The following is a 288,358-nucleotide window of genomic DNA, read 5'->3' on the forward strand; positions in this document are numbered from 1 at the left end:
TGTTAACTACTGTTTTCCTTCGGGCTCTTTCACTTAAATGGTGATCCTGCCTGCTATAATTTCATTGCATTATTTGCCAGCTTCAGAAGAAAATCATTCCAGCCAACATTCTTGTCCTGTTGCTTGGTGGTGGATTTTCCAAACAGAAGATTTTCTTTTCCCAGAATGCCCACTGTATGCCACAGGAAAACACCCAACTCTGAGCTTTTGTTTTCAGTTGGTTATACAGATTCAGCCTGCTGATTCACTCTTCCTGTAGCTATGTTTCTGTCTTGGCTCCTGTCCAAAAGATCCATAGAATGCCCTGAGAGAAAGAGCGGAAATACAGTCATCTGTGACAGCTGAAATACTTTCTAAGAAGGGAGAAGATGAAGGAAGAGCACTCCTAAACTGGTGGCATCCACCTATGGATGTGCGAGAGAGGAGGTTGTGCATTGGGAAAGAGGTTGCGGATTCTATATCCAACACTGGGTGAAGATGCCCCCTTAGTGTCAAGATCTCCGTTAGAATTTGCAAGATGAGACTCTCTTAGCAACGGGAAGCACAGCATAGATGTTTCAAAGAGCCATTCTCCCTTTACAGGAATAAGGGCTGCTACAAAGGGAGAGGAGGGAAAGGACTGGGGAAAGCATCAGAGCCCCTGTTGGTTGTGAAATAGCTTTTAGGAGCATCTCAATTCCTTGCTGCAATTAGTTTGGGTAAAAATATACCCTAAATTTTTGGCATTTTTCAGAAGCCATTATTGAGACCAGAATTCCGGTAACTATGGTTTCAGCTACTGTATCTTTTTTTCTCTCCACAAGACTATTTCTCCCCACCCACCCCCAGATCTCAGGAGAGAATGGTTTTACACAGTGAAGCAAGGGTGTAAGGAAACAGCATTAATTATGTGGTTATGAACATTACTGCTGAGCTTATAAAGTGGGGGGGGGAGAGTTCATGAAAACATATAAAAATCAACAGAGAGAGCTAACCACACCAGGGACAGTGTGGGGATTCAAAATGTAAAAGACTCCTCTGAGATGCAGGATTCTTTTCAAGGGCCTCCCTGATTCTATATACGGAGCAGGCAGACACAATGAAAAGACAGAATGACATGCTCTCATGTGTGCACAACCACAGCTGCTGGCTCTAATATTAGTCTGTCTAACTTGACAGTCTTCATTTAATAGGCATCCTTCAAATTATTTTATATAATAACTTGCAGGATGCATATCAAAGATATGCTTATCACCTAAATGCTGTGCACAATAGTCACTGAGCCAAATTCCTCCCTGGTATAACTCCTTTGACGTCCTTGGAGTTACTCCAGGAATGAATTTGTCCCATTATATTTTCATAGCTTAAAGGAATCATAGATGTTAGAGAGAGAAAGAGCCTGTTAGAATATAGGCTGCTCCTCCTAATGTCATTGTGACATGACAACTAGGTCCACCTATGAATCCTGAACAATATTCAGAGGCTGCTTGAAGTTTCCCTGGTGACCTTGGGTGGCATTTCCAGGCTTTTGAAAGTTGATTCCCCCTTTCAGGAAAACAAAACCCATCACACCGCCTTCAACCTTATGTTGTTAAACCCCTATCCAAAATGAGCTGTCAGAGTAGAATGCGCAGATCTACACAATATACTTGCTCTCCTTTCTTACATAATTTGACAGAGACATACTTTAACTGTCAACATTAACTATCATTGTTAGCATTCACTGAAATGCATCAGGACTTCTCACCTTTGAACTACTGTGTCAGGATCTCTGCAAACTCAGACATTCATGGCTGCATAGGTTACACTTGGGTAAGATTTTCTTTGTAATCATAATAACAAGAGACTTACTTTTTTCCTTTGTGAAAGTGGAGATTCTGGAGAACAATTAAGAGGCCTGTCTGCATCCCTTTGGCTCTTGGGAGGGAGAGTTGGTATGCCCTACCCTTTGGAAAACACTGATTTAGGGCTTGCTCCTGCTCCCTTAAGTTAATGGAATTCCTGCTCTTGGTTTTCACTGCTGTATGACCAGACTCTGATATTCACAGTATTGCCTATGTCATCACCTCAACTGGATCAGTTTAATTCTCTAGCAAATAGATATTCTCTGTGGGGCCATAAAATACTGAGAAGTGCATATCTAACCATAGGATGGCATGTTCTAAAAAAAAAAAAAAAAAACAACCTAGCATGATCTATTCTTGATAAAGCATTCATTTTTATATTAACAATATCACATGGTGTCGTGGGAACAATAATGTAAATACCACTTTTTAAGTTCACACTACACATTCAGAAGAAAAGAATGGTCAATGATTCTTCTCTTCTTTAGTGAGTGGTTGAAATTTGTTTGAAATATGATTACAAATTGAAAAGTTTACTCTAATTATGGATATAGGGGTGTTTGAATCCAGGAGTTTGGTTTATGCACTTCTTGTTTCAATTGCCCCTTAGATTCCCATCACTGGCCACTTTTAAATCAAGATTGGATGTTTATTTTTTAAAAGTGATGCTCTAGTTCACAAAGAACTATTTTGGGAAAGTTCTGTGGCTTGTGTCATACAGAAGGTCAGACTACTGTCAGACTACATGACCACAGTGGTCCCTTCTGCCCTTGGAATCTAAGAATCTATATTAGTCTTGTGCAGTGTGGAGTTGTGTGTTCAAATGATAAGATAAAATGTAATTCACAAAAGGTTAATTGAGCATTAGTGGTATGAATTTAAACTTACAAAAGGTACAGTTCTCATAGCAATGTAGCACTAACCCACACTACAAATGTTGTAAATAATAAGTATAGATTTAATTGCCTAATTAATAGAATTAGTAAGTAACTCTCCCACTGTCGTATATTATAACTGTTGATCTGTAATAAAGTTATATTGACCTTTATAGCACAGATCCTTAGCTGGTGTAAACTGCCACACTTCAACCTAGCTATTTCCCGCAGCTAAGGATTTAGCTCTACTTCTTTGCACTTTAGTGAAACTTCTTTGCACTCTAGTGAAACTATAGTTTCAATTGTCCTATATATGCTGTGGGCCCAGACAGGATAAACAGTGTAGTAAGGGGATTCTGTATGTAATGGGGAATTCCTCTTTCCTACAAACAGTCAAGAAAATATTGACTCCAATCCACTGGACTGCACAGTGGTGTGGCACTGGTTGGGTGTGAGTCGGTGACTAGTTGCTCTCTAGCGACTGTCAGACAGAGAATAAAAGGTCTACTAATAGCAGCAACCATGGAAATTTTCCTTTGGGTCAAGGGGTGGAGGCTTTCTGAGGCAGCACGACAATGGTTCAAATCTCATGTATAGAGTAAACTGCTTGCAGCACATGAATTCATTATGCTGGAATTGATCATATTCAAACCCCTGTTTATTGTGTGAAATATGGAACAATGTCCATATTTGTAGACCAAAGTGATTTTGTTATAGTGGGAACTGTCTGATGTATCGACTTAGATCAAGCAGAAAATCAAAATAAGTAAGACAGTGGAAGAAAGAGACCTAGGGCTGGTAATAAACTGTGATAGTAGATACAGTGTATTGCTATTAGCAGGGAGTCAATAGGGTGTTAAATTTCATAAATAAGGGAATAATGTTTCAATCAAAGATATAATGGTCTCTCTCCACAGGCCTGAGTAAGGAAACACTGATTAAAAAAGGATATCCTGGTCCTGGAGAGAGTACGAAGTTTGATTCATGATATGAAGGATCTGGTTTATCAAGAAACAAAGCCTCCAGTGGCAAAATAACACTGCAATAAAAAACTTTCAGCACCAAGACTCAAAGCTTGGGTGGGTCATCTGATTTGGGCTCACAGGGCTTGGGCTGCAGGGCTAAAAAACTGCATTGTAGACGATCCAACTCGAGCTGGAGCCTCAGCTCACTCTTCCCCATCCTGGGATCTCGGAGCCCAAGCTGCAGCCTGAGCCTGAATGTCTACACTGCGATATTATAGCCCCACAGTCTGAGTCCCATGAGCCTGAGCCAGCTGACCTGGGCCAGCTTCAGCCGTGTCGTGGGTTTTTATCACTGTATAAACATACCCCAAGAGTTAACTTGATAAACTTGGGGAACAAACTGAAGACCCCCCATTTCTGTACCTAAAGGGACATAACAAGATCTGGATATGACTTCTTATAGGATGGGAAGTATAATGTGTGGCCATATTTGGGGAATGTGGAAGGAAAGGGTTAAACTAGATACTAGGAAAAGTGTTCTTCTCCTGGAGTTACTGACATGTGACACAGTTTGCTGTTTTGGGGTTCCCAGGGGCTGGAGTTTCCTTTTGGACTTTGATCTTTATGAATAAGGCTGTAAAGGGAAACTGACTTCTGATTAGTTTTCAGAGAAACTGACTTCTGATTAGTCTCTTTTCTTCTTGCATCCTGCTCCTTTTGTAAAGAGCTTGTTGCAGAAGGAATATGTTTATCCTAATCAATCTCCTTTGCAGCCTGATGCATCAAGCTCAAAATCCAGCAAGAAACTTCAGCCTCTGGGAGTTGTGTAAATCATACACTTCCACTTGCTAGTAACTGTGGGAGAAAAGACCCACATCAATGCTCGTTCCCATCATAGGCGCTGACTCCATGGAGAAAAATTTATGGGTGCTCTGCACCCACCAGCAGCCAAGCTCCCCACCGCGCCCCCCCTTCCCCAGCCTTCTCCCGTGAGCGCACCGTGTCCCCACTTCTCCAACCAGCACTTGCCACCACGAAACAGCTGTTTTAAGCGGTATAACAAGCTCTAGGAGGGAGGGGGGAGAAGTGGGAATGCAGTGCGCTTAGGGGAGGAGGCGGGGAAGAGATGGGGCCAGGGCGGGGACTTTGGGGAAGGGATTGGAATGGGGGCAGGGCAGGGGCGGGAGGGGACTGGGCAGGGGGCGGGGGAGGAAGGGGTCGAGCACCCACCGGCGCCAGCAGAAGTCGGTGCCTATGGCCATCATGGTGGATTTGATTTCAATCATAATTTAAATCACTAGTCAGGAAGACTTGATTTAATTATGGTTTTCTACATAAAAGTACATTCTTGTTGGTTGTTATAACCTTAATACAGATTCTTCACAACTCAGAGATAGATGTAGGTTTCATTTTTAGAAGATACACACTATACATTTTTAAAGTGATTTATTTTGAAAACTTTTCAGATTAGTTTTATAGCTATATCAGAAAATGAATGATTGTTTGGTTATTTCATTTACCAAAGGTAATTGAAGCAGATATTTATGAAGTCATTGGGAGGTGAACGATCTCCAATTCAACAGGTTAATCATTAATATTTGGAGGATTTTCTTGCCATGCTGTATTAGGAGGAGAACGTCACCAGACAGGCATTTAAATTGTTGTATTTAACTAAAACAATGATGTTATGTTTTCAACAGCAAACATATAATATTTTAACAAAACAAGCATCTGTGCCTTGCTTCTCACATTTATCTCCAGACTTCTCCTTATCAGATCTATTCCGCCCCCAACGTTCTTCTGTTCATTGAACTTTTTGAAACTTTGCACTTTTAGAGAGAGGTAAGGGATTGACTCTCTGTACACAAATTTGCAGAGGGACAATAGGGTCTGTTATTTCTCCCCTCTATTTATTTATTTATTTAAAACCATTTTTTTCAGTTAACAGGCATGCTACCTCTGGAGACACAAATCCACAGTCTGAGAACTGCAAAACTAAGCATCTCTGATGGTATCTTCTAGACTGAGCACTGAGTCCCATTGGGTACATAGAAAGATTAACCTAAATAATCTGTACAGAATTAGAATTTATAATCCCTATTCCATGATGAGATATCTTTGAGCTATAATGTATCTTAGTTAAAACTATCTTTAGATAGGTTTTTTTCCTCAAAAAGCATTTTATAAAAAATAATCCGATTTAAATAAAAAAAATCAGATTTATCCACCCTAGTTCCCATCTACCTTTTATGACTGGTACTCTATCATAGGGTGAGTCCTAATGATCAGCTGGGTTGGAGTCTGGTTAACCACTTTTCAGAGTAACAGCCGTGTTAGTCTGTATTCGCAAAAAGAAAAGGAGTACTTGGGGCACCTTAGAGACTAACCAATTTATTTGAGCATAAGCTTTCGTGAGCTACAGCTCACTTCATCGGATGCATACTGTGGAAACTGCAGAAGACATTATATACACAGAGACCATGAAACAATACCTCCTCCCACCCCACTCTCCTGCTGGTAATAGCTTATCTAAAGTGACCACTCTCTTTACAATGTGTATGATAATCAAGGTGGGCCATTTCCAGAGAAAACCTGGATTTGTGCTGGAAATGGCCCACCTTGATTATCATACACATTGTAAAGAGAGTGGTCACTTTGGATGGGCTATTACCAGCAGGAGAGTGAGTTTGTGTGTGTGTGTGGGGGGGGTTGGAGGGTGAGAGAACCTGGATTTGTGCTGGAAATGGCCCAACTTGATGACAACTTTAGATAAGCTATTACCAGCAGGAGAGTGGGGTGGGAGGAGGTATTGTTTCATGGTCTCTGTGTATATAATGTCTTCTGCAGTTTCCACAGTATGCATCCGATGAAGTGAGCTGTAGCTTACGAAAGCTCATGCTCAAATAAATTGGTTAGTCTCTAAGGTGCCACAAGTACTCCTTTTCTTTTTGGTTAACCACTGTTCCTCATCTCTCTCATTCAGTTGTCTGTGTTTTAACCTGCAACAGATTTTTTGCATCCCCAAACCTCAGTCTTGGCAAAGTGCCTTTTAAGACCACATTGAAACATAGGGGTTACTCGGGGGCTAGGATTTGTCTACATCAGTGGTTCTCAACCAGGGGTCTGTGAGCAGGTTTCAGGTGGTCCGCCAAGCAGGGTGATTTATTCACCCCCCTGAGTGACATAAATTATGCCAATATAAGCTGTAGTGTAGACCTAGCCTCAGTGTTTTGTGTACACAAGCCCTAAAAGGCTACTCCAGGGGTTCTCAAACTTCATTGAGCCACAATCCCCTTCTGACAACAAAAATGACTTCATGACCTCAGGAGGGGGGACCAAAGCCTGAGCCCACCCAAGCCCAGGGGAGATGCATAGGGGGAGGCGGGCAGGGTCATTCCCCCCAATTTTTTGCTTGTACTGAGGCAGGCAGGGCCTCTGCCCAAGACCCACTGCCCCGGGGGGAGAAGGGGGAGCCCAAGCCTCACCACTCCAGGCATGGGGGCCAAAGCTGAATTTCAAGGGCTTCAGCCTGTAGTCAGGGGGCCTGCAACCTGAGCCCTGCCGTGCCACCCTGGGCTGAAACCCTCAGGCTTTGGCTTCAGCCTTGGGCACTGGGGCTTGGGCTTCAGCCCCATGCCCCAGCAAGTCTAAGCCAGCCCTGGCAACCCCATTCAAAGGGGGGTTGCGACTCACTTTCGGGTCCCGTCCCACCGTTTGAGAACTGCTGGTCTAGTCCAAACCACTCTTGTATTAAATGACATATTTCTCTAGGGTAACATGCCTTTAGACTTTAACAACATGTTACATGGACATAGGTGGTACTAAAGTTTAGCAGAACTAGCATGCAGGTGAAAAAGATAATTTATCAGTATAAGGGTTTAGCCCACATGTAAGACTAGGACTATATAAATCAATAGGTTCCTGTATTTATAACACTATTAACTCAGCTGGACTCTAGTCATATAGCATTTATAACTTCTTCTCTTCATAAGGTGGATATCTTGTTTCTAAAAGTATATGTTCATATATGCAAGATGCACCTTCAGTTACGATTATTACTACAAAACGGATATCAATTCCACTAATTTTTGGATAAATGCCTGTGTTCTAGGGTCCTTTATTTCAATATATTCCTGCAAAAATCTTATTCTCTTCAATCTTTTGTGGTTTCATTCTTATCAGGATCTAGAGTTATACATTTTTTTGTGGTGATACATTGCAGAGCCATGCATAGGTTGTACTTATCATGAACTTTGACTGTGTCATGAGGTATCTTGCCTAGTAATCCATTTTCCCTAGGGCTGTTACTCTGAAACCTTTTCCCTAGGGTGTAATCTAACATTCCAAACCTCTGAGCAGCTGTCAGATAGCTGCTATTTACAAAAAAACAAACAACCCCCCACCCCCAACATTTATTGGGGAAGGGTGGGGTTTTTTCCCCTCATTAACTGTAGGAGTTTTCTCCTCCAAACCACACTGGTTTAAAAGTAGGATGGGAAATATTCAGTCCTGAACTGGTGATGGATTTATGGTTCCTTATCTCTCAAACCACCACCATAAGGCATATAGATTTTTCTCATGGGAATCCCATTTCCCTACTGGGATACAACACTTGTTTCTAGCCCAAGCAGCTTGGTAGACCTTATCTTACAATGTCAAAATTGTGACTTTAGATGAATTTAGAGCCCTCTTCTTCTGATTCCCATGCAGTTGGACTTACGATAATTAAGGTTCCTGGTTTGGAGGTTGAGGGATAAATACATGAATTGCCACTAAAAATGTTTAAAACTCAAAAGATTTTAAACATATAGATTTTTCCATACAATGAACGTAGATTTGAAACTCGGTAGGACCATCCTTTCGGGGTTGTGCATGGACACTGCGTCGGGGAAGGGAACCCCGGTCCCTGATTGGGGCCTCTGCATGCTACTTCCTGCCTCCTCTGAAACCTCTACCCTGTGGGGAGAAGGGGAGAGCAGCACAAGGGGTGTCTGTGCAATATAGGCGCTTATGGACCCTAGGGAACTATTAAAACTGGATGAGCTGAACAGCTTTTAAGTCTGGCTGAGGCTAGACGGTGTAAACTGGGCTCCTTTGGCGGAAGTCACCTCGGCTCCCGTCCACACTAGGGCTCCCGTCGGCAGAACAAGGAGTTGTAACGCTTGCCCCGCCTCAGGGGGCCGTACGGGAACCCTGTGGACCGGCCCGAGTCAGTCCCCTCTGCTGCACCTTTCACCCCCACGCGGGCTGGCTCCGGCCCAGGGCCTTTCCCTGGAGGCTGCGGGGATTAGCCCGGCGTGCTGGGCTCTGGCACGGGCAGCAGAGGCGCCCCCCGGCCCCGGCCCCGGCCCCGGCCGGCACAGCGCAGGCGCCAGCCCGCAGCGGCCCCGGCCCCCCCCCGCGCTCTGCGGGCGGGCGTGTGCGGGAGGGGCAGCAGGAGCAGGAGCAGGGACGGGAGGGGCTGAGGGGGGCGGGGCGAGGACGGGAGGGGGAGGAGCAGCGGCGTCCCGGATCACGCGACACGGCGGGCCCCAGCCCCTTCTTGCCCTCGGATTGGCCGCCCGGCATCATGTGACGGGCGGGGCGTTTCTCCGGGGCTCCTGGGAAGGCGGCGGCGGCGGCGGCGGCTCCGGCGCTCGCGCTCCATGAGCCGTAGCTGAGGCAGCGGCCGGGTGCGTGGCGGGATGCGGCGCGGCGCCCGCCTGGGAGCCGCGTAGCGGGGCCGGGGGGCTCCGGCCGGGCCCCATGGGGAATACCGTCACCTGCTGCGTGTCGCCGGACGCCAGCCCCAAGCTCAGCCGGGCCCGCGGCGGCGGGGCCGCGCCGGGCCCCGAGCGCCGGGCGGACGCTTATCAGGTAGCGGCGGCCGCGGCGGAGGCCGAGGCGGGGGACTCGGATCCTGGGGGCGGCCCCCACCTGCAGCACATCAGCGACCGGGAGTTCCCGGATGGTGAGCGGCGGCGCGGGCGGCGCGGGCGGCCCGGGGGGGGGGCGGAGCACAGCGCCGGGGGGGGCCGGGCCGGGGGATGTGGAGCGGCACCGGGCAGGGCGAGGGGGTGTCTCTGCTCGCGGGGGGCTGCATGTGGCTGCGCCCTTCTGATGGCGGGGGGGTCTCTTGCGGTGTGATGGACCTTGCTTCATCCTAGTCCGGGAGGGAGCCCCCATCGCTGGGGTGGGAGGGGGAGATGTTGCTACCTAATGTATCTCTCCCCTATTGGAGCCCCCCCCCCGCTTTCTTTGGGATGGGTGCCCGTGGAGACCCACCTCTGTGCAGTATCGATGGGCAGGCTGCAAGGGGTCTGCCAGGGCGACTAGATGCAGCATACCATCTTCTGCCCCTTGGGTAGATAAAGACCGAATCGGTTTCTCGTTTGGGCGTGTTACTGCTTTTGAGGCACTCTGGAGATCTGTGCTGTAATCCGTGTCTTAATTTTCTTTAGTGTTGCACCGCTCCCCTAGATGGTCTTCTGTAGATCATGAGGAAGCTGAAACAAAGATTCTTTGGGTTTTTCTAAATTTTATAATTCTCACAGATTACTGGGTTTTCTTCGTTTGCTAGAACAATTTATTTTTGGCTTGAAACTAAACATGCAAAATTTCAGGTCAAAGAACTTTTCTTAAGGAAGTTGGGGGGGATCAGAAATAAGGCTTAGAATGGAAAACTGCTGACAAGCTTAGAGGGATGTTTGTTTGCAGTCTGGTCAGTGTCTTAAAAAAAGTTAAAAGTTCTACAGTTTAACCTGGAATTCACTATCAAATGTGTGGTTTCACAAGATTTTCCTCCTAGACTGTGTGTGGAAGCCCCACCAAAGCTGGAGAGGCTAACTCAACAGAGAAAACAGTGAAGCTGGCTGTAGACAAGCAATCTCTGAAGAGTTTTTCTTTAAATTTTAGCTGCTAGTGGTAATATCAGTAAGTAAAACACTTTCAGGTGTAAGTGTTTTTTACATTGATGATAGCCCTTTAACTTTGGAGTCATAACTGACTTCATAAACTTTTGTGGAGCTGACAGTAGTTGCTGCATTCCCAATATCTGTTTAGCTGAGAGGAGGAGGAAGAAGAGAGTTGGAGGGTAAGGGGATTATAAATTACAAAGGTTGTGTGTAATGTGACACCACCCTGGGAGACAAGGACAATTTATAAACTAGCCCCACAGGGAGCTAAATTACAGCAGTAGACACGTTGCACTGAAAGTCCATTTTCACATAGCTCTTGTGGTTCTACACTTACTTCCCCATTGGCTCAAGGATACCAGATGTTTAACTGTAATCTGAACAGCAAACTTGGGTGTGCTTGTGAACATAATTCTGTAGTGAGACAAGCATCGCAGGAAGTGCGGCTACTCCAACGAGACCCTGCCCCATGTCCTGTGCAGCTGCAAGCCTCACTCCAGAGCCTGGCAGCTGCTCCACAATGCCATCCAGAACCGCCTGGTGAAAGCCATCGCACTGTGCCTGGGGGAGGTCGCTGTGAACTGCACCATCCCCGGTACTGACAGCCAGTTGCCACCTGACGTGGTAGTCACCGACGAGACCCAGAAAAAGATCATCCTCGTCGACGTCACGGTCTCCTTTGAGAACAGGACCCCGGGCTTCCGCGAAGCCCGAGCTCGTAAGCTGAAAAAATACACCTTCCTGGCCGACACCCTGAGAGCGAAGGGCTACAAGGTGCAGATGGATTCCCTGATCATTCGAGCCCTGGGTGCCTGGGACCCCTGCAATGAGCGTGTGCTGCGGACCTGTGGGATCGGTCGACGCTACGCACGGCTCATGGGGCGCTTCATGGTCTCAGACACCATCCAATGGTCCAGGGACATCTCCATCGAATACATCACTGGCCACTGACAGTACCAGGAGGTGTGAGCCGGAATGACATCGTGCATCAATTATGAGAAAGGGACTGAGAGACTTTTTCCATTGGATCATATGAACTGGAACCATAAACTCACTGAACAGTAAATCTCACCAAATGAGGGTAAATCCATCCTCCTCATCGTATCCACTCATTATACTTCACACCTGAACATAGCAATTATATGAACAACATACCCTCATATCTCAATGTCTGTACTTTGATCCGTTAACCTTTTACCCCCAATTGGGGATATTGCAGATTATGTATTCCTTATGCCATCCGATCCTAAACTGAGTTTTGTACCCCTTGATAATCTGTGCCTTATTCCCTGATAACCGGAAACTTCTATGCCTAAACTCTGTACCATTTTTTTATTTTAACATCATCTAAATAAAATTATTAAATCTGTTCTTATCAGTTTAATTTCTAATCTCTCAACTGCACTTACCACTGAGGAAGAACTGACAGGGTCATGCTGTGGTGGGAATTGTTTAGACATCACCTGATGTCTTACTGGTGCTGCTGTGTGTGTGTGTGTGTGAACTTCAATTCAAATGCTATTACACTCAGTCTTTCACATTTCATGACTTTCTGCTTGGCATCTTTAACTTCTGACTTGTATAAGAAAGCTTTGCCATCCCATTTCATGATTATAACAACCACCACTATGCAAAATACACACAGTTTGAAAGTGACAGCATGTTTTGCCACCTGGTGTGTAGGATTCCTGCAATAACATTTAACATTGGTCTTCCATTCTTGTTCCTGAATTTTAGGGACACATTTTTGGCAGTCATTTAGAAACTGGTTGCAGAGGAGTGTGAGAAAACTGTCAGAAATAGGACGTTTTAACATCCATGGTTCTGCACACAGGACCATATGGCATAGCTGTTTTTATAGAAATGAAACTAAATAGAACAGCCAACTTTCCAGATTTCCTCTGAGACAGCTGTGTAATGTGGCAATGGGAAAAGTCACATTTACAGTTTAGGAAAAGGAAAATTCTAATCTTGAAAGAAACTGTTATGGAATCTATGAACTATTTCTCTCCTAATTCTTTTTGGGTGGGAGTGGGTGGCCTAAATTCTCTAATAAAGATTCTAGTAATCTGAGCAAAAATGCCTAAACTAAATAAAGCTGCTCAGAAATAAGGGCTGTGTTTGTCTGAATCTCTCAACTACGTAATCACTTCAGTTTTGATCCAGTGCTGAATAGCTATGGTAAGCTTAAGTGTGAGTTCATCCCAATGTCAGAATTGGCCTTGGAGAAGGGAAGCATATAATTTTCTGGGTTTGCAGACTATTATGACAGTCCTGTATAATCAAAGGATAACATATTAGCTATTTAACACAGATTGGCTTTGGGGTTGTGGAAATTTTGATCTTGAGGTTGGACATAATTCTAGAATTTGTGATGAGCACAAATTAGACATGTTATAAGAGACTTTCAGAGGCATAGTTATTCACACAACATTGCTCTTAATTCATTTTTTATGTTGCCTTTGGTAAGTTAGTCTTCATTACAATAAATCACTGACTGTTTCCTATATCTATTAATATTATTGTGTGTCTTGAATATATTTGGTTCCTGTTCATGAGGCTGCAAAACAAAACTGAATTGTCCCAGGTAAATTTGGAATGACAGTCATGCAAATAGATGTACTGTGGGCCACCACTACAACTGTATTTTTTAAAGCATTCTGAAATGAGTGAGTAACTTTAAAATGTGACTTCAGTAGTTACAGTAATATCTTGAAGTGGTTCACGTCACACCATGAAGGACTGTCAATATGCAAGATTTTCAAAATGAGCGTTATGAAGGAGGGTTTCTCATAAAGGTTCAGATTGTGCAGGTATCGGTATAATTTAAGTCTATAAAATGACAAGCTTTAACTGTAGCTGTTGTGTACTAGATACCTGTATTTATCAAGACGTTGAAAGATGCTAGCTTTGTCTCTTGGCACTCAAGACATACAAGCATCCACTATAACTACACAAGTTCCATACTTTTGACTATTACAGCATTCCTAATATTGGTTGGTTTGCCCCAGCAATTTAAGGCCTTACATGAAAAGGGTTTTATGAAAGGAGTGATGTGGTGATTGAGGATGCTTCCAGTTGTACTAGTAACTGCTGGGTTGGAACTTATTAGCCAGTTTGCCTTTCTCTAATGATTAAAACAATTCAAGGGACAGAAGTAATGGTCATCCCAACAATTTTTTTCTGTCAATTATTCTCAAGGTTTTTGGAGCGCATTCACTTACTGATTACGCAGCAGGCAGCTAGTGTTACTAGATTTGCCCGTTACTTTGGTGTACACTCATTTATTAGGGTTACTCTTCGGGGCTGGAGGGGGGTGTTCTGTAATTCTATCAATATACGGCTTGTGTCAGTTGTGTTATCACACAGAGTACTACTTCTCCTTTGTACAAGTTCCCTCCCAAGGGAGCAATCCTGCAGCACCGAGGTTCCCCAGGGCTGGGTTCTTCCAGCCCCAGAATCTCTCAGACATACGCACTCTCACACACGCACACACCGCGTTTGAGAGGACCGGGGTAATCAGCACTCCCAAGCTGACCCTTATATGTCCCTGGATGGTAGGCTGGGTCAAAGAGCACCTCCAAGCTGTCACCCTCATGCCATGGCACTGCACTGGAATAGAGCTCACCTGAGCAGGCCGGGTCGAGCAGCACTTCTAAGCTGCCACCTTCATGTGTCCCAGGTTCAGCACGTCCCTATCCCCACTTTCATGTCACAATTGTTCTGGTAGTAACCCACTTGATGAGCAAACGCCACAGGATTTTTGGGTGTTGCAGGGATCTTTAGCTTAGGTACGAGGAGTGTTGCTGCAGAGTGAATGAGGAAGCCAAAAACCAGCCACATGGAGTACGGGGGAGAGAGCAGCAACCAGCTTAACCCTGAAAGTTATTTGTTGCCAGGTAATAACCATACGAGGGGAGCCAAACAAACAGTTATAATATTTAAATCTAACTTAAATTTGATTCTAAAAGTCAAGTTTAGAAAACTATAACTGATCACACAAGTCAGGGTCAGAAGGCTATACCTATAGAGAGCAAGAGAGCTGAGTTCTCACCACTCTGTGAAGCTTGAATTGATCGGGGTTCCCAGGTGGTGGTGGTCCGGAGTGCTGGATGCACGCAGAGCCCCCAGCATGATCAGTCAGGAGAAGGTGAAGTTCCAGTGGAACTGATGCAGATGTTGGATATAGGCATTAGAACACTTACTTGAGCATGGGCAGGGGTTTTTGTAGGGAAAGAACAATGGTTCAGGGAGAATACTAGATTTGTTTATGGGTCAAGTGATGGCTCAAGGGAGTATACCAAAGTTATTTTGTTCAGGCTAGACAATAGGAGCTGATCACGCCTGGCTGTGGGTGGTGGTCCTTCCAGGGAGCTCACAATGCAATTAGGCAGCTTCAGTATTTTGGATACCAAAAAAGGATTTATTACTAGAATTGGTCTGATAACTACTGAGCTGGGTGTGTGCAGGTATGGGTTCATTAACATCTGGAACAGAGGTCCCCCATCATGCAGTGCTTTCCTGGTCCCATAGTTCAGTGCGGTTCTTGCCTTGGAATCTCTGTTCTCCATTCTGTATGCTAATAGGGATGCCTCCCTGTCCCATCTTCAGTGCAAATGAGGCTAGGGGAGTTTCCTTGTCACCCTTGTCCGGAGGGGTTTAGGTGTGGCTCCCACTGCCTTTTCATTGCTTTTTGTAAGTCTTTCTTCTGATCAGCTTTGGTTCAAGCAGAGGCCCGGGGTGGGGTGGGGTGGGGGAAGCTTCATGAATCAGACAGGCTGGATACTGTGACCTTGTTCCCCAAGAACACAGAGCTGACAGGTAACACTAGTGTCTGAAAGTGACAATAGAGACATCTTGCTCGATTTCTGGCTTGAACAGAATTCTCTCTGAAGTGCTGTTTGGCGGGACGATGACAGTAAAGCAGGGATTACACTTTAAATCCACACTTTAACACTCTTGCCTTTATTTTGCTGAAATTGAATGTTTCAGTGGCAACAGGAACTTGACAGCTAACAGCTGAGACTTAGCACTGTTAACCTGTTAGCAATGGAGCGTGGTCGGTGGTGTGGATCATTGGACTTCAATATGAATACTCATTAAATTTAGTCATTTAAAAAGAAGTTTCTGTATTTATTGCAGGCTGATGGCTTACAGTCCTGATCTGAGATCAATCGATTTGTGTACTCCTAGGGAGGACAGTATGGCGCACTGTCCCAGCGAGGATCGTTAATAGCACTACTTGCATTACATGAATCAAATCCATGTGAGAAATGCTACATGTATCAAATCTGAATTCCAAACAAGTCAGTGCTAACTTCTTAAAAGCACTTTTGGAGGATATATATGGGGAAGAGAGGAAGCTGAACAGAAAAGGAAGAGAAATGAGAAGTAGATCTGAGATAACCAGCACTGGGTTGAACTAACAACTGGGATAACCAGGAATGGGGAAGAGAACCAGGCAAGATCAGAGAGGCACCAGGTGGGATGAAATAACCACTTCAGGTTAAGATGAAGATCAGGGCTAACAAAGAATGGAAAAAACATAGTGCAGGGGAGAGAGAAGTGAAGTCTATCTGTTTAGGATGAGAACCTTACTACTGGAATACAGCACAGTACTTGGTTCTTGCTTTGACAAACCTGTCCTCCTATTTTCTTCCCCTTTGTCAGCATTAGCATAATTTATCTAACTAGTCAAAGGCCCATTCAAAAGATGAAGGCTCTCCAGAGGAGTGCAGAAACAGTTCCCTAGCTAGAGGAAGGCATAATCTGGGAAGACTCTTCCTGTTTTTTCTTCGTTGTCTATTCAGTGATGAATATACAGTGCAATAATACATTAACTATGGTCTATTCGCAAATCTTCATTTCAAATTTCTAAGCACTATTCCATTTTCTAGCATAACATGTCAGCCTAAAGCGTGTGGGTGTTTTGCTGTTTTTGATCTTAGTAAAATTGTTTGCAAGCTCAATAAAAAATATCCTTTGATGCAAGGAGTCAATTTTTCCCCATGCTGGCAACTGCTGGCATCAAAGGCTTAACCAGCTTATATTGTGTCTTATTTTGTGGCTCATTGTGTGTGAAGATCAGTAGTGAAAGAACTGGTGCATTCAGTTGTCTGCTGAGGTAAAAGATGAAGTTGCTAATGGAAGACAAGCTTTGCTTGACACAATCGCAATCTCTTTTGTTTTTGTTTTTTGTCTTGTCCATTTTGTGCTATTCAGGTTTGCTGTCCTGTTTGCATTCTGGGTTTTATCCTTATGATCTTCTTGCTCTTCTCTTTAATCTCTCCCTCTTGTGATCTTCTATTTTTCCCAGAATTACAGATGGTGTAACATGTTCACACACACCTGCAGCATGTTGGCTCAATTCTTGATGCCCTATACTACCTAAAATGCATCTTCCTGGTGGTAGGTACAGTAGAACCTCAATGTTACGGACACCAGAGTTACGAACTGACCAATCAACCACACACCTCATTTGGACCTGGAAGTACACAATTAGGCAGCAGCAGATACAGTATAGTACTGTGTTAAACGTGAACTACTGGGGATAAAAAGGGAAAGCAACATTTTTCTTCTGAACAGTAAAGTTTCAAAGCTCTATTAAGTCAAATGTTCAGTTGTAATCTTTTGAAAAAACACCATAATGTTTTGTTCAGAGTTAAACGTGTCAGTTACGAATAACCTCCATTTCCAAGGTATTCCTAACTCTGAGGGTCTATTGTAGTCGACACCTGATCAGAGGTCAACTTGATGAGTTCCCATTGGGTAGGTGGAAGTGAGGGGGTGGATTGAAATGTCTTCCCCATGAATGTACTGTATCCACGTGGTAGTTGACCACAAAGAAGAAAAAGGCCAGTGTTGTGTACCCATTTTATTTCTTCCATGCTTAGATGATACTAGTAACCAAAGCAGCTTTTGTTCTCCTCTCCATTTTTCCTCCATTAAATTCTGCAAATAATTCCGTAAACAGGGAATCTTATGTGATATGTTAATCTGTCTGTGGCTTGTATCTACAGTTCCAGTTCATAAAAAGCCAAGTGTAGTTCATATGGAAAGGCAACTTATTTTATTAATTTATTATACTAGCTCTACTGCCCTGTGGATCATGCTATGTGGAACTCTTTTCTGGCTATAAAAATTCCAAGGAAGAATGCTTTTCATGTAACTTTGGAAATGCTAGATAAAATATGCAACAATAAGAGCATACAACAGTAGCTTGGTTTGATAAAACTTACAAAGTAAGGGAAATTCAGGATTAAATTTCAACTCTGCTTTGTCCAGATATTGTGTGAGCTCTGTTTATTATCTCACTCAGAATTGTAATTCCTCTCATCTTAAATAGGACTTACTCCTTTTGATTTTTTTTAAGACAGACTGATAGACCCGTCATAGGCTTACTTAAAATTTTTTGTTACTGTAAAGTATTGACCCTGCTGCAGAAAGGGGGTGGGGGGAGGACGCGGATAGCAGCAGAAAAGTGCATAAGAATGGGAAGAGAAAAATCAGTGGAATAAACTTCAAAATTTAAAGTAGGAGGAGCTTTTAAAATAACATTTCAGGTCTGCCTCCCACCGTGACTCCCTCACACTGAGAGCCCCTTTCCTTTTTTGCCTTGTTTAGGTGGCTTTTGTCTTGCTTCTCCCTGCCCAGGTCTCACATCCAGAAGCAGCAGGGGGAAGGTGGCTAAGAGTGTGTAAGCGTCCATGGATATCACAGAGCCTGCTTAGAGCCTGCAGTGGTTTCATGCTGAAAAAGCTGGCTGATGGGAAGTGGGTGGGGACCGTGAGGCTTTTTGCTACTGGGTGTGGGAGCTAACTTCAGGCCTTTGACAGCACTTCATTTAGGAGCTGGGAAGAACAGGGAAGTGGGGCTGGGAGTGTGGGGCAGAACATTAGTGTGAAATTGGCTCTGAGATCTCGGATACACATCACTCGCCTTAGAACTCTAACTACAGCTATATTTCTCTTTATGGTTCTGGGGTAACTTTTTTTTTCATTATTTTATTCCTTATCCATACAGATGGAACTGAGAATTTTAAAAAATATTGTATAGAAATAGATCTACAAAGGGAAATAAAACCCCATTTCCAGTGTCCGTAAGGAAGATAAACTGAAAACCCACATCAGAAAGAAGGTGATGGCTGTGCTCAGAGAACTCTACTAGCATAAATTCAAGCATATAGTAAAGCAAGAATACTAAAATTAATAAGATCATGAGTGTGGATTGATACAAATTAGGATTTTTAGATAAAAAAATCCCAGTTTGAGCCTAATGAAATTCTGTTGAGTTGTTAATGAAACATACTGATGTACAGAGCTGCCTTCCACTGCTGGAATTCTTATAAGACTCTTTTACTGTTTTTGTGCAACATTATAGATAATCTGGCTCAGTATCAGTTGTGACAAGAGCATGTCAGGAGTAAACCCTTTACACTGTTGAAATTGAGCAGCCCGTACTAAATTAAAAAAAAATTTTAAACTAAAAATGACATTTTTATCTAACCTCTTAGAAAACAAAATGTTAAAGGCTGAGCAGTTAGGCTACCAACAATCAAAACAACTATGAAGGGAGAATTTGGATTGGTGCCTGAAGTGACCTTTAAAAAGAAATTTGAAAAGTCCTCTAGTAACTTTCATAAAAGCCTAAGCCTCATATTTTAAGCATATAAAATTTTTACTGAGGGAAGTTATTGTTGCATTTTCACTTCACTGTTTAAACTGAAGTTAAGAAACCCCACAACCTCCCCATAATCAGATGGCCTACTATGAAAATTCGTACGTAATACACTGCATTATTTTAATTTTATCGATAGAGACTAGATTAGAGGTGGGCAAACTACGGGTGTGAGCCAGTAAAGGATGGTTGCTTTTAGAAGTCATGTGATCTGCCCTGGGGTGGGGCAGGAAGAGATGCATGGAACAGCAGCACTGGTGTTTGCAGAGATTACGGTTTGCTTGGCTTTCAGACTACAGCCATTGTGAGGAAGATGCTCATAAATGAAAGTGTTGTAGAATAATGAAGCGTGATCAGAAACCTACTTTAGTTCCATGCCACTTTAGCTGAGCAGGGTGATCCAGTAATTTGAGAAGCTGAGGCACTTGGTGAATGAATTTTATTTTCCAAGAAGTAAAGGAATGGGAAGAAAGCTTTTTTTGCTAAATTGTGTATTTGCTTCTGATTTCAGGATTAAATCTCTTAGTAATTTTGTAGTTACTATGGTTGTGATGTACACTACAGTGACTTGATTTCACAATTGTCTGGGAGCTTTCCTTTTTCCTCTCCACTTCAGATTGTGGGCTTGACTGAAAAAAATTATTATGGGAAGACTTTGAGTGTTTTGACTTCTGGTCGCCAATAAAACTAAGAAGTTCAGGTTTTTTTTTCCTCCCTGAAATTCTGTGCTCTTTCAGAAGATTGTCCCTTTACTTCCTCCATCTGCAAGGCCACTTGTCAAGCTTGATGATCTTTTAGTTATCGTGGAGTAGTAGCCAGACAATGACTTAAAAGCACATCTTCTCCAAAGCTGAGTGTGCTGGCTTCTGGCTCACAGATGCTCCATGCATAAAGGACTCGGTTTGGTCACGAATCCACTGTGTTACTAGCAGATCAGCCCTTTCCATGGGTTTTTCTCTCAGTGCACTCCACTTGCTTTCTTGTCTTCTTCCTCACTGCTCTTGATGTCCTTCCTATGTTCTGCTTTGTTCAGCACCTGTGCTGTTGCTCCTGCTTATAGCACTTGCCCAGTGACACAGATGGAAGTACCAGAAAAGTGAAACTGCCACAGCTGACCAGTTTTGTCCTGCTTGCGCTGTGCAGGAGGAACCATGTCGCTGTATAGATACCAATGCTCCATGGCTGCTCAGATGGTAGGGGCTTTGGAGTGGTGAGCTACCAAAGGCATCTCTTCCTCCCTTGCATTCTCAGCAGCTTTGGAGGAATGCAGCTCTTCTGTTCCTGCTAGTCCTTTCACACTACTCAGGGGATGAGAAGCTCTGGTACCCATGCAATCCTGATCAGGTGTTGCTGGAGTTTTGTCCCAGGGGCAGCACAATGTGTTGTCTCAAAGTAATTTACTGGTATGTGCAGTGGTTTCATGCTGTATGTTAACTAGAAGCAAGAAGGCTGTATCTGTATTTCTGGTAGTACTTTTAGCATTCTGTGTTACCTTCTAGTATCTAATACTATGAAAGGCTATCGAGACTGGCAGAAGAGAAGAATGAGAGGAGGCCAAAATAATGGAGGTGGTGTGGGGGTCAATTTAACCCAACAGAGTGTCTTGTCAGTTAGACAAACACCACTTTCACGAAATCTTAGAGAAATGAAAGAAGCAATAGTGGGTATATCTCATTTGGCTGACTTAAAAAAAAAAAAAAAAAAAAAAAAAGAAACATTACTCTTTGGTCTTAAAACTTTTCATCCCATTTTTCATGGAGATATTGCTCCATTATGATGCATTAAAGGAGCTGTCCATCCAGTTGTCGTCTTTATGCTTTAAAACCATGATACTTGTCCCACAGCCTTTGTATTGCATTGACTTATAAACATCAGTTTGAATTGTGATATGCTATACCGTCTGCTTGGCTAATGATGAAGTGTAGCTTGCATGATAGATGAGAGGATTGGCATCTCTTAATGAGATACAGAGCACTTCCACTTCTGGGTTGCTGCTTTTTTCCATCCAGGTTGGTAGTGACTGGCAGTCAAAGTAGCAACCATCTTAGCCATCCAGACAGTCACACATAAAATGTGTTGATCCTCTTCCATTTCATAGTGGGCAGGTGTCCGTCACACAAATCCTCAAAATATTAATGTGAAGTATTAAAATTTATACTCTTGTTGACAATCCTGAGCATAGAAACAAAGGAATTAATGGGTGTAGAGGGTAAACCACCCTGTCTTCTAGAGGCGGTCCTGACAAATTGTTATAGCCTATTGTTCAGGACTATGAGGAAGCTTTTAATGGGCACCATGAGCACTAAACTGTGTGTGTGTGTGTGTGTGTGTGTGTGTGTGTGTAAAATTGTACCAAGAAATTTTGGTTTAAGTTTTTTTAAAAAAAAAAGGGGGGGGTCAATTTTTTAAATTATGACCTGTTTGAAGTGGGAGGACTGGAAGGATTAATAAAAGCAAAAAAAAACCCCAAACTTTCATATTGCTAGAAGAGCTCTTTATGCACCATATTTGTATAGTAAGGTTCAGAATTACACTGTTGTGAAACTTGCTGTGTTCAATCCTGGACTAATGTCAAAACAATACTGTTGGACTGTGATCTGTGATGTTTTAAGCCAGATATTTGGCGAATGTCCAGAGATAGAAACCAATGTAGTGTGCCATTGGGGAATCTCAGTCCTTTCATTCAAGAGGAGTCGATTCGCCTAACCAGTAACTTGGCTTAAACTATATCTAAGCTTAGACCACTATAGCAGCACACTGCTGTAGCACGTACATGTAGACACTCACTACAGCAACAAGGGGGGTTCTCCCAGCACTGTAGTTAATCCACCTCCCTGAGAAGTGGTAGCTAGGTCAATGGAAGAAGGTCGGCTTAGCTGCATCACTCAAGGATGTGGATTTTTCACACCCCAAACGACATAGCTGGATTGACCGAACTTTTCAGTGTAGACCAGCTCTTACCATGACACATGAGGAACAGATATATTATGGGTAGATGCTACGTAGTACAGAAGGCTTGTATGTATGGACCTGGGGAGAATCCAAGGGAGATGCATGACGAACTGTCACATTATAGTAAGATGTATTATTTTGGCTACTAGTTATTTAATCAGCATTTTAGTATGGGGGTGGTGCTGGGATTAAGGATGTAAACAGTTTAATCTCCGGTTTCAGAGTAGCAGCCATATTAGTCTATATTTGCAAAAAGAAAAAGAGGACTTGTGGCACCTTAGAGACTAACACATTTATTTGAGCATAAGCTTTCGTGAACTACAGCTGAATGCATCCGATGAAGTGAGCTATAGCTCATGGAAGCTTATGCTCAAATAAATTTGTTAGTCTCTAAGATGCCACAAGTACTCCTTTTCTTTTTAGTTTAATCTCCCTTCACTTTTTCTGGGGAAAGCATATGGGGCATTTTAAGTTAGTTCATACCCTTGAAGGAGTCACCAGCACGTTGTTTTGAGGTATTAAACTTCTTGTTCCTGGTTTGTATAGTTTATGTACTAAATGCAGCATATGTTGGAAGAGGGTTTGTCAGAGTGACCAGTGTAAGTAGTCAGGAATTTTGTTTCTTAGGGTGTAAGAGTGTAGTGGTTTTTTTTATTTAAAAAAAAAAAATAGTCCCACCAGAACATACATGAATTGGATCATGAGGCATAGGTTGGTATTTCTACAACATGAATCCCTCAGAACAACTGTTTCCCCTTTCATAAACATAGTGCCAGTTTGATATTAGCATGATGTTTACACCCCTTCAGTACTACAACTTTTCCAGGCACTGTGCCTGTCTGTCTGCGTGAGTTGTAGATTCTTTTCTGATGTCTTTGATTCATCATGGCAAGAAACTTAGCAATTTTAATTCTGACGTTTCCTTACTTGACTACTTAATCTACATCAGTGTTTCATAGATTAGTGGTGGAGCAGGCTCTTGTGTTCATTTCTGACTGGGTAAGATTTTTAAAAGTGTTCTCCCCTTCCGTCTCAAATATTCGTAAACATTTCCTGATTACCTAAAATTAATCTAAGTTTTATGAGATTAGTTTTCCACTAGTGCAGGCAGAGATGTAGTTTAAAAGCCAAACTGCTTTTTAAGTATTTATCTCAGTTTGTGAAACGGCTTTTAAAGCCAGGTTAGCTTGTCCACATGGTATTCTGGGAATTGTGCGTCTGGCATAGCTTCTATAAAGGCAGGACTAGTGATGAGATGAAAATCAAACAGCTTGAGACTAAAGTGAGACTTGAGCATGCTATCGCTAAGTAAAACCTTATTTGAAACCGATGCAAACCACCCTCATAGGAGGCAGTATAGTGTGGTGAAACAAGCACCAAATCGAAACCTGGCTGGCTGGGAATGGGAGTGTGTGAGCAAGAGGGATCTGACACAGCAAGTACCTTTTCAGCTTACTCTGCTTTCCACAAAATAGGATCTCCTGTACTGGGATGGGGGAATTCCTGAAGTAGGGGATAACAGGAGATCGCTTCTTAGCCCTTGTGATAGCTCCAGCAAGAGGTGGCAGATCTTGCCACTTCTCAGGACTGATGCTATTTGCTCATATCAGGCAGCTTTCCTTTGTGGGAAAGGAAACTTTACTAAAGTGAAAAATCTGTTTTCTTAGTTTCTTCATTTTTTGTCCTCTACCCTAAATAACCTGGCTTGTAAATTGTACCTCCATTTGCTTATAGTTTTAAAACTGGTAGTGTAGACTTGATTTTTCTTTGGGACATTAAGGTAAAAAGCCAGGATTTTAACACTGGCTCCTTGATTTGAAAGCTGATACCGCTCTCCAAGAGTCGGACAACCTTCAGAATGTTCACCTCAGCCTCATCAATAGTCATCCTCACTATCCCTCCATGGTGATTTCTTCTCTGTCCACCCCAAACTGAAATTCCATCTTTGTCCCTTGTCTTTCAGATTTAGCCTTGGAATCAAATCCATCTGACCACCCCAGAGCAAGCACAATTTTCCTGAGCAAGTCCCAAACAGATGGTAAGCGAACGCTTGTTTCCCTTTTTGAAAGGGGGTGGGAGAACAATGAAAAATAACTGGATATTTGAACTGCGGGTCAAGCTGAGTCTTAGAAACATAAATTGCCTTTGTATTTAACCTTAGTCACAGTAAGGAGTTACTAGCTTAAAAATTTGCAACTCTTCATAGTAGTGTCTTCATAGGCTGTTTTATTATGACAGTGCCATTTGTGCTTTATTGGTATCAAACATCAGGAGATTCAAGCTTCTTGATTCTAGTAGTCTGAGAGAACAGGTTTGCCTTATCTCATTTTGGTATTTAGTTGCAGAAAACAGTTGTCTTATAACCAGGGCTTGAAAAAATCCACTTGCAAGTGGGAAGCTTGACCCGGGGAATGATGGGCCGAAGCCATGAATTCTGTAAGGAAGACTGTCTGTTTGAAATCTGTTCAGTTTTGTAAGTGTTAAGTAGTTTCAGAAAGCACACCTATTCTTGAGCCCCCCTTAAACACATGAATAGATTTACTAACTTAAAAAAATCTCCTTTTCTGTGAAAGACCCACACATTGGAAATGGACTATTCAGGGTAAACAGTGAAGCTGTCTGATCACAAAAGGCTGTTGAATGCACAAGCTAAACAAACTGAAAAAATGGAGAAATATATTCTCATCTGTTAGTTACAAAAATCTGTTATTTGTAACAATAGTAGTGTTAAAAAAAAACAAACAGTGATTTAAACTGATTGGTCCCTTTAAGGTTCAGTTCTTTTAAAGTTTCTAACCCGTATTTGGAATGTTATCTTTGCAACCATAAGAGTTAAGGACCTACTTGCCTTGACAGAAAGCTTCAGTGTGTCTGCTGCTTGCTTATAGTTTTGCCAAAGAACAGTAGAGTTAAATTGACAAATCTGTTGGTTTCAGAGCTGCTATTCAAAGTCACCCTTCTAGGGAGATTCAGTCATGTCAGCATCATGATTATATTGCTTGGGAAATCTCTAAGCGATAGAGGTGGGCACTGCAGTTAGTCATGGGGAAGGAAGACTCCACCTAGTTCCCACCCTACCAAAAAGCCCCCCCCTCACCAAAAGAGAGAGGTTGGGGCAGGTATAGAGATGAAGTTGCAAATATTAGAACTTAGTAACTAAATACCACTTTAAACTGTATCAGGGAACTTGACAAATTTGGGAATGTGGTTTCCTTCTGCAGTATGCAGTCTTTAAGCCATGCCAGAAATCTGTTAAACTATACGAAAGTCCTGCTGGCAGAGGCTCAGTCTTAAACGTGGGTCTGACATGTTCAGTATTCCTTGGAACTGATGTGTAAACATTTGTTTTGGAAAAGTAGTATGGATCTGCTAAGTGGATTAGTAACTGTTTGTGCTATGGTGGACAGGACTTTTCCATGAGTAGAAGATGCAGAATCTTTTATTTAGACTGTACTGGATCTGCTTTATTTCTGAACTTTTTGCCAGGTCAGTAAAATCAATGATTTCCACTTTGAGACATTAACACTTATCGGGGCCAGTTTGTTTGCTAAAAGTGGTAGTTAGAGACTGACTGCTACTTTCTGTACAGACAGGTAGGAAGACAGTCTCTGCTTTCAGGAGCTAGCAATCCGTAAAGTCAAAGGCTGAAGGTTTGGAAAGGGGGTATGTTGTACAAGCAGCTAGCCAGACTGCTGATTATCATTCAGCTTGTCCTGGTTTTTAGAACTGTACATATAAATATCCCCAAACTGCTCCCTCTGCTTAGCCTTTTAGTTCTGTTTACTGCTGCTACTTTATAGTTGGCTTTTAATCCTTATTGTATTTTTAAAAAGACCAACACAGTATCAAGAGAAAATTGAAGTAGTTCCAACCCTCATGTTGACTTTCTATAACAAATAAAAGCATGGCCAGATGGCCATGAGCATCAGCTTGTCATCTGTGAAATGAAGTCCCTTTTCACCCTCTAAAGTCTGTGGCATAAAAAGATTGTATAACAAGTACCTCACCAAAGGCTCTTAAGTGAAGTAAGTTGTCATGGGATAAGAGAGAGGGTCATCTCATGGATTGTAACTGGTTAAAAGATAGGAAACAAAGGGTAGGAATAAATAGTCAGTTTTCAGAATGGAAAGAGGTAAATAGTGGTGTCTTCCAGGGGTCTGTATTGGGACCAGTCCTATTCAACATAATCATAAATGATCAGGAAAAAGAGGTCAACAGTAAGGTTGCAAAATTTGCAGGTGATACAAAACTTCTCAAGATAGTTAAATCCCAGGCAGACTGTGAAATGCTACAAAAGGATCTCTCAAAACTGGGTGACTGGGCAACAAAATGGCAGATGAAATTCAATGTTGATAAATGTAAAGTAATACACATTAGCAAACATAATCCCAACTATACATATACAATGATGGGGTCTGAACTAGCTGTTACTACTCAAGAAAGAGATCTTGGAGTCATTGTGGATAGTTCTCTGAACACATTCACTCAATGTGCAGCGGCAGTCAAAAAACACAATGTTTGGAATCATTAAGAAAGGGCTAGATAAGACAAAAATATCATACTGCCCCGATATAAATCCATGGTATGTCCACATCTTGAATACTGCATGCAGATGTGGTTGCCCAATCTCAAAAAATATATATTGGACTTGGAAAGTGTTCAGAAAAGGGCAACAAAAATTATTAGGGATATGGAACAGCTGCCATATGAGGAGAGATTAATAAGACTGGGACTCTTCAGCTTGGAAAAGAGACGACTAAGGGGCAGATGTGATTGAGGTCTATAAAATCATGACTAGTGTGGAGAAAGTGAATAAGGAAATGTTATTTACTCCTCATAATACAAGAACTAGGGATCACCCAATGAAATTAACAGATTTAAATCAAAAGGAAGTAATTTCTTCACACAGTGCACAGTCAGTCTGTGGAACTCTTTGCCAGAGGATGTTGTGGAGGCCAAGACTTGAACAGGGTTAAAAAGGAACTAGATAAGTTCATGGAGGGATAGGTCCATCAATGGCTATTAGCCAGGATGGGCACAGATGTTGTCCCTAGCCTGTTTGCCAAAAGCTGGGAATGGGCAACGGGATGGATCACTGGATGGTTACCTGTTCTGTTCATTCCCTCTGAGGCACCTGACATTGGCCACTGTCGGAAGACAGGATACAGAGCTAGATGGACCATTGGTCTGACCATTGTGGGGAGGGATAGCTCAGTGGTTTGAGCATTGGCCTGCTAAACCCAGCATTGTGAGCTCAATCCTTGAGTGGGCCATTTAGGGATCTGTGGCAAAAAGAAGAAAAAATTTGGATGATTTAGTTGGGGATTGGTCCTGCTTTGAGCAGGGGGTTGAACTAGATGACCTCCTGAGGTCCCTTCCAACCCTGATATTCTATGACCCAGTATGGCCACTCTTATGACTTTGTGTGACATAATGCCATATTTAATTCAATTTAAATGTACAATCGGTTAAAGTATTTTCCTGCTTTGTGAAACATTTTATTTTCTCGGTGTGTGTTTATATCACTTCCATTTACTGAAACAGAAGTTACAGCAAGTTCATTCAGAAGAAATACGCCTGACTAAGACTTAAGTTGGTGAGCGTCATGCAAGTGTGTCTAGGGTTTGTTAAGTAGGTAGGGTATCTTGGAAGAGACTTGGTTCTGCAACGTGGTGGCAATGAATGGACTTGTGGATCAAGCATCACCCTTCACTCCCTTATGGTTAATATGGAAAATAGTATTAGTCTCTGATCTGAGGGAATATAGCAGAGGTGGCAGTAAATAATATGATATTAAATTAAAGATCTTGTTAATGCCCAATTTGAGTGGAATTAACCCCATGCTTCTCTCTACCTTGAGAGGAGAGGAACATAAGAACGGCCATACTGGATCAGACCAAAGGTCCATCTAGCCCAGTATCCTGTCTTCCAACAGTGGCCAATGCCAGGTGCCCCAGGGGGAATGAACAGAACAAGTGATCCATCCTCTTGCCCATTCCTGGCCCCTGGCAAACAGAGGGTAGGGACACCATCTCTGTCCATCCAGGCTAATAGCCAGGACCAAAGCTAATATGGTTGATAGGTATGAGTTCTCCTGCTACCTAAATACTGATATGCACATCACTTTATCCTTATCATTACTTAGTGTGAAAACATTATGAAAGCTGGCTACTCATTTGCTAAGTGACTGCTTTTACATCTAGTCTAATCGTCTTTGGAAATGGCTGAGTTTTTTCTGAACCTCTGAAGTCTTCCCAAAATTGAGGTAGTTATCCTTGAACTGTGTAGTAGGGCCAGAATGCTGAGAATATTTCCATCTTGCATATGCAAATTAACAGCTATTTGTAAAATGTGCCCAACTTTGACAGATAAAATAATGTCTTGAATGTAAAACTTTTATCAAGTGTTTCTGGCTGCCAAATAGTTCAGTTAGCCTCCACACATAGTTTCAAGACTACTGTACTTTTTAGAAGACTATGCAACTGAAATACTGCAATTCTTAATTGTGGCTGTAAACTGAGTTTAGACTGTCATTAATGATTTTATTTGAACAGTATAATTTCCATTATCTGAATTGCCTTTATCCAGAAACCCTAGTTATACGAAGCCACGGTGCATCTCTACCTCCCCCACAAAAATCTGTTATCACCTACTGTTTGGTTAACATTAAGGTTGCAGGAACTGGGATTTGGGAGGATTTCTAGAGATGGGAGTGAGAAAAGTGAGGTGGGGGGAGAATGAGAGAACATAGGGGAGGAGAGAGCAAGAAGGAAATGAGGGGTTCAGTGGGAAAGGACAGAGGGAGACTTGACAGATTAAGGAAAGCGAATGGGGCAGGAGGAAGGGAAAGGAAGGGAGGCAGAGGAGAGGGTGAAGGGGAGAGAATGGAAAGGAAAGAAGGAGGCAGAGCAGAGAGTAGTTGCAATGGGGAATAGCTTCCTTGGTGCTGCTTGGGCGCTTCCTGGCACTGAAAGCCCCAGTGGCCGGGGCCAGTCCTACCCCTCCCTATTTGTAGTGGTGCTTGCAGAGGTTGAGGCTGTTAAGGATGCTCCTGTGGCTACTCACCATTTCCTTTTCCTTCTCTTTACCTCCCTTTGGGCTCTGTCCATGCAGCATTACCTGGCATCGCTGCAGCATGCAGGGTCAAAGCACAGGAAGGCCCAACCACTGCCTCTTGCTTCCTCTGGCTTCTAGCACTAAATGCTCTGGCACTTCCATTTATCCAAATGCCCAGTTATCTGAAAGTTTTGGCTGTCCCCAGGTCATTTGGATAAGTGGGAGCGAACTTATTAGTAATGGCTTTGTGAAACATTTAAAAAACAAGTGTATTGATTTATTTGTCCTCAAAACTGAATTCCTGATATGGAAAGTACAAGAGCTAAAATAGCATCGTGTGTGTTGCTTGTTTATATTTTGGGAAAACAATATAGCTTGCTTGATACCACTGTGTGCCTTGCTATGGAACTTCTTAATTTATAACTGAGTTCATTTTCTTCCCCCATTCCTAGTGCGAGAGAAGAGGAAGAGTAACCACATCAATCATGTAAGTAAACAGCATCTTACGTCTGATGGTTTGTTTTAAGGGATACTGTCAACTTGGAACCTAGTCCTTTCAAAAACACAATCAGAGTAGCTGCAGGTCCTTTATGTACTCCAAAGTCCCTGCTAACTTTATTGATTATACAATTACCTTTTCCAAGTTTAAAAAACCCCACAATTATTTTTTTCCTACATTGCTGTGTGAAAGATTATGCAAATGGAGGAAACTGACAGAGGAGAGTACAGCGATGAGTGAGCTGTCAAAGCACAAAATAGCATTTTTTTTCAGTTCTACTGACCTTTTATATTAATTATAAACAGTCGTAGGGGAAAAATTCAGACAAGTGTGTGTGTTTAGTTGATGTCTCTTTAAAGCAGAAGTAAAACCAGGTACATTTTAAAAGCTGAGATGACAAGCTATTTAAATCTTAATTTGAGAAAGATTTGCTATTATGAGTGATGCTATCTAAAGGCAATATTAGGCAATGCAGCTAGTCTTCATTGAAGTAATGACTTTTCTTCAATGCAAACTCTCTTGTTAAAAGGAATTAAAAATTGAGTGATGGTGTCTAATAAACAGAAGGAAGTGCTCCGACTCTTCAGAAGTGCTGAGCATAGTAGCATTGAATTCAGTGAGAGCTGCAAGGATTCAGCATCTCTGGAAATTGGGCCCATGATAACCTAGCAGTAACTTTTTAGTAGGCAAAACTGTTCTGATCTTCTCATTTGCTGATACTTCACACATCTAGCTCATGTCCCTTTTTTTCCTTTTTGACATCGCACCAGAGAGAGAAATGCATGAGACTTTCTTATGCCACTGAACAGTAGGTCAAGGAAATGTCTTCTAATACTTATGTCTTCTCATACTTAAATTAGTAAAACTACCTTGGTGCTGAAGCTTTTTGGATGTGCCATTGAAAGTAAAATGTATATGCCCACATTGGTAGCACAACGACTTGTGTATTTTGTCATTCTTATTTTCATATATTTTTTTGTTTATATTAAGTTCCAGTTCTGTTTGCCAAAACTCAGGTTGAAGACTTTCTTGGTTTTGCTGAAGGACTTAAGAACTGATCCAAGTTACCCGGGAAAGAATTTTCTGTAGTATCTGGCTGATGAATCTTGCCCATATGCTCAGGGTTTAGCTGATCGCCATATTTGGGGTCGGGAAGGAATTTTCCTCCAGGGCAGATTGGAAGGCCCTGGAGGTTTTTCGCCTTCCTCTGTAGCATGGGGCACGGGTCACTTGCTGGAGGATTCTCTGCTCCTTGAGGTCTTCAAACTACAATTTGAGGACTTCAATAGCACAGAGATAGGTGTGAGGTCTTTTTTAGGAGTGGTGGGTGAAATTCTGTGGCCTGCATTGTGCAGGAGGTCAGACTAGATGATCATAATGGTCCCTTCTGACCTAAATATCTATGAATCTATGAACTGCCATGGGATTTTTCCCCAGGCCTCAGTGGAGGGAGTGAAGGGTGTGGGAGCTTACACAGCTTTCTCAGTGACTGAGGTTTGGTATTAAGTAGAGGTTGGCAAACCTTAAACTGTTCAGTTAAATCTCTTCAACCTGATTGTGAGGTCATGTCGCTTTAGTTGTTCAGGGAGTCCTCCAAGAAAGAGGGAAATCAAATCCTGATATTTTTAATACTAAAAGGCAGAAAAATCCTTTAAATATTTTTTTAAACAATCAGACTTTTCATACATCAGACCTTTTTCATACATCCAACACTATATAGTTGGAGGACAGGAAGTGGGTTATGCCTTACTAAGGAAGAGTCACTTATTGGTAATGAAATTATCAATGTTGCATCCTTCAGCATGCTTCGGTTTCTTCCGAGGTTTCCTATCTGAAGTACAGACCCTTCTTTGCTTGAGATTACAGCTGTAGACTAAAACAAAGATCTCCAGATAGCTCACATTCTGGTTCAAAATGATAAACCGGATACAAGGAAGAGATTAATGTTATGAAGGGTTTATGGAAGTGTTGGGATTTAAAGGGAGGATGGAGTGCCCAGAAAATGGGAGCATGTTTAAAGTGCGGGGTGTGATATAAAAGAAGGGATAAACAAGGAGTGGGAGAAGGAGATATGGGAGCAGTTGGCATAGAGGAAGTAGATAAATGTATTAAAGAAGGGAAAAGGCTGATACAAAACTAAAATTAGAACTCTAATGTTTGTCTTATGTTTATGTACATGAACATTTCTGTATGTGTTGCAGAATTAACAGCATCTTGAATAACTGTACTGATATAGGGCAGCTTAGACGCAAAGAGCATTCATCTGCAAGTGCCTTCTGGTTGCTACTTAGTATCCATCTACATTATTTTGGATGTGTTGATGAAGTTGTACACCCAGAACCCAAACTTCTGTAAACAAACTTGTAGAAGCACTTTTCTTACATTCGTTTGGTGGTGGCTTTTTTTTTTAGGTTTCTCCAGGGCAACTTACGAAAAAGTATAGCTCATGCTCAACCATATTTATAGATGACAGCACAGTCAGCCAGCCTAATCTTAGAAGCACAATAAAATGGTAAGTACCATTCTGATCATGCAAGAGGCAGAGTGACGTTGCGGGCTTTGAGCCTGGGATTGGATAATCATGCTGGTCTCTGTCAGTCAAGACATTCAGCTGGCTCTGATTTGACAGTTCATCCCTGACAGTTTGGACACGGAAAGGGACTTGGGGCTAACAGGGTTTTGGGAGGCGTGGGGACTGAGCTTTTCCCTTGCCATCCGGTAATGCCGCTTAGGGTGTTTTCACATGTCAGGGCTTGTCTGCATAGGACATTAGTTCATAGCAGGCTAGTGTACTGTAGATTCACACTCTGCTGCACACTAATGTCCTGTATAGACGAGACTTAGTTTAAACCGCGCTCAGTTCACTTGATGATTTTGTGCAGAACTGGAGCATCGATGTTGAATAAAAATGAAAGCAAAGCAAAAACTCTGGATTGAAAAATGGGAAGTGGTTTTGTGTGGCGTTCCGTGTAATAGTCCTCTGGAACTTCTTCCCTAGCTGCCTATAGCACTAGTCTGCCCTCTAGTGGTAACAGACTATACCTAGTGCATAGTTTTAGTCGTCGTCATGTATTTGAGCATAGTTCTAAAACATCTTTCATCTAAAAAGAATGGACTCTACAGCTTCTGTTGTTCCCCATCTGAGGCTTCTTTTCGATCCACGTGCTGCTGATGCCATGGTGAGAACTAGTTCCCTACACAGCTGGTAGGGAGCCAAAGCTGAGAAGTGATTTTCCTTTCCTTGATGCAACATAGAGGAAGACTTGGTAGCTCCCCCAGGGCATTGCACCTGCAGACAGATGCTAAAGTTTGAACAAATTTTGGAAGTGTATTAAGCTGCTGACTTGGCTATTGAAATCCAGACCTGAAAGTGAGACAGCTGCATGATGCACTGCTGCTGCTTGGCCAGAAGGGAGGTGCTGAAGGGGAGGAGTTCAAACCATCCCATCCCCTCTTGTCCTCTCTCACCTTGCCATATGCCTGGCTGTCCTTTTAGCAATGGGTTAGGTGGCCTGTTGGGCATGTCTGACTCTGGGACTTGATAAGTTTCTACTTTTGGTAGGACTCTAAGGTTAGACTAGTAGAGGGCTGTGCAGCCCAGAATTGTAATGGGATTAGGAAGCTGCACTTCCAGCTTGCCTTTCACGTCGGATCCAGACAAATAGAACTGTCAGACTTGTTTCAGAAGGAAGTCTTCCAGCCAAAGTGGAAAACGGAATCACCAGTTCCCCTTTTATTGGCCAGTACTAGCAATGAGTCACTGCCGTCTGAAGGCTTTTTCATTGCCCATGTGAAATGACTTGTTCAAGTTGGCAGTCACAACTGTTGTGGCCAGGACTGAACGGGCAAGAGTGAACTCTATTCCCGTCCGCCTCTGGGGTTCTGACTGACACTCCATGATGGGGAAACGGACACTGGAGTTGCCCCTTACGCCCTTTTTCTCTGATTATACAGATACTTTAGTCTCTACTGCTGTCAATGTAGTGTTTCATGATATTAAATTCATTACTCTGAATGTCCTGGCTTTTTAAATTTTGTACTTTTACTCAAACAAAGGGTTGTATCAAATCTCAGCAAGTGTAAGGAGAACAATTTTGTTGTGTGCGTTGTAGGGCTTTAACTGTATTGGTACACCCAAACCCCCCAGTATAAATGTGCTCATACCTGTTTTGGACAGGGGGAGCAAACTATACCAGCATAAGGCACATTTTGCTGTAACTGTGTCCATGCTGCGTATCATACTGCTATGACGCCATCAGTAAAAATAAATCATAGCCCATAACTGACCATCGCTATAGCAAAACCTGTGTAGATCAGCTTTTCTTTGCACTCTACACTCTGAGGAGCTGCGGTACCCCTTCAGTCAGTTCTGAACAATCCACTGACTAAATGCAGTGTCATTTGATTTTAGTTTTATAAAGGATATGGAAAGGGGACATCAGCTAAAAATCACTTGTCTAAAAATTTTGACTCAAGGTTATTGTGTCTGAAATTACAACCGTTTTTTCCAGACTTCTGACGTGGTACACGAGACAATATAGTCAGTTTTACTACTTAACCTTGTTTTTGTGGGTCTTATACACAGTAGGAAACAAGTGAAAAATATTTGGCAGGGGAGCTTGGGCAGGTGAAGTACTGAAACATTTAAAATCGGATCTTGGGGATATACTATGAATGTAAAATGCTCCTTTGTAGTGAGGGAACTTCCAAATTGAAGCTCTGCTTACATGTAATTAATTGTCTTTTTATCTCCGCATGAGTCACAGTTTTTAAGGCTGCTCACTTCTTAGAAACCCCCATACAGAAGAACGTAGGCCCAATTGGATGTTTTAAAGATAAAGTGAGACTCTTACTCAGAATTTTCTTTGGCCAGTTTTTGGAAACCAAGACGACAACAGATCTAATTTAGAGGGTTAATGGTGAGCTAGGTATAAAATAAAAACATGACAAATTTAAAATGACAGTTTATAACTGAATAGTTTATTTTGCTAGTCTAGTGGTGTCCTGTTAATAAATGTGGAAATGTTTATTTTCAAAGCATGATACTGTCAGTATAACTCAGAATCAATAACTTGATTTGTTTCTGGTATATGTCAGTACCATACAGTAGTGGGTGCTAGCCTCTTTCCACCATTGCATCTGTTCCACTTATATGGCGCATGTCGCTGTAGTGTTTGAATACCATTATGGACTGGCCTGCTTTCTGGTTGTGGAAGGAATAGGTGTTTCAGCCAATAAGCCCATCTTACCATTAAAGTACACTGTTTTTAAAAAAAAAAAAAAAAAATACTTCAAAGGGAGCTTATGATGAGCTGGCTTCTGGCATGCTGAAGCTTTTACGGTTGTTGCCAGTCGTTAATCAGACATGCATTCAGCTAGGTGCCACAGACTTTTTTTTATGATACAAAGATGTATATATGTCATTTTGAAATGAGTTCAGCTATTATATCTGTCTTGGTCAACTTCCGTTCACAGGAGAGAACCAGAACCAGGCAATGAGAACTTAAGAAAAAAATGTATTTGGGAGATGGGGAATCACTAATTTCATTTCAACATCAGAAATAGAATCAAGTCATACTCTAAATGGGTTCTAGAAATCTGTTTTTGTCCTGAGCAACATCTGTGTCAAGGCAGAATATACTTCGTAAAATAACCATTTTTCCCCCTTTCCTCACAGTGTGACGTTAGCAATATACTACCACATAAAGAACAGGTGAGCACTCTCTAAACTTCTCTCTCTAGTTAAGCAAAATCATAACTGTGGCTTAACAACAAGCAGCAGTTGTATGTCCCAGTCATTTGAGCCGTTGTTAGCATAATTAGTAATAATTTTTTAGGTTCAAAACATCATACAGTTTTATGGAGCCTCTGCTTTTCCCTCATAGTTATGCCATAGGCTGATCGACCTTGTAAAACAATGTTTATGTTCAATATTACGTCAAGGGTGAAGCACAAAAATTAAAGTGGCAGTGTTGGAAAAACCTATTGAACTTGTTCTAGAACCTGCTCCTGCTTTTAAGTGCACCAGCACTTGGTCTGGGCTGTGGCTTGCCTCCTTCTAAGTAAAATGGGGTTTAGATTATTACACTTTAGATGTTCATAAGAAAATTTTGCTCTGTGTACTACATTAATATGCAAATACCACATATTAGAATCCTAGAATATCAGGGTTGGAAGGGACCCCAGGAGGTCATCTAGTCCAACCCCCTGCTCAAAGCAGGACCCATCCCCAACTAAATCATCCCAGCCAGGGCTTTGTCAAGCCTGACCTTAAAAACCTCAAAGGAAGGGGATTCTACCACCTCCTTTGGTAACGCATTCCAGTGCTTCACCACCCTCCTAGTGAAAAAGTTTTTCCTAATATCCAACCTAAACCTCCCCCACTGCAACTTGAGACCATTACTCCTTTTTCTGTCATCTGCTACCACTGAGAACAGTCTAGATCCATCCTCTTTGGAACCCCCTTTCAGATAGTTGAAAGCGGCTGTTAAATCCCCTCTCATTCTTCTCTTCCACAGACTAAACAATCCCAGTTCCCTCAACCTCTCCTCATAAGTCATGTGTTCCCATCCCCTAATCATTTTTGTTGCCCTCTGCTGAATGTGTTCCAATTTTTCCACATCCTTCTTGTAGTGTGGGGCCCAAAACTGGACATGGTACTCCAGATGAGGCCTCACCAATGTCAAATAGAGGGGAATGATCACATCCCTCGGTCTGCTGGCAATGCCCCTACTTATACATCCCAAAATGCCGTTAGTCTTCTTGGCAACAAGGGCACACGGTTGACTCGTATCCAGCTTCTCATCCGCTGTAACCCCTAGGTCCTTTTCTGCAGAACTGCTGCCTAGCCATTCGGTCCCTAGTCTGTAGGAGTACATGGGATTCTTCCGTCCTAAGTACAGGATTCTGCACTTGTCCTTGTTGAACCTCATCAGATTTCTTTTGGCCCAATCCTCTAATTTGTCTAGGTCCCTCTGTAGCGTATCCTTACCCTCCAGCGTATCTACCACTCCTCCCAGTTTAGTGTCATCTGCAAACTTGCTGAAGGTGCAGTCCACTCCATCCTCCAGATCATTAATGAAGATATTGAACAAAACTGGCCCCAGGACCGACCCTTGGGGCACTCCGCTTGATACCGGCTGCCAGCTAGACATGGAGCCATTGATCACTACCCGTTGAGCCCGATGATCTAGCCAGCTTTCTATCCACCTTATAGTCCATTCATCCAGCCCATACTTCTTTAATTTGCTGGCAAGAATACTGTGGGAGACCGTATCAAAAGCTTTGCTAAAGTCAAGGAATAACACGTCCACTGCTTTCCCCTCGTCAACAGAGCCAGTTATCTCGTCGTAGAAGGCAGTTAGATTAGTCGGGCATGACTTCCCTTGGTGAATCCGTGTTGACTGTTCCTGATTACCTTCCTCTCCTCCAAGTGCTTCAAAATGGTTTCCTTGAGGACCTCCTCCATGATTTTTCCAGGGATTGGGGTGAGGCTGACTGTCCTGTAGTTCCCCAGATCCTTCTCCTTCCTTTTTTAAAAGATGGGCACTACATTAGCCTTTTTCCAGTCGTCCGGGACCTCCCCCGATTGCCATCAGTTTTCAAAGATAATGGCCAATGGCTCTGCAATCACATCCGCCAACTCCTTTAACACTCTCGGATGCAGCACATCTGGCCCCATGGACTTGTGCTCGTCCAGCTTTTCTAAATAGTCCCGAACCATTTCTTTCTCCACAGAGGGCTGGTCACCTCCTCCCCATACTGTGCTGCCCAGTGCAGTAGTCTGGGATCTGACTTGTTCATGAAGACAGAGGCAAAATAAGCATTGAGTACATTAGCTTTTTCCACATCCTCTGTCACGAGATTGCCTCCCTCATTCAGTAAGGGGCCCACACTTTCCTTGACTTTCTTCTTGTTGCTAACATGCCTGAAGAAACCCTTCTTGTTACTCTTAACATCTCTTGCTAGCTGCAACTCCAAGTGTGATTTGGCCTTCCTGATTTCCCTCCTGCATGCCTGAGCAATATTTTTATACTTCTCCCTGGTCATTTGTCCAATCTTCCACTTCTTATAAGCTTCTTTTTTGTGTTTAAGGTCAACGAGGATTTCACTGTTAAGCCAAGCTGGCCGCCTGACATATTTACTATTCTTTCTACACATTGGGATGGTTTGTTCCTGTAACCTCAATCAGAATTCTTTATGACCTAATCCCTTTCCATGGTATGATGTTTAATATTTGAATTGGGAACTGAAGCTTGAGCCTCGTAGAACATTTTGCCATTCAAATGAAGCTGCTAGCGCTGCCCTTTCAGAGAATGAAAATAGAGAATAACACGAACTGTCTGATCCTGTATTAAACAATCAGCAGCTTCTTAAAAACAAGCCAGATCATGTCTATAAGATCTGGCAGCAGAGGGCTGCCAGCCATCTCTCTGTCACTGTCCCTCTTTGTGAAGAGGTCACTTTTGTAGAGTTGGGATCTGCTGCAGTCTTTCTTTCACTAGAGGGCTTACCTAAAATTAACTACCTTGAGAGAACTCCCAGTGTGATGGCAGAGACTAGTCCCTAGAGTAAACCACAAATGTCTGGGGACTGTCTAGGCTAGCCTCTACAATCCTATAAACTGTCTTGATCAATTATGAATAGATTAATTTGAGGTTAAAAAAAAACTCAGGGCGGAGAGTGGGCAGCCCCAAGAGTGGCGTGGGGTGGAGGCGGGATGCATGTAATCTTAACTTCACCCCTACAGGTTTTACAGAGCTCTTCTTAGGGAAGGGAGAATACCCTTGAAAGGTATCCACCCTTCTTGATGGGCAAAAATGGGGCATGTTTTAACACTGTTAGCTCAATTGAGTTAGTGTAACATGTTTGAAAAGCACTTTTCATGTTTGAGGTCTTGTATAGACTAGAATTTAAGATGTGATGTTCGCTAACCTGCTGATACGTACCAAGTCTTTTGTAGACAAGACATACTGCCTTTAATGTATGTTAAACTAATCTAGTAAACGTCTAAGGGAAGCCTAGGCTTCAATGTGGCCAGCGAACATGGCTTCAAATGTGCTAGCTTGCAGAACAGTAAGAGGGCTTTTCAGTCATGTTCAGCTAACTTAATTCAGCTAACACAATTGGAAAAAAAAATACATCAGGGCCTTGTCTTTACTAGAAAAAAAGGTGTATTTTCTAAAGCACATTAGCTAGCATGCTAAAACCCTACTATACACAAGGCTGTTGTAGTTTTACGAACATTAGCTGGCTGAGGTAGACTCTGGGGAGCAAAGGTTTTATTTTGATTAGCTAACACAAGTTAAAAATATAGTGGCTTTCCCTGTACTAGGATTTTAACATGTATTAATGATCACACCATTTTTCCTAGTGAGGACAGGGCCAACGGGAGTTCCCAGGGGTAGCTGCAGCTGAGGGAGTCACTCATGTAATGCTTGCTATATCTTCCCTGGAAAAAAGGTGCTTTTGACATTGAGATAGTTTAACTCAAGTTAGCTGCGTTCTAAAATCCTAATAGAGACAAGGTGAAGGTAGTTTTTTGCCTTGATGCCACTAGTTGAGGTCAACGCTATAGCCCTCACATGGGGTTTGTCTCAACTAGCTACACTGAGCGCAAACCACCTGTGCTTTGTCTCTGCTAGGATTTTACATCAAGACAGCTCACTCACGTTAGCGGTTTCAATGTAAAAACATGTTTTTGGTTTCTTGCGGCAAAGACCTAGCAGTAGATCCATTGGCACCATGCTGCCAGGGCTTGTCGCATTATATTTAGCTGCAGCATACGTTGTATGACTGTATGAGAAGTGTTACTTTATAATGAGATGAAAGTTTGTTTTCAGAAGAGCCTATACAGTAAATACATTTAATATAATGTCAACTCTAGGGCCTTTATGCAGATACTTAATTTAACTTCTGGTAGTGAGAACATAGCTAGCTGTTCACATGCTTGATTTTGCTTATTAAATTCTTTCAGTTATGGAAAATCTCTTCATAACCACGCTGATAGGATTGCAGCAAAACCTAGTGCCAAATTCCAGGAAAAACGTGCAAAACTAAAAAATGTGATTTAATGTGGTGAACAGTTTTTACAGTATCAAATGCTTTGCTCTGCCAATAGTTAAACTCCATTGGTAAAATGTGTACTCTTGTTTGATAGAGATTCAGTCAGATCATTGGATATTTTTGATGAAAAATCGCATCCTCTCACGGTAAGTGTAATTTTTTGAGCTTATTTTTGTTGTTACTCATGTATGTATTTTTATCCTTGTCGGTCTTGTATATCCAATATAAATAGCATTCCTTCAAAAGAGTAAAATTACTTTTTGTTAATATAGATCTAAGTGCAGGCAAAGTTATGTGGTCTTCTCCTCTTGGAGCTTCTAAAACCAAATTGGTTTATGAATAGACGACCAACTATTATGTCAATAGGCAATTGCAATGTACCCTTCACTTTTCCTCATGGTATTTGAAGAATAAGATGTGTTAAAGTGAAGTGGTGACATTTAACATGCATCATATTAGTTCCATGTTTATTCTGATTCTTACTATTCCCTGTGTCTGTTTTTTGTTTTGTTTTTTTTAACACTATTTCGTGCCAAGCGCTTGGTCAAGGCTGTATAATCATTTTGGAGGAAGCATGCTTTACCTTTACAGCCTTTGTGCGTAACCTTTAAGTGATAGCAAATAGGAGTACATAGTTCATAAAGCATCACACAAAGCAGGAGACGGTGAGTCTGGCCTTTAATGAACCTGAAAGGCAAAATTTTAAAGTAAATACGCTTAATGTCTCTTACCCTGGCAGTTTGAGGCATTCAACATATTGTTCTAAAGTTATTAGTTTTCATGCTCCTGTTTACAGACAATCTTCTAAGGTACAAACCTGATAGTAGATTTGAGCTGAAGACTCTGCGCTTCAGCGTGTAGTTGTTGAGTGGTGTCAAGTTGACTGCCTTGCAGAGTCCTGGTCATTTACTTTGTTTTCCTTTTCATCAGGATTGAACTTAGAAGTGTCTGTGCTGGTTTAAAAGACTTTTGTGGTTTAAAAAAAAAAAGTTTGTCTTTCAGATATTTAAACAGATTCAGCTTTGATTAATCTTCCTGCCAGATCCTAAAAATATGCTTTAGTATTAACATAACTATTAGTGTTAAATATAAATGATATTTCTGGTGTGGGGTGTGTGTATTGACTTATAATAGTTGAGTTTCATACTTTTTAAAGTAACTTTACAAGTCATTCTTTACAGTGTCTGTGTAGTGGCGGTGTTTGACCTCTAGTATCTAAAACTTCTTTAAAAGCAGTTTAATTTGGCAAAAGAATTATTCTGTAAAGATAGCTTCCATAGAGGAGTATCAACTCTGTGTGAGGTAGGCAGAAATCTGCAAGCTCTACATCTTTTCTGTCCCTAAAGACAGTGATAATGAGTAGGAGTGCAGGCCACCTCTGCCTGTTGATCACTTGTCACCACAGAGATTAAGCTTTTGAAATTTTACATTCCTGCTTGTATCTCTTTGGCAGATGTTTCAGTACCGCGTCATCCTGTCCAGCTTTGACTGTTCCCGATATCCTTTTCCATGACCCTCCCTGCCTTCCAGTCAGATCATAACTCTTTCCTTCACTTTTCCCCCTTCTATTTCCCTCCTGAATCTGCTGGCCTATGATCATCAGTAGGATTCCAGTGTCCAGCAGCCTCTGAGGAATCCTGATTCTGTGTCCTGTGTTTTATTTCCGGTGTCAGGCACTTCAGGTAGCTTTGCCTTAGAGTTCACTCACTCCACTGCTACTTGCTTGTAGAATTCCTTTGTCTGTTTTGGATATCATCCTCTGTTTCAGCCACTTGGGACGGGAGAAAAGCATCCCCTTCTTCCCTCCTTTAAATCCCCCAGAAACTTATGAATCTGGCTCAGTGATTTGAAGGAGAAATCCTTGGCTTGTATGGCAGAGTCAGGTTTGACAGCTGGACACTTGGGTTGTGCCCTCCCTGACTCCGCTTCCCTTTCAGCCCAGAGATCAGAGTCCAACATCATCCCTTACAAAGATAGGAACTTCACCGTTTGCAGAGTTCCTAGTATCCTCTGGTCTGTTTTGAAGCCAGTAGTGCTGAGGTCTGTCTGTCTTGAACAAGACTTTACGTTCCCAAATGAAGCATTGGCAGGAGGTGCCAAGTGACTAGTTGCCCCTGACTCACAGCTGCTAAAGCCTTTAACTTAGGGTAGCTCCGCTTCAAAGCATATGTCTACACTGCAGTTAGACACCTGAGGCCAGCCTGTGCCAGCTGACTTAGGCTTGGGCTAAGGGGCTGCTCAGTTTCAGTGTAGATGTACAGGCTTAGGCTGGAGCCCAGGCTCTAGGACCCTATGAGATGGGAGGGTCCCAGAGCTCGGGCTGCAGCCCAAGCCCGAACCTCTACACTGCAGTTGAGCAGCCCCTTAGCCCAAGCTCTACAAGTCTGAGTCAGCTGGCATGGGCCAGCCACAGGTGTCTAATTGCCGTGTAGACATACCCAAAGATTCTAGCCTCTCCTCTCTATACAAGTTCAGAACCAGAGACCTAGCCATCTGAGTGCGGTACCACCTTAGATGCTCTCCTTAAAACTATATTGTGTTTCATCAGAGCTCTCTGGGTTAGAAGTCCTTTCCAATAAAGTTGTACCCTATTTCAGACCAATGAGTGAAGCTGTGGTAGATAATTCTCACCACTGGCCCTGTCTCAAATGCGGCTGAGAAAATATTGTGCTGAGCACATCTCTTGGTTAAGTCTTGCACCTTGTACCTGAAATCTTGCTGGTTGTGGATGGTCTGGCCAGATGGAAGAACAGAAGCCAGGAAACCTTATGTTTGATACTGGAATCTATCCTGACAGGTTAACCAAAATGCAGCAGTAAAACATTAATTCATAGGCAACTGGGCCTTCATGTCCAAAAGGCTGGTGGACCTCAGGGCAGAGACCTTTTATCAGGTTGTCATTTCCCTAGACAAATGATAGGAGCTCAAAGTCAGGGCATGAGGGCCCGAGCTTGGCTCAGCATCAGGTGTGTGTGGCATGGCCTCTGATGCAGATGAACCTCCTGCCGGCATTATTCCCACATTTGCATGCCCGTCCTGGAGAGGCCTTTTTTCACATATGGTTTGCCCAAAAGATCTTGGGTTTCTATTTGGCAGGAACTGTTCTCATCGGTTTTATTTCTTTTGACATCTCTTACGTAAGAGCACCATGTCTGACTTCCTGGGTTTTTTTGCTTTTTTAAGCCTAGTTTGAAGCCAGCCAGGTCAATGTCAGCTCATTTGATCAGACACAGACCAGCCTCTGCCTGCCTATGTTAAGAATGTTGTTGTTAGACGTATGCAAAGCAGGCATTCAATTCTCACCCCATTCATTTGCTGCCCTTTGGCTTTGGACTCGAGGAAGAGCTCTTTTCCATCTCAGTCCTGCAAAACCTGTTTCTAAAATAGGAGAGCCCAAACTCTCTCATGTCACCATAAAGTTTTGGATACCAGGATGTCCTATATGTGAGTTGGCCAGATTTTTGAAGACTTTGATTGTTTTTGTCTTAATCCTTATGCCTGTCTTCTCCCATATTCAAAAACATTTTATATTTGGCTTTGGCCTTGCTGTAGCTGTTGGTTTGTCTTACTGAAACTGTTTTGGGATTTCCTTTAAACTTCCTTTTTGCCAGGAGTAAGAATCCTTCAGGGATGGTATCTTTTAAAGAAGGGATAGTTACCTTCTAATTTTGTTTTTCTGGGATCATTCTGCAGGATTTTTTCTCATTCACCACCCTCCCCCTCAGCCTGGAGGGAAACCTTATGAGGTATCTGTATGGAGCTTCACTTTGTCTTTTGAAAAATCAGTGCCTCCAATATTTGTGATTGTGGCTTATTTTGGGATGGAATTTTTGCTTCCTGCTAAATAGGAAGGTTCCGTAGATGCGTTAGTCCCCCACGGGGTTCGTTCATGCTCTTGCCTGCTGCCCATAGGGAAGAATTACCTTTCAGAACTTGGAATTTCCCTTGCATCATGCTAGGTAGCTCATGCAGAGCAGTGAAAATCTTGCATGATACTTTCAGAGAAGCAGAATGCCTAGGGATTCCTGATGTATATGTAATTGCCGTGTGGATATAGAAGAACGCAGCGTGGACACTGGCATGCCAAGAATGTTACCTACCATCTCGCCTGTCAAGATTACGTACTTCTAATCATCACTTCAAGGATATAACCAAGAAATGTAACTTCAGGATGACAGAGGCAGTCATCTGCCTTTCATTCAAACCTATATCCTTATAGGAGAAAAATGTGAATTAAAACTGGACTACAAAAGACCAGGTAAAACTATTGCTTTTGTTAGAGACCTCTCCTAATATTTACTCTTATGGCCAGTGCTGCTTTCTATCTTGTATAGAATTTTGTTCCTTCTCTTTCCAAAGCAAAAGTTTGTGTAGATTTGTCTTTCAGACTGGTGAAAGGAAACAATAGTGTATTGCTGTAAAAAGCAGTCCCAAGTAACATTTAGAAGTGCAGTGACTAACTCTAGGCACTTTCTATTTCAGCGGGAAGAAGTTCCAGATGACTACAGCAAGCATGACCCTGATCACAAGCACATTTACCGTTTTGTACGGACGCTTTTTAGTGCAGCGCAGCTGACGGCTGAATGTGCAATAGTGACACTGGTAAGACATACTCGGTCATTCGGTTCAAGCTGTCAACATTTCTTTTCTATTGAACAAGTTGATTAAACTCTGCTGAATATAAGGTAGACGTAAATTGAAAAAGGAGTCTGTCTGGATGTAATGCAGATATAACTGCAAAGCAGCGTTTATCAATCAGCTGTAACATTTTATTTATAATTTTTCTGATATTTCAGGAATGACACTTACAGTTCCTTTCCTGTGTCTGCATATGCAGGGTCCGGTCAGTTTGTAAAATGAACCATTTGTTCCAATTTGATACTATTAATGAAAGGTGAATAGTTACTAGTGAGATGCAGTTATAGGGGAATGGTGACAGGGTTATGGCACTTTAACGACTGGGCCACTGGTTGAATCTGGCCCCCGTCAGTAGTGATATTAAAAACAACCACTATTGAATGGCTGTTCGTTGGCCACTAAGAACGGAGTTGTGGCTTCAATATAATTCTTAAGGGAAATATCCACATTAGAAAGTTTATTGCCCTTTCTCATCGCACAGATGCCTAGGATTGAATTGACTGAACTGCTGTCTAAATCCTAGAAGCACTATGAAGCGTGCGATGTCTGCCCATGTGGTATCTGCAGTACTTGGTTTCCAGGACTGTCAGTCAGGCACGTTAACTTCAAATTCACGTATAGACTTCCCTACTTTTTCTTAACTGCAGATGTAGCAGTGACCTTCCTTTACAAGGTGGCTGAAGGCCAGTGGCCTTTGACATCACGTCTCATTTCACCTGAGGTATGCAGGCAGGGCTTGAAAAATCCATTCACCAGTGGTATGTAGGATAATTTTCCTGGAGAGCAGTGAAACTTTTCTAAAGGGATTTTAAGTAATCAGTTTCACAGCATTTTAAGCTTTCATTTAAAAATAGGCTGCTTGCCCTTACGGTGACTAAGATACACTCTTGGGTAAATCGAATCAGTGGAGCCCTTGCTGCTCATGCCTTTTCCAAGCCACAGTGTACTGAACGTAACTGGTTTATTCAGAAACCTGTGAGCAACAGTAAAACTAATCATGTCCTATTTACTCTGCATGATACCAGAGGGACGGAGGAGTGATGTGCTGGTGGCGGAGAAACAAAATGTGGTTGTGTATAATAATATAGTAGAGATCTTTTGCAGAAATTGGGAGTTTAGAGGAAGATCCAATAATGGACCACCACCCTAAACACCTCTAGAGTTGGGGGGGAATTAACTCCATTTCCCTTCCATCAGTTGAGGAGGTGGGCCTCTTCTAGTTTATCAGATGTATATTAGCCAGAGACTGATGTGGACGATAGAGCCCCTAAGTGGGTCCAGGAACAGCACTCTGGTAAGAATCTCAGCAGCTGAGCCACCTTGCCATTGCAATGCTGGAGCCCCTCCTCCCATTTTATCAATATCCAGCTGTTGAGTTTAGTCCTCTGACTGCTTCCAGGTATATTTGATAGTACCTTAAAAAAAACCCATCCAAAACATACGACCATCTCATTATGTTCTTGCCATGTGACTTTGAAAAGTGTGGCAGATAAAGAAACTGAAGATTGACACTGATTGTCCAAAAAACACTTCCTAATTTATAAAATTATTCTGGGGATGAGGACTACTGAAATTTGGGCTTCAGTTGCCTACTAAAACTATATGGTAATTTCAGTTTAGTTTCACATCTGGGATAGGAAACAATAATGCAGAGATGAGCAGAGGAGGAAAGAACTGCAGCCAAAAAGAGGTAACAGAACTGAGTGTGGCAAAGAAGCGGACTCCTGATGTTAAGAAATGATTTAATAAAAATTGTGACCAAGAAGGCTAAATAACTACATTGAGCTACTGAAACTCTGTAAGCATTTTGTGTTGCTTTCCTAAAGCATGCAGGCATTTTTTACAGGGCAGGTCGTATCTGACCGCAGGCATTCTGGCCAATACACGTATTTGGAAATTAGCACTTCCCCTGAGCCGAAGAAGTTTGTTTTTAAAAAGTGGACTTCCGCCAGTAGGTGGCTCTATTAGCTATTGGAAAAACTCTGGGATTCCAGTATAAGCCTACAAGCAGAAGGTTAATTCACTATTTATTAGTCCACTTTTTCCATTCAAAAAAGTCTTATGAATAGATGAAAAAGTATTGAAAACATTGAGGTCGCTAAGCTAGAGTTCTCTCCAGCCCCTCACACCCACTTGTGAATGGAGTTTAAAATCTTGATTCACAAGTAGATTTTTTTTCAAAAGTAATTTTTTTGTATAAAAGTGCCAGCTGCTTGGCACAGGTAGCCCTGGAGTAAACCAGCATGTACTTGTAGGAAGCGCAGTGTCCGTAAGGAAGCAGTTGAGATTAAAGCTGCTTGGGGGCTGTTAGAAATTGTATCTGAGGAGGTAGGAAATTCATTTGGAACTTTGAAAGTTTTCTACTTGAGGCTTTGTCACCACCTACCTCTCAGTGCAGCAAGCTGAGACGTGAGGGTAGCTTTTACTGAGGTGTGTGTGTGGTGGCTAACAATCTGTTTCATTCAGATTGAAGTGGAGATGTGATGTGAAGGAACCTGGATGCCATAATGATGGGCATGGGGCAAATAGATGCAATACAGCTTAAGGCTGTGAAAATTTTTTGTTTAAATGCAGATCGCAATATGTGCTGTCTTGCTTTAAACACACCAGCCCAGCCATGAAGAGAGAAGGCTAATGCATTAGAGTGGAGTGGTTAATAATCCCAGGTTGGCATTAATGAAAATGTCAGTGTTGTGAATGACTTTTTCATCACGAGTCTTACTGGTGCAGCAGAGCTTGTTGTTAGAAACTGGTTTTACTTCATGAGTTGTATTCTGCACTTCAGGATCATTCAGTTCTTTAATGTCTTGTATTTAAAATGGAATGTGTAATCTTTTTGAAAGTCTGAATGCTAACATTCAGTAATAGCCCCTAATTCTGGTAGCTTAATGGATATGGGATAAATAAATGAACATAATTGGTAAAATCTAATTAAATCCAACTGAACGCTTGTTTGGAACTCAAACTTCAGATTGAGATGTCTAAGATGAGTTCTCTTTCTGTAGGTTTACTTGGAAAGACTCTTAACCTATGCGGAGATTGACATCTGTCCTAGTAACTGGAAGAGAATAGTTCTAGGAGCTATTCTGCTGGCTTCTAAGGTTTGGGATGATCAGGCTGTGTGGAATGTGGATTACTGCCAAATATTGAAGGACATTACGGTTGAGGACATGTAAGTTGCAAGTTTGGTCAATTTGCTGCTTTCTTAAAAACAGTGTTTTTTGGAGAGCTGCCATTATTGTAAAGTTGTCCATTCTAAGGCTGGTGTGCAGTATGGAGAATTGAAATAGTTCATGTTGTCAGGCTTCATTTCCTTGAAAGTAGAATTATCTGTCTGTTAACAGGGAAACTCCAGATAAAAGCGTTCTCTTAGAACAAGTCCATATTGGTGTTACTAATAACTTTTAATTTTTTGCTGTCTGTCATTTTCACTTCCCTTAGCCTGATGATAAAAAAAAAAAACCAAGCTAGTTACTAATCGATATCACTTTCAATACGGATACTCACTATCCGTTTGCTAGTGCAATAAAGAAATATTTGGTTTATAGACACAGTGGAAATTAAAAAAAAAAAATCCATTGACATTTAAAGTAAGAATTGGTTAAAATACTTTTTGTTGCTTTTGGATTTTTTTGTAAGAGCTTTCAGGATTAGTTGTGATTTCTCACTCCTGGATTCATATTCCAGCTTTCAGCCAAATCAGGAACACCCCCTTCCGTTTAGTCCGGAAGCAGGTATCTTGTGCCAGAACCTACTGTGGCACATAGGCACCCCTAGTGCTGCGACTGCCTTTCTCTTCTGAATGAGTTGTTGAAAGCACTTTCCCATGGTCTCTGCAATCAGTTCTTCAACTGTACTGCTCATCGTACAAATAAACTTGTTCCTCTTGCCTATTCTTTTTGCCTCAGGTTCTCCAATAGCAAATCTTAGGAAACCGTGAACCACCTCTGTGATTACACGTAGGCCTTGAGCCTCACAGCTCCTGCTGTGTTCTTGTGGTGGTCTGTGCTTGTGTTGATGGGTAAAAGTGTGTGGAGAAGAGTTGGGTTGGGGGATAATACATTTTTTGGTTCACAAAACAATGTGAATGTTTTGAACAGTCACACTGTGTCCCTCGTGTAGAAGCTTGACTTGTATTTTTTGCCTCAGAGCAGTTCCTGACTGGTTTTGCAATGACACTTCCTCACATGGCGCTCAGGCCAAGACCTGACTCTCTGAATCTTTTTGGGCCTACTCAGATGCATAGTTTGCTCAGAAGGCCTTAAAGGCTCTTGACCATGTGTGAACCAGCTGGTCATTAGTTCTTTTGGCACCTTGTGTGTTTTCCCATCAATAGGGCATCCCAACCTTTCAGCTCCTCAGTGGCCGGAAAGGCCCAATATATTGCTTTCCTTAGGACGTCCTGAAGTTTCATACTACCTTCAGCGGTGATTGATTCAGACTCTTTGTTTAGCAAAACATGTCTTCTTCTGAACTGCAAGATGGGTATGCATTAAGACTGGCCTATGCTGACTTCAACTTCAGCAAGCAACTGGTCAAAACTTTCAGGTGCCTCAGCTTCTGTCAGCAGGATTTCCAGTGCAAGACAGCAGGAAGCATCGATCAGCCTGATGCCTTTTTTTTTGTTCTGAACTCAATGTTGCATCAGATTTCTACGCTTAACCACTTTATGACATGGTATCTTAAGACCTAGTTGTCTCCTGTGCTTTGGAAGCAGTGCGTATATTGAAATAGAGGTTTGGACTCCCTCAAGGTGTACTGGTCTCTGGGCTGATGTCTATGGCTGAGGCTCCTGTGATGGTCCTAGTGTTAACACGCTTACTCTCATAGTTTAGCTGCTCCTGCTTTTGCAGAAACCTGCAATGCTTGTTTGGGATTAAGGCAGTTTTTAAAAATGATTTGAGAGATTTAGATGGTAAGGAGGAAGAGAACTCTTCTGATGCAAAGCATCTCTTTGCTGGGGAAGAAGACAGTAAGCAAACTCTTTCCAGGATGATATTTAATGTTTACATAGTATTTTAAGACTCTGAACATGAAAATTACTAACTTTCTGGATTTGGCTTTCTACAAACTTGAAGATAAGGTCCTTTAAATTCGGAGACCATCTAGGATACAAAGCATACATATTAATGTATCTGGGAATAGGGTAATAGTACCCATCCACTTCCTTCTGAGCTAGTTGATGTTTGTGTCCTGCAACCACAGCTGGGTCAAAGATGGTAGGTAAGTAGTACCTTCAATGTAGGAACACCAAGATGGTTGCATCACACTCCCTGTTAGATCCTGGTTCTAATGATGACTTCTGTCAGATTAGACATGTGGTACAGCACTTCAGGACCATCATCAGAAACACTGGGACACCTTTGGATAAAGATTTGCCAGTTCACCTCGATGGCAGGTGTCGTCATTGGAAACTACCTGTACTTCATGGACAGATGCTAACTAGAGCTGTGTTAGACAGCCCAGGCACTTGTTAGTTTCTCTTCCCAAACAGAATAAAGGTTCTCAAAAAGCTGATTTGGCAGGGTGGAGACAGCAGTGGTATCTGTCTCCTTGGACATCAGTGAGATGACAGTATGATAAACTATTTACAGTATTGATGTTTCCATGAGAACAAGACTGCCTTTTTTAAGACTTCACACACACGTTCAGCAGAAATTCAAGGATCTGCCAAAAGATGGATGGGGAACATCTTTTAGGCAAAAGTTAAAGACTAGTTGCAGATGCTAAGCTCGCTCAGTCCAGTCCTCCTCCAATCAAGTATGGAATAAAGAGACTGCATCAGGCAGAAGCCGGCCCACGAGTCTGGTTGCAGGGTTGCTTACTACATCCAAAACTGGTGTTCTGCCTTCCTGCGAAAAGCCAGTGTGTTCCAAGGACCTAAGACAAGAAGTAGTGTCAAGGTTTCTGAGGTAGGGAAACCAGCCAGACTACCAGGATCTCTCTTTCAGAGGATCTTTGTTGTAGGGACACCAAAAGCCTTTTTATCTCCACTTCCCCAGTAAGCTTGCATTGCTGTGGATTTGTGCCTCTTAGGCATTAGCTAGCAGGGCTAATTAGCTTCAGAGAATTCTCCAAACTGCCCCCTTGCGAATGCAGTTTGGGACGACAGACTACTTCTGAAAGGCCATCAGAAAAGGGGAAGATTTTATTCTAGCTACTTTCCTGTTTCCCCAAATGATGACAGGCTGAGACCCATCCTGCATCTGAAGTCTTAAACACTCCAGGTTTCAGGACAGATAGTCTACACCGGGTGAGAGTCCTCAGTCTGGAAGATTCTTCATCTTGCTGCTTTTCCCCACCAGCCTTTTAAGGGCAGCAGTATGAAGGCCAGTGCAGGATATCAACTGAACTACCTGTTCTGGGTAGATTGAGAAGAAGCCAGGGAGGTAAAATAGCAGGTAGGGTAGCTAAAGAGCAGAGGAAACATTTCTTTTGGATGTGTGGGGTAACTTGACTGAGGTAAATTGATGTGGCTGTTAGTCTGTATAACTAGGAGGCCTTTGCTGGAATACTTTCCAAAGAATTCACTTGGCCAGCTATTTGGCTTTACACACACACTAAAACTAGGTCACTCCTTCCGTAACCCCTCTTATTGGATTTGTATGGTGATTGGTGCACTCAAACTGCATGACATTTTATATTAATATGAACATAGTGATATTATTTACATCTACTCAGTACCCATGACCTTGTGTTCTACATATGTTTTTGTTCTCGTAGAAGTGACTTCATGTCAAACTGAACATCAAGCTCCAGGGACTAATCCATTTTATTTAATTCAAATAAAGTAGCGCTTAGGACAAATACTAAATTACCTACTAAAGTGGTTTTAACTGATACCTTTAATCAACCTGCTAATGTTCTAGAGAAGGCCCTTCTCCCCAGAACCAATGTCACTAGGCTTTTATATGGCGAGGACTTAAGCTCTCAAAACCCATCAGCTCTTGGTTTCAATTTACAACTCAGTAGGCTCGGTATCCAAGAGAACATTGTCAAAGCAGCAGTTTAATTATGTTTCTTAGTTTCTTGGTTTTATCTCTGTTCTCAATTATTTATCATCGTGGTATCTAAGCACCTCAGAGGATCCACAAAGCATTGTACATAAGGAACTTCACACTGGATTCGGTGCTTCACTTCTCCCAGGTTCTAGCTAGCTCTTCTGTGTGTTAACAAAAACAATTAACAGCCTGACCGTTATAATTCCAAGTACATGTTCAGCCTTATTCAGCATAAGGCAGTTGTGTGTGCTATAACAGTAGGCATCTGGTTTCTTTCTCAGTGGTAGCTTTACAATGCAGAAATGTGACGTACTCTGCATATGTTCCCTAAGCACTGTACTTTGGATTCAGCCTCAAACTAGGGCTCAACATTTGACCTGTTGGTTTTAAAGGATTTTTTTTCCCCAGGATATTTTTTTTTTGAGAACCAGGGTCACACATTTCTCTTCCCACATAGTAATTGCACTTTCCGAAGAATAAAACCTCAGAAAAGTGTTTTGAGATAATGATCCTTTTAAAACCAATTTTGTGTTTATCATCCTTCACACCAAAAACATTCCTCTGTTACTGTTCAAGGTGTTTCCCTTGGCTTTTACTCTGTCACTGCTTGTTTTATACACACCCCTTTCCTGCAGACAGGTCTTCAAGAATGGGGCTCTATTGACTGTTTTGGAGGAGAAAAGTGGAACTGGTGTTCTTTTAGCAGATACCAGTTGTGATAAATCACCATTCACCTTAGCTCAAAGCATTCTTGAAAAATTTCACATCGGTATCACTGGTACAACTGAACTGGTGCTGGCAATACTGGGGAATCCTGCTGATTATTAAAAGTCAGCATCTCATCCTTTAACCCTGCTAGGAGCAAATTGAATGGACATAGGGCTGAAAAGAAGTTTAATTTTTTAAGATGTTTTTCACTAGTGTGGACAGTTGCTGAGTTGAAGGTTCTGTGATCTTTTTGATCAAGTCTCTCATGCACATGGAAAACTTTCCACCATTGGATTGAAAGGAGCTGGCATTCTAGGAGAAGGTTCATGTTTCACTGCAGGGGTTGGCCCCTGTTTGAAACTAGAAGTTTAGAACTCCGAGCTTGGAGTTTGTGCAGAACAGACCCAATTGTGGTGGCCTAATGTGATCTAGATATTTAGGAAACTGCCACTGGTAAGTGATTTCCTCTTAACCAAACCTAACTTAGGCCCAATTCAATCTCACAGTGTCCCTTTAATTAGTACTTGGCAGTGTATTTATTTGCCAGTATTAGCTGTTCTGCTATTTTAAACTACTTTTCCAATGGTGGGAATTAAGTCCTTTTGTATGTTAATCCTACTGAGCGAAACACTTGGGAAAGAATTTCAGAAATGGTCATGTTCTGATGTTAGAGACAGCTTTGTAGCAAGTGCTAAGTTTGCCGCAAATGTTAAGCGGAGCCTTATTGTTTGAGTGACACCAGAGCAGCAGTCCCAGTGCAACTTTTATTTTCCAAACAATTGGGCCATGTCTAAACACAAGCTGCTCTGATTTTAACTAAGGACTTGTCTAAATGGGGAAACTTACCAGGGACCCATACTAAATAATTATACTGCTATAGTTATTCTGCTGGTAAATTTCCCTGTATAGACAAGCCCTCAATCAATTGAGAAACAGATCTAACTAAACCGGTGTAACTCCTTGTGTGAACACTCTTAAATCAGTTTGTATCACAAGGGTTTATACCAGTTCTACTTAAATCAGTTTGGTGCAACTTTTTAGTGCAAATAAAGCCTTTCACTCTCTACAGCTGTTGGATGTAGCTGACTCCTAGTAACCTGTATGCTTCATTTTCTCTGAGCTGAAATTTGGAAGATCGAGGACTATGATTGCTCTTTCATTCACACCCCTACCTACCTGAGAGTAAAAAGAAAAGGAGGACTGGTGGCACCTTAGAGACTAACAAATTTATTTGAGCATAAGCTTTCACGAGCTACAGCTCACTCTGAGAGTGGTAATTGCAGAACTGATGAAAAAGATGCTTTACAGTTCTACAGCCACTTATAAACCAAGTAAGCAGTGCCCCAGAAGGCATATTGCAGAAATAAACTCACTTTCCACTATTTATAACTCCACTGAAGTGCTTAATTTTGCAGTGTGGTACGGTACTTGAGGTCCCAAATGCATTGGTTAGCTGTTAGAAAATTGGCTTTTTGGGGCTGTGGAAAGTGAACGCTATCTGAAGTTTTCTTAAGGGTATATGACTTTAATTTTGATATGAAGGGCAAATGGAGAGGCAACATGACCAAAAGTAAAGCATCAACATTCTGTGTATCGTCATCCTGTGCCTCGCCTCAACCTCCCCAGCAGAAAGTTTGGACCAAAAGACAGTTTCTTAATTTCTTAATTGAAAGATTAAAAGAAAATTAATTTGATATTTGGAAATTCTTCTTTGCTATAAACTTTTCTGCCTTGATGGAGTTTGTGTCTAATCAGTGACCAAATTAACCATGCAGCTGCTAATCCTGTCAATTACATTGTGCAAAAGAGGGAACACGCTGTTCATTCTTTAGGCTACCTACATTTGTACAGAAAACACATGGGTATTATGTTTTTGCTAGATTTTTTTTTAAAACCGCTATTAATAGACTTGTTAATCCTATGAAGTATTATATTTTTACACAATTAAAATGTATTAGTCTAGCAAGAACAAAAGGGGTGATGAAGAGCATTTATTCATGGGATAAATCAAGCCCTGATCATCAAAACATTATCTGATTTACATTTCTATAGGCTTATGACCATATGAACAGGAAATTAATTTTGGCAGTAGGTTCAATGGGACTCAAGTCCACCCTGCTAGAAACAAACACAAAGCTACTATTCACATTATGAGACCAGCCATCCAACCCAAGACACAATCTGGATGATTCCTCGATTCGTTTTCCCTCCGGTGGGTAAAACATCCATCTTAAAAGCTTCCCAAGAGCAAGAACAACTTACTGAATTTTTTTGTGGCTTACCTTTCAAATTGCATATAGTTTGTTTATTCATCTGCTCACTTGTGTATTCTTGGGTACTATGGTGCTGTTCTCAGTTAGCGTTGAACTTCATTGCCTATTTCAGGTACCAGTTTATTTCTAGGTTTTTAAAACTCTCTTTATTTCTTTGTAAAATATCTCTGTGGTCTGTTTGATATCTGCAGTAGCCAAAGAATGCTTTTCTTCCCCTCCCTCCCCCCCAGTGTAACGGGCCTCTTCTCCTCTACCCCCTTCCCCCAATATTTTGGACACTACAGATAGCATAGTGAGTCAAAGCTAGTGCCTGTGCTCTGACAAGTACTTTGTTATCCTGCCTAATGCCATTGAGAAGAAAATTCCTTTTCTCACCTAATGCTGCTTGCTTATTTATTTACTTATTGGAGATGAATCCATGTTGCCTCAAGAGGCTTTTTTCTCTGAGATAATAGCAGCAGCTCTTCATAGATCCATTTGTTGCCCTGGTGATATGACTACTCCTTTTGTTGGTCCGCCTCTACTTCAATAAACCCCCTTCCTGTTTTCAGCCCGGTGGAAATGTCTGCAAGTTCTCCAGAGCTAATAAACAGCATACATCATTCCTTTCATCTGACTTCTATAGTGGGGCCTTATGAGAGAGTGAGAATGGAGGACTTGTACAGCTGCACTAATGGAAGTCTGAAGAACGAACCTTCTAAGTCAGGAGAGTGAGTGTGCAACAGTGCACTAACCTTTCTCCCTAAGCTGAAGGTACAGGGGCTCAGAAGATGTACCTTGTTTTGAGCACTAGCGAAGTAATCCATTGGGTTTTGAAAACAGTAGTACATAATTTGAAGGACTGTTGTAAAAACGGTAATTGTGAAAGTGACTCGTGGTCTGTTCAGCTTGACTTGATTGCAAATGTTGAATCCCATTTCTTTGTTTCCCTACTACCCTTTTTAGGAATGAGATGGAAAGACACTTCTTGGAGCTGCTGCAGTTTAATATCAATGTTCCTGCCAGTGTTTATGCCAAATACTACTTTGACCTTCGCTCCTTAGCAGATGACAACAACTTGAATTTTCTGCTGGAGCCTCTTAGTAAAGAGAGAGCACAGAAACTGGAGGTAATGGCCTGAGACTTGGTGAGCAGGGCACTCCTGCGTCTGCATAATAACAGCATCTCTGGCTAATTGTATTATGTGGTGATTAGCAAAACTAAAAAGCTTTTAGAGTAGTGTATTAGAGAGGTTTAACCCCTTAATAATGACAGTGATCACTTGTAAAACACATCGGTGCTTTATAACCTAAGCAAATATCCTGAGGAGACGGAGTAAGAGGGGCTACAGTCTGTTTAGGTCCTTGAATAAAACACGAGGCATTAGTTTCTGGAACTGTAGTTCAGCTAGGTCACTTAGTTGTAAAAGCTGTATTTGTAATGGACTGTTTTTCTCTTTCCCTCCTCGCTTCTCCTTTCCAAGCACCCTAAAACATCCTATTCAAACCTGTTGAAATTATACTGGCTGCAGGTTTCCATAGCACCCAGTGCACAGCTCCTTTTAGCTTTAAAGGAGTTCTTAATGCTCCTAATTATGATTATTAAATTGGATGTTTGGTAGCAACTGTGAAGGTGGTAGTTTCATTTCACAACTTGAAAAAAAAAATCACGGTGAACTAATATCCCTTTACCAATGGGAAGCACTATTTTATGAATAATCTTAAATCTCCACTTTCAGTGTTATGTACTATTACTGACCTAGCAGAACTTGGCTAGTAAAAATACCTCCTGCCAGAGAGTCCTTATAACTGCTCAAGATCTCCATTACTGTTCTCTAGTATTCAAGTTCACATAATTAAAATAGACCTTGCTTTTCACAGCACAAACCTTTCTTCATGGTTGCTTTAACATGATACTGGGGTGCTATGCAAGGAGAACCGTTTGAACGACACATAAATTACCTGGGACTCCCAGGCAAAACTTCTGTCAGGGTCAACTCAATCCCTTCTCTTTCTGAGGTAGATACATTGACTACCATGCAGTTTGGTCTTTAATTTGAGACCTTAAAAACAAAGACTGTGTGTAGACACTAAAAGGTCCGATAGCCCCTTTCATAATAGTTTTGCTACATTAGTCTTGGCCCAAACCACTTTTCATCCACACCCCAGAAATCATGCAGCGTGCTGGGTTCTTACCTCCATTTCAGGAATGGTGGTATTCCAGGAGCGTTACAGGTGGAGTCACGTACTGACCCTTTGAAACGGTAGACAAGACATGCCTAACAATGGTGCTGTTTCATTTGATTACTTTTCTGCAGTTTTTTGTTTTGCTTTTTGGGTGTTTTTTGTTTGTTTTAACCTTTAGGTAACGTTAAAGCTCATACTGTCACTAACTGCTTCTGTGATTAGAGTGCAGCTCTGGGCAGGAAATGTCTGTTTGTTTGTACAGCACCTAGCACAGCAGGGTCCAGGTCCAGGATGGGGGCTCCCAGCTACCAGTGTACGACAAACTGAGGTTTTTTTATATTCGAGCACTCCAATACTACACTACGAATATATTCCTCAGAAAATTGTTCTCTGATCTGTCCAGTACCTAGGCAGAAGTGGATGACTTCTGGACAGGTGTGAGCCCCAGTTTTGCTGCAAATATTCGGGTACCTGTTCAGTATTACTTCACTGAGCGGTCTCAGTACAGCGTATGATTTGCCACACCATACTCACGTCTGTGTGTGTGTAAATTGTAAACGTTCTAAACGACAGGATATGCAGTAAATATTTTTCAAAGTATTTGCTAAACGTTTCTGAATTTTAAAACAAACCTGCCTTTGGCTTAAAAACACAAAAAGGTCAGTTTGGGAGCTTGTCTTAAGCAGTGAATTAGTATTCCAGCAGATTGAAAACTGATCTGCCCCATAGGGGGGAGTGGGGCTTAATGTGACACACAGGTTCCTTTATGATGGATATGCTAGCATTAATGCCAGAGAGGTTTTGTCTGGTCTTGCAGTGGGGGCTTGTGCAGCCAGTGTCTCAAAACATGCTACTCGTGAGTCAAATGAATGCCTCCAGAGGGAGGTTGACAGAAAGAAATGTAAATAATTATTTTAGAATACACTTAGCAATTTATTCATGCTGAGAAGCGCTGCTCACCTTTTGAACTTTGAGAATATTGGGCTGTGCAGAATGGGTGCTACCCTAGAGGGAAGGTGTAGTCTTTTTACTGAATGAGTGAAAGCTCATCTGGTGATGGTGGTAAATTTTTAATGGAAGTTAATGCTCACAACTGACATTCTGAGCCTAATAATAATGGGTCAGCATACAGATAAAAAGTGACGCCCTTCTGTATTTATTTATTTGCATTATATTGGCCCCTAAAGGCCCCAGTCAGGGCTTGGAACTCTGTCCTGAAGCATTTCTAATCGAATTAGTTGACACACCGATTTAATGGGAATCTCACTACTGGAATAACTGCACCCGTGTACATGCTGCTTTAATCGTTCAATAAACGGAGCTACTCTGCAGTTTAGTTAAAGCAGTTCAAATACTAAATACAATTCTCAGACCTGTGTTAATAGGACATTACTTGCGCTAAAGCAGGGTGGATGGTACTGTACAGTTCAGCACCGGGATCTCCTTACTGGATTCACAAACCTTTGTGCTGGTTTAAATATCAGCCAAAAAAAAAAGGTGGCTGGCTCAGGAAGGGCACAAACACCAGCCCTAATAAATTTTCCCTTTCTGATTCTCCACTATACACCCTAAGACTTCTAGATGGTTGTGTTGAGCTGGGGGCGGGGGGGACCAGCAGCCAGCTGTAACCTCTTCCTTCAGGGCTTAGGAATCTCTAGAATCTCTCCTGAGCCTCGTATCCATAGCCTGGGCTCCAAACCCCATCTATTTACATGGAGTTTTGAGTGTAATTTGCACATGAACACACATACTTCAAGTTGGATCCAAGATTTCCATTAAGCTGTAGAGGCCGGTATAAGATTTAAGTTGCTTAGAGATGTGGAGATTTAACTGCATTTAAAAATCATCATCTCCTGTGACTAATAATGATACGGGTGAACATGGGGAGAGATCCTTAAAGATGCAGTTTCTACAGCCCCTTAATGTTTTCCCTCAACAAAAGGCCTTTTTTGTAATGGCATACCCAGGGCAGCAGCCAGTAGCGTCACTGAAAGACAAGGCAGTGTAAGTGCGCAATCCATTAGCGTTGCCATTGTAAGAGCTTTCTTAAAATGTTTGAACACTTCTAATTCACGCTTTCATTCTTTTGTATCTGAATGTATTTTACAGGCTATCTCCAGGCTCTGTGAGGACAAATACAAAGACTTGTCCAAAGCTGCTATGAGACGATCTTTCAGTGCTGATAATTTAGTTGGTATCCGTCGTTCTAATGCCATCCTCTCCTGAGGGGAGAGAAGGGTGCAGCACCGTGAAGCCAGCGTACGTATGAACCGGAGGAAGACCACCACTCCATGCACATAAGCCAGCAGTGATGGTGTCTTCCAGTAAGGGGAGGAAGGATAAAACCAGCCAAGGGACCCCAGGGTCTGAGGAGCATATTCCATTCAAAAGATGGGACCTTGTCAAATCTGTGCTCCTCCTTTTAATGTACCCAGAGGTGCAAAAACAAGCTCTCCCCTCCCCCCCCACAGATGTTTGCTTACTGTGTAGGCCTATAGCTGTGAATGATGAGGTTTTTAATAATGAGTAGTTTTAAATTTTAGAATTTAAACACTAACCACATGACGATAGTTACAATGTTCTTCCCTCTTCTCCGCATCATCCAGAAGCTTGCTGCGTTTGCCTTTGAGTGAATGCAGTGTTAAGAAAAAGAAAAAAGGACTCTAACCAAGTATAAAGCCACTCTGGAGCTTGAAGTAGTAGCATAGACAAGTGTTGAAGGGTTTTGCTATTCAAAAGCTGCTATTATTGGTGATGAGTTCAAAAGCAGGAAGCTGTTTGAGCAGGATATAATAACTGTGTACCAGCAGTGTCATTCCGGTAGAGACTGTCAAAGGATTTTGAATGTTTTGGTTGGAAGCAGAGAAATGGTGTTACATATTGATTGTTCAAATGTATAGGGTCCATGCTGCATTTCTTGTGAACTATGGTGCTTCTCACTTTCTAATACTTTTACTACTGCTTTGGAAAATATGCATCCTGTATATCTTTCTGAGGCATGGAATGAGAGAGCTGTATTGGAAACAATGTCACTATCCCAAACAATGTGGCAATCCAGTGATGAATAGCCTACTGCATTGCTTCTCTGAATTCTTCCACTACAGATCCGTTGTGCTTTATGCAGTGGAGTTCTGACAAAGTTGATGCTAAGATTATCATGTCTGTTTTGGTTCCCCTAGACTTCCTGCTTTCAGACAGGGGGTTTACTTTTGTGGTGGGACAGTAGTGAGTTTGAGGATCCTGGACTCACCGATGGGGTAGATACTTATTCCCTATTAGCACATAAGGTTTTGTTCAAAGGAGTTCTTAAAAAAACAAAACCCAAATGTATAAGTTGTCAGACATATTTTTTGGAGAAGTGAACATTATAGTTTGTGCAACTCTGCTTTTCCTGAAGATAGAGTTTACTCCTCCAGAATGAGAATTTGGGATGGAGTTTCCTTTCAGACTTTGAAACTCTAAACAGGATAAGTATTAATAGACTTTTCCTGTTACAAGCCCTTATATACGTCCTTGTCCCAGTTCTAGATAGATTCTAGGCACTTTGTGCCATACTGAATGACATTCGTTCCTAGGACAAATTTTGTTCAACCCTGCTTCCATCCAAGGTCCAGTAAATTATCAGGTCCCCATGCCTTTGAGATTAGGGATTTCTGAGTATAACAATTTGGCAGCCTTCAAACTATTTAAATATGTATAGTATTTTAAAGTTTGCAAATCGACCAGCTCCAGGCCCATAATCCATGGAACTTGGAACTTCAGGTATTGATCACGATTCAATTTTGAAAATAATGCTACATCTTCAGGTGGTTTTCCTTTCTCATGTTTGTATTAAAAAATAAAAAGCTAATAAACACCTCTATTTTAATTAAAGCTACATGTGGTTAGAGCGTTTTGTACCATTTTCTCTGAGTTTGTTTGCAAATAACTTGTTGAACAGATTAAAATGACGACTTGGCCCTGTGTGGCTACTTTAGAATCTCACCAAATCTTAATCCTATGGTGTGTGAAATCCACCCCGATATGAGCTGATTAAATTTTTTATCTTGCTACCTCTTAGGAGCCAAAAATGAATATTATTAGAAGTTTCAAACAGCTTTGTGTCTGCTAGGGTCATAGAGTTTGCAGGCAACGGTGGTTTGTGTGTTTTAAGCTGAAGGAGGGGTATGACTGAATGACAGCTTCTGTGATTCCAGGTCCTATTTATTGTTAAAATCTGTGAACAATAATGTTTAAGTAACTGATGGTGACGGGTAGATTTTGGTTTAAAGGGAAGGAAACTTTCTGGAGGTAACTTGTCACACACTGCTGCATTAGTCCTCCTTCTGAATCTACGTTGGAACAAGGTTAGCTGCTTGTAATTTCCAATCTCTGGCTTTCAGGTTGACCTGTAACCTAATTCTTACAAGTCTGTGTATTAGTTAATACTCGGCAACCTGATTTGAACTTTTTGGCTTATATGAGGTGACTATAAACACACTTATTTTGCTGATTGGATATACAGCTTTCACACATGTAGCAGGTGTGTGAACTTCGATGGAAAGAATCACCTGTGCCTGGTATTCACCTTTTCTTTGATGGATGAAATAGTGAAGGATGTAATAGCACAGTAAGAAAAGAGATTTATGATCCTGGTTTGTAGGCGCATGACCGATCCTAGGATGTGTCAATAGACATCTCCCTAACAGCGTGGGAGAATTGGAAAAGAACTCCCCACAAAGTGATCTGAATCTACCGGATGTGTTGCTAATCTTTTGTGTAGCTAGTACAGGCTCTCCCAGAAGGCTAGGATTGTATCTGACTCCTCGTAACCAGACTGAAATCCGGAGCTGCCTTTGCTCAGTGGCATTTTAAGTTACCAAGTATTATGTAGGATATGTGGTGCTGCAACATCATGAGGCATCTGATGACCCATGCAAAAGAGACGAAATCTGAATTTGAAAGTCAGTTTACCTGAAGGTAATCAACTTTCATTGATCCATTAATCTGACAGACTGGCTAACAAATTGCTACTTACCAGTCAGAATGCTCATTCTCTCCTTTCCACCTCCCCCCTATGGAAATCCACTTTGGTTCAGCCAGCCTTTGGTGACTGCCCCTACAGATGTTACATGCAGTGTAGTTCTAGCTGTGTCAGTCTCAGGATATTAGAGACGAGGTGGGTGAAGTAATATCTTGTGTTGGACCTTTCCCAGACCTGAAGAAGAGCTCTGTGTGGCTCAACCCCCACCCCCCCACCCCCCACACACAGAAGATATTACTTCACCCACCTTGTCTCTCCAACCTGTGAAAAAACCCTTGTATGAAATTTCTACATAGTAAGATACTTCCTAGGTTCTCTGCATTTCTATTGATATTTCAGTGTTCTTCATTTTAGGTGTAGGTGATCATAGTTGTATATTACAGATGCTTTGAGTCTCCTTACCCATAGCTTTTAATGCAAAGATGTAAAGCCATTGAAAATGACTTAGGGAGGAATAAAGGATATGCTGGTTTTTTTTTGCTGCTTCATGATGTATAAAGGCCAGAATATTTTAAACACTTTCTTTGAAAAAGCAAGTTTTTACTACCCTGTTTTTGCAGGCGGTGTTGGTGGTTGACTGGAGAACTAGTGAGATTTTGCTATAACCAAACTGAAATCTGAGCTACTGAGGAGGGGGAAGTGATTTTTAATTTGTTTTAAAGAGTTTATCAGGAGTTAACAAAAGAACTGACAACCGCTTGTGAGAAATTAAAACTGGCAACATCCATTCTCCTTTAACTGAGGACTGAACTCCCACTCCAGTGCTCTAGTTTTCCAGCAAAACCATAAAAGACAAACCTTTAAAATCTGTTCTTCAACCTCAGAAAAATCTGGGATATTAAATCTTTTGGACCTTTATACACAAAAGAAGCAAAGAAGTTGGGTTTTGCTTTTTGGTGCTGTAAAACGCCTTGAGGAGAGACAGCATCTGTGTGTTTCAAAGGGAATCTCATCCAGTTTTTCCTCTGGAAACCTGGTGTTTTTAGAAAAGGCTCCCTAGAAGGTGTCAGCAACGTCTTGTTTCTGAAACAGCAGGGTCAGGAGGGAATTTATTCATAATCACTATTGAAAATGTCCCTTTAAAAACAATAATTGGATTTTATTATAGAGGACAAATTAATCCTTTTTCTCTCTGCCTATGAGCCAGTCTGGCAGGATAGATAAGTGTATGCATTGGGCTGTGTGTACTGGGTATAGAGAACCCAATTAAAAATGCACAACAATCCGATACTTAAATCTTTATTGAGCTGCAGCACTGTCATCTTCCAGTCGTAGCTATGACACTCAATCGCTGACAGCAAATTGCCCAGCTGCTTTCTTGCTTTAGTGCAGGCTAGTTAGAATCCACTCAGCTCCCATCCACAAGTAGTGTTAGGTGGAGATCAACACGCTACCCACCATTCATTGATATGTGGTTAGTCTGATAGAATGCAAACTTGCTTCAGCGCAACCTTTCCCTTTAGATACAGAAACTGTGTGTCTTGTTGCTAAGGCAATTGGGTATGAGACCCACCAAACCCCCTTGAAGGGGTTAAGAGGACAAGTACTCCTGGGATAGAATAAATGTCAACACCACCCATATTTTTACCAAGAACAGGCATAATGTGGGCAAGTGGAGGAGGAGAAGGGAGTGATTTCAGGCAAGCACTGAAGGAGAGGTGGAGTAAGTGCTACAGAGTATGTTCCAAGCACTTAAGTAGGGATGGCTGCTGATCAATGCTGAAGGGTAGATCTGAGTAGTGTGTATATAAAGTCTGCTGCAGTTTCCACGGTAAACATCTGATGAAGTGAGCTGTAGCTCACGAAAGCTCATGCTCAAATAAATTGGTTAGTCTCTAAGGTGCCACAAGTACTCCTTTTCTCCACCAGAAAGGAAGTGATGGTAGTATCTGTTCAGACCTAATTTCCATGTAAGAACGGCCTTACTGGGTCAGACTAAAGGTCCATCTAGCCCAGTATCCTGTCTTCTGACAGTGGCCAGTGTGCCCCAGAGGGAATGAACAATACAGGTAATCAAGTGATCGATCCCCCGTCACTCTGGTAGTTCTTGAGTGACCTGTACCCAGTTTTTGTAAGAAATATATCCATCCTTATGTGGTATATGTTCTCCTGCCAAGTGGCATGCCAGAGCTAAATGCAGAAAGGGTTTATAGAGTGCACCAAATTACACCCCTCTTTTCTGAAGTGTTGTCACTCTTGTCCTTAGCGCTCACAATGTTTACCTTCCTTTCTCATGGTGCATGGTATCTTAAAAGTTCTAGGCGCTGTGGGTCATTGGACCTGATCTTCCTGTCACACACACCTTTGTGGCTCCATTGAATTACTGCTGATTTGCTGTACTGGGTAGCTGATTAGGCTAATGTGTCAGTCTGTTACGGCTATGCCTTGTTCTAGGGCAGCTGGGCTGAGGGGGGAAGGGCAGCAGGAGGAGGAGACTAATCGAAGATACATGAGTTTATCCCCTGTAGTACAGTTCCTAAATTTACGGCAGCTTTTTCACCTCACAAGACTAAGATCTTGCCAGCACTTGTTCCCTGCCAGCTCTTACGTGCTGTGACTGGTGCTGTACAAGACAATGGAAAAGGCAGCAGCTTCCCTGAGATTAGTCTGAATAGACAGAGAAGGATGGAACGGACCCTGGGAGATCTAGATTAGTGATGAGATGCCTAATCCTGGGATAAACTATTCCAATACCTTACTTGTTAGTAAGGAACTCACTACCTCAGGTGACTAGCAACCTGCCATGTACAATAACCAGCTTCCTTCCCCACCTGTAGGGATGAACTCTGGACCAGTGCTATGCGAAACCTTGTGTGCTACTTCTGCACACCTCCTATTCCCTTATGCCTTCTGATTGCCCCTGCAGCTCCAGGCCTCCAAATCCCAGAGCATGCCAGAGTCTAGGAGAGGGGAAGGCTGGAACAAGACAAGACTCAGTGTGTGTTTTAAAGCGTGTATTTAAAAGAAAGTGAGTGTGCCCTAGTTTATCAGAAAAGGCCCCATTCTGAGAGGTGCTGCCCAAAGGAAGTTGTGGATCTTGACGCACAGCAGGATCAGACCCTGTGACCATCTTCTTTGCACTGATGGAGAATGGCCAGACAGGTATTGGTGCCTTGGAATCGTAATCTTGGGGGTCAGTATCTGCATTTTGTCCACTATCTTTTGTTTAAGATCACTTCTGATAGCACTGGGGTGACAGAAATCCAGTGGATGCTAGGTGTGTACACTTCAAAGCTAACTGGATAGCTGAGTGCTGATTAGTCACAAGTGAGCAAGTATTAACCCCTTGCCTCCCTATTTTAAATGCTCTTCCTACAGCATCAGTATCTTTAGACTGAATCCTTGCAAAATGAGATGTTACCTCCTGCTGAGGAAGATTTCCAGGGTCTGCCTTGTAGATTATGTGGGTCTGCACCAAATCTGGATATAGGACTGAGATTGGCATACACTCCTAGTTGGTAGACTGTGTTAACTGGTATGTACTGAGGGACAGGTGTAGGGTGTTTGAGTTTATTGCTAGATAGCACTATTCCAAGTCAAAAGACCAGTACATTTTATAGTAAGGCCTATGCTCTAACTATGGGGTGTAATCCTGAACAGTCAGGGCAGTGCACTTTACAAGAGCTGTTATGGACACAAGCCACCAGCAACACTTGCCTTGAAAGCAACTCTTGATCTGCTAGTATATTTACCCTCTCTCTTTTTTTTTTTTTTAAGTCACAGAACAGACCCAAGCTCTCTTCTCTCTCCCTACCTCCCCCCACTCCCCCCATTTCTGTAGCATTTCCTTAGAAGGCTTTGTTTATAACCTGTGTGAGGACTTCTGGTGGGATTCCACTAGCTGCATTCCTGTTTCCTGCAGGGAAATGTGACCTGTTTATTATTTGTATAATAATGCCTAGAGTCCCTAATGTGGGAATATCTTCATAGAGCTAACTACTCCTGTAAGCCCCATTTCATTGCCTCAGGGCTATTCTCAACCCATTGCTTTCAGTGCCTCCTGCTGGTAAGAAACTGGGGAAAAAACATTCTCCAGCAGGTTCTCATTTTCCCCTCTTTGTTTTATTTTGCTCTACCATCATCAGGAACAAAGAAACAAAAATAGACACTTTTGTTTTCTCATAAATAGCTAATCTCCATATTTTTTTCTTTGAATAAAATCTCAGATTTTCTTAACTTTTCACAAAATAGAATACATACAAAGTTTACTTCTTAAAAACAAAAGTTACAGGGGCAGCAAGTGAAGGAGGTGAAGTCTAATGCGTAGGTATTGGCCCTACCCCCTGCGGCACAAAACAACGTCTGCTTTTAGTTGCTGCCACTCGCAGTGCAGTGGTGAAAACTTGGGAGAATCCTGAAAGCCAGGGCCACGTAAAGCTTCAGCCGTTATGATTGTCTGTAGCAAAGATTTCACTAGGCCACACCTACCCTGCCCCTTGCTTCAACTATGCTCAGGTTTTTCAGCAGGCCACAGTTTGCAGCTCATTTCAAAAACAAACCTACACTGAGGCAGTTACACTTGAAGAAAAGTCCTTCGATGTGGTTTAGTGCGAGGTATTGCATGAAGCATGTCCAGCTGTGTCTACAAAAGGCCACTGCAGCAAGACCCAGTTAAGATGGCATGAATATGAGTCAGGGCCCTGGACTACCCTTTACTACTAGCCCCAGTGTAGCTAGGCTGAAGCTGCCTTGTTTAGTGAGAACAAACCCGTATCAAAGTTCACTAAAACTCTCTAGTATACACAGACCAGATTCCCTAGTACAATTATTTACAGGGTGTAGTACTGTACACTCACTGCATTGCAGTGCCCCTGGCTCCCAGCTGCTGCTCACTTGTGCTGGGGGAAGTTATGGTCAAGCTGGTGGTGGCTTGTTCATACTGCCTCCCCCCCCGGATAGGCAAGACCTGGCCAGCCTTGGTTTTCTGGCTGGCAGCAGGCTCGCTTCCCACCCCTTTGTGTCTGCAGGGGGCGGAGAGCTTGTCTACAGAGCTACCTTGGGAGGAAGGGGGCGTGTAGAGCTTCCAAACCCGGCCCATGCCAGGGGAGTTCCGCTACCCGAGCAGTTGCTCTCTGGCGCCGCCTGGCTGGAGCGGCCATCTGAGGTGGTGCAGAACACGTGCCTTTAGCTGCTTGTGGGAAATCAGGGTTTATTCGCGCTTCCCCTCCCTCTGCTGCCCACCGAGCGAAAGGGGCCGCTGGAGTTGGGGGGGGGGGAGGAAAAGCAGGTCATTGAAATACCCTGCGGCTGCGGGGAGGGGCTGTGTCCATTTTTGAGGCTGGGCGTGCAGGTCAGTGGTGGTGCTGCCTAGAGAAGGTCGATGCATCAGCCCTGCCCCCTTGCCAAGGGGGCCCCCCTGACTGAGGGCTCACGGTCAGTGCCCGCTTTAAAGCTGCACCACCTTATAGTCCAAAAGCTGGTGCTGGGCTGCTGACACATTGCATCAGAGCTGGAGGCTGGTGCAGGGATGGGGGCTTCTTAGCAGCCGGGGGCTTGACATCCAGCTCCCGCTTCTGGGTAAAGCGGACTGCCCCGTTTGACAAGAGCTCCTTCCTCCAGCCTCTCTCAGTCCTGTGACTCCGGCCTGCTGGGCCCTGGCTGCCTTCACAGGGCCTAAGCTACTACATCTGCATCAGGGGTCAGGCAGTTGCACAGGGAGGGGAAGCTCCCTCTCACCGGCACTCCTGTGCAAGGTTCAGGAGCAGGGAGCAGTGGGACGCTCCTGCCAGCTTTCCAGGGGAAGGGGCAGAAGCTCGTCTCTCCCCACAGGCCGAAAACCACCGGCAAACTGGCCTCTTGCTCCCTGACCGCTCAGCAGAGTCCTAGCAGCCCGTGAAATTGACACGAGCTAAGGCCTCTCCTTTTTGAAATGGGATCTAAAGGGAAAGGGCCCCAGAGTAGTTGGTCCAAGTCGGGGCAGCCAGGCCGAGAGCGCCCCTGTTCTGCCCACAGCTGCTGGCAGAGCCCGGCCGGGGGGAGCAGCGCAAGCGGCCGCTGCTTTGGCTTTAGAGCCTTTTACCCCGGCCCCACTGCCCGTCCTGGGGGGCGGCTGTTTCCAGCAGCTGCCCAGCCCAGCCCGACTGCTGAATGCGGACGGCAGCCTGCCGGGAACAGAGCGGAGGAGGAAATGCCAAAGCCGGTTTCAATCGTTCCCCGGTGGGCGTGAAAAGCAGGACCAGGGCTACTGCAGGCGGCAGCGGCCAAAGGGTGCTTTGAGCAGCCGCTAGGCATCTCCCCCTGCGGCCAGGGCCAGCCCAGCCCGTCCGGGCTTGGCAGCGTGAGCCCGGAGATGGAGCCTTTCCGTGTCAGGGGATTGGGCCCTAACCCACTGCAAGAAACAGGAGGGAAAGCGGGAGCAAAGGCGGCAGTAAACTCCACCCTGGCAGGCTGGGGCAGGCACCGACCTTTGCCCTGCTCAAGACGGCGGCAAAACTTCCAGGTTGCAAATGCGCAGCGCCAATAAACGACCTTTAGCACCCAGGGGCGCCATCCCCTTCCCCTTAAGGGGGGATGAGAAGCGCCCCCCCCCTCCGCTCCTTGAAAGCCCCCCGTGTAAGGACACTTGGTTTCTGTAACTGCACCCTGCGCCTGCTTCCCTCGCCTCCCACCTGCTTTACTAACCCGGGCGACTGACTCCGTTTTAAACAGGCTGACTTAAAGGGCCCCCTGTGAACTACGAATCACCGCTTCCGCTGAGCTCCGTGAGCTTTAAACACGCCCCACGGGGCCGAAGGAAGAGGGGGTGCGCAGGGCGATGCCCCCCGCCTTGCCTGGAGACGGGCGCTGGTATGGTCCCTGGCCAGGGAGCCGGGCGGGCTCCGCGGGGGCTCCGCACGCCCTGGACTCAAGCATCGCTGTGCGGCGGGTGCGTCCCTGCCTCGCTCAGCGACCCGCGGGGCCTGGCCTTCGGGCAGGAAGCCCTTGACCAAAGGACTTAGTTTAAAAATCTCGGGCTCCCTAACGAAGGGTTGGTCCGTATGGAAACCCCCCTCCCCCGTCCCGGCTTGCCGGGCGCTGACCGTCCGCCTGGCTTCACCCTGCGAGTCCAGCTCATCCCCGGGCCCGGGCCCGGGCTGTCTCCGCTCTGGGCGCTGCAAGGGACTCGCCCACGAACGGTCCTGCTGCGGGGCCTGCCCGTCCCACGCACCCGCGGGAAAGGCAGCAAGTTTCTGCGAAAGGGCCAGGAAAGCCACGCGTGTATTTCTCCCCCCCCCCGGCTTTGTTTACAAGTGACACTGGAAGCTGATCTTCTGAAAGTCTCCGTTCAACGGGCTCCCTTTTCCGCTACCTCCGCCCGTGGCCAGCTCGGCCTGAGGTCTCCCAGCCAGCCCCAGAGAAAGGGCCCTGCTGGTACCCGCCCGAGGGGCGCAACAGATCGGCTGGAGTTACCCGCCAGCCCAGGTACTGTACAGCGGCCCTTGGCGGGGCTGCGCCTCCAGCGTGGCCGGCCTCAGCAGGCAGCTCTTCCCCGCTCCGGCCGGTGGGCCTCGGGCGCGGCCCAGCAGCACCCCCCGGCCGTCCCAAAGCGCGGGGTGAAGCCGCCGCCCTCCGCGCCCCCGGGGCGCAGCTCCCCCTGGCGCGTCGCACAGCCTGGAGCGGGGCGCTCTGGCCCGGTCCCGCGAGCCAGCCGGGTGCTCGTCACACCTGAGAGAGCGGGACGGGTTTGCGGTAGGAAGCGGAGGGCGCCCCCCCAGCCCGCCCGGTCAGAGCGGAGCCGGCTTCGGTGCCCATGGCGGGCTTCCTCCCCCGGCACCACTTCCCCGTGAACCGCCGCCAGGAGTCCAGCGTCTTCCCGGACCAGATCCACACGCCCGAGGTGATGCCCACCACCAGGCACATGAAGTACTTGAGCATGAAGACGGCGTAGTCCGGCTTGGGCTTGCGCGGGTCGCCGGGGCAGGAGCAGGTCTGCGCCTCCTCCCAGCGCTCCCGGTAGTGCTGCTCGTACACGTAGCACGCCACCACCAGGGTGGCCGGCACCGTGTAGAGGACGGTGAAGATGCCGATGCGGATCATCAGCCGCTCCAGCTTGTCGGTCTGGGTGCCCCCTTGCTTGATGACGCTGCGGATGCGGAAGAGGGAGACGAAGCCCGCCAGCAGGAAGAGGGTCCCGGTGAAGAGATAGACCACCAGGGGGGCCAGCACGAAGCCCCGCAGGTTGTCCAGGTTCTGGTTGCCCACGTAGCAGACCCCCGCCACCGGGTCCCCGTCCACCGAGCTCAGCGCCAGCACGGCGATGGCCTTGACGCTGGGGATGAGCCAGGCGGCCAGGTGGAAGTACTGGGAGTAGCCGGCGATGGCCTCGTTGCCCCACTTCAGGCCGGCGGCCAGGAACCAGGTGAGGGACAGGATCACCCACCAGATGGAGCTGGCCATGCCGAAGAAGTAGAGCAGGAGGAAGACCGTGGTGCAGAGCGCGGGGCCCGTGGTCTCGTAGTGCACGTGGCGGTACTCCTGGTTGCAAGCCACGCTGGCGTGGCCGGCCACCAGCCGCACGATGTAGCCCAGCGAGACGAAGAGGTAGCAGGCGGAGAGGAAGATGATGGGCCGCTCCGGGTAGCGGAACCGCTCCATGTCGATCAGGAAGGTGGCCACGGTGGTGGAGGTGGAGAGGAAGCAGAGGATGGACCAGAGCCCGATCCAGAAGCTGGCGAAGGTCTTCTCGTCCTGGGTGAAGTAGGGCTGGAAGCAGGGCACGGCGCAGTTGGGCACCTGGCCGGTGCGGATCTTGCTGTAGAGCGGGTGGGACTCGCGGGCGATGGGCACGAAGGGCTCGGTGCAGCGGCACGCCCGGCCGCAGTCCGCGCCGCCGCCCGGGGCCAGGCTCCTCTGGGGCCCCCTGGAGGCGCGCGTGGGCTTGGCCAGGGCGGGCGGCGGGGCGGTGGGCTCGCTGCGGTTGTAATCCATGCAGAGCGTGTCCGGGTCCCCCAGCGCCGGCAGCCGCTCGCAGCTCATCCGCTCGGGCCAGGCGAAGCCGTACTGGCGCATGAGGGGCGAGCAGCCGGCCTTGGCCCGCTCGCACACGGCGCGGCAGGGCGGCAGGGGCTTGGCGTAGTCCAGCAGGCAGATGGGGGTGTAGACGCTGCAGAGGAAGAAGCGCAGGTCCGGCGAGCACTGGATCTCCACCAGCGGCCAGAACTGGTGCACCTCCAGCCCCGCCTCGTCCTGCGTGTCGTGGTTGAACTGGTTGGGCATGTAGGTCAGGTTGTAGCCGATGCCCTTGCACATGGGCACCGTGATCTCCTGGCACACGGGCGCCTTGGCGGCGGCGGCCGCGACCGGCGGGAGCCGCAGCAGCAGCAGCAGGCTCAGGAGCCCCCGGCCGGCGCCGACCATGGTGAGCGCAGCGCGCCGCGGCTGGCCCGGGGCAGCAGCAGACGAGCTCGGGCCGGAGCTGCGGAGTCTCTCCCCGGCCCCCGCCGCCGCCGCAGCCGGCGGGGACCCCGAGTCCGGCGGGCCGGGGCGCTGCCTAGGCACGGGCGGCGCTCGGCTCGCGGAGAAGTTTGGCAGCGGTCCCTGCGCCGAGCCCGGCCCCTGGGGCATGGCCCGCCCGCGCCGGGCGGCTCGGCGCTCAGCCCCGGCCGGCCCGCTGCCCCCGCACGCCGGGCTCCATGGCCGCGGGCAGCCACCTGCAGCGAAGGGGAAAGGGGAGCGCTGCCCCGGCCGCTGCGATCCGGCCGGGAGGGCAGGGCATCAGGCTGCCCCGGGCGCCCGGCACCGCGTGGCCCGCCCTCTGCCGCCGCTGCGCTCTGCCGCCCGCGGGCTCCGGCCCCGGCCCTCGCTGCAGCCACCGCCACCCCGACAGCCGGCGCGGGCGGAGTGGAGCCCCGGCCACGGCCACCTGAGTTGAAATGCACGGGCTGCAGCCCCGCCCCTTCGCCTGCTGGCCACGCCCCCTGCCGAGGGCCACGCCCCTCCGCGTTTAGCCCCACCCACTCCCCATAGTGATTCCCCGAGGGAGCTTCTCATTCCCCCCCTCCCATTGGGGCACACAGCGGCGCTGGACGGGGCGCCCCACCTTGAATCTGCTTGAACTGGGGCCCTTCCCCGAGCAACCGGGGAGTCTCAGCTTCCAAAGGGAAGCCACTGCCACAGTCCTTCTCAGGCACAGCTCCCCATCCAGGCCACCCTGGAGCACCTGAGCCCTCAGCTCAACACAGGCACGGGTGGGGGAAGTGACTTGCCCTGTCAAATGCAAAGGTGGGTGTTGCGATGTGGCCCTTCCCTTGCCCTGGTTGCACAACATCACAACACTGTGCCAGTGCATGAGACCCACAGCCCGAAACTGACTCCCAAAGAGTCTCTTTGCAGCTCCCGCAAACCTAAACAGTAAACAAACCCTATAAAGGAGGCTAGATCTGTCACAGTCACAACTATTGATTAATAACACAGATGAGGACTTTTTAAAATCTCAGCCTAGGATTTGTAAGATGACAGTGCCTCTTGAAACATTCTAGGTGTCCCAATATTTTAATTCGCTAATATTTCAACATCTCGAAAAGAATCCTATGTTTAATATGCTTGAGATGTTGTTCACCCCTTGCAGGTAGGCAACGATAGTTTATGTAACCTTATATATAAGCTTGGCAATAGGTGGACTGAGATAATGGCACTCATTGAAACAAACTTAGTTCCCTCCACAGAGATAAGTTAAAGTGAAGAGAACAGGAAGGAACAGGATAGAAATAAGCTGTGGCTTTGTGCTTTCAACACCTAAGAAGTGCATCAATAACCTACTAATGCATATGCTGGAGAGCCCGATCTCTCATTAATTATACATTTCATTTAAAAACTCACAAACAACAGTTTTTGGATGTTTCTCCAACATATCCTTCCGCTATGAAAAGCAAACTTAGCAGGGAAACATTTATAAACCCCTTGTCTGAGCTATTTTGAATCTATTTGTTAGTTTTTTCTAATTGGGTTCCTCTTGTTTGAGTTGCTGGTCTCTTGGACTCTCATCTAGCTCTTTCTGGCCCTGCAGAATCCCAGCTGCTCTTTCAGCAGCAGTGCGTGGCCCTACCACCCCGGGTCAGCTCACTTTCTTTGATAAAAAGCTGATTGAACAGCTCCCAGTTTCGCTTAGATACCAGACCATGAGCGCTGAGTATCTGATGCAGGGACACAGATTAAATTCAGTGGGGAATTTGACACTCCCAGGAAAGAAGCAGATCTTGAAACTTACTTTTTCCTTTTCATCTCCTCACTGCTCCCTTCACTTCCCATCCCTCAAAGGTGCAGTATCTTTGTCCTGCTCCCTCCATTAACTTTTCCCACTTCACTCACTGAACACAAAGCAGAGTAGGATTTTGGCATGTAAGATGAAGCAGTGGGAATTGGTGCACATCTCCAGGCCTTCAACCACCTATTTCCCTAGGCAGTCTGCTAAACTAGCCCCCTCTACACTGAACCAGAAAGAACCAGAGCAGGAGACAAATACAGAAACAGCATGTAGATTGCAAAGTCTGCTCTGTGTAATTGTGTCTAAAAGAGATTATTATTCATGTAAACAGCCCTTCCTTAGTCAAGGTTTGGGTGATGGTACCTATTTTGCTGATGCACAATGACGGTTTGGCTGGAGCCTGGGCCACTGCAGCTAGGGATGTCTCAGGAGTGAATCGCTGCCGGGCTAGCTCAGGAAGACGAGAACTCCTTTTGGAATGTATCCCAGAGAACATCCCATTACGCTCTCACTTCTGTATAAACAGACACAAGCTCTGATCCGCGCCTGTTGGAGACAATGGCAAAACTCCCATTGACTTCAATGGGAGCTGGATCGTCCCATATTGTTTCCCCTCCTAGGAGAGATTAGGTATGACAGAATCCTGCCCAATTAGTTTCTCCAAAGAAAATAAGGGCGAGGCTACACTACCAAGTTAGGCCGACCCAGCTACGTTGCTTGGGAGGTGCAAAAAATTCACCCCCCCTGAGAGATGTAGGTAAGCCAACCAGTGTAGCCAGCGCTAAGAATTCTTCCCTCCACCTAGCTGCCACCTCACGGAGAGGCTGAACCCCGTCCATTGCTATACATGTCAATGCTACAGCAGTGCTGCTGTAGCATGTCAAGAGTAGACATCGAGCCTCCTGACTACAAAACCCTGGGCCTAGTGCCCACGGCTTGCCCTGGAGACCAGCTCATCAGCCCGGAGAAAGCAAATGATGAACCAGGGTGCACCTTGTGAGTCTGACATCCCATCCCTTCTCCTTTTAGGTGGGTGTCCCCTTGAATATTTTGCTTTAGTCTGAGTAGCAATAGAGCACCCTGGCTTGCAGAAACTGTCAGCAGTTTCTCTTGGTTCGTTCCAGCCCCCTGGTACCACCAGGGGACAGCAGCCGTGGCATTGGCCCACCTTGGGTGCTGTATCCACAGGGAAAATATCAGTGGTCACCTCCCTGGCTACCACAGGCTGGACGCTAGCCCCAGGCAAGCGTCACTCAGCTGTATCATTCAGCTCACCGAGTGGCATGAAGAAGCAAGAAGTTGCTGATATTTTTCAAAACAGTAGCCAGCTCCTGGTTCATCTTAGCTCATTCATATTATAATCAATATACTATAACGAACACAGTTCTTGTATTTATAAGGTGCCTGTCACCTTAGGTGCTAATGCCCAACTAGTCAATGGAGTTAGGTGCCTAAATACCTTTGTGAATCCCAACTACAAGGCTCTGATTCTGCAAACACTTAGACCTTGTCTACACACAAAATGTGCACCAGTTTTGCTAAAATTGGATTTTTACATCGATTTCTTGAAAACAGTGCAAGGCCCTACATTAATTTAACCCTGTTTCGGTTTACTGATTTACACTGAATCAAAAGAAACCAGATTTAAACTGACATAAGATGCTGACAAACAGGATTGCTCCAGTTTAGCAAAATCAATTTAAACACCTTACCGTTCGTTAAATCAGTGCAGGTCTTTATGTAGCCATGTACTTCAGTAGATGCTTAACTTTATACATGGGACTAGTTCCATTGACTTCAAAGGGAGCCCTGGTATGTATTAAGCACGTGCATAAATATTTGCACGACTGGGGGGGGGGCCTAACTACCATTAGTAACCTGCTGTCCTGTAATAATAGTGACTTGTTCTTTTTTTTGCCCCTTTGTTGTCTACATATAAAACTGCCACTTTAACCAAAAAATAATTAGTTGATACTTATACAAGCGCTTAACATATTAGGAAGTGGATTGGACAAGCTAGAAGGCCTGGTAAATCTCTTTCTTTAAGCTCAATCTCACTGCTCCTGCATGGAAACGTCCCATAGAATTTAACAGGGATGAAACCAATCTGGTTCTATAGACACTAACAAGCCTAATGTCTGAGCAAATGAACTCCTTTTCCTAGAATTTTGGAAGATGCGTACAGAATTTAGAGGCCTGGAGCGTTAGCAGCTAGCGAAAGGAGCTTCTCTGTTCATATCAATAGGGCAGTTCTATAAGCGGATGCTATGATTCCTTCATGTTGCAGCCATTTCAGCATTCCAAAACTGAATGCAGTTTGTCATCAATATTGTAATACCGATAACACAACCTTTGGTGTAAATGGCAAAAATTGCAAAAACTTGGTTCCTTTTTGGGTGAAAATTTTTGATTTTTTTTTTAAACCAGTGCTAGCAGGGATTTAAAGCAACTAGGTCCCATCTTCAGAGTGCTTACAACCTTGTCACTGGCTCATTCTTTCCTTGTGGTCTCCTCTGTCTGCTGCATCTCATTGAATGCTGTCTGTAAACTCTTTGGTACAGGGACCAGCTCTTTGTTATGGGTTTTTACTGTGTCTAACACAATGGGTCATGATTGTAATCTAAATAATCATCTGGCAGCCTGATATCTGCAAAACCTTAAGGACTGCATGTGTGAGTGAGAGTTTGCAGCATTGGATCAGCTAAATAACAAAACTACTCAGGCATAGAGTATCAGAGTTGGAAGGGACCTCAGGAGATCATCTAGTCCAACCCCCTGCTCAAAGCAGGACCAAGCCGCAATTTTTCCCCCCCCCAGATCCCTAAATGGTCCCATCAAGGATTGAACTCACAACCCTGGGTTTAGCAGGCCAATGCTCAAGTCAGGCATTGAGTGATAGGGGAGAGGATGGGAGTGAAACAAGAGAAAATGACAGCATGTTGCTGCTTCCAGGAAAGCTGATACATTCATAGAGTTTAGGGGTAGAAAGGACCATGCAGTATGATCTCCTTCATATCACAGGCTATTGCATTTCATCCAGTTACCCTTGGACTGAGTCCAATAACTTGTGTCTGACTTGAAGCATGTTCCCCAGACAGGCATCCTGTTTTGATCAGAAGACATCAGGAGATGGAGAATCTACCACTTCCATTGGTGGTTGGTCTAAGGTTTCCTATTTTGTATATTTCTTCGTTATTGTTAACAATGAAAAAAATGAATTAAATTCCATGCCAGCTGAGGGATTTTAATCCATTAATTGTGAGCCCCTGTCCCCCCGGAATGCGCTCAGTTGTCACTTTCAGTCACTTAGGACCGAATGATCAGATGCAGGCGTAAGAGGTGTTCCTGCTGATCTGAGTGTTTGCACATGCAAACTGGTATTTGCCTGTGTAATCAAAGCATTGTGGGAGCAAAGGTGCAGGTAGGTGTCCCAGTTACATGTAAATACTGCCCACATGTGCAAATGCAAGCACATGTACCAGCTGGGCCCCAGATTGAAAATACTGTCTTGTTTGGCTTGCAGTTTTAGAGAAACAATTGCACTGGAATTGTGTATTTATTTGCAGCCATCATTGCTATCCAAGTGGCAGGAATATGTCTATGAATTCAGCACTGGAGTCTGCCTCAGCATTTTTCAGTAATAAAATAGCCCTCTTTGGGAGATCAGACCCCATTTCCTCTGACCCTGGTAGGAAAAATTGCCTGACTGACTAAATTTGTAGATCTAGGTGGCAGGCTGGTAAAAATACCAGCAGCCACAGCTCCCACCGTTACCAGTCCCAGTGGAGCTGCCCTGGTATTAGAATAACAGTAGGAGCTGGTCCTACAGCTTTCAAGGTACACAAAGCCTGTCAGAGCAGGGAAAGCAGCAGGAGGAGGTGCTAATCATTGTCAATGCACAGCACTTAGCACCTCCTGGGCAGGTGCTAAGTGCTGTTAATGACAATGGGATTTGCCTAGGCAGGGAACAGGATGAGCTGTGAAAGTCCAATGAAAGGCACTGAAGCAAGTGGGGATTTTCATTTCACTTCATTATCAGCAGCTTTGGGTCAGTTTGTTGTTACTCTTGTACATTGCTTACACTAGTTCTCCAGAAGGTGAGCGGGTTCTCCAGAAATGCCAGTGCAGCCACAGGGCTGCTCAACGCTGAAAACTGGGGGGGATAAGTTAGAACACAGCACAGTGAAATCTCTCAAGGGTGCGAAAAATCCACATGCCACAATGACATAATTAAGCCGACCTAATCCCTGGTGTAGCTAGCGCTAGGTCAAGGGATGCATTCTTCCATTCACGTAGCTACCACCTCTGGGGAAGGTGACTTAACTACCCCGATGGAAGAACCCCTCCTGTCGCTGTCTGGGGGGGGGAAGAGGAGGGGCAGGGGGCCGGGGGCAAAACGTGGACTGGTCAGGCCTGTCCATGTCCAAAAGTGGGAGGGCCTTGTCCCCACTCTGTTCCAGGGCCCCTGACCAACAAGGCCCACTTCTGCTGAGCCCAATGGACAGCCTGTCCGGCTAGCCTGCAAAAAGGAAGGGCAGGGAGGGTGGTGGGGGAACTGTTTTGCTGAATCTGTCAATAACTTGTTATTCGCTCCCCAAACAACCCAACCCCACACCCTGCCCATGATGCAAAAACCGCGTTAAAAAGGTCACCCCACTGCCGAATACCGTATTACACGCTGCTTATTTAAACCCTCTCTGCCCATTCAGCTTGCGAGGCACATAGCTTGGGAAGCTCCTAAACACACCATGTAGCAATGCTGAGGAGACTGGGTTAAAGCAGCCTGGCTGAGAGCGAAGGAACACAAGAAGTCAGTGAAGTGAAAAGGTTAAGGTGCTGTCTAACCTATTAACCTTTCAACATGTGCCTTTGTCCTCCTTGTCTGTTCTAGGCATTTTAACTCAACCCCCCCGACCCCCCGCCACCAACAGACCTCTCGCTCTTGAAAATCCCCTTCACAGCTCCACTGCCTCCGGGGGCGTCGCGTGTCCCCATTTTAAACAGTTCATTGTTTCCCTTGCAGGTGGGTCTGTTTGGATTTTCTGTGGGCAGCGACGGCTCTCGCAGGTGGTCAAAGAATAGCCCAGAACCGGAGCAGGGCAATAGAAAAGAGAACAAAGCTGTCCTGTGGCAATGGATGGAACTGGGAGATGGGAGCTTAAAGATTATTTTCTAGTCTAGTTCTCTCCTCGCCCCTTCTGACTTGGCCGGAGGATTTGGCCTATGTCTGGGCGTTGGCGAACAAGGGTGGTGTTTCAGGTTCGTAATATGGACTTCTCCATAAAGGCCCCAGAATGGACTTTTTCCTAGTTGTTGTTTTTCACGCCCATTCACAGCCATTAGATTAAGTCCTGCTGCCCCACCCCCCGCCCAGGACCCCAGGACTTTTGACATGTTTCATGGTCCCCTCCCACCCCCCAACCTAGCCCATCTCCTGGCGAAGTCATCAGGAAGTAGTGCTGGGGGAAAGGTGTTGGAGCCAGGGTGAGTCAGCAGTGACCACTGTTTGCTTTGTAACTGCAATCACACCACAGCCTTGGTACGAAGGTCATGGTAATACCTCAGCTCCCCTCCCGCTGCCTGGGTGTACTCCCTATACTGCAGGAAAGACTGGTACAGCTGCCCTGGGAACCTTTGCAAAGCTGAGCCCCTCTTCAGGCAAACGAAACAAGCATCTTCCCTGGCCTAGTTTGGGGAGAGCTTATCGGAGCTTTTCAGGGGCAGGTTTTTAAAATACTGTATTCTGTGATTCATCTGCCTGGTTGCCTGCCGCGGGGAGGGGGAAGGCTGTTGATCTGATCTGGGTTATCTGAGCTTTTGTATGAATTGTATGTTGTAAATTACGTGTATGCTATCCAGCCTAAGGTTTGGGCCTCTGTTGCCAATCAAAATACATTAATAAATAATACACACTCACACCCCGAAAGCAGTGCAGTGACCTGGCTGGTGGAGGGTTCTTTCCTAACTGGCCCTGTTGCACAGTTACCTAGTGTTTATTGTATTTAGTGGGGCTGAGCATGGGATCAGGTTTCTCCCTTTGCTGTCCATCATTTTAATACAAAATATCCCCTGCAGTTTTTGTCGCCTCGGAGTGGTGGCAGTAGTTTAATTTGCTGCTCCTGTTGAAAGCTGTGCGTACAGCCATTGATGACATGGGTCAATTGCACCATCATCAGCTGACATAATGCTGTTAAAGTGTCATGTCCCCATTGTGTGCAGATATGGCCAAATCCTCCACTGCCAGCTAACAGGAAACACCAGATTGCAGGGCTGGGAAATCACTAGGAAGTCACCGCTGCTGACTGCATGCATCAGTGCTAAGGCAGGGGCCTTGAGCAGCAGGACCCCTGATAGCAATTTGGGGCGGGGGGGGGGGGGACTCACAGCACTGACCCCATAATGATCCACCACCTTCCAGGTAGGCTTGGGTAAGCCATGCTCCTCCCCACAGCTTCCCCTACTTTGCTTGTGTGGGGGGGGCAGCTCCCCCTCTGCCTTCAAGCCACTGCTGACCTCCCACGCACACTCCCATGAGAATCTAAACAGCGGCCGGACACAAAATAAGCTCCAGCTTTTGCCTTCTTCTGGAGGTAAAATCGGCAGCCCATTGGCTACCAGACAGACAATATTTTTCACAGTGCCCCAGCCAAGCAGTGCGTGGTATGTGCCACGGGACACGGATGGCGTGTGTCACACTGGCCCATTTCACTCAGATGAAAGCATTGTCCTCAGTGCTCAGCCTACCAGGTAGCAGGTTAGGAGACTAAATCTGGACATTCCTTCGTTCATCAAGTTTTTCTTACCTTGACACGGACACTTCTCCGGTGGGGAAAATGTTCATCAGCTAGCTAATCTCTATAGCTATTGTCGGTATTTCTACAGCGCCCATTAGTGTAGTGCCTTCGTGCTGATTCTGTGGTCATTGCTGTCAAAATGGTCACAGATTCATAGCGTTTAAGGGACCATTACGATCAGCTAAAGTAACTCTTGTATAACACCAACCAGAGATTTCCTCCCGTAATTCCTGCTTGTAACCGAACTAGAGCAGCCAGCCAGTGTTGATTTAAACATTTTGGTGCCTGGCAGGCCAAGGTTTGTAATGATGATAGCTAGGCTGTGCTGTCTAAACCCTACCTGTAACTCGTCATAGTTTTGGCCCCGTGTATTGTTTTCTGGGTTCTCGACACTGATACAATCACAAATCACATCCACGGAGCTCTGTTAAGCTAAGGTTTGCCTGTGCTGAAGCTACACAGAAGCTGGCTGTGGCTATTTACAAGCCACCCTTCTCTCTGAAGTACAATAGCCCACTCCCTGGCACGACTCGCAGCTTTTTAATTCTCCCCTGATCAAGAGTTTCTGTAAATTAGGAGACTGGCAGTAAACAATCATTGGAAATTTCACTATGGCCTTTGGTTCCTTATCCAAACTATGGTATGTGGCAGAGGACAGTCTTCTGTGATGTTTACTGTGTAATTAGGAATGGCTGAATGCAAACCCACGGCATCCTCTTCTTTTTCTGTTAGTGTTTTTTATTTTTATGAGTGGTTTCACGTCAGTTTGTTATAATATGTCCTGGGAAGTGTGTACATGCGGGTTAGGGGAAACAGCGAAGCTCTGGCTTCCAGTTGTTCTATCAGCTGTTAGTTTGTTGCAGGTTTTTGCCACTGGTCCAGATGCATCTAAGGGCTTGTCTACACTACCAGCCGGATTGAGGGGCAGCGATCAATCCAGCAGGGGTTGATTTATCGTGTCTAGTATAGACACAATAAATCGACTGCCGATCCCTCTAGTGTCAACTCCGGTACTCCACCTCAACGAGAAGCGCAAGGGGCCTCAACGGCAGAGCGGCTCCTGTTGACACACCGCAGTGAAGACCCCGTGGTAAGTAGATCGAAGTATGTTGACTTCAGCTACATTATTCACATAGCTAAAGTTGCATGACTTAGATTGATCCCCTCACATAGTGTAGACCTCTTAGAGCCTGGCTATAAATAATGCTCTATTTTCTACGCTGAGGGTACATGAAATGTAGCAGGCATCTGTTGGCTTGTCTATGCTTCTGGGTTTTTTTTTTAATGACTACATAGCAGAACATCCATCATAGGATTACGCATTGTAACAGTGCAAGCACATTTGATAGGATTACTACTTACCTCTACGGTATCGTAGGTGAGCATAATACATTACAAACAAATAGGTCTTATAATGTATTATTTGTATTGTGGTCCCTGTCACAGACCAGGACCGCAGTTTGCCAGGCGCTGTATAAGCACAGAAAAGACTGGCCTTGCCCCAAAGAGCTTAACAATCTAAGGGAGTACATGATTGATAAATATTGTCAATTTATAATGTAGCTCTTTACCTTTAGTCATAGAATATCAGGGTTGGAAGGGACCTCAGGAGGTCATCTAGTCTACCCCCCTGCTTGAAGCAGGACCAATCCCCAATATCCCTAAATGGTCTCCTCAAGGATTGAACTCACAACCCTGGGTTTAGCAGACCAATGCTCAAACCACTGAGCTATCCCTCCCCCCCATATAATAAATAAGATATAATAAAGTCCATATAATAAAGATGTTGGTGTATCCCGCACTCTACCAGCAGTTTCTGTTTGCAAGTCATGTGGCTCTTTCCTTCTAGGAGACTGCTGGCCTAGGCTGACATGAGATAGACCTTGTCATTGTAGATCAGTGATACTCAGACAAGCTCAGGAACCACAAGTGGCTCTTTAATATGGCCCCTGCAGCTCTTTGCAGCACAAGATATGAAAACTGTGTGATTTAATTATTAACCAATCTAAGTTATTAACCAACCAGGATGCTTTTACTATGTTATTAGCCAATTGTAGACCACTCAGCCAGTCATTTTGCTGTGAGAATTAGATAGATAGATGGATCGATAGTAAATGAAACAATGAATTCACACTACTGTGGCTCTTTTGGGTAATGTTGATCACTAATTTGGCTCCTGAACCACTGAGGTCTGAGTATCGCTGTTGTAGATCATTTCTGCTCACTGAGAGTGGAGCTATTCCTGGTAAGAATGAGACACATCAACTGGCAAGCATTTCTGTATTTGATTCTTTTATTGATCTTTTGTTAGCCTACAAGCATTAACTTGAATAATTATCTTGATGAGGGTATCCTGGGATTTTTGTACATATCAGCTGGGATTGCCAAAAAGACCTAAGGCAGTTGGATGTCTAACTCCCTTCGCTTTCTTTGAAGATACCAGCCATCCCCCTTGTCTACACTAGGTGAGTTTTACAGATACTTTCCATATTTGTTAATACTGTGTCAACTCCGCTGGCATTAACACTGGAAGCCCCAGTGTAGATATTTTGCTGGTTGCCACCATCTGTTTAAATACCATGACAATTAGACCTGCTCCAAACAGGGTTAGTTGAAATGGTGCTAAAATTGTGAGTGGCCCATCTATGGTAGGCCAATCCCAACATTGCTAAACTCAGTACAGCAGAACTGGTGCGAGCAGTGGCAGGGAAATGTTTCCAGTTACACAAGGCTGCTGAGGTTGATTCTCCACGGCCTAGCCCATGGGTAGTCATTCACCTCTACCATGCAGATTTGGTAGCGCATTGCACCCTCTTTCTCCCGGTGAAAATGGCAACACCAGGTGCAAGGCAGAGGAGAATAAGTGCCTCCCCTCCCTCCTGCCATGTTGTCTTGGGGCGAAAATGCAGAGAGGAGTTAGTCAGTGACTCCAGCAGGTCAGAGCAGAAGCCACCAAAGCCGGGGAAGGGCCTGTGGACATTCAGAGAACTGCCTACAGTTTTGATTGGTCTGTCTCAGCCTTGTGCTGACTGGCCCCCATTGCAATCTCTTCACCTCACATTTATGCCACATCTGCCCTTCTTAGCCTCTTCTCCCCAGCTTTGCCCCCCTCCCTTTTCTAAATTCTCATCCCAGCCTCATTAACCACACGCCTCCCCCCCTCCCCGCCACACAAAGTGGAACTTATATGCCATTGGCTGCCAGCAGATTGGTCATGCCGCTTGAGTGTTCTGTCCCCTCCCCTGTCCTGGGTCTGGCTTGCCTAGTTACGTCGTAAACTCAAGAGGGCAGGGACTGTCCCCTACTGTGTATGTACAGTGCCTAGCACACTTGCTGGGCACTGCCCTATTAGGCATGATTTGTTTTATTTTTACATAATGCATATGTATCAATCAGATGCATGTCTTGGAAGACACACATTTTCTGTATCTAAACACTCAACACATGGGTATCTGGAATACATGTACGGACTGTACCTAAATAATTGCACTTGTGTGGCTTCCCTGCTCACGTGTTGTTTCACTGCATAGCCTTGCTTCTGACTACCTGAACCAAGGGAAAATGGTTTATAAATATGAAGCCAAGGCCCTACATTACCTCTGAACAATGTAGCCAGAGTCCCACGTTCAGGAACAGGGCAGCTTGCTTTGTGCGTCACAAGTGGGTGACGGACATACTACCAAGATAACAACGTGGGCGCTAAGGACAGCCTGTGAGCTTTACCTTTGATCTTCCTGGCGACCCTACTGCGGTGCATCACAGCCCGACATTTTCCATATATGTACTTTTTGGAGCATCAAGTTGTGGTTTAAATTTTTTTTTTTTTACACTGGCCCTTGGAAAAGAGAAAAGGCTCTATGCTGAAGTTGACATGATGAATTACTATGGCTCTTGCAAAGCCCGCAGTGTTCATTGTGTAAATACTTATTTATGGACTTTAAAATTGTGGGTTATGTAACTAGATGGTGAGCGACTTTAAGCCCTTTCCCCAGTCTATTGACTTGATAGAATCTAATGGCTCCTTCAAAGCAATTAAGGTCTATTGGGTTAGGGCCTATTGTGTATTTAGAAAATTTTAAAAACATGTGTTATTTACCCAAAAGACTTTAATGAGTGTTTAAATACATAGTTGGATGGGTTCTGAAATGGCTATTGCTACATATAGTGAAATGTTTCCTGAAAAGAGGTTGCTCTGGGTACTTTGCAATGTGAAATAGCTTGCTCATTTGGGATTTTTAAACAGCAAGGGGGATGGTGTTGGGTAGAAATTTGTATGTTTAAAAATCTAGTTGTAGTGAATTTTGGGTTTCATGAATGTTGCCAAATTGAAGCACGAACTCCAACAGCTTCTTCCAGAGTCCTGGCCCCGTACTGTCCATCAATGTGTCTGAACTCCTGCTTCCTGGGGGGAACAAATTGCTCAGTGCCCATGGTTCACTCAAAATTTTATCGTGCAAAGGTGACAGTGAATGACAATGAGGTGGAGGTTTTCTTTGGAACTGGACTGAGACCCACTGGCTTATTTCTCAGACCCTGTTGAGCAGCCATCAGATGGGAACAACAAGTTCTGGTCAGTACAGACTTATGCTGGATTTGAATTGCTGACCTATGGTCAGCTGGTTTTAAACAGCATAGCTCCACTGACTTCCTAAGAGCTCCCCTGATTTATACCAGCTGAGGATCCAGAGGCAAAAAGCTCCATCTCCCCTCTTGGAGCTATCCAGTCCCTCTATGAGATGAAAATAATATAAGCTAATTATTACGTGCTATATTTTTAGACCAAAGCTGTTTTTGACCAACAAACATCCTAATTGGTTAGTCTCTAAGGTGCCACAAGTACTCCTTTTCTTTTTGCGAATACAGACTAACACGGCTGTTACTCTGAAACCTAAAACAGCTATTTTCTCTTCATTCCTCTACCTTGAGCACCGATTTATTTGAGTCAAATATGCACAGCCATTCCATTGTGGCACAAGGCTTTGCGTACCATGTTTCAGACCAGAATATTTGGCAATGTGCTTATGTTCCTATGTGTTATACTCAGCCTTAAATAAACTCAGTTTCAGTTACAGTGTATAAACACCTTCACAGGGAGAAAGTACTGGGTGCTAAAGGGCTCTTCTCCAGCACAGAAAGGCAAAACAAGAACCAATGGCTGGAAGTTAAAGCCAGACAAATTCAAATTAGAAATAAGGCACACATTTTAACCCAGAGGAACAAACAATCAAGGGACATGATAGATTCTTCATGTCCTGAAGCCTTCAAATGCCTTTCTGAAGGATATGCGTTAGCCAAACACAGGTTATTGGGCTCAGTTCAGGAGTAACTGGATGAAATTCTATGGTCTGTGCTATACAGGAGGTCAAACTAATTGATTCAGTGGTCCCTCCTAGCCATACAAATCTAAGGCTGTCATAGCTGAGCGTAGATGCAAACCATGTTCAGAAACCCAAATTTCAACCCATCCTTTCATTAAAATGTCACTATCTGGGACACGCACAGTAGGAATAAGCAAAGCCCTACACTGGCCCCATCTATACCCTAGCTCTTTCAAGAGGCTACAACCAAGCTTTTCAAAAGGGCCTAGTGATTTTGGGCACCCATCTTGAGACACCTTAAAGATGCCCAAGTCTCAGAAAGTAGAGGGCACCCACCTCCTGAAAACCAGGCCCCTGGAAGTGTCTCACGTCGGCCATCCAAAAACAGGGGCAGCCAAAATCACCAGTCGCTGTTGAAAATCTAGACCTGTGTGTTTTCCTCCATCTAGACGGGGGACCCCCCCCATACACACACACGAGCAGTATTTTCAACTGAGGCTTTAGATGAGCCAGTTAGTGAACTTCAGACATTGGGTGCTCCCAAACCAGCCTCCTATGACCTTTTAGACATTCTTGCTAAGACCAGACACTTCAGATTCTCAATATGTGCTTTTAAAATTCTTGAAACGCTCAAGTGGGTCAGAGGAATGTTTGGAGCCAGACCTAGTGTGTCACATTGTTTATCTCGAAGGACACAGCTCATGCTGAAATACAAATGAACCCCGTGCATGAACTCAAGATCAAATTTACTGGACACAAAAATGAAAGAAAGCTGGATGAAAAGAGAATGGCACTTTTTGGAACTGTCGCTGGTCTTGCAGCCATTTCCTACAGACACTTCGGTTCTGCCCATCAGCAAATCACTGCTGGGCTCATGGCAGAAGTAGATTAAATATGGGCTGGAAACCGGACATCCGCAGTAACCCAAACATTTTGACATGAGGAGATTTTGGGGAGTTAGGAAATAGCCGTGGCCCACAAAACAAGGGCTGTTTAAGAGCAACAGCTGTTGCAAAGAGACTAATGCTATGGAAATGGGAAATAAATTTGATGGGTAAAGGGGACACATCCAAACTCGTAATCCTGGCCCTCCCTGCAGCATGTAATATGGTGGCTCACACCATGACGACATCCTGCCAGCGAGAGAGGCCAGGGACCAAAGACATGGTCCACAACAGCTGTTGTTCTTCCACCTGGGCGTCAAGCATGTGTTGTTCTTCCACATGGGCGTGATGGAATACTGCCTCTCTACCACCAGCGGGACCCAGGCAGCCCCTCGCTCCCTGCTTTCATTCAATATTTACATGCCACTGCCAGGAGAAACGATGGGACTTTGTGGGCTCAAATGTCAATGATATGCAGAAGTTCCACAACTTGGCCAGGCTGCCACAGCTGGCAGTAACCCCCCTGACAGCCAGCTAGCCCAGTGCCTGGCTGAGCTCGGCAGTTGCAGAAGACCATAGCAAGACAGAGGGTATGCTGGTAAGCAGAGGAAAACACCGGTGACCTTGCTACCATGAGGCAGCCCCGATTGGTCCAGGACACATGCCCTCAACTCATCAAGACTCTTTGCAACCTAGGAGTCCATTGGGACCCCTCACAGACACTGGCCTTTTTCAGAGCAGATTGCCTGAGAAACACCTTCTATCATCTCCCAGTGGCTAGGAGCCTGCATTCCACCCTTGCTCATGGATGACCTGACAACGTTAATACCTGCCTCTGTTTGACTGATGGCAATGTGGCTTCTTTGAGCTTGACAGCCTCAGCCACGAGGAAACTGCCACTGGTGAAGAATACTGCAGCAGGGGTCACTGAGAGCACATCACCGCTGGGCGCCACTTTCCTCAACACCACATTACATGGAAGATCTTTGCCCTTCTCAAAGTGTCAAATGGTCTGAGCTCAGAGTCTCTCAAAGATTGCTCCCTTTCCGGGCCTGGACTGACCTCACCAGCGCTGATCCTTGGGCGCAGCGGAATCAGGTGAGCTCTCTTCGCACAGGAGATGGGGTTTTCTCGGGGGCTATCACGAAGGTCACAGTGTCTTCCAGCCCATCTGCACAGCCTGCTTCTTCAATCTGCCTTCCCTACCTCCCCAGCCACGCACATCTAGGGTCCGTCTACACAGCAGCTGGAGGTGTAATTCCCAGTCCATCTGGCACTTACAAATAGCAACGTGGCGTGGCTGGTGACTTGGGCTGGCTGCCTCAGTCCAATCCCACTCAACCCCCTCAGCACATATACGAGTGGCCCTCCTGAGATGCTGCAGCCACACACTGAGATTTTTAGGCACTAGCTGGAGCAGAGCTAACCCCCACCCAGGCACTGTGCAGACATACCCTTTCATACCCACTATGCCCACAAGCTTACCTCTACGCGGAGGAGGAATGGAGAGGAAACCATTATTGAATGATACTGGGCTCCATTCCTGGCTGGAAGCATCTCAGCTACCATGGTGGTATCAAAACCTGAGAAGAACAGAGTCGCCCTCCAGTCAGGGAAGGACAGTTTGGGCAACAGCCATGCAAGATTCCCCACAGTGCCCTGCCAAAGCGTCTGTAGGAACTGACCACCTTAGGGGAGGGGGCATGAGAAGAAAGTTTAATCCTTGGCCTCTCAGTGCAGAGGCTGCCAGTGAGATGGCTAATCAGGGCCCAGCGATGGTTTGTGAGATATGGATGTGTACTGTGTTACTAGAGAGCACCCTAACCCAAGCCCCTGAAGGATGGAAACTGGGAGCTCTAGTGATCATGTGTGCACTGCATGAATATGTACCCGGCTCTAACGGAATTCCTAAAGTCCTCTACGTGGGCTCAGAGTCATTCCGGCAGGAAGGGGCAGTCTCTTTGCTGCTGCTCCCACATCTGGTTCGGAGTCTGGTTACAGACTTGTTTTCACTGGGAACTGGATTAATACAACCACACCTATTTCACGGAGGCCATGAACCAGCCACCTGATAGTAAAGACGTGGTTTCTATGACACTGAGAAATGTCCATCAGAGACTCCGAAACTCAGAGGGCTGGACTCGGATCTCATTACACTGGGGTGAATCCAGAGTAACTCTATTAACTTCTGTGGAGTCACACTGCTATACCAGAGATCAGACACTGCTCATCATCCCTTGTATCCTAGGAGAATTTGAATCCCGGTCCCATGAGATGATAAAGGCTAGTGAACTAACCACTAACCCATACAGCTCTCCATTGTAGATTTCATTTATGAGCCATCACTGTGTAAAGGAGAAAAGAATAACATATAATCCTGTGTCTGTATTTACTTCTGATTTGGGTTGAGATGCCCTGTATTGTTCACTGCCTAAGAACGATTGTATGAAGTTAAAACCTTCTAAAATTATTTTGATTTGACTTGCAGATAGGAAGACATGGCAGCTGCTCAATGCCGGTAAATAAACAAGGAGGTGTCTGATAAAACCTAAACGTGAGCATTGTTTGAGTTGAGCGGAATCCTAACAAGACGAACTGTGCAAGAATGTACATTGTAACAGCTTGATAAACCTTTTTATGCACTGCCATTGATCCAACAAAGGGCCAAATTCAGTAAAGGAAATAAAACAGAGTCTAACCCAGGATACCACTCGCCGAGAAGAGAGTTCAGGTTAAGCTCAAACACTAAATTCAGGGACAGGGAGCGAATTCTGCAGAGACAGCAGGTCAGCTGCTGTGCTCACCTCAGAGCAACTCCATTCAAGTCAGGGGATCTCCACTGGTGTAAAGGAGATCAGCATCTAACCCAGGGGGAGAGGGAGGAGGGCATTAAGTTGTTCCCTAGTGCCTCCTGCTGGTTAACTGAATGGGCTCCAGAGGAGAGATGGTGCCCCTGCAGCTCCATCTATACTGCAATGAAAGCCCTGTAGCATGGCGCGGCTGGACCAGGCCAGCTGACTCGGGCTCACGAGGCTCAGGCTGCAGGGTTACAAATTGCAGTGTAGGCGTTTGGGCTCAGGCTGATGCCTGGGCTCTGAGACCCGCCCCCTTATGGCGTCAGGACCGGGAGACGCTCCCTAAAAGTGTGTGGGGCCACCGGCACCCAAACCCTGGCCCCGCCCCCTTACTCCCATGCCGCCCCTTCCCTCTGAGGCCCTGCCCCCCCCACCCACCCCCGGCTCGCTCCTCTCTGCCTCCTCCTCCCCGTCGCTCACCCTTATGGCCGGTAAAAAGTGTCTGGGCCATGCCCCCGGCCCCCTCCGTTCCGCCCTTGCATGGGGTCTCAAAGGCCAGGCTCTGGCTCAAACGCAAACATCCACATTGCTATTTTTAGGCTTGCAGCCTGAGTCCTGTGAGCCTGAGCCAATTAACCCGGGCCCTGAGACCCCATGGCGTGGGTTTTGCATTGCAGTGGAGTTGTACATTGCAGCCCTGTCTACATTTGGCCGGGAACTGGCTTAGCCACACACTGAGTTTGGAAACCCTGGAACAGAATGTAAACATGGTTTGGCCGCCCTCCTACCCTAGCTAATGGAAACAAGTTCAGACAAACTGCGTTTTAGAGCATTTCAGTGACCACAGACTGGGTATGGCCTCACTGCACTTCAACAGCCACGGCTGGCCTGTTTCATCTGACTTGGGCGCGGGGGCTAGGGGGCTGTTTAATTTCTGTGTAGCCATTCAGGCTCAGGCTGGAGCCAGGACTCTGGGACCCTCCCATAGACGGAGCCTCGCAAGCCTAAGTCAGCTGACACGGGTGAGCGGCAGGTGGTTAATTGCAGTGTAGATGTTCCCATTGAGTCCTACTGTGAGTGAGAGTGGGCTGGAGAAGGGACATAGAACAGGGGAGATGGGTCATCTCAGGATCATCACATCTCATCTGCATCCGATGAAGTGAGCTGTAGCTCACGAAAGCTCATGCTCAAATAAATTGGTTAGTCTCTAAGGTGCCACAAGTACTCCTTTTCTTTTTGCATCTCAGGAGAGACTCTCAGGGCAAAACGAAGACAGCCAGCTTCCATGCTGAGCAAATGCATACAAAGCTCTAGAAAGAGCTGGGATTCGGTCTGTTTGGTTTTTAACCAAGTGGATCCCTTATAGCCGCTAAACTGATGGGACCAGTTTCGTGTTGCTGCCACCTCTGGCCCCAGCTGAATTCCGTAAAAGTCCCAACTTTCAATCTATGTATTTTACGAGGAAAGGAAAAAAGATCCCCTGGAAGCACGTTGTGCCGATTAAAAGCACAAGAATGTGCCCTGGTTAAAAGCGGCCGAGGCTTGGCCTCTGCGCGCAACTCCCCAGGCTGCAAAAAGGGACGGGGCGGCTCTAAAGGTACTTGAAACAAGCCAAACGTTGACTGCAAAACCGTACCCATATGTCGCGCCCCGGCTGCAAAATACCCTGTGTAATTGGCTACAAGCTTCAGAGAATAAAATCCAATTTACCTGTCAAAAAGAAGCGCTGAATGGCCCTCTACAGAATGTGGTGAGCACTGAAGTGCCGCCGACTCCCAGCCCTGTAGCTTTTCTCCCCCCGCCCCAATTTGTAAGGGGAGGGAGAGGGAAGAAGTAAAAGTTGGAACAATCCACTGAAAAGGCCGAGTGTTCTTTGCACAGTTAGCCCACTAATTACTATTAAACCCTAGTTCCTTTTTGTGTTCCAAGGGGTGGCTTCAATGCAACGCTGGCTCTTGGGCCTTTCATGAGGTTGGCCTAACCCTTGAATAGCCAATTCCCCTCCCCACTCTCTTTTTCTACACCGCTTGCTCCCCCCCCACCGCTTCTTCTGCTTCTTCTCTTTTTTCCCTTTGCTTTTCTGATAGCATTTTCTGTCCATGTTGTGTAAGGCCCTAAATGAATCTTGACTGCCCCCACGGCCGACTGGAGAAGCACAAAAGCAGCCCATTCCACTGGCTACAGCGCCATTGTGTGCCCGAACAATGCACTAATTGGCAGTGACAATTGTACGGTTGGAGAGGAAGAGGAGGGGGGCAGGTGGGCTTTTCCAATCAGTGCGCCCCCTCAATAAAAAGAAGACGACAAGGCGGGGAAAGAGAGCGAGAGAAAAAGACACACACACAAGCTACGCCGCCGTTTGCACTGAGCTGGCAGAAAATTAATAACGATACGAGTAAAAATAATGATTTTTAGTGTGTGTATGTGTGGGATAAAGGGAATGTCTCAATCTGCCAAGCAGTCTCAAGATCCCAGCGGCTAAAGAGCGTATGTGACTGGGGTGGGGGTGGGGGGCACCACTTAAATACTCATGGGAAAAGAACACAAACAAAACCCAGTGAGGCCTGGTGCCCTGGTGCTCTGCTGTGTTTAAAAAAGCCCTGAATGAACTGGACTTTCAAACTCTTCTTTCTGCCCAGGACCAATGGGAAACAAGAGGTGACCGAGTACGACAGTGCTCTACTGTGTACAGCGGGGAGGATGGGTGGCTGGTCTGTGGCGTGGCAACTCCTGGGCTAGTACAACCAGAGGGGACAAGTGTGAACACACCTGGGTGTCATCTTCAACTGCGATAAAGCTCAGGTGAATGAAATATGACATGACATGAAGGGTCATAGGCTAAGGGAGCTAGTGTGACTATTGGGTGAGGTCAGAGTCTCACATCACATATCTTGGGGAGTGACTCTGTTCATTCCAACAAAGTTGCTCTGGCACAAGATCCGCATCTGCTCTGGCATTTGCAGCAGAAGTTCTGTCCGGATGGGTGAGACGCTGGTTCAAGATCAAAACCCAACACCTCCAAACTAAGCATCTGGAATAGGAGAGGAGCAACAATAATGGGGTAGGAGAAAGAACAAAAGGCTGATGGGCTTGGAGAGGAAGGACCATCTGGTGGTCCAGGCTCTGCCAGACACCGCCTGTGTGTCCTTGGGCAAGTGACGTGGGAGTAGAGGCTAAAAACCTCCTCACCCAGCGGCCCCCACTGAGAACCATCCTCATCAGCTCTGTCTCAGAAAAAATCTAATGTGTCCTCTGTACCTCAATTCCACATGGGTGAAACTGGGATGCCACCCTCTGCCTCACGGGCACGTTGGGATGAGACATTCATTCCGCTGTGTCAAGTGCCCCATAAATACCTACACAGAAGTGATTTTCTTGGAAGCCTAGGAGGTTTTGGAGAAGTATAGTCCAGGACCGGGCCACCAGACTGCAAGCACGGAGACAACCCCCCAAAAGTGGAAAGCTGCAAGACAGCTAGAGGATGGGACATTTCAGCTAAATGCTTTGCTTTAAACCTATCCTAGTTACCTGGACAAAGAAGCAAAACCTCTGACTAGTAACAACAGCCTGTGGGAGACCAGCAACTCTCGGAAGCAACGCGAATAAGGGCTCCAATTCTGTCTTGAAGAAACGTTGGCATAGTCATACAAAGGGATGCAAAAGTGTCTAGTCGAGATGGACCCACACTGAGCTTGGATCCAAACTTCCCCCTAAATCACGGTGTTTGGACCTGGGGTTGTGGTTTGGCCCACTATAAAAGTTGGGTTCAGCTGTCAAGTCTGGCTCTGAACCCCAGGTTCTGGGGACAGTCATGTCCACAATGCTGTGCTTTAAATAAAAGCTGGTTCAGTACTGCCAGCCCAGGGGGCTGTGTGATGAGTTGTCCAGAAGAGCGACTGGAGTGTGGCTCCGACACTCTGCTACAGAACAGCGTGTGCTGTTTGCAGTGGTGGTGCCATAAATCTGGCCCGCGACCAGTTGTGCTCTCATTGGCTTTTTCTTTGTAGCACTGTCTCAGCGAGGCTCTGCCTTGAAACCACAAATGCTAGAGACACAGTCAAGAACTCCACTCTGCATTAGCTTGCTCTGTGCTGCCTATAGCCAAAGGGTGTTAGATACCCAACCCCTATTGAAATTCCAGGGTATTTGGGTGTCTAATGCCCTTAGGCTCCTTTGAAAATCTAGGTTTACACTCTACATAGGCCTGGGGTCAGTGAGATGGAAGCACAAGAAAAGGTGGTGATCCCTAGTAGTTAGTGCCCACAAAAACTGCATTGTGTGTGAGTTTAGGTTGCCCTTCACATAACATACAAGCAAGGAAATGAAACACTGGCCTCTAGCATGGCATACTTTTTCCTCCTCCACCCAGAGACACACACCTCACCACTGGAGCCACCACTGTCCCCCACAGACAGCGCTACACAACCACTCCCCCATCCCATTTGACATGCTCCCCTTCCAGCACCCTCCACAGGTGGAGAGGAGCTGATCAAATCAGAACTGCTGATAACATGGTTAGTTACATGCTGTCAATGGAGCAAACAAGCCATCTGGGCTTCCCTTCCCTTTGTAGGATCCAATCTAGCTCCTACTGAATTCTCTGGAAAGAGTCATGTTGATTTCAGCGGGAGTTGGATAAGGGCCTTATTTAGGGAGCCTCTTTTGTCTGTCCCTTTGCCCTGACTCCTTCACAGAAGTGCTTTATGGCCCCGGAGCAGCACTTGACATAAACCTGTAGGTCCGGTTAACAATGTCACTACTGTGTACGTCTATTACACCCTCCTTATTTTACCCGGTGCCATCTCGGGTTAACTCGCTACCGAACCCACGTGCCCCCAGTTTCATCTTTACCAGGAATCTGCCACACTTGTCAACTGCTACCGTTTGTATTTCTCAACCCCTCACTTCAACGCCGTGGGCCCAGTTCGGGTCTCTCTCATAGTGGTGCCACTTCCACTGATGTCAGTCGGATCTGTCCCTGTTTGTGGGCCCAACCTTGCGGCCACTGAAACCATGCCCAGGGTAAGGTGCTATTCCCGGGTGCTGAATCTGGCCCCCGCTCAGCCTGTTTAAAGCCAAGGTTTGTCCACAGCTGTGCATGCCCAACACAGATTGATTTCAACAGCAGGCGCACACGTGTGCCTCAGGGCTGAATGTTATCCTCAGGGCTTGAAGGGCAAGGTTCTGTGCCCATTGGACTCCGGGACAAAAATTCAGCACAAGGCATTACTCCCCGTGAAGAGCGTGGCAGAACCAGACATTGGATTTTCAGTGCACTTTGGCTTAGCAGTTGCACATTATGTACCTGCCTATGGCATTAGTCACAGACCAGTGAGGTTAGTTTGTAAACAAATGTGCTTAAATACAAGGACACCTTGGTTTCAGTTGTTACATACGTAGGCTCGATGTCTGCCCGCTGCTGTCTTACTTGGGCCAAGTGACTACACGTCCTTACTCAGGCATTGTATTTACACCTTGCTTACATTGTTAATATGGTTCTTGCTATTGACTTGCTATGACATTGTACGTAGTGAGTAACTCTGAGTTCTCTAGTGAATGGAAAGTGCAACTCTTGAAACAAGCCCTTACCTTATTTCTCTTTCCAGATGAACCCACTAACCTCATTTTTAGTGTCTGAGCAATTCAGACTGCAGAAATTCAAGAGTCTTTTACTATAGGCAATGAAACAGCTCTTCAGCATACTCACCACCCCAATGCCAAGGTTTTTATTTGTCTGTGCTTCAAATGGCTGGAATTTACTCCTAGTCGCTGTGAAGACCTTGTCTGGTTTGACTTGTGACACCCGATTAGCTGATGTGCTTTTCAGCTCTTTGCCTTGATGGTAACACAAGACCCTCCTGACTAGCCTGGTGTCTGAAATGCTATTTTGGCTGCTGTTTAATTAAACAGGAGCCCTTTTAAAAGACAAACCATAACTGTGTACGCAAAGCCCCAGGAATCCTTTTCCTTTCCAGAGACGATTGGCATACTGGTTCATGCAGCAGTTCTCAGCCCCCCCCCATCATTGGTCATTTTGCTACAATGGGATTGCAAGTCTCAGAGCTAGATGGCTTAGGGGGCTGGAACGCTCTACTTCCCCCAAGGGGTGAAAAGCTAGCTCTCGTTGCTTCATTTACACCTGTAATTTCACACCAGTGCATTTCTCTCCAGAGTTTTATGTTTAGGGCCTTACTAAATTCATGGTTCATTTTGGTCAATTTCACAGCCATAGGATTTTAAAAATAATAAATGTCATGATTCCAGCTATTTAAATCTGAAATTTCGCGGGGTCGTAATTGTAGGGGTCCTGACCCAAAAAGGAGGGGAGGTGGGGGTGGGCACAAAGTTATTGTAGGGGGGGTTTGCAGTATTGCTACCCTCACTTCAGCTGCTCTCCGGCCACCCAGCTCTGAAGGCAGCAGCGCAGAACTCAGGGTGGCGTGGTCTGGTCTTGCCACCCTTACTTTTGCGCTGCTGCTGGTGAGGTGCTGCCTTCAGAGCTGGGCGCACAACCAACAGCCGCTGCTCTCCAGCCGCCAGCTCTGAAGGCAGCACAGAAGTAAAGGGCAGCAATACCGCGACCCCCCCCCCCAAATAATCTTTTGGGTCAGGACCCCCAATTTGAGAAACGCTGATCTCCCCTGTGAAATCTGTATAGTAGAGGGTAAAAGCGCACACAAGACCAGATTTCACAGGGGGAGATCAGATTTCATGGTCCGTGATGCATTTTTCATGGCTGTGAATTTGGCAGGGCCCTATTTATGTTGTACTGTTTATGCCAAGCGAGCAGGGAAGCTGACGAGGGAGGTAAAATGTTAGTTCCCTAGAGCTGGGGTCTGGCTCTGGATGGGGCACAAGCCATACGTTACTTTTATTTTAGAAAGGTTCCCATAGACTCATTGAACCTGGCCCTTGCTGTGGCCACGTACAGCTGGTAGAAAGGTTACATTCTAATTCCGCTATGTGGACTGCCTGTTAAAAAATGAGTAATTGAAAGATTATTAAAGTTCATAGACTCCAAGGCCAGAAGGGACCATTGTGACCATCTATCTAGTCCGACTTCCTTGGTAACACAGGGAAGTCGGGCACAACCAATTCACATTTTAGGTGGAAGCTTTCAATTCCGATATGAAGAGACTACTAGAGAAGAAGGGCCCAATTCTCCACTGCCCTGAGCCTTGGGAAGTCATTTACACCGGTGTGTTCTCGTTTGGTAGCCTGCGACACCCGCTTCGCACTGGTCACAAATGACTATCACAAGGTGCCGAAGCAGACTTGGAGCACAGTGCTGGGATCATTTCTCCTACGCAACCCAATGGCGAATCATTCGGCCCTAGGCACGGAAAGGGTGAATTTTGAATGAGGAAAAGTGTTTCTGGGTAGATTAGTATGCTCAGGTGACGTGAGTGGTTATAAGGTGATTCCTCCACTGTGGCTTGTGAGCAAGGGGCTGGGACTACAAAGAATCTTGAGTTGGTCCAGCTGACTCTGCTGTAGAGCAAATAGGGCGTGAACGGGCAAAAATGACCTGAACATCTGGTTTCTCCCAGCGGATTGGACTTCAGAGATATAGCGACGGGGTGCTCTGCCTGTGATGGTGCTCCCAGAGGGGCCTCTAGCAATGGGTGTGCCCTCAGGATGAGGGATATAAATGAACCCACCAGGAGGAAAACAATGTAGAAGGGTGGCTGTGGCAGGGGTCTATTCAGCCTTATTCCCCGCGAGGTCCTCTCTGATTTATGGCCCACATCACCCTCACTGACAGCACACTGGGAGGGGAGAGGTACACTGCCCCTAGCTTGCTGATCTCAACTAGCACTTGGCACCTGGTTCCTGTGGGGCCCGGAGAGCTCACCGGATCCCAACAGGGCATTTCTACATCCTTCCATGCCTGGGCTGAAGAAGGTAAAGCTCAGCCCCACTGAGCAGTTAACAGAGCGGGTTAATATAAGTAGCAGTTAAGTACATTCTCACTCCATCTGCAAGGAAAACAAGGGCCTTCAAGGTAAGATTTTATTGCAGTAGTTATACTTTACTGCAAGGAGGCAGTTCCAAAGTGTTTACTATGCACCATAGGTTGGGAGGGGCAGGAAAAATCACAGCTATGAGGTTATTGACCCAAACTGAAATCAAGGTCCCTCGTGCCTCCTACCCGAAATGGCCCCTGGCAGCGGATGGAATATATTTTTGGGCAACTTAGTTCATTTAAAAAGAATGAGGAGGACTTGTGGCACCTTAGAGACTAACAAATTTATCTGAGCATAAGCTTTCGTGAGCTACAGCTCACTTCATTTAAACGCTCATAAAATGAAAAGGCGCACGATGGAAAAAGCTGCTTCCCAACCATCAGGCCCTCTGCTTCCCACTGATGCCTAGAGATGAGCCAAAACTTCCTGCTGTGTCTAATCCTATTGACTGAAAAGGCGAGATGGGGGGAAGAAGATGTAGAAACACAACTCACTCACCTTGTAAGGCAAATAAGGAGGTAAGAGGAGGTCTTATCAGGAACATGGTTACACCGTGTGGCTCCTCTGGTTTCAGTCAAACATTAACTCGTTGCTCTTTATCACAGCTGGTTTCATCAGGGGGATGAAGTCCAAAGGCACCTGAGGAGTAGAGGATTTACACTCCTGATTGAATTTTTTTTTAGGGTTGGGTGGGAAGGGGTGGGGGAGGAATCACTCTGGTCTAAGACGTGACAACACAAGAGTCACCCGTAGACATTTAGAGGCACTTCCCTTCTTGTCCATTTTCTCATCATCTTTTTCTTCCTGTATTTTAAATAGTGGATTTAGTGCTGGCAAGAAGCTTTGGCTTCCCATCCCTGGGGCACGGATGCACAGACCTGATAGAGCAGAGACAGTGGCACTAAAAACTTCCCCACAAGGTTAACTTGCCTTAACCGTGACCTGGAGGGACCACATTAGAGGTGACAGGGTAGTTGAATATCCATTAAATTCCCGGCCTCGCTACTGAGCCTAAGGATGCTCAAGCACCTAAGTCCCATGACATCATAATGGGATTTAAGTGCTCCGGGCTTCCACCTTGTTTGTTTCAAATTCCCACACCTCTCCAAGGCTGATCTAGTTTATTAACCTTTGCCCTCATAGATTTTTAAACATTATATTTACAGAAATGAACCCAAGTGCACTTCAGCATAACACAGCAAATTAAAACATTGTCATCGGCCACAAAGCCAGGGATGGGGCATTTTTATGTATGTTGTCTTTTAAAATTTGAGAAATGCTTAGTCATCATATTCTTGCTGATGCAGAACAGTGGAGGCAATTCCAGGGGTGCCTCCTGGCCAGAGACAGCTCATTGTACTCTGTGATGCACACCAATGCGATCATCACCTTTGTTCTCACTTATGACCTAAATCAAGATCTGAACCCAGGTCTCCAAAGATGAAAGATCAGTGCGCTACCAAGTTCTGACAAACCCTGGGACTGAAGTATCCTGCCACCCCTTTCCAAAATCTTGCTCTTTGTTTCTCCATGAGGCCTGCTCTCCCACAGGAAAAGACTACAGAAGTAAGGAACAGGTGAGGATGGGCTCTGATCATGACACCAGCTGACTCAGTGGTGAACACTATTTCCCCTTGCCTATACTGACTACTCAATCACTGTTAGCTAAGACTTCTTGGCAACGGTCTTTGAACATGGCAACATTCTGTCAGGCAGACAAGCCAGAGGTGGCTGCATTTCAGTAGTGGGTGACATGGTCTTTCTACTTCACGGTGGCAGTGAGAGATTTATGGCCTGGTTTTCAAAGTTGCTGAGCAGCCACCGCTCTCATTAATTGCAAAAGGAGTGGTAGGTGCTCATCACCTCAGAAAATCCAGTCATTAATCGTTTGTAAAGTGCTTTGAGATCCTCAGATGGGAGGGACTAAAGCTCAAAGCCCAGTGAAATTCATTGACTTCGATAAGCTTTAGGCCAAGTCTACACTTAAAATTTAGATTGACATAGCTACGTCATTCTGGAGTGTGAAAAATCCACACCCCTCAGTGATGCAGCTATAGCAACCTAACCTCCAGTATCGATGTGGCTAGGGTTGATGGAAGAATGCTTCTGTCGCCCTGGCTACCATCGTGAAGGGAGGTGGTGTTCCTACAGCGATGGAAAACACACTTCCTTTGGCATAGACTGCATCTAAACTATGGGGTTATGCCAGCATAGAGACGGTGCCATAGCTATGCTGGTATAGTCTCTGTATTGTAGACATGGCATTGGATCCAACCCAAGAAGAGAAAAATATTATTATTAGCTAGAATCTAGAGGACTTTCCCCAGTGGGCTAGGGTTTGAAGGTAGATTAGCTTTAAGGCCTGAACAATCACCCAATCGCCCTATTCATGCCGCAGTGTTTCAATAAAAGAAAAAAATGGTGCCAAGGAGACTTTTTTTTATACCATTTATTTAGATTTAGCTTTATACACAAGGGACTGGTGCTCTGAAATTATGTCACAAATAACCCTCACCTAGGTACACTGTCAACATATAATTCAATTCACTGAGCTTAAATTGTAACATTAACTTTGTTGATCATAAATTAAGGATATTGACTCAACAGTTGCAGATAATTAAAAAAAATCCTTGTCAAAAGTAAAAAAAACACAAAAGGTTAGCAGCTAGACTAACGATGACTAGACAACAATGACTGTCCATGAACAAGGCCGCCTAAACCTAGGCGAGGTTTAGGTTAGCAGCTAGACCATGATGACTGTCCATGAACAAGGCCGTACAAACTCAAGGGACATCACCATCGATAAAATCCATGGTTCTTAAGTACTGTGGGTAAATATGGAGGGAGTGGGTTCAGGCTAATGCAAACTGTAGGAGCCTCCCCACACTGGCTTTTCTTAGATCTTGTCTACCCAAGAAAGTTGCCTTGGTTTAACTTTAATTGGTTTTGAAACTGATTTAGTTGAACTGGTGCAGAGCCCTGTGTAAATGCTCTCAATTCTTTTTGTAAGTTTCTTATTTTGGCTTTGTGTAAGAAGGTAAAGGATTGACTTAAGCAAATTTGGCATAAGCCAGATTTAAACTGCTTTGAGTATCTGCACAGCCTTTTGCACCAACGTCACTAGAATCGGTCTGAAATCATACCTTTTGTTAAACCAGCGTAAACCTGCAGTTAGATAAGACCTGAAGCTAAACTGAATCAAGCCACCACCCTAAGACAGTGGTTTTCAAACTGCAGGTCGCAACCCAGTACTGGTCTCGGAATGGAAGGCACTGGGTCGTGGCGGCTCTGGTCAGCACTGCCGACCTGGCCGTTCAAAGTCCCGTCGGCCGTGCTGCCTGGCTAAGGCGGGCTAGTTCCTACCTGTTCTGACACTGCTGACCAGGAGCTGCCCAAGGTAAGCCCACGCCCCAATCCCCTGCCCCAGCCCTGAGCCCCCCCAAAACCTGGACCCCCTTCCTTTACCCCAAGCCCCTCATCCCCAGTCCCACCCCAGAACCTGCACCACCGGCCCAGAGCCCTGACCCCCTCCTGCACCCCAATCCCCTGCCTCAGCTCAGAGCCCCCTCCCACACCTTGAACCCCTCATTCCTGTCCACACCCCGCAGCCCTCACACCAACCCTCTGCCCCAGTCCTGAGCCCCTCCCACACCCCAAACCCCTCATCCCCAGCTCCTTTGGGTCGCAGACATCAACAATTTTCTTCAACTGGGTCTCCAGAAAAAAAGTTTGAAAACCACTGCCCTAATACACATTGGTTCCGGCCAGCGATGACTCTGGCTTTCTTGTCCTGGGTTTCTCTTGAGATTCCTGATTGGGCCAGAATGTTTGGTGGCTCTGTGATGTGGGTGACTGCCCTTCCTTAGGGACTGAGGGGAGACCAGCACTTTAAGTCAATATGTGATCTTAGGATGTGACAGCCCCTCTGCTCAGCTACAGGGACAAGAATGCCATTTTTAAATGGGATTCCTGCTAGTGGTTTAGATAATGGGCTTAAAAGGACACACCAGGTGGCCAGGCTTTTCCCCAGGCTGGCGCACACAGTGGTAGGGCTTACTGCTTATTTGCCGGACTTAAGCAGTTTAACTGCCTTTCTAGGATAATGTCAATCAATCAGCATAGATGGGCTGTCATGTGTGACATTGTGTCAGCTGGTCTTGGGCTAGCCCATGGTTCCAGAAAGACTGGCTGGCACAATGTTAAACATGACTTGTCCCGGTCTACACTACAAAGAGGTGTTGGTCAACATGACTCCTCAAGCTCATGTTCTAACACCACCTAATTGCCCCATGAAGAGAAGCCTGCTAATGGAATTCTCCTGATCACAGGTAATAAACAGTGAGTTACCTCCCCGAACAAAACATCCCCATCCAAAGTGCAGGCAGTTACGAAACCTCATTGTTACAGTTCTTGGTAAAGTGGATGCCGAAGTGAGCCAGGGTTGACAGCTCCAATCCAAAGTGTTTTTTAATTGTGACAGCGCATTTCTGACAGAGATCCTTCACTTTTGGAAATTAAGGCACCAAGTTAAGCAGAAGTGAAAGGTTTACATAGAGCTTGGTGTATGCAGAGCTGGTATATCCTGTCTGTGAGGATCCTGCGGGGGTGGGATGGGGCGCAAGGGAAGGTTAACAGGAGATTTAGTTGAGATCTACAAATTAATCAAATAGCAGCTTCCATCAGGAACCATGACACAGGAACAAAGACCCTAATATACAGTACTGTAAGGCACTCCTACTGGGGAGGGAGAATCGAAAGGCAAATTATGAAGACGGAACCACCAGACTCCACTGGTTCAATAGCTATACAATAAGCTACGAAGCTGGAAGTCTGGCTGGAGAGCTCAGGAAGACAAAGAGAGAGACAAAGAGAGAGAGAGAGAGAGAGAGAGAGCGCTTTCAGCAGGGCAGCAGAGCACAAGAGCTAAGATTGTAATGATTAGTCTATTAAATCCCTTCTATAGGTACCAACAGTCAGCTGCAATCTGGACATGACCTTCCCAAAGACAGGTTTTGTTCCATAGGGAGAAAGCAAACAAAAAGCTCTCAGGTTCCCCATTTAATTTTAACGAGGGTTCCCATTACAATACATTAGAATGTACACAGCTACTGATATTAAATATTAAGAGAAAGACTTGCCACCAGCAGCTCTCTCGGTCTCCACTCCTGAAGTGGTAATCAGGGCCGGGGTTCTCGCCAAAAGAGCCTTAGCTCAAATAGTTCAGAAGCCAACCCAATTGCGAGCTTCTAGCATCCAAGAAGTGAGACTGGACCGGTATGTGCCAGTCTGGACACTGTGTCACGTGATGGAGAAATCAGCTCTCATCAGCCGAGACTGACAAAAAGCAGGAAGGGCACAGACGCGTGTAAGAGAAAAAAAACTTTGCAGATCAGGCCCAAAGATCTCCCCGCAACAATTGGTGAAACCCATCCACTGGGAAATCCCTTGTTTCTCATATGTGAGAACAGCATGAAAAACTTAAGGTCACAGGAGCAAAACTGTTAACAGACACCAGTGAAAACCAAACCTGATGCTTGGACAAATGCACTTTGCACAGCAGAAATTAGGATGCCCACTGATTCAAGTGCACCCACTCAAGACCAGCAAGATTTGGGAAATTTCATTCAAGTGGTTGACAACATAAAAAAACTGCAGCTTTCATTTTCTAGCTATGTCTTTACTCCATAAGGCGGGGGGAGAGAATTGCATACATTTTTTTTTCAAACTCTACAAGTTTAAAAATAGTCTCAGGCTAACTAAACTAAGATTCAAAGTATTCTAAGTAGTCATAAGGATCAGGCTATAATCTAGCTGTTTCATTAAAGCACGCTAGATCTACGGTGACTATTAGTTCTGTACAAGCTTATAACAGTGGTAATTGCATGGATCATCATGAGCATCTTCTATAACCCTCCCCCCTGCAGCAGTGAGAGTGTTTCCCTTGTGTTGCAGACAAGTCAGGGCATTTTACTTCTGATTCACAATGAAAAGTTTCCGCACAAATTTTGCAAGCACAAATATAGGAGTTACACTCCAGGGAGAAAGGGATTTTCTTTTCAGGGAACGATCCTGTGTCCTTTTCCAGTTGGTGGTCTATGCCAACCAAGGAGCAGGTGACAGTTCCATCTGTGTGTAAGATGTCTAAGGAGCCAGGCAGAACGGGCAACGAATTGTTCTCCTGGATCAATGGCCAATAGCTATGTTGCTACAGCAGAGACTACAGAGAAACCCCCCTTCTCTCCAAAACAAAGACATCCCTGGATTGGGAGATTTTGTTGGAAATCATTCATCATCACAGATTGCTTCCTGTGTAGACAAGGGGTTGTTGCAGAAAATCGGCCCCTTTTCAGTGGATGCCAGCATATACTTAGTAGAGGAACAGTTTTGTTTTTTTACTAATAGAATTTTAAAGTTATGCTTTTGCCTTGTGGTGCTGAAAGTTAATACGGACCCAATTCTACTCCTCCCGTAGTCAGGACTGGATGCTTCATTGTGCTTCATCAGTGAGTCTGCTGGAAGGACACAACCTCTGATGCACTTTGCTAGGCATGCTGACATAGAACTGGGTTTAACTCCTTATGGAGAAACGAGCAAGACTTCCCCAGAGAAGAAAGCTTCTTCCACACTACGAGAAGTCAAGTCTATCATTCCCCTGGTGCGAATGTGGCTCCATTCCAGGAACTGGCTCCCTTCTAACACTGCTGTACGACAGCACTTCACATAAACCTTTGGTATTGGCAGCAGCTCTTACTCAATGTGATGTGCGAGTGTAGTTTGCTGTCGGGGTGATGGCAGCCGCTCCAGATCTGCTCTTTACATCAGACTTGCTATTCCATTTTGCTGTACATCTTGAAGTTAAGAGGCCAAGTTCTGCTCTCAGTAATACTCTTGTCAATTCAGAATAAGTCCAATGGGACTATGCCAGAATTTGGCCCAAAATATCCAGCAAAGCACTGGCACATTTCGGATGTTGCACATGTCAAATAAGTTAACATATGAAGTCTGAAAAGCGACTCTGCTCTCATACAGGGTGTGCAAATGCACTCGAATGCCTGGCAGCGAAACATCACTGTAAATGATCATGTGTTCTAATGGGTTATGCTCTGGAAACAGCGACTGGCATTTTTTGCGTGACCTGCCCTTAGGTCTGAAATTAATTCAGAATTGCACCAGCCACATCAGGTTCACTTCCAGGCTGGTGGCTTTGTCCCATGACTGGTCTAATGGACACATGCAGAAAACACGCTGGGGGGCCGGATTGTTTGTGTAGCCATTTCCTGTTTGTGTGACTGTAATTCCAGAATATCTCCCCAAGTGTTTGCATTTGTGCGTGAGCACGAAATGATGGAGCAGGGAATTCTTCTCGGAGGAGCCAGGCAGGATTCCCCTGGAGCACGCTCTAGGAATCATATTGGAAAGCAAAGCATTTCATGTATAGTCCATTGAGCTGGGAGGAGGGGTCATGCAGTGGGAAGGATGCGTGGCTCATTTTCAGAGAGCAAGTACACTAAACAAGGGAATCTCTATGCTTCCCTTGGCCAAACCCAATTCACTACGCGGTCGGGCAACCAGACAGCATTATCTTCATTAAAATGAAAACCAACCAAAAGCTATGGAAGCATAGTTACCCCCCAACACACCCCACCAATCCTAAGCTTTTCCAAATGAACACGGATATGGATAATAGATGTTTATTCATTTGACAAAGCTCAGGTTCAGCTATTTCCCCACCCTCCAAAGGTTGGGAAACAGAAACACCGGTGTTTGAATAGACGAGAGGATACATTTTTAGCCTGCCAACCACTTCCTATAAGTATTATACCCCCTTCTCTTTTATTTATACCATTCCAGCGATTAATGCAAAGTTCTGATGATAAGGGCTCTGGTTGCTCCCTTAAATACAACAGCTACCATACGAGGTTTCTAGGCCAGGCACAGAGACCACTCTAGCTATAGGGATGCTTGGCAGCTGCCCAGGGCAGCAGATTTCAGGGCAGCTTCCCCTCTGTCATAAGTTCAGTGGCGCTGTGATCCCGTGGGCCAGGTTGCAATGCCACTCGCTCATATTTGGCCCTGCCATCCCTCCATCATGATGGAGGTGCAGCTGAGTCAAACCTGAGTGGCAGGGAGGAGGGAAGCTCACTGGCTAGGTGATTATCTAAGAAGCATAGGTTGGTGGCCTGCCATTTAGCAAACCTGCTAGAGAGGAGCGATAAATAAATACACATGCACACAAAAAGTCTGTAAACTTTTCTCCTGACACTGTACTTGCTTTCTGTAAATTTACACACGAGTACATATGTATGTAATATACATACTGCTGTAGAGATCGGAGAAAAACTTAAGATACTTAATGGATTCAAGTGAAGACGATCTCAAAGACTCACTGGGGTGAAAGACATTGTCAGTGGTGAAACATACACGTTTTCCCAATCAAATCGATCACACATTCTCTTTGCACAGAAGACATGACTTACTGTGTTTCATGTTTCCCCATATTCCAGGTATGTGGGGCAGAATACACTTCCGAGAATTGCCCTTTCCCTTGGTAAGTTCCTACTGAAGTACCAAAGTCCCCCTGGACCTGCATAATGCTGCCAGGGGCCAGTGCAGCACACAAAATGCACAAGAAGGGTACAGGAAAAAGATTAAATATGTTTCATGATTAGGGAAATTTTGCGTGTGCACACGCACACACACACACACACACACATTAAAGGCAGAAGAGATCTTTTCCTGTAGCTCTAGCAGATTCAGGTAAGGGAAGCATGTTTATCACTCCTATGGATAAAGCACTGCTCATTAATATAAGGTGATCTAAAAAACAAAATGATCTGGTGGTTTAAAATGGCTATGAATGTGAATGGAACACGGATTTGAACTAACATCCCATGAACAGAGGCCCACGTAGACAGCAGCAGCAGGCAGAAGGTGATGCTCCAATAACAGGGCAAGAATGGTATTGCCACCCTAGCCAAAAACAGCAATCAGTCCTCTGTTGATCTTATAGTATTCTGCTGGGATGGCTATAAATATAGACACACCCCTAAAGGAATTCTTGTTCTTACGCTTGAAAACATCCTGAACAAAATCTGACATGAAAAGCTCTTTTTTCTTTGGGTGGAGGGAAAAAAAAAAGCCCAAAGCCATTAGAAAAATGATCCATGCATCTGCATCAGATGAAACAGGTGGGCATGATACCATTGCTACTTTCTCAGTCCCTGAAAAACACTTCACCAGGGCCTCAGCCAAGACTAATAAAAATAATAGACTTAAATAAGCAGCTGATTCACTGTTTCTGACCGAACAACAACAAAAATAACAGCGATGTGGTTGTGGCAGGAAATCGTTTCTGCCTTGAGGAAAATCTTCTCCTGAGGTGGAAAACAAAAGGTTGATAATTAATGAGCTTGACCGAAAACATTTCAAGCAAGCCACATTTTTCATGAGATCTAGTGGTTCAACTTCACTGCAAAATGCAATTTGGCTGTAGACATTCTAAAGCCATCCAGGTTTCACGGCTCTTTTGGCCAGTGCTAAGCGATAATCAGGATACGGTCAGGCAAAGTCTTTGCAATCAGGTCGCTGCCTGAATAGCTAAGAAGCTGCTTGAATTGGTGACTGTAGAAGAGGATCTCTTCCTGTCAGCCAGTGCCTAAGAGAAGTCATGTGTTCTGGTAGGACAGCTCGAACATGGTGCAAGACTCTTCCAGGCTCTCGTCCATATTCAGTCTCCTCCAGAAGGACTTCTGCTTCTTCTGCAGCTCTTTGCGCACACACCTGGGACACGGGACAGACTTCACTTTGCACTCAGAGTGGAAGACAGCGCCACAGCTCTCACACCTGCAAACACCAATTAGTTCTGTTAATGAAAGACACATGATGACCAATCGCATGCAACTGATTAGAACAGGAGATGTGGACAGCAAACGCTTGCTGGGAAAGTTCTGGTAGCTTAGGCCTTTCCTCACATCTAAGTCTTGCAGATTTTTTTTCTGCTTCACATCCCTAAGACTCAACCTTTCCTATCCACCCACATAGCTCAGACTCTTGTCCAGGCTCTCATCATCTCATGTCTCGAACACAGCAACCTCCTGGTCTCTGGCCTTGACAAATGCAATCTTTTCCCACTCAGGGCCATTCATGGTTATTTTTCTAGCCCATTGCTTTGACCACATCACCTCTCTCTTTACATTCTTTCACTCGCTCCCTCTTCATCATATCAAACACAAGCTACTTGTCTACATTTTCAAGGCCCTTCCTGACCTCTCTCTCATTCAGTAGGGAACGGTCAACTCCTGGTTCCGATTGGCCCTTTACACCAGCTTCCATTGTCCACTTGTCCAACAAGCACCTTTGTGCTTTCTCCCATGCTGCCCTGCATGCTTGGGAGGAGCTCCCCGTAAACATCTGCTTTTCCTTCAGTTTCCTGCTCACGGCTCTCCTTTGTCGTGGTGCCTACACACAACTTGACAATAGTTAGGCTGTGGTGTGCTGAGAGCACAGCCTGTCATGCTGACCAATATGGTCTCATTGTTTCCTTGTGCTCCCCCGTCTGTCTGTATCCACCTGTTGTCTCTTGTCTAATGCTGAGATTACAGGCTCTTTGGGGCAGGCCCGTCTTTCTGTTCTGTGTCTGTCCAGCAAAAGAGAGTCTTGGTCCATGACTAGAGCTATGATAATACAAATAAATAATAATGAAAGAATGAATAAATAATAATAATAGGAAGCAAAAGTACACAGTACACACGGGTCAAGATTCTCAGCTGCTGTAAAAAACGGATGCAGATCTATTGAAATCAAAGAACCCATCTATATCTGCTGAAGATCTGCCCTAGGATTTCTGCTCCGTTAATATTAATTATTACCATGATGAGTGTTCATTTTGTTAAGTGTCAACGCCAAGGCTCATTAGGGAATAGGTATATTTATCTGTTATAGAGAGATTGTGTTCTCCCATTGCTCTTTTATAAAACACAAGTTTTCTGCTTTAGTTTGCATGCTCGAAGTGATTGTCTCCACTTCTGCTAATGCATATTTCAGAGCTTGGAACAATGGAATTATGACATTTTCTCACTGGAATTCCACTGCAGTGGCCAGCTGTTCTGCGAAGAATAAAACTGCTGTCCACTTCTACCACAGAAGAAAACTAAGATATTCAACCAAGTACAAAGGGAACACAGAAAGTTATTGGGTGTTATTCTTCAGCCTGCGTTATGCAGCAGCTCAGACTACAGGATTGTAATGGTCCATTCTGGTCTCACCCTCCATTACAACAGTGTTTTTCTCTTTTTAAATTTAGAAGACTCCATCCTTCCAGCAAAATGAGTGGTCTGTTATTTAACCATTCAGAGACAATGACATCAACACACTAATTCTGAATTAGGTACTGCTGTGCAGTATGTTAATGTAAGAGCCGTGTAACATTACAATAATTATGGAGAGCTAAGCAATTTTAAATTCTCATCTTTTCAGTGCAAATAGCCAGCTGCAGGGACGAACACGTCATGGGCTTGGTAGCTGCAGCTTTGTAGCCAAATAAGAAAAGGGATAGAGATAAATAATTTTAGATGAAGTGGGTGTATTAAATAATGAAGACAAGAACACAATATGAGTCCTTAAGGAAATTCATTTTTTAAATGTAGAGGTGTGGTCAGTTTTCATGATTTCACCACAAATCTTGTGATATCTGGTGTTTTCTTTAATCCCCAGCTGCTGGAGGCAGGTGATTGTGTGGGAGTCTCAGGTTTCATGTGAAAAGGAGCAAGTTTCTAATCCCCAAGATTGTGGAGAAAAGCTTGAAAATGGGAAGCGAGTCGTACCCTAATGGCTGAGAAACCAGGAGGCAAATAAGAAAAAAACATACATTTATTTAAAAACAAGCCAATCAGATGGTTTTTAGAGCCAGCTCATGATTTCTGAATAATGGGGTTGGCACCACTGGGGGAAGTCCAGGCACAAATAGCCATTTCCTCCTGTGCTTCAGCTCCTGACTGCACTTTAAACCGTGGGTATAAAGCTTTGTCCAACTTTCACCTGCCAGATGGCTGGGAAGAGGACCAGGGAAGACTTACAGGGGCACATCCTCATCTGGTGTAAATTGTCAGTTTCCCTTATGTCAATGGAGCTACAACAATTTACACCAGATGAGGATGTGCCCCACGCTCCCGCTAAGGATGATGTTACCTTGTCCCAAGATCCGCCTCTCTTACTCTCTGAGAGAGAGAGAATTACAACCCGTATCCAACAAAGCACTTAAGCCTGATGTCCCATTGACTTCAGTGGGAGTTCTCACATGCTTCAAGTTAAGCATGTGCTTTTGCTGGATAGGGTCATGTACACATGCATGCATACACACACTTATATTACACATCTGCACAGATACAAATGAATGAGAGAGAGAGAGAGAGAGAAAACAGCCACGCCCTTTAAAACTTTAAATAACTCCAAACTGACACTAATGGTGATTTTATCAAGCTAATTCTCCCTGGTTAGTCAGTGATTTACAATTCTCTGGAAGTTGCTAGAGGCTAATGATTGATGATGAGTGTAATTTTGTCTTCATTCAGTGCCACTCCCTTCCCCCTCTTGATAATTCTCCCCAGCACTCGGGGAAGTGACAAAACTTATCAGGCACTGCTGTTGAAATGGATGCCTGCCGGATTACAGAGGAGCCGACCGCACCTGCTCTTGCTATCCAAAGGTCATTAACGGAGGGGGGGGAAAAAGGATTACAGATTTCAAAATTAAAACAAATTCATTTGTCAAATGCTTCGTAACTCAGCAATATGCTCAGATGAGGATCATTTGTGAAATTAACAAACAGCTCTTAGTTCCCCCAAAAACAGGGTGGAAAGAAATTTCTTGTTACTCTGATTTATTATTTGGACTGCGGCAACCCCAGACCAGGGCCCCACTGTGTTAGTATGGCACAACCACGATCTAGAAAGATGGTCCCTGGCCCGAAGAGCTCACTGCACTTATTTGGGAGCATGAGCGGCAGTCACACAATCCACGTCCAGGACTATTGGTCTTCTCTTTGATCCCTAAGGACCCCAAAGTCCTTCACAAATTGCTCTGTTTGCTCCCCCAATGATGCCAACCTTGAGAGCCCATTTCTCAGCTTCTCTCACAAATGCACCTGTGCTTTCTGCCCCAACAGCAGGCTGAGCAAACAACACTGTACTCAGAAGAACTCTTATTTAGTGCAGGCAAACATGGCTGCCCACGGCCACGCCGGCTCCGTGCAGGAGCAGGGCTAGAGGATGCTTCTGTTTGCCTCCAATGCATATGCCAATTTAGCACTGCCACAGAAACTCTTGGGACACCGACTGGGGCTGATGCTGAGTTCGCACTGCAGTGATGTAAAAGAGTTACTCCACCGAAAGCGAGTGAGTTCCCTAGGGCAAAACAGCTGAGAGATCAGAATTGGGCCCACTGTACCTTAGAATACAAAAGATGATTGGGGGGAGGGGAGGATAGCTCAGTGGTTTGAGCATTGGCCTGCTAAACCCAGGGTTGTGAGTTCAATCCTTGAGGGGGCCATTTAGGGATCTGGGGCAAAAATTGGTCCTGCTTTGAGCAGGGGGTTGGACTAGATGACCTCCTGAGGTCCCTTCCAACCCTGAGATTCTATGATTCTATGATTTTCAGCAGCCCAGAGTACCAAGCAATATATGCAAATGAAAGTAACCTACCAATATCAACTGACTGACCACACTTCAGCTCACTAGGAAAGATGTTCCAGCCATGACAGAAAAGTCATTCCCTGTGGGAATACTTCAGGCACATTGCTTCTTCCTTCATACTGAAATCTAATTTACCAGCATACATCAAAAACATGAATGGCTGCTGGGCTTAAAACTCCCAGCCAAGTGATTCCTCTTGACAATGTTTTCGTGAGACCATCTCCTGGCATACAGAATTTGGAGAACGTACGGGTACGGATTTGTCAATAGATACACATTTGTATTTAACAATTAGAACATCTTTCTACCTTCTCCAAGTCCATGAGGCAGAGACCTAAGACCAGGAATCATTAATAAAGTGCTTGTGGGTTGTTTCCCATAATTGGTTAATGTAATTTTGGGTTTGCAGGTGCTCCTGATCACACTTGGCCCAGAGCACACTACTAAACGTGGCAGCCTGTATCCCGAGAGATTCGCAATGCTCTGAAACATCAGCCCTGCTTTACACACCGCGCATTGACACCACAGCCAATTCTGTACTAATTTCTAAGCTGTACTGTTCACTGTTAAAGGCAATCAATGATTGAGGCGTTGTCTAGTGCAAGGAACCGTTGCAGCCGTATTTATTGTCTCTTTCTAGCTGTGATACTACAAATATCCGTGATTCCCATGGTGTGGGAGCTTTCACATAATGTTAAAATTCAGGAAAATATAGCAGCCAGTGAAATGGCTCAGCGACCTGCATAAGCAAGTGCCCCACAACTTGAACACCATCTAGTAACTGACGGGGACAGCAGCTCAACAGTGAACCAAGAGTGAGCCGTGAACTTGAACTGAACTCTGAAAGTCAAACCTAACTTATACATATCAGAAGCTACCAACTGTAACATCTCAGCAATTAAACTTTCAAATACAGCTCACATCCTGGCTACAACATAACCTAAAATTTGGATTAATGAAACAAAATTTCCCTCTTCCCTCTCCCTGTACGCCCCTCCACCCCAACCCCCATCTCGCCAGCATACAGATATGACTGGAATCTGGATCCGCTGCAGCTGTATTTTGTAAGGGCAACACGCAGCACCTGTGTTAGAAGAGAGGGCATTTCTCATACGCATCTGAAACAACACCCCCTTTACAAACCACCCTCAATTATATATTATATGCTCCTCTCCTCAGATGCTTTTGTAGTGCCTTGGACAAATACAACAGGCCTTGTTGGGATCCACAAAAAGTAAACAACAAGAGAGACGTGTTGCTTTGAAGAAGACAGAATAGAAGAACAAAATCAGACTTCTATGCAAGCCATTCTGGGTACATGCCTAAGAGTCATAGACTCAGTGAGTCTCTCTCCCTGGGGGTCAATTTTTCTGCTCGTGGTCAGTCAGTTATTTTATATTCCTGGGGGATTTGGGCTCAACTCTCATCCTAAGGGATCTTCTGCAATGTTGGAGCCTTGAGCAGTCCCTTCATACACCCTTGGAGAACCGCATCACGGCTACCCCTCCCTTCTCGCAGAAGAGTGCATGCGACTTCGCAGACTATACTGCTCTTTATGCAACCCACTGAGGTCGATGCTGACTGCCAAGGAACAAAAACACTCCCTCTTCCCCGGGAGTAGCATGCACTGCCTGCTTCTGCAGTGGGGCAAGAGAACAGCACCAGAAATCAAATTCAGGTCTCCCTCGGGGTCATAAATATCAATACATCAGGCCTGCCCTGATTTTTTCTCAGTTCTTGCTGGGCAAATATTAAAAGGGTTTCAGGAATAACATGCTGCCCTTTGCATCTTTAGATGAACTGATGTTCCCTGGAACAAAATTCCAATAACTTAGTCCTGAAAGAACTGCTACGGTGATCATGTGACCGAACAAAATGCAAGGAAGTCATTACAGGGCTGTTAGCTCAGTCTCACTGTGTCCAAGCATTACAGCGCATAGATGCCTGCATCTTGAAATCAGATCCACACAGGTGGACAGAGCCAACCGACCTCAAGGCAGCTCCTTGCAGGTGTTAGGTCAACCCGCACAAGTCTGATTGCAAGAATCTGGGCCTGTAACAGGGATTTGCAAAGATGCTGGCCAATGCTATAAATGCTTGGCTATTCCTTACTAATCATGGCACTACCCTACTACAAGTGGTACACAGAACTTCTATCCTTTCTTACACAGAAGTCCATGGAGGGGGACTACATATTCTCCCACCATTACGTAACATTTACTTGGTGCGGTGAAATGTTCTGATGGTATTTGCTGCAATGGCCAGAGACACAAAATAATTGATTTAAACGTAACATGGCTCCTTTGGTTCCTAACGCAATGTTTGTAACATTAGTGGAGTTTACAGTCATAAGGTAATTTTAGCATAATTTTTTGTTACTGAATTTTCATTGGTTGTGACGTGCTCTAACATTTTGCTTTATCTCAACATCATAATACGCACAGATGTTTTTTAACAGGTATCATTTTCACTTGGACACCATCATGTTATCTTTATGTATTAGCACTGATGCCATCCTGTCAGTCAAGTTAGTACCAGCAGGGGTTGTGTTTTGATCTGTCTTCACCTTGTGACAGATGGGTGCCTGAGTTTTGACTCCATGCTATGGCTATCAGTAAATGCAATCACCATCATTTGGTGGTGGGCATCAGAGGGTACAACATAGACTAGTCAAAATCGTCTCATTTTGTTGATGGTGCCAACAATTTGAATCAGCAGAATCTACACAATGAACATTAAAAATAGCTTGGTAAACCTTGCTGCAAGGTTCTTCGTCAAAAAGAGAATGCCGTCCATCAATCTAACGCTGTTCAATTACTCTCCAATTTCCTTGGTGTTCCTACTCTTCCCAATCCAGGTTTCCAAAAGTCTTTGCCAGCCTGGAAGTGACTTTTGTTGACATAAGCCTACACTTTCTCCATACCCACAACTGAGGTCAGATTTTCATGCGTGTTCAACTCCCAACGTGCCAAGGAAGCTCTTTTGAAAATCTCTTCACTTGCTTGGGTGCCCCGATGGGACTGAGCACTTCTGAAAATTTGGCCTACGGTGTCTTTGGGGAGATTTTCAAAGGCACAAATGGCAGCGAAGCACCTAACTCTCAGTGACCCCCACCTGAGTACACCCCTACCTGACCCTCTGGCTACGTACACGGGTGGCTAGCTCATGCCGCTGTGGACACACTGCTATTTTTAGGCACAAAGCTTGAGCAGTTCTAATGCAGGTACATCTACAGAAGCTGGGAATCACACCTCCCATCTCAAATGTAGATGTGCCCATAGCCTCTCAACTCTCCTTTTCAAATCTGAACATTATGGCTGTTTCTAGATGCATATTTCAAGATTCTCACATATGCCTGTTCTACTGTTTTTGTTTTCCAGTGCTCCTATTTCCATAGAAACAAAGTATGTTTTTCAGTCCACAAAAGACCATCTGCAACAGTTTGCTGCACTTGGTTGTCTGTTCCTTAACCTTACTCGTTGTCATAGGTGATCCATACTTGAGATATTATTTCTGAATCCTGATTCCTTTCATGGTTGAAGGCCATAAGTCCCTGCATCTTTTGTGAGAGTTCTGGATACTACTGACAATAAGCTTATGAGTCTGTAGTTATTCAGGCCTTTCATGTTTCCTTTGTTATGAATGATGTCGTAATGTTCCACATTAATAATGATACCTTCCTATTCTGCAAATATCTTTTGAAGGACTTGAGAATGTATTATGTTGTTTTCATACTGACTCTCAACCTTTTAAGAGGGCATCTAAAATAGCTTCATCTCCTTCTGGTGCTTTATCTCCTTTCATGCTCTTTTATGGCCTATTCCGTGTCTGTCGAAACTTCAGGGTATTTTATGATTTAGGCATATTTTCTTCTGGGTTGCCGGTTTGCATCGGTGTATAGTACCACTGAGAATTAGCATGTTCTCTACATAATCTTTGTTCCATTACGAAGTATAACAGAGAAGGAGCAAAATCCCCAAATCAAAACCAGAGAATTGTTATGCACCATATTGGTACTCTTATTATTTATTATTACATATTGCCCCCCGGGTCACATTAAAAGAACAATAAGATGGCAAAGCCAAGCTCTCAAAAGTTAGGAAATACCAGAATTAAGGTTGCTTGTGCAGCCTTAATTTAGCCCCCTTGTGCGTACGCATTATGATACAGCCTTTAATCACATGATCACATATTATTTTTTCCATGGGATCCCTGCTCATTCAGCCTAAAGAACACGAAAATGTAATAATAGGAAATTGTTTTCAACTTTCTTTCGCCGATGTCACATGTATTCGTTCAGCAGAGCTCTGATTAAAATAATCCTAGACAGGCACGAGTTTTTATTACTATTTATTCTTTGCGTTACAGAAATGTCTAGATCAGCGTTTCTCAAACTGGGGGTCCTGCCCCAAAAAGGAGTCTCAAGACAGTTGTGCGTGGGGGGGGTGTCACGAGATGGAAGGGTGGCAATACCGTACTTTCTGCACTGCTGCGGGCGGCGGTGCTGCCTTCAAAGCCGGGCGACTGGAGAGCGGCAGCTGCTGGCCGGGCGCCCAGCTCTGAAGGCAGAGCCGCCGCCAGCAGCAGCGCAGAAGTCAGGGTGGCCTGGTATAGTATTACTGTACTCCACCGTCCAGCAGTGTCCTTTATTTGGAAACTTGAAATATGGTCACCCTACTTTGCAGTTTTTTAAAGGCTTCACTGCCTTTGACTGCAGGAATAATGATTACATGCTTTATTTAGGGCTCCTTTGAGTATGTATAGTAATTTGCTATCACTTTTTTTTGGGGGGGGTGGGAGGGAATCATCACAGCCTGAAATATTTTCAAAGGGGGGCCCAGCAAAAAAAAGTTTGAGAACCCCTGTGCTGTGCAAACATACAGAGACAGTCCTTGCCTCAAAGAGCTTATAAATTAAGTGCACAAGCCAGACAAAGGGTGGGTGAAATGAAGTATTATTATCCCCATTTTACAGATGCTATGGGGAAATGAAGAGAGTCGCTCAAGGTGACATAGGAAGTCTGTGGCAGAGATGGGAAATGAACTCAGACCTCCTGAGTATCATCACTCCAGTGCCTAGTGACAAGACCACCCTTTCTCTCATGTAATTCTATCAGCTGATTTTTATTTTGTCATACAAAGAACAATCTACTCTGTGCCAGATCTTGAAATCCCTTACTCAGATGAGTAATCCCTTGAAATCAATGGGACTCCGTGTGTGAGTTAGAGATTGCAGGATTGGGCCCTCTCTCATCCAGAACCCTGTAGGTGAAATTCACACAGAGACAGGGAGTGAAAGCAAGAGAACGTGGACAATTCATTGTATTTTCTAAACGGTGCCCTATGTGTATTTTGCATCTAGCATACTCAGGTTTATAGCTGTAGCCCAGCTATGGAAAAACCCACGTATCTAAACACTGCAGCTTAAACGAGCCTTGACTAGAGAAGACAACCAATGTGTAATCTTGTTCTGGGTGTGTGCGTGCGTGTGTGGGCAAGCTGTCTGCACCGCTCAACTGCGGGTAACACATGGGCACCCTGCAAAACTCTCAGAGAGGTTAACAGAACCGAAAGAAAAGGCAACAGACTAGTTTGCATTCACTTTCAAAACAAAACAGCCCCCAAAGGCAATGAATGCCTGAAGCACATGTGCAGCAACATTGTTACAGTTGCCTAGGAACCAGTCCAAGACGCATGCTGGAGAGGAAAATAGGCTCTAATACAGTAAATGAATGGAAGAGACTTGGCACTGATATGGACACAGGTTTTCCCTTGCATGAGGCGCTTGGCAGAATAGTGCCCTCCTCCCTTTGCTTTTGGCGACACACTTACTCTCTTAACCAGGCAGCTTGACATGGACAGGAGAAAAATTTTTATGCATTGTTTGAAAACTTCATGTCCAAATACAGTACTTCAGACCTGCTTTAAAAATTATGCATCTGCTATGTAGATTACAGCATGTAAGGAATAGACACTATATCTGGACCTATGCACCCAGTCTAGGTTATTAAGCCTATGCCCAGATATCATATTCTGGAATTTCCCGCACTAAATACAGATTGCAGTGCAACAAATTGTAATTATGGCCCTCGTTAGTATACACACAATCATCAAATGAGGGCTGCTCTTAGTATGTTAATGCTTCCTGCTTATAGATAATATTCTAGGTTGAATGCACTCTGAGGCTAAAGAACAGTACAAACAACTACTTAATCCTCAAACCATCCCATGTGAGGTAGGCAATTGTTATCCCAGTTTGATAGTTGCAGAAACTGAAGAAAAGAGCTAGCAATGTGTGACCAGCAATGTGTATTCACTGAACAGTTTACTTTGATAACAGTTTACTCTGACAGCAAACCTAAAGCACAGATGCATGCTGGCCAGGTCTGAAACCCATGGAACATGTGAATAAACCAAATTAAATAGAGCCTGATTCTGCTACTCCTACATTGGTATAAGCTGTTGTGATAGTACCTAGGGGATCTAACCCAAATGTGCAAGGTGCCGTGCAAACACAGAACACAGACAGTCTCTACAGAGAGTTTACAATCTAATTATAAGACGAAAGAAAAACAGTGGATATAGCAAACACACGAGCGCTCCCTTTGATTTCTATAGGAGCACTGGCATGGCAAGGTTCTACTCAACATTAGAATAGCAGAACTGGGATCCATGTCAGTACGATTTACTCACCTGTACAAGTGGTGCTGGATCAGGCTCAAATTTATGTAGCACACAATATATTGTAGTTTAAAATTAGCATTTGGAGCCAAATACGAAGACAAACACTGGGGCTGATTCTGATCTAGCTTGAACCAGGGACAATCTATAAGACTTCACTAGAATTACTGCTGATTTACACCACAGCAAGTGATTTACTCCACTGGGCCTGATTGCAACACCCTGCTGTTCCCCGCTGGCAATGTTGTACAGCCACTCTGCACAGCTGAAAACTACCATGCAGGGTGCAAAGCTACAGAGAATCATGCCTGCTGCGTGCCTGGGCATAATCAGCTAAAAACCAACATTCACTTCAGAGTCTCCTATGACAGTGGGCTCAACAGCAGGGAAAGCACTTTGCTTTAACAAGCTGATGTTTCTGAATGACAGTTGTGTTGATCTACTGAATTAATGGTATTTATTAACATATAACAACAGGCTCAAGCAAAGTAGGTAATGTAAAGAAATTCTGCAGCTCTGAGGGCTATTTCTTCCGTTGCTCTTGGTTAAGGCAGCAAGCCTGTCTTTAACTTCCCGTTAATTATGTCTACATTTAATGCCGTTGGGTTTCCAGGGTGTTTTATGTCCCACTCATCTATTTATATTTCCAGATTTGCACTCAACAGGGAGCTTTAAGGGGTAAGCATCAGTCACAGCAGGATTCTGTAGGTCTACAACTGAGGATGAGAGTAATGTGACAAATTTGGGGGTCAGACCTAGTGCACAGGAAACCCGAAAAGTGACATTGAAAATTTATTTACAAAAATTAAAAATGTAGAGCCAGTCCCTCGGCTAGTGTCAGCAGGCGAAGAGCCACTGTAGTCAAAAACCAGAAGAAAAAGCACACAACCTTTATTATGCATAAAATATAATCTCATAATTTTTTAAGGGCAACATGATGATGTGTGAGCCCTTGGGGCTGGTGGTACTGCCAGCAGGGAGATGGGGAAGATTTAAAGAGAGCGGAGCTGCTAGGATGATGGAGTTTCCCCAACTGCAAACTGGGGAGAATGGTAAAGACCTCCTTTGTAAAGTTCTTAAAGATCTGAGGCTGATCTATGGTTATGTCCGAGCTAGGAGTTATTATTATTTGGTCAGAGGGGGGGTGTTTTCTGGGAAGCAGGGAGAGATGAATTGGGTGCATGGCCTGAGGAGTGGCTCTGCACTGGGGGAAGGAGAGTGGGGGAAGATCTGCGACGGGAGGTAGAAAGGTAAGTGGTATTTGATCTCGGAAAGAAGAGAGATCAGGGATGCAGATCAAGTCGCAGAAGGGAGTAGGAAGGGAGATGGGCACCATGTTCAGGCAGGAGGGAGGTGCAGCCAGGAGGTGGTGCTGAACTTAAATGATGGTGTGGAACAAAATTGTGGTGAAGCCACGTCCCTGTTACCCTTACTACATCCCTGTACACCTGACTCTGGGCCTGACCCTTCACACATGGCCATGAGTACCACGGCTTATGTGAGTAGTTCCACTGAGTTAGATGGGTGGAGCACCCAAATGCCTGAGTGTTTGTAGGACTGGGCCCAATGTCTGTTTTATGCAGGACACGTCTAGCCAAGATAATTTTGTTAGTAAAGAAGGTCTAGGTAAAAATGAAAGGTAGCAGTCAGAACCGAGACTCTCAAATCTACCTTTTAAATGAATGCTTCTTCAAAATACAATGCTTGTTAGGAAAGTCACTGTGTTACGTAGGCCTAGGTAACTATTCAACCTTTTTCCAGTTGCATATTCCAATTACATAGTTACGGTACAACTCTGCAAAGACACCAAAACCAAAGCTTGGTCCACAAGATTTTGAGCAGATATGACAGATGCACATGGGGTCAGATTGTCAAAAGGACTCAGTTCCCATTTAGGTATCTAGATAAAGGTCACCGTTTAAAAAAAAAACAGGGCTCAACACTCTGCAGTCGACGTGCCACTTAGGGCCAGATTTTCGACAGATCAGCAGTTGGTACGCTGACCTGTTTGGAAAATCTAGCCCTTCTGGAAGTACTCTCTGCGATGCCTTTTAGTATCTGTACTCAGCATAGATCTTTGATATTCCCACAAAGGCTCAAATGCATTTTTCTCCAATGGCAGTGCAGCCATAACACAATACAGCCACGATCTTGCAAAGAATTACAGGTGTATTTAACTTTATGGACTGTGACTAGTCCCACTGACTTCTGTAAAACAAGGTGTACAGTTAGGAACATGCATAAGTCTTTGCAGGAATGTGGCTTAAGCTTACAGTGGCATCTACAGTGGTTGATACAACACTGCTATTTTAAACCTAAGTTTTTATGTTTTTACCTTAAAACTTTATGCCTTACCTGACATTGGGAGAACATTAACTTTGCAAAGTTAGAACAGTTTAACCTTGACATAACAGAACCACTCTCAACAGTTCTAAAATAGAGATACAAAAACACATTTCACCAAAATACGAAGTCATCCAACAAGTGAGTGACTTGGCCTGCTGAATGCAAGGAGACTACTCACAGGAGTAAAATCATTCATGTAAGTAAGTGTTGGCAAGATCAGGACCTTATTCACTGGGTAGCATTAAACTTAACCTTAAACACAAGACATAACATTTTATCTAAGTAGAAAGAGAGAAAACCCTTACAAAGGATAATCCTACTCACGGTGAGAAGTGACTTACTTTGGGTGAAGTCCTAATAAAACTACTTATGGAGTAAGGTGCAACTCAACTTAAGGGTGGCAGAATCGGACACAAATTAACCATTTCATTCAATTTCTGAATCAATGAAATTTTCCCAGGTAATTCATGAGATTTACAGCCCTGATGTTTTAAAAGGTTGTTCTGGGTCGTAATACAAATAAGCACAATAAGTTATTATAGACAATTTTACATCCACAAGGATGTTATGTTTTCATTTCTGATTTATTTATTTTATTTTATTTCAGGATGAAGAGAAATAAACTTTCCACCACAGAGCTGAGTAAGCAATAGCAGATTATATCCATGTATAGTGACCAGGTACTGACAAAACAGAGGACAACTCTGAAAACCCATTTACAATCAGGGATATTAAAGCCTACTTTGAGACATTTTGGTCAATAAATTAACAACCTAATAGGAGATGATCAGTTGTTTAGTTGGGGTTTTTTTTTTTTTTTGCACTAAACTTAAGTCTGGAATAAATTTTAACTCCAAGCAATAAAAGAGAAGGCAGATCCTGAGCTGGCGTAAATTGTAATAGCTTCAGTCAAGCCAATGGTACTATGACTAAATTTATACCAGCTGAGGATCTCGCCCCCGGAGTTTAAAATGACTGATTGGGCTTTCAATACATTTCTAATTATTTAAAGGACTCCCAAAGGAAGCAGAGTCTATGAAGTTTAGAAAGATCCTTGATGAGCACTTACTTAAATAAAGAAAGGATAGCTATTGAGGAGGGGAACCAGCACAGGGAAATCAAACGTAAATTGAAAGAGGCTTCCAATATGACTGGCCAATTTGTATTTTGCTGCTTCTGGACTATGGCCTATTTACATTCTGCACAGGATGGCTGCCTCCCAAGAGAAGCCACAGAAAGGAAATACCCTTAAAAAGCTTATAACTTTGTAAGTCCTCCCCTCCAGCACAGCTAAGACAGCAAACTGTTGTTCTGTATTGTTGAACCGGATGTCAGAAGACTGCCAAGCATGGCCCACAGACCTGCTAATTAAGTGAACTGATTGTGTTTGTTTTGGAACCATTTGCCAACAAAGGAATGTGTCATGCTGATTAGTGAGAGGAGGGTATGTAATATATGTGTATTCAAACCCAGATGAGTGCATAATCCAGGTATTCACTCTGTTTGCTCAAGGACTGACAAAAATGAACGGTGAGCAAACAAGTGGAGCAAAGAGAAACACCAGTCCTTTAAAAGGGGTCCCTTGTGCTTCCCCCTTTCTTTCTTAGATACCTCTGTCTAAACAAGGGCCCATCCTTCACAAATTCCAACTCAAAACAAAGGAGAATATTTTGGAATGAGACTTTCCTCTGCCTCAGCTGACATGAGACTCTGCATACGTTTACGGCCCTCGAAAGCTGAAGTCTAGCTGGGTCTGAAAAGGCCGGATCAGTGGTTCTCAACCAGGGGTACGTGTGCCCCTGGGGGTACGCAGAGGTCTTCCAGGGGGTACATCAGCTCATCTAGATATTTGCCTAGTTTTAGAACAGGCTATATAAAAAGCACTACTAAAGTCAGTACAAACTACAGTTTCATACCATGACCTGTTTATACTGCTCTGTATACTATATACTAAAATGTAAGCACAATAGTTATATTCCAATTGATTTATTGTATAATTCTGTGGTAAAAATTCAAACGTCAGCAATTTTTTGGTAATAATGTGGGGTGACGCTTTTGTATTTTTATGTCTGATGCTGTCAGCAAGTAGTTTTAGGGGGATGAAACTTGGGGGTACGCAAGACAGAGCAGACCCCTGAATGGGCTGCAGCAGTCTGGAAGGTTGGGACTCACTGAGCTAGACTAGGGGGTCTCAACCTTTTTCTTTCTGAGGCCCCCACAACATGCTATAGAAACTCCACGGCCCAGCTGTGCCACAACGGCTGTTTTTCTGCATATAAGAGCATAGGTGCCAGGACGAGGATGCAGCCGCATCCCCTGGCTTGAAGTGGCTTCCATCATATACAGGGTTCAATGGCTCTCACCTCCACTATACAAATTGTTCCACCCCCCACTGTATAAAACCCAGAGCCGGCATTAGGGGGCAGAAAGCAGGGCAATTGTCCGGGTCCCCATGCCACATGGGGCCCTGCGAAGCTAAGTTGCTCAGGTTTCAGCTCCAGCCCTGGAGAGCGGGGCTCGGGGCAGTGGGATTTCGGCTTTCTGCTCTGGGCTCCAGTGGCTCCGCTTGGGGGACCCCCCTGAAACCTGCTTGTGGCCCCCAGGGGGCCTCAGACCCCACGTTGAGAACTGCGGAGCGAGATGACAGCTGTTACTCTGGTCCCTCCAAAGTGTGTGAGCTATTTAGTAGGAAGCAGAAAGGCCAGGCTGTGGCAAAAACAACTCCATACCCAAATCAGGACACACAAACTCACTTTGCCTTTCAACCATTTAATGAAGGGGTCACTGAACAAAGAACAACTTATTTTTGCCATCAACTGCAGATCAGTTTATTACTTGTTTTCTACCCTAAATTTAATAAAAAGAAGCTAAAACAATACTAAGGTCCAAATTCTGTTCTGGGTTACACCAGTGCAATCCCATTGATTTCAGTGGGTATGTGCTGGGACAGCTGAGAGCAGAATTTGGTCCTCTGGGACACTGGTGACCACGTTTTCAGCCAGCCCCAAATACTTCCTTTTCTTCCACATGCCACTGATGATGGCCGCAAAAGTTGCCATGCGCCTCTTTCTGATCGTGAAGAATCCAGTTCAATTTGCTAGTAAAACCAGTTGCATACTCAAAAACCGACAAGCAACACCAAAGAAAATTAGGCTTCTGAGTTAAAGCTGCCATTCTCTTCTTATCTTCACATCTATAGCATGGCACCAAAGAGTCTAGATGATCATAGGTACCATGAGTTGCAACACTTGGGGGCAAGAATATGAGAAAATGAGTGAATCCCAGAAAAGTGCAACTGAAAGTGAAAACTGCAACTGAAACCTAATTATAGTCTTGTGAACCTTGTAACAGAACATCTAAGTTACAAATCTAAGGGCTTGTCTCCACTTACCAGTGGATTGACATTGCGGCGATCGATCCACCAGGGGTTGATTTAGAGGGTCTAGTTAAGACCCGCTAAATCAACCGCTGATCACTCTCCCATCGACTCCGTACTCCACCGGAACGAGAAGCATAAGGTAAGTCAATGGGAGAGTTTCTCCCGTCAACCCAGCGCAGTGTAGACACCGCAGCAAGTTGACCTAAGCAACGTCGACTCCAGCTACTTTATTCACGTAGCTGGAATTGCATAATATATATCGACTTAACCCCGTAGAATAGACCTGCCCTAAATTTGCACCAATAGTTGTTTAAGAGGCCTGTTGTTTTATATTCCAGTAAAAAGTACAGCACAAGTCATGTCTTCAGGTTTAGATGAGTAAGAGCATCCAAGTTCTCTGAATCTTGTTCTGGTTTTCTCTTCTCACAGGTATAGTTTATTCTGTGTATTGTAACTATTTCTATCTATCTGTGTAGGTCCTTATATTATGCCTATCACCATGATGAGAGGCTAGATCAGCAATCTTTGTCATGTGTGTCAGACAGTGGCATATATGAAAGTTTCTGCTTTTCCCTCTGCTCCCCATGTGCTGGTGGAGCACCAAGTGAAATATACAAGCTCACTTGTCAATGTCACTTGCCTCTGGTTGCAGATGGAATAGAGCAGGAACATTAAATTGAAAGGATCTGGTTAGTTTCTCTTTCCTGCTCTGCTGCAAGGCAGAATGGGGTATTGGCAAGGAGAGGGAAAAAACTAGTGAGGAGGGAAAGCGGTGAGGCTGGGGACGGATGGGGATAAAAGCAAGGATTAGCAAACGAAGAGGAGGGAGGGGAACAAAAGAAATGAACAGCTAAAAAAGGAGAGCAATGTTGGAGACCCTTCAAAGATTAAGAATGAGCTCTCAAAACTGGATACTCTCATAAAAAAACAACCTTGCACACAAACTTCCTCATGACTGGACTTTACAAAAACTAGACAAGCCATTTACAGCTTCTCTACAAAAGAAAAAGGACACTAAACTATCTAAACTACTGCATGCCACAAGGGGCCACAGCAATGGTAACCCACCCAGCAATATTGTTAATCTATCCAACTATACTCTTAGCCCAGCAGAAGAATCTGTCCTATCTCGGGGCCTCTCCTTCTGCCCCTCCACCCCCACGAACTTGATACAGTTCTGTGGTGACCTAGAATCCTATTTTCGACGTCTCCAACTCAAGGAATATTTCCAACACACCCCTGAACAACATACTAATCCACAGAGACCTTCCTACCAACACTACAAAAAGAAGGATTCTAGGTGGACTCCTCCTGAAGGTCGAAACAGCAGACTGGACTTCTACATAGAGTGCTTCCGCCGACATGCACGAGCTGAAATTGTGGAAAAGCAGCATCACTTGCCCCATAACCTCAGCCATGCAGAACACAATGCCATCCACAGCCTCAGAAAGAACTCTGACATCATAATCAAAAAGGCTGACAAAGGAGGTGCTGTCGTCATCATGAATAGGTCGGAATATGAATAAGAGGCTGCTAGGCAGCTCTCCAACACCACTTTCTACAAGCCATTACCCTCTGATCTCACTGAGGGTTACCAAAAGAAACTACACCATTTGCTCAAGAAACTCCCTGAAAAAGCACAAGAACAAATCCACACAGACACATCCCTGGAACCCTGACCTTGGGTATTCTATCTACTACCCAAGATCCATAAACCTGGAAATCCTGGATGCCCCATCATCTCAGGCATTGGCACCCTGACAGCAGGATTGTCTGGCTATGTAGACTCCCTCCTCAGGCCCTACGCTACCAGCACTCCCAGCTATCTTCGAGACACCACTGACTTCCTGAGGAAACTACAATCCATCGGTGATCTTCCTGAAAACAGCATCCTGGCCACTATGGATGTAGAAGCCCTCTACACCAACATTCCACACAAAGATGGACTACAAGCTGTCAGGAACAGTATCCCCAATAAAGTCACAGCAAACCTGGTGGCTGAACTTTGTGACTTTGTCCTGACCCATAACTATTTCACATTTGGGGACAATGTATACCTTCAAACCACTGGCACTGCTATGGGTACCCGCATGGCCCCACAGTATGCCAACATTTTTATGGTTGACTTAGAACAACGCTTCCTCAGCTCTCGCCTCCTAATGCCCCTACTCTACTTGCACTACAATGATGACATCTTCATCATCTGGACCCATGGAAAAGAAGCCCTTGGGGAATTCCACCATGATTTCAACAATTTCCATCCCACCATCAACCTCAGCCTGGACCAGTCCACACAAGAGACCCACACCCTGGACACTACGGTGCTAATAAGCGATGGTCACATAAACACCACCCTATACCGGAAACTTACTGACCGCTATTCCTACCTACATGCTCCAGCTTTCACCCAGATCACACCACACGATCCATTGTCTACAGCCAAGCTCTAAGATACAACCGCATTTGCTCCAACCCCTCAGACAGAGACAAACACCTACAAGATCTCTATCAAGCATTCTTACAACTACAATACCCACCTGCTGAAGTGAAGAAACAGATTGACAGAGCCAGAAGAGTACCCAGAAGTCACCTACTACAGGACAGGCCCAACAAAGAAAATAACAGAACGCCACTAGCCATCACCTTCAGCCCCCAACTAAAACCTCTCCAGTGCATCATCAAGGATCTACAACCTATCCTGAAGGACGACCCATCACTCTCACAGATCTTGGGAGACAGGCCAGTCCTTGCTTACAGACAGCCCCTCAACCTGAAGCAAATACACACCAGCAACCACACACCACACAACAAAAACACTAACACAGGAACCTATCCTTGCAACAAAGCCCGTTGCCAACTGTGTCCACATATCTATTCAGGGGACACCATCATAGGACCTAATCACATCAGCCACACTATCAGAGGCTCGTTCACCTGCACATCTACCAATGTGATATATGCCATCATGTGCCAGCAATGCCCCTCGGCCATGTACATTGGTCAAACTGGACAGTCTCTACGTAAAAGAATAAATGGACACAAATCAGATGTCAAGAATTATAACATTAAAAAACCAGTCGGAGAACACTTCAATCTCTCTGGTCACTTGATTACAGACCTAAAAGTTGCAATATTACAACAAAAAGACTTCAAAAACAGACTCCAATGAGAGACTGCTGAATTGGAATTAATTTGCAAACTGGATACAATTAATTTAGGCTTGAATAGAGACTGGGAGTGGATGGGTCATTACACAAAGTAAAACTGTTTCCCCATGTTTATTCCCCCCTCCCCCACCCCCCACTGTTCCTCAGATGTTCTTGTCAACAGCTGGAAATGGCCCACCTTGATTATCACTACAAAACGTTCTCTCCCCCCCCCCCCCCGCCAGTATTAGCTCATCTTAAGTGATCACTCTCCTTACAGTGTGTATGATAACACCCATTGTTTCATGTTCTCTGTGTATATAAATCTCCCCACTGTACTTTCCACTGAATGCATCCGATGAAGTGAGCTGTAGCTCACGGAAGCTTATGCTCAAATAAATTTTTTAGTCTCTAAGGTGCCACAAGTCCTCCTTTTCTTTTTATAATTAAACCTGTTACTGAAGAAAGCTTCCTTTGGCGGGCATGACTTCAATAATTATTTTGCATTTGTTGCATTGTGCCACTTGAACAAAAATAACTGCTGACCTCTGCATGTACAAATAGAGAGAGGAGCTGTTTCACTTGGCTTTCACTAGCCCTTTGAGAAATGCTACCTGTTTCAGGAAAGTTTTAAATTCTGCAAGTGTGAGGTACGCAGTCTCTGGTTTCAGTTGCCAGGCTGTTGACACTACAAACGCCAGGGCTTTGGTGGCCAATCAAACATTCAACAGGCAAATTGTGTACACATACACACTTCAATTAAGCTTCACTACCTGACTATTTCACTACTTATTTTTCTGTTCTCATCATGCTTTGTGGATATCTTTAATTGTTTAGTACGGTCTTAATAGTCTTCTTACGCCATTTCATCTAAGTCTTTCCCTTTCCAACTTCTCCGTCCAGATACATTTTTCTTGCACACCATTTATAAAACAAAACTGCACACCTTGTTTAATTTATGTCCCACGCTTTGTCTCCACATTTCTTGGAATGTGAATTCAGAGAAAGAATGTGCAAATACTCTTTGAAAGACATGTCAGCCTGAAACCCCCAACAGGCTGGCCTTGGCCACTCCTGACACAGAGATCTTTGTCAACTCAACGCTGAATTTTTAACAAGCTGATCCTGATCGTCCCCAGAGTAGGCTCCTCTAACTTTTGTTGCTTTAATTCTACTAATGCAACCTGACAATAAATTAAGATGACGGTGTATTTGCAAAGGACAGATTATACTGCCGGAGGTGTCATTGCCTTGATGGATAAGAAATTCAAGGTCTTTACTTCTTGTGATTGTTCTAAACCCAAGAAACTTCTTGAAAAAGTAAGAACATTGCTCCAGTGTTCTGGTCAAATTCCAGTTTGGGTTACTGCATTGAGCCTTGTTAGATTGTCCATGTGATTTCAACTGGATACACTATCCATCCTCACTTCCTGTTCCCAGACTGTTATTAAACAGCTGTTGTATTCTCACCTAGAGGCAGCTATATTTTAGTGGTGGGTGGGTGAGATGACTTCTGTCTGTGTGTGTGCATATGTGTACACGTGGATGTCAATATAAATCTATGTATACACACACGGACAATAGAGTATCAGTTATATCCTTACCCCACAGTAAGGAAGCGGCTGTAACTCAGAAGAGGTGATTATTATCTAATAACGCATGGGTACATTCTTCCATAGGTCCAGTGAAATCGAAGGCAAGAAAGACCTAAAAAGTCAACCTCAGCTTTGGATTTGTAGGGCCCTGTGCAAACTCAGTTGTATTTAGCCACAGGGAGATTTCAAGTATTCCTGCTGCAAAGCAGCCCCTGGGCACCTCTATCCTTTTGAGCGTTAGCAGTGGGATCTACAGGTGTTTGAGAGCTATGTGAAATGGGGCTTTAGGTCCTTTTGAACCAGATAAATGACAAAGTGGCCCTTCTCCATCTATCTGCGTGCAGGCTCAGGGATGGCCTCTCCGGAACACAAGTCCAGGGCAGACATCCTTAACTTCGAACTAGTGAGGCCCACTCCCCACAAGCGCTGAAATGGAATGTCATTTGACCTGGAATTTGAGAGGATAAGACATACAGGTAAAACATATGAAAGGAAGCATACTGTACCTGCTTGTTGAAATATCCTCAAAGGGGTAAAGGATCTCTCCATTGTTACAAATCTCACAGATGAAGCCCTTTTGGCTACAAAGGCTGCAGCTGTACACATGAGAGGTGGCAAACTTGATTACCTTCCCCAAGAAAGGAGCCAATTTTCCTTCAATGACCTGGAAGAAGAAAACAATGACATTAACAAACCCATAAAGGAGCAGGATTCCTTGAAACAGTGACAGGTTTGTCTCACTTTCATTAAGACAGGGAAGTGTCTACTCACAGCCAGCTGAAATAATCTGGAAATAAGAAATAAGAAGAGAACACTTCAACCTCTCTGGCCACTCAGTAAAAGACTTAAGGGTGGCAATTTTGCAACAGAAAAGCTTCAAAAACATACTCCAAGGAGAAATTGCTGAGCTTGAATTAATATGCAAACTAGATACCATTAACTTGGGTTTGAATAGAGACTGGGAGTGGCTGGGTCATTACACATATTGAATCTATTTCCCCATGTTAAGTACCCTCACACCTTCTTGTCAACTGTCTAAATGGGCCATCTTGATTATCACTACAAAAGTTTTTTTCTCCTGCTGGTAATAGCTCATCTTAATTAATTAGCCTCTTACAGTTTGTATGGCAACTTCTACCTTCTCTGTATGTAGATATATACATATATATATATATATGATATATCTTCTTATTATATGTTCCATTCTATGCATCCGATGAAGTGAGCTGTAGCCCATGAAAGCTTATGCTCTAATAAATTTGTTAGTCTCTAAGGTGCCACAAGTCCTCCTGTTCTTTTTGCAGATACAGACTAACACAGCTGCTACTCTGAAACTTGAAATAATCTGAATATAATTCTCATTTATACCTGCATGAAAATCACAAGTATGGTCAAAGTAATATTAATGGTCAAATCTGTGCAGAACTGACAATGGTAAAAAGTGGAAAATTCATGTGATCGCTCCCCCGTTAAGTGTATATATGGCAACAACATTACTGAATAGTGGATCATTCTTTGTACTACATATGTTCAAATACCAAGGCACGATGGGATAAGATAGGGGTTTGTCTACACCACGGGGGAATGCGCTCTAGGGGGTGTGATTTCTAAAATGCACTAACTGGTCTGGGCAGGCTCTGCTGGTGGACACTAATCATTTCCTAGTGCCCTTGTTAAAGTGCACTAGGGAACTTTTAGTGCACACCAGTGGCGGTCACACAGACCAATTAATGTGCAACGTGTAGTGCCTTTAGAAACCACACCCCCACAGAGCACACTACCCCACCGTGTAGTTTCACCGAAAACACCGAAAGAGTTTCATTCTTTCATATAAACACAAATGCAGAAAGATCTGTGAAACTACCTTAAATTCTTTTCCTTTACTGTTACTTTTTATTCATATTTTTTTGGCCCAACCTCCAATGATGTTTTAAAATCCAAATTTTCTCTTCATTCACTTTTATCACGAAACACAACTCTGCATCCAAATCTGTTTTTCCCATTGATCAAATGGAGGTTTCTAATTCTAACAGAGGTGATTTTTTGGTACATCGATAACCATTCCAACATTGTATTTATTCTTTTCTACAACTAGATGAATTCTAAAATAAATTATTCAAAGGAAATGCCAGTTTCCCCTTAAGTGACCAGTTCTCCAGTCAAAAAGACCCACATCAATCCACTATCAGACAATAGTGTAAGGCAATCAGAAGTGATTTGCACTCTCTTATTGGTGTGAAAAAACTGTCATGTAGATTAAGCCCCTAGCCACACCACTCCTCTAAATTTCTGATTCAGTGACAACCTTTCAGTAAGGGCGCTTCAGGCAAAATACTTCTTCAGACAAAATTTCATGAACTTTAAGAAATTCTGCTAGTGTAGGGAGTAATGAGCAAAGCACAGGGCCCTCATATGATACCTTTCCTCCCCTCTCTTCCCATGGTGTGAATGGCAGCCTGCTAGACTACTGGTAGAAATGTGTCGTAGGATTTCACACTGACCTACAGTTAATAGGAACATCATAACTGTTTTTTAAAGGAGTATGCTGAAGATGCCCCCAGCTCCCAAATAGATGAAGGATCATATTTAAAAGTGTGCCTAACTTGCCAGGTTGGGCTCACATGGATTTTCAACACATTTTGCCCAACGGTTTTAAATCACATGGTTTCATACCACTTGAGTTTCACTGGATATTTCAAGTTGATACAAAGCCAATGTGGCCAAGGTGAAGCTCAAAGCAAGTACTCCTTTTCTTTTTGCGAATACAGACTAACACGGCTGTTACTCTGAAAGCAAAGCTGGTGAATACAAATCCCAGTAGCATTCTTCATCTCTGTCTAGCAGTGTTATTTCTTAAGGCCCATTCTATCCCACCACCCTTCCCATCACCATCACTGGGAGAACATGAGCAGGAAAGGAAATTTAATGGATGCCACTGAATGGAAGTGTCCCCTCCTTGCCAAAGCTCTGCACTGTTGAGAACATCTGCGAGAACAGGAAGCGGCGATGTTATTGCTAGCATTACAGATAGGACATCTGCTCATGTTTGAGGGGAAAATGACATTCCTATTGCATCCTGGCATAGGAAGATCCCTTATAGAGGAACATAAACAATTCAGAAAGGTCACTGCATGTAACGGAACATGAAGGCTTGGTTCAAGGCACTGACACTAACCTTATAGGAAGATCCAAACCTGAGGAGCAACAAGTTAATGCTGCAGTGTTAGAACGAAAGTAAGATCTTTTGCTTTCAAACTCAAGAGGGTCAAAAGTCCAAATTAAGCGGGGTGGGGTGGGGGGGTGGAGGACGGAAGTTTAGAGGCATCCAAGAAGCGTGAGACACAGCCGCTGTGTTGCTTAAACGTCTTGTCTAGAGTTTCAAAGATGGCTAGTGATTTTGGGGTGCCTCAGGTATTTTTTGGGTCCCAACCCGAGCCACCTTAATGGGACCTGAATTTCAGGGTGGGTGCTGAGCACGGCCTGAAAGTCAGGCCTCTTTTACATGGGGCACTGAGCAGCTGAGTTGCCCCCAATCACCAGTCAGAAAACCTTGGCCAGAAAACCATAATTGGGACCAACAGACTAAGAGGACTGGCTAAATGGGGGGAGGGAGTTATTATGTATATTTGAAGGACTCTTGTTTAAATATTAAAACAAAAAGAAATCAGGTCCGTGTCAGAATGCAAGTAACCTGTGAGGAGAAAGCAGGGCCCGGAGTTTCGTCTTTGTCATGTAAAGAACACTTCTCCATGATTCATTCACTCCCTGCTCCCTCTCCAAGCCTGTGGAAATGCTTCAATTTCTGCACCTCAAAGAGCGTTAACTCTCCGGGAGCGGCAGCAACCCCCCCAAAGAAAGGCTCTTCCAACTCCGCCGCATGGAATGTACACACACAGCTTCAGCAAAGGCAATAACTTACAGGCATTTTTCTAACAGGAAGGCACGGATAATGTTGTAGCCCCTGACGGCACATGCTGCAAATTACACATCAGTAAAGCGAGGCTTGGTTTTAACATTAACCCATTACGCTACACGGGCACTCACCCAACAGCACCCCTTTGAACAGGAAAAGATCCTTTGCAATACTCCTAGGGATCTAAGGACTGATCCAGCACACAGAACAGGGTGTAGCAAGTGCTTGGTGCTATGGGCAAGATACAGCTGTTGCTTCATACAGCACTGCACTAACTTCTATATGCATTTCAGAGGTTGAGCGATGCCACCTGGATAGTTACGCTGGTCTACACTACAGCGTTAGGTTGACGTAAGGCAGCTAATGTCAGCCTAACTCTGTAAGTGTCTACAGTACAATGTTGCTCCCGCTGATGTAAGTTGCCTACTACACCGACCTAATAACTACAGCTCCGCGAGAAGCGTAGCACTTAGATCAATGTAGTTAGGGTGACGCAGTGTGAAGTACCAGGGTCAGGAACGGGATAGCTAATAAATCAGACGATATCATAAAGCTCTGGTACGCCCACACTTTGAATACTGTGTGCATGTCTGGTCACACATCCCAAAAAAGATTACTTTAGCATTGGAAAAGGTGCAGAGAGGGACAACAAGAATGATGAGGGCGATGGGACAGCTTCCTTAAGAGGAGAGATTAAAAGGACTGGGACTGATCTGTTTAGGAAAGACCCGACTGAAGGGGGATATGACAGGGGTCTATAAATCATGCCTAGTGTGGAGAAAGTGAATAAGGAAGTGTTATTTACTCCTTCACATAGCACAAGAACTAAGGGTCACCAGATGAAATTAATACACAGCAGGTTTAGAACAAACAAAAGGAAGTGCTTCTTCACACAATGCACAGTCAGCCGGTGGAACTTGCTGCTATGGGATGTTGTGAAGGCCAAAAGAATAAATGGGTTCTAAAAAGAATTAGCCAAGTTGGTGGAGGATAGGTCCATCAATAGCTATTAGCCAAGATGGCCAGGAACACAACCCCATGCTCCAGGTGTCCCTAAACCTCCAAGTGACAGAAGCTGGGCCTGGACAATAGGGGATGGATCACTTGATCAGTTGCCCAGTTCTGTTCATTCCCTCTGAAGCATCTGGTACTGGTCACACTCACAGATAGGGAACTGAGCTAGGTGGACCACTGGTCTGACCCAGTATTGCCATTTTTGGGTCAACATTCCAGCCAATATCTGGATAACTGGACTCTTTTAGTCCTTCCTAATTCACATTTGAGGTAGGACAAAAAAGTTCAGATCAAAATGCCAATCCTATAGCCATTTAATCTTTCATCTTATGTTAACTTCATGCAGACAGTCCATCTAGGTTTTACTCAATACCCATATCACTTTTGGTAATCGTTATACAGCTGGCCTTGTGACTTAAGACTTCAATTTTATATTCTATTTTTTTGTATTTAGTAAGCACTGACAACAGACTCAGGTCTACACAAGACACAAAATACAGTGTTCTGCTCCAGAGAGCTTACAATCTACACAAGATAGACTTAGACTAGACAGGACACCCAGAGAAATGCAAAATTTGGGTTTTACTAATGCATTGCAAATTACTATGATTAATGTGTATTCCAATGTAACTCAGTGTCCTCTATTGAATTCATGGCCCCAATGCGCTAGGAGCTGTGCAAACATACAGTAAAAATCAGTAACTTCCCTAAAAAGCTTTCTGTCTTAATAGACAAGACGGGCAAAGGGAGGGAGAAAGGAAGTATTTTCATTCTACAGATGGAGTATTGAGGCAGAGAGTCAGTATGTGACTTGACTGATATCACACAGGAAGACTATGGCAGAGCTGGGGATTAAACTCAGATGTACAATGTGCATCACCTAATGGCAAACCAGTTCTGTCCACAAAGACTTGCATGGTCTCCGTGAGAAAGCCTAGATGGCCAGAACGGTGAGGACAGTTGATGTATATTTTCCATGAAACATTTTTTATCAGAGCAGTGTATTGGCTTGACTGATAATTCTGGTGTGTATACATGTTACTGCAATGAAGATCCACTTTTCAAAAGCAACACGCACCCCAATCTGTAATATGAATAATAGCTTCTTTTACGGCATTTGAGGATGAGGACAAAACGCAACATCAAACTGACATTATCGCCATTTTTAGTGTCTGCAAATTCAGGGTCATTTCACTTCATCACAGACCATTGCTGATCAGTGGATAGGACATTTCCTTGCAATTTTTTCATTTTAATGTTTGTATCTCATGAGAATGCAATACTGATCTCCATCTGGCCCTGCAATCTGTGGATTTTTAACTATGGGTCCCAGAAAACAGTTTCACCATAATGCCTCTGCAATGGGCATCTTATGGCTGAGGGAAAGGGAGCATGGGACCTGTAACCAAGCACTCTCTAGAGAGAGACTGAGGCCCAAGACGTCGATTTTTAGACATTTCAGCACTAGGAAGACCGAGTCCCAGGATGAAAGTCCTGCAAATATATGCTGAAAACAGATCCTGAGCCTTATGAAAACATATAGATGGGGAAAGGAGGAGGTGTGTTAAATGAACCTAGTCAGATAGGGATATAGCAGACTTTGTTTCCTCTCAGTCCCCTACAGAAAGGGGGGGGGGGGTGATCAAGCCCGAGGGGTTAAAAGCAGAAAGAAAGAGGAGCCACAGAGTCCTTCCCAGGGGAACCAGCCTGTTTTCCTCAAGACAGAAGACCGTGGTCCCTTGGTTATATGTTTGAGTCATGTTCATCTTGTGCTGCAACAACGCAGCCATATTTCAGTAGACGCTTTTAGTGTTAAGACATGAGGTAGCTAAAGTTTTCTTTCATTGCATCCTAGTGGAGGGTGCGTCCTCTCAGTGCCCCTCCACGGAAAACCTGGTGAGTGCAGGTGGAAAGGATATGGCCCATTTTCAGAGCAGGTAAGGGACATCTGAAACACAAGTCCAGCCACCAATGAGAAGCGCTTGTGCATTCCAAGACGAACTAAGGAGACTGTGGCCCACAGTTTCAAACCAGGTGTTCAAAGATAGCCCCCTGAATCAGGAGCCTGAGGGATTACAGCTTCTGCTGAAGTCAACTGCCTAAATAAGCAGCTAGATGCCTAGATTTCAAACCTGAGGGGCTCTAATGCACTGGCCTGTGTGACTGTGGTGAAAACAGGAGTGCCCCATCAGCACTCATCACAGGTTAGAAGCCTGAACACTTTACTGAGGTGCCCACGACAGGAGCCAGTGTCGATCATTCACTCACTAGGCCTCTATTCAGCCCAGCTTGCATGTCAACCTAACACGTCTTAGTTTTGCGATGTGACAGCCTATTGAGGCCATACTTGTTACTTACAAGCCCACAAGTCTGGTTTTCATTGGGTGGGGAGCAGCCCAGCGCTGGCATTGTAGACCAGTTGCCATAGTGCTCGAGAAGGGTTTGACTGTAGTTCTTAACCGGTGCCAGAGCTCACTGAGGAGGAGATACCCTGCCCAAGGGCACATGGGGAGGGGCACCACTCACTACATCTGTAAAACCGGTGCTCCCCCCAGCGCAGCCATCCAAGTGCACTGAGGGCAGATCCCTGGCCTTGGTCCTCCCCAGGCATAGAAACAACTCTTCAGGGGCCATCCAGATGGCCAGCAATGCAAACTGAACCCCCTGCACTCCACACTGTGCCTGGCCTCTGGGTAGGTGCACTGGTGAGGAAGAGCTCTTCCTCCTCAGGCACTCTAGGGTAGGAGGCAGCATCAATTTGCTTTGAAGCTTTCTTGCGGAGCGATCAAAAATTACAACTATATGAAAGAAAAAGGAGAGCGAGCAAGAGCCTCATGTTGGTTTCTCAAGACCACAGCTCGAGTGCAGCTGTTTATTACTCAATGTGTTGCACAGGGAAACTGCAGTGTCATGTTCAAGTGCCGCAGCCAGTGATGGTCTGTGGGATTGGAAAAAGGCTCACACGATCCACCTATTTCAGTTCTCCCCTTCCACCCTCCCTTGGCCAATCGACAACATTTACACCCACTGCAAGGAAAAGCACAATAATTAGGAGAAAAAGGCAGCGTGAGGGAGGACACTTCTTTCCAAACCCATCATTAATCCATCTAACTGATCAATCAAGCTCTTTAAAATAGCAAATGTTGCCTTACTGGAAGGCGCTCAGACCCCACGGGGACATGTGTGGTATAAGAACCTGACCAGAACAGAAAAGAAAAAGGACTCTTCACATCTCATAGAATACTTACCATGGGCTCATTTATTCCATTACAGTAATGTGACCACGGCTGGTAATTTTTGGTTTCTATGTTTGAGGGGAAAAAATGGAGCCTCTTGATTTTATATGAGACAGAAAATCTTGCTAAGCTATATTATTAAAACTTAAAGCCACATGCCACTCACTGGAGCAGGAGAACTTGGAGACTGGAAATCATGACACTCCTCATAATAATTGTTATTTGTTTTACAGTAGCACCAAACTGAGATCGGTGCCCCACTGGGCTAGGTGCTGTATGTAATATAAGAGTCTCAACACATAATGAAAAAAGCTTTAAAATCTCCCAGATAATTTTAACCAAAAAATAACCATTGCTGGGGTTTAAGTTCTACTTCACCTGTGGTGGGGATCACAGATTGAGGGTGTAGGAAAAGTCTGCCTTTTAAGTCAAACTCTGCAGCGTGTTAAAAAACGTGGTGGAGGTATGTTTTAAAACAATTTCCTTACTGCATTTTACATTGAGAGTGTCAGGATTTATTTATGGTGAGGGGGGTCCCAGCTAACACGCAGCAGTTCCCTCACTAAAATGGCCCAATTAGTCAATCTGTAAATGATTTTGGAGACACTGAGCCATCCCCTCATGGCTATTCTAAAATTGGTGCGATTATAGTACATTACAGCACCCTCCTTGACAACTACAGGAGTAATGGGATGTCACTCGAACGGCAAGCTAGTACCTGTAGATTCACACCCTGATTTGCTGTGCACTAGCGTTCTGTGTAGACAAGCTCTGATCAACAAAATGCATGCTGTTTCTTGTACCAAACAAATGGCACGTTTCCCAGCCCAGAAAGGACAAAGGAATTGTCCTAGGTGACTTTTAAAACACACAAGCCACCCCCAGCAAAGTCAAGAAATTATGAAAACATGTAATTCAAGCACGTCTCTCTTCTCTGTATTCTCTCTCTCTCTCTCTGTTGCGTTGTTCATTCGGTTAGGTAGTAGCCTCGATGTAATTTGTAAGGAGCAACCAAGCTTTGTAAAACCTGGAGGATGCTGAAGATGAAAGGGAGCAAGGGCTATTGTTCAATCTGAAATCCCTGTGGACATCAGATTAATGTGAACATGAATGGTAACGTGAACTTGTTGAAAGCTTCACTGCTTGTCAGTACGACTGCTGCCCTTGATGGCTGCCTGACTCTTCTATAGCAGGAATTAGTCCGGTTTTCACTTCTTTATCTTGTCCTTTTAGACTAATATATATAATAAATATTGTCCTGCCCAGCTTCACTGAATATCTTTCAGCTATAGGCTTTTAATCTGTTGTAATTCAAATTCTTATTGTAAACAGAGAAATATGCCGTAAGAGCCCCTTACTGACACTGATGAGGAGTTACTCACATCCTAGTCCCCTTGAAGTCAATAGGCTACTTGTATGAGTAAGTGCTTACCTATGTGAGTGAAGGTTGCACAATCCATCCGCACTACAAAAGTGTGAACACAATGTTGCAATAATTTTTCTAATATTAAAAATTAACTAGGGGACTGGATGGCTCAGCTAAACAGTAGCAGAGCATTTCACCTCTAGATCACTGGTTCAAGCCTAGCCGCAGTGGCTGGTGACTGAAAGTATGAGCGGTAGGTGACTATTTGGTGATCTGTTGGTAGACTCAGTTTAGTTCCCCATGAACAGACATTCCAGTCAGAACAGACATTGTAACTGGCACCCTTGCATTGGCAACCTCAACAGAGAGCCCAAGGATCGATTGGACAAGATGGAGACTGAATTACCCTCCAACTCAGATGGTTTTATTCAACAGAGATGTACTGGGAGAGTGAATCTCTGGAAACTGGAAGTGGACAAAAAGAAATGATTGGCCAAACTCCCTGCAAATTGAGACCACCAAGCTCCATGAAGGGGGCTGACAAAACTTGCAAAGCTTAACAGTTTGTGCCTCAATACCCTTTCATCCACACATCCTCACACTCAAGTCCAGAATCACAGAAATTCCTGCTCCTTGCATCAATGCCACTTTGGTTCCCTTTCTAAAAACTGTCAGATGTCTGAAAAAACTTAGAGCATTCACACATTTCCCCAGTGTGTGTGTGTGTGTGTGTGTGTGTGTGTGTGTGTGGGTGGGTGGGTGGGTGGGTGGGGGTACGCGGGAGGAAGTTGCTAACAATGCCAGATAAGAAAGAATATTTCAGGAACCAGAGTTGTAACCTCCACTGAAGTCCATGTATGATTTGTACTTGTGGGGTTTATCAGATGTACAGCAATCCTTGTGTACCTTTGGCTAACTTTGTGAAGCACACCAGATGTTTGCATAGGACAGATGACACCAATATCATTGGTGACCTGCATAAAGATTGTCAAGACTTTTGGTAAACAGTATAAAGTTTGCACGAGACCACCAGAGAATTCATATATCCCTATTTCCAAGATGAGCAACTCCAAAAAATAAGCACCTGAACGTCTGAAAAAGTCACACTGTATTCGATTGCATCAAGGGCTCCTGAATCAAACTAGTTTGGACTTGGTGGGCCATTATTTCTGAGTTACCATAGGATAAAAATTAAAATAGAAAACTTCAAAAAAAGAAAGGATTTTTTAAAAAAGGACATACGACATTTGAAAATGAGGATGCGAGGACAAAAGCAGCACTTCAGTGGAAACCTTCGTACAACCTGAATTAAGGGCAGAATTCTCTATATGTCTCTGTATGCTAGATGTATGCCACACGTGCCTGCTGAGGTGTGACACAATGACAATAACCATGATACATCACGTAATGTCATCTCTCGAAACATACTGGCCCAGATTTTTACAAGGTATTTAGGTGTCACTGTGCTTGGCGTTGCAACACCTCAGTGATTTAGGAGCCTAAATATAATTTTAAAGGGATTTAGGCACTTGCGGTTAAGGTTCTGAAATCAGTGAGGCATTGCAACAGTGAGCACAGCAGCACCCAAGTACCTTTAAAAATCTGGGCCATTGTCACTATTCCATGGTGGAAGAATGATCAGAAAATAAACATCGGTAAGAAAACCAGGAATATCCCAAATTTTCTGAACTTGTATTACTAGATGTTTAGCTTCCTGAGCCACTAAAAACACACAAGTGAGGCCAAGTTGCACACTCTCATTCATGTGACTGCAAAACTTCTGAGCAGTCCAGGGTTAAGTATTTCAGTTACAGAGGTGAGAACACGTAAAACTCAGATACTGTATAACTGCCACTGCAAGACAGTAAATTTGCCAAATGCCTCTGTGACCCCACCCTTGTAAATCAGCTTGTTAATCATTATCGTCACAGACGTGATAAAGTTGTTTTATAAGCCAACACTGAGGCAGTAACATTAACTACTTATGTAGGGGCTGGTGTATTTCCCTGAAGATAACATTTATTAGAAGGCACTCACTTTAGAAACACTGGTTTGCCTAATAAACCTCATCTGGAGCATTGGACAATCTGTTCAACTTTTCCCTCCACTGGATTTACATGTAGACACAAGTGAGGCACAGAGGGGATGGGGTAAGTGGTATGTGATCCCTAGAACAGGGGTTCTCAAACTTTAGCTATCTGAGAACCCCCATTTTGATTTAAATTTTTTCGTGGACCCCCAAGTCCCTCTGCTCAGCCCCAGGCCCCGCCCCCTTTCCACGCCTTCCCCAAGGCCTAACCCTTGCCCCACCTATTCCCGCCCCTGCTCTCTCTATCCCCCCTCCCTCCATCGCTCGTTCTTCCCCACTCTCGCTCACTTTCACCAGGCTGGGGAAGGAGGTTGGGGTTCAGGGAGTGGGCTCTGGGCTGGGGCAGGGGTGCAGGAGCGGGTGAGGGCTCTGGGAGGGAGTTTGGGGGCAGGAGGGGTGCAGGCTCTGGGCTGGGGCAGGTGGTTGGGGTGCGGGAGGGGGTGAAGGGTGTTGGCTCCAGCCAGGTGGCCCTTGCTTTCGGGAGCCGCCTGAAGTAACCGTCACATCCCTCTGGCAGCGGCTCCTAGGCGGGGTGGGGTGGGGTGGTGGTGGTGGTCAGGGGGTCTCCGTGCGCTGCCCCGCCTGCAGGCACTGCCCCTGCAGCTCCCATTAGTCGCAGTTCCCAGCCAATGGAAGCTGCGGAGTCGGTGCTCGGGGCAGGGGCAATGCGTGAGACCCCCTGCCCTCCCCCCAGGGGCCACAGTGACATGCCAGGTGCTTCTGACAGTGGGGCGGAGCCAGGGCAGGCAGGAAGCCTGTCTTAGCCCCGCTGCACTGCCGGAATTTTAGCCCCTCAAATCTCCTGGAGATAGAAGAAGGGGGAGGAGTTGATCAACGGGGCCCATGTAGCCCCCTCGGGTACCCTCAGGGACCCCCGTTTGAGAAACGGTGCCCTAGAACATCTAGAATTACAGATTCAAACCTTGGCAGCATTGTCCCAGCCCTTCATCCTTTTGAAATAAAGTTTATGATTATTTATCAAGGCCAAGAATATACCTGATGCTGTACAACGCACAGACAGACAGGTCTTGCTCTGAGGGGCTTATTCAGCGTAAGAGGGAGACACAAAAAGGACAAGAAGCACTGGGAAACCAGAAGTGGTGTCAAACATTTTAACCTCAATCATCATCCTTAGCTATACAATGTAATGGTGGAGAAGTCCTTTAAATACTGTGGATTAGTGTCTGTCTCATGAAAGAAGGAAGCCTTAAGGAGGAAACTCATGGAGCATCCTATGATCTAAGGACTTCTATACTCCAACCATCCTCTAAATCAATTTCTGGCTCCTCCTCTGGAGGTTTCCCTCACTCCCCCAGAATCAACACCATCTAATCCAAATTGAGCCTTAGCCTACTAGCTCTTATCTGTCCATTGCTACAAAAATTCTGCCGGTAAGGACACTGTGGAGAAGTACATACCCCAGCATTCTTTCCTCACCTCCATGGCAGCCAAGACACAAGATTTAAAAGAAAAACCCTGATGTTGCAATGTGCTTCAGAAAGCGTTTTCAGCCTCTTCTCTTTGTGCTTCATCTGTTACAGGTGATATGCACTATATTCCTTGAAAAACATCAGGAGACCTGGGTGAGGGAAGGGTGGACTGAAGGCCTTAACTATGAACAGTGGTTCTTTATGCTGTTCTTAGAGTGGGAATGGGGGTATTGAAACACAAAGGGTAAAACTCTGGTTGAAGTTAGCGGCAAACCTCCCACTGACTTCAGTGGGGCCAGGATTTCACTCAAAGGTCTTCAAGCTGTGGACTCAGGAACCAGTGTGTCGTAATATAGTTAGTTAATGATAACACAAGTTATAGCCAAATATACAAGGGAGGGGAAAATACATGCCAGTAAGTTTCTGACCATTTCGAGTGAGGGAGCAGATAAGGAGTGAGAGAGTGTGAGGCGAGAGGAGGTGAGGATTTTCCTAGGTTGCCAATGATGGATTTCCTGGAAGTTTTTTCAGTTTGCCAGATCCTGAATTTTACAATGTTCTTGTTACAATTTCAATACACAATTCATCTTTAGTAGAGATGAACGGGGAAAAGGGAGGATCTTGTGGCTAAGGCACTGGGCTGGGATTCAGGAGAGGCGGGTTCAATTCCCAGCTCTGCCACTGACTCCTTGTGTCACCCTTGTCAAGTCCTGTACTCTTTCTATTTATTAATTCCCAATCATCTGTTTTATGCTGTGCCACTTTCCCCACCCTTCACCCATCTAGCATATTGAAATTGTAAGCTAGTGAGGGCATGGTTTGTCTTTTCATACGTGCGTAATACAGTGCCTCGTGCAAGGGGCCATGAAGTTGGTAGGTGCTACGAACAAATTAAACAAAGGAGGTGTTCCTTTTGCATGTGTTTGAGAGCCGTGTTTCTCCTCTGTAACAGGCTGTATTTGAACTAAACACAAGTTAGCAGCTGCCTCCAGCAGACTTGGAGAAATGGAACTTTCCCATTACACAGGAAGAAAAATCGTAAGATTTAGCTTGATAACACAGCAACTGCCGTAGGCATCAACAAGCTTCAACACTAACTGGGAACATCCATCCATGTCCTACAAGTGCTGTGTGCAGGATGGGGACCAGACGCCAGGAATCTTAATCGCGATTGCTCCCCTCCCCCACACAATTCCTGTCTTGCACAGGAATGAACTTCTGCTGCATTAACTAATAACAAACCCAGAGCTGAGAACACCACCCCCAAGGAAATTTAGCAATACACACTGGCAAGAATTAAAGAGAAAACAGAGTCAGTTCAATTAAACGTCCGTTGCTAACTTGCTTTGAGATGCCTTGCAACGGGCAAGGTGCACTTGCTTCCTTATATGCGATAAAACTCTCCCTTGCTGCACCTGGAAACCCTCTCTGAGCATACAGCACTGCATGGCCCTCCAGTGAAATGAGACACAGTCTCCTCTTATGAACAGGCCACTGTGTTAACATGAAATTCCACCTAAGGAAATCAGTCTATACCTTTTGAGATGGGGGAGAGAGAACAGGAAAAAACCCCATAAGATCCACAGATAATAAAGATCATCTGCTTCTCTGTAACATGCAAATATATAATTTATGGGAAGAGTGGGGAAAAAGAAAGGCCCTCATGAAGCACGTCCAAGCAATGCGGTGAAAAAGCTCAAGCTGACACAAGGAAGAAGGAGCCAAAGCGCCTCAGAGTAAACAGCATGGTTTGAAACTGCTGGTGCCAGACCCACACGGAGCTCCACAAGGTGACTCCTGTGCCAAAGCTTCAACCTTCACGTTCGTGGCGTTTCGTTTCCCCAGCCTCTTTCTTCTTTCCCCCAAGGTTTCAAGTGGGGTTGCCAACTTTCTAATCGCACAAAACCGGACACCCTTGCCCCGCCCCCTGCCCTGCCCCTTTTCCGAGGCCACGCCCCAGCTCGCTCCATCCCCCATGTGTCGCTCGCTCCCCTGACCCTCACTCACTTGCTCATTTTCACTGGGCTGGAGTAGGGGGTTGGGGTGCAGGAGGGGGTGAGGGCTCCAAGGTGGGACCAGAAATAACGGGTTCAGGGTGCGGGAGCAGGGGGTTGGGGTGCAGACTCTGGGGTGGGGCTGGGGTTGAGTGCTTTGGGGTGCAAGAGGCAGCTCGGGGCTGGGGGTGGAGCTGAGGGGTTCGGAGAGTGGGAGGGGGCTCTGGGCTGAGGCAGGGTGTTGGAGGGGGTACGGGCTCTGGGCTAAGGGTGCAGCTTCCGGGGTGGGGTAGAAAGGAGGAGTTCAGGGTGCAGGAGGGGGTTCCGGGCTTGGGCAGGGGGTTGCAGTACGGGGGGGTGCAGGCTCTGGGACGGAGTTTGGGTGTGGGAGCGGGCTCAGGGCTGGGGCGTGAGAGGGGGGTCCGGGGTGCAGGCTTTGGGAGGGGGTTTGGGTACAGGAGAGGGCTCCAGGCTGGCCCAGGGGGTTGGGGTGCGGGAGGGGGTGCAGTGTGCAGGCTCCGGGAGGTGCTTACCTCGGGGACTTCCCAGAAGTGGCAACATATATCTTCCAGAGTAACAGCCGTGTTAGTCTGTATTCGCAAAAAGAAAAGGAGTACTTGTGGCACCTTAGATTGGTTGGTTAAATTGGTTAGTCTCTAAGGTGCCACAAGTACTCCTTTTCTTTTAACATATATCTTGGCTCCTAGGCGTAGGGATGGCCAAGCGGCTCTGCATGGTGCGCATTGCCTCTGCCCTCAGGCACTGCCCCCGCAGCTCCCATTGGCTGTGGTTCCTGGCCAATTGGAACTGTCGAGCCGGCACATGGGGCGGGGACAGCACGCGGAACCCCTCTAGCCGCCCCTGCACCTCGAAGCTAGAGAGACATGTTGCTGCTTCTGCGAGCCGTGCAGAGCTAGGCAGGGAGCCTGCCAGCCCTCCGCCAACCGGAGCCACCAGAGTCCCTTTTCGACTGGACGTTCCAAAAAAACCCCGGACACCTGGCAACCCTAGTTTCAAGGCTCCAAGATGGCATCACTACATGTAATTTCCGTCACACCTGGGCGTTCTCCTCATCTGGTAGTGGGGATGAATAATAGGTGGTTTTAAGAAGCAGGAATTGAAACTAAGGTCAGAGGCTGTGTTAATCAAACAAGGCATAAAGTGTACTGGGAATTTGCATGTTAGGGAACAGAGAACCATTTCCTTAACTTGAAAATGTGTGCACACACAGACACACACACGATGCACCTGATCTAAAAAAAAAAAAAAAAAAAAAAGCTAGGATGCAATTAGATGCTCAGCTGTGCACTTAATGATTGACACTGTGAACAAGAAACATTTCCGCCTAGCACAGGGGTGGAACCATTTGTTCGGCTCATCTTATTTTAAGGAGATGCCTTTTGGAACACGGTTGTTCCCAAGACATGACCTACCCGGGGAGCAAAAGATCAAGGACATTGCACCTCAGGGCGTCTCAGAAACCCCTACTGTTGATGTATGTCCAGGTCACCTTCTAAAACCTTTTTGCCTTTATTTCATTGAAGGGGACAAACCTGAAATGATACTTGCATTTTAGTTTTTAGAAAGGGTCCTGAGTCAGTGGCTTGGCTGGACAGGCAATGTGTTATCTGAGGGATGGGAATGCAGTCAGAGCCCAATCCTTCAAGCTGTGACTCCGAGTTTGCCGTATCGGGCCCTTGGTTCTGTGTGGCAAAGAAGGACAAAAACCACAACATAACATAAGGTGCAGCCGTCACTGTGGGGCAGTCAAACTTCCTGGAATGGAGACGCAGGATGAGCCAGTGGTCAGGGTGCTGGCCTGGGACTTGGGAGACTGCACTGAATTCCCTGCTTTGCCACAGATTTCCTCTGTGACGTTGAGAAAGTCATCTAGCCCCTTTGTAAAATGGGGATAATATGGGGATAATTTGCCCATCTGTAAAATGGGGATAATATCAGTGCCCTACCTCACAGGGGTGTTGTGAGGATAAATACAGTAAAGATTGTGAGGTGCTCAGACGCTATGGTAATGGAGTAGATAGAATGAAAGAATTTGTTTTGCAGAATGATTTCTCTACAAGGAGAGGTTCACTGTAACCAGGTTCACAACTGGCATGCTGTGATGCAGGGCTTCTCAAACCTTTTCCCAGCATGGACCATGTTTTTCATACAGAGATTCCCATGGGTCACCTCTCCCTGCAATATGCAATTGTGAAACATCCTGGTGGCACCCACAGCAATGCCTACATTGACCAACGGCATAAGGGGAAGTAACGTGCTTTGCGGTCTTTCATATGGTCATGCCGGTGCAAAGGGGGAGCCAGCGCCATGTGTCCAGCCAGACAGCACAGCCTGGAGCCTCTAAAGCAAAGCATTGAAATCAACAATCCAGGACATTGCTTCTACCCCCTCTGAAAAAGGAGTTTTGATGCTGGTTCAAATCCAAGCCAGGGTGGTAGCCACCAAAAGCTGTTCGCTACCTGGTGGCTGTTCGATGGCTAGAGTAGAATGAGTGTGGACTCAGTCTGGTTCCCTGTCAACCAACGTTCACATCACAGTAAATACCACTCTCATTAGTAATCATTGTCTCCCCTTTTGTACAGGCTCAATAAGGATAACAAGGACTTCCCCATATCTATATCTACTGCCTTTCAAAACAGTGCAGGGGCAATGTGGGGAAGCTTGTATTGCTGCTAGCCAGGTGTACCTGAAAATAATTCAGTTTCCAGAGCTATCAATCCAGCACTTTGCACAAGCAAATACAGTCACACTGTTTTTTGTTTGTTTTAAAGAAAGTGTCATTACAGCAGGCAGGTCCCACTGCATTCTCCCCACACGATGGCCTGGGAGTCTGACTACAGATCTAATTTTTAATGTGCTGAATATAGTTTCGAAGCCCTGTTGCAAATTTGGGGTTCAAGCAGAAATAAAAAAAATAAAAAATAAAAAAAAAAATAGCCAAGACCTTGACATATCTAATTAAACTCATATCCACTCATTTCCCAGGCCACCATCTACCACAATGACTTTAGCCTCCTTCACGATCCAAAATTCTCTCTAACCGTAAAATGCCTTCTGCTGCCTGATGCAGTGTACCAGTCCTGTTGCCACGCTGAATTACAGCAACTCCCTTGTTCCCAAGTATTGCGGTAAAAGGAGAAAGCTGGCCAATCTTGTCATTACCACTAAATGTAACTCGAGCTGCCAGCAATTTGGGAAATTAATACTCGCCTGAAATATCAGCTGCTCCAGAGAGTCTTCTGCTTGGCGTTTCGTGCTGGCCCAGTTGAAGGAAGTCTCAGAGCTGGCAATCTTTGAGGTATAAAGTTTCCAACCACACTGAAGTGGAGTGACTGTGGCAAGGAAAGGAGCCCTAGGCACAGGAAAATATCTGAGAGGCTTAATCACTAGTGAGAGGCAGGGTGACTGTTTTGGAGGGTGATCTGATGGCAGATCATTTAATTTTTATGGTCATGCACTCCTCTATGTGTCTGTTTATGCGTGCACTCTATACACACGCATGCTGTATAAACAGGTACAATACGTGATACCGTGGTGCGTTTAAAGGGTTTTTGGGACAGCTGCATCACTCACGAGTGGCAATGCCAGAGGGGATTTTGACTGCACCCCCAGCACTGCTTACTCTGTGGAAGCCACACACATGTAAAGAAAAATTATTTTATGAAAGTTAGGAGAGTTCTTGCTTTGTTTTTGTGTGTGTTTGTTTTTGAAGTCCTGTTTTTTGTATCCCTCCATTTGTAAAGTTACTACTCGTCCCACTGTGCGAGCCTCAGAGGAAGCCATATGCAATGCCATAAACACACAGCCATACACGATGCCAGCGAAAGCTCAGTTTTGCTGGTGCAACTGCGCCTCTACTAATGGCTTTTGCCAGCACTGCTGTCACCAGGGATTACACCTCCTCACGCCCCTGACCCCTACAGCTAGGCCAGAAAAAGTCTGTGGTGTACGGATTGCAAATTTTATGGGAAAAACGTGGGTTTCAGAGTTAGTACCTTGGGTGGAAAAGGAGACTGCCAGCCCTGGGTTTTAGTCACTAAGCGCTGCATTATAACCCAACCACACACCATTTCTCAATAACCATACTAGGATAGAACAGTCAGACATGCTGAATGATCACGAACTGCGAGGAAAAAATAATTAGAGTTCCCCACTCTCTGTGATCCTGAAAACAGTACTGCAATTAGCAAGAGAGATGGACAGAATAGAAAAGCTGGCCTTTCCGGCAAAAGATTTGAGATTGTTAGAAAAGTGAACTGGCCCTGAAAGCATTTGTATTGCTCCTCAAAAGTGCTTCTAGCTCGGTCATCACAAGACACTGGAGCATAGCTCAGGTGAGATGCAGGCTTTGGTGAAGCATTTTTTTCACATTTTTAGTTATCAGGCAATATTACATTTATAAAACATTTCAACAAAAGCATAGGAATTGCTGTACCAGATCCGAACAATTGTCCACCTAGTCCAGTATCCTGTCTCGGACAGCGGCTGGTACTAGATGTTTCAGAGGAAGGTAAAAGAAATCCCCATAAAAGATATTCTACCCATAGGGGACACTTCTTCTGAATACTAGTCAGTTAGTGGTTTGTTTACTGTATACAGCTTTCTTTAATTTAACCGGATATCTTGTTTGCTTTCTGGGCCACCCCGGTTTATTGAGCAGATATTTTCACTGAGCTGTTTGTAATGACACCGTTGGTCTTTTCCCTGAATGGTTACAGTTAATTTAGAACCCAGCAAAATGTCCAAGTAGTGAGAACTGCATCAACTGTCACAAGAACTACATCTGCTAAAAATCATCATCATAACATTTTAGGTCAATATTTACCACTTACTACCGGAACGTCCCCTTATCTAAGTCTTTAATTGGTTGGAATAGCCCTGGATAAAGTAGCTAACAGAGATTTAGTGATGTTTTAATAGAGGCCTCATTCCTGACTCACACCAGATTACTCTCAGGGGCTTATGAAGAGCCATGGCTGGAGCGGAACACAACCATAGCCAATGGGGCAGAATAGGTGAGCTGTCACACTTTGTTTTTCTGCTTGTTAAATCTGAATGCTCTTAATTAGTTATCTTGCCTGTGAATGCCTGTGCGAACAATGAAGAAGAGATCAGGCTTGGGGAGAGACTAAGAATACATGCTGCCCAAGCTCCTGTAGCTGGGCTAAGCTAGCTGTAAGATTGGGTGTCATCAACTGGGGCACTGTTTTGCTGTGAGAACTTGATTAAAAAAAAAATCCTTCTGTGAATAAAGAACGTCACCTGTTTTCTCTTTGGTTAAAGGGCAGGCCTGCCAGGTTGCTCACATCTGCATTAACTGTGTCTGTGAATGAGCAAAGTGCTCGCTTAGCACTATCCCATTAGGAGTTTGGCAGCTTTCCAAAACTAATGACATATTACTTGGCTGTTTTCCTTCCTAGGCTAAGCCCTCCTGCACTAGGCCAGCACCCCATCTTTATGGATCACAGCAATAAAAGCCCCCCCACCATTAGCTAATTACAAGTAGCAGAAGCCTAGGCTGTCACCCAAGTGTAATTTGTAAAGCCACATGTGTCAAAAAAGCCAAAAATGGCTGAGAACTTAAAAGCTGGTCAGTAACACAGAGCAAACCCCAGGGATGATGAAACCTGGTGATAGTTTAAACAAAAAGAGCTCTCAGGCAGGTTTGCAGCTGTTTCCATCATTTCACACTGACTCAACAGACATTCTGGGCTTCAGAGTGGTGTTTGGGGTTACTGTGTATGCTGGCTGCATTGATCTGTGTTTTGGGGGTTGTGCTGGGACATTGGTGTTGATCTTTGCAGGTGGTGAATGAGGCGCATGTGAGGTGGTGAGGAACTGTGTGTGTTCAGGGTTATCATGTGGTGTTGTGTGGGTGATTGTGTTGATTTGTGTGGGTGGGTGGTTGTGCGGATTTGTGTCGGGCGGGGGATTGTGCTGGGAGATCTGTGTTGATTTGTGTGGGTGGCGGATGGACACACAGAACGGCAGATGGGCCAAGTAATTCACACTCTCTGTGTGGTCTCCCTCATACAACCAATGAAACCATTCCATACAAATTAACTGTACAGTAAGGGTGGGGATATGTTGAGTCAACTCTGATATCACAATGCTCCAGGACTCTTGGCAGAGCATAGAGACACGCCTTACTGCAGCTGTACACAGCATGGGGGTACAATGGTTACGTCAAAATGGCTGAGAACTTAAAAATGGACGGTAGAGACCACATATCCCAGTGGTGATTGAACCCGGTGATATTCTGAACAAAAAGAGCTCTCAACCATGTTGCAGCTGCTCCCTTCGCTTCACACGGAGCCACACAGACAGAGTGGCAATGCTGGAATCTTACTATCAAGATGCCTGTTTGTTATTTGTACTGTGGTAGCACCTAGAAGCATAAGTCAGACACCAGGACCCCCCACTGCACCAGGCATGAGTCTTAAATTAGATTTCCCTCTCAGTTATATTGTGCATCACCATCTTCACCTCAGGCAAAAATGAATTTTCATTCAGCTCTCTTCTTGCACCCTCAAATTCAGCGTGCAAATAACAGCCCCCCAGATAGCACATTTATAAAAACACAGCTGTCCAGCAGAGAGAGGTTTCTTGTTTTCTGGGCATTTTAAAGAGCCCTTTGCAGGGCAAATACATCAGATTATGGCTTGGAGTGACTTCGGGGGAGAGGGCACCATTTCTGCAGATTACCACTCCCTGCTTTTCTAATTCACTCACCATGCCCTATCTTTCTATTAACCTTTAATAAACCTTTTGGTTAATTCCCCCAACACATACATTCTACATGACAGCAGGGCAGAGTGTTAAAGCAATCCCAGGATATAAGGAAATGAGCAGGGGAGGAATCAAAAATAGGGGAAATACTCAGGCATTTAAAAAAACACACACTGGCAGCCAACAACCAGCAACAATGGCAAAGTACGATATGGGGGCTAAACAGTGTCTTTAAGAGCACTAATGCTCCTCTGTTAGTTCCATTCTCTCTCTCTCCTCCTCATCTTGGTTTCACTTTGACAGAAATAGGCAACCTGATTTCAAATGTAGAGACTCTGAAATGAGGAAAAGACTCCCCAGGCCGACAACAAGGATACAGCTAGATTAAAAGCTAAATCCAATTTAACCCGCCCCAGCAGAAACAGTAATTGAATTACACTGCTTCTAACCATGATAAATTTGGGGAGTCAGGGGAAGGGGGGTAGGAAGATTGCAAATACAAATAAACACAAAGAAATATGTTGGAAGGAACTGCTAAATAAATGGCTGCATTGTGACTCCTGCCCATCCCCACTCCCACAGGGACTTTGCTAAAATGCTGATTGCTTCTAAATCTCTACTGCCAATGTTAGGAACTGATTAAGCAGCTTACAAGGCACTGGGGGCGAATAGACTGGCCCACCAGGGAGACTGACACTTCTGATTTAAGCAGCTTGTGATTTCATGGTTTGATTATGAAAGCAGAGACAGCAGCAAATCCTGAAAAGCCACGAAAGCAGTTTTATTCCTCAGATGACTGGCTTTTTTAAAAATGTGGAATTAGTCCCATCCCACAACTGCACCAGCCCACAAACTACTTGTTGCCTCAGCTTTGGGTCGCTGTGTATTTGCTGCAACACAAAACTGGGATTCCCAACTCCCCTCAATTCCTATTGCCGAGCTAATTCTTGTCATTCCATCTGTCCCATGCTGAAATATGGGTGCTGCATAGCAGACTATCCGTTTAGCTTGTTTAGCACAGACTGAAGCAAAGAAGTGTATTATTGGGACACATCTGGTTGATTATCGAAGGCTACAGTAACCCAAGATAGCCTGATTTTAAGTCACGTGTCTGGTTAATTGCCTCATTATTATTCATTTGTTGTATCCCAGAAGGTAACACATTTTTTGTATCACACCCAGGAGCCCCAGGCACTGACCAGCTCCCCATTGTGCTGGGTGCTATACAAACACAGAACAAAGAGACAATTCCTGCCTCAAATCTATGTAAACATTACTAGTCACACTAAAGGGTTAAACTCCCCGAGGGGTTATTCCTACATTTTAAAGCAATCTCCCCTTTCCTTTTAGGGCAAAGTGAACACAATGGAGTGAAATACCAAAATCCAATCTAAACATTATGGTGACCACTCTGAAGTAGAAAAGGCAAGAAATGCAAAGTGAAAATGAGAAATCGGCTCATATGAAAACTCCCAATTCAAAACACCCCTGGTGTTTTAAGTGGTGCTCAAAATCCACCCCGAATCCAGATTTTGAAAGCAGTAGAATTTTCAAAAAATGCCGAATCTGTTCTCTATAGATAGCGTTTATACTGGCATAACTGTATCAGTTAGGGTGTGATTCTGTGCTGCTGCGGTTATACCAGCACGACACCTAGTGCGGATGCAGTGACCCTGCATAAAGGTGCGTTAGACAGGATACAAAATTCATAAGGGATAGGCCATAAAGCAGCGTCTTCCTGCCTCAGGATGCGAATAAGCCAGTAGCTGGTGGGGCTAAGGAAAAAGTGTTCTCTTAGAAGGTGTTTGGTGGCATATGCTAACAAGGCCTTAACTACTGTATCTTAGTTATGTCTGCATAGCCACATAGTGTGGATGCTGTCTACAGCGACGGAAGGGATTTTTCCTTCGCTGTAGGAACTCCACCTCCCCGAGCAATGGTAGCTAGGTGGATGGAAGCATTCTTCTGTCTATGGCTGGGGTTAGGCTGGCATAGCTACGTTGCTCAGGAATGTGAGCAACATAGCTATGTCAACCTACATTTTAAGTGTAGACCAAGCCTAACACATCCAAAACTGTGGAGACAAGGCGGAGCTGTACTTTAAGCAGGTATGAGTTAGAATCATAGAAGAATCATAGAAGATTAGGGCTGGAAGAGACCTCAGGAGATCATCTGGTCCAACCCCCTGCTCAAGGCAGGACCAACCCAACTAAATCATCCCAGCCAGGGCTTTGTCAAGCTGGGCCTCAAAAACCTCTAAGGATGGAGATTCCACCACCTCCCTAGGTAACCCATTCCAGTGCTTCACCACCCACCCAGTGAAATAGTGTTTCCTAATATCCAACCTAGACCTCCCTCACTGCAGCCTGAGACCATTACTCCTTGTTCTGTCATCAGCTACCACTGAGAACAGTCTAGATCCATCCTCTTTGGAACCTCCTTTCGGGTAGTTGAAAGCAGCTATCAAATCCCCCCTCATTCTTCTCTTCCGCAGACTAAACAATCCCAGTTCCCTCAGCCTCTCCTCGTAATTCATGTGCCCCAGCCCCCTGATCATTTTTGTTGCCCTCCGCTGGACTCTCTCCAATTTGTCCACATCCCTTCTGTAGTGGGGGGACCAAAACTGGACGCAATACTCCAGATGTTGCCTCACCAGTGTCGAATAGAGGGGAATAATCACTTCCATCGATCTGCTGGCAATGCTCCTACTAATGCAGCTCCTACTAAAGCCGTTGGCCTTCTTGGCAACAAGGGCACATTGCTGACTCCTATCCAGCTTCTCATCCACTGTAATCCCCAGGTCCTTTTCTGCAGAACTGCTGCCTAGCCAGTCGGTCCCCAGCCTGTAGCAGTGCATGGGATTCTTCCATCCTAAGTGCAGGACTCTGCACTTGTCCTTGTTGAACCTCATCAGATTTCTTTTGGCCCAATCCAAGTTGGCGCTCAGGATCCCCATTCAGCTTCAATTAACACTACTCAGCAATGAGTACAGACAGAGACTCTTGAGGGATGATCGGGACAAGCTAACCAGGCTTTGTCTGGAGCTACCCAGAGAGTTTAACACCACACTCATTAATACTTCTGCGACTGTGTTAACACACCTCAATTTCCCAGTGTAGGCCAGGCCAACATTTGCCCCACAGCTACTCTACCTAGGTTTCCACTCCATCTCTCCAACGATGCATACATACTTCCTTTTGGTTACGCATCCACTTGCGCCATCGGGACTAACTTAGGCCATGTCTACACTTAAACTGCTACAGTGGCACTGGTAGCTGTGTTTTTTTAGCCCTTCAGTGTGGAAACTCACTACAGCCACGGGAGGAGCTTCCTGTCACTGTAGTTAATCCACCTCCCCCAGGGGAGGTAATGAATTTATGCAAGAATTCCTCGCGCTGCCTAAGCCGGGGGTTAGGTCAGCGTAGATATGTCTCTCAGGAGTGTGGATTTTTCACACCCCAGAGAGATGTAGCTGTGCTGATGTAAGTTTCCAATGTAGACCAGCCCTTATTTGTGTGGTCCAAACCCTGTTGTCTTGACTCAGGAAGAGGGAGTTTTCCTTGTATAAGGATTGCAGAGACTTGTTCCTGGTTCCAGCATGCACACACGTGGCATAAACCTTTGTTTTGGCGCTGATGCCAAAAACCCAGTTTGCCAAGATTTGTATGCCAAACGACAAACCTCCGAGAGATTGGGATGTGTAGCTAACTCCACCACAATTAATAGCTGGGGAAAGCGTGTCATTCTTGTCATTCGCAAAGGATGGGAAATTACTGGGCAAACAGAAGAAAGGTACAAACAGCGCAAGAAACTTACCTGCTGTAGGTCTGCAAGGGAATACAGGTGGATCTGCTGAAGGAGGTATTCTCTGGGGAAGATTCTGAAAAGAGGGAAATAGATATGAGTGGACATAAAGCTTCTGAGAGACAGACTCTTCTCTGGAAAATTCCCAAACCAGGAAGACCTCCAAATTCTTCAGCCATCATTGGGAAATTGTACATTCTCTTCCAAGGACTCTACACAGTACTGATGTTCGATACAGTGGTAGTTAGGGGTTGGAGTTATGTTACCCTCCCAAGCATCAGCTGCTTGGACAAGATTCTTTTATTTGTCATCCTTACCTTCTCCCAGGGAAAGAATTAATACAGTGGGAGTCCCTTGAGTTTTTCTACAGCTGTCAGAGAAGCACGTGCAATGATAGTTACAGAAGTAGAAACCTCATACTGTGGAAAGAAAAAGCCTTTCAAACAAAGAGTTGACTAATAAAAAAAAAATCATTCAATGTTTCTGAGGCTTTGGTAATAAAGAACTGGTCTGCACTAAAAAGTTGTACTCGTATAACTATGTCAGTTAGGGGTGTGATTTTTTTTTTTAACCAGTAAAAGCCTCAGTGTGGATATAGTTATACTGGTATAAAGGTGATTTATGCTGGTTATAGTAATTATTCTTCCCTTACGGGAGTAGCTAACACCAGCATAACCAATATAATTGCATCCAACCTAGCAGGAGTTGTACTATTGAAATTATACTGGGTAGAGTGGTAAAACTTTCTAATGTAGACAAGGCCTTATTTTCAAACCAGACCAAATACACACTTCAAATGTCCCATGCTAAAAATTAAAACAGAAAATCCCAAGCAGTAAATTTGTGAAGCTACATTTTTATGAATCATACCTGAGCTCTGAACTAGTGGTATGGCTGTGCCCTACCTTCCTAGGGACTTGGTATGATTTCTGGTCACGGTCTCTTACTTGGCCTTCTCCGAGAAGTCAGAGACAAGGAACAGGCAACCTATAAGGTGGGTCTCTCTCTCTGACACAGGGCACAGCACTACCACTGGATTACCAGGCCAGATATGGGCAGGTCACCTGTCAGTAAGCAGCCAGGGAGACAATGTTGCCTAGCGGCTATCAACCTGGACTGGGACTCAGGAAACCTGGGTTCTATTCTTGACTCTGCCACTGGCCTGCTCAGCAACCTTGGGCAAGTCACTTCACCTTTCAAGCCTCAGTTTCCCCAGCGATAAAATATGGATCACCATACTGACCTTTACAATGTGCTTTGAGATCTATGGATGAAAAGTGCTATGTAACAGCAGGTATTATTAAACAGTTCATCCATTCACCTGTGTCGTTATGTCTACTTTTTGTTTCCCCATTTTGCAATTTAGTTACATTACAGCCGGCATGGGGCTTGTCTACACAACAAGCCACTGCCCGGCACGCCAGGATGTGAATCTGCAGCGCACCAACTTGCAGTACAGTCACGTCCTGTATGGACATTGCCGTGCAGCAGTGGAAGCCCTGGAGTGCGCCGGGTGAAACTGGGATCCAAATTCACACTTCGTCAATGGATAGGGGTGTGCAAATACGGAGTTTTCGTTCAAGTCCATCTCTACTTTTTACAACAGACTTTCATGGGTTTCATGCAGGGTTTCCCCTCCGGTGTTCAGGGAAGAGTGAAGACTGATATCATCTGAGTAGGATCAAGGAGTTGCAAACAGTGGCCAGTGCGGTCAGTGGATAAAGATCAAGATCATTTGATAGGGAAATAACCCTTCATACTCCTGCCCCATGGTGGGTGACTGGGGATGGGAAATAAAGACCAAGCTCTTGTACTCCTGTGGATCACACCATTAATACGTAGCATTAGAAGAAAACAACTTTGGCAAGAACGGATCGATTGAGCTGCCTAAATCTTGGAGTCTGGCAGGCAATGGGGCACAGAGAACTGGTGGAGATGACTGCCACACTTTTCAAGCAGGAGGTATTGTGGGAAATCAGAAAGGGTGAAACCCTCCATTCCACATGGGAGGTCCAGGAGCACTAGAGAGCTCCAGTGATTTAGTGGGAACACGAAGGAAAAACAAGCTGCTAGACAAAGTCATTCAAAAATGTTAAGAACCCTGTGAACTACTCAAGAATGTTATTTAGGAAAGGCAAATTTTTCTTACAAGAAACAAGATGTCAGGTAAGACCATGGACCCTTCTGTTACAGATCTGTGTCATGAAGTCTTGTGAGTCTGAGCAGACAATAAATGGACGAATTAGTGACTGAATTACTTATTGTAAGAAACAGACTCGACTTTGCAAAGATCTGCGAATATTTGCAGGGCTAGTGAAAGCTGTGCTTCTCACATGGAAATGGTAAAAAGCAGGGAGAGAACTGAAATGCATCTAATTAAAAATACATACCAAGATAGACTGCAAAGGGAAACAAATGGCACATCAGATTGGTCTGCGATCAGCATGAAGGCAATGCAAAGGTGTCCTGCGCAAGGGATATACTGAGTCAATCCTGCAATGAACGCAACTATTTTGCAAAAGTCTGTTGCTTTCAGCACGAATTGCAAAGCAAATACAAAACCAAAAATACATCCATGGACCTGCAGCTGGAGGGCAAAGTTCTAATGATGATGAAGAAGAAGAAAGAATTCTTGGTGGGGTTCGTTAATAAAAGTACAATGCAAGGTTCTACGACAGATTGGGGTGTGCCGATGGAATGAAATGAACCAAAACAGCAATTATAAACCCAAAGAAAACACAGGTGAAAAGTATTCAGGGGCTGATAAGAACTTTAATAACAACATAAAATCCATTAGAAATTACACTGGAAGCCACTGAAGAGGTTTTAGAAACAGAGACAAATATAGATCTGGACAAAACAGCAGTTGCTTGACAATATCTTGTACCAACTGCAATTTCTGGACAAATCAAGCCAAAAGATTGGAAATCAAAACATCAGCGAATCCAAAAAATAATAAAACCTCCTCATTTAATTTTGCTCTATTGGTTCTCATAAACAGTTATTTTAGGCTGAGATTTTCCAAGATGTTTAGGAGAGGCTTGGATTAAAATTAATGGAAATTGTGGTATCTAAATTCCCTGGGCGGCTTTGAAATGTTTAGCCTCAATATTTTGGACAAGTTGTAAAACCACGGTTTTGACCATTTGTGGCTATTAAAGATTCCACAGCACTCTTCTCAAATAGGGATATGTCCTAGCTATATTTCAGCTGAAGGAATTATATCCTATCTACCTAATTCTTATCTGCAGTTTCATATGGATAGGGTATTCTTCACTTCCTGTCCTAAACTGTTGCACAGACAGGTGTGTTCAGCTTACCAGAGATAAACACATTTCAGTTGTGAGCTAAGTAATCCCTATATGTCCCTCAGCTACAGGTTAAGGGCCAGCCACAAAAACGTTTTCCAAAAACTAAATCCAAAGATAACACTGCGCTTTGGACTTGTCCGTAGGAGATTATAAAACTGATCACTAAGAAGTCAGCATTTTGAACCAGCTAACAACATTTCAGTCTAACTAGAATTTATTTTATTAACACACCCGACCGTATTCTTCTGATCATGCAGGCAGTCAGTCAACACAGTAATAACATTGGCAGGAACTGTATTGTGTGTTGAAGTCTTTACAGCACTGCTTCTGCTAAGAAAAAGAATTAGCTACTGAAAGGTTGTATTTTTCAGGTTATTGAAAGTCAAGTCTGAACCCCCGTTAGACAGTAGTTGTCAATGACTGATATCAATGAGTAGTCATAAGATCCCTGAAGTATGGGCAACATTTTATGTCCTATAAACACTCTCTCACATGTGATAACAGACATGTAATAAAAACCAAAGTGAGGACTGACTCCACTTACTAGGATGTCATTATTTAAGGTGACCTCAGCCAATCGAGGCCAAGGTGACAGACATTCCTTTCCTGTTCCCATCTCCCTTTTTTGGGTCATGGATTAGTTTGCAATTTACACTCCAAAATTAATGTGCTTACTGTTATGTGCCAGTGGCCAGCGCTGGAGAGAAAGCGAAATACCACCCCTTCCTCCCAATTCCATCTTAAGAGAAAGAAGCTGGCATGCCTTCCAGCTCTTAGGTAAGACTAAGACACACACACAACAACATAATGCCATGAGCATGTGAAGAGGTGCTCAAGTGAGAGGAGCATTTATTTCCATTACCATAGAAACTGGGCCATGGAAAAGCAAAGATGGTCTGGTTTCATATTTGTCCAATCTCTCTATTAATGATAGAAATGTATTCTTGTTGAATCGGGATGGAGATGAACAGCTGGGCAGCTAATGCCTGCATCCGCAGCAGCACCGCAGACCGCATTAGAAAATGGTAGAACCCGAGCCTTCGAGGGGTCGAGAATGTCCTGTGTGGAGCGTGGGACACCCTCAAATCCCACCGAAGCCAAGAAGGGTTGAGGGCACTCCACCTGGGAGGCTGCAGCCTACAAAAGGGTTTAAAAGTGGGCGGCACAGTCTGCGCACTGGGCAGTTTTAAACAAATGTGCTGTGACCGTGTTGGAGCTGAATTGGGAGTGGTTTCAAGCACCTGGTGCAGCATACGACAACACAAGGGAGATCCAACAGTGGGGCTGCACTACGTACATTCGGCAAATTGTTTAAATTCTGATTGTGAAACAACTTTCCAAAATGCTTTAGTTTTTTAAACTGTCTTGTATGATGTGTCATTCCCTCCTGGCTCAGGTGCTAAGGGGCTCCACAATTAAATCAAGGCAAAAACACCACCTTCCTTATTAAAACGCAAGCACTGAAAACAAACTGATGAGGTTTTAATACAAATAGAAGGATGGGGGAAGAGTGAATGGGGAAGAATAAAATATAGGGTCAACATGGATCATATTCATAAACTAACATTTTTGAACTAAAAGAAGCAATCTTAAGAAGTCCACCACCATCAACTTGAAAAAAAATCACACTTCTCCCTCAAAACTGAGCACCTTCTATAGAGACAACACATAATGGCAGAGATGCTGTCCCTAGTCTCTGTTTGCCAGAAGCTGGGAATGAGTGACGGGGGATGGATCACTTGATGATTACCTGTTCTGTTCATTCCCTGTGGGGCACCTGGCATTGGCCACTGTCGGAAGACAGGATACTGGGCTAGATGGACCTTTGGTCTGACCCAGTAGGGTCACCCTTTTTAGAGTACTCAGAAGAGAAGGGCTTCTGGCAGCCAGCAAGCCAGAATCTTTAACTAGGTTCTTTGAATATTTACCTGATCCTGAACAATAAGTAATGTACATCATAGCATGTTCACATTTTATTGCAACTTTGCATTAATAAAAAGTTAGTGACAGATGTTGCTTTGTGTATGTAACAGTGTTTTGGATATAGTCTGTTTCATTGCTCCTGTGTAGGGTCACTTACATCTCAGTCCTGCAAAGACTGAAGCATGGGCTTGGATCTTTGCAAGTTCAGAGCTCTTATTTTCTCCCTGGACATAAAGATTCTTTATAAACATCAAAAATGGGAGTGGTTAAAAACTCTTATAAAATGATGGTGAAAGGAATATCAAAATATTCAGGTCATCCCACTTTAAAGGATGCTCTACAGGAATTAAAAAGAAGTAGTCAATTAAAAAAAATTCTAATTGACTGTGTCCTTTTCACTCAGCTTTCAAAAGTGGGGAGACCAGAATAGAGATGGGGAGACAGGTGGCAAATTCCACATCAGCATGTCCTGGGGCTCACCACAGCAAAGACCTGATCTCCTGCTTCCTCGGGATCTGACCCTGGGATACCTGAAAGGCAAGTAGTATCTGAGTGCAGCAGCACCCAAAAAACTTGTCCTATTCTTTTAGATAATTTGGAGAGACAGCTCAGTCTCATCTACACTGCAAGATGGAACTGTGTTTTTATCTGCACCAGAGGACTGCTGTGTTGTAACTGGATCGTAAGTCACGGTTAAGTTTGCGGCATACAACATAAGTTCAATGCTAACAAGTCTTTTAGATTTGCCACTTCCCGAGAACAATGAAATCAGAAGTCCTGTTGGTTTAAAAGACTCCACAGTGTTTTACCATAACGTGCTCGAAACAAAAGCAGTCAGTGCAAGGAAAGCAAACCTTAGGAGACGGTTAGCTCCAACTGAAGGGAATAAGTTAGCATTCTATGCAGTCTTCTAAGTTTCCCAATTGGTGATTTTTTTTTTTTTACGACACCATGTAATCTGCAGAGCACCAGTCATGCAAGACATTTCATCCCTGCCCTTGGTGTGATCTTATCAGGTAAGTATCTGCACAAACAAAAGCTTATCTTGTAATGTCCTTCTGGAAATAGAATCACTGATAAGTTTTTGCTTTTTGCATTTAGGCAAAGTTGCTGTGTTTGTAGCCAGGGTGCTTTGTTAGCAGTAAGTAATCGCTCTGCATTTAAAGTCTGTTTATCATCAGCTCCAGTAATTTTTCTCCACTGGTTTAAATACCCTGACAGCTCTGCTAAAGCTACAGCAAATTAATCTGCCCCAACCTGACATTCTAACTGAAGTACAAATGTGATAAGCAGAGCAAACTCTTCATTTCACACTGCAATCAAAAGAAATCAAGTTAGGTGGCAGATGGGCACAATCAAGCCCTTTTGTACCAAAGAAGCCCACGAAGAAGGCAGAAAAAATAGATTGGCATCACTATTTCATATGCCAGCCACAAGTGTCTTATTTGACCAAGTTTAGAATTTTTTGACCTTATGGGACTTAAACCATTTCCAGATCTCTGTGATGAGGAGGGGGAGCGGAAGCAGGGAGGAGGATTAAGAGGAAAAAGTGTGATTCCTAGGTCCTATTTTTCCTAATAGATGTTTGAAAACCCTTAAAATGTGAGAATAATAGTGGGCAGAGGAAAAATTTTTTTAACATGACGCAAGGTAGATCTTATTCTATTCTCAATCACACTGTGTCAAATTTTTCAGTAGTCTTATTTAACTTGAACAATTACAGGAGAATTCAAGTTAATTTCCACTCATCCCAAATATGCATGCAGGGTAAAGAACTGCATTAGGCTTCCAAGCAGATGCACGGGGTCTTTTTGTTAGATTTTATGTCACAGTTCATCTGGAGTGCAATTTGTCAATAAAATTAAGGTACAGATTAAGGAAAGTGTGGTGTTTTTCCCTATTGCCAACTCTTGTGATTCTACTGTGAGTCTCTAGCTATGTGGTATTCTTCTGAAAGCCCCAGCTCCCACAGTCGTGTTATTAAGGGAGAAGCTCAACTTAAGTGAAAGTTTGTGAGAAAAGCTGGTCTATGTGAACCTTGAAGACTTAAAAAACAAAAGGAAAATAAAGTCCCAAATTTATTATTTAAATCTCATGATTTTTAAGCCACTCTCATGATTTAGAGGGGACTGACTCATGGTTGTTGAGTTCTAGAGGATGTCCATACTGGTGCATGTAAGCAACTTCACACATACTGCCTACAAGTATTTTGTCTAATTATCTTTTAGAAACCACCAATCCCTGGATATATTTCATAGGTAAGGATGGTTAGATGTATTTCAAAATATGTTGGTGTATGATGTGGATTGGCCTAGCAATCCATTACATCTGAAACTCACTTGTTTTAGAAACAGTAAGGCAAACCAAACTGATTTATATGGATTTTGACCAGGCCCATCAGGCTTAGCAAATGGAAACTGTCATTGATTTCAGATAATGGCTAACCATTATTACACCCACTGCAAGCTGGAGTGTTAGAAATCTATTTGCTCTAGCCCAGACTGAGCTAGTAGCTGAGGAGTTCAGGAAATTACAAGTTTCCTTTGCTACCATACAGGAGACACACTGGCTAGAGACTGTCAGAAACTAGAATTTCCTTTACTCCAGACAGACAAGTGGGCAAATGAAGCATAGGGATGGGATTGCTGTAATAGTGGACAAGAGAACAGTTACCTCAATGAACAGCTGGAAACCAGTGTCTGAGCAGATTGTCATAGCAACATTTACTAATGCCTACAATAAACCATACATAACTGTGATCTGCATTATGTCCCAACAGAAGCAGCAGAAGAGGAAGAGAGGAATGGACTATATCAGCAGATAGCATTGTAGATGAGATTCCTGATTGTGACAGTATTCTGATAATGGGAGATACAAATGGAAAGGTTGGTAGCAGACAGGGTAAGTAAATGAATAATGCTGGACCACCCGGCTTTGGGACAACAAACGATAATAGGAAAAGGTTACGAACTCGCGGTGCGATGCACAATCTGATTATTGGCAGGACTCAGTTCCTCACAAAGACATGCAGAAGGTTACAGAGGACTCACCAGATGATCAAATCAAACACTAGACTGATCAATTACCATCAGTGAAAGGCATAGAGAGTCACTGTTGGACATTGGCATCTATAGAAGCGCCAAGTGTGGCAGTGATCCTGAACTACTAATGGGAAAGGTGAAGATTAACTAAAAGATGGGTACAACAGGAGCCAAATTTGATCCTGATAAGTTAATAGCTCTGTGAGGGAGGCATACAAGGTGATGCTTGGAGGATGTTTCAGGTCATTATTTTGTGATGATGAATAGGCCTCCCGTGTCTGTCCTGGAGGTCCCAGAAGTCATGGATTCCATGACTTTCCACGAATTCCGTGACTTCTGCAGCAGCCAGCGTAGCTGACCCCAGGACCTGCTCAGGCAATCCCCAGGAACCGCACCAGCTGCTGCTAGAGCGGCCCCATAGCCCGTGCAGCCAGCCGCGGCTCAGGGGCCAGTTGCACCAACGGCTGCTTGGGTGGCCCTGGGCAGCTGGCCCCAGGGACTGTCCGAGCAGCGGCCAATGCGTCCGGCCCCGGGGACCGCATGAGCAGCGGTACCAGGGGTGACCAGAGCAGTCACTGCTGGGCGGCCCCCAGCAGTGGTCCCGGGCTGGCTGGAGCTGCGGCAGGGGGGGCGGAGCTGCGGGTGGCTGGAGCAGCCGCTGCTCGGCAGCTAGTGCTGCTGGCCCCAGGCCTCTCCCTGCAACAGCATCCCCTAGCCCCTCCCCAGCAAAGCTCCTCCTCTAAGATTTAGTCATGGGTATTTATGGTATAAGTTATGGACAGGTCACGGGCCATGAAATTTTTTTTATTGCCTGTGACCTGTCCATGACTTACACTAAAAATACCCATGACTAAATCGTAGCCTGAATGATGAATAAATCTCACCACTTATTAGATGGGAAATATTTGAGGAAGCAATACAAAACACAGGAGAGGAAGTTACTGGACGGCGTTAGCAAACAAGGAAAAATTGGACAAGCAAGGAAACAAGAACTTTACAGGAAAAAGTGTAAACAAGCCAAAACTGCTGGGAAAGCAGAAGTAGTAAAAGAGCGTTACGCGAAAGATGGAAGGTATAAAATGGAATGATTTAAAGACAAATGAAGTTAGAAAGAAAATAAGATGTGAAATCAAGGCACAGAACTGGCTACGTTGAAAAGATTAAGATGGTGGGGACACTGCTGAAGAGAAACAGGTGACAGGAGGCCAAAGAAAATAATGCAAACACAACGAAGTCTGACTTAGAGGCTGACCACTGACTAGATGGCGGGACATCATACCCAGGGATATGGCCAGGTTGGGCTTAATGGAGGAACAAGCCATGGACAGGAACAAATAGCGACGCTGTCTTCCTCATGACTACAAAGATGCTCTGGGAGGAAAAGAAGACATGCACTTCATACTTGTTTTGAAATTAGTAGCCAGGTTCCCCATCAACACACAGGTAAGACTGGACAAATGAAAATTATATTTTTGGTGTTTACCGGAAATCCTGCTTGAGGACATAACATTTTTTACTTAAGAGCAGAAGTTCCCAAACTCTTCTCTCCAAGGTAAGTAAGATCATGAGAACAGTATGAAACTTAAGAACTACTATAAATCAAAAGAAGGAACAAAGCATTATTGATTTTTAGAAAAGAATGAGGAGAAATAGTTCGGGACAGACAGTTTCTACTTGGAATTAAATAGCTCCACCTTTTATCTGCTTAGATCTTCCAGCCACCTTAAAATGAAATGACAAGCAATGAGGTATCCTCTGTTCTTTCAGGTGCAATTTGGAGTACTTGGAGTTTGCCGCAAGCAGACTCTGAAGTGATCAAATTAGGGTGAATGTGGGCAGAGCTAGCATTTCAAATAGTGCTCCCAGCTAATGAAAACACAATTTGGAATCTAAGTGGGGTATTTCTAAAGCAATCTATCTTAAACAGAAGAAACAAGGCTAAATCATTTTAGACGCCTAATATTACTAATCTATTTGACAGAGGGTGACAGATTGCATTAGACATCATGTCTGGACTCAAAGATGCTATGTGAATGAAAGGATTCTGTTATCCTCTGAAATATTTGTGCAAGGTTCTCAGTAACAACTTGAAATGCTTAATGCAAATATTTTGAAAATAGTCTAGTTCTGAGGCAAAAAGAGATATTTATTTCTAAGGCCTCATCATACGAAATGACAGAATTCTTCTTTCAACTTCAGTGGGTTTGGGTTCTTGTTCTGCTAAGAGCTGACAGTATTAGCTAGGGGTACATATTTGTGGCACTGGAAATGGAAACCTGATTGCAACAGCGAGCTTTAATTCCATCTCTCTGTAATGTGCTCTACGTAAAGCAACCAGTGTCAGGTTAAACTAATATAAAACTCTGTCATGAAATTAATAGAAAACTGCAGTCCTGTAGAGGGGACAAGTGATTAGATGCAGAATTCTGCTTAGTCTTCTACCTCCACACAGAAGGAGCATGTGTTTACAGATGGAAATCGCTGAGGTAAATGCTAAGGCATAGGTGGACCTGTTGCAGAGCCAGAAACTGTGAAAACAAAAACAAACTCTGTGATAATTCCTTCACCAAGAAGCCTTCCATTAAGCCAGAATAGTAGGAAAAGAGACCATAGTGGTTAAAATTACAAGCCCTTCTTATATCTACGAGAGACAAGGAGACTCCTCCACACTTAAAGGAGGAATACACAAAAAAAGAAGGATGCTTCCTTCAATTTACATGTTCACATACATTGCATCACCTGTTTAATGGACAAGAGCTCCTCTCCTCTCCCCTCAGCACCAGATACACTGTTTCCACTTTGTATGTTTGCGTTCTCTGGTAATACTGCAAGCAGAAGACTGTTGGGAGAGCTATACAACTGCAGCTTGCATCAATTCTATACAAGCACTAGATTTAAGTCCGGTTTGTTTCTCCCCCAGGAACTGACAGTGCGCATGCATCGAATACAACCCCAAATAGATAAACCTGCTCAGTTAAAAACAGGGAAGGCAAATTTGATTTTGTTATATGGAGGGCCGTAGCAATATCCCTTATGAAATAGAGACAATGGGTCAGATCCTCAGCTGGTATGACTCAATTTACACCAGTTGAGGATCTGACCTAATGGGTCTAGCCAAACTTGTTTTCCTTTATTGTTTTATCTTCCCGTATGCCTTTAAAGTCTACTTCGAACTACCACCCAAACAGCCACCATTGTTGCCGGAGTTCATCAAGTGAACTAGAATTCTTAAGGACAATAAGGGCTGCCAGTTCCCTGCACCTTGAACCACCATCTTCCGAGATCTTTAGCTATTCTTTGTTTTTTTAGTCACTTGCCTTAGAGTTCACAGTGCGACTCAGCCCTGAGTTTTCTGCGGAACGCCAACTTTTACAAAGTTCCCAAAGTACCTATGTATACCAGGCATTATAAATAACGTTTCCACACTTAAGTCAACTAGGTCCTGAGCTAAACTGGTTTATAGCCATCTGGAATTCTTCAGAAACGGTGACTTATAAGCACTGTAAACACTGTAGTCTTCATGGAGGACACAGAGAACTCTGAAATTAATTGCCATCTTGGGTTTGAGATCTGGGTTCAAGAGGAAGGGATAGACTTAAAAAATGATGATGATAATGATAGAACACCCCAGAGCAATCTGCTCTTTCCCTAATAAGGAAGGCTATCAGTGTCCCACAAGCAGCAAGGTGCCAATACAATTAATCAGTCTGTTTTTAGTTCTCTCTAGACAGCAATATTAACAGTTTGTTTCAGTCTGTTTATATGGTTCTGACAGGTCTTCAAGATGCTGTGCTCACTTGCCAGTAATTAATAGCCAGCCATGTACTAAGGTGAAGATCAAGCTGAAAAGAATGCCTTTGGAACAGGACAGATAACTGGATTCTGGATTCTCTCCCCCAGCCCTTTAAATTCTGACTAGGAAACAGCACTAAATTTAGTAGCACTGGCTCACACAGTTGTTTAAACTCCCCTTTCCTTGTACCTTGCCCATGTGATGAGCTGATGGGTAATTTAAATCATGTTTTCTTTGTGAATAGATCTCATTTTCTCTGTCCAGCTGTTATGCTGAGCCGTGGGGTCTGCATACTGGGATGTGACATATTCAGAATAAAGGTCCTGGAACACAATTCCTGCAAGGTGGTGCTGCTTCAGCCTTGTTTTCCTCTCCAGATAGGTCCAGCCCCTTCGGGTAGGCCACCAGGGACCAACCTGGTGCCAAAATCACTCTGCTGGAGACTTCCACAAGTGCGAGTCAGGCATCCAACTCCCATAGACTTTCAATGGGAGTTGGGCACATACCTGCCCTTTGTGTCTTTGAAATGGTCGCTCTCTGGCTTTTGGAGCATCCCACAAGTTCATAGAATCATAGAATATCAGGGTTGGAAGGGACCTCAGGAGGTCATCTAGTCCAACCCCCTGCTCAAAAGCAGGACTCATACCCAATTAAATCATCCCAGCCAGGGCTTTGTCAAGCCTGACCTTAAAAACGTCTAAGGAAGGAGATTCCACCACCTCCCTGGGTAACGCATTCCAGTGTTTCACCACCCTCCTAGTGAAAAAGTTTTTCCTAATATCCAACCTGAACCTCCCTCACTGCAACTTGAGACCATTACTCCTTGTCCTGTCCTCTTCCACCACTGAGAATAGTCTAGAACCATCCTCTCTGGAACTACCTCTCAGGTAGTTGAAAGCAGCTATCAAATCCCCCCTCATTCTTCTCTTCTGCAGACTAAACAATTCCAGTTCCCTCAGCCTCTCCTCATAACTCATGTGTTCCAGACCCCTAATCATTTTTGTTGCCCTTTGCTGGACTCTCTCCAATTTATCCACATCCTTCTTGAAGTGTGGGGCCCAAAACTGGACACAGTACTCCAGATGAGGCTTCACCAATGTCGAATAGAGGGGAACGATCACGTCCCTCGATCTGCTCGCTATGCCCCTACTTATACATCCCAAAATGCCATTGGCCTTCTTGGCAACAAGGGCACACTGCTGACTCATATCCAGCTTCTCATCCACTGTCACCCCTAGGTCCTTTTCCGCAGAACTGCTGCCTAGCCATTCGGTCCCTAGTCTGTAGCTGTGCATTGGGTTCTTCCGTCCTAAGTGCAGGACCCTGCACTTATCCTTATTGAACCTCATCAGATTTCTTTTGGCCCAATCCTCCAATTTGTCTAGGTCCCTCTGTATCCTATCCCTGCCCTCCAGCGTATCTACCACTCCTCCCAGTTTAGTATCATCCGCAAATTTGCTGAGAGTGCAATCCACACCATCCTCCAGATCATTTATGAAGATATTGAACAAAACCGGCCCCAGGACCAACCCCTGGGGCACTCCACTTGACACCGGCTGCCAACTAGACATGGAGCCATTGATCACTACCCGTTGAGCCCGACAATCTAGCCAACTTTCTACCCACCTTATGGTGCATTCATCCAGCCCATACTTCCTTAACTTGCTGACAAGAATACTGTGGGAGACCGTGTCAAAAGCTTTGCTAAAGTCAAGATACAATACATCCACTGCTTTCCCTTCATCCACAGAACCAGTAATCTCATCATAGAAGGCGATTAGATTAGTCAGGCATGACCTTCCCTTGGTGAATCCATGCTGACTGTTCCTGATCACTTTCCTCTCATGTAAGTGCTTCAGGATTGATTCTTTGAGGACCTGCTCCATGATTTTTCTGGGGACTGAAGTGAGGCTGACTGGCCTGTAGTTCCCAGGATCCTCCTTCTTCCCTTTTTTAAAGATTGGCACTACATTAGCCTTTTTCCAGTCATTCCTACCAAACTGGACACTCTTCCCTATAACGAGGAGCAAGAGACAAGGACTGTGCATAAAGATCTAGCCACAAGCCCAGCCCCCAGCCACGGTGCTCCTCTCTCAGCTGTGTATTATATATAGGTCATGGGGAGAGAGGAATGGGAATTTCAGGCAGCGCTAGAAGACCAAGCTTAACTCAGGCTTATGTCATCGCGAGCGTACGGAAAACAGGGCACCCAAGAACTGTCATAAAACACTCATCAAAATTCTCTGTTTTAATCATTGGGAGTCTGGAGGTCTGTAAGTAAGGAAAGGGAGTGTGTCTCCGACCCATCCTTTCCCCTCCCTCTCATTTATTAGCACCGTATGCTACTCAGGGCTTTTCCTTCTGCTGTAGGGAATGTGCCTTCAGCTGCAGCTTGACAGTGTATCGCCAGGAAACCACCATACAACAGATGGCAGACATATCCTACCTACCGTCCTCCTTCGTCTTCTCCTTTCTGTCTACCCACAGAGCTGCACCTTACCTTACATTTTACTCATTTTGATTACTTACTGGTATAAGAGTTTTATGGGGTTTTTTTGTCATCCCTTTTCTTCTAAAGCCTTGCACCTTTTCTACATTTCCTGATGAATTCTATATTGCCTGTCTTTCCTACCCCATTTCCTGACCTGCCTCTATTTCTTCAGTCTTCCCCTTTTGGCCTCTTGATAGTTCCCCTCAATTCTTATTTTCTCAAATTCTCTCTTTGTCCTAGTCCCTTGAATGCCTCTTCAGTCCCTTTGGACCCTTTCCTCTCATCTCCTTCCATCAGCTCCAGCTCAAAGTACCTCCTCCAGCCTCCTTGCTTTCCCCTTCGTCCCATTTCCTCTGGCCCCATTGGTTTTCTTTGTTCACTTCTCCTTTGATCTGTTTTCTTTCAGTCTCTTCACCGACACTCTACAGTCTTTCCTACTTCCTCCTTGCTGTTTTAATCAGACCATTCAGCATTAATCAAAAGCCGTAATTTCTTTTCAGCCACTTTTCTCCAGCCTCTGTCAGGCTGCTCTCCTTTTAGTTTTATTGTAACTGATGGAGAGAAAATAGGACCGATATTACAACTGTACCTGAGGACAGCCAGAGTGATAATACTGTGCACAAGAGCCAGAGAAAATAGGTTTAATTTTAAAAATCCTGCAGATGGGCTCCCCAAAAGTTGAAGAAGCGAGTCTGTGTGTTGCCGCTCAATTCCACAACACATACACACAAATATTTACACACAATAGGTTTAGTCTAGGAACTCACCTGTTGCTCTCTAGAACTTTGCCCCCCTTTGCTTAGCTGTACTTTGTGTAATTATTCAAGGCAGTGACATATAGGTTATCTAATGAATAGCAATCATCACCTTGCTTCCATTCCTGGGATAAAGAAGCCAGTGCAAACCCCCACGGCAAATTACACCAACCCTCTGCATCCGCAAAAACATGTATCCACAATACAGGAAGTGGGACAGGCCCTCCATTTACTTTCCCTCCCTTTGGCAGTTGAACATTTCAAAGCGGCCACGTTTCTAATGAAGGTGACAGATTTGTTTTACTAGCAGACCTGAAAAATACAGATACATAAGAGATGCATGTTCCAACAAGCCAGTTGCATTTGTCTGGATTCATTCACCTTACAGGGAAAAAAAAAAAAAAAGACAGATCCAAAACAGGCCTCCAGCCTCTTTCTTCAGGAGATCCAGGGTAAAAACAAAGTTGGCCTTTCTACAGTTGATCTGCTGCTGGATTTGAAGAGGCTGTTTGTCTTTCAGAGCTGTTTGGAGAAGATCAGCAGCAGCTAGAGTGGACTAAGATGCTGCATGTTTTAAAATGAATTGTGCCTTTGAGAAATAAACTTGTGGATTGCAATCTGCCCATTTTATTTTGAGGAAAAATCAACAGGAAAGGAGGAACCGACATTACCCAAATCACACACTTTCCATTATTGCAGTGATGGCCTGAGATAATTGTGTATTTTCAGCTTCAGACGCACCACTGAGGAGAAGCAGCATGATCCTGTGGGAGGAATGACTTTAGGTACCCAAGTTCTGCAGTCAGCCTGCATGAATCATTGGAACAGGCTTTCCTATGGCAGCAGACAATCTCATTGTATAAAAAAGCCTCTGGTGACAACTACAGCACAGCTGGCTTTCACAATGGGTAATGGCTTATGAATTGGATCATGGGAACCAAGAGGAGACAGCGAGGGCTGAACACGTGCAGACAAGGAAGAGGCAGGACAACAGGAAGCTTGTGCTGCATGTTGTCTATGGTGCTTACCTCCTGCGCAGGTCTTCTGCCACTGCTGCTCTGCAGCTGAACAAATAGGCTCGGAGAGATCTCAGCTGCTTTCTCAGACGGACTACAGTTGCCAGTGGCTCGACATGTCTGTACAACATGGGATTTTCCTGCTGGATGTCAATTAGTGGCTCCTCGTACACGTACTCCAGGAACTCTTTGGCTTGCTTTGATACCTGAAAAACAAAGCACGCAGCTTAGATGTGCTTTCTTTCTGCCCGTATTTAAATGGTTTTATTCCTCTCTCTTATGTGCGTTTTTAATCGTTATTTGAATCTGAAACCCTCTATTGGAATTTCCATTGCCAACTCTTGGAGAAGGCAGAGTTGAGAGTGATCCCACTGTTAACTTCTATCGATAGCCAATCCCTACTTTATAGAGCACATTACGATAAACTTTAAGGACTACTATCCTATCTTTTCAAATCACAGTGATATTCATAGCCATACAGATCCTTACCACTTCCCCTGTTGGTGATGATCATGTACAGTATCTGTTTGATATTAGATAGTCCTCTATTGAGGACATTATCCTGCCATTGCAGTGGGATGACGTTAGTGATTTATTCTAATAGATCTTTTACGTGTCTAACTATGATGATCATCACTCCCTCAAAAGGCCTTTTCCTGTCTAGGAATGTTTACATGTGTTTGTGTGCATATACACAGTGATTCTGATAAGTTGGATGCAATTGACAAAGAAAATTAATGAAATATTGGAGGCCCAATCCAGCTCCTTTTGAAGTCAACTGGAGTCATCTCAAACTTTAATGGGAGTTGAATGGGTCCCTCAAAAGAGAGTCAAAGGTATGTTAACGTGTACAACAGATTCCATTGTATCATTAGCCGTTCCAATGGCAATTTCTTCCATGTTTAGCTGTAATGTAAAAATCACATAACACTAAAAGAACAATCAGAACCACATCCAGCAATTTTTGAAAACAAACATAGATGAAAGATGGGTATTATTATTGTTCATGAATTATGGTGTTTCATTTTCAAGAACTTTCTCTCTAGCCCATTCCATCGTATTGTTCTGTACATCTGCACCCACAATAAGTTACTGTAACCCCTTGGAACTTTTTGTCCTAACTGGGAAGGATACTTCCATTTCAAAGACCAAATACTCCTCCCCAGCCTACTTCTTTATTTCTGCATTTTATCCAGGGTGAAAAAAAGAGCCGGGATTATGTGCAATGAACTGCAAACCACTTGAAACTGTGCTGTAGAAAAATGATGTTTCGCAATTCAATTAGTCCTTCTGGTCCTTAAAACCAGTGTTTACGCTGAAGCCAGGCACCAATGAATTAGGCTAACAAAGCTACCTTTTATGAGGTGAACAAAAGGGCAAAGGCTACACTAGTCTTCTCAGACTTAAAAGGCCTCTCCCTTCAGATACTGTAGAAGATGAGGTAGACAAAGCAAAATATGTCCTTATAGATGGTACCAGCTAGTGCAGTGGTTCTCAGCCAAGGGTACATTTACTCCTTGGGGTACACAGAAGTCTTCTAGGGGGTACATCAGCTTACCTAGATATTTGCCTAGTTTTACAACAGGCTACATAAAAAGCACAAGCAAAGTCAGTACACACCAAAATTTCATACAATGACTTGTTTATACTGCTCTACATACTACACACTGAAATATAAGTACAATATTTATATTCCAATTGGTTTCTTTTATAATTATATGGTAAAAATGAAAAAGAAAGCAACTTTTCAGAAATAGTGCGCTGTGACACTTTTGTATTTGTATGTCTGATTTTGTAAGCAAGTAGTTTTTAAGTGAGGTTAAACTTGGGGATACACAAGACAAATCAGACTCCTGAAAGGGGTACAGTAATCTGGAAAGGTTGAGAACCACTGAGCTACTGGAAATAGGAGCAGGTCAGGGAAGGAGATGTTACAGTGAGAGATGATCCCAACTGTAACTCTTCACAATGAATAATCTTCATGTTAACAAAAATATCATACATAACGCCAAGTACTGGCTGCAGGTTAGTGATTATGCAGATAATACAATGTATATTTTTAAACATGGGAGATACTGTAAGGTGAATTAAGGGTCATGGTTCCACAGACTTCTATGGCTCAGAAGCTGTATTAAACATCCCACTCATCTCTCAGCTTTTAGATTTTTTTTTTTTTTTTAAAAAACAGTGCACACCCAAGGAACTGTGCTGTCCAAACTGAGGAACGGAAAATGCCCTGTATCAGTAATAACCCAAGCAGGTCGGGTAAAGAACAAAATTCTTCAGATCCCAAATGGTCCAAATGCACACAGAACTTTAGCTCCAGGAAAATTTGGTGGCATCTCTTGGTTTTGTTCTGTTAGCGAGACTTATACAGCTGCATGTTAGAGAGAAGAATACAACGATCTTCATCGTCACACTGCTTTTGCACACGTTAAACCATTTAGCCTTACAACACACCTGAGAGCTACCATACCTACAATAAGTATTATTCCTCTTGTATTGGGGGGCGGGGGGGGGAGAAGAGGGGAGTTTCACTCAGCACCACACAAGCACTCAATATCACAGCTCGGATTGGAACTCAGGAGTTTCTCACTCCAAATTCTGTGCCAGGATCACTCACATATATACTTTGGTCCCCATCAGCACAGCATTCAAGCACACGCTGAAGTGCTTTGCCGTATCAAGACCTAGGAACGTGCAAGTACGTAGTCTTAAATTTGAGAGCAGCCAGCAAATGGCATGTAGAACATGGGGAGGTTTCCAGATTTTCTTCCACCGCAGAACCTGGTGCCAGTATCCCCAGGGGCTCAGTATTCCTTTTGGAGAATATTCTTTCACTGTGAATCAGGATTGAAATGATGGGAAACCCCACTTGCCCTCCCGCGGCCTCAGGGCAGATATAGGAATGAGCAGGAGGTGATATTTTATTTTTTCCATGGGGCACAGTCATCAGCAGTGCACCCATGAACAGATGCACGCACACATACACGTTAAAAGATTACTAAAGTTCGCAAAGTCAAGCAATCAAAAGTTAGGAAATGGCAGAATCAAGGTTGCCTGTGCAACCTTCATTCAGCCGCCTTATGTGCATACTTTATGGTACACAGTCTTTAATGACAAGATCACGTTGTTTTTTTCCCCCAGGACCCCTGCCTCAGGGAGTGCACAGAATGGACAGTTAATTTATAACTCGGCCAAACTTGGGTGGATTTTCATGGGGATGACAAAAGGCACGTCCCTGACCCAAACGTCACTCCCTCCCCAAATTTTACATCCCTGCTCCAAAATATGGGAGTGCTAGCATTGGTCAAAGAAAGAGTCACCAGTTGGTTTGTTTTTTTTAAAACACAGGCAAAACAATGTATTACTTTCCTGTAGAATCATTTTCAGAAATGGCTGAACTGTTTTGGCTTGAAATTTTCCAAATAGGTCAGCCTGAGCTAGGAAACGGGCAAGTCAAATTTCAGCCCAAATGGTTAACGTTTGGCAAAGTTATAAGCAACTGAAAACAGGGGCAAGCTTAATAATAGGTAGCGCTACCAGCCCTGCCTGTAATACACAAATACGCACACGTATAATTGTATTAGAAACACCAGAAAATTCCATTTAAATACAAGTATTAAGATTGAAGAGAGCTCTTTAGCCTGAAATGTCAAAAGAACAGGAACGAGGGGGAATACCATGAGGAGTACTTTTTTCTGGAGGCTGCCATCTTGTGCTTCAGAATTTAAACGTTAATTTACGAAAAGTCCGACGCATGGTAAACTCTTTGGAGCAGGGGCGGTCTCTTTTCTTGTGTTTGTGCAGCTCCTAGAGCACTGTTGGGTGCTCCTGGAAGCACACAGCAATACTTATTACCTTTTGCATGTACCAAATAAAAGTTGCCAGAGAGAAGAGGTTGCGAAAGGATTGGAGGAAGAGCTATCTAAAAGATAATCTCCCTCCAGAACATGAAAAAGTCTACTGTGGAAAGGACTGAGAACCATAAGCAAAAGTGGGAGCTGGGAGAAACTGTCTGAACTACGATTTTGGTTAAGAAACTCCAGTTGCTGTGTGAGGAAGCAGGGTGGATAAAAAAATTTTTTTCAAAAAAAAATTGGATTTTTTTAAATTTAAATTGGATTTTTTTGATAAAATGCTTTTTGAGGAAAAAACCCATCTAAAGATAGTTTTAATTAAGATACATTATAGCTCAAAGATATCTCATCATGGAATAGGGATTATAAATTCTAATTCTAGAGTATGAGACAATATATTCATGTAATATTTAAGAAAAGTTTTGTAAATAAATTCCGATAGTTCATGGATGAGGGACCCAATTTTATGGGGTTCCAGGGGCTTATGTATAGATTATTTAGGTTAAACTTTCTATCTACCCAATGGCACTCAGTGCTCAGTCTGGATGATACCATCAGAGATGCTTAGTTTTGCAGTTCTCAAACTGTGGATTTGTGTCTCCAGGGATAAAATGCCCTGTCAGCAAAAATGTTTTAAAACAAACAAATAAATAAATATATAGAGGTGAGAAATAACAGACCTCAACTCTATTGTCCCTCTGCAAATTTGTGTACGCAGAGTCAGTCCCTTACCTCTCTCTAAAAGTGTAAAGTTTCAAAAAGTTCAATGAATAGAAGATTGGTGGGGGCAAAATAGATCTGGAAAGGAGAAGAAGTCTGGAGATAAATGTGAGAAGGGAGGGACAGGCAGTAGAAACAAAAGTGAAACTGTTTGAGCCACATATTCCAGAAGTCTTGAGGTCTTTCTGAGTGTAGCCTTCATTGATTTGAGATCTACCATACGACTCTCACTAGAAGAGAAAACCTATAATGCCAGCAGGCTGTAAAACAGACCCAGTTGGGTCTCATCTATCTCTGAATTGTGAAGAATATGTATTAAAGTTATAACAACCAACAAGAATGCACTTTTATGTAGAAATCCATAATTAAATCAAGATTTCCCTGACTAGTGATTTAAATCATGATTTAAATCAAATCCACCTGCAGAAACATGGCGAATGGGCATGTCCTTTGAAAGGGTTTCTGTTAAATAATCAAGGGGTTCTTTCCCTTAGTAGCCAAATGCTTTTGTACACAAATATAGTGTAATTCTCAAGATCCAGGACACGGTACCACTCAACTCTATGGATTTGTCCTGACTTCTGTTTTTTAACAAGTCTCATCCTGTTAGAAGCAGACAGGATCTTTTCTGACTGTGAAGGCCAAGAGTTATTATTATACATTGTGTTCAAGTGCAGTGAATCCCAGGGAACAATTGAAAACATATACCTAATTGTATCAGTGTTACCAAACAAGACCCAAGCTATAGATCATACACTGGGGCTTGCTCCCTCAGCTTTGCTAGTGGCAGATATTATAGGTGCCAATGCACCTTGCAAAAAGGGACGAGATGGCTGGGGAGAAATTATTTCATGTTCTTCATCCACTGTTACTCTGTTCACTGGTCAAGTGATGGACACATTTTCTAGATAGCTTGAAATACAGAAACATTCAATAGGTGGAAGCCACACTCACATTCTCTCTGATATCTCACCAGGACTGTGCCAAGCATGGTCCACTTTGGCAAAGCCCCGTTCCTATCAGCCCCCATCGGTATATTATGCATCAGGTTGAAAGGGGGCCTACTGCTGGAGTAGCTCCTCCTTAGTGCATTGCTGCATTGTCCTTGATGGACAGGGCTGCCTCTTTGGTGAGGCTTTGGAGCTTGGTTCCATTTTGGGAGTGCTGTTCAAGAGATCTATCTGTGTAGGTACTTGCAGGACACTCAACATCAGCTGCAATGGCAGTGCATGAGGATATCCTGCTTTGAAAGTGAGTCCAAGAGAAACAGAAATCATTAATACTAAGAACACCTCAGGAGAGTGGGACGGTGTTTCTTTCTCTGCCAGACCAGGACATATAGTCAATACATTAATAAAGAATCATGCAGCCACATTATTGCTATTAAATACTGCAGACAAAACTAAGAAACTTTTTTTTTTTTTGCATCTGAAGTATCTAAATGGATTGTACAGTAGTGACACAGCATCACACTCTACATCTGAAGTATGCGAGAAAGAGAAAATGGAGATAAATGAAAGACTAAGGGTCATCTCAGGCCAGTGTGCTCCACAACAGAAGAGGATTTGCTTAGTTCCAATGAAGAATACAATGAAGATAGAAACAAGGCACAAAATTGCAAAATCCAGTATAAAGAGACAAAACTAACAGATACCCTTAAACCTGATCAGTTACATAATGGGCTAGGAGACAAAGGATGGTCTTGTGGTTAAGAATGGTCTTGTGGCCTCAGGGGACCCAGATTCAATTCCCAGCTCTGCCACAGGCTTCCTGTGTGACCTTGGGCAAGTCACATGATCTCTCAGTGCCTCAGTTCCCTGTCTGTACATTGAGGATGATGATATTCCCCTACCTTGCTGGGCTGTTGTGAGGATAAATTAACACTCCTGAGAGACTCAGCTACTCCGGGGATATATGTACTTACAGAGAACTTGACACTGCTCCCAGCCAAGTGAATGTTCACAACTGTACTGTGCTTTTGCAAAGTGAAAATTGAGAATTTCTCATTGTTATAATCAGAATTAATTTGATTTTAAATTTAAGCCTAAAAACTCTGTTCTGCCTTTGTGCCCTACGTCTCTGAACACCGGCTGTTCCTTCTCTCCTGTAGCCAGACTGTTTGAATCAGTACAAGTTTTAAATTCTAAATTAAAAATCCAGTTTCTCTTCTTGATGGTCTCATTGACACACGTTTACACTAGACTGCCTGTTTTACCATCCATTTGATCCACATTAGAGGCTCTCATCCCATCCCAAAGGAAAAAAATGTAATGTCTAATATTTAATATCTGGTCTCCTGGGGGAAAAAAAAAGATCCTTAATCTGTCTATGCAAGAACTTTATTAACTCCTGAAAAATCTGATATTATTTGGCATCAGATTATCATTTTCCTAACAGCAGGCTCCAGTTTCCTTTAATAATCTCTGTCTTTTGACAGATTTTCTTCTTCAAGAGAGCCTGCTTTTTCCTCCTAACAGAGCATTTACCAGTTCTTTTATTTCCTTTTCAAATAACCCATAATAATATTATTCGCAGATCTTAGACATCAAACAGCCTCTCCTAACAGTGTCTCTTATGTTTGAAGCTTTAGTACAATCTCCCTTCCTCATAAGTCTGTTATTGTTTCAGCACACTCCCCCTGCAAAGCCAAAACAACATCGTTAACCCTATGAAAACATCCAACGGAAACGCACATTCTGTGTACCATTTCTTTGGTGGCCTTTGGGAAACATGCTAAGATGTATAAAATAGCCACAAGTATACATCTGCCTGTCTATCCTTTCATCCATATTGACATATCTATCCATACACTCATGGCATCTGAATGTTAAAAAAAAAAGAAGGTAAAATTCAATCTAAAGAACTGTACTTAGCTTCCACCTCATCCTCATACTATGACTCAATGTGCAAACCTCTCTCTTTACATTACTTCTGTTGCTTATGCCCAGGGAAGTGTTGAAGTGCCATCCTTCTGCTTTTATAAGAAGACCTGTGCTCAGAGATGAAGTCCACGATGTTCTGAAGCTAGAGAGATCTGATTTCCCATAGGATGGAATTCCATAGCATTAATGCCTGCCACAAAAAAAAAGCCCTGATCTCCAAGCCCTCCTCTTGGGATCCATCAACTGTAGAGCTCCTGAGAATCACAGCTCTTGGAGCTGCGGCGAAAAAGGCAATGTCTGGGATAGCCAAGGACTAGTCCATGAGCCTAGGGAGGTTGTGGAATCTCCATAATTGGAAATTTTTAAGAGCAGATTAGACAAACACCTGTCAGGGATGGTCACTTAGTCCTGCCATGAGGCCGGGCACTGGACTAGAAGACCTCACAAGGTCCCTTCCAATCCTGTGATTCTATGAGGACTCTGAAGATTAGGACCATGAGAGCAAGTAGAGAAGAACCCCTGCCTGTTGAAGGACTACAGCAGTCGTAAGTGGGGGCAGCCAGGAGGAGAAGTGTGGCACCGTGAGGCGCAAACAGGAAAGAGACATTGAGGTGGCTTCTGCAGATTTGAAGATGTGCTGTGGAGGGGTAACAGACTGAGTAGGCGAGACATGTGAGTAGGGGACAGATGAACTCTCAAGAATCAGGGCCAGCAACAGAGCCAGTCTCTGGGCAATCTAACGAGTAGTTGGCTAAATGATTGGCTACACAGCCTGATGGCGACATAGGCGCCGACTCCGTGGGCACTCCAGGGCAGGAGCACCCATGGGAAAAAAAAAGAGTGGGTGCTCAGCACCCACCAGCAGCCCCGCCACTCAGCTCCTCCCCACCCTCCCAGTGCCTCCTGCCCACCGCTATCAGCTCTTCAGTGATATTCAGGAGGCGCTGGGGGTGAGGGGAGTGCGGGGGCAGGAAGAGGTGGGGCAGGGCAGGGGTAGGAAGAGATAGGGCAGCGATGGGGGCTTGGGTGAAGGGGTGGAGTGGGGGGTCGAGCGCCCTCCAGGAACTCAGGAAGTCACCACCTCTAGATGGGAAGAGTCAGCAGACCTGCTCTTAAGCCTAGCAGCAGTTCGGCGGCTGCTTAAAACATTTGCCCACAGCTGTTACAGCTCGTGCACCAGCCTGTTCCTAGGCTGGCTCCTCTTTGTTCCAGTCCTGCTCCTGCCTTGTTCCTGACTGGGACCCAGCCCTGCTCCTGCCTTGCCTCAACCCAGGTAACCCAGCTCTGACCTTCAGCTCCGACTTGGATTCCCACTCCAACCGCTGGGCACGACCTCTCCCACCCCGGTCAGGAATGTAATTGACTGGATAATATTAGTCAACTGTAAAATTAGATTTTAACCTTCAGCCTCATTTGTGTTTCTGTTACGTGGCATTCAGTGTATTTCTTCTCAAACCAACACAGGTGAAGATTACCTTGTATTTTGAAGTGTCCCAATTATGAACCAGTCGTGCGGGGATTAGAAAGTTGTCATCCACATGGCAGGTGATGCAGTAATACCATCCGCTGTAACCGCACACCTTGGCTTTTCCATTGGACAAGCCTATGGAGCGCTGACAACCTGGGAAAAGGAAAGAAGAAAATAATATCCATTTTATATCCTTTGCTAATGATGTTTCATAGGGTGCGATGAGGAAGTTAATTAACCACTTCCCAGATGAGAGCGGTTTTAGAAGATGAACTGTTTCATATCCCTTGCAAATAACAGAATATATGTGGATAATTCAGCATTCTGGTCCAAATTTCAAAAATGTCTACTAATTTTGGGTGCACAACTTGAGAGACTTACACCGGATTTTCACAGGTACTGAGCAGCACCTACCACTCCAACCAAAGTCAACAGGAACCGTGGGTACTCAGCAGTCCATTCCTACCTGTCTCAAAGCTGAGCACTTCAACAACTGAGATCCGCTCAGGATTTTGACCTGATAGACACACAAAAACAACATACCTGGAAAATCACTGTCTTTTTTTTTTTTTTTTACAGCCCAAATCCTGGGTTCAGGATTTTGTGTGTCTATCATAAGAACTGCTGATATCATAAACATCTGAAACTGGTTAGAAAGTGCTGGTTTAGGTGGCTGTCCGATTGTGAGATGTTTCAGGGATTAAAAGTAAATCTCAAACTCCAGTCTTGGTAGCCAAATAAGGAAAAGAGAGGAGCAAGGGTTGCCAGCTCCGCCCCAGACCCTACTCTGCTTGGACAATATCAACATCAGTCTCATTTGTTTTTGGTCCTGACAAATGAGCAAACACATCTTCCTTCATGGGGAATCGCTCTCGTTGTCCCCCCGAATCAGATGTTTGACTTTTGTTGTTTACTTTGAAAGAGAGTCAACATTGTAATTTTCAGCAATATTTTTCATTTGAAAAAAGGACAGTTCTGCAAGACAGCCATGATCTAGAGAGAGCTGCTTGAGCAAACCATTAATACCACGTCTTTCATACAGATGCATACCACCAACTTACATAACATCATTTATTTGCATACTAGACCCTCCCTCCCATTGCAAAATCCTTTATCTGTTGCTGACTGGATGAGAGCAAGCTAGTCATCTTCTAACAATGGGCACTGAACTGGCATACAATGATCACACAAGGGGAACTGAATTGGCACGTACAAGTAAACCACACAGTACAATGGCAAACAATAACCACCATATTAGCAACAGGGAGGACTAGTTTTATTAATTAGATGCCATGGGTTGTTGTAAACATATATACATTGGGAAGGATACATGGGTACATTTCTTCTTTTCCCTTTGTTGTGTTCATTATTAATAATTACTTGTATTATGGTAGCACTTATTTGTATTACGGAGCGCCCAACCAGGATCAGGATCATTGTGTACCTACACAGTGAGAGACAATCCCTGCCCTGAAGAGACTGCAATCTACGGCCAGGTCTACACAAGACTCTTTTGTCAGTATAACAACATTGGTTTGGGCTGTGATTTTTTATCACGTCTATGCCAGCAAAAGCCCAAGTATAGATGCAGTGCTTTTGCCATTATAACTTATTTCATTCTGGAAACAACAATAAATTACACTGGTAAGCTACATCTACACTAGGAGGATTTGCCAGTATAGCTAGACTGGTGAAGGCAAACCTTTTCTAGTGTAGTCTAGGCCAGAGGTTCTCAAACTGTGGTCCGTGGACCATCAGTGGTCCACGAGCTCCATTCAGATGGTCCGTGGATAGTTCCCTCTAAGGTGCGCGCCTGGGCAGCTGCACACGAGAGAATGAAGGGCCACCCACCTAATTAGTGGAGCCGCACAAGCGTGGCTCCATTAATTAGATGCCTGGACCCTGGAGAAGATGCACATGTAAGGTGAGGTGGTGGCCTTCGGGGGAATGGTGGTAGGCAGGAGGGGGCAGTGGGGTGAGAAGAGGGGGTGGGGAAATTTGGGATGTGCAGGGCTGCAGTGGCCAGAGAAAGAGGCAACTTTTCCCAGCTCCAGGGCTGCGGCTGCCAGGGAGAGACCCCCGCCTCCTTCCCAGCCCCAGCTTGGGGGCTGCTCCCCTGGGGGAGAGAGGGAAAGACCCCCCCCTCCTTCCTAGCCTCAGCTCTGCGGCTGCTGCAGCAGGGGAGAGAGGGCACATCCATCGCATTAGAAAGGTAAGACTACTGATATTAAAATATGAGTTGTGTGATTTTATTTGTAGAACAAAAATAGTTAATTATTATCCAAAGCGGTTACAGTAGTTAGCTAACAGTACAAACAGCATTTGGAAAGATCAGTAAGTGGTCCGCTGAGACCCTCAGCAATTTTCAAGTGGTCCGCGAGAAAAAAAAAAGTTTGAGAACCACTGGTCTAGGCCTAAATAAAACGACTTCTCTTCCCCCACCTCAGTATCTGATGCTACTTTGGCCTTGTCTACACTAAAAAAGTTTTGCTAGCATAGCTATACCGGTATAGCTGTACCAGCAAACCCTCATAGAACCTCAGGGTTGGAAGGGACCACAGGAGGTCATCTAGTCCAACCCCCTGCTCAAAGCAGGACCAATCCCCAACTAAATCATTATCCTCCTACTACAGATGCAACTTATACCGATGTAACTGTCCTGCCGGCGTAGCTTGCAGCAGGTCCCCACAGACAAACCCATACCGAGAAAAGTACTTTAATGCCCATACTTTAATGCAGCTACACTAAATGTGTATCTACCGTAGGAATGCTACAGCGGCACAGGACGCTGGGGCATAGACACAATCTCCAGCGATGGAAGGAGTTCTCTGAGAGGCAGTAGCTAGCTCGATGGAATTCTTCGATTGACTTTGCGCAGGCTGCACTGGGGGTTAGCTCCATCTTCACGGCATCTCTAAGGGATGTGAACTTTTCACACCCCTAAGCAATGTAGCTGGGACAAACTAACTTTCTAGAGTAGACCAGCCCCAACGCTGGCAAGGTGCTCAGATCAACGGTAGTGATAATATGTGTTAAGTTCCCAGTTAGGGAGAAAATAGTCCACTCACAGTATGTTTGAATAAATCAAACTAAGTGCCATACGGCTTTTTAAAAACTTCTTCTGATATTGGATTCTATTTTTTTTTTTAAAAAGCCATATTTCAAGAACTTTTCCCTCCACACACTTGACAATCGTTGAAAGCCCTGATGCCTAACAGAAAACTAAAAAATGTTCTAAAAGTATTTATAAATCATATTTCTACATTCCTTTCTTCTCGCATTTTCATTACTAAGAACATGGGCATCGGAACAGGATCTTTGTGGCCAAGGGATTCACGTGCTTCTGCCACACGCTGCCATCACCAAGTCCCTGTGACATCATGATGAGTTGCTGTAGAGACGTCTGTGAGATCACAGAGGATGTTAAGGAACCTACATTGAAAACTGCAACTCATGCAAGTAGTCTATTGAACTCAATGAGGAGATCTGTGTATAAAGGTTTGCAAGACCCCCAAATCAGCAATTAGCAGCAGGAGCAGATTAACTCCGAAGCAAGAAATATCTCCTTATCATGAAAGCATCCTTACTTGTGAGATACAAGGGGAGAAAAACAAAAACCTGATAACGTGATACATGCCATATCAGCAGAACTTCGCTAACAAACACTTTCCAAAGTGTCCTATGAGAAGTCAGCAATTCTTGAACATGAACTAAAATAACCAGCTTATCCACTCTACTTTTAGGGTAGAACAAGCCTTATAAAAAGGCTATTATGAAGAACAGGCCCTAAGCATAACCTACTCGTGACAGATGAATATAAAAGAAAAGTGGTTTTTTTAGCTGAAAATTAAAAAATGCAATTTTAAAAAGACAATTGAAAAAAAGATATAGCACTTATTGCTGGGCCCAAACTAAAAACATGACACGCTATGACATGGCATGCTATGATCAGGATAGCACATAAAATGAAAAGTCATGAATTATTAACATCAACTCTCCTAGAACATTTTCCATCCAGACATCTCAAAGAGAGTTACAAAAGTAGATATTATGTCCATGATACAGATGGGTAAGCTGAGGCACAAGGCCCACTTTTTCCAAAAAAGTGTCTACTGATTTTGGGTGCCCAACTTGAAATACCTGGGGACTGATTTTCAAAGGTGCTGAGTTCCCAGGCCTGTATTTAAAATCCCTGGGAGCTGCAGGTACCAGACACCTCTGAAAAATCAGAATTTAGCTGTCTTCCAAAAATGGTGGCACCCAGAATAACCAGAACCTTTTAATAGTCTGGCCCTATAGTAAGTAACTTGCGCAACATCACACAACTAGTCAGCAGCAATGCTGGAAACGGAGTCCCATTTAGTGTCTCCCAGTCCCTGTGCCCTCGATACTGGATGATTCTACCTCATGTATGCCCACAACATTGCTTTCCTTTCCAATATCAGAACGATGGATTTGAAAAATGAAACTATGAAGAACATTTACCATGACCGGATGACACACAATTTTAAACTAAGGCCAAATTTGGGGCACAAACACTTTGACCACATCCCTTACAACCAGCCCCCAGTAGCAAATTTACCTTGTCTAAGAGACAAGTAAATCTGATGTGACTATGCAATTTTGTAGCCCTAGAAATAGTCCAATATGTTCATACTCCCATCTACGCTCAAGAAACATTTATCTGGGGTAGGATTGCTGGCTTATTTATTTAATAAACTGCTTCCATATTCACCAGTTTACGAGAGTTTCCACATGGCCACGTCTCGCTGTGTTTTTATGTATAAAGTTAGGTAGCACACCTAGGTGGTGAACTCTGCATAGATCAACCATACCACTAAAAAAAGATGTGTGTTAATACATAAAGGTGCGGTGTTAGAACAGCTGAAGAGATTTTTTTTTTTTAAAAAAAAGTACACTCTGTTTGTCTGACATGCCTTTCTATCAGCACTGCAAGATGCCGGTAGAATGGACTCACTGTTGCTAGGGTACCGATGTTTTTAAAAGCCTAACAGAGGTAAGTCTTGCCTCTCTGAAAAGAAAACACAGAATGACACCCCTCCTCTCAAAGGGCAAGATGGAGAAGTCTGATTAAAGTGAACACGCACCTTTCCCGAGCAGAATGGCAACAGCTCATAAAGTACGATAATGTTTGATTAGCAATACACCTCGGTACAGTAAACACTGCAGTGCCCCCGCCTTACAAAAGAGCGGCAGCGAAGGATCTAAATCCCTTTTTGTCATCTGCCTCAGAATTTCAAATCACGGTGTGAGCACAGAAGACTCAGAGTTTGTGCACTAACTAGTTACAGTTTTTGCATTTATTCCATGTAGCCTTCTCTTATAAACTGGATGAAATACCGTAACATGCGCGATTTTATTCTCTTGAGTTTGTACTGGCTGATTTATTCATGCATGGTGAAGCCACGAGTGAATTATACAGTCCACTCCCAACTGAGCGCCACTTTATAAACATTACAGATGATCCGGTATTTGCCAGAAACACTATTCTGGAAAGTTTCCCAAGTCTTACTGCAACTGTGTTTTGTATCTCTCCACATAGGATGTTAAGGTACAAATGCAAACTAAGTCCAACTCACTGGGTGGAAGGAGGAAATAAATTAAACTATACCTCTGAGAGTTCCAAAAATGATCGAAAATAATTTCACTACAAAGCAGGATGTCACCATTTTAAGGCCTATCCTCTTGCAACGTGCTGGAGCTAGATGCGAACGCCAGGCTGAACAGAAGTTCCTTATGACAGTCCTATTGCAATCCACTGAAGCACTCTGGGGTGTTCATTCCACTTCACTAGAGATTTTTCACCACATCACAGTTAATTAGGAGTGAAATTCACCCCAATGAGCGGGTGAGCCCCAATCCTGCAAATCTTTACTTACAGGAGCAGTTGTCGCTCATGGTTTGAAATCAGTGGGACTGCTTATGTGAATAAGGCTTACTCACCTGAGGAAATGTTTGCAAGGTCAGGCCTTCAAACCGCACCGTGGAGGTTTTGAATGTGACTTAAATTATGCAGCAGACACTGCTGGTGATGTCAAACCATGGGAGAGAAGACTCTATGCCAAATCCCAGAGATCAGCCCAACTAATTGCAACCATAGGTACGTGGAGTTTAGGTAACCTCAGAGTTCTTGGTCCTCCAGTTCCTAGAGACATGTTGGGTGGGCAGACTTAAAGCAAGTGTCTTGTGGGTAAGAGATCACTCCCTACCTCTCTGCTGAAGCACATGGTGGCTGTGGCCGTTCTCTCTGCTCCGATAACAGGCTGCATATAGTAATGTACAGTGCGAGGATTCTCCGTACGTGGACGAAAGATAAACAGTCTCAGATACACTCCCTGTATGTGCTGAAATCTACATTCCTCACCTGGTAACCTATTTACTTATTTATTTCTATGTAAACAATAGCTAAAAAATGCCCTTCCAAGGCTGTAGGCACCTAAGACACCCTTAACAATACAACGAATCTCAGCAGCATTAAAGTGATCCATTCAGCAGGAGCTCAGCCAGCCACTCACATGCAAAAACAGCTAGCTACCCCCTCACCCCAATCTAGATTTTACTTTTTGTCTCTCCATACAGTTCATTCTGCCTTTCACGGGGCAGCATAAGTCACAGGGTTTCTCATCTTAATGCACAGCTATTCACATCTGCCATTCTTATTGGACTACAGAGGGGATATGGGAATAAGTCCTAATTTATTGAGTTAGAGAACAGATTCTAGCTGTGACAGACTTCACATTCGTCTAGGTACGATACCCTCAGCCCTCTCCACACACTCTCTCAAACAGATGTCTTGGGCAGCATGCCCGGAAGGTCACCAAATACAGGCTACTGCGGACCAAAGACAGGAGCAAGTTCCAGCATCCTGGAGCCCTCACAGAGAGTGCCTGGCCAATCGTCTCCTATATTTTATAGTGAAGGGGATCCTCCCAAAGGAAAGCCATTTCTGCTAAAGCAGCTGTCCGTTCTTGTACTGTTTGTTTCACCCATTCCAGTCGCGCTTGTCCTGTTAGTTTCGCATTTGTTTTCCAGGTCCTCGGAAACACATTTCTGACTTGGTTACAGTGTATTTCACACGACGCTGCAGGTCTTAGTGTCAGCTACAACCTGCACATTCGGAACAGCCAAGTAAAATTTGCACACATTGCTTTCTTTCTGGATCTGGCCACAGCCACTGTACCTCTGTCTTCCTCCACCTTACAGACTGCTCTAAGAAAATCTCTCTCCTTTCCCCTCCTTGAACCGTGTTATCTGCTGTGTTTCATAATGGTGGTTATTTCTACAACTCTTTCAAATCAAGTTATGAAAGCAGTGGATTCCTTTGATGTTACGTGGTTCAAAGCAATGTAGAGCAACAAATATATTTCTGTGGCACACACCAATTATGCTATTTGTTTTTTTTTAAAAAGGAGGAGGGGAGAAGGGGCAGCACAGGGTTTAATGCCTTTGAAATTCAGACTCTGCATCTAAGGGTTAGAACACAAAACCTGCCATCACGTTCGTTGGAAAAGAAAGCACTGCCTTTTCCTAATTGTAAACCTTCTGAGGCTGAGTGAGAGAATTAGGGACAATTGACCTCTTTAAGGAGACAGTGTTAAGTGAACACGGGTCTTCCCAGTGAGGGGAAGGGTCAGCAAACAGATTGCCCTCTTGCACCTCGGCCCCCCCTCCCCCAAAAAGAGACTTTGCATCATACATTCGATTTCCTAGCAAGCTCATTTTTACACTTGATGGGCATGTATGAACCCCTATAGGAGAAGCCAAAGGAGGGGGAAACGTACTATCGTACCTGAACCATCCCTGACTAATGGGTATTGGAAAGTAGATATGGCTGGGAAACATGTAGCAGTGGGTATGGTCTTTGCAATAGGGGAAAAACAAGCACCACCCAAAAGCTTTCACCTCAAACATGTCAAAGAACATGGGGCTAGTCCTGAATAGGAAGGCAAGGGAGGAAAAAGAGGGGCTGCAGAAATAGCAGCAACAGAGTGCTGTGTACAGCAGTGAACCGCTCTGGGCTTAGTAATGTCTCTGCTGGCAGAATCGCAGTACCAGCGTCAATAGGCTTTTTTTCTAGTTCTAACTCTGTGGGAGGAAAGAGCCCAAACAAACTGGACGACACAAGGATTCATAATGCACATCTTTCCTAGAGCCAGGGTGCTCGTATGCTAGGAAAGGGGGGCTCGTGGTTAAGGGGCTGGGCTAGGATACAGGTGACCTAGGTTCAGTTCCTGCCTCTGCCACAGACTTCTTGTGAGACCTGGGGCTTAGGTGGAGATTTTCCAATCTGCCGAGGGAATTTGGATGTCCAGGAATGGGAAATGGGAATCTAAATCCTTTAGGTGGCTTTGAAACTCTCAACCTTAAACTCTCTGTGTCTCAGTTCCTCATTTGCAGCAGGCACTGTACGACTTCCCTACCTCACAGGGGATGGTAAGGTGCTCGGATACTATGATAATGAAAGGCCTAGAGTTATCTAGACAGACAAGTGTACTATTTTTTTTAACCCACTGGCACGCAGGGGCTGGAAGAGCTCTGTAGCGAAGCAGAAAGGGGCAGTCTAGCTTTTGATAGAACCAGTTTTCCTTCTTTTCATCAAGAGCCCTGCTCGGTATCTGAAGAACGAGACTCTGCGATCTTGTCACATCCATGACATGGAGTCAGAAGTTAGAAACAGCGTAAAGGAGAGGAAAGGAAAATGGCACAGAGTTTGATATGGCCACCTCAAGTTACCACCTTCCAGTCTTCATGAGCAGTGGGTTTCCTTAACTTTCTATGTTCTTAGCAATGTACGTGATTAATTCCTAATGGAACATACATGCTGACTAGCCAATACTGCCAGTCCAGCAGGCAGAGGGAGAAAAATAATTTAAGAATAACTAAAAATTACATCCCGGATCCTGCAAATGTTTACACCCACATTTAACTTTACACATGCAAACAGTCACTTTGCAAAGCTCCTCGTGTTCGTAGAGCTAAGCACGGGCAATAAACATTTGCAATATCAGGGCCTCGTGGGGAATTCAGCTGAAAAACCTGTACTTAACTCAATTTTCATTTTTGCTCTGCGGTTCATTGAAGGGGCACTTAGCCCCACCCTGTTTTCTCATTGACTTTCAACTCATTGTAGACCTCGTGGTTTGCAGAGTTTGTGTTCTTTGATACAGTGGCTGCTTATTTAGAGCGCCTCAACAGTACTTCAGTTTAGATGCAAAGGGTGGTTTGTACCTCTATCTTGGGTAATTGCTGCCCTATGTTGTGTGTGGTTATTAAAAGCAAATTCTTTTAGTTTTGACAGGTCTTTGTTCAGGTGAATTTCCTCTCGCTAGTCACTATGTCAGTTATAGCATTTGCACGTATATTTCATTTAGCAACAAAGGTATGCTTAATGCTTTACAGATGCATATGAAGATTTATGAAGCCCATTAACTATCCATGTAGTAGTCAGCCTCTAATTTAGCCCGTAATTTGCTTTGATGAGTGAAAGCTGCCTGGATTGACTATCCCGATTTCTCAGCCTGACAGAATAAAGTCATATCTCATAAAATTACTTGTTTGGAAAATGTAACCCCTGAGGCTCAGAAGCTCTCTCTACATCGTTCAGTTTTCTGTTGCGGTTCCTTAACTGTTTTCCGGACAATGCCTTTCCTACCACAATGCGTGTGGGAATAGGAGGTTTACAGATGCTGCTTTTGCAGTGCTGTTGTAGCTGTGTTGGTCCCAGGATATAGAGACATAAGGTGGGTTAGGTAATACCTTTTATTAGACCACCCCTGTTGGAGAAAGAGACAAGCTTTTGAACTTACACGCAGCTCTTCTTCAGGGCTGGCTGAAGAGCTCTGTATAGGCTTAAAAGCTTGTCTCTTTCGCCAACAGAACTGCCTCACACACCATGTCTCTCTAAGACACTGCTTTTGGCATTTGCCTGGTCAGACACAACGACATCCACAACAGATGCATCTCATATGCTCTAGCGGCTCTCTAGTCACACACAAACGGGGTCCACAGGATAAATGGACACAAAACCACATTAAGTGAGCTGTGACCGTTGTGTTACGGCGTTTGTAATGGCTCCAAAGGGCTTGGAAATGCAATGCAATCTCAGGTTTCAGAGTAGCAGTGGTGTTAGTCTGTATCTGCAAAAAGAAAAGGAGGACTTGTGGCACCTTAGAGACTAACCAATTTATTTGAGCATAAGCTTTCATGAGCTACATCCGATGAAGTGAGCTGTAGCTCACGAAAGCTTATGCTCAGATAACTTTGTTAGTCTCTAAGGTGCCACAAGTACTCCTTTTCTCAATGCAACCTCAGTCACACTCCTGAGGTTGCAAAGGCATAACAGAGGGAAAATTGTGGCCCTGCAAATGGGAACTTAGATAATAATTCTGTTTGAGATGCTCACCTCAGAACAGAATCCAGCTCATCCTCCCAGTACTGTGGATAACGGGAGTAAAAACTTATTTTTGTCAGAAGAATAAAGAGACGATTCTGCACACATGTAGCAGATGACAAAGAGAGCAGATTGAATCGGATGTCTGTTTTACAATCACTGTTCATCTTAGACTTGGATCAGAAAGCTCAGCTGAACAAACACACCCTGCCTCTAGAAACCAAAAGAAAATGGCTTCTGCCGTCGCCTCTCGTTACATGTGGCACGCTTAGCCAATCCACGCTTAGCAGGAGAGATATCATCTGATACGTCCTGTGTGATCTTCCCAAACAGGAGCATTCAAACTGCTAATGCACTGATCACCAGTAGCCTCATCGTGTTTCTAAATATTCACATTCACCTCAGAGGGGCTCTGCCAGGGGGCCAGGATAAATCCCAAAAGGTCTAATCGCACACCAAGGCAAAATTACTCCTGTATCCATCTGAGAATGTGACAAATTGAGCTTTTGCCTGCAAGCCAATTCAGAATCCCATCTGGTAGTCCTTTGCCTGGAAAAGCCCACAGAAGCCAATGGCTTTGTCCAGACTAGGTGTAGCTAACACCTTCCAAATTCTAGTCTAGACAGGGCCAGTGGAGTTTTTACATGAGTACAAGGAATGCAGGACCGAGCCCTAACGGTCCCAAACCTACTTCCACTGAACTCAATGAAAGTTTTTCTATTGATTTCCATGGGCTCTGAAAGGGCAGCTATACACCCATGAGAAACAATGGTTTATAATGCACCATTACAAATGCAATCTTTTAATGCAACACACACTCTCATAGGGATCGTTATAGCGACTCAGAAGGAGGAGATGAGGAAAAATCCCTGGAATCATGGAGAGACAGAAAAATTAGATCAGCTGAGGTTACGCTAAATAGAACATAAATGGATATGTACAGCATTTAGACACCACAGAGGCAGATGCCTTAGATAGGTAAGATTGAGGGGCTGCTGGATGGAATTAATGAAATTGCAATAACCCGGGGCTGAAGGTCTTTAAAAGGACCTTCTGATATAATAGTATCACACAAACAGCTTATTGAAATTTGGCCTGTAAGATTTTTAAATCAGAAGATAGGTGCTACTGAATTTCTAGGACGTAACAACAACTTACAAAGCATCTGCTGAATTCAAAGGAGGGGCACCTCTAGCTGTCCACTAGCCATTGTTTTAATGAAAGTCAGACCAAATCAGTACTGTAGCTGGATTTTTTTTGAAGTGACTAAATAGTTTTGTGAACAATAATATTTGCTGGTTTGCAGGGAAATTAAGGGTAAACATATTTCATTCTGCAAGACAAAAAACAGCATTTTCCCAACTGCGGGTGAGCTCCACACTAGCTCTAGCTAGCAGAAAGAACTCCAGGACCTCTTTTCTGCTCTGCCAGATCCCCCCGACCAGTGGAAATGTGATCACAACATAACCATGGGTAAAATGCCTCCTTGAAAGCCACCAGCCTTCCACCTGCTGCTCCTGTGTGGCCTCTACTGCAGGCAGCCACAGGAGTAGCTCATGCATACAGGGCTGCAGGCTTGCTGGCCCAACCCTTGCCTCTCTGCTCTCATGACGTTCACCTTAGGAGAGAGAGCACATGCAGCCAAGTCTATGGAGCCCCAGCAGCAGTGTGTATCTTTCTGGCAAGTCTGGGAACAATGAATCGGAGTCACCTGGCACAGCAGGAAAGAGAACGGTGGGAGGGAAAAAAAAAAAAAAAAAAAGCAAGGAGGGAAAATAGAAAACTACAACAATAAAGAGACTGAGCATATTTTGCATCAGGATGGAAGGCACATATTCATTAGGACTGGCAGTTCGAGCTGCGTGTGTTTCCTTTTATTAATCTAATTACAATTAATTGTAAAAAAGAAAAAGATGAAGCGGGGAAAAAAGACCCCCGCCCACAAAGGAGAAAGAGACTAGTAACTATGCCAGAGCACAGTGCAAGGAGATCAGGGGAAAAGGCAGCTCATCTCACCAGAGTCCATTTCAAAACTGGGGGCACGACAAAAAAAGGGCTAGGAGCCCCAGGCGTAATCTGATCCCCTTAGGTCTATGGGAGAAGCTCCTTCCTTTCCCCTTGACCCCACAGTATTGAACAAACAGCTGGGTGCTTTACTGCAGGGACTGGGTAGCTACACTTTCCTCTGGAGAATAAGCTACTAGCCACTGCCAGATGCAGGACACCGGACTTGATGGACACATGCTTTGATCCAGGCTGGCAAATCCTATATTCCTAATCTGATAAATTCAGGGATTTTGCCTGTATCCAAACGAAGTAACGAAACAGCGGATCTATCTGTGACACAACCCATTAATAGAAAAGGACCTTGTGATTGTGTAAACTTTTCCCATATCTGCACGTTAAAAGCCAAACCATGAAGCTTGACATTTACTAGCTCGAACCACAACCTGGCAAAGCACTTAAGCAGGTGTTTAACTTTATGCACATGGAGCAGTCCCCCGAGTTAAATTATGCATGTGCTTAAGTGTTTGTAGGATCAGGGCCTCAGGCTTCTGATCCCGTGTGATCATCTAGCACGGAACCCTACACCTGTACGGAGTTCCACATATTCACCACCAGTGTGGGCACTTGTGCTAGGGAATCACAGTGCAGGATCCAGCTCCTCGCTTGTAAGAAGAGAGTCATGGGGCACATTAATTAGAGACCGAGGAGAGGCTGACTTTTTGGGGCCAAAGGAATGTGCAGATTATCCCACTTTCTCTCCAGGAAATATTTGTCTTCTGAGCCAAATATGAGTACACACAACAAAGCATATAAAATATATGCAGTCTTAAAAATCTCCACTCCCTCCCGATCCTTTTAATCAACAGCCTAAATATTAGCTCCCCATCTTGAAAACACAATGTGAGAAATGGAATGGCCTGCCCCACAGTAAGAAGGAGAAACCAGTGTGGGGCAATACACAGACCAAGCTAAGGCATCAGTGTGGGGCAATGCACAGACCAAGCTAAGGCATCAGTTCCCACCAAAGGAAAACTGTTTTTTTAAACTACCCTTCTCACCCCAGCACATCAACAGTCTGTCCCCCCTTTCCCCTCCACCCTGTGGCTATGTCTGACACTTCTGCCCTGGCTTATATCAATGGTTGGAAAGTGCTAGTCAGCCCCCAAGATAAACCTGTCAAAAGCTAGGCACAGAGGTTTTCATTCTTCTCTACCTGCTTGTGAGTGTCAGCTGTTTGTCTGGGAGCTGTCCCTGAAAAGCTTTTAAAAGGAAGGCGGGGGGGGGGGGGGAGGAGGGAATGTGGAGTGCAATTCAAACAAAAAGAAACTCCAGACAAAGAAAGGGGGGGGGGGGAACCCCATCAAACCTCCCAACAAACTTCTTTATCAGAGGTTCATTGTCAATCAATTAGCCAAGGCAGCAGGGGTCTGTAGGGTGGGCGGTAGCATGGTAGACAATGTACTGCCCTGTTGTATTACTGTTTAATCACTTTTGCTAAATAAATAAAGCAGCCCCGAGGTGCTGTCATGTCAAGGGAATTTATAACAAAAAAACTTCATTTTTCATTGGTCATTACTTTTTTTCCTGAAGGACAAGAGAGGGTTATTACTGTAGCCTTAAGTTCCATCTTTGTGTTGCTCGCCTTTGATTCCCACTCGGACCCTGCCACTTTCCAGCACTAATTTGGCAGGCTGAACAAAGAAGGGATTTGTACCTCCTGTAAGGTCTCAATTAGGAAAGGCTTCTGCTGTATTATGTGCCATTCAGAAACGACACAATGACGGTAATTACAGGAATTTGCACTAAATGGCTGAAGAATTCACAGCAAAACTTCCCCCCCCTCCAAGATTACCCCTCCCAGCAGCCGGGGTAGGAGGCAGGGTAGGGAGGGAAAGCTCTTAATGCCTACAAGATGTAATTACAGACAGCAGTCCTGTTAGGTTAAACAGCAGCCTATGAAGTAAAACAGCAGAAACCGCCTGTATAGCAATGGAGATCTTCAAGACTCTTTATTCCCCAAAGTCTCCTTGGCACAAACTTTTCCTCTCTGAAGCAAACAGGATAGAATTTTCCCAGTTATGATTAATTATTATTATTTATTTGTATTGTGGTGGCAGCTAGAGGCTCCAAATTGACTCTCTGGGACCTGGGGGACAGGCACAGCCCACAATGAAAAAAAGACAGCACTATGGACATAAACCCTTCTCTAAAACTGGGTGTTGTGTATGGGTATATTGACATTCAAGTTAAAATTATGCCCAGTCACCCGATTCTCAGTCTCAGAGATGCTGAGTGCCCATAAATCCTACTGTGGGAGCTATGCTTGCTCATCACCTCTGAAAAATCAGGGAAGCACAGGAAATGTCTAACAAATAAGCATCAGGGCTCTTCTTCCGATACAGTTGAACTGGTGCAGCTGCAGTGTTTTAGTGAAGACACTACCTACGCCGACAGGAGAGACTGTCCCATTGGTGTAGTTAATCCACCTCCCAGAGAGGCAGTAGCAATGTTGACCGGAGAAGCTCTCCTCTCACCATAGCACTGTCTACATCAGGGGTCTCAAACATGTGGCTCTATTTGTTGCGTCCCGCCAAGCTCCCCGCACCCCTCCCCCCCGGAGTTATTTCCTGCAGCCACCAAGCTCCCTCACCCGCCGCTCGCCCTTCCCCCCAGCATGCCGTGTCCCTGCTCCACTGTCTACCACCAAGCGCTTCCCGCCGCCAAGCAGCTCTTTGGTGGCACTTAGCGTATTCCAGGAGGGAGGGGGGAGGAGCAGGGAGCCGCGTGCTCAGGGGAGGAGGCGAGGTAGGGGCGAGGATTTGGGGAAGGGGTTGGAATAGGGGCAGGGAAGGGGCGGAGTTGTGGTGCGGACTTTGGGGAAGGGGTTGGAATGGCGGTGGGAAAGGGTGGGAAGAGGCGGGGCAGGGGCCAGGTGGGGCTTTTGTATCTTTATATGAAAAGGTGTCAGTGATGCGGCCCTTGGGCCAATGTACTAGTCCTCATGCGGCCCTCGTGGTGATTTCAGTTTGAAATCCCTGGTCTACATGGAGGGGAGGTTAGGTTGGTATAACGATGTCATTCAGGGGCGTGGGTTTTTCACACCCCTGAGCAATGTAGTTACACTGAGACAGGACTGTAGTGCAGACCTGGCCTCGGAGCATCATGAAAGCTACACGTGGCTTTTTAAAAATCAGAACACAACTTAAAAACAGCACTCACGCTCCAGCAAGGTCAGAGTGCTTTATTTCTGCGGGGAAAGTCTGAGTGACTTGAGATGCAATGTAGCATGTTTCAGAGAGGATATCCATCCTTTCCCACACAAAAGGCTGCTCCCACAGGATAAAATCCAGAATACCCAAAATACTTCTCAAATTAAAGACGACGGGTTATTTGTTTTTCTCCCATGGCCTGCTCCTGCTCCTGCTGAGGTCGCTGACAACACGCTCATTAGCTTTCTTGGAAGCAAGGCAGCAATGAAATGGTGGCACTGAAGGAGAGAACGTTTCTTTACTGAATTTTTTTTAAGTGAAGAGAATTAAGAAGAAAGGAAGAAAATGAAGAAGGAAACCCTGAAAATATCTTAAAATGAGACCACTGACTTTGCCTCCACTGGAGTTTAATAAACCCTGACTGCTAGGTAACAGATTAGAGAGACCAGGTAGGTAAAGTCATAGCTTTTACTGGACCAGCTTCTGCTGCTGAGAGAAACAAGCTTTCGAGCTTACACAGAGCTCTTCTCCAGCTCTAGAGTGAAAGTTTGCCTCTCCCACCAACAGCAGTTGGTCCAATAAAAGATATTACCTCACCCACCTTGTCTCTCTATTATCCTGGGACCGACACAGCTACAACAGCACTGCATACGGGTAACAGATTAGACAGATCTCTCTCAGGTCCTTGTATGGCTCCCCATCACTGTAGGCCCAGAACCTCCAAGTTATTTAGGTTCCTAACTTCCACTGATTTCAACAAAGGTGGGAGACTAAATACCTCTGAGGATCTGGGCCCGAGTGCCTCACTATCCATAATATATTTAACCTCACAACACACATGAGGTAGGGAAAGGCTATTATCACCATTTTATAGATGGGGGACTGAGGTACAGGAGACTTAGGGCCAGATTTTTTAAGGTATTTAGGTCCCTAAAGATGTAGGTAGTAAGAATTTCAAAAGCACCAATTAAATTGTACCCTGAACTAGTCAGTTCTCAAATGAATTAAGGTTGCGATTAATCAAACAAAACAAACATGGATGCTTGAGGCTATGACATTAAATCCACTTCCAGGGAAGGAAAAAAGCAGATAAGCACACATCTAGATCTCATGCCTAGAACACACACAGACAGGTGACCGTATCTGAAGGAAGGGCGCGATAATCCAAGCAAACAGGGAGTCTCCTCCTGAAGCCCAGGAGCTGAACTTGAACTTCTTTGGAAAGGAAAGACTCAGAGAAGATACAGCAATGAAAAAATTACACAGTCTGCAAGTTCGATAGTTGAGGGCTGCATAGAACTCAGATCCTCTTGGTCCTAAAACACAGGCCCCTATCTCTTGAGTTACAGGAGGAGCTCTAGTAGCTGCGAATAGAAAGGGCCCATGACAAAGTACCCTTGAGCAGTTCCAATTGTACACGTACATACTGGTCTGTTTACTCGGGCACTTTTGTAGTGCCCAGAACCTTAGGGTCTCAAAATTGCTTTACTAACATCAATTAATTGATCCCCATAATCCATCTGTGTCTGGTAGGATTTCTTATCCCCATTTTATAGATGGGGGAACATGCACAGAGAGACTAACAGGCCTAAATTTTCTAAAGTGACTAGATGTGACTAGTGATTTTGGGTGCCTCCATTGTTAGGTGCCCAACTTGAGACATTTTAAAGGGGCCTGTTGATTGGGGGGCATGCTCAGCACTTTCTGCAAATCAGACTCTTTTAAGGTATATTAAAGTAGGCACCCAAAACCTAATGCACCCCAAATCACTTTTGAAAATTTAGGTCTCTGCTAGTCACCTCATGATGCACTATGAGTCAGTGGCAGAGTCAGAACGAGAATACAGAATTTCTGACTCCCAGTCTTGTGCTCTAACCACTAGGCAAGACTTCCTCCCTATGAATCACCTAAACCTCCAATGAAATGCAACAGCCACTTCACAGTAACACAGCACAAGTTGGAAGAGGAAGTGAATAATACTTGTGTATTCAGCTGAGGCTAAAGGGTAAATCTTAGGTAGGCAGAATATGGTTACTCAAAGTGGAATTGGTCCCAGACCGTGGCTTGACACCCTACTCTTACAAAAATGCTGTAGTCTTCCTAATAACCATAAGTGGTCAAAGACCTGAAGTTTACACCTAGAAGTTCACCTCACATGTTGGGTGACTCAGAGGGAAAAGCACTATCTATCATCACCGCTTCCTGTAGCCCCTCAGCGTGCTTTTGAGATCCCCTATCCAATACCTACCCAAACCTGCTTAGGATCAAAGATTGCATGACATCACATCGCAAAGTGTTGTGCCTTCATGCCTTATTGCCATTAAAGTAAAGTTACGCCTTTGTTGTCATTAAAGGGGCACCTTAGCTCCAGAATTTAGCTTCAGCATTATTTCTATTACATTAGCGCTATCAGGAACCTAGCCCATTTCATTGGGCTAGGCACTGTACACACACACAGTAAAAAAAACCAAAGAGAACAATCTATCCACACGCAGAAGGTTAATTTAAAAAGGGGTTTACAAAACCTAATATGATAGGAGATGTTCTTACGGTTTCTGTCACTGTCAACTGTCGTGATTCAGAGAGAAGAGCGCCACCTACAGCACCAGCCCTTACAACACCTTCTGTTTCTCTCAGACATGCCCCACTCGGCTGCTAACCAGGCCAAAACCAGCCAGATCTGATGCCTTCACAGCCTGTGGCGTTACAGGGATGGAAAATGAGTGCCCATTTCCTGGACAAATGTGCATGAATCCTTACAAGGACTTACAAGCAGTTGCTATTTTATCCAATATAGAGTATGTGAGCGCAAAGCTACTGCAACGAAGTCGCTTACCTGCACACTTGAAGCTCTGGGCCGTGAGTCCTCTTTCCAAAGACAACGTGGTCAGAATGCTCAGAAAGCTGGTGGTCACAGACTGGCGCTTGCTCTGCCTAAAGACTTTCCCCAGAGGCTGATCTCTGGCTTTGTTTCTGAGAGTAACCTGCAGGTTTGGACCTAAACTTCTGGCTGCGTTGGCTGCAGATTTCAGGGCCTCCATCCACTCCTGTGCTCTCTGACGGGTCTCTGCACGCAGCCGGAGGACATCTTGAGGGAAAATGACCTGAAAGCAAGAGTCACAGTCATCCAGAATATCTGTCTGGACAGTCAGGCACACGTCAATGTTATAGCTCAGGAGAGGGTCTTCATCGAGACTCCCGGGCTGAAATGCCATGAGACAAGATCTGCTTAGTACAAAAGTAAATGCTTTCCAGTTATTCTGGACCGTCAACCTATAAAGAGTCCCTGACCTGAGAATGTTTTGGTACTCCTTTGTACTTTGGCTCAAAGCTGTACACTGGAAAAGCTCAGCAGGCTTCTTTTGTAAGCCATGAATCTGGGGAAGGTCCCTGTTGTTGTCCAGCTTCTGTGAGTCCTCTAGGTCTTCCTGCTGCCTCATGAACAATGGCACAGAGGAATGCCCCACCTCCCAAAGCTTCTTTCCCCAGTCCAAAGTCTCCCACGGCGACTCTGCCTTCAGCTGCAGCTGGGAGTTATCCGACAGAACGGCATCCACCATCTTTGTTTCAGTGCTGCCTGTGACAGTGACACTTTGGAAATGTGAAAGCGGATACATGGTAGGAAAATTCTGGTTGCCACTACTGTCAAGGTAATACAGGTACAGTTTGTATGGAGTGAGCTCTGCATAACAGGGCTGCCAGCAGCTGTCATGGTCCTTTCTAATTTCTAGGTATCCCTTCTTCAGAATATTTGGGAATGTCAGCTTGTGTTCTGGAAGAAACCAAACAAGACAATTACTTATTTCCCAACAATTCACTCTATAGTCATTCTGGCTCACAGCAATTGCCCAGCATTCCTGGGCACACCAAATGAAGTATTATGATATTTCTAAGGGGAACTGGTATGACTGGGACAGTCTTGGCCCAAATAAATATTTTCAACAGGGACATATGATGCAGGAGAAGCAAAGCTTGACACATCCATGCAGCCAACTGCAGATTAGGATTGAGATGAAATGATAAACATATTAATACCCAGCTTTCCTGCAGCTCTTTTCAGTTGTGGATCTCAAAGTGCTTTACCAAGGAGCGTCAGTATCATTCCACCACATTTTACAGATGAGAACTGGAGGCACAGAAAAGGTGAGGTGACTTGCCCAACGTCACCCAGCAGGTCAGTGGCAGAGCTGGGAATAAAGCCCACGTCTTCTGAGCCCCGGTCAAGTGCCCTATCCACTAGGCCACATTGCCTCCCATGGTATAGCAAAAATGGAAACCCTAAAATGCTAAATCATATTTAAAAAAGTGGCCAGGCTCAGCTGTATAATATTTTCTAGAGGTTCTTTCTAAAGTGGCTCTATCTATGAACATGCCATACATCCTACCATCTAGAACAGGGATCGGCAACCTTTGGCCCATGGCCCCTCAGGGAAATCCGCTGGCTGGCCGGGACGGTTTGTTTACCTGCAGTGTCCGCAGGTTCAGCCGATCGCAGCTCCCACTGGCTGTGATTCGCTGCTCCAGGTCAATGGGGGCTGTGGGAAGTGGTGGCCACCACATCCCTTGGCCCACGCCATTTCCTGCAGCCCCTATTGGCCTGGAGAGGCGAACCGCAGCCAGTGGGAGCTGCAATTGGCCGAACCTGCGGATGTTGCAGATAAACAAACCGGCCCGGCCTGCCAGCGGATTTCCCTGATGGGCCTGGTGCCAAAGGTTGCAGATCCTTGATCTAGAACCTCCCACGCAGTTCAAGTATTGAGAAATACACTACTTTCTCTATGCTTCTTTCCCAGTGGATTGTGGGAGAACTTGCCTATCCTTTGGAGTGCAGCAGGGGGAATTGTGGGAAGACACTGAAGAGTTATGAGCACTCAAGTGGCTTAGCCTATATCCGCACTGCACAGTGGTTGGGGTGGGTTACCAGCCCGAGTGTAAGCAGAACCAGACTCTATCCTATAGTCCCACCTGGGCCAGCTAACTTGGGTTGAAAGCACCAGACAGCACAGGTCAAAGGGTTGTGTGCGTGGATACAAGGAACAAGTAAGGGGAACACCAGAGTAAGAGCGCAAATTAATGCTGCAGGGAAGACGTACTCAAGGGTTTGGACTAAGAAAAGTGGTCAAATTAAGGTCAGACTTAGGTTCTGTCTACATTAGAAATGCTGAGCTGATGTCGTGGACATGCTTACTACAGCAACAGAAGAATCCCTTCTGTCGCCATAGTAAATCCACCTCTGAGAGGCAGTAGCTAGGTTGACAGAAGAATTCCTAGCGGTGTCTACACTGGGGATTAGGTTGGCCTAAACTACATCACCCGGGCCACTATATTTTTCATTTCGCTAAGCTATGTAGTTAGGTTGACCGAACTTCGTAACATAGACCAGGATTTCGCTAATACTTGACCTTTTCCCTAGTGTAGTCACAGAAACCTGGGCTAAACTGAACCAGCAACAACAACAAAATCGAGCTCAGGGGGCTACCCTACCTTTACACCAGGAAAAAGGTCACGTTTAGGTTGGGCTTAGCTATCATGTCCTAAATCGACCACTCTCCTGACAAACACTAAGGACAAAACTGTGCTTAACATCATGTTAGTTAACATGTTTTTAACATGATAAATTTTCCCAGTGTAGACAGACTTTCTGTGCAGCTGTTTTCAACTATTTCACTGATTTAAGCATTATCCTGTCTGATATGGATGTAAACACACAAATTTAAGTACTCCCTGCAAATGGACAACCTACTACAGAGTATTTCGGCTAAAAGGGAAAACCATAGATCTAAATTGTAAAATTGCAGAGAAAAATTAAACTCAGACCCCAAATGCAAAGGGGGGGAGGGGGGTGGTGGAGAAACCAATTCTGTTTGCCTTACATCTCTGGCCTTGACATTCATTAGTATTTCTGTGCTAACTCAAAAGCCATTAATTTCTTTGAAACCCACACTAATCCCTTTGTAGTGCAGATAATGGGTACACATTCTACAGTCATCTTCCTTCTCGGTTAATCCAATAAAAGAGGTGGTCCTGCTGCAGACCCAACAGCAATCTCACTCACTCTCTCTGCTTCCAAAGTACAGACGACAGTTCAAGCTTCTTCCATAATAAGACAAACTTATAACCACTCCCTACCCCCAGGCCTCGTTCAGCTACCCAGAAATGTGCTTGTCTTTTGGTGAGTGACAGAAAGGCTCTCTCTCTTTCGCTAGGCATTCCCTCTCCCCTTCCTTCAAGCTTCTATGAATTGGCTTCACCCGCTTCCACTTTAACTGGGACAAAAACATCAGCCATCTTGATTAAAATTCAAATTCATACTGTTCGGGTCAGGGCAATGGATGCTGGATAGATGGGCTGTATTAGAAGGTGCCCCTCCCTTCACCCTCCTCTGCTCCTTCATCTCCTTGATGCACAATAAGCCAGATAATACCCATCCACTGAGTGCTGCCATCTTTCTGTTCACCACATAAATAGAAACAGCATTTCTCTTCTCCCTCCTCCCGCCCCAAAACCAGGGAAATTAAATTGAGGCACAGTAAAAAGGGAGATAATCACAGTAAATAACCCACATCTGGGTTCATGCTTTTTTGAACTGTAATTTCTTGAAAAATAAGAGGAAAACAAACAGACAGCAGCTGGGAGCAGCCGAGAATTCTCTCTGCAGATTACCTCCTCTCTCTGGGTAGTTTGTTTGGATTACATCTCATTAAAATTTCTTGCACCGAGTGTCCACCTGATATGGTGGCTCACCACCTCAAATCATCTCTGATTTCCACAAGCATTGGAAGAGGGGAGATCAGAAATGGTTTACGCAAAGCTGGGATATTTTTTCTCATTGCCAAGCAGCTTGTATTTGTGTTTCTGTTTGTAGGCAGGCAGCCTGCCCCTTCACACGCCAAAGTGAATGCTACTATTAAAAGACAAACAAATGTGTTTTCTCACATCTGCGTTATTTGAATATATTTTAGATTAAGAAGTGCTGTCCAGAGACAGAGAAGACAGCTCCTGCATTCTGTTCCCAGATTGGCCCCTGACTCTCTGCATGACCTTGGACAACGCATTTAACCTCTTTGTGCTTCAGTCTACTTATCCGTAAAAGGTGTACAGTGCCTACTTTATTGGTGTGCCATGAAGTTTAATTCATTAATGTTTCAAGGAAAATCCTTGGCCAAAAAGCTATGCTTTAAACCCCCGATCCTACACTACTGAACTCAGTGGAAGCTTTGACAATGATTTCTATGGCTGCAAGATCAGGTGTCCACACCTTTCACTATTTTTTAGTCTTTAGCTTCAAGGAAGGCAAAACCGACTTTGAGAATGGTGAATTAGGCTACCTCTAATTCTAGGTTTGTCCATTCTTGGGGGAGTTGGTTTAATCACATTTTCAGTCATGGTAAATGTGCATAACGTATTCAAAACAACTGCACTTTGTTCCTAGGGGCAATTGAAATATGCAATCATACCCAACTCCTCCAATAAAAAGAAGCGAAGATTTTCAGAAACAGATCAAACTTGAAGAAAGCGGAGGGGTCTATTTCAGGAGTGGGTGAGGTTCTGTGGCCTACACTGTGCAGGAGATCAGACTAAATGATCACGATGGTCCCTTCTGACTTTAAAGTCTATGAGTCTATGAGCACACACACCTGTTTTTTAAAGTACAGCTTTATTCATGCTGTCTGTTGTTACACACCCGTTAATATCGAAGGACCAGGTTCCTTAAACCACTTCTACAAATCAGGTGTGTGCTCGTTTCCAATAAAATGTCCACATGGCAGCTATTCTAGCATATGATTCAATATAAAGATGCAGAGTAAAATGAACTGTCTAGCCAATCAGAGAGATTTAAAAATAATTATTTTCTCCCTGTTTTTCTACGTGCAGCAACAGGGAATTTTTCTGAATCAGGGGCCGGACTTTGCTCTCAGTTACACTGGTATAAACCAGGAGTAAATCCCCTGAAGTCAATAGGCCTTATACTCCATTGACCTACACCTTATCTAGTGACTTATGCCAGTGGATAGCTTCCAGGTCAGAACAATAGCATTTTGCACCGGTGGCAGTCACTGTGTAATAGCGACTCAGGACCACTTAATTCTCAAGTGACAGAGAGATGTATGGGAGACCAGCATCAGGACCCCCATTCATGGAAAAGGCAGAAGTTGCACACACTACAAAAATGGTTACCTATTAGTGGCTATTAGATACATGAAATGTATCTACACGCTTCTAAAGGAAATGGGAATACCAAATGAAAAAGCATTAGCCAGCTTTTGTATAAACTCCCTGACTCAGCTTCAAAGGGAAGGAAGAAAGGGATGAATGTGACTAACAAAGCTATTTAAAACAGGTTCAGTTCACATCAGGATAGTTACCTTGGCATCGGCCATAGGGGAAAAGTCTTAGAAACCAAGCTGGAAATGCTATGTAAAATCATAACTTTATTATAAGCAGCTAGCACGGCCCCAAGAGTTCAAAACTCCGTCTCAGTAACTCAGTGAAGTTCCATAACTCCGGAGCACAAAGTCCCATAGGGATAAACTATTTTCCCTACCACACTTGCAGCCAATAATTCAGTCTGAAGAGGCCCAGTTAAGCTTCGCATCCAAGCTCGTCAGTGTTATTCCATAACCCTTCTGCCCTGGCGGCTTGTCTTCCGTGTCTGTGCCCCTCTCACTCTCTCTTACTGGATTCTCCATCCCCATTCACCTTCCAGAGCCTCCCACGTACACAAGACGGCAGAGCAGGTCATGCTACCCATCTCTGTAATATAGCTACCTCGCCTACCCATTCCCCAGGGCTGCCAATGTAGCCCCACCCTCAGCATCACCACTGAACTTGCCTTGCCTCACGTCTCCTACCCCAATGGTGTCCAATCCGAGGGAGCGGTCAAGATCTGGTGAGAAGCATCTCCCATGCGAGTGGACGAAGGGAGGGATTTAGAGAAATAGTGTGGTCTAGTGGATAGGGCACTGGACTGGCAGCCTATTTCCTGGGTATGACATTGACCTTCTGCGTGATCTTGGGCATGTCACGTCACCATGCTGTGCCTCAGTTTCCCCTTATGTCTTTTGTCTGTATTGTCTATTTAGAGTGTAACCTCATCAGGGCATATCTCTTACTACGTGTGTGTGCAGTGCCTAGCCACAATGGGGCCTTGAACTCACTTGGGACCGCTAGGTGCTATTTAAAAATTAAATAATTTATTCCAGGTCTGCCTTCCAATATTCGGACTCCCTCCGCCATCCTCCCCAGTGCTTTTACCGCATCCACGTCTTAACCGTGGGAATAAGGTAGCCCCAGGTGACAGCCACTCTGAAATTAACTTGATTTATCAGGGATCATTTCTAACTCATACAAGGCTTTCCACACCTTCCTCTTTCAGGAGCAAACATGATGTCTCTGCAGATTTCCCAGCTCGCAGGATCAGAACCTTAAATAGAACCCAGGTCTTCCACCTGGCAATGCAAAGCAATATTGCTCTGCCACCAGGATGACAGCAACTGGATTATTTTGAGAGCTTTACTGCCGTAGAATCCCAGAAATACAAAAAGGCACCACATACAAGAGTTTTTAAATCATGTAACCATTTTACATTGAAGACTGATACATGAAGTGTTGCATCAAAGAAGCAGGCAAACAGACTCAATCTGGTAGGCTATTTCTGTCACTAAACTCTAGTCCCATTGACTTCAAAGTCAATTTACACCAGTGAGGGTCTGGCCCTATTACCCTACTTTGGTTGTATATGCTATTTGTAAGCACATACCCCAAGTCATTAGTTGTTCAGATGATCTTCACTGCAATCATTCTTTGTACTGATTTCTCTTCCTTCTCCAGTTTTGTATCACCAGCAATTATCAATAATCTCTACACCACATTCCCTCCATCCAAGTCATTGGCACATCGGGTAAAGTGTGGACAAGAAGCAACCTTAGTCACCCAGCTCCTTCACCAGGAGGTGTCTCATACAGACGCACTTGCTGTTGTCAATCTCCAAGCCAATTCTTTATCCCCACAAAGAAGCTCATGGCTACAAATTTAATTGTGATTATTTTGGGATCTCGGTCAGACAAGGCTGTAATGGCTCATCCCTCCCATCTACGCTGAGGTGTACCAGATCCAAGTTTGTGTTCTGCAGTGCTAGACGCACGGTGCAAACTACTGTACCTAATGTCCCCTCACGCCTGGTGCAGCCGCTACATAGATGGCTTCCGCGTCACAAGCTCTGAGGCAAGCGCTTCAGGGATAGATTTTCAAAGACACAAAAGACAATTAGGAACCTAAAATCTGCCTGGTAGGTGCTCCAAGCACTAGGCCCTGTGGGCTCTACTCTCGGATTGGTCACAATAAGCACTTCACCAGTCATCTTTAACATCTCGCTCCTCTCAGGGTCCCCACACACCTGCACCTCACCACCAGCCTTTCAACTACCACAGAATCTTCCCCGCCTGGCAGCGTCCCTATAGGATGCTCCAATAGTTAGAACACTAGCCTCAGCCTTTGAGACCCAGATTTGATTCCCTGCTCTGCCGCAAGCTTCCTCTATGACCCCCAGGCAATTCATTTAACCTCTCCGTGCCTTAGTTTCCCCTCCGTACAGTGGGGATAATAGCACTGCCCTACCTCACAGGGATGTTGTGAGGATAAATACATTAAAGGTTTGAAGCGCTTTGAGATCTGCTGATGATTATTATAATAGGTATCATTATTACACCCTCTCCGAGAAGGAAGAAAAGAGCAGCAGCAGATTCATAGCACAGCCCTCTGCTGATTATTACTGCTCAGTCCATTCAGGATGATAACAACCAAGCTAGAAAGAAAACGGTGATGGTATTTTCAGTGAAAAATTTCAAAAGAAATGAAGAATGGTCCCTTTTTTCCCCAAAAAAATTTCCAGGTTTTTTATGAAAAACCAAAAGCTGAATTTTTTCGGGCTTTCAGTTAAAAAAATCATTTTTTTGCAGAAAATGTTTGTTTAGGAAAAAAGCCCACTTTTGCTCAAGGAAAATGTTCAAAGCAGCTCTAATCAACCCTTTTCAGGGGAGCTGTAATGAGACACAGAGACTTTCCCTCCTAAGAGCCTGATCTGGCAAACGCTTATGCACTTAACTTGGGGAGTCACATGGATCTTAATGACACTACTCACAGGCATAAAGTTACTCATGTGTCTCTTTCTGCAGGACTGGGGCTTAGTCACTGGTTCAAACATGGCCAAAAGTTGTTTGCCAGCTGAGGACCCTTGTGAAATGCATTGCTGATCTCATTCCATTTCCTAGCAAACAAAATGTCCACACCACAGTGGTGATCCTGGAGAAAGCGACGGATAAACAGGTCTTTACCCTCCTAAATGACTCCCTCAAGCCGACATGAAGTTCCTAAACAGCATTGCTGGGGCAGCATGAGGACATCCGCACTGCTATTGGCTTATGCTGTACCTGCGTCTATGAATGACAACTCCAGGCCCCGGCACGGTTATGCTGCCATCTTTCACAAACCATACATTCCCTTAAAGAAAAACCTGCTCAGTTTCTCCTCACCAGCTACTGTATAAATAAACGCTCTGCTCAGAAGAGTCTCCCTGCTCCTAGGCACTGAGAATTATAAAAGTTTCTGTAAGAGTGTCTGGAAAAGGAAGAGCCAGGGCTTCTCTGGCCAATATGAGGCAAAGGGCCAAGAACGGGAGGGAGAGCAACGCTCACATGTTTACAGACAACTCAAAAGTAAGTCGACTGCAAATGATCCCAACAAAGGAGACCTGCAAGCCCAAACTTTGTTGTTCATTAACGGAGGTTTATGTATGGCTCAAAAAAAAAAAGAAAAACAAACCCAACCCAGTTCAGAGTGTACTATATAGCCACAAAGGAGAGCTCAGCTTTCTATCATTCTACTCTTGCAACAGTATATAGATGTCATAAGCCCAGAAGACAAGATTCCCTCTTTAGAGGTGCGGGGCCCGAAGTCCTTACTCAGGCAGAACTCCCAGGAAGTTAGAGAAGACAATGTTTCCCTGCCTAAACTGACTGCAATGCAAGCTTCAAACCAGCAGAAATGGTGAAAAAAATATACATTCTGTAAGTTTCCAGCTTTACTGGGCCACTATTTATTAGTTGCACAGATGAGGATTTTTAAAAAATACATGGGGTGAAATCCTGGCCTCACTGAAATCAATGAGAGGTTTGCCATTGATTTTTCCGGAGTCAGGATTTCACCTTGGCAGTCAGGAGAACCGTGGTCATTTCCCTGGCTCCACTACTGACCTGTTGGGTGACCTTGGGTGAATCACTTAATCTCTGTGTGCTTGTGTCTCTTTCACCTTTTTTCTCTTTTGTTGATTGAGACCTCAGTCCTGCCAACATTTACACCTATGCTTAACTTACTCCCATGAGTAGTCCCAGAACCAATGGAACTAATTAAGCACAGGTGTAAATGAGTGTAGCATAGGAGCATTAGACTGCACCCTCTTTGGTGCAGGGATTGCAGAGCCATTGGCCATTATCTTTGAAAACTCATGGCGAACGGGGGAAGTCCCAGATAACTGGAAAAAGGCTAATGTAGTGCCAATCTTTTAAAAAGGGAAGGAGGATGATCCTGGGAACTACAGGCCTGTCAGCCTCACCTCAGTCCCCGGAAAAATCATGGAGCAGGTCCTCAAGGAATCAATCCTGAAGCACTTACATGAGAGGAAAGTGATCAGGAACAGACAGCATGGATTCACCAAGCGAAGGTCATGTCTGACTAATCTAATCGCCTTCTATGATGAGATTACTGGTTCTGTGGATGAAGGGAAAGCAGTGGATGTATTGTTTATGGACTTTAGCAAAGCTTTTGACACGGTCTCCCACAGTATTCTTGTCAGCAAGTTAAAGAAGTACGGGCTGGATGAATGCACTATAAGGTGGGTAGAAAGTTGGCTAGATTGTCGGGCTCAACGGGTAGTGATCAATGGCTCCATGTCTAGTTGGCAGCCGGTGTCAAGTGGAGTGCCCCAGGGGTCGGTCCTGGGGCCGGTTTTGTTCAATATCTTCATAAATGATCTGGAGGATGGTGTGGATTGCACTCTCAGCAAATTTGCGGATGATACTAAACTGGGAGGAGTGGTAGATACGCTGGAGGGCAGGGATAGGATACAGAGGGACCTAGACAAATTGGAGGATTGGGCCAAAAGAAATCTGATGAGGTTCAATAAGGATAAGTGCAGGGTCCTGCACTTAGGACGGAAGAACCCAATGCACAGCTACAGACTAGGGACCGAATGGCTAGGCAGCAGTTCTGCGGAAAAGGACCTAGGGGTGACAGTGGACGAGAAGCTGGATATGAGTCAGCAGTGTGCCCTTGTTGCCAAGAAGGCCAATGGCATTTTGGGATGTATAAGTAGGGGCATAGCGAGCAGATCGAGGGACGTGATCGTTCCCCTCTATTCGACATTGGTGAGGCCTCATCTGGAGTACTGTGTCCAGTTTTGGGCCCCACACTTCAAGAAGGATGTGGATAAATTGGAGAGAGTCCAGCGAAGGGCAACAAAAATGATTAGGGGTCTGGAACACATGACTTATGAGGAGAGGCTGAGGGAACTGGGATTGTTTAGTCTGCAGAAGAGAAGAATGAGGGGGGATTTGATAGCTGCTTTCAAACTACCTGAGAGGTGGATCCAGAGAGGATGGTTCTAGACTATTCTCAGTGGTAGAAGAGGACAGGACAAGGAGTAATGGTCTCAAGTTGCAGTGGGGGAGGTTTAGGTTGGACATTAAGAAAAACTTCTTCACTAGGAGGGTGGTGAAACACTGGAATGCATTACCTAGGGACGTGGCAGAATCTCCTTCCTTAGAAGTTTTTAAGGTCAGGCTTGACAAAGCCCTGGCTGGGATGGTTTAGTTGGGGATTGGTCCTGCTTTGAGCAGGGGGTTGGACTAGATGACCTCCTGAGGTCCCTTTTAACCCTGATATTCCATGATTCTATGATTGTTTCTCATTATGTGTTAGTACACCACCTAACACAACGAAGCCTCACCACTTTTAATTGGGGCCTTTAAGCCCTAGAGTAATACAAACGAGAAGAATAATGGATGAGAAGCATTAGAGCACGTACACTGCTCAAAAGGTGACTATGTTTGAAGAAAAAAAAAATCCATGTGAACAACAAATATACCTGATCACATATTGTACTTAATAGTCTAAGTGATCCTTCTTTGGGTGCTATGGATACTTTCCCTTTGGTTGGACAGGCTGCCTCCCTAAAAAAACAAATAACTGTCCTGAACTTAAACTTCCCTCTTCACTAGTTCCACTAACCACTCAACACTGAACTCTTAACAGAAACTGGGAAGAAAAAAAAAAAAGCAGTATTTGTTTCTAATGCGTAAGCAGTTTTGCTGGCAGGCACAAGGGGATACCACTCCCATAAGATGCATTTTTCAAATCCTTTCCTTCCATGATGCTTGGAAAGGATCCAGTTCCACTTGTCTATGTCGTAAAAAAAACAAGTAGCGGGAACAGATAAGCATATAGTACTAAATACTCTAGGTAGGTAATGACTCATGAAACAAACTGGCCAGTCTTAGAAGGACTAAGAGAGCCTGCAAGCTACACGGGAGATTCCTTTCCAGGAAGCAGGTCCAGTGAGGACTGAAAAGAAACAGCTGAGTTTTAAGGGTTCTAGAAAGGGCTATCTCACTATGGGTGAGATAACAGACTTTTCCTTCTCTCTCATTATTCATATGACTCCCCCCATTACTAGAACAGCTGCTACGTATGCTTAACATGAATCATGGGGTCATTTTTAATACATATTTAGGGACTTCCATGAGAAATATTTACCTGTCATGGGTACACATGGTTGTGCCACCCACTTGTCTTTTTTCACAGTAGCTGCCAGTTCTTTATAAGGTGCTCAGGACCAAAGAAAGGCCTCTATTAACTCAGAAGGCAGAAATATAAAGGCTACTGACCTCTTAACAGCCATAAATTGGTTGAGCGGAAAGGGGGAAAATATTCAGACAAGTTTAGCCTGTTTTCAGAGCATAAAAGAAGTTTTTTTTTCCTATGGAAAAAACACTACAGATCTGGAGACATCTTTTGGGGAAAGACTCTTAAACTTACCCTTCCAACCTTCCCTAAATGCACCTAACTCCTACATAAACAGCAGTCTTCTAAGGGTGGGGCTGGTGTACAGGAAATAACCATCCCAGGGATTTTGGGGAGATGTAGTTTTGCCGTTCTTGTTAATATATTTCTCTTTCCCCTGCCCTGCTCAGTTTTCCTGTTGTGGAACTTGTCAGTAAGTATAATCTTCTGCACAAAGTAATTTTTAAGAGACTAAGGCATTTGACTATTTCAGTGTGTTTAGATTTCTCAGGCGACTTGTTTCAGGCACCCGCAGAGAATTCTGGGAATGGATGGGCTATAAAAGGTAGCCCCAGCGCATTGGCTGCCAATTTTGAGAGAGGAATGAGTAGGCCTGCTATAGTAGGGAGTAGGCTGTTAGCTGGTATCACTTATATGGAGTCTGTTAATTTCTAATGAAATTAAAGTTACACTCAGTCAGTGGGAGTCAAATTTACTGAGATAAGGGAGTGTGGAGCCAGCCCTTCCTACTCTGGTAATGGAAGATCTCTGCTTAGGGTGACCATATGTCTCCTTTTGGCCGGGACAGTCCCTTTTTCAAACCCTGTCCCGGCTGTCCAACTTTCTTTTCAAAAGGAGGCATTTGTTTCATTTGCTCTTGCTGACTTGATCAGTTGGCAAGAGCAAATGGGATAAATACCCACTTTTGTAAAAAAAAAAAAGAAAGAAAGAAAAAAAGTGGGGTGTGGTATGGAGGAATGTGTGAGTGTGTGGGGGGGTGGTGAGTGGAGATGCCAGTCCCCAGAGGGGGGGTGGAGCACAGATGCGGGACAGCAGGGTTCCAGGGACAAGCAATAACCTCTTGAGGGGGCCCCCGCAGGGTTCCAGTGACTGGCAACAGCCTCACAGGGTGGGGTGAGGGCGCAGCTCCTCAGGCAAGTGGCTGGGGGTATCCAGTTTTCTCTCTGGGAAATATGGTCAACCTATCTCTGCTGTTGTACCTTTTGCACTCTTTGCCCTGTTGACAGGAGCCTTGCTCAGCTTTAGGCATAGAGAAGTAGACATAGGCTGCAGGGGGGGGGGTCCTTATTCTGCCTGGGTGGGAAGCAGGTGAACTGGGCGGGAGGCAGGGCAGGGAACTCCAGGTTTCAAGAGAGGCAAAGGGGGTGGTAAGAACACACAGCGGGGGGGGTAAGGAGCAAAAATGCAGAGCTGAAATGCAGAGTTGCCTGCCTCTCTTGGCAGTCATGGGAAGAGGGAGGTCCCTCAGTTACGTAGATGTGGGCAAATAAAGGACAAAGAAAAAGCAGCCCCTGCTACAAACCCATCTTTGGCATCAGCCTTGGCTGGTAGGCATCTGCTAGACCTTCTGATTGCTATATGGAACTCTCTGGATTCCCCCCCTTGGGCTGCACGGTCACAGTTCAGTGGCCGCCCTCTAATAATGCTTTACAGCTTCAAAGCACGGTACAAACCTTCACCAAGAAAGGCGAGCTCTCTTCCCCATGTGCCGTACTTACCACAGTGACCACTGAGGCAAAGCAGATATTGTACTTTTGTGACCACGCTCTATTTCTTTGACTTCACGTATGCTAAGGCCTGCTCTAAACACAGGATTTGCATTGGTGTATTTTGGAGAGGGTGTGATTTCTACCAAGATAGTTATACTGGCACAACCCCCAGGATGGATGCAGTGATATTGGAATAAAAGTGCCTTATATACTGGTATAGCTTAATCTATTTCCCTTATGGGGATAAGATAGACTGTTATAAGGTCACTTAAGTCGGTATAACCGTGTCTGTGCAAGGCAGGGATGTACCACATAAGTACAGTGGTATAATTAAAGCAGCACAACTTTTGTTGTAGACAAGCCCTTGGTGACCACATGTGCCAGTTGACCAGGTGCCCGGTGGCTTTTTTTCAGTCAGAGCCAATTGTGCGGCAGTCAGAGTTTGTTCTGTTTTCAGTGGATTGTGGGAAATTCTCTGCAAGCCTGTCTGACCTGCTGTGGATGTGCTTCTGCATGCAGCAGCATCCCCCCAGGACGTCTAGATGGCTGGTCTCTCCATTGTCTGTTAGCCCTGGGCAGAAGGGACACCTGCTCCTGAAGGGGAACAGCTGGAACAGGAGCCATTTAGGAAAAAGGAAGGAACAGCAAGTCTTGCTTATACAAGCAGAGAGGGTCCCTGGACCTAACTCAAGCCTGTTGCAGGAAGTGAAGGAGAGAGATTAGAGTGAGAGCCGCTTTTACAGTAAACAAATCCCTGCACTCTGATGTAATGCTGCCCTACGGTCCCTGTTCCAAATTGTGTTAGATTTTCTTACAGTGTAAAAAAGAACTCCAAAAGCAACTAGCTTTTTGGATCACTCTCTTCTGCCCGCCTAAATTCCACCTGCAGTTTCAGTACTCTTCTCGGCGTCCTTTCCTAAACAGTCGTGGAGTGCTGTTGTGTAACATGGCATGCTTTACCCCATGGGTGGTCGCACCTCCCTGTGGCTGGAGTGATTCCTCTTATGGCTTTATATCCTTAAACCCCGATCTGACATTGAGCTCTGGGTGAGGACAGGGATGTGCCACACAAAGCAGTCGGTGGTTTGCAGTGGATTGGGATCCTTTGGCGCTTCCAGAGGACAGTGGCAGTGTAAATATACGATGGTACAAATCTGAAACTATAAAAGGAGGCAAACAAAAAGCTCAACCCCTTCCCTCAGGTAATGTGTTTATAGTATACAATAAAACTAGGAGAGTCATGCAGCTTGTACAGGCTGAGATCATGGCACATTCTTGCATCCCATCGTTCCCCCCACAAGCTCTCTGGGTACCCCCCATACCCTTCTATTTCAGGGACTCCCTGCAACTCGTCCCATCTCCACTTGGCAGGGGTTCTGGCTGCCCCCATTCCTCCCAGGCCCCATTGTAGGATCCTCCAATATACCTCCAGCACGGGCTGTGAATCCTCATTACCTTCTTCCTCCCATTTTCCCCCTTTCCCTCTATGCCAGCTGGTCTGCCTGTCCCCCATTCCCACCTACGAACCATGTTAGGAGCTCTGTGTGCCCCCTTTCCTTCTTCCCCCATAACAGGGCCCCCATCTCCCCCCCACTGCCAGGGCTGTATTTGCTCCACGCCACATTCCCTGCATTCTCACCCCCTTTCCTCCACTCATTATTCCTCTTTCTGTCTGGGAGATAAGTCATTCAGGCTGTCAACGTGTTAATTAAACTCTGTTGGGAGGATGGACAGAGACGGGATAGAAGTATTGCTATGCCACAAGGCATTGATGGGTGCCATGGACCAACTGTGGGGGTGCTAAAGAACGGGCACAGGCATCATATGTCTCCCACTTTCTGCCTTTTGGTTTGATTTTTCCCAAAATCAACAGGGCACTGGCCACTGATGCCTCAAATGTTCCCAGAAATGTTGGAATTGAATGGATGCAGTGTTCAAAAGTTATCAGAACGAGTACAGAATGAGAAATGCCACCAAGCTGAGTGTAAAGTTCTCAGAAACTTGGCCAACAATACCAAACACCCATGCTGTAATTCACACACACATACACACAAAAAGAGGTGATATCCACAATCTATAATCCTGTCAAGATACATGTCTTCCTCTATAGGGGCCACAAAGCCTGGCCTTTCCATGGGCACACAGGACCCTTCCCCATCCTGGGTTAGCCCATGTAACGACCAGACAGAGTTACCATCCCTGCACTCAAGGGAGCATAGAGACAGCGCTGTCCATACTCTCCCATGGGTGCACTGCTCAGTATGGACTGGGAGGAGGTGGGGCGGAACAGGAGCACAGGGAAGAAGGATGTACCCTGAAGGGATGGAGCAGGGGGCATGTTCCCCTTGTGAGCTGAGAGGCTGCAGGAGGCAGAACCCCGGGGGTCCCCTCGCAGGGGTACAATGTACAGGGCAGATTTTCTAAAAAAGCTCAGCTCCCATTCAGACACTACGTTTTGATGGCTAAGAAGGAGCCAACCTCTTTGGCAAATCTGGACTTAAAGGCATGCTTTAACCCGGGGCGGGCAAAGGGCCTGAGGGCCACATCGGGGTTCCAAAACCATATGGAGGGCCGGGTAGGGAAGGCTGTGCCTCCCCAAACAGCCTAGCCCCCACCATCTCCCACTTCCCGCCTCCTGACTGCCCCCCTCAGAATCCCCAACCCTCCCCTGCTCCTTGTCCCCTGACTGCTCCCTCCCGGGACTCCCTGTCCCTAACCGCCCCCTGGGACCCTACCCCCTATCCAACCGGCCCTGTTCCCTGTCCCCTGACTGCCCCGCCCCCTGACAGGCCCCCTGTCCTACTCCCACGCCCTATCCAAACCCTTCCCCCCCCGCTCCCTGTCCCCTGACTGCCCCCGGGACCCTAGGCCCATATCCAGCCCCTTACCATGCCGCTCAGAGCAGCAGGACTGGCAGCTGCGCCGCCCGGCCGGAGCCAGCTACGCCACCGCGCTGCCGGGCAGGAGCTCGCAGCCCGCCGCCCAGACCGCTGGCGACGCAGTGTGCTGGGGCTGCGGGGGCCAGAGGACAGCAGGGGAGGGGCCAGGGGCTAGCTTCCCCAGCCGGGAGCTCAAGGGCCGGGCAGGACAGTCCTGCGGGCCGTAGTTTGCCCACCTCTACTTTAACCCTAAGCCACGTTTCTCAACCTTTTTGATACCAGGGACCAGCTTCCTCCCTTCCTAAACTGTGTCAGGGAAATCTCAGGGACTGGTACCAGTCCACGGACCAGTCATTGACAAACACTACCCTAAGCAACCACACAGTCTGGCTATTATAATTATCGTCCTCCTTTTCCTTTCCCCTTCATTTATTAAGCCATGTCCTTATTTAGATTGTATGATCTTTGTGGCACGGGCTGCGTCTGCTATTATTATTACTTTTGGCAGCTGCAAAATAAACAATCATCCAGCAGGAGACATTGGTTCGGGGTTTCTGAGGCCTCCAGCCAAGTCTCTTCCAGCGTCCTGCTCAAGAGAGGAAAAGGGAAATGTGTAGCTCATTGAAACATTGCTTCGTTTGTGTGGCTCACTGAGAAAGTCTGTGTCCATCCGATAACAAGACTTCCTGAATCCCATACAAAGCTGACAGAGATGCATTAATATTGACAAGGGCACAGATTGTGTGCTGAAGTTTCTGTTGTTTCTGAATTGAGTACCCAACCTTTCTTAAAGGGATAGTACAGAGCCATTTAGGCCCAAAAAATAAAATCAGGTTTTTTTCAATATTTATTTCTAACATTTTAGTGAAAACTGCCTTTTTTTTTTTTTTTTTTTTTTTTGAGATTAACCAGTCTTCCAATAAACTAGCAATTCAAACTGCCTAGTACCTGAGAACCTGCAAATGAAACTAACCGGAAAGAACCAGAAACATATCTTTCTTAGCCAATCTGAATTAAATGAAAAATGTAAAGAAGTGTACGTTTAAAACCGAGAACAAGAAACAGGCAGGGAGGGAATATTTTTAAAAACATGGGCCAGATCCTGAGCTGGTTTTAAAATGATGTAGATCCACTGAAGTCAATGGAACTATGCCAGTTTACAGCAGCTGAAGATCTGGCAGCTAGCAGTTTCCTTTTCAAGACAAGATCAATATTAAAAGAAAGCATTAGTGAAAGCAATGAAGCACCAGTACGTACCAGTGTTCCCTTGAATGTCCTCTCCCTTATTTAGCGTGGGTGATTGGCATGAAAGCCTGGAGCAATTGGTGTCCTGACTTGACGGCGGCTGTACAGAGGCACCTGTGAAGACAAGTCCCCAGTCTATGTGGCTTGCATCCGAGCGTGACCGGTTATGCCCTGGCTTGAAAGTGGAGGCTTCCTCGTTCTGCACTAGGATATCGTTCACAGAGCGGGGCCTGTCTCTCCTCCGCTGACAGAGATTAAAAATCTTAAAAGTCGAGGCTTCCCTTTGCTCCACCCAGGAGAGATTATCCGGGGCTGTCTCCGTTTGCCCTGTAAACGGATCTTTGGCAGGGAACGCTTTCGGAGCGTTGGCTTCCAAGAGGCCATTTCTGCAGCGTTCCCAAATGAGGCTGCTTTTAGCTGAAGAAGTGATGTTTCTCAGGTCTCCGCTGTCTGTTATCTGATTGAATACTTCATGTCCTACCAGCTCAGGAACCTCCTGTACCCCATACACCTCGGACGGTTGCACAACCGTTTCCAGCTTAGCATCAAAACTATTGAAGAAATCTTCAGTCACCTCCAAGGCCGGGCTGATGTCATCAACTTCTAATGCTTCCATTGCTCGTGTTGCTGGAAGGCCTGAGTTGTCAGTGCTGGTTCGGGAAGATGCTGCACAAATGTCCAGGCATAGAGGATAAAGATGCCTTAGGAAAGCTTGTGGCTTTCAACAGCCACCAAAGCCTCTGGTGGCAAAAGCTGTTGGTATCGGAGTTTGACTTCAGATGCGCTGCTTAACTTCCAGGTGGTAGGATGCCAGGGATGAATTGCTCCTCCACAGCTTTTTGCTGAGTGTTAAGTTATTTACGCAGATCCTGGGAATGCGGTTAAGTTATTCAGTGTAACCAGTTCATGGCAATCTGGAGTTCCTGTAAAGCAGAGCACAGCACCATTTTAATAAACCCTCTTTCATTCAAGTGAAGCTGTTTAATCACCTGATTTTTCCCACCGTCATCATCCCCTCTTTCCTTTCGGCATCAAAGTTCCTGTGTACAAAGTTTCCTTACAGGGCTTCTGTTGTCCACTAAGTGGGAGATTACTTGTTATCACTTTTTGAATTAGAACCTGTATAGAGGAGGGTGGGGCACCAGATAAGTGGGAGCCAAGGTGATACCATTTATTAGAACAAGATAAGCTTTTCAGAGCTACAGTGAAAGGTGTTCTTTATTAGCCTTCTGCGATACGGTGACCTATGGAACGCTTGGTGCAGGCTTCTATGAGGATATGAGGGGACCTAAAAAAAACCCTGGGAGACTTTAGGATGTGAGTCGTTCCAGAAACATTAAGGCTGAACTAAGTTGTGCTGAGAATACTTTGCTATCTGATCCTTATTATAAATAGCACAGTGATCACCTGGCTAAAGAACCAGGGCTAAGAGGCTAACGCTGACCTGGACTCTGAATTCTTTCCTTACTTTCTGCACTCTCCCAGGGCATTCGAGAGACAAAGTGGGTGAGGGAAAAGCTTTTCTCTGTCAACGGAAGTTGGTCCAATAAAAGATATTACTTCACCCCACCTTGTCTCGCTAATATCGTAGGACCACTAAAGCTACATCAAGACAACCTATCACAGGGCATGTAAAACAGTGGTGGAAACATAAGAGCGTAGCAACACAATGCTAAACAAAATCCAGCATGTCCAGAGGCGTCATTAACCAGCAGACCATCACCTCTGGGCAACTGGCTCAGATGTTCTGCGAAGTGCAGAGGCAGAGAAGAGTTTTGAGGCCCAAACCTGCGAAGCGCTGAGCGATCACGGCTCCTCAGCACTCATTCCGGTACAGTAAGGGGCTGCTCCATTCCCAGGGAGTAAATCCCCGTCTCCTCACCCCTGCTGCTGTGTCACCCATCTTGAACTGGGGCTCCACTCACTATGCTCCTGTTGTTTGGGGCAGGCACAGCTAAAATTGATCCAAATCAATCAGAAACACACCTCTATAGATTCTTGTCACCATCTGTGGAGGGATTTCTATTAGTTTGAGTGCAGGCCTCTAGATACTGTATTTAGACAGACCTCACTAGTGCTGGAGGAAGCCAGTGTTGACACTGAACTTAAGAGGTTTTCCAATAAAACTAAACACAAAATAGTTAAATGTTTATTTATTTATTTTTGAAAAACTCTGCACTATTGTGTGCCCTTGCCATTTCAGAGGCTGCTCCCCATAGGAATATAAAAGTCCCCTACTGCTATCAGCTAGAGCAGTTACTCCTTTAGCCAAACTGGTTGAAGCTCGACTTTTAATGTAGCAGATCCTGCAGCTGCTCCATCTTAATAAACAGAAGACAATTCAATTTGTTCAGAACAGAGGGGAACGAACAGTCTTATACTGGGGAGGGTTTGTATTCCCCAATAAGTCGGTTTCCACCCACGGTTTGCTCTACTGTGGCAAATAACTTATTTTACTGTCCAATAATACGCAGCCTTCCATCATCTTTGCTATCTGGGTCTTAGTTGCTGCAGTTCAGAAATGGTGGTCTTTGTAAAATGCTTTCCAAGACATGTGCTTTAAAAACAAAAATATGCATAACCACGGTAACTTCAAACCTTATCCTGTTTTTTCTCGGCAGTGACTATGGTCTTCAAATCATCATGCTTCAGACAGCAGCTTCAAATAATATTGCCTTGGTGCATATTAACTACCACCCTGTGACGGGCAACATCAGCAAGAAGAGCATTGGCTCACTGATTTGCTAGGCTGCTTCTGACTAATTGAGTAGAGATGGGGCCGGAATCAAAACGGTGAAGCTGAACAAAATGGGTGTAAAACGGTGTCAAATCAGAATGGGGGGTGTGTAATGGTCCCTCTGCACAGGTGTCAATGGCTAACAATGGCCAAGCAAAGGACTGATCCAAGCCCACGCTATCCCCCTCACAGTTTTCATTCTGGGTCAGACCCAAAATTGTAAGGAGCCAATTTGCCATTGCTAGTTCAGGTGTAGCTCCCGTCTTAAGGGAATAGCTGACACTGGGAGATTTCCAGCATTTGGGGCCCAAATCTCCCCAAACCAGCTTGTGAGCTTCCAGTGCTGTCAAAACTGAACCTGAAACCTTATTCAGGCTTGAACCAGAACACCAGACCCTAGCCTGATCCTAACCCAGATCTGGACATCAACTCTGTGGTCCATCTCTACAGCTTGAGGAAAATTCTGGCTCCACTGAAGTCAACGGGAGTTTTGCCATTTGTGACAGATGTGGCGATTTCCTAAAATATCTGTGGGAGATCTCACTGTGTTAAGTTTATGTATCATTCTGGGCCAGGGATTGTATGTAATTTCATGGGGGAGCATGATCACAGCCCTCCGGGAACTAAGAACAGTGTGTGGGGTGGTGGTGGAGCTTATGGGGCTAATTCATTCAGGTTTTGACACCTCCAGAGAGGTACCCCCACCTGAACAGGCTCCCACATACTGGTTCACACTGGATTCTCCAGAGACCAACAGACAGAGAAGGGACTTTTGGATAAATACCCTGAGTTTAAAGTGACTAAGGGCTTTCTGTCTGGGGGGGACCACAATCCTTGTTGAAGGACTATAAGTAATTGGCCTACTGTTGGGTGATCGCCGATAAGCTTATTAGCATGCTTGTAAGTTCTTTTACTGGTTTACTATGTTTTCTCTGTAAGGCTTTCCCCTTAAGAATAAATGTCTTTGCTTAGAAAGGGCCTTGTGGTGACTTATAACTGTGGCACTTAGGCTGTTTGTAGCCTCTGAGGAGAAAGGGAAGCAGGGCTGCTTAAGCAGTCTGGTTTGCTGGGGAACTCACAGTGCAAGCAGGGCACTGTGCAGCCTGGAAATACTCCAGGCAGGAAGGAGAGGGGACGCAGGTCTTCACCAAGAGAGTGGGGAGCTGGGAGCCTAGAGTGTGTGCAGTGATCCTGAACTATGACACCATTGACTTTAGCTGGGCTGGGATTTCACCCCTCATTTCACCACTAATATGCAGCTGTCTCTGAAGAGGAGGGCAGAAGCAACACAGAGCATAGGTGCTTATTGACCGCTCTCTGCCCCAAATCTCCTCTTGCAAACCAACAAAACAAGAAAAGGAGTACTTGTGGCACCTTAGAGACTAACCAATTTATTTGAGCATAAGCTTTCGTGAGCTACAGCTCACTTCACTGCATCCGATGAAGTGAGCTGTAGCTCACGAAAGCTTATGCTCAAATAAATTGGTTAGTCTCTAAGGTGCCACAAGTACTCCTTTTCTTTTTGCGAATACAGACTAACATGGCTGCTACTCTGAAACCAACAAAACAAGAGTGTCTTGGGATAACTGGGCAGGCACCATGCTCAGTGCCTGGACAGCACAAAGCAGAGCAAGGAGTAACTTCCATGGGTTGCAAAGGGAGTTGCATTTAGAACTCCTCAGCCAGGATAAGCACGTGAGCAGAAGGCTTTTGCATGGGAGAAAACAAACGGAGGGAGAATAAAGGGCTTCCATAGCTGTAACCGACCCACCCTCAAACCCTTCACTGGCATTTCTTTATGAGCGATGGCTCATACCAGGACTGCTTGATATTCATTTACAAATTTGCAGTTAGTGTTAGCTTGGGCAGAATCAGCACTGAGATATAGTCAAATGCCAAACAGTGCAAGTAACAGGCTGGCCCACACAAAGAGGCCATTTCACCTGCGTTGGCAGAGAACCCAGCCTTGCTCCCACTTGATGGATTTAAACAATCTGAACAGCAATGATTGGAGAAGGGCTTGTGACCTGTACGGCGACATTTCAGGGGAAGACAAGGGGCAACAAAACACACTGTCCCTTTGTCCCCTAGTCTACATCAATACAAGACAAATCAATCAGCGTACCCAAGAAATTGTACACTTTCACTTAGCAGGTTTATTACCAAACACTGGAGACCCTGTTTTATGGGGCTGCAAGTTTGTCCTGATTTTGTGGGATGAGGATTATCTCATGTCACACAACCTCCCACATTCTTGTAAAGCCACGGGATTGTCTCCAAAATGATTTCACATTCCGGAAGCACATGGTGATACTGAGTCACATGGTGACAGGATGATGGGACCACCTTGGGATACAGTATGCCCTGCACAAACTGTTATAAAAGGTCACCTCAGTGGGGAGTGGTTACCCCTTTCTATAGAGTCTGGGGAGTGCTTCCTTAAAGGATGAAAAGTGCTACGTAAATGCATAGCAAATTATCAGTAGTGCTTAGATACTACACTGATACGTCCTCCATAAGAATACCTTACATAGGTTACATCTGTCAATAACGAACTCTAAGAGTTCCACTCAGGCTTTTGCATTTAACTTGGATCAAATGAAACTAGATTCTGGTACCCAGATAAACAAACACAGGAATAGGAGGGGTCCAGAGACAAGTGACTCAGAGTCCATATGAAGAGAAAGGGAAGAGAGTAATACTCTTTAGTTAAGGGAAGAGATGAATAAAAGAGGGTCTGATCAAGGCATATAAAATAATGAATGCCATACAAAGAGTCAATAAGGCATTCCCATTTATTCTTCATAATACCAGAACAAAGGGAACATTCAATTACATTCAAAAGCAACACAACTAAGACTGACAAATGATGGGAAGTACCTAACCTGTGGAGCGCCATGCTACAAGACCTTGGCAGCGAAGAGGCACTTTAGAATAATTTACCAAGCGGGTTAGGAGTCTAAGTGCCACTGAAAGTCAGTGAGACTTGAGCTCCTAAGCCATTTAGGCACCTTAGAAATTTTTAAGCTAAAACATTAGTAGGGATTGGGAATTTTGATAACTTGGCTACAGGGAAGTGCTGAGTGTCCCCTCACATCTTCCCACCCCCCGGAAAGCTAACAGTCTCCTCTTTGCAGAGCTCCTCTGTCTAGCCTTGCAATCATGAGTAGAGCCCTACCAAATTCACAGTCCATTTTGGTCAATTTCACGGTCATAGGATTTTAAAAATCGTAAATTTCATGATTTCAGTTATTTAAATCTGAAATTTCACAGTGTCCTAACTGTAGGGATCCTGACTCAAAAAGGAGTTGCGGGGGGAGGGGGGGAGGGGAGGGTCGCAAGGTTATTGTAGGGGGTATTGCAGAGCTGCTATCCTTACTTCTGGGCTGCTGCGGCTGGCGGCGGCGCTGCCTTCAGGGCTGGGCAGCTGGAGAGCGGCGGCTGCTGGCCGGGAACCCTGCTCTGAAGGCAGAGCCACCGCCAGCAGCAGCGCAGAAGTCAGGACGGCCTGGTACGGTATCGTCACCCTGAGTTCTGCGCTGCTGCCTGCAGAGCTGGGCCCTCAGTCCACAGCCACCACTCTCCGGCCACCCAGCTCTGCCAGCAGCAGCGCAGAACTCAGGGTGGCGTGGTGCGGTCTTGCCACCCTTACTTCTGCGCTGCTGCTGGCGGGGTGCTGCCTTCAGAGCCGGGTGCCCGGCCAACAGCCGCTGCTTTTCAGCTGCCCAGCTCTGAAGGCAGCACAGAAGTGAGGGTAGCAATACCACAACCCCCCTGCAACTCCCTTTTGGGTCAGGATCCCCAATTTGAGAAACACCGGTCTCCCCCATGAAATCTGTATAGTATAGGGTAAAAAGCACACGAAAACCAGATTTCATGGGGGGAGACCAGATTTCACGGTCCGTGATATGTTTTTCACGGCTGTGAATCTGATAGGGTCCTAACCATGAGAGACCAGATTATAACCTGTCACCAGGATAGGACAGAATATCACCCATCCTGCGCCACACAGGGTAATTTTGGAGGGAAATTCTATGTTTACAGGAAAAGGAAGGAAACATTTTTTTCTGGCAGGCTGTTCCTTTCTTTATGGCTGCTGCTGGAAGCTGGAACTTTAGGAATGGAGTTGAAGGGATGGGTAAGTAGGCCGAGGGCATGACTGGGCTGCAGTATTTTCCTACAATTAGAATAATATGATTTTGTTAAAGGGTGTTTTTTTTTTAAATATGCTTTTTAAAACTTGACAGTCCAACTGTAAAATCCCGAGTAGCAGCATTTCACTATCAGGGACACTGATTTCTTTTTCCCCTTAAAGAACACTCAGGCTCAAATTTTCAGGATGATGCACAGGGATTTAACTGCCTTGCATTGCAAGCGGACCCCTTAGGCACTAGAGATCTAAAACAGTACAATGTTGTCTCATGAAACCTTGTATTTACATAGCTCCTTTCACCCAGGCACTTTACTAACTGCATATCGGGATCACCCACCTACCGCTGAAAAAAAAAGACCATTTAGAAATAGACTGCTTGCCACATCAGGAACAGTTATTTTAGAAGGGGAAATACAGACTAACTCCTTCAGCTCAAGCTACAAGGGGGAAGACCAAATGTAGCTCCCGAAACTGGGCCAGTCAAAGCCAGATGAGGGCACAGCCACTATAAGTCTGTGCCTTAGGACCCAGCTCCCTGGGTCATGTGATCACATCAGATTCTCAGCTTCCATTTAAAAATAAAAAAGGATGAAGTTTTTAGCCTTTGCTTTTTTCAAAAAAAGCTTGAAAAAGTCACCTGGGTTTAACTGATGCAGCAGCCTCTGCCTGAGTCTGCAGACAGCCTGAAACACATCTGAGACGGGTGACCTGTCGCATGCATCTCAACGGGAGCTTCAGTGCAAGGTTCTCTGCCAACACTACCCTAGCAGAGCATTCTGTGTGGCGGGAGAAGAGAGAAATGGGTCTCTGCCCACCAAAGCAAATACAACCTGGTTCCTGGGGTAAATTCTGGGGCCCTTCTCCTTCACCACTCTAGGTGGAGGCTAGGGCCACAGTGTGGGCATGAAGCTGTCTGCAGGGCCCTGTGTTGTGGTGTGCCTAAGGTCTGGACTGCTTCAATCCAGGCCTGGGCCAGGACACCCTAACTCTTACAAAACATGCCATGGGATCTACAGGTATGTCTCCACAGCACACTAAGCCCAGATCTGTGGAACCCAGGCTTGTGGATTTGGGGTTTCCAAATCCATGCTGGTGCGTCCACATTGCGTTTTAAACCTGGCTTTACAATTGCTGGACCTGGGTCCCACAAGCCCGCTAATGTGTCTGTATGGCACTACACCAGCCTTCTGAATCAGGTGTGTACTTGACCTGCATCTGTGCTGCAAAATGGACAGGGCTTGGATGCGAGTTGCAGTGGGACTCAGGCTCTCACCCAGCTCGCTCACACGGTCCTAGGACCCGGGTCCTCAGTGCTTAGTGACCTGAGTCAGACTGATCTGTGTGTGGACAGAAAGGGGGCTTGGGCTCAAAACTGAGTCAGAGCCCAGGCTTGGGAGAGTGCAGTATAGACACGTCCTATAGTGACAAGAAGTGACCAGGGCCTTGGATTCACTTCTCATCCAAAAGAAGGATTGACACCTCTTTTGCTGTTTTCAGAATCTGCACTCCATGACTCCCGAGATTCAGGGCCTGTCGGCCCTTAACACCTTATGTTCTTTTCCATGAATCGTGCTCTCAGCTATTTCAGTCTGTAACTTTCCTTTGAGGAATGACACACCTTGAGCAACTAATGCACAGATTTTTCTCAGGACACCTTGCACTTTTTGCAGCTACCAAGATTTTTAGATGGCTGCATTGGGTCAGGTGATCAAAATATTATCCAGAATCTAAATTAGCTGTATTTTGGTCACTTGAAATCCCTGAGAACCATACTTATCTGTGTAGCAGCACTGTAGGGTCACTATCAAACTAGTTAGCTAGCAAGACAGATCAAGTCACTTCAGAAATCACTTTCATGATTTCAGAGAGGGAGTATAGTTGACTGGTTAGAGCGGTGGCTCTCAACCTGTCCAGACTACTGTGCCCCTTTCAGGGGTCTGATTTGTCTTGCGAACCCCCAAGTTTCATCTCACTTCAAAACTACCTGCTGACAAAATGAGACATAAAAATACAAAAATGCCACAGCACACTAGTACTGAAAAATGGCTGACTTTCTTATTTTTACCATATAATTATAAAATAAATCAATTGGAATATAAATATTGTACTTGCATATCAGTGTATCGTATGTAGAGCAGTATAAACAAGTCATTGTCTGTATGAAATTTTAGTTTGTACTGACTTGGCTAGTGCTTTTTTTGTAGCCTGTTGTAAAACTAGGCAAATATCTAGATGAGTTGATGTACCCCTTGGAAGACCTCTGCGTACCCCCAGGGGTACCTGACCCCTAGTTGAGAACCACTGGGCTAGAGTAAAGGTCTAGGCATTAGGATTCCTGTGCTGTAATTTCAAATCTATCACTGACCGGTTGTGTTTTGACAATAAATTTGTGCCTCAGTTTACCAATACTTACTTACGTCTCAGGGATTTTGAGGATCAATATTTACAAAGAGTTTTATATTTAAGGGATGGAAGATGGCAGAGAATGCAAAGTATTAGTGCATAGCACATTGTTTTCCCAGTTCTATCCACGCTGCAGACCAAATAATGCCCCCAAAAGCAGATATTAATCGTTTGTAGTGGAGTAGTACCTACAGCAGCGGTTCTCAACTTTTTCTTACACAACCCCCTTTATATCGGGATGAGCCCAGGATTCGTCTCTCATCTAGGAGAGACGCCGCTCCCATCCAGCAATATGAGAAGGGCTGGATGGTGGCAACCCCTAGTTTGAGTACCCCTAACCAGCAGGCCTCAATCAGGGATCAGGGCCTCACTATGGAAGGTGTTGTACATACATATAACAAAAGGAGAGCCCTTGCCGCAAAGAGCTTACAATGTAATGCAATGTACTGGGAATCGCAATTACATGCACTTATGCTGGTTTGCTCATTGCGAGTCTGAATCTGTAAAGAGAACTTCTGCCACTTTTCCCTATTCACTACAGGTTGCTTGAAGGGAAAAAACACACAGCCAGAATCCTGAAGTAATTTGAGTACAATAAGGGACAGCTGTCATAAGGCAATTTTAATGCATCAGCCTTAACATGGTCCCTTTCACGATTATATGAAATAATTGTTGGATTGAGTATTTAAATATGTTTTTGGGGGGTGGAAGAATCGAGATCAACCCCCCCCCCTTTCATGTCTAAATGGGAGGTGAGTCCCCAAACCTTCTTCTGTTGTAACATGGGATTAGAGCATGAGAAAACACTAGTATATGGCATTCATCTTTCTTTAGATCGGGTGGCTTATTAGATTTTGGGCCTTAAAACAGCTGCTAGCCCCCTGGTCTACCAGTACTTTTTCGGCACTGGTCAGCGAGTAAATATTACAAGCCCTGGTCAATCTTTGCACAAGGAGAAGAGTCTCTAAACAACAATTTTTAAAGTACTTGTAAAAATAACAACTTCTCATTATTAGTTAAGCACTGGAACTGGTTACCGTGGGAGGGCGTGGACTCCTTGTCCTTGGGAGGTATTTAAAAACAATTAAATATCTGTCAGTGTGCAGAGATGGACTAGGTCAGTGGCTCTCAACCTTTCCAGACTACTGTACCCCTTTCAGGAGTCTGATTTGTCTTGCATACCCCCAAGTTTCACCTCACTTAAAAACTACTTGCTGACAAAATCAGGCATAAAAATACAAGTGTCATGGCACACTATTACTGAAAAATTGCTTACTTCCTCATTTTTACCTTATAATTATACAATAAATCAATTGGAATATAACTATTGTAGTTACACTTCAGTGTATAGTATACAGAGCAGTATAAACAAGTCATTGTCTGTATGAAATTTTAGTTTGTAGTGACTTCGCTAGTGCTTTTTATGTAACCTGTTGTAAAACTAGGCAAATATCTAGATGAGTTGATGTACTCCCTGGAAGACCTCTGCATACCCCCCAGAGGGTACGCATTTACCCAAGTTAAGAACCACTGGACTGGATGACCTCTTGAGGTCTCTCCAACCCTACATTTCTATGATTCCATAATATAAATCTGAGACATTCAGCTGTCCAGGAAAAAAGCTGGGCCCAGTATAAGAATTCCCCATAGTCCAGGTTACACCAGTGCCCTAAATACGTACTTTACAGTATCATATATATTCTGAGACAATGCACCTAATAATTCTAGGAGAAGCTTACAAGAGCCAGAGCAAAAGTATTCTCAGTCAAGAGCTCTTGAATGCTGGATAAACTAGCAGAGAGATAAGATTGATCTTAAATTAATCCAGATTACTTAATTAATTTCATGCTGCAAAACCTAACTGTCTGCTAGATCCCTCCTGCCAAGAAGAGTGACAAGGAACACCCATGCCCACACATACAAAACAACAACAAAGACGGGTTTCAGAGTAACAGCCCTGTTAGTCTGTATTCGCAAAAAGAAAAGGAGTACTTGTGGCACCTTAGCGACTAACCAATTTATTTGAGCATGAGCTTTCGTGAGCTACAGCTCACTTCATCAGATGCATACTGTGGAAACTGCAGAAGACATTATATATACAGAGACCATGAAACAATACCTCCTCCCACCCCACTCTCCTGCTGGTAATAGCTTATCTAAAGTGATCATCAAGTTGGGCCACCCCCCCCCCCCGGATGTTCTGGTTAAACTTGGATTTGTGCTGGAAATGGCCCACCTTGATTATCATGCACATTGTGAGGAGAGTGGTCACTTTGGATAAGCTATTGCCAGCAGGAGAGTGAGTTTGTGTGTGTGTGTTTTTTTGAAAAAAGGGGGTAGGGGGGGTGAGAAAACCTGTATTTGTGCTGGAAATGGCCCACCTTGATTATCGTGCACATTGTGAGGAGAGTGGTCACTTTGGATAAGCTATTGCCAGCAGGAGAGTGAGTTTTTGTGTGTGTATTTTTTTGAAAAAAGGGGGTGGGGGGGTGAGAAAACCTGTATTTGTGCTGGAAATGGCCCACCTTGATTTTCATACACATTGTGAGGAGAGAAGTACTTGTGGCACCTTAGAGACTAACCAATTTATTTGAGCATGAGCTTTCGTGAAGTGAGCTGTAGCTCACGAAAGCTCATGCTCAAATAAATTGGTTAGTCTCTAAGGTGCCACAAGTACTCTTTAACAACAAAGACAGTCTCCTCGAAGCTGGGAGAGGCAAAGAGCAGAATCAGCCATGATGACCTCTATGGATAACACTAGGTAAATCTAAAGGGCAGTATTGAGTGCTTAGATGCTACAGAGCTCTAGAAGTAACTGAGAGAGCTGAGGGGTGGGATCCCGTTAATAATGACATGTACCTGTGCAGCTGGCGGGGTTCAAAACTATATATTACCAGCAGGACAGTGAGGTGGGAGGAGGTATTGTTTCATATTCTCTGTGTATATATAAAGTCTGCTGCAGTTTCCACAGTATGCATCCGATGAAGTGAGCTGTAGCTCACGAAAGCTCATGCTCAAATAAATTGGTTAGTCTCTAAGGTGCCACAAGTACTCCTTTTCTTATATCCTGGGGAAAGTTGATGCAGCTCTGCTGTCTGATGGAAGTAGGTTGATTCATGCTTGATAAAGATCTAGCCCAGTCCCTTTAAGCAAGAAGGTTCCCAGAGCATTCTATGGACATGACAAACTGTACTACATATCTAGAGAACTCTTCACCCATCATCACCGAACGTAATATTAGTTAATAATTGGCACCTACAGTACACCGGGCTTTTAATTTTCCCAGCACTTCGCAAACATTCATGAAAATGCAGCAACCTCTAGGGTAAAACATGGATGCAAACAGCCCACGGCAACAGCGCGCAACAAGCACAGTGCACAAAATGAGGTGAACATGACGGGCAATGAGCAAACATGGATCATGTAAAGCTTTCCCCCACCCCCCGGGACAGGTTTGTGTACAGCGCTCCAGAGATCTTTATCACACAGCCTGGCTGACTCCCTTGCCCTACAGCAATCTGACACATACTTCCCTCCAGGCCGAAGAATGCCCTGAGAAATGAGTGGCTGCATCACTTCCTGCTGGCTTCACGGGGATTAGCTGTTTGAAAGCTCTCCAGCTGGGCGGTGACCCTGGAAAGGAGCAGGGAGTCTGGGCAGAGATGGAATAGAAGGCAAAGCAGCCTTGCAGAAGGGCAGCCGTATAGCAGGTTTTCCAGCATGTGTGCACACAGCACAGCAGCACGTGCCCCAAGTCAGAGGAAAAAAGCTAAGGCCCCAATCCGGCAATGCATTTAAGCCTGTGAGTCACCTCAGTGAAGTCACGAAGCACATTGCTGGACTGAGGCCTTACGCAGTCTGGCACTGATTCAGCAAGGCAGTGAAGCACATTCCTACCTTCAAACACATGAGCAGTCCCGCTGCCTTTCAGCCGGATGACTCATGTGCTTCTCACTAGGCACGTGTGTAAGTACCGTGCCGAATCAGGGCCCTAATGAACACTTACTGTACATTACCATCTGACAAGCCTACACTATGCTGCAAACGGGGCCTACATCTATTCTTTAAGTGGGGATGTTGGCCTGGGCTTCTACAGCGATTAGCCCACTTGCCTCCCTGGAGTTCTACCCAGCCCCGTCGGAGGCAGACGGCATCCTGGGGGACCCTGGAGGTTGCCCAGTTCTGTTTCTTTGCTTCATGTGTGTTTACTTAATTCACATTTTGTCACACTGACCTGGTTAAAAACCCTGCACCTTCTTCCAGCCAAGCAGGCAATTCAGAAACACAAGAAGAGAACAGGCTGTGTTAGCTTCCGAGATCAGCACAAAGAGGAGTGAGCCCTATAATACTGTAGCCATCAGATGTTGTTATAGGTGATGTCACTGGGAGGACCCACGAGGCTGCAAGCACAGAGGGGGTGGTGTAAAGACCTAACTAGACATTTTAAGAGATATATTATTCTGGTTGATGCCTTTTACAACTGGATCTGCTGTGCTTGATCCATTTGTCTCCAACCAGAAAGTACAGGTGGGGGGCCGGGGGCCTCCCAGATTGCAGCTACCAATAAATAAAAGATCTTTTAAAATTAAATAATCTGCCTTGAGGTTCTACTAGAGCTGCACTCTCATTCTAAAGCCCCTCTCTCATATTTCACAGAGCTGTGTTGGGAGCCAGAACCAGTACTAAAAAATCCAATAGTACTTTTTTTCCCAAATGGAAATCTGAGTTGAAAATGGATGGAGATTACTGGACTTTCTACTCAAGTTGTCCCTCTGCTGTTGTTTGTGCACCAGGGTCCTGCTGGCAAGTGTCCCCCACCCAAGAGATGCCTGCTTTTCAGCTGAGAAGCGTATGTATGTAGGCCCAGGAGCTATTGGCACTCAGCATCTCACATATAGGCCCCAGAGCCATTGGGGATCTTTCTGGATAAAGAGCTATCCAGCATAAATGTAAAGGGTTATTATTGTAACTTTAGTATCTAGACTCCAGCCAATTCTCCTAATCAAGTACAGTACTCAAGGAGCTGACCCTGGATAATTCAAAGCTAATCACACTAAGACCTTGGAGTTCACCTGAATATAAGTGCATGTATGATTATATTAAAAAAAACGCCATTTAACAACAAGCATAAAATCATTTAAAAACAAATCTTTTCTCATTTTCCAACTAGTGAGTCCTGGCAGTGTGACACATTTATTATCACCAGAAAAAAAGAATAACCCAATGGAGACTGAACTTCAAAACAGCACAGCAACCCAACCCTCTGAGATCATGTCAACCTCATGAAAATCAGCCAACTCAGGGGGATGGTTACAACAGCACATTATTGTTATAACACCGTATTATTCCTCCTACACAGTCACAATACAGATTGGTCTCACAGTTTACTAACAAAAAAAATTACAAACTTTATCTCAAGCGATCTTTGCAAAAATTCAGCAGAAACCTGACAACAGCTGATTGACTTAAACGCAACATATTATTTGTAAGCTGCAAAAAACAGTCAGATCCAAGGAACTCAGATACAGTGGTGATGGGGGCCATATATAAGTACCTAGCTAGTGTAGATTAGATCCTTCAGCTACATTATGTAGTTCCCTCTCCCACTACGCTGAGTTTGTGATTTTTTTTAATCTGGAATTTAAAACCTGTAAACTTCTGATTCAAGAAAAATGTCACTAAACCCTACACCTCCCAAGCTATATATTGGGGTTACTGTTGCCTGAAATGACTGACATCCTGCTCCTTCAAAGATTTTCCACATGCTTATCTTTATGCATTGTGAGTAGCCCCATTCACTTCGGTGGGACTACTCAATGGGAGTAAGTTTACATGTGTGCGTAAATCTTTGCAAGATTGGATCCTTGAATATTTGTTTTCTGAGACAAATCAGAGACAAATAATGCATTCTCTTTGCAAAACTATTATTTCACTCTATCCTATTGGTGCCACTGACCATAGCATCTAAACTAACACTATAGGTATTATACAAGGAAGGCATATTTATTGGGATTACTTAATCCTACAGTTAATAATTCTATTTATTATGTTTTGGGAGTTTGTCCCATAAGAAAGCAAAAACTTCATTGCGAAAAATAAAAGAAAATAAAATAAAACACTGCAATGCACTTCCCACCAGCATAGAGTGATGTATTTGTGTTGTACTGCAGATAGGTACAAAACTGCACAATGGAATTTGATTCTGCCTACCTGGAGCAATGAAAATTCCAGCCGAAGTCATTAGGAGTTTGGGGTGTTGCAAGGATTTCAAGAACTGCGCCTTTAATTATAGAGTCTCTGTGTGTGTGTTTGTGTCTGTTTCTCTGGCTAGATATATTGCTACATAGGTGTATGTATATATACACATCTCTGTGTGCTAACTATAAACACACACGTATTATATACACAGAGGTATGTATACATGTGCATGCATGTCTGTATACAATATATAAATACAAATATAGCTGCAAGGTGATGGGCACCCCAGGAAAACCTAAGCTAGACAACTGTCTCTCTGTGTGTGTGTGTGTTTATAAAACAGTGAGAAACAGCACAGAATGATCAAACCTTTGATACATTTCCTGATATGTAAAAAAGAGAAATCCAACCACAAACCCGCAGATTAACAACAAAGGGAACATTTACCTGGCCCTCTGGAACTCCAGAAAACCCACTTTGCCATTTCTTCCTAATAGATGATCTTTGCTGTACAATGACTCCTCATTCTGCCAGGACAGGCAACATATGTGTCCTGCATTATCCATCCTTCTCTCTGCTCTGTGTTTACAATCTGCCTGCCTCAGTCCCTTCTCAAATCCTTCCCTTCCACCACCGGGGAAACAGGTCCTCTGACAGCAAGGTTCCAGCTCACAGAAGTTCCTGCTTTCTGCCACTTCGCTCTGTGGCACATAGCTGGCCATTAGTCATCACTATGTGACACATAGCTCTTCTCCCTGTTTCTTTTAGTCCTGTGCACTGCTTTCATCGTCTGCTCTCTCTCAGATAATGCAATACCTATGACCGTTAGCAAAAATGGAGATTAGCAGGTGAAAAATTAACCCTCGAGGATGTCTGTGTTTTCAACCCAGTTTTCAGTCTGCGTACCTCGCTTCCCTGTACATTAACTCTATGCATCTGCTGCAATGTGTTGTGAGAATATGGGTGTGTGACCTAGTGGATCACGCACTGGAATGGGACTCCGGCGCTCTGGGTTCTATTCCCAACTCTGTTGGTGGCCTAGAACATGTCATTTGATTTCTCTGTGCCTCAGTGTCTCCATCTGTCTAATGGGGATAATGATGCTGACCTCTCCATTTTAAGCTCTATTGATGAAAAGAACTAGGTATTATTATATCATTATACAGCAGCTGTATCCATCTGTGGTTTCCTGTCGTATACTTATATTGTAAGCTCTTTGGGGCAGGGACTGCCTTTTTGTTCTGCGTTTCTACAGCACCTAGCAGAGTGGGCTCCTTGTCCATGACTAGGGCTCCTAGGTGCTACAGTAATACAAATAAATAATAATAACGTTATAAGCATATAAACCAGTGAAAGCGATAAGCAACTGAAAATGGGGTCTTATAATGGCAACAGTCAGACAACCTTAATGATAAGCAGCACTACTAGCTTTGCCTATAATAAATAAATCATCAGTTGTGCCAAGCCCCAAGTGTTCAAAATTCATGAGATTGGCATAAAAATTATGTGAGGGTCTTTTTATTGGCCTTCTATTTTTAAGCCTTTTGGGGGGAGGTATGGGGGGGGGTCACATTTTCAAGCTCTTTTCTGTGACCATGAGGGCTAGAAATTTCCTTTTAAAAAACTGAAAGCTGAGGTTCTCACACAGTCATTTGACTCCAGGAGTGGGGGCTTTAAGAAAAACATCAACTATAATGAGATTTGTGATAAGAATCCCGAGTGCCGGGAGACTCTTAGCAACTGAATGTTGCACAAAGGTATATAAATTTTCACCCTAGATTTGCAATAAGATCTTCAATTCAACCTGTTCCTTTAGGTGTTAAAAAGTACTTGTTTTATTATGTGTGTGTGTTAGGATAGAGATATTCAGGCCTGTCTGCAAAGGCCTGTACTTTAAGAATTTAGGTGTATTCTTACCACTTGGCTAGATAGAGGCATAAAAGAAAGAATCAAAATCACTGTCTGCCAGTGTAAGGTTCTTCTCTTACTGTCAGGTTTCAGAGGAGCAGCCGTGTTAGTCTGTCTTTGCAAAAAGAAAAGGAGGACTTGTGGCACCTTAGAGACTAACCAATTTATTTGAGCATCAGCTTTCGTGAGCTACAGCTCACTTCATCGGATGCAGTGAGCTGTAGCTCACGAAAGCTGATGCTCAAATAAATTGGTTAGTCTCTAAGGTGCCACAAGTCCTCCTTTTCTTCTCTTACTGTGACAGTCTGAGGCCCTGTTCGTAGGCTAAGGCCTTTGGCTAAGCAACAGAGGCAGCCATAAGCTGGGAGGCAACAGGTCACATCCTCACATTCCAAACTAGTCACATTGAAAGAAGATGCTACTGGGCTGTTAGGAATACAATCCTGTCCTGATAGTGCCTATCACCTCCAGAGAAAGGGAAGTGCCTAGAAAATGTAAAAGGAAACTTAGTTTGATAGCATCCTGTCTGACAAGAACTCACTTAACAATAGCTGGGATGTGAAATCGTCACTTCTGTATTGTTTTGTCATTATAGTTCCCACTTTGCTATTGTTTGTCTGTATAATCTCTGTCTGGTTCTGTGATTGTTCCTGTCTGCTGTATAATTAATTTTGCTGGGTGTAAACTAATTAAGGTGGTGCGATATAATTGGTTACATAATCATGTTACAATATGTTAGGATTGGTTAGTTAAATTTCAGGAAAATGATTGGTTAAGGTATAGCAAAGCAGAACTCAAGTTTTACTATATAGTCTGCAGTCAATCAGGAAGTGAGTGGGTGGGTGTGTGTGAGGGAAATGGGAACAGGGAATGGGGGTGGGGAAATTGGAATCATGTTTTGCTAAGGGGGGGAATGGGAACAGGGACACAGGTGCAAGGCTCTGTGGTGTCAGAGCTGGGAAGGGGGATACTAAGGAAGGAAACTGGAATTGTGCTTGCTGGAAGTTCACCCCAATAAACATTGCATTGTTTGCACCTTTGGACTTCGGGTATTGTTGCTCTCTGTTCATGCGAGAAGGACCAGGGAAGTAAGTGGGTAAAGGAATAAGCCCCCTAATAGTGTGGTACACTAAGATTGCCAGCGATGGACATAAACTGAACAACCAGCCAGACCACCATAAGGCCCCTTTTAAAGATCGGTCCAAGATGGCACTTGATCTGCCAGGAGGCTACATCCTTTGGGGATTTGCCATGAGGATGATGATTTTACTTTTATTTGTTATTAGTTATTTATAGAACACCAGAGCTGGTCAAAGAGAGAGAGAGAGAGTGTGTGTGTGTTGGGGGAGGGGAATCACAAACAAATTTAAAATGTCAAAATTTGGATATAAAATGTAACTGAAGTTTTGAATTCCAAAATATTTTGACCAGCTCTGTATAGACATGCATGGTGCTTTTCTGAAGTTGTGATCTCCATACAGGGAAACAGACTTTAAAAAAAAATAGATTTACTAGACTTTTATTAATATACAAGGATAGAACCATTCAAGTATAAAATGGAGCTAATTTACACTAAGCAGACCCTTACCTTAATCAGCTGACTCTAGAAGTGGTATATTTTCCACACTCTCATACAGAAATAGAATTTGTACTGGCTAGATTAAAATAGATTAAATTGGTCTTTGGAAATTTTGTGGCAAAGTATGTGAACAGTGTATTTTCATTAGCTTTTGTGGTGGCATTAGGGTGACCAGGTGTCCAGTTTTCAACCGGAACATGTGGTCGAAAAGGTACCCTTGCGGCTCCGGTCAGCACTGCTGACCGGGCCACTGACTGTCTGGTTGGCGGCGCTGTGCAGCAGCCACGTGGCTCCTGGGAAACAGCTGGCATGTCCCCCCTCTGGCTCCTACATGTAGGTGCAGCCAGGGGGTTCCGTATGCTGCCCCCGCACCGAGGCCTGCCCTCGCAGTTCCCATTGGCCAGGAACCGTGGCTGATGGGAGCTACAGGGGTGCGCCTGCAGATCGAGCAGTGTGCAGAACCGCCTGGCTGTGCCTCCACGTAGGAGGGGGAACATGCCACTGCTTCCGGGAGCCGCCTGAGGTAAACGCCTTCTGGAGCCTGCACCACTCACCCCCTCCCACACCCCAACCCCCTGCCACAGCCCTGATCCCCCTGCCGCCCTCCAAACGCCTCAGTCCCAGCCCAGAGCACCCTTCTACATCCCAAACCCCTCATCTGCAGCCCAGAACACCCTCCTGAACCCCAAACCCTTCATCCACAGCCCCACCCCAGAGTTCGCACCCCCAGCTGGAGCCCTCACCCTCCCTTGCATCCCAACCCAGTGTCTCAGCCTGGAGCCCCCTCATGCACTCTGAACTCCTTATTTCTGGCCCCACCCCAGAGCCCGCACCCACAACCGGAGTCCTCACCCCAGCCCCCTGAGCCAGCCCGGTGAAAACGAGTGAGTGAGTGAGGGTGGGGAGAGCGAGCAATGGAGGGGGGATGGAGTGAGTGGGGGCTGGAGCCCCAGAGACGGGGCGGGGAATGGGCAGAGCCTCGGAGAAGGGATGGGGCAGAGGCCGGAGCAAGGGTGTTCGTTTTGTGCGAGTAGAAAGTTGGCGACCCTAGGTGACATATTCAGTTCCCAATTTAGCAAGGCATTAAGTACATGCTTAATTTAAATCCCAGGGAAGCCAATGGTGCTTTGCTGAATCATGCTGGGATTGCTTGTGTGCTGAACTGTAATCACACGATAAAGTGCTTTGCAGAATTGGGACCATAGAGTGGAAGCAATTATTGATATCCAACAGAGGAGGAAGGGGTTATGGTGAGTTATTTTTCACACACACACACACACACTCACTCTAAAGTAATTTATTTTAATTCTAAAGTAATATTCTACCTACGTTATATTGATGATATCTTCATCATCTGGACCCAGGGGAAGGAAACCCTGGAAGAATTCCACCATGATTTCAACAGCTTCCACCCCACCATCAACCTCAGCCTGGACCAATCTACATGGGAGGTCCACTTCCTAGACACCATGGTGCAAATAAGTGCCGGTCACGTTAACACCGCCCTATACCAAAAACCCACCAACTGCTATGCCTACCTTCATGCCTCCAGCTTCCACCCCGGACACACCACACAATCCATTGTCTACAGCCAAGCGCTGAGGTACAACCGCATTTGCTCCAACCCCTCAGACAGACCAACATCCACAAGATCTTCACCAAGCATTCTCAAAACTACGATACCCGCACGAGGAAATAAGGAAACAGATCAACAGAGCCAGACTTGTACCCAGAAGCCTCCTGCTGCAAGACAAGCCCAAGAAAGAAACCAACAGAACTCCACTGGCCACCACATACACTCCTCAGCTAAAACCTCTCCACCACATCATCAGTGATCTACAACCCATCCTGGACAACAATCCCTCACTTTCACAGGCCTTGGGAGGCAGGCCAGTCCTCGCCCACAGACAACCCGCCAACCTGAAGCCTATTCTCACCAGCAACTACACACCACACCATAGTAACTCTAACTCAGGAACCAATCCATGCAACAAACCTCAATGCCAACTCCGCCCACATATCTACACCAGCCACACCATCACAGGACCTAACCAGATCAGCCACACCATCACCGGTTCATTCACCTGCACGTCCACCAATGTAATAAATGCCATCACATGCCAGCAATGCCCCCCTGCTATGTACATCGGCCAAACTGGACAGTCCCTACGTAAAAGGATAAATGGACACAAATCAGATATTAGGAATGACAATATACAAAAACCTGTAGGAGAACACTTCAACCTCCCTGGACATACAATAGCAGATTTAAAGGTAGCCATCCTGCAGCAAAAGAACTTCCGGACCAGACTTCAAAGAGAAACTGCTGAGCTTCAGTTCATTTACAAATTTGACACCATCAGCTCAGGATTAAACAAAGACTGTGACTCGTTCGCCAACGACAAAAGCAGTTTCTCCTCCCTTGGTGTTCACACCTCAACTGCTAGAAGAGGGCCTCATCCTCCCTGATTGAACTAACCTAGCCTGATTCTTGCTTGCATATTTATACCTGCCTCTGTAAATTTCCACTACATGCATCCGACGAAGTGGGTATTTACCCATGAAAGCTCATGCTCCAATACGTCTGTTAATCTATAAGGTGCCACAGGACTCTTTGCCTAATTTATTTTTAGCATACTCCTACAGATATGGTTGGCATAGTGCACAAAAGTAATTTCACAAGGAGTATCTGATTTCAATGAGAATGCCGATGCACAAGTGCCTTTGGCACAAATAAATAGTAGTTTATGAGTGAATGAATGAAAATGAATCAATCCCGGCCTACATGAAAATTGAATGGATCTTATTGCTCAGTGATGAGGAACATATCACCCGAGCACATGAGTCCATCCAAGTAGAGATGCCTGAACAGCACCTAGAATATAGGCCAAATATCAGTTCAAGGGTCTTGCCCTGTCTATAACCATGCTAATACAGTATCCTTATTTATCACTTTATTTATTACTGTTCATTCTTCTCACAGATGCTAGTGAAGGTTTGATTTAGTTCTTCAGCATGAAGGAGAGGTCTCTACGCAACTGAGACTTGATGATGCTCCTAGCTAAGAAGTGCAAATGGTCCCAGCAGTTCTAGGAGTCTGCTTCGATGTAAAGTGAGCTGACAGCAGTGGGCCAGCAGGCCCTGCCTCGATGTCAAAAATGGAGGACAGAGGGCTATGTGAAAAATAATAATAAATATGTCACTCTTATAGGCCCTGTTTCAGCTATTGACTTTAATGGGGCCGCTCACATGTTTAAAGTTACACTCCGGCTTACATACCTTGTTGATTCATGGCTATCTAGCACTTCTCATCCATAGATCTTAGATCCTCTTGTGACCCCAAGAAGACCTTAGTTTAGACATAGGGAATGGAAGTCGTTCGATTTAGTAATGTTAGGGTATGTCTCCACCGCAGCTGGGAGTGTGCTTCCCAGCCCAGGTGGACAGACACGCTAGTTCTGATTAAGCGGGCGCACTAAAGACAGCAGTGTAGCTGGTGACATAATGGGCAACTGCTCAGACTAGCCCCCTGAGTGCATACGCTGGGGGTCCAGGCAGGTTTGTACTCCAGCAGCTACCCCGAACTGCCCCCTGCTGCTGTTAGCATATGAACTCTAGAAAAACAGGCACACATTGGTCTACCCAAGCTGGGAAGCAGGCACCCAGATGCAGTGTAGACGTAGCATAGTAGACAGTTCAGAAGTAGGGAAGGGAAAATAGTAAGAGAGATTTGAGGCCATGTTGGGTGAGGCCCAGTCGTAGCTCAGAGCTGTCATTGGCCTTCCCTTTAAAAACAAGTGAACTCATGTAGAGCTTTGTATCCATGAATCTGGAAGGACTGTAACTCAAAGGTCATGAACCTCAAAAATTATTAACTGTATTAACATCCTTTGGGGTTCCCCACAGGGCTGGTGAGGGATGATGATCCCCCCCTTCTTAGCCTCCACCAAACGACTTCTCCCGGAGCCAGAGATACCTATCCCTGCACTCAGGTTCCAAGGTATGGGGGTACAAAGCCCCTGAGATGGTTGATGCTCTTTGCTGAACAGGCAGGGTGTAATCTGCATGCAAGAGCACCCTTTGCTAAGGGAATAATTTGGACCATGTCTTTTACTTTTAAGTTTTTTGAGATGAACAGCGAAAACCCACCATTTTCTGCAGCGGGATGCAATGCCTGTGATTTTATACCTGTGATCCATAAGGAATCCATCTGCCACAGCTGAAAAACAATTTGCTATTTCTGAGATCAGACAGCTTGCTTGCTTGCTTTCACACTTAATTAATTGTCATATATGGTACTGATATTCTGCATGCTTTTGGATAGATTGAATAGCCCACCTTAACAGACTACCTTAAAAATTATGGGATGGCAGCTGCTCTAACAAGTCTCTCTCTGAAGGAACATTAAGAATAGAGAGTTGGTTGTTGATCTGCAGTTGGATTCATTCAAGCATCTAAATTCCAGACTTAACAGATTTGATGTTTACATTCAGTCCTTTCATCCTGTCATGAAAACTCAGATTTTCTTAAACAGGTTGTATTTATTAAGGAAACAGCTACAGCTATAGACACAATGAAACAGGCTTCCACACAGCTTGAGTTCCAGCTTTGTCCCCCTTGTTTACTAGGATCCACAACCTGTCTGAAACTGTGTACAGAACAGATATCTAGTGGCTGACTAATATATCGCAAATAAAAGTATCATTCCATATTTATATCATCCATATACAGAAGTGACTTAAGCATTTTAATGCGTCAAACACCCTCTCTGCTTTTTTAAGATATTGCTGAGGGCTCTATAGCAAAAGAGGTAGAGGGCAACACTGTTTGGTAACTCTGCGATCTGAAAAATAGGGGTCTTCAGCTCATTTCTTTGTACGATAACCTCCAGAATTGAGTTATTGCCTACAGAAGCTGATCGTCTCCCACTAGTACTCCAGAAGCCTTTCCCTTTATTTCAGAGCTTGGTTCCTTTTGTCAGAATCTGACCCTCTCTCTCCTGAACCAGGGAACCCCCACAGAAACCTAAGGCCAAATCCTCACCTGGAGTAAATTGGCAGAGCTATGCCAGCTGACTACTGCCACTGAAGATCTGTGCCAACCTACACTAGCTGAGGATGCTGTCCACCATCTTTTCCTCTTCCCTCTGGAGAATGAGCCTTTATTTCACACATTGTAATTACTAACTCCTCACATGGAAGCTGTTACTTCATGGAAAGACGATTAACTGGTACATTAAGCACAAGATGAAACCTTCCCGATAATTGCTGGTAAGTTCTCGTTTGTGAAAATAAATACCATAAATACCATGATTAAATTAAACACGGAAACAGCCCCGCTGTACACGACTTTCACTCATTACACAGAAAGAAAGATCAAAGAGAACACATGGGGTAGAGTTATCTCAACTCATCCAAGTTTACGATGGGGCCATCTATTTAACACATTAATTAGCCTCATAGTCAGTGGGAATGGCAAAGAGATAAATACATCAGAACAGGGCTGGCATTTGCATCTGTCTTGTGGTTTGTAAATTACCAGACACTACGAGGGTGATGGGCACTTTAAAAATCACTTGCTTCTTGATTCTAAATTACATACTTATGGGGTGGGGTGGAGGGAGAAGGAAGAGAAAAATGGGCCAGATTCTGAACTCAGGTGCACCTTAGTAACACTGTTCCCTTGATCGGAGTTACTCCTGATTTCCACCAAGATGTCAGCAAGGTGAGACTCAGACCCAGGAAGAGGGAGTAAAAGCTGGAGGAACCCACCAGCACCCCTAGCATTCAGTGCCCCAGCACTTTTTTATTCTCTTGCATTCAATTTCCCCCTTTGAGCAGCAGACTTCCCCATCCCTGTGGAACTTCAAGAGGCACCACCTTTCTCCAGCCACTTGGCTCAGACCCTGCGTAAATAGGGAGATTGTTTCTGAAGTGGAGTTTCATCCGAGCCTTTCCCAGCTTTGCCTTCTCCCATTGGGGGAGGGGACGAGAGGAGAGCAAGCCGTGGGCATGCTTAGCCCTAGTTCCCACTGTCAGCCCGCCAACACCAGTGCAAACACACACACACACACATCCAGAAAGCCCTGCTATTCTCCTGCTAATGGGATTGGCACTACTTAAAGCAGTCTGCTGGGGCATTGTCTGCCACCACGGCAAGGGAAACATTATTCAAAGGCCTTTCAGGCCCTCAAAGCAGCAGCAGAGCAGAGTATTTATCGGAGGCCCTCCATTAACAAGGGCATCTTTGCTCTTTGTCTGTGTTGGTTTAATAAGGCCTGCTAATGGGGTTGTGGGGGAGGGGCCCGCTAATGGTTCTAAACAAAACTCTTTTGCTCCCCTCCTCCCTTGTGATGAGAGGTGGCTTTATGGAGACGGCCAGCAAAGCTGTAAGTTACCATATTGCAAAGGGACCTTCAGCAAAACTTGATGTGATCCCAGCTGCTTTGAGCCCCCCACTCTTCAGCACCATGGGTGCATCGTTTTCGTTCTCCGGGCTCTTCCACTCTTTCCCGTATATCCATGGGCACCCCCCCACCAGTCATCTTGTGAACCTTTCATGGCTGGAAACAACAGCGCTCAGTGGCAGTAACGAGGAGCAACAGTGCAGACTAATTCCTTGCAGCAATATCTGGTGCTTCTGCCCGTTACTCAGCCTGGAATCTGGTGGTGAGTCACTGGAGCTTGCTTCAATTGGGCACTAGAAAGGTCGAAGAGCAACTGCCAGCTCTGGGAAATGAAACTCTCTCCAATAGCACAGGTTCAGGTCAAGCAACAGCCAGTTTGACCCCCCCATCCAGCGATGGGTTGGAGGGGATTCTTGGGAGCCCTCTGTTAAAATTCTGTGAAGGGAAGGTTAGGCTGATTTCCCTGCCCTGGATGGAGTCACTCCCTCTCAGAACACTGCTCAGCTGTCCCTGTTGAGACGACAGCCATGAGGTGCCAACTTTGGAAGAGCTAATGTTTGGTCTTTGCAATCAGCCAGATTGATCCAAGTGTCAGGCCCTTAAAAAATGTCATGCAGAAGAAGAGCCTCCGCAGGACACCGCTACAAAAGATAAATGCACACACCGTGCATATAAATAATACAGTATTATATACCTATATAAAATAAGCTATTAAGTAATAACAGAACACAAACAAACCAAAATAGCCCTTTTCATGCATAGATCTCAAAGCACTTTACAGACAAGTATACACACACACACTTTACTCATGGGGAAACTGAGACAACAGTAACCTGCCCAAGGTCACATGACACGCCTGGGGCTAGACCCCAGGTCTCCAGACTACTAAGCCGGGTCCCCTCGCCATTATACAAGGCTGATTTCACAGTAGTCAGCAACCTCAGTTTCAAATGAGATTACTTGAGCACTTTGCTGTACAATACACAGTGTAGGTTTCAGGAACAGAGTATCACAGATTCCCAGCAAATGCCCTTCATAGAAGTTTGTTTGCCAAGTGATGTCAATGGCGCCTCTCTCTTTGGTTCTGGTTATGAAGAAGTGTTTCAATAGGAAACTAAACAAACAGATTCTCAGCCCTCTCCACCTAAGTTCCCGCTAAGCGGCCCCTCCCCCGGCCCCAACCCAGCCCAGCCCCAGCCCTGCTGCGGCTGGGGGAGAGGCCTACCCTCTGGCCCCAGCCCCAGAACTGCCACGGCAGGGAGAGGCACCTCTCCCACCCCAGCCCGGGTGCTGCTGCAGGAAGAGAGAGCTTGGGGGGGAGTCCTCTCTCCCCGCCGTAGCCCCAGAGCACTCTCCTGCACCCCAAACCTCCCATCCACAGCCTGACCCCAGAGCCCTCACCCCCAGCCCAAGCCCTCACTGCCTGCACCCCAACCCTCTGCTCCAACTCTGAGCCCCTCATCCCCAGCCCCACCCCAGAGCCTGCAACCCCAGCTGGAGCCTGCACCCCCCTGAACCCCAACCCTCTGCCCCAGCCCCCGCACACACTCCAAACCCCTCAACCCCACATGAAGGTCACACATCACCTCCATACTGGTGCACATAACAAAATTCATTCTGCACATGCATGGGAAAAATTTGAGGGAACACTGCTCTCCACATGCAGGCGTACCCTGGCCCAGGGGGATTATCACAGGCTAAAAAGGAAAAATGTGGCAGACCACACACGCTAGGCAGATCCTCCATACAGGTGCTTGCCATCACATCCTAAGAGCTCTGCATTGTTTCTCCAGGACTGTTTCTCTCAAACCTTCCAAAATCCCACACAAGAACTTTACAGATGTTTTAACTAGAGGAATGTCTGTCTAGGTGCTCACATGACCCCTTCTACCATAGTATCTGAGCATCTCATAGCAGCCCCGTAAAGCAAGGGAGTATTGTTTTCCCCATATTACATGCAATTGAGTCACAGAGAGGTTAAGTGACGTGCCCAAGGTCACACAGGAAGTATGTGGCAGAGCCAGGGCTTGAAGGCACTTCTGTGTCCTGAGTCCCAGCACAGTGCTTTGAACTCAATACCATTGTTCCTCCCCATCTTGAAATCTCTGAAGAGGTGTCCTGCTGGGACAGAAGAGCAGACCTCCAGTATTTCATCCTTCAGGGATGTGCGAATCATAATTTTCAAATATAATCTTGATGCTGTTTAAAAAAAAAATCAAAGCCCAAAACTGAGGAAGGCACCGCCTCAGCCCCAAGGAGTTTGAGCTCTGAAGTTCGAAAGCGAGTAGAAGTTCGAGTGCATGAGGCAATGGGCTATCAGGAGAGGAACTGACCTCTGGTGCAGCATTGGTATTTCAAATACACCTCCTCTCTTTCTTTGGTGGATGAATGCTGATAGGTCTGTGCTTGTGCTTTGAGGAGGGATTTGAATGGAGACAGGTAATAATTTTGAGCCCAAGCAGATCGAGGGCATTGAAAGAGCAGGGGTGAGATAGAAGAAGATGTGAAGATGAGAGGGAGAAGCATATGAAGTGAGTTTTAATGGGCATAGGTAGTGTGAAGGCAGCATGTGGGCCAGCAGTCAGAAAGGTAGGGAGGGGTAGAACTGTGTGGAGCTCTGAGAGGCTGGGACCTGATGCAGAAGAGGAAGGTTTCAGAGTAGCAGCCGTGTTAGTCTGTATTCGCAAAAAGAAAAGGAGTACTTGTGGCACCTTAGAGACTAACAAATTTATTTGAGCATAAGCTTTCGTGAGCTACAGCTCACTTCATCGGATGCAACAGACTCCAACGAGAGACCGCTGAACTGGAATTAATTTGCAATGGAGAGTCTCAAAGAGGAGGAGATTGTTTGAACAGTGCCATTTCTCATGGACTTGAAGACATGATGCAGGGAGGCCAGAGGAGGGGAAGTTGCAGTGGTAGAGGAGAGGGCTGACCAAAACATGGACAAAAGGGGTATGGAAAGGACAGATTTCAGACCTGATGGAAAAACCTGTAGGTTCGGCAACAGCCTGTGAGTGGATGAATAAAGTGAGAAGGGAGTACAATCTGACACTGCGGTTGCAATGCTGGGGAAGATAGCAGATGTCTCAACAGTGATGGAGAAGGGAGGGGAATAGGATGGTATGGAAGGGAACATGGGAACTTCAGCTTTGGGCTCATACCGTTGGATAGGATGGTACGGTATCCAGGATGAGATGGAAATGAACAAATAGGGCAAGGTACAGGGACAAGGACTTAGGTTTGAGAACCGTCAGTATAAAGTCATGTTGCTGGGCATTGTCCAATCCAATTAATCCTCTACTGGTTAAGCCTTCCACAGGAAAAGGGAAAATATTCCAGCTAGGCACTGTGATTTCTCAATCCACTTTTCTTTGGATTCACTAGTTTACTCCACAATTTTAATGTAAAGACTTTCCCTCCACAGTTCTTACTTTCTTCTATATATTCATTTTGCTGCATATCTTGGTGCTGCCAGATGATGGTTTTACATGGATTCTTTACAGGCTGGTCTTCTCAACACCACTTCTGGCATCACATCGCATTGAAGTTGGAATTTTGGAAAACCAGGTAAGGGTCTGATCTGAAGTGAGTGGAAAGACTCTCATTGACTCCAATGGGCTTTGTATGAGGCCCTCAAAGGACAGTTGTCAAGTTCCTTAAATGTTACACAGAGCTGAGCAGTTTTTCAGTTGTTCCTGTGTACTGAACCTCAGCAAAGAGGAACAGAACTAAGGAATGTCTTTAAGAAAAATCAGCAACATATTTGTTTGCAAACCATTGTGAGCGTAGGACATAATGATATATTGGACAGGAAAAAGCCATCAAAGCTTTGCACGCATGCCCCGGTTTAGTTCAACCCCACTTCCCTGCTTTGTCTCTGCATCCTTTGAGCTCTTCTCTTTCTACAAAACATGAAGTGGCCTTGCCAGTTTATTTATATCCTCTGCACCAATGGCATGACTTGGCAAGGTGTTCCTCATGTTCTCTGCTGGTTACCCGCCCTTCTATTTTCCTTTTGCTGAAAGTGGTCCTGGTGAGAAGTGTCAGATTAGTAACTGGGTAGACTAAAGTCCTGGGTCATCACCAGAGCAGGTGGCAGCAGCTATAACTCAAGCTTCATCACACTTCTCTACCAAGGTGGCCCTGATTTGAAGAAACCACCTCCAAGAGTTAAGAAGGGAGGACGACCTTGTGGCTAAGGCACCAGATTAGGTCTCTGAAGACCTGACTCCAATTCCAAACTCTGCCACAGACTTCCCTTGTGATCCTGGACAAGTTGCTTAATGTCCCTGTACCATCATTCCCCATCTGTAAAATGGGAACAATAATACGGTTGTAGGGCTACATGCACAAATGTTTGTGATCATTCATTGTGGTGGTGCGTCCCAGGTAAATAGGTGGTAGTTCAACGGTCAGTACTTGGCATCTCTGCTCAAACTTCCAACAAAAAAGGCAATGGGTGCTAATTATTGTAGTGTAGGGATGCAAATACCAGAAGCTGGACTGAGACCACTGAGGAGCCATGACCTGGTAATGACTTTCAATCCCTACTGACCTGCATAGGGTTTGATCAGGTACCCTTAAACTGAAAGGCTATATACACCCCATTATCAGTTCCTTGGCTTGAGCTCCTAACTTTTAAACATGAGTTTCTGAATCTCTTACCTGGATGACCAGCTAATTTGACTCAATTTTAACAAACCTCTTCCTAAATTAGAATATTTCATAATCTTCTGCAAGGAACCAGCCCTCTTCTTTCCGTCTTTGGAGTAGAGATTTAGATGGTTAGACCCAATATGGCCCTTCTGCACCACGCTGGCAAGGCAAGTGGTCTAACTGTAAGGTTGGTCAAACTGGCTTGGGTGTACCTGGGGAAAGGGAGCACATCTGGAGTGTTGCTGCACTCCAGAGATCCCCAGTTGCTGTCACAGCTGCTCAGGGACACTTGCACCTGGATGTAACTTATAGCAAACCCAAGGCTGCTCTAAATTTTTGTAGAAACTGAAGCAGCACCAGGGTATAAATATAAATATGGCATCCAGCTACCTTTCTCTGCCTCACAAGCCCTGCGCTGAGGATCTAGTCCTTAATTCGTGGGATTAGATAGAGAGATTGTGGAATATCTGTCACTGGAGATTTTTAAGAGCAGGCTAGACAAATGCCTGTCAGGGATGGTCTAGATAATACTTAATCCTGCCTCAGTGCAGGGGACTGGACTAGATGACGTATCAAGGTCCCTTCCAGTCCTACATTTCTGTGATTCAAGGCATTGCTCCCTGTAACCAAATGCACCCCTGTATTCACACACTACACACTACTGTAATAATCTTTGTACAAAATATGCCTTGTGAAGTATCATCTGAAAACTAACAACTCACTGGTCAATAATATCATGGTGAAATGTATGTAGCGATGCTATATATAAAGTTATGAATTCCCCCTGTATGGTGCTGGTGGCACATTTTCAAACCCAAGCAGCCCAGTTAGGCAGGAGAGGTTAAGCAGGTCTATCTTAAACAAAGGAATGTGAGTTTACCTCCATTTACATATAAGTGGTAAACAAGATCCTTGAGACAGGAAGAGGGAGACAAGGTGAATCTGCATTTCAGCATACATAGGGGAGAAGAAAGAACATGGGGCCACCTTCACCCTCAGACACCCATCGCTCGATGTTTAAATAAACTTTGCTTTGAGAGGTAATCTTGCAAAGGAAGACTAGACTATAAAAGTGAGGAGCAAAAACATGCCTGGTCATCTCTCCCTGTCCATCTGCCTTTCTCCTAAGAAGACAAAGGAACCAGCCATTTGACTTTGGGGAGAGATCCTGACCTAAAATTTGGTCAGCATTGTTGCTGAGAACGTGGGGTAAGGATTTTACCTTGAACCAAGTCTAGTTGGTTAAGTTTTAGTACTAGAAAGTGTTTATCTTTATTTCTCTTGTAACCATTTCTGACTTTAAGGCCTTACATGTGCGCTCACCTAAAATCTCTTTGTAGTTAAATAACGTTATTTTTATTCTTTAATCCAGTGTTGTGTTTGAACTGAATTGTCTGGTAATGCCGGTTAAAGTGGCAAACTGCTGGATATTGTCCCTTTTCAGGGGAAACAGACCTCAAATATCTGAACTGTCCAGGATAGAGCTGGACAGCGCAGAACACAAGTTTTGGGGGGAAATTCAGGACTAGGAGTGTGTTGGGGTCATGCTGCAAGCAGTAACTAAAGCTGCTGGAAGCCAGAGTGTGGCTGGCAGACTGCAGCTACACACAGTCACTCATGCTGGCCAGCTGTTTGTGAGTGGCCCAGGTAGCAGCAGAGGATTGCGAGGCACTCTAGGTTGCAGGGTGAGCTATTTTAGTTTGTGTGTTATGCTTCTGTTGGCAGAACACACACCAAAGGGAATGGCACTGTGGGTGCTCACAGAACAGCCCATTACGTGAAAAGATTGCAGAGGTGTTTGTGGAGATGTATTGTGGTGGGGAGGTAACAATGAACATGAAATGTCTTTGGTGCTGGACTGTCTCCTCCAGCTGTATGAGAGCAAGCCTGCCAGACTCCTTCCCCTCCTAGCACTGTGCCCTTTAAGAATAATGTCCAAGTAATCTGGCTTCCCCTGGCTGTGAAACATGGGGCTTAGGGAGAAAAATGCAGCACCCCCTGATCTGGGGCTGTGGGTAGCTCAACCCTAGTAGCTGCTGTTCCAGCCCTGGGCTAGAACAGTAACCAGGGCAGTCCTTCCACACCTTAGACTTAGGGTTCCTGGTTCTTAACGATGTGTAGTCATGGGCTCTGCGTGCCATGTCTCCCAAGCCCTTTCCATGGGGCTGGTATGCAGCCCTGCTATTCGGGGTGCAGGGGTTGCAGAATTCCCCTGGTGTGGCCATTCCACCATCAGCCTCCCTAACAGAGTCTATCCCCAGGTGTAAGTGGTACAGAAGGCTGTGTGCCAGTCCACTGCATTTTACCCTGGGGGGATGTGGGTGGTGGGGGGAGGTTTTGTCAGCCTGAATAATTATTATGGCTCTTGTTTAATATCAATCATATTTATACCATGCTCTTGATGATGGGCCTCATCCAGTGCCCATTCAAGTCAGTGGAAAGACTCCCATTTACTTAACAGGTGTTGAATCAGGCCCAAGGGCAGCTGAGTGCCCACTAGATGGGTGTGGCTTTCTCCTTGCTGATTTAGGGGTGAAGAGAAGAATCATAACACTGATATTCCACTTGCCTCTCCAGTGATCCACCAGGAATAAACCAAATGTCTCACCTTCTGTGCCGTACTTATTTATCTTGCGCTAAACATTGTCCATTTAAAATGAACGGAGTAAGGAAAAGAGCAGCTCAGTTATAACAAAGTGTGATAGCTATTAAAAGGGGCCATTTACACACTTCAGCAGCATCACCGAAGCTGAACTGACCCATCTCTATGTGCACCACTGCAGTCTGATGGCTAGAACTACTCAATTGAGTAAAAAGAAAAGGAGTACTTGTGGCACCTTAGAGACTAACCAATTTATTTGAGCATAAGCTTTCGTGAGCTACAGCTCACTTCATCGGAGTAGCTCACGAAAGCTTATGCTCAAATAAATTGGTTAATCTCTAAGGTGCCACAAGTCCTCCTTTTCTTTTTGCAAATACAGACTAATACGGCTGTTACTCTGAAACTCACTTGAGTGTCATCGGCTTGCTACTGCTAATGGAGCGTCCTTTACCTCCAACACTAAGGGGATGGGAGTTGTACGCTCACTGTTTCTGCAAAGTTTCACATGGCTCTGAGGATTTCATTACAATGTTGTTAAGTTCAACAAGACTCAGTCACTGGGAGCGAATGCAGGTTATAAACTCATCTGTGAGAGCTCTGGAAGATAAAGTGGGCAGCAAATATCAAGTTTAATTATGTTTTATCCTAACTGAACCATTTAAACAGTGAGCCCATTCAAATGTAGCTATTTTTTCTCCTGTATATACCTATATAAATATGGCTATACTGTTCTTTTTCTAAACTGCCATCCACTACTGCTCCAGATTCCGAGTGCAAAACCACCAAACTCCCAGATTAATGGTAAAAATTAAGTGATCTATAATCACGTTGATGGAGGGGGTGATTTTTAAAAGCACGTACAAGATTTAGGAGCAGAGTCCTCTTGACTTTCAGAGGGATTTGTGCTTCTAGGTACTTTAGAAAATTTCCCCTGCAATCATTCCGTAGAAATTTTAACAGTAACTACAATGATAAATGATAACATTAATGCCTGGGCTACAGAGTTTTCAAACAGTGGTCATTCCACAGCACATTCCAACAGCTTTGTGCATGCCAGATTCCAGGCCAATCAGATTTCAATGACTTTGCCAGGCTGAGATGTCATACTGAGCTCCCAAGTGTGATTTCAAAATGTATGGGAGAGACTGTAAAAATCTCACTGAAATACATTACAAAATCCTTCACTGTGAGAGCTGGATATTTTTCCTTCAGATTAATCCATGATGAGTGAAACATTGTAGGTCTTGTGATTTCTATAGAAACAGCTGTATTGAGGCCACATTAATGAATTAAACTGTCAAGCCAAGCAAGACACTTTTAGGACTAACTCATTTCTCTCCCCTCCTTAATACAGATCTCCTACATTCATTATTTAGGAACGCTGCTTGTTTTAATTGTGTCTCCTCTCCCAAGTCCCCTCAGTACTGTTCCAAGCACTGGGTAGGGAGGTCCTCTCAGGAGTGACACAATCTTTTTGCTTCTCCAGATCTTTTTTCCTTCAATTTCCAGTGGATTGTTAAGCAGAAAGTAAGATGTTTGACTCAGGGGACGTCTGAGTGTCAGCATAGTTAGATTTAGCCAACCTTTCCAGCCTGCTAGAAAGATTGTTCAGTAGAAAGCAGTGATTTCAGTGGGTGTCGATCTGGACCAGGGATAAGATACTATATTGAGCTGGACTATAATTTATTGACATGGTTGGGTGGATAGGGTGTTGGCTGGGACATGAAAGATGTAGGTTCTATTCCTAGCTCTGCCAGGTGACCTTGGTAAAGTCACTTTGCTTCCCTGTGCCTTCATTTTCTCTCTCATCCTTTGTCTGTCTTGTTTGACTAAGCTCCTCAGGGCAGGGGTCTCTCACTACGCATACATACAGTACCTAGAATGTCAGGCTAGTATAATACAATTGCTAGTGTAACAGAAGTAATGCTACCATTAATGGAAATGGTCCCATGGACTTCAGTGGATATTGGATCCAGCTGTACCTCATGATAATATATTGAGACACAATATAATTCATGGATATTTTCTATGCAACTCTTCTTATTACTGTTCATAGAAGCGGTAGCAGTTCAGTATCACTGCAAAGATGCTAGGCATGTAGGATGAAACAGTTCCTGCCCCAAAGAGCTTATGATAAACAGAGGGTGCGAGACAGGGCTCCATCCCTGGAGCTAAGCGGGTGGGAGAGATCAGTACTCACCTTGTCAGCAGCATATTGGTTTTGTTTATTTGTTTTTAAGCTCTAAACCATCCCCAGATGCCCTGTAACCAAAGCTTTTCTAGTTCCTGGCTTGGCCATTATCTACATGCCTGTAGTGACCTTAATTATTTCCCCCACAACCCACTAAACTACCCCCACACCCATAATAGTCCTCCCCCAACACAGCAAATCCAGGCATCTTGCCAAGAATCTTCTTCACCCCTCTGCAAAGGTCACCCTTACTCTGTTGCCTGTTATTGTAAACCCATTTGCAAAAGGACTCTGTCACCGGGCAGGTACACCCTGTCCCCATCTTGGGCGAGGCAAGGGTACTGCAGCCCCATGGCTAAGTCCACCTGACCACCCTTACCCTTGGGGAAGACTGGCCTTGTGGCCAGAGCTAATGTAAGTGCCCTCTCTCTCAGGGCATTGTGGCCCAATGGCCAGAGTCAATATGGCTGCCCTCTCCCTTGGGGCTGGGTGGCCAGAATCAATATGTTTGCGCCTCCTCTCAGGGCTGTGTGGCCTAGTGGCCAGTATCAATATAGCTGCCTTCCCTTGCAGGGCTATGTGGTCTGGTGGCCTGTTGGGGGGGAGTATGTCGCCACCCAGGGGTGGGTGACGGCCAGGGTAGGGGAACCCAGGCCCTCCCTACTCCATGGGGTCTCAGCCCAGGGCTCTGTCAGTGGCAAGTGTACTTGCCAATGGCTCGTATGAGGATCCGACCGGAAAACACCAACTTATTGCTACAACCAGATCAGTTTATAGTCCCCCTGGGCTACTTCCTAGCCTTTCTCCCAGTGCTGCAGTCCAGGGGTCTCTGGGTTCCTCAGCCTGTGCTGCTCTCAGCAGCTCTGCCCTCCCTTGGGCATCTTCAGGTAGCCAGGTATATGTCTGTGTCTCGGCAGGTCTGGATCTGGGGCTGCAGCAGCTCATGGCTGGAGCCAGCAACATACATCCTCCCTCTTCAGCAGTCTGTCCTGACTGAGCTGAGCTGCTCCCTTTTATACTGGTGGTCCAGTTGGAGCATGCCCAGCAGGGGTTAGGGGGGCGTGGTTTCCCCGGCCCACAGTGCAGGGTTAACCCCTCCTCATCCAGTGCGGGGCGAGTACACCCCATCACAGGCCGCACTCCCCCCAGGGCACCATCCTGCAGCCGACCACACCCACAACAATAGAGGTGAGGCCTGCCTGCCCTTTATGTTGCCTTCTTTTCCACCACCGATCAGACCAGCAGCCATTTCACTTGCCTGGAAAAGGAATGAAGTCTCTCTCAGAGTCCACATCCAGCCCTACTTCTGGGTATAATGATTAGTACAATGTCAACCTTCAGCCAGTCCCTCAAAGTCAGACCGTTCTCAAGAGCCCAGAGTACAAGAGGTTAACACACTGCCGTTCTCCAGCCTCATGCCAGCATTGTCCTCTCTGGGTCTCCCATCGGACAACAACCACTTTGCTCCTCTGGGCTCAGCTTTCCCGGACTGAGAAGGTTCTTCCCCGTTACCTCGGGGCCGCTGCACAAGCGTTCCACTCAGCAGGGATCCCCACTCTGGCCATTTCTCTCCACAGCTCCCATCTGCAGCACTCTCTCAGTCGCTCTCTCTTGGTCTCTTCACCAGCAACTACAGCTCTGTCAGATCTCATGCAGCCCTCACCCGCTCCTTCCTGCTCCCCTTTGGTGCTCCGGTCTTTATAGAGGGCCAGTGCCCTCTGTTTAGGCCCCACGGGGAGGTGACTGACTAGTCACAGGTGAACTGGACCCATTTCCTCTTAAAGGGCCAGTCGTCCCGTGACACCTATTATTATTATTACATTTGTGTTAAACCACTACACTCCTGAGCCGGTCAAAGTGTCCCACAATCCCCGGAGCATCCACCCACGACTGCTCTTGCACATAGCAACCCTCTGCCATCCTGCCTATAGTCTTTCTACCTCTCCCTCCCATATCCCGGGCCTTCTCCCTGTGCAAGTCCACCCCCTCTCCAAGGCTTTTGCCTAGGGTGACCAGATGTCCCGATCTTATAGGGACAGTCCTGATTTTTGGGTCTTTTTCTTATATAGGCTCCTATTACCCCCCACCCCCGTCCCGATTTTTCACACTTGCTGTCTGGTCACCCTACTTTTGCCCCAGTGTGTGGTTGCGCCATGAGAATGTTTGCTTGCTATATAATATTCAGCTACTAGAGGGAGTTGTGTGCCGAGTAGAGTTCCAGGCAGGAAGTGGTACCTGGTAAACATAGGTGTCAGGCTGCAGCTAGAGCAGCTGCTGGAATGTCTGTTTATTTGCTGGTTGTTTCCTCTCACTAAATCCTGGTGGCTCCATATACTATGACATGGTGCGTCTCCTGCTGTGCGGGGCGGAGGGAGAGTGCAAGTGGTGAGGGTGCTGGCCTGAGCCTCAGGAGACCTGATTTCTGTTCCTGCTCCACTACAGACTTCCTGCCTGACCACAGAGCAAGTCACTTGGTCTCTCCGTGCCTCAGTTCCCCACCTGTAGCACTTCCCTACCGCCTGGAGGTGCTGTGAGGGTTCATACATTGGAGACTGTGAGGTGCTCAGATTCTATGGGAATGGGAGCTGTATAACTACCATAGATAGGCCGGATGTCCAGCGTTCAGATTGTGTGCCGCAGTCTGAGACCCAGCTGACACACGGGGTATCACAAGCAGTTTCACCTCCCCCTACCTGGTGCTGCTGCAGGAAAAGCCCCTTCTGGATTCAGTCCCCGGATAACCACGCCTTTTACTACACAGTCAGAAATTATCCTTCCCGTCCTTCAGAAACCTCTGCAACATGGAACAATTTCCTAAATCTAGGGCAGGTCTCCCTGCTATTTCCCATGCTGCTGAATCTCTGGATCCGACTGTGGGCTGGAACCCTACGGTAGGATAGAACAATCCGGGAAGGAACGAGGTGAAAAGCTGAGTGCTGGGAGCTCAGATACAACGTGCAACCTGGAAATTACACCGGAGTCTTTGTTTTACCCTGTCTTCCAGCAGCAGGCTTTCAAGGGTACCTTTATGTCACTGATTGCAAAATTAGTGTTGGATTTAATGAGATCTCTCTTTTTATTTGTGCCTTGTCTCTTTTCTTCCTTCCTTTTGATGGTGTGACCATTTGCTCTCATCTGTCTCCATGACAACACGCCTCCTTCTTCCCCCGCCCTCCAACACATCTTTCCAAGCCTCAGGTACTTGTGATGCTGTGGGGCTCAAGCCTGAACACTAAAACCTTCTCAAATAATGTGGAGAAACAAATTGGTCCCTGTAAATAGGCCTGGTCTTCAAAGTACCATGACTTCCTGTGAAATTGGTCTCTGTTTCCCTGCTCAGCAAGCTAAGTACTGTTTATAGTTATTATGTGCAGCTACAGCGTATATAGTCATGTGTACAGCCTACGCTCTGCATACACACAGAGGTATGCCTCCACTAAGGGCCTGACCCAAAGCCCTCAGAAGCAGATGGGAGTCTTACCAACCATGCCAATGGACTTTGGAGCTGACCCAATGTCTGTGTAATGAGTCATGGTCCTTTTTTAAACACTGAGGAACCCCTTTCATGGGCCAGATTCTCAGCTGGTGTAAATCAGCGTAGCTTCATGACTTCTATGGACCTGTGCTGATTTACTCTAGCTCAGGGATCTGGTCCATGGTTTCTTGAGCTTCTCAATTTACCTGGCCTTTCCAAAGCCTCAGGTTGTTCTTTGTTCACACATCAAAATATTTGCTCCAGTCTTTATCTAACCCTGGTACTAAAGAATTAAGGTCCACATGGAACCCCTCTCTCTACCTTTAACATTCAGATCACAGCAAAGGTCTGATGGTTTAAGCCCAGAGTAGCAAAGTAATTGTTTTGCCCTCACCCCGTGGTAGCTAAGTGCTATGGCAGAGGTGGTACTGTATGTCCTAAGTTGGTGCTCAGTTGTCTGCAAACGTGGGGAGGCTGGAAAGGCAGCCCTTTAATGTTATCTGAAGATAGTTTGATGTGGGGGGGTGTTACTTTTCTTTTTCTGGCAATAGGATAAGTCTTCATTATTGCAATGGCATTTTGCGGGGAAGGGGGTTCCTCATGCGGGCATTTTTGGGCTCCAGAAGCATTAGCTTCAGTGCAGTCTGGGTGCAATGGGTGCATCACAGTCAGAGTTTGCAGCGGAGTTGCAAGGTCCCTGGACACCTAAAGACTTGCGAAGTGCATTGGTGCCTGGGAACAGGCCCTCAAATTAGTGCACAGATCCATGGCTGCTCAGCATGGGCTCTGGTGCTGTGGTGTCTCAGTGTGGCCCTTGGCCCATCAGGGTGTCAGACTGGCACCGTGATGCATTGGCACAGTCCTCATTGACCCAGAGAAGTCCTTGGTGGGCCCTGGATGCATCAGTGTCTTGATGCAGCCATACAGCTTCAAGGCTTGGGCATGTTGGTGCAATGCATTGGTTCTTGACACATCAGAGCACAGGAGGCATTCAATGGGACTGTCTCCTGCATGAGTAAAGGTCTGAGATTGGGCTTCTAGATCAGGGGTGGGCAAACTATGGCCCGGGGGCTGCATCCAGCCCTCCAGACGTTTAAATCCGGCTCTCAAGCTCCTGCGTGGGAATGAGGTCCGGTGCTTGCCCTGTTCCGGCGCTCCAGCCGGGGAGCAGGGTCAGGGGCTTGCCTAACTCTGTGTGGCTCCCGGAAGCAGCAGCATGTCCCCCCTCTGGCTCCTATGCATAGGGGTAGCCAGGGGGCTCCGCACGCTGCCCCCGCCCCAAGCACTGCCCCTGCAGCTCCCATTGGCCGGGAACCATGGCCAATAGGAGCTGCAGGGTGGCGCCTGCAGACAGGACAGTGTGCAGAGCTGCCTGGCCACGCCTCCACGTAGGAACCAGAGCGGGGACATGCTGCTGTTTCCGGGAGCTGCTTGAGGTAAGTCCCTCCCAGAGCCTGCACCCCTGAGCCCTTCCCACACCCCAACCTCCTGTCCCAGCCCTGATTCCCCTCCTGCCCTCCAAACCCCATGGTCCCAGCCCAGAGCACCCTCCCACACCCTGAACTCTTCATCTCTGGCCCCACCCCAGAGTCCTCACCCCAACCCCTAATTTTGTGAGCATTCATGGCCCGCCATATAATTTCCATTCTCAGATGTGATCCTCAGGCCAAAAAGTTTGCCCACCCCTGTTCTAGATGATAATCTCTAAGTGGAAGGAACCTGTTAGGCACCATGCACATCTATGGCATTGTATAAACAATAAAGAACACGGTGCAATAGTCACTGTGGATGCAGATATTTTGTTTTGCACATTTTGCCATAGTACTCTGCAAAAGTCTTGTGCTGTGAGTAGCCATACGTCACAAAGAATACATTTGTAATGTTTCCCCCATCTAGTGATAGTTCTCTCTCTGGATCTGACCATGCCCACCAACAATCTTCGTGGTGAGCTTCAACAAAACTGAAAGGCCAAACATACATATTGACCTACCTGGGAAAGGAAGGGTGGGTCAGTACCTAGGGCGTTAACCTGAGACTCAGACCTGGTTCAGTTCCTCACTGTCCCAGACTTCCTGTGTGACCAGGGGCAAGTCCATTAGAACAGCTGGCTGAAGCTGAACTCAAGCAAGACAGAGGTGATGCTGGTGGGCATAGGAAAGTATTTTGCATAGTTTGCAGCCACAATGCTCTCTCCTTGGGCATCAGGTTCACATCCACTATTAGTCAATGCAGTCTGTGATCCAGCAGTAGTCCTGGATTCCTCACAGGCACTGAGCTCTCACAAAACAGCCTCAAGTAGTGCTTTATTGTCTCTGTTTGTCTGGGAGACTCCATCCCATGTGGGTGAATGATAATCTGTCCTCAGTTATTCATGCGTTCACTGCCTCTTGGCTGCACTACAGTGATGCGATGTACCTGGGTATGAAACCTTCCGTGCTTCGGAAGCTCCAGCCAGTACAGAATGCTGCAAACATCTCCTCAGAAACACAGGCTATGGTGGGCACATCAAACCTGTCTTCTGCTCTGTACGCTGCCTTTTTCCCCTAGAAATTTGAATGTAGTCCAAGATCTCATGCTTATCTTCAAGGAACTGACTGGCCTGAGCCCAGGATATCTAAAAGACTGTCTAAAGCTCTGGGACAAAGACCGTGATTGAGAATGTCACTCCTCTGGGACAACAGATCTCTCTACAATAAGGGTAAAGCTCATCTGTACAGGATAGAGTGTTCTGAAGGCCCCGTCCAAGACTGTGGCATAAACAGCCCCAGGAACCAAGGACCGTCATAAACCTTCCACTTTCTGCTCCAAGTGCAAGGTGCGTGTCTTTGACCTTGCCTCAACCAGCACAAATACATAGCAACAGGTAGATTTAGTAAAATAAACAAAACCAAAAACCCTATCACAACTAGTCACTCCAGGGCACCTGCTTCTCCCTCTGGGGAGAGGAGAGAGAACAAACAACATGTGCCAGATGTTAGTCGCGTTGCGTAATGGACTGCCGGAAGGCACTCAGATACAACAGTGATGAGTGCAGTATGAAAACCTATATAGAACAGAAGCTGTTTAGCCTCTCTGTGCCTCAGTTCCCCATCTGTGTAATGGGGATAATAGCACTGCCTTACCTTGCCAGAGCTGTTGTGAGAATAAATACATTACAGACTGTGTGGCAGCCAGCCCAGAAACTATGGTAATGGGGGTCATATAAGTATCTAAAAGAGACCTATCTCAGCCTTCTTAGATGGCCCTCAGCACCATATTATCTGAGTGTCTGTGGGTGTCAGACACCTAAGTTCCTCCACTGGTTAAATTCAGCCTTCGTATTTTGCCAGGGTGATGTGAGGCACATTGTAATCACCAGTGGCACTTTACCTCCATTCTGGTTTTCTGCTTCGCTGTCAGTGCACAGCCTACAAGCACCCTCTAGTGTGAACAATGTCTTAATGCAGCTACAGGTAACAGCAAACGTTACAAGGAAATGTATTTGTAAATATTGTCTCAGATAAACACTGTGAATTCCCTTTGGACTTCATGTCCCTGTGCCAAGGCAGCCTGCGTTCAGTTAGCCTCGCCTTGCTACTCCTGGGCAGAGTGGGGGACTTAAAAGGAAAAAAGCCCTGCAGCAGGAGGTTGATGGGGGTGTGGGTGGGTTGATTGCTCCTTCCTGAGGACCTTGGTTAGCCTGGGACTATTGGGGCAGGAGAGAAGCAAAGAGACTCTAGTGAGAGGGATGTAGAGGACCCCTGCAATCAAGGGGAAGAAGGAATGTGGTTTGCCCTGATACAGGGGAAGAAGAAGTAGTTACAGGCCTGAGTGTAAGGCCTCAGTGGTACCCTGGACTAAAGGTGACTTAGCTGGAGGTCTTGATTGCTGAGGCAGCCCACAGGACGCATTGGTGGTATGGAGTTGTGGAAGCCCAAGAGGAAACTGAAACAAAGCTGCTGTAACGACCCACTGTGTTTTGAGGTGGTGCTCTGAGACAGTGAGTTTTATTACAGTCCCTTGTCAGTGACATTCTGCAACTGTTCATACAATTATTCACTAGAATGTTTCCAAGGAGCGTCATAAACACTTTGGCAGTGAATTTTTATGAGAACAGACATTTGCAAAAGTTCTTGCACAGTTATCTGTAAAGCGCTTTGTGGGTTTGGTGATCATCCAGTCAGAGAAACAAAACCATGTGACTTAGGTGACCAATCACACAGTGTCAATAACAAATTACCCATCGCCAATATTCAAAGTTGGGGTGACCGTTCATGAACAGTCCGTAGGCTGAATATTTTGGAATATTGAACAAATTCATAAAATTCTAAGCATGTCTGTGAATAATTTGTGAACAGAAAGGAGGTGGCTGAACTCATTGTGAGGAAGGATGTGTGGTGAAAGTGCTGGACTGGGACTCAGGAAACCTGGATTGACTTCCTACCCCTACCACAGATATAATGTGTGATCTTGCTTGAACAAGTCACTTTAACTCCCTGTGCCTTAGTTTCCGGGGTGTAACAGGGTGGTCTGCCCCTTTAAGGTCCAGAAGACTGGGGGCTAGTCAGCCCTGTTTCTTTAGTTCCACCCTGCTACACCTGTGCAGGGTGTGAGGCTTAGAAGGAGGCAGCAGAAGCAGGGAGCCCCTGCTAAAGGATCCCCCCCCAGCCTAAGAGGGGGGTCCACAGGACCTGGAAAACCAAATAATTATGGGGGACAACTAATGAACAACAGGGACAGGAGTGTGGTCAAAGGGTCAAACGAAGGGAACCGGACAGGCATTGGAAGCAGGGAGGGCAGGCAGGCAAAGTCTCCTGTGGCTGGTCCTGAGGAGAGAGGGCTGCCAGAGAGGAGGAGAGCCCTACACATGAGGGCTGGCTTGGTTGGGGTAGCAAGCAGGCTGCTCTGATGTGGACAGGAATCTGGGCTCAGGCTAGGAACTGCCGGAGGCCTGTGGCCTGCCAGAGGCTTTGCTAGGGGGAGTTATCATCCAGATGGGTTGGGTTGATTGGAGCCCAGGAGCCAGTGGTTAGACAGTGAGGTGGGCCATTGCTGCAGGGAGCTTGCCTGTAAGGAAGGGGGCTGAAGGCTGAGCCCACCGGGGCCGAAGACCCTTTTGCTATGATGGCCTTGGACTGAGGAACTCTGTTACTCTGGAAGGGGTTGAACTCTCTCAAGACTGGAGGGCCACGTCACCTCTACGGCTGGCGTAGGCTGAAGAGAATGGTGTGGAAGCTGAGCCAGAGCATCTTCAATGCCCCCTGTGCTGTGAGAGGGTGTTCTGGGACGGGGAATCTTGTAGCATTTCCCCTCTGTAAACTGGGGCTAATTAATTAAAGCCCGGTTCTCCCACCTGTGTCGCTCTTGTCCGTTTACACTGAAAGCTCTTTGAGGCAGGTGCTGTCCCTGATTATATGTGCATGAGCGGCACGTACTACAATGAGGCCCCAGCAGTAATACTAGTGAGTTTAGATCACTGTATGCTCTCTCAACGCAGAGTTACAGAGAAAATTCCATCAAGAAAATCATACTGTCCTAAGAAGCATGGACAAAGGAAAAGCTACACTAACAAATCTCAATTGCTTCAAGGAATTTAGTGTCCCTGTAAACTGCAGGACTGACAGCCCTGGGCGCTGAGTGTATCCACAGAATGGGTGTGTTGGGGTCCGAGCAGAGTGGGTGTCCATATAGTGCCCCACCCAGGATGCGTCTTCGTTCCAGAGTTAACCCACGTGACCTTCCTTCAAGTTACTTCCCTCACGTTAGCTCCTCGTGTGGTAGTGTGGCCCGGCTACAGAATAACGGTTTAGTTGGGTCAGTGTGCATGTCCACACTCCAGAGAGGCTGTGGCAGCAGCTGAAAAGGTGATCTCGCTCGAGGTCTGCCCAGCTCCGCTGGTCATGCCAGCCGCTCGCATCACAGCACGAATGGAAGGGGTTTGGTGTGTTGGGGTAGGGGAATGACTGAGTTACAATACCGGGCAACGGTCCCCAAACTGTCTCAACTCATTCCAGAGGGGGCACCTCTGCAGGAGAGAAGAGAATTCATCCCTTAGGGCAATTCAAACCTTGCCCTCTCGAGGAGACTGCCAGCTGGGGTGATGTACACCCCTGTCCATGGGTCCATGGACTCAGACCATCCACTCATGTGTTTCTAGTTCTGTCTAGAGTGCTCAGCATCTGAATATATCTTCACCCAGACCACAGAGGAAAAAGTGGTACCCACTTTCAACCTGGGATAGCCTCTGTGTCCCACTCCCAGTCACCTGAGCCACCCAGCCTCCCTTTTGGAGTAGTGAGTTAATGTAACGTTTAATGTTAGCTCCCCCCAACATTGTTTTTTTATCTTTATTTGCTTAAAAATATAAATATAAAAAAAATCATTTCACTGGTGTTTGTGAACTGACATCCACGTAGCACTCAGGGGGCCAGCCATGCTTAGATCCCAGCTGTATGCCGTACAACATCTGTTTACCGTAATCAGCTCTGATCTCCCGCTCTGTCCTGTGCTATTGTTTACATCTGACCTTACCATATGAAAGAATACAGTCACCCGCAAAACACAGGTGTATTTGCTGCCGCCCAGCCAGGTAGCCTCCTTTTCCTGTGGAACAATGCAAGTGGTCAAGGGGGTGGAGAGGGAGTCTTTGGTGAGGATAAGGCTTCAGGATAGAACAGTAAGAGCAGTCGCCGGTCATGCTGGATTCTACTGAGAGACACCTGTAAGGCTATTGCTCAGGAAGTGAAAAGTGGGCGTGGTGCTGCTGAGCAATCGGAGGAAGGGAACAGAAGGGAAGGAGCCAAGACGTGGATAAGGAGAAGTAAAGTGGCCCTTACATTGCAGAGTGCTATGCAGAGATGGGCCCAGGCTCCGAATTCGGAGTTGGATTTTAAGCTCCTTCCCTCTCCAAAGTGTGAGGATGTTCTGATCAGAGGCATTGGTTCAGTCCCTTGTAGAAATTGGGACCAGCTCCAGCAATTGGAACTGGGTTCTGCTACTCATGCCCCCTGAAAGGTTGGGCGTATTCAGATCCAGAGTTTTGGTTCGAGCTCTTCTCTGAGGCAGGCTGAGTATTTAAGTCTTTTTGCCTGGAATTGTCAAAAAGGCCAAAAGGAGCAAAATGTTCATATCCCATGGACTTCCAATGGTAGCTGGGCACCTGTCTCCCTTCAGCCCCTTTGAAAACCCCGCCTTCATCTCTCTGTGTCCAAGTTTCCCTGCTGCACCTTTGTAAGGAGCTTTGAGAGCTAGGGATGAAAATCATTACTTTCACTCATTCATATTTCTATTTCATCCTCTCGTCACTGCTGTTTGTAGCTGCTAGTCTCAGCAATCGCACAGCCCTGCTTGTATAGTACATTTCTAGTGACCCATTCGGGAAAGGAACATAGGATTCCTTCATCTGGCTGTTGGGTGTGAGCAATTCTCTCTCCACAAGAGCAGCTTACATGCTTGCTGGTCTCCCTGGCTGACTTGTATTGGCAGAAAAAAGATGTCTCGGTTATGGTGGGATCTCCTGTGGATCTTACCTGAGCACAGTGATGTTTGTTGGGAAAATGTCTAGTTCTGACACCTCCTCCTGGCTCACAGGCCAAGGAAGAGAAGAAATGGCAAGACTCTCATGGCTGCGTTAGGAAGCTCTCTGGGGTCATGACATGAAACACACAGAACATGTCATTCTGGCTGAAATTTTGCCCCATTCTGTAGGTGCACAGGGCCTTATTCAGCCAAACTGCTGTAACTGCATTGTGCCAGGGGACTGTGCACCCTCTGCAAGCAGAGTGGGGGTGGCGGTGGGGGTTTGGGACAGACTGAGGCAGGGTTGGTTGGAGAAAGAACAAGGGAGTGGCTCCTGGATCTGTACCAGACACACTGACCAGAACCCAGAGGAGAAGTGGCATGCAGGAGATGCAGATGTTACTACAACCTTGCAGCTGGGGCTCAGTCCCTGAGAGAGAAGGTTCCTTCTCCTTGACCTACTAGAGTGAAATCCACTGATTCAAGCTCTCTGCAGGGGTCAAAGATTTTGTCCTAAATTAGGCTTCCTGTGCTCAGGCAAGGACTACCCTGTACTGCAATATCTAGTGCCCCTAGCTTTATTTGAGAGTCCCTTACAACACCAACCTCCTGTGTTCATTCTGCTAGGACCATGATTCTGAGAACTCTGGCCCCGATCCAGCAAAACACTCATGCATATGCTTAACTTAAAGCATGTGAGTGGCCCTATTGAAATCAATGGGACTTAAGCATGTGGTTAAGTGCTTTGCTGGATTGGGGCCACAGCGCTTAGCACATTGCAGGATCTAGTCTGTAGTCCTCTGTGTGACAAGTTATCTCCCATTCTAGGCCATCTGTAGGATCTGTCACAGGCATGTTTTCAATGTAATAAATGCACAGGGTTTAAATATACAGATATTCCTTATGAGTGCTCACTCTTCATAACCCTTGTACCATTTGACATTGAGTTTAATAGTCATCTTAAAAGGAAACAAACCTTGCTAGACACCCACCCAGACTAGAACCGCTGCTGAAATGCCAGCATGCTGGGTTTGTTTTTCCATTGAAGCAGAATGGCAAGAACTCGGATAATGTCTGAAGTGAAAGTCTCTGTGGGGTGAGAAAGAGCCGAGTCAGCTGTTCAGGGCTCCCCGCTCGGTGAGTTGTCTGTACTCCCCGGGTTCCAGCACGCGCTACTGCCATCTGCATTGTGGCTCTGCCAGTGCCTCTCGAGTACATTACAGGAGCTGACGTGGTGGTATTGGAAGCAATCGTGGACTTCGCTGCTATCTCCTGCACACTCCATCATTTGTCCTCTTAGAGCTTCTCTCTCATAAATCTTTATCTTGGAGCCCTTCTGCTGCAGTGGCAAAAAGAGAAGAAAGAAAATAAAAAAGGGTGCCTGGACCTTTCCTGATACTTGGAAGCTATGCAGACCTGATCCAAAAGCCCATTGATATAAATAAAGAGACTCCCATTGGTTTCAATGAGCTTTGGATCAGGGTCTAGAGTCTTGGTAAGGAAATATCCGTCAAAAGAAGAATTTAAGTCAAAAGCAGTCTGGCCCAATGGGTAGGACACTTGAATGGGAGGCAGAAAACCTGGCTTCTTTTCTCAGTTCTGCGACTGACCTCCTGAGTGGTTTAGGAGAAGTCACGCTCCGTGCCTCGGTTTCCCCACCTGGAAAATGGAAATGGTGAAACCCTCCTTGGTAAAGCACATTGAGGTATACGGCTGTGACGCACCATGTAAGAGTTAAGTGCTCTTATTACTATTATTAAGGTGATAAAAGAGGAAAGTAACTGAAGCACGAGAGATGTCTAAATATGACAGATGGGGGAAAGAGCCATCAAACACATTTTTTCCCCCAGCTGAATCTGAATTTGTGAAACTTCCATGAAATGAATAGGAAAAATGGAGATTAATTTTTGCATGCAACATTTTCCGCTGTCGGAATGTCTGTGAAATTGAAAAGCTCCTTTTGCTTAAAAAAAAAAAATGGCATAGGTGAACTTCCAACCGGAAATGAAAGCAAATGGTGAGGGTGCTGGATCCCAGGTCACAGAACAAATGAGTGTCAAAACTGGAATTAGAATGCACAAGTCCTGACTGTGAGCTATGGTTAATCCACTAGATCCTAGGAAAATACTGAGACCTCACTGAGCCTCACTTTATCCATCTGTAAAATGGAAATGCAACTTAAGCGTGTTGCAAGGGATAACCTAGGCATGCAAGAATGATTCAAGGTCTGAAAAACACACCTTGCAATGGGAGACTTAAGGTACTCTGCCCTTTTATCTCATCAAAGGTTAAAATTGTCTTGGTCAAGGTAGATATGTAACTATACACAGACAGGTGATATCTGATATTCAAGGGCTCTTTAATCTAACAGACAAAGGCTATAAACTGACATCACCCTGAAGGTAGTGACAGGGCTGGGAATGAAACCCAGGGGTACTGAGCCCCAATCTAGTGCTTTATCCATGAGACCACACTGTGTTAAAATCACATAAGTGCTTAAGTGCTTTGCTCCATAGGGATGAATTTAGGAATGTGCTTAAATGGTTTACTGAATCAGGGCCCAAGTTTGGAGTAAAGTACGTCCCATAAAATAGTCCATTATAGAATAGCGGGAGTCACAGCCTTAAGGATTTCAGGCCTTCATTCCATCTCTCTCGCAAAGATATATAATCTTTGCTCTAAGGAGAGGAACCCAATTAAATTTTTAGAGCCTTAATTCCTACAGGTTTCAGAGTAGCAGCCGTGTTAGTCTGTATTTGCAAAAAGAAAAGGAGTACTTGTGGCACCTTAGAGACTAACCAATTTATCTGAGCATAAGCTTTCGTGAGCTACAGCTCACTTCATCGGATGCATTCAGTGGAAAATAAAGTGAGGAGATTTATATGCACCCAGAACATGAAAAAATGGGTGTTATCATACACACTGTAAGGATAACACCCATTTTTTCATGTTCTGTGTGTATATAAATCTCACTTTATTTTCCACTGAATGCATCCGATGAAGTGAGCTGTAGCTCACGAAAGCTTATGCTCAGATAAATTGGTTAGTCTCTAAGGTGCCACTAGTACTCCTTTTCTTTTTGTTAATTCCTACAGGGGACTGGACTAGATGACCTTTGAGATCCCTTCCAGTTCTATCATTCTATAAGAAACCTTCCTTCAAAAATGTGTAACCTCTTTTCTGTGTGCTCCTATTTGCCGTGTGTCTGAGAAATAAACTCAGGCACTTGTACAGGAAATTAACCTCTGTTTTATTGACACAGCTTTAGCAGTTGGCTTCTGAGAGTGTAAGTGTTTGATTTACCTCTCAATGAATTTTGTATAGGAAAGCAGTGATACTCTGGACTTCTCCTTCACTAGATAAATTCTGCTGATATGGATTGATCTTTAACAATCTTTTGCGTTGCCGATATTCTATTGATGACATTATTGTTCAAATACAATAAAAATATAGTTTAAAGATTCAAAAAAACCCAGCTCTTATTCACTCTGAAAGACCTCATGGAGTATAATACCACAGCTACAAAGGAAGTGGGACTTGCTTATAATTGATGACAGAAGTGATTATTTTTATTAAGACTATTTGAAAGACTTTGGGCCATCCAGTGTATCCCAGTGGAAAATCCAGCCCTTTGATTTGTTTATTTTTCATTAATGTCTATTTAACTACAATGGGAAAAAAGCTCGCTTTGTTAGGAATTCAGCTCCTACATCTCTTCAGTTAAGGGCGAGAAAGCTCCCAACCCACATTTCTGAGTCACCCAAGGAATGGTGAAAAATGAAACAAGACTCAACTGTCCCGATATTTCTGAGGGGCGGGGGGAAGGCAAGGGAAAAAAAACCTTTAAAAAACCTTGAGGGCTCCTTTATGGACCACAAAGTAGCAAAAAAGGGCACAAACCCATTCCCCCTTGGTTTGCATGTAACCTTTAAAGGGAGACACCTTTATACAAGCCTGAATAAGATGTGCCACCCACAAGGTCAGTGTGTGTTGTTCCCGCTTCAATTAGCTGATCCACATCAGAGAGGAAGGGCTTGTTTACGTGAACACTTACTGTGCGGCAAGCCGGGCTGCAAATCCATAGTGCTTTAGCATGCTGGGCACTAACTGACTGTGTGGACCCTGCTACCTCACACTAAAAGTTCCCATTGGTACAGTGGTGGTCCAAGCCACTGTACCGCAGTGCATGTTAGGGATTTGCCAGCATGCAGCAGGAGGTGCCACATCACCAGTTAGCATGGGAAAGGCTGGGCGCTGTACATTCATACCCCAGATTGCTGCACACTACATGTTTGCCCCCAAAGCTACTCTCACTGTTATCTAATGGAGTTGCTCCTTTAGTTCAAGCGGTAGAGGGTCATTCTCTTAGTGGTGAAGGTTCTGAGTTCAGTCCCTGCTGTCACTAGAGAGGGGACAGTATTGATCTATTTAAACAAGCTGTCCCAGGCCTAAAACTTTGTTGTGAACTAACGGGCAGTGACAGACCCAGCATTCCTACAAGATCCCTTCTGCTCAGTCTGTGTGTGGTGTGGGTGTAGGAGCAGTAGATCCCCACAGTCAGCCGGGATAGTTAAAGCAGCACAACTTGTTTGTGTAGAGATCCTAATACAACCCCCTGCTAGGAAGTTATCCTGCTACTCGGTGGAAATTCATCTCCATCCTGTCACCCCTAGTTATATCCCCCTTCTACCACCAAAACTCTCCCCACCTGATATTTCTAATATTTGTACAGTGTTCTTATATGCCCCTTACCCTTAGCAGTTGCTTCACTCAGCGTAAGTAGCTCTTTGCAGTTTTCCTTATATATTAATCCATCCTGCTCCTGGATCATTTTTATTGCACACCTCTGGACTCCCTCCAGCTTCTTGCTCTGGTCTTGATCCTGCCTCATTGACTTCAATGGAGCTTGGTCACTGAATTCAATGGTGGCAGGACAGAACCCCATCTGACTGGGAATCCGGGGACAACAGCCCTGTGGGTTAGGCACACTGCTCTTGTGTTGTTACTTTTAGTTCTGTTCTGATGAGGTTGAGTCCTAAAACAGAATCTGAGGTCCTGAGAAGTCTCCCCTGTTTGGCATCTTTTATTATAAGGGACTAGTCCTGCAAACACTCCCGGGCATAGCACTTGCTGCTGTGCATGGTCCCACTGCAGCAAATGCAGAGCAATACACCTGGTAAGAAGGGCTTGATTGTTCCCTAAGCTGCAAAAGGGGATAAGGGCTGGTATGATCCTCTTAGACTGGAGCTCAGGGGAAAGGACTGTCTTGGCTCTGCCCCCTACCGCATACTGAGCAGCAGAACTGGACAGGCCTGAGGGGAATAAACTCCATCCCCAAAAGGGGGGTACTAAGTGAACCCCAACTCTAGCTAGGAGGAAGCAGGAAAGGTACTTCTTGGGTGGTGCAGCTATGTACTGTCCCTTACATGGGCTGAACCCAAAGGCTCCATCTTGCCCCACGTCCTCAGTTCTTAGTGAGCCCATCCTTGCGTTTTAAGTCACCTTTTCAATACTCTTATAAGGGGGTTCTCTAGGGTCTGGCCTGGTGTAAGTTAGAGCAGCCCCAGGGCTGTAATTTATACCCCATGGGTCATGGGAACAGAGAATAACAGGAGCACAGTATACTTCAATACACCCCCTTCTTCTCTCAGGAATGCTCCCTGATCCCCTCTCTCCATCTTCAATCCCGCGCACTGGGGACCAGGAAGGGAGCAGAGGTAGAACCCACAGCCATTCAGAACGAATGTTCATGAGGGTGGGTTCCAGTCAACCAATGCACATGTAGTCACTTGGAACCCAGTGTCACCCACACTTCTTTCTTTCCTCTAGCTACACAAAACTATTATGCACTGCTGAAGACTCACAGGTGGCCAACAGCCCTGTTCAATTTATTGCTCAGGTACGCTGTAATTGGTTTATACCAGGAGCATCCTCACAACTGGCTTCCTTCAGGAAAGCCAGGCCCACATACAGATTGTATTGCACTCTGTAATGTATTAGTTTGAGATCGTGCCTAATTCTCTGATAGAATTACTACTGTTTGAAATAAATGACAGCTGACTTACTGATGCGATAACACGGCAGGACTTGATGGAATCACTGAGGCCCATCCATTGCTGGAAGTCAGAATATTCACCCTTATTGAGAAAGTACTGCTGTCCCATGTAATTGGGTTGTTCATAGATCATGAAGCAGCCACTTTCTACCCGGATGGAATTACAGTGGCTCAGCTGGAACTGCAGATCAGGACAGTCACTGGTGCTTTCATCGGAGTGGCCCTGGAAGTTCTTGTCCTCACAGAAGATGATCTAGAGAGAGGGAATAGACCATCAGAGCTGTGTTACAGAGAATTCTGTGTGGGTTGGACCATTATGGTGTTAGCTGGTGTAGTGCCTTGCTTTGGTTCAGCTCGTGTTGATATTGCTCACTGTGAAGAAGGGTCATTGGTTGGGTAGATAGCTATAATATTGGACATGGCTTCAAGTATGGTCCCTCCATGTCAGTGGAGGCAGGTAGAGAACAGGTGACCAGTGCTTAATTTGTGCCAAGGCTTGCCAGGGGTGAGCCTCGGCACCTCGAGGCTTGGCAGTTCGTAGTCCCGGCACCTCTGGGCTTGCTGCATCAGTTATGAATGTAAAAAAATTGCTTGAGCTCCAGCGCCTAATTGTTGAGCACCAGCACCTCTTTCATTGCAATTAGGCACTGTAGGTGAGCCACTTGAGAAAGGAACAGAGCACATTACTGTGTATTAATAACAATCCTTGGCTGGTTGATTGACAGGATAGTATCAGTGTTGGGTAACTCCAGTGGGAGTTTTCTGTGTGTGTGTGTCTTTCCCTTTCTCTCCTGATGGGGCATAGCAAGAAAGTAGCAGCTGATATAGGTGGGACGGAAGAGTTCCTCCTTAAAAGTCAGGACCAGATCCTCAGCTGGTCTCAATTGGTATAGTTCTGTTGACTTCAGCAGAGCTGCCCTGATTAACACCAGCTGTGGATCTGAAAGATGAGGAATATAGTAATAAGATGTGTGCGTGGGGCGGAAAACAATCATCAGCTACCAAAAGGGGCTTTAAAAAGTGTATGTGTGCGTGGTGGGAAGGGAATGGAAGTATAATAAAAAATTACCTTTGCCATCCTGACAAATCACCTGACTGACTTTCTCTTCTGCAGTTACTGCACTGATAGCTTAATGCAGCTTAAATACCCAAACTGGAAGTCCTTCGTCTGCATATTGTATTGTCATTTGGCTTTGGTCACTGCTTTTCACTGGGAGCTCAGGTTCATTCATACGCGCTTCCACAATCTGCTTCTTTCTGTTTGCCACAGACAGGTTTTCTAGTTCTTTGTGCCTTTTGAATACTCATTGTGTATCTGGAGCTCGGTAATCCTGCTATAGATGGAATGGGTTGGTCAGCAAGTGGAGTTAAGAGAGAGAAACAGAGAGGGTTGTGAAAGGGTAAGAATTTAAGACAGAGCAATAGCAGACAAAGGTGAAAAAACCCTCAGTGATGGTTACAAGGCACAGTAGATTAGAACCCATTCCAAGATATATTTTAGATACACCATAATTCACACAGTAAACACATTAGGGCAGTAAGTTTCTGGCTAAGCAAAGCTTATTTTGTATGTAGAGACAGTTCATATCTGGGCCTCACAGATTCCGAAGCTCAGGAGTGTTTGGATCAAGGGTTTTGATAATACAGACTTTCAAAATTCTGATTGAGGTTCGCTGCAGATTTCAAAAGGCCCCCAAAGCCTGGGGTATTTAAATCTGGGGTTTTGGTTTAGATCCATGTCTAATGACTTGATTATTAGCAAAATATTCACTATGACGTTAAAAAGGCCTGAAATGTGATTAGTATAATTAGGGAGTGAACGTCTGTCTTTTCTCCTGCTGATAATAGCCCACCTTAATCGATTGGTCTCGTTAAGAGTTGGTATGGCAACCCCCATTTTTTCATGTTCTCTGTAAATATATATATATCTTCCTACTGTATTTTCCACTGCATGAATCTGATGAAGTGGGCTTTAGCCCACGAAAGCTTATGCTCAAATAAATTTGTTAGTCTCTAAGATGCCACAAGTACACCTCGTTCTTTCTGTCATTTTTAACTTTTGCATCATGCTAATACCACTACTATACCTGTTGAGAAAAGTGAAGCAGCTGTTATAAACGATCAAGGTTATGGTGAAGAATTTATGAGCTAGTTAAGACAAAAAAATTTCTAGGGAGCCCACATTTCTCTCTCTCTCCACATAGAGAGAGAGATTGAAAACTATTCCCAAGAGTATCAGACCATTCTCAAGCTCCCAGAGCAGGATGCAGATATTTATTTCCAGGCTCATTTGTTTGGCCAGAGAAATAAATTTAATAAATTCTCCGGGAAGGTATGAAAAATTAGGGGGAATTTTTTGTTTTCTAGAATTGCCAGATTCCCTGATTTAAAACCTGACTGTGAGCAGAGTAAAACCAGTGCTCTGTGTGTGTGTGTATTGTTCCTTATACATGATTTTGTGAGATTAGGAAAATGTATTATTCCATTCTTCTATCAGGGAAAACCCACAGATCCATGAAAATGCGTCTTCCCTTGCTGGCAGCTCCTGTGAGGCAGAACCAGACTAGTCAGTCAAAGTAGAGAGGGTATGACCACACCTCTGGAGATTCAACTAGTTTGTGATACTTCCAAAGCTACTTCATTAACCTTCAATAGATCAGACATAAGTTAGGGGTTTGTTACAGGAGTTGGTGGGTGAGATTCTGTGGCCTGCGTTGTGCAGGAGGTCAGACTAGATGATCATAATGGTCCCTTCTAACCTTAAAATCTATGATTCTATGATTCTGTGATTAACCTAATTCCTTGAACCATTAACCAACAGGTTAGTGACCATAGCCAAAAATACACACAAACACGTTCCTACCAGCAGACAGAGATATACTGTGTACCAAAGAGAGAAAGGAGTAAAGATGCAGTACTGTAATCCTTCCCTCAGAATAGTAATATTTGTGCCAGATGGGATGGATCTGCAGACTTTCCTGCTCGAAGAAAGGAAATTTCCAGGTAAGTTGAGATAAATTCCTATTTTTCTTTGCAAGGAAAGCTCACAGATCCAGGACAATGAGATATCCCATAGCACTGTGTAACCGGGGGAGGAAACAAAGGATGAATAGCGATCTGCAATGTGAAGGAGATAGATTTTCTGTTTTAAATGGGTGAGGACAGCTTGAGGAATCATCCTTCCAAAGGCAGGGCCTGATCAGGCCTGCACATTTAATTTGTGAAGGCGTGGACAGATCATCAAGTGGCCATTCAACATCTCTCTTTGTATGTTACTCTTCGGACAAGAGGCTGTCCGGGTGCTGAATGAATGGACAAGAAAGTTTAAGGTGAAGAAAGGCTTCTGGATTTGCGAATTTCGGAAATGCACCATGGACATCTACTCATTGAAACTTTTTGTGTCTTTGTTTTTGTTTTTTCCCCCTCTCATTTGATGATGGACAGGTGGTTACAGAGCAAATGGAGCTAAAGATTTTCTGGATTGCTTCGTGATTCAGTGTAGATTTTTAGAGCTCACCAGACATCCAGAGCATGCCAGGGCTTTTCAGAAGGTGTCTTGCATGTGAACAAAAGGAGAGAAGAATAAATTCTTGTTACCTGCAGAACATAGTGTTTATCTGGGGGAGACAGGCGGCGTTAGCTCTTAGAACAACTTTGCTACCAGGAGAGATGCAATACTGCTGTTCTGCTGATAAGGGGGAGTTCTCCATGTTGTGTAGGGTTGACATGCAAGGCAGCCAAGAGACCATCTGATGTCCAGATGAAATTGAATCCTGTGCTCATTTGCTCCTAGATTTTAGGTCAGAAGGGACCGTCATGATCCTCTAGTCTGAGAACCATCGTGATCCTCTAGTCTGAGGACCATTGTGATCCTCTAGTCTGACTTCTTCAACATCGGAGGCCACAGAACCTCACCCACCCACTCCTATAATAGACCCCTAACCTCTGTCTCTATGGAAATGGCTGCGCTTCGGCATTTGAGAGTCTGGGGCTTTAGACTCATATTAAGACTTTGCTGGGAGAATTCCAAAATATACATGTAACAGGCAGCTTGGAGGGCCAAGTGGCCTAGTGGTTAGAGTGCATGGCTCTTAGACCCCTGCTTGGTTGAGGAGCCTCAGTCTTTAAGGCCAGGCAGGCAGGCTAGTGCTCCTTCACCTCAGGTAGGAAGGCGGCTAGCTGTTGCCTTTTCACCAGTCAGCCCCGAACTGAGCCAGGCTCTCTTCTTTTCTCCCTGCCCCCAGCCTGGCATTGGCCGCAGGTATAGTGGGGTGGGGCTAACTGGGCCCAAAGGCTCTCTTTAACCCCTGCTGATTCTGGCATCCTGTGGCCCTTTGAGTAGCTACCTTCTAGCCACTGAGAGAGGGAATGTGGCGACTCCTTTTGGTACCAGCACCAGAGGAGGACAGGGAAGATGGGGCCCATGGCTTCAGGGAAATGAGAAACTTCTGGAGAGGACACGTGGAATCTAACCCAGTGCAGCGTATCGATGTAGTAGACCAACATTCTGATCAGAAACATCAGAGCCGTGATAGATATAACAGGAGAACTGTCTGTGCGTTGCAGCCACCGGCCTCTGAATCCTGTCCTCCGGTAGGAACGTCTTTCTGGAAGTTCTGAGTGATAACTGCCGCAGATTTGCACAAAGTACATGTTAAAACCAGTGAGATTTTCCAGCTGTGATACATATGCTGTAGAGCTTGTAGCCTGCAACATGTTGCACGTGTGCACTTAGATGCAACACTCCCGTGCTTGATACAATTACAGTGAAATTGTGCAGCTATGTGATTACTGCCCAATTACCTCAGATGCCTTTTATAACCTGTATAATCTTAAGGGCCTGAAACTATTGTACCATTAAATGCTTGAAATGCTGTGTTTGCTCAGGGCAATGATCACACACTGATTTTAGATGTCTTTAGCCATTACATAAATTGGGCTCTCTTTTGTGCTAATGCAATAAACAAGCATCTAGTGATGTGGGAGCAGTTTTACCATCTTTTTCTGCCACTTGCATGCTGTCTTTTGCTCACCCACATGTAGTCATGGCTGGGGAGGAGGCAGAGAGCCCTACTGGCACAGGTGGGTGAAGGGAAGAGCTATTCCCAGTTGCCAGGGGATTGGGAGGAGTGCAGTTAGTATAAACATCCCTATCTGGGATGTTTTTAACAAGTAATCAACTGAGGAGAGGAAGGAGGGAGTGAAAATGGTGACTGAACGGGGCTATAAGGATGCTGCATGGAGACACACTTCCATCTGCTACTGTAGCTACCTCCGACAGCCCATAAACAGTCATCGTGGTGCACATTCAGGACCTGGAATAAAGGTCCCTAAGCCCCTGCATACGAACCTGCATAAACGGGATGGACGGGTTAAATATACCACCCAAACGTACCAGCTGAGGTCTCCTCATCAGCATTTCCTGTCACTGCTTGGCTTCCCAGCTGGATCTCTGGCATATTGAGAAGGTCCGAGATGCCTCAAGACCTCTCCTCTGGTCTAGTTCTGGGGGTGTTTGGAGCTCTGGCAGTGAGTGGGGCCTGGCCAATGACTCAGATTTGCTGGTGGGGGGGAAGGGTAGAAATGAGGGGAAGGGGCCAGGCCAGTTCCCTGGGATGTAGTGATTTACTTATTATCCATGGAATCAAAAACAGTTTGCTGGAAATGTGGACCATTTTATATTGAGTAACCCTTCTTATAACTGGATTATTATATAAAGGAGGGTTAAAGCTAGGACCGTCTTTTTGTTCTGTGTAGCACAATGGGGTGCTGGTCTCTAACTGGGGTTTCTAGGAGCTACAGTCATACGAATAAATAATAATATTTGGAGGTGGGTCTGAATCAAAATATTAAATCTGAACAAACCCAAACTCCAATCTTCACTTTGCAACTCAGAACCGCCTCTGTCTATGCTGGGCCCAAATCACCCTGGTTTAACTCAGTGAGAAAACCTGGATTTGTGCAGGAAATAGCCCAACTTGATTGTCATGCACATTGTGTAAAGAGTTGTCACTTTGGATGGGCTATCACCAGCAGGAGAGTGAATTTGTGTGTGGGGGTGGAGGGTGAGAAAACCTGGATTTGTGCTGGAAATGGCCCACCTGATGATCACTTTAGATAAGCTATTACCAGCAGGACAGTGGGGTGGGAGGAGGTATTGGTTCATATTCTCTGTGTATATATAAAGTCTGCTGCAGTTTCCACGATATGCATCTGATGAAGTGAGTTGTAGCTCACGAAAGCTTATGCTCTAATAAATTGGTTAGTCTCTAAGGTGCCACAAGTACTCCTTTTCTTTTTACCAGGGATTAAGTTGTTCCTTTGTTTCTAATTACACTGTTGGTGTTTTGTCCGTAGGTTTTGTTTTTGTTTAAATTGTGGTCTTGGTTGTAAGCTACTGATCAAGTCAAACAATGATGAACATTGCCATTGTAATCAGTCCCTGTTAGGGGTCACTGGTGCAAGGCATTCAGTAGCCCTTAGTGAATGAGCGGGTTACAGCACTCAGCTGGGGCTCTAGGGTAGGGCAGACTGCAGGGGTCTAATGCCCAGATCCCTTGGCCTGCCCGTGAGAGAGTGTGGAGCCAGAAGGGTTTCCTAGCTCTCAAACTCGGGGGCTGAAGGGTGGAAGGAGGCTAAACGTTCAGCCGTGGGGAGATCGAGTTTGGGGGCAGGGGGGTCCCTGGAAAGAAGCAGTCTGCATGTGGCTGTGAGTCCGGCAGGGCCGGCCTCAGGGAAAGTGGCAAACTTTCTTTGGCACCCTTCAAGTCTTGTTCCCGGAGCAGCAGGCGGCTGCTTAGCGGGCAGAGCAGCAGCAGATGGAACAGTGGCAGTCGCACTGCAAGTGTCATGCAGCCGAGATGACAGAGAGGGGACCCATGTGAGCACCTGCCTCCTGCCCCACAGCCCCCTTTATCCCCTCTCCCCGCCTCCCGGATGGGCATGGCCCTTCTGCAGCCTCTTGATCAGAGCGCCCACCCCCCTTTCCCCCCCGCATGGCACCTTGGACGATCACCCACGTCACCCACCTGTAAGGTTGGCTCTGGAGTCTGGTGAGCCCTGAGAGAAGCAGCGGGCTGGAAAACGGCTGCTTCTTGGGGCAGGACATGGGTGCCTTCCCTGTGTGCAGTTCATACCCAGACTGTTCAGGGAAATGGGACCTGTGTACCTTTTGTAAATAGACAAGTTACATATAGAAACTATCTGTGCCCCATGTCACTGATTTCTCATCCAAATGGAAACTACCCTGCAAGGCCCCATATTTCCGCTATGTCTTCCAAAGGGCCAACGATAGCCAAGCTTTGCCAGTAGTTAACAAAATAGCTCACAATTTCACTTCATAATCTGAAAGTCCCCAACTTCTGAAGCCTTATCCCAATGTGTAGCTCTTACGAGAAGGGGGAATAGAACAGCTTGGAGGTCATTCCCACAAAACGTCTGCTGCTCCAACATGGCACTAAGAAGCATAGCTTTCAGAGTGTCAGACTAAAGCTAATGTGGCTATGCTTATCCGTTCTGCAATTGCATCTTAATTTGCGGGGTAGATGTAACGGAAGAGAAATACACCGAAAAATCCCCTGGCATTTCTAGCAGGCCTGGGGCGTAGCTTCCTCCCAGGGTTGTGGTTAGTTCATATTTTTAAAACCCTTGACACTACAGAAAAGCAAAGCATGACCTCTGATCTTACAGTCAGATCCATGCAGGCCTGTGCAGAACCCCATTGGCCTCAGTGAGACTGCAGATGGGCACAGAGATTTTCCACTGCTATTTGATTGCAGGGTTAGGGTCTTTATCTTATATTTTTATTTTACTGAGAAATGAACAACAGAGCGATGTGTAAGCTCCAACAAGGTTTATTATATGATACCAATCACATTACAAATGCTGGTTGCCAAGAAGAGAGGTGTAACTGATAAACATGGTATAAATCAATCAGAAATGCTTTGTCGTAGTCCAGTTTGTGTGTCTCAGGACTATAAATCCCAGCATACAACGGGCAGGACTAGAAAGCTGCTTGCAAAAGAACTATGGGCTCAACTCAGCCACCCTTGCTTACCCTGAGCAGTGCCATTGATTTCATGGGGCTGCTCCTGAAGTAAGGTACAGGTCACAGTGAGAGCAGGTTCAGAATATGGCCCATTGACTCTATGTTACAGGACTGAAAAGTTGTGCTGGGAAGAGTCGTTCAGAACATCCTGAAGCTGAACGTTCACGTCTCTTCCGATAAGAACTGAAAACCATTTTGCGAAGGGCAGAATCATGCAGCTATTTATGTGAATCTCACTTGGCAGATCAAATTCCATTTCAGCAATTTGGCTGTAGCTGTGTTTTGCCTATTTGTTTTCTGAGCTTGAATCTGGGTTTAATCCGGGTCACTGATTTCCGTGGAACTACTTGTGTTTTGCCGGTGAGCCAGATTGGACCCTGTCACTTAAGTGCTTGATCCAAAGACTCCCATGGACTTTAATGAGCTTTGGATCGGGGCCTTAAACACTGAAGGGCAGTTGGGAACCTAACTTCCATTAGGTTACTTTGAACGTCCCAACCCGAAAGAGCAACAAATTGTTTAAATAGTATTACCCCAATGAAGAGACGCGTTTACAGCATGGAAATGTGTGCTGCCTAGGAAACATACGCAGTTGGCCTAAAGGAACCAACTATGGCCGTCATGGCTCCCCAGTCAGTGACTCCCCAGTACTCCCTGGGTCTCAGGAGGTACTGCCATGTTCTGTAGTTTGGCTGCCCACAGAAAATCCGGTTTCCTTCAAAAACATGACAGGACTGGATGTCCCTGGGATGAAATTCGTCACAGAGAGAAGGATAGTCACGGAAGGATTCGGTCATCCTGCCTCCCACGTCATTTGTCTCATAGACTCGTATCCTTCTGGGAAGACAAACACAAACACAGGTGTATAGCACACGAGCAGCAGCTCTATATGATCATAGGTTGCTTGCTGCTTTATTGACATTAATGATACATAATTGTATGACAACTTGTGTTCAGTTAGCAGAAAAAGGGCCTGATTCACCACTGCTCCGACAGTTTTACACAACTCCAATGATTTCAGTAGAGTTCCAGTGGTGTAAGGATAGTGTAAGCAGTGGGGAATCAAGCCTAGGGTGTGTAAATTATACCTAGCTTTAGCAAGTGAAGGATGAAAGCAAGTGGTAAGTGACAGCTGGACTGCCATAAGGGTCATATGCACCAGCATTGCCAGCGTTACTGTTCTTCAGTGGATAGGGCACTAGAATGGTGCTCAGGAGAGCTGGGTTCTGTTCTTGACTCTGCTACTAACCTGCCAGGTGGCCATGGGCAGATTGCCGCAACACTCTGTGCCTCAGTTTCCCTTCCCACCCTTTGTCTCTTTAGTTTGTAAGCTCTACTTCAGCCCTGTCTCTCACTATGTGTTTGTATGGTGTCTAGCTGCATGGTGAGACCCTCACTGGTTAGGGCCTTATATATCAAAATGTATTATGTTGAGGGCATCTGTTTCTCAGAGTTTATTAATTTCATTTTGGGAGGTTTATTTTTAGCAAATTTTGAGTTTTATCTGGCTGTCCAAAAAGGTCTCTCTTTGTATCCACTGTAATGAGGAATGTATATTATATATATTGTTCATTACAGTAATGAATAATCTCTTCTTAATGTTCCCTAGTGAGCTTTAACATAGCACTTTTTCGAACAGCACTACATTAAAGTACACTGGGGAACCTTTAGTGCACACTACATGGTCCAATTAATGTGCAACATCCTGGTGCGCCATAGAAATGAACCCCCCCCATAGTCCGCATTACTGCTCCATGTAGGCAAACCCTTAGATACAAGTTGTCATAAATATAAAGGGAAGGGTAAACACCTTTAAAATCCCTCCTGGCCAGAGGAAAAACCGTTTCACCTGTAAAAGGTTAAGAAGCTAGGATAACCTCGCTGGCACCTGACCAAAATGACTAATGAGGAGACAAGATACTTTCAAAAGCTGGAGGGATTGAGAAACAAAGTGTGTGTGTGTGTGTGTGATGCATTTGCCAGGAACAGAAAGGAATGGAGTCTTAGAACTTCGTAAGTAATCTAGCTAGATATGCGTTAGATTCTGTTTGTTTAAATGGCTGAGAAAATAAGCTGTGCTGAATGGAATGGATATTCCTGTTTTTGTGTCTTTTTGTAACTTAAGGTTTTGCCTAGAGGGATTCTCTATGTTTTGAATCTAATTACCCTGTAAGGTATTTACCATTCTGATTTTACAGAGGTGATTCTTTTACTTTTTCTTCTATTAAAATTCTTCTTTTAAGAACCTGATTGCTTTTTCATTGTTTTTAAGATCCAAGGGTTTGGGTCTGTGTTCACCTATGTAAATTGGTGATGATTTTTATCAAGCCTTCCCCAGGAAAGGGGGTGTAGGGTTTGGGGAGGATTGTGGGGGAAAGACGTTTCCAAGCGGGCTCTTTCCCGGTTATATATCTGTTAGATGCTTGGTGGTGGCAGCAATACAGTCCAAGGGAAAAAGGAAAATAGTTTGTACCTTGGGGAAGTTTTAACCTAAGCTGGTAAAAATAAGCTTAGGAGGTTTTCATGCAGGTCCCCACATCTGTACCCTAGAGTTCAGAGTGGGGAAGGAACCTTGACACAAGTAAACCTTTCTGGTGTTTTTCCAGTGTTTACTGGATAAACATCTGTTTCATTTTTTTATTGGGAGTGTTTTATCAGTGTTTATTGGTTAAAACCGAAAATCAGAATCCCTAATTATATTCTTGCCTCAGCGCTCGGATATCTATAAACAGATTGGCGTTAATTTATCAACTAGTAATTCTGCTTTTCATAAGAAATAGTGAATACCTATTCTCTCAAAAATACCAGAATTGCTATCTCACCTAACAACCTCCCCCTTATATATCTGAAAGAAAAATATATGTTCATTATCTCTCTAGGAGAAAACGCAACACATTGAACTAAGAACATAGCCCGATATTTTAAATATTTCACCTTAATTTTTCCCTCTTCCCTACTGCTCTCAGTTTCTTTCTACTTCTGCTAATCATTTTTATTTTAACTCTGTAACTGTCTAAAGCATTTTGGGATACAATTTGTACGAAAGATGATGTACAAAATCAAAGCCTGATCATACTCCCATTGAAATCAATGGTAAGAACTCTGACTGTCTTCAATGATTGAAGGATCAGACCCCGAGTATGTATTTTAGGCCTGGATTCTGCAAAAGGTAAGGCCTAAGCTACACACACAGACCTCCCAACCATCCCACATTTTGCAGGAGTGTTCTGCTTTGATTCCTCCCCAGCCTCCACTCCTGTCCCAGTTGAAGTGACTCCTGTCCCAGTTGGAGTTTCTTGCATTTTGGGACAGATGTTGGGAGGGGGGTAGTTGGCCCGACACCCCTCTGTGTCCATCTACAGAGAGGTATATGGGCCAAACCTGCTTTAGTCTCTCGAGATGTTGGGAAGTATGCAGGCAGGTTCCTGTACCAGGATAACTATGGCAGGTTAGCGGGGTGATTTTTTTACCAATATAGTTTTCCCGGTGCAACCACGAGTGTAGACAGCTATACTGGTATAAAGGTGCTTTATATCAGTTCAGCCTATTCCCCTTTTTGTGACTTTAAGCACCTTTATACCAGTATACCTACCTCCACAGGAGCGGGGTTGTACTGCTTTAATGATATCCTTGTACATCTTTCGTGCATAGACAACGCCTTACTCACATGAGTAACCTTCACCTTGGCATTTGCAGGACTGGGGCTTCAGGTTCCGACTGAGCACGCTTGCTCCAGTCCAGCAAAGCATTTAAACATGTGTTCAGGATTTAAACACCTTTACAAATCTATTTGGGCTTCTGTTTCCCATCCCCCGCTTTGGCCATCCCTTTATCCAGATTGTAAATTCTTTGTGGCAAGGACTGTCTCTTACAGCACCTAGCACAATAGATCCCTCAACTTGTCTGATGGTTTTAGTGCTACTCTAGTACAACAAATAATAATCATCACCTATAGAAAGGACAGTGAACTTACTGGTGTGATTATGCAACAGGACTTGACAGAGTCATTGAACCCCATCCACTGCTGGTCATTTGTATATTCCCCCTTTTTCAGGAAGTACTGATGTCCTATGTAATGGGGGCGCTCATAGATCATCCAGCAGCCACTTTCCACCCGGATTGAGTTGCAGCGGTTAAGGTGAGCATGCATATCCGGCTGGTCAGCAGTGACTGCATAGGAGCGGCCCTGGAAGTCTCTGTCCTCATAGAATATGATCTGGGTTGAAATAACAAAGCAAATCTAATAACGTTTTAAAGCATTTGTTTAAAAAATTGGCTTTTAGCTTCTGGCTCCCATAAGGTCTGATCTGAAAAACCTATTGAAATCAGTGGAAAGGCTTCCATTGTCCTCAGTGGGCTTTGGATCAGGCCTAGTAAACATCCAGGATTAATACTGAAGCACTGATATACATTTTCCTATCAGGGGCACAGCTAGTTAAATGTGATTGGTTCAGCGGATGATGAGCAGAGCAGATGTCTTCAGATCTCACCCTAAGGATTCTAATGAGCTGATGTTCTCCAGCGCTTTGAGTTGGCAAGTGGAGATTGTGTGCTGCACCTCTAGGAGTCCAAGAAGAGAAGGAGCATGAGCCACTTTTGCACGGCTCGGGTTTTTGGCTGGTTGGCATTCTGAAACAGTGTAACTTAGGCAGGTCAGGAACCGCTTTAAGCTAGTGAACAGGAGAGGCTAACAGGGGAGATTGGTGAGGGAGTTCTTCAAGTGAAGGAGGAGCGATGATGTGACCCTTGGGGTACGTTTGTTGTCTGTAGTGTCTGTGTTTGTGTTTGTGATGTGCTTGCTGCTTGACTGAAATATACCATATGATATGTTTGTTTGGGGGACCATCTGCTGAGCCTAGTGGCAAGACTGAGAGCTTCTTAATGAGGCTTTGATCCCTCCGCCCTTTAGCACCCACCAACCCTTAACCAGGGGATGGGCTATTCAGGAAGACCAGGGCTTTAAAAAGCCCACTCCTAAACAACCAGAGGAGGTAGCGACCAGGAGCAGCTAACAGGGGAGTTTTGTGAGGGGGAGTGTGTGTGTGTGGGGGCTAGATACACTTAACATTCTTTAAACTTAAAGCCAAAAACACCTCCCGATAAAAACAAAACATCAACAAAGGAAGGAGCTGCAGGAGTAAAAAGAGAATTCAGGCAGAAGTCCAGCAACAGAGTGGGGGGCTATCCAGTTTATTGCACCCAATGCAGCATGCAGGATTATCTGCCCTATGGGCAGGTGGAGTACGTGTGCATTTGGTGCAAGGAGCTCCTGGCCTACAGAGACTGTACAGGCTTTGGAGACCAGGGTGGCTGAACTGGAGGAGCTAAGGGTGACAGGAGAGGTACACAGATGAGACTTTCTGGGACACAGTAGAATGGTCCCACCCTCGGTCTGACAGCCTCTGAGCTGTTGAGGAGGATGAAAGTCTCAGGGAAGGAAAACATCCAATTGGAGCGGAGGGAAATGGTCCCATAGTTGGGACACTCCTTCCAGATGATGCTCTCTCTAATACGTCAGTCACTTGAATAGCCTTATGCTAGTCGCAGCAATTTCCAAGTAGGAGTTAAATGTAGTTTTTTTGTGTGACATCAGTTGATACTTAAAAAAATAAATAAGGAGAATATTCAGACACATTCCCATATTGCAATACGCAAACTGCAGCACCTTCTGATAATATGACTCCAAAGAATGGTGTGCCTGTTTGTGAAATACAACCCTCTTTAAAAAGTCAGAAAATAAAACACCAACCAAATAGAAAAAAATAAACCTAAAATAAAGATTTTGTACATACCAAATATCTTTGTATTTGGCTGTTAGTAAGCACATAAGATTTTAATATTTCCTTTTTTAATCCAGTTATCGCACACTTGTGTGTACGTTTTCATTTCTTTCTGTTAATCTATTACTAGGCTGACATACTCTGTATAGGTACACACACACACATAAAATAATATAATGGTATACTGTATTTCAACACAGTATTTACTCATTTTTTTTCTTACCTTTGCCATGTTAGCCAGAGCTTAGCTGCAAGACCTCAATACTCTGGGAGGTTCAACAGTCCTTTATATAGACAACACAGCGCTGGCTCCACATGAATTGGACAAAAGGGAATTTTTTGTCCAGTAAAGAGAATTCCTCATTCTTTTTCCCCTCATCATCAACATTATTCTTTGTAAAGAATTGTTATGGCCTTTTGTTTACTGGGTGCCAAGTATATTGTTATGTAAATAACAAAGGGACCAGGTTAATGTGTATGTCAGTCAATATTGCCATTATTTCACTGACGTGAACATGTTCAAGAGAAAATGCTGGTAAACTGCTGCTGCAGGATTGTTTCATAATCTTTATTCTCAATCTCTCATTGTTCCCTAAGGCAAAGGCATTTTAAAATTTCCATGGGCTCTCTGACACTGAAAAGCAGCCCTGGTATTATGCTAATAAAATGCCCATTGACTTCAGTAGGATTTGGATATCAGGGGAAAAAATGTTTTTTCTTAGATTTTGTGGGCTATATTGTATTTATTGTGGTAAATTATGCACACTCAAAAAAAGCCTGTGTGTAGTAATGGATGCTTAAATCAATTGGTTATTCACAACTGAGAGTGAAAATTTAAACATTTGAAGTTCCATAGGCAGAGATTTTATCTGCCACTGGATAGAAAATAGTCCCATTTAGTCTCATCTGTTAAGAGTTCATATATATTACCACAGAAATGTAGCACTTTTTATATAATTTTCTTTGCACAGAAAAAGGTTGTCCCAGTTGAGCATAGAATTTCCTGGTAGGTTTTCACATTTTTGCATTTCATAAGAACGTAAGAATGGCCATACGGGACAGACCGAAGGTCCATCTAGACCAGTATCCTGTCTTTGAACAGTGGCCGATGCCAGGTGTCCCAGGGGGAATGAACAGAACAGGTAATCATCAAGTGATCCATCCCCTGTTGCCCATTCCTAGCTTCTGGCAAACAGAGGCTGGGAACACCATCCTTAAACTGGGTTCATAGAATCATAGAATCATAGAATCATAGAATATCAGGGTTGGAAGGGACCCCAGAAGGTCATCTAGTCCAACCCCCTGCTCAAAGCAGGACCAATTCCCAGTTAAATCATCCCAGCCAGGGCTTTGTCAAGCCTGATCTTAAAAACCTCTAAGGAAGGAGATTCTACCACCTCCCTAGGTAACGCATTCCAGTGTTTCACCACCCTCTTAGTGAAAAAGTTTTTCCTAATATCCAATCTAAACCTCCCCCACTGCAACTTGAGACCATTACTCCTCGTTCTGTCATCTGCTACCATTGAGAACAGTCTAGAGCCATCCTCTTTGGAACCCCCTTTCAGGTAGTTGAAAGCAGCTATCAAATCCCCCCTCATTCTTCTCTTCTGCAGGCTAAACAATCCCAGCTCCCTCAGCCTCTCCTCATAACTCATGTGTTCTAGTCCCCTAATCATTTTTGTTGCCCTTCGCTGGACTCTCTCCAATTTATCCACATCCTTCTTGAAGTGTGGGGCCCAAAACTGGACACAGTACTCCAGATGAGGCCTCACCAATGTCGAATAGAGGGGAACGATCACGTCCCTCGATCTGCTCGCTATGCCCCTACTTATACATCCCAAAATGCCATTGGCCTTCTTGGCAACAAGGGCACACTGCTGACTCATATCCAGCTTCTCGTCCACTGTCACCCCTAGGTCCTTTTCTGCAGAACTGCTGCCTAGCCATTCGGTCCCTAGTCTGTAGCTGTGCATTGGGTTCTTCCGTCCTAAGTGCAGGACCCTGCACTTATCCTTATTGAACCTCATCAGATTCCTTTTGGCCCAATCTTCCAATTGGTCTAGGTCCTTCTGTATCCTATCCCTCCCCTCCAGCGTATCTACCACTCCTCCCAGTTTAGTATCATCCGCAAATTTGCTGAGAGTGCAATCCACACCATCCTCCAGATCATTTATGAAGATATTGAATAAAACCGGCCCCAGGACCGACCCTTGGGGCACTCCACTTGATACCGGCTGCCAACTAGACATGGAGCCATTGATCACTACCCGTTGAGCCCGACAATTTAGCCAGCTTTCTACCCACCTTATAGTGCATTCATCCAGCCCATACTTCCTTAACTTGCTGACAAGAATACTATGGGAGACCGTGTCAAAAGCTTTGCTAAAGTCAAGAAACAATACATCCACTGCTTTCCCTTCATCCACAGAACCAGTAATCTCATCATAAAAGGCGATTAGATTAGTCAGGCATGACCTTCCCTTGGTGAATCCATGCTGGCTGTTGTTTGGGATTGGCCACATGGTTTGATTCTGGTTGCTTGATTAGTATCATACACGATTGTTATTACTCCTTTTACACCTTTGTATAGTGGTAGCACTTAAAGGTGTGCAGGGTGATCAACAGAAGCCACTTTGGCCATTTCTCAGCGGGACAGGCCAGAGTTAAGGCGTTCTGTGAGCTAGTTAAAAAATCACTGTGGCTCCCATCCTGCACTGGGCTCCACTGGCAAGGACACCAGTTTCTATTCCATGTCCCACTGAAGTTAATGGGACTCAGCATAGCATAGGGAGCTGTGTCACCAAACCAATACCAAATCTGTGTTCTGTGCTTTTCCATTCAGATGAGTGATTATACATGCTTGTATTAATATAACTGGACTGATACCAAGTTCTTGAGAACCCATAAGCTACCAGTTGTATTTGATTACTTGCTCCTTTAAAGGGAAACATAGGCAGCTCAGGGCCAAAGCTGCCCTATTATTCCAGGGTGTCTCACTGACTCTGTGGCACATATGGCAATTTCCTTTACTATTCTGGACACACCGGATTGAATTAAGGTTAAGTATTTTATGTATTATCGTGGGGTTGAATATAATGCTTCGAGTGGGGGGATGTGGCTAATGCAAACCCTGGGAAGTGTTATGTGATTCAAAGGCCTATTTAAAACAATGTCGGACAACCCAAGCTAAGTGAAAAGAAAACGAGTACTCGTGGCACCTTAGAGACTAACAAATTTATTTGAGCATAAGCTTTCGTGAGCTACAGCTCACTTCTTTTTGTGGATACAGACTAACAGGGCTGCTATTCTGCAAGCTAAGTGAGGTTCCTAGGAAATACCTGCGGAGAGGTGAATGCAAATTACCTTCTCTGGTTATGAAAAGATGCAGCCTTTTGAAGCTTTGCCCGAAGGAGGGGATCATTGTCTGGCTGAGTACCTATTCAGGGTCTCTGCAGATCAAAGACCCAAGCTGTATAAAGGAGTGACTCACAGATGCATGGGGGGTATTTGTTCTGAGCTAACAGCTGTTCTGAACTTGTGGTGGGGTTTGAAGGATGGATCGCCTGCCAAAGCCCTTATTGGAACTGGGGTGATCACTTATTGGCATACGTGTAGGTTCTTTTCTCAGTAAGGCTTTCAGCTTAAGAATAAATGTGCTTGCTCAGGAAGGGCTCTGTGGTAGCGTATACCTATGGGCAATTATGGTCTGCTGAGGCGGTCTGACTTGCTGGGGAACTCAAAGTGTAGGCAAAAAATTGTGCAGCCTGGAAAAACATTGGTCAGGAGGGAGAGAGACATGTGTGTCTACCCAAGAGAGGGGATGGCTGAGGAGCTGGGAACCTAGAATGGCTGCCGTTGCTGGACCACAAGGAAGAAATGCAGGTGCAGTTGCACTAAGCTGCAACAGACCCTTTTTTCTCTCTCTATTCCTCTCCCTTTCCCTCCACTCAGACCATCAACCTCCAGTCGGGCCTACACATATTCTCGTCACTTATGGTACAAGAGCATTCTCATCCACAGCTGCTGCTGCATGGGATGCTCCTCTTGCATCTTTCCACCTCACTGACTTGCTCTCTCATTTCAAATCCTACCTAAAACAGACATGTTCTCATTTGCCAATGCCTTGTCATTGCTTTCTCCTTGTGCTACTCTTCTTTTGAACTCTACATTTGCATTATGTACCGTAACTCTGTAATGCAGTCTCAGATACGGGGACAGTTCCTCAGCTGGTGTATGCTGGTATAGCTCCAGTGATTTCACTAGTGTACTGCAGCTGAGCACCGAGCCACCAGTCTGCATGTGAAGGATGCTCTACAAAATAAATGGTTTTATATCTTTGTTAGTGGAACTATAGTCCTGACTCCATCCAGTGGTGTTGGAGCACCAATAGTCTGACCCTGCCAGTCCTCCCCCAGCTAAGTAACTGCAATTTGTCAATGTACTTATCTGGGCAAAGGTTTGCAGGCTTGTGCCTTTATTGCCTAACATCCGGAGTTTTTGAAGCAGAGCTGAACATTTGAAAAATGGTATGTGCTCTATTGTCTTCTCTGGGATCACATTTCCTTTGTGAAATCTCCCTATTCCTAGGGATTCACTGCTTATACAATGGAGCAGGAATGTGCTTCTGCTGGAACTGAGTGCTCAATGGAGAAACAAATGTGCACGCCTGGAACGGGCTGGCTTGCCCCTTTGAAGGGCTAGAGGCCTGGGCCCAGCCAGCCCTAGTTACTCAGGAGGCACACCTGAGCAGGGATGAGCTGATTCCCCTGCAGGAAGCTACCAAGAGAGTATTCCCAGGGAGAGCAGAGGCTGCTGGGTATGAAGAGGGTCTAGAAGGGAAACCTGGAACCTGAGGAGTGAGGCATGGACAGGAAAGGCCTGGGAGTGATCTGTGGTAAGTGGATGGACGCAAGACCTTCATTTTTAATGTGTGTTAATTTCATAACCCCGAGCCCAAGCAGGGGTGTGAATGAACACATGGGGTTATGAGTTACTGAAGAGACCCCTTGGAGGGGGAAATGCAGGCAGGGGGCTGCTTGAAGGTTGCCATGAGGCTTTGTGGGACATGGCCCCTGGATGACAGGGTAGATTCATTTAAATTCATAAGCCAGTTTGGGTTCTGGGTGTGTTTCCTTTCTGCACATATTTGAGGTCAACTTTGGCTAGCAAAATGATTTATGGAAAAGTACACTGTATGTTCAAATAACGTTGAACTGTCGGTGTAAAAGGGTCAGCAGCCTTCTGAGTGCCCCTCATGGTCAGAGGTCGCTCGGTAGCACCTGGCCTCAGTTTCCTCTTCGTCAGAGCCCCTTATGAACTCCACACAGTCTCTCTGCCAATCACAGCTCTTCTTGAGGTCTGGGTTGTTGGGATAATTGAAATAAGAAATACAAAATGGAGTCTGAGACATGTGACTTCGGAACTCCATCCTTGTTTACCTCAGGGGCACTGACTCTAAGCTAGCCCTAACTGGTCAGGACTGGATTTTCCCACCCAAATCCCTGAAGGTTCTATCACCTCAGACTTGCTTGGCATTGCTATTTGGAACAGTCCAATTTTTCCCGCCTTAACATCTAGAAAAGACTGAGCGGCAGCCTGTGCACGGTGCGGTACGGGTCTCATCGTGGTTCCGACCATATCAACGAGCGCGACACCTATCCCGAAGACACTGGAGAAGACCTTCAACACTTACCTTACCCTGCTCTTCCATCTCTGGAGAGCTTCTCTTCCATGGAGATCACCATCCACCCGTTGGACTCCTCAGAGTTCCTCCTGGACGGCTTTCCACTAGCCCGATAGTTGAGGTCCTGAGCACCACCACCGCACACAATTCAGCACCTAGATTAAGTAGGAAGAAATCAATCTCTGTTATAGGGTACTGAGGAGGAATTTATCTGGGGCTGGGCTTTATCTGAGTCCTCCATGGGAGGCATTTATCTGGGTCTGGGCTTTATGCCCCATTGGAAGTCACTGTCACTATTGCTATTGGTTGTGATACTGGTTTGTGTTTGTGGTTTTCCCCCTTCCCTATTAATTGTACTCTTATCACTAATACACATCTCTTTGCTTTCACCTTACTTACCTGTCTCCTCTTCATTATACGCCACACCATACCTGGGGTATTGGTCCACTGGGTGATTAGATACCAGAGTGGGTCATATCTAGGGTGACCACATGCTAAATACAAAATATCGGGACCGCCGCAGGGGGAGCGCCTTTTCAATTGTTACACTCACCCGGCACGTTCGGCGGCAGGAAATAAATCTTGCTGGCGAAGAAAGAAGTACCCGCTGCCGAAATGCCTCCGAAGCCCGTCAGCGACTGAAGTACCTGCCGCCGAAGTGCCACCGAAGACCCAGACGTGCCGGGTGAGTGTAAAAAGCGCTCCCCCTGCCTGTCACCGCCACCTAAGGAAAAAAGAAAAAAGAAGACACTCCTGAAACAAAATATCGGGACCGTACTTCAGTCGGGACGTGGGACAAACGGCTCAATATCGGGACAGTCCTGATTTTGTCGGGACGTCTGGTCACCCTAGTCTTATCTGCACTTCTGAGAAAAAGTGGTATCCATTTTCTTTCCCTCTACCCCACCTGGTTTATTCTAAGAGTTACCTTTCCCTCCCTTTAAGGCAACAGGGGGCTTGGGGTTTTCTTAATTAATACACAGTTCCCAAAACAAACGCAAAAAAAAAAATCTTCCACCCGCCCTTCTTCCCTTAGGCACTGTCCTATCCTGCTCTCGGGGAGAAACTTTCAACAAAACTTTCAACTGGGTCTTCCCAGCCCCCAGTCTCTTCCTCAGGAGCCCCTCTCTTCCTGCGGCTTTCACTCGGCAGTTCTTTTTCTAGCTCAGCTGTTGCTGAATTTGCCCTCTAACTCTTTATAGCCTAGGTGTAGCCCTGTCCCTTAACTGGCTCAACTAGGAGTGCCTGCTCCGGCACGAGGTGCTGGTCTTATTTTAATCACATTCCAGATGAATGTTATGTAGGACCCACAGAATGTGTCCTCAGGGAAGCAAGAAAGGGAACCTCTTCTGTGCCGTATAGCAGGGATCTGCAAGGGAGCAGGGTGAAGTCAGCTATGCAGGTGAGTGGGGAATCAGCATGTTGACCTTAGGAGCAAGAGACAGGATCTAAATGAATTTAGTGAGACCCTAACGTGCTCTGGGTGGGTCTCTCCCACTAGTCAGGAAGTATCCATGCCCTATGGAATTCTGTTCATTCCAATGGCATTCCCGGCGCTGAGGTTAGTGTGGCAGTTGAGTGCTTCAGATCCTGGTAGGGATGATGTGCAATGGGACAAAACATGTGTAAATGATGCTGGAGGCCATTAGGGACGTATTATAAATTGAATAGTACAACAGAAACATCATGGTCTGTTAGGACTCTGGGGACCTGGTGCTCCACTACATTACCCTGCTTTCAAACCAGCGTTATGTCCACTGATGTCACGATACTCCAGTGATGAGCGGAGAATCACGCTGAACACAAATCGCATAAGTAATAAATTTGGCCTTCAGTCTACTATGATATTGAAGGCTGGGTTTTCAACAGACAGAGGTAGCTACACTATGAAATGCACCGAACTTGTACATCTGCAATGGTACACACATGTGCCATGATTGTATGTATGTAAATTAAATAACTATACATACAAACAAATACTTGGATGCCCAAGTACCTGTTGGTGCATGCCACACCACACTCTGTGCAACACTATTGGTGCGGTAAGGTCCACAATATTTGGAGTGAGGTACTCAGTATCTAGCTGCTGAACGATTGCTCTACAATGTCATACCGCTATAGTGTATATGTACGGGGATTGGTGGGCTACTTCTGCTGACAGGCAAAGGAGGAGCTGCCTTATTTTTATTCTAACTAAGGATTTCAGGAACACCAAACACTTTGGGTCAGACTGTTGGTGAGCTCAGTTAATTGTTTCATGCAAATTAACATTAAAATATGCTACAGTATGAAGTTAGGGGCCAGATTTTCAGCGGGTCAAAACTGAGCAAATGTCCATGCATTTGTACATACCCACTTTGCACACACAGTCATGCTGTGTATGTGTGCACAATTCTAGAACTATTTGTACACACAAATATACCTAAG

General features: G+C 45.0%; 4 protein-coding genes, 1 long non-coding RNA gene and 1 pseudogene across 13 annotated transcripts; 2 read left to right on the forward strand and 4 right to left on the reverse strand.

The window, feature by feature from the left end:
* The first annotated feature begins 9,245 nt into the window (after positions 1-9,245).
* Positions 9,246-60,462, forward strand: CCNYL1 (cyclin Y like 1). Of its 4 annotated transcripts, XM_073306644.1 has the most exons (10): positions 9,246-9,613; positions 24,148-24,222; positions 29,693-29,727; positions 32,151-32,251; positions 35,417-35,452; positions 39,899-39,950; positions 44,287-44,406; positions 47,448-47,614; positions 55,370-55,532; positions 58,699-60,462. In XM_073306644.1, exons 1-10 carry the CDS (start codon positions 9,409-9,411, stop codon positions 58,813-58,815), a joined length of 1,071 nt encoding a protein of 356 aa, XP_073162745.1. In that variant the 5' UTR covers positions 9,246-9,408; the 3' UTR covers positions 58,816-60,462. The 4 variants fall into 4 exon arrangements, with proteins under 4 accessions (XP_073162745.1, XP_073162746.1, XP_073162748.1 ...); XM_073306645.1 differs by lacking the exon at positions 24,148-24,222; XM_073306646.1 differs by lacking the exons at positions 32,151-32,251; positions 35,417-35,452 and having other exon boundaries at positions 9,597-9,613.
* Positions 60,463-69,167: 8,705 nt separating this feature from the next.
* Positions 69,168-71,421, reverse strand: FZD5 (frizzled class receptor 5). Its single transcript, XM_073306636.2, has one exon. It carries the CDS (start codon positions 71,153-71,155, stop codon positions 69,251-69,253), a length of 1,905 nt encoding a protein of 634 aa, XP_073162737.1. The 5' UTR covers positions 71,156-71,421; the 3' UTR covers positions 69,168-69,250.
* An 8,095-nt stretch (positions 71,422-79,516) lies between these two features.
* On the forward strand, positions 79,517-88,796 carry LOC140895858 (uncharacterized). The gene is made up of 3 exons (XR_012154376.1): positions 79,517-80,678; positions 81,936-82,053; positions 88,279-88,796. It is a non-coding gene; the product is annotated as an uncharacterized LOC140895858 (long non-coding RNA).
* An 8,162-nt stretch (positions 88,797-96,958) lies between these two features.
* On the reverse strand, positions 96,959-230,660 carry PLEKHM3 (pleckstrin homology domain containing M3). Of its 6 annotated transcripts, none has more exons than XM_073306628.2 (9): positions 230,497-230,660; positions 214,571-215,481; positions 196,706-197,641; positions 178,250-178,395; positions 169,325-169,518; positions 152,995-153,058; positions 127,893-128,050; positions 107,073-107,225; positions 100,216-106,395 (listed from the first exon to the last, which is right to left on the reverse strand). In XM_073306628.2, exons 2-9 carry the CDS (start codon positions 215,172-215,174, stop codon positions 106,218-106,220), a joined length of 2,433 nt encoding a protein of 810 aa, XP_073162729.1. In that variant the 5' UTR covers positions 215,175-215,481; positions 230,497-230,660; the 3' UTR covers positions 100,216-106,217. The 6 variants fall into 6 exon arrangements, 5 of the variants coding, with proteins under 5 accessions (XP_073162732.1, XP_073162729.1, XP_073162730.1 ...); XR_012154375.2 differs by having other exon boundaries at positions 106,325-106,395; positions 106,819-107,225; XM_073306631.2 differs by lacking the exons at positions 100,216-106,395; positions 107,073-107,225 and adding an exon at positions 96,959-97,191.
* A 30,686-nt stretch (positions 230,661-261,346) lies between these two features.
* Positions 261,347-267,499, reverse strand: LOC140895998 (gamma-crystallin 2-like; annotated as a pseudogene).
* Positions 267,500-275,043: 7,544 nt separating this feature from the next.
* Positions 275,044-280,480, reverse strand: LOC140895999 (gamma-crystallin C). The gene is made up of 3 exons (XM_073307037.1): positions 280,472-280,480; positions 278,431-278,684; positions 275,044-275,305 (listed from the first exon to the last, which is right to left on the reverse strand). The coding sequence occupies exons 1-3, from the start codon at positions 280,478-280,480 to the stop codon at positions 275,044-275,046; spliced, it is 525 nt and encodes a 174-aa protein (XP_073163138.1).
* Positions 280,481-288,358: the final 7,878 nt, after the last annotated feature.

Source organism: Lepidochelys kempii, chromosome 11, assembly GCF_965140285.1.
Source record: "Lepidochelys kempii isolate rLepKem1 chromosome 11, rLepKem1.hap1, whole genome shotgun sequence".
NCBI lineage: Eukaryota > Metazoa > Chordata > Testudines > Cheloniidae > Lepidochelys > Lepidochelys kempii.

What these genes read in the sequence shown, in the direction of transcription:
- LOC140895999 (XM_073307037.1), bottom strand. An exon ending in ATCACACCAGTAAGTTCACT is followed by an intron (nt 275,306 to 278,430) that starts GTCCTTTCTATA and finishes TTGTCTTCCCAG; the next exon opens with AAGGATACGAGTCTATGAGA.
- PLEKHM3 (XM_073306628.2), bottom strand. Translation starts at nt 215,174, where the DNA reads ATGGAAGCATTAGAAGTTGATGACATCAGCCCGGCCTTGGAGGTGACT. An exon ending in GGACATTCAAGGGAACACTG is followed by an intron (nt 197,642 to 214,570) that starts GTACGTACTGGT and finishes GGTTTCTTCCAG; the next exon opens with AACACAAGCTGACATTCCCA. An exon ending in GGGACACTTCAAAATACAAG is followed by an intron (nt 169,519 to 178,249) that starts GTAATCTTCACC and finishes TTTGTTTTTCAG; the next exon opens with GTATCAAAGCAAGCCAAAGA.
- FZD5 (XM_073306636.2), bottom strand. Translation starts at nt 71,155, where the DNA reads ATGCCCCAGGGGCCGGGCTCGGCGCAGGGACCGCTGCCAAACTTCTCC.
- CCNYL1 (XM_073306644.1), top strand. Translation starts at nt 9,409, where the DNA reads ATGGGGAATACCGTCACCTGCTGCGTGTCGCCGGACGCCAGCCCCAAG. An exon ending in AAAAATCGCATCCTCTCACG is followed by an intron (nt 39,951 to 44,286) that starts GTAAGTGTAATT and finishes TTTCTATTTCAG; the next exon opens with CGGGAAGAAGTTCCAGATGA. An exon ending in AGAGAGCACAGAAACTGGAG is followed by an intron (nt 55,533 to 58,698) that starts GTAATGGCCTGA and finishes TGTATTTTACAG; the next exon opens with GCTATCTCCAGGCTCTGTGA.